This window comes from Leopardus geoffroyi, chromosome C1 (assembly GCF_018350155.1).
Source record: "Leopardus geoffroyi isolate Oge1 chromosome C1, O.geoffroyi_Oge1_pat1.0, whole genome shotgun sequence".
NCBI classification, from domain to species: domain Eukaryota; kingdom Metazoa; phylum Chordata; class Mammalia; order Carnivora; family Felidae; genus Leopardus; species Leopardus geoffroyi.
Window position 1 is genome coordinate 37,395,006 of NC_059328.1, and position 286,995 is coordinate 37,682,000.

Sequence of the window (286,995 nt, forward strand, 5' to 3'; positions counted from 1 at the left end):
TTTCTGGACAGGGGCTTTCTGGGGCTCAGGGCTGGAAGCCATGGTCAGAGTGAATGGGTGCTCACCCTCATAGAGCACCCCATGCCTGGGAGCTGGAAGGGACAAAAAGCACCAGCGTGGAGGCAGCCAAGCCAAGGGATGTACTGGCTGTGACTCCTGGGTCCTAGGCGACCCCACTGGGCTGGTGAGATTTATGACCAGGACCTCCCAGTTGGGGAAGATCAATCACCCCCTCCTGCTGCCTCTTCACTCAGCCAAGAAACTAAAGGGCTGGCCCTGTGCCAAAAGCCCAGCCTGCCAGCAGAGGTCCCGAGGCCAAATCCTTTGCCAGTGGTTCCAGCACAGCCCTGCTCCCCTGCCCAGGGCTGCAGGCCAGCAGTGGAGCCAGGCTGGGGGTGCTAGTGTCTAGAATCACAATCTCCCCTGGCCTACATGCTCATCCTGAATGGTGTGACCTTTTTCCTCATTTTTCAGCTGGGGAAGCTGTGACTCAGAAAGGGCCAGTCACTAACTGAAGGTCACACAGTAAGTTAGTAGGAGAGATAGGGCTAAACCCTAGGCATCCCGATGTGTAGCCCAGAGCTCAGTCCCTCTGTCAAGCACCTATGTATTGGTCAGTTTCCCAAGTGGCATTCCCAAATGGCTTGCTTTCATTCATTTGCTCAACACATTTAATGTCCACCATGGGGCTGGAAATACAGTAGTGAGCAAGATAGGGCTTATACAATTATCTAATTAACTATCTGATTACAGTTGACCCTTGAACAACGTGGGTTTGAGCTGCTTGGGTCCACTTACATGTGGATTTTTTTTTTCAATAAATGTTGTACAGCACTGTAAATGCATTTTCTTTATGATTTATTATTTTCTTAATAACATTTTTTTCTCTAGCTTACTTTATTATAAGAGTACAGGATATAATACATATACAAAATATGTGTGTCAACTGTTCATGTTATCAGTAAGGCTACTGGTCAACAGTAGGCTATTAGTAGTTAAGTTTTGGGGGGAGTCAAAAGTTATGTGTGGATTTGTGACTTTTGGGGGGGTCAGTGTCTCACCCCCATCTGCTCAAGGGTCAACTGTAACCTAATTGCACCAAATATTTTAAAGGAGACGAAGAGTGCCAAGAGTATATAAATGGGGATGCCCTCTACGGTAGGAAATCAAGAAAGGGTAATAGTAAGTCTAAAATTCATTCATTCATTTATTCATTCATTCAACAAATATTTACTGAATGCCTCCTGTGGACCAGGCACTCTTCGAGATGCCAAGGATACAGCAATGATCAAAAAGAAGTCCCTCTTCTTAGAGAGCTTACATTCTAGAGGGGTTATCCAGGAAACAAATAAATAGATACAATAGGTCATATGGCTATATGGGAAAGACAAGACAGGATCAGGAGAATAGGATGCTGTGTGCTATTTTACATAGATTCATCAGGGAAGGCTCCTCTAAGAGGGAACATTTGAACAGAGCTGAGTTGAGGAAGCAAGATGTTCAGCTGTCAGAGGGGAGAGGGTGGCAGGCAAGGAGAATAAACAGCAAGTGCAAAGGTCCTGAGGAAGGGGCATGAGGAAAGCGTCTGTGTGACTAATAAAGAACTGAATGCAGGAGAGGAGGTTGGAAAGGCAACGTGAGACCCACTCACATGGAGCCTTGTGAGTGACTGTAAAGATTTCGGCTTTGAATCAGATGGAGTGAAGAGGCTATTGGAGGGTCTGAGCACAGAAGACATGATGCTGCTGCTTTGTTGAGGAAAGATCCCAGAAGGCAAGAAAAGCAGAAGCAAAGCAGTGAGACTAGTTAGGAGGCCACCACAATACTACAGGCAAGGGATAACAGCGGCTTAGGTCAAGGCAGCAGCCATGGCACCAGGGATACGTGATTTGAATCTAGATACATTTTGAGGGTAAAGCCAACATGATTTGGAATGTGGGGGGGAAAGAGAAGCCAAGGATGGTTTCAAGGTTTCGAGCTTGTTCAACCATCACAGACTGAGGATGGGGAAGATTCAACAGGGGCAGGATTCACATGTTTTGTCTGGAGATGGGTATGTGGGTCTGGAGTTAGGAGGCGTGGTCCAGGCTGGAGATGTGTATTTGGGAGCTGTCAGGCAGCGATGGAGGGCTCCCCCGGACACAGGGAGAGAAGATCTGAAGTGCCGGGCTTGGGAAGTCATAGGCAAGAGCTACTTCCAGGCTGGGGAAGAGCAGACAGGAAAGCTTGCAGGCAGGGGGAGCCATCGGGGCATCAGCCTGTTGAGAGAGCAGAAGGTGATCCGGAAAGGGGTCCTGATGGCCTTGCAGGACCTGTGAAGAGATTTGATCTTTCCCTTACAGGTAAAGCCACACCATTATAGTATTTTAGGCAAGGACGTGCCACGGGCAGTCTTGCATTTCAGCGAGGTCTTTCCATCCACAGCTGGAAGAATGGGTTCGATAGACAATGCAGTGAACAGTGAGCCAGTGGGTGGGCTGGGGGTGGGGGAGGGAGACAAGAGGCACAGCTGGAGTTAGGACAGCACGTGGAGCGAAGCAGGAGGGTGGGAGAGCAACTCAATGGGGAGAGCCGGCAGGCTAAGGTGACTCCCTGGATGTGAGGAGTGAAGGACTCACAAGAGTAGAGTCAAGCTGCACCTAGTCCCCCATCTTAGACAACACTTGGATGTTGGTGCTAAGAATACTAGAAGAGCAGCAGGTTGGGGCCGGGGTGGGGGGGGGGGGCGGTGAGGAGAGAGCCTGTATTCATTCAACAAAACTCTCCAGAGTGTCTGGCACTCAAGGGCTAACGAATGAGCAAAAAGCAAATGAGCCAAATGCTGGGTCCCAGGGCAGGTGCTCTGAGTTCACGGCACCCAGGGCACATCTCAGGATGCAGCTCGGTGTGTGAGAGAGATCTGAGCCAGAAGTGGTAGCTTAAGATTCAGCAGCTTACGGATGGTAACTGAGGCCTTGGCAGGGCTGATGTGGCTGGAATAGGGAGGGATGAGAAGCAGGGCTAGGACCCAGCCCTAAGAAATGCCTGTGTGAATGGATGGGGAGTGGATCTCCATCTGAATCAAAAGGAAAATGAAGAAGGAACACTATCACCTTTACACCACTTAGGATCAAATTACAGGCATCAGGTGCACTCCACATTTCAGGACCTTTGGAGTCATGTAACTGATTTTATTTCACCCTAACAAAAACTGTTTTCTTCCCTGGTTATCAATTTTGCCATTAGTCGATGAAATATTTGGAGAAGATGAGATTTTCAGCCTGAAAAGGAGCACTCTCAGGAGTCTCTGTCTCCAGTTATCTGCAGGGCTGTCCTTGACCAGAGAAAAATCATCCTCTGTGCCCTCTGAGCATGGAGCTGGGGATGAGAAGAGTCACAGAGAGACTGTTTTTGGTTCACCGAGACAAAGCCTGTCTTGAAGAGTATCTAGTGATAGCGAAGAAGCCCCTGTAAAGTGATGAGCTCCCCGTCACTAGAGGTGTGCAAGTTGGAGCTGTGAGGTTGCAGAGAGAGGTAGAGTACAGGAAGGGGCAGGGAGGGGTGAGTGGACTCAATGGTGACGTCTCTGGGGCCCAGGAGGAATGAGCTGAGCGTCGAGACCCTCACCCAGCACAAGTTGTGTGACCCAGGCACCACTCCCCACTTCTCTGAGCCTCTGTTTCTCAGCCTCTGTTGCTGCACTGGATTGGTCAGAGAGTAAGGCATCTGGACACCTGGTAGCAGGAGACACTTGATAATGTTAGGAGCACCCAGATCTAAACACAACGTCCAGTGTTTGAGCTATACTGCCCTGTTCCAAACCCCAGCAGGGCAGTAAGAGGCATTATGGGCACATTCTGTTGGCCACACGTTCACCACCTCTAAGTCAGTGTAGAAGAAGCCACACTCAAACCGTCTGCACATTTCACATCTGGAGCTTTGGTCTGAAAGTCAGACTCTGGCCTTCGAAATGAAAATTACTTTAAAAGCCTGCAGCTTCACGCAGAAGTTAAACATAATGCAATCATAATTTCATGGTTGGGGGAAAAATATATATATATTTTTTTAAAGATTTTATTTTTAAGTAATCTCTACAACCAACGTGGGGCTCAAACTCACAACCCTGAGATCAAGAGTCTCACACGCCTCTGACTGAGCCAGCCAGGTGCCCCCAAATACAGACTTTTTTTAAAGAGAGGAAATACAACGAAACATTCATTGGTGAACTGGGCCGAGTTTATGATTTTTGTTTTGTTTTGTTTACCTCTCTTTCTGTTCTTTCCAGAGTTTCTATAACAAGAAATGTTTTGGGGGGGGGGGGGGAAGCTCGTAGTTTAAAAATAAATAAAATAGGGGTACTGGGTGGCTCAGTCGGTTGGGCTGCTGACTTCGGCTCGAGTCATGATCTCACGGTCTGTGAGTTCGAGCCCCGCATCAGGCTCTGTGCTGACAGCTCAGAGCCTGGAGCCTGCTTCAGATTCTGTGTCTCCCTCTCTCTCTGCCCCTCCCCCACTCATGCTCCATCTCTCTAGCTCTCCAAAATAATAAATAAACATTTAAAAATTTTTAATAAACAAAATAAACCTGCATTAAAAGGCAAAATTAAGTCACTTTTCCAAATTTTTACTGGTGCCCTTACATAGCGCAGAGTTAACCCAGAGCCTCTCTTTGCCAAAGTATCTGTCTCTGGCCAGGCAGGGGCACTAGGACGTTATGGCCGAGCCCAGTCTGTCTATTTTCTGGCTAATGGGAGCCTGCCCCGTCATGCTCTTCCAGAGAGGCCCTCCAGGTGCCAGGACACACATAGGAAGCATCTGGGGCCTGCCCTGCAGCTCAGTCCAGAGACACCTGTAACACCAGAAATGCTAGCACTTTTTGAAGGCATGCTTACTATGCGCCAAGCACTGTGCTAGGGGCTGCGGACTCACAGCCCATTTAATCCTCACAATATCGTGAGTGCTATATCCCCATTTTACCATAGACAATACCATAGACAATTTCAGAGAAATTAAACTCAGAAAGTACGTGGATCCAGAATTTGAATCCACATTTATTTGATTCTAAAGCTCTCAAGTATTACATTATACTTCCTCCTCATGTTAAAAACAAATCAATTACTAAAAAGCCATGAGTGCCGTGAAGGAGGCATACAATTGGAACCTCAGAGAAGGCACTATTAAAGTCCCCAAAGGGGAAGGAAAGATCAGGGAAGACTTCTAGGAAGAGGTGTCCATTGAATTGAGCTTTGAAGGATGAGTAGGAATTTACCAGAGCATAGCACACAATCAGTCAGAGTGGGTGTTCAGTGGATATTTTTAATTGTAAGAACTAACAAAGATTTTAACTGAATTTACAGATGAAATAACATGATGTTTGGGATTTGCTTCATGATAATCCATTGTGAAGACAGGGAGTATGGGGAAGGATGGAGGTATAGATGACACAAGATTACCCACGTGGCTGATTGTTGAGGCTGGTGATGGATGCATGCCATTTATTATATTATCCTCTCTATTTTCACATAGATTTGGAAATGCTCTTAATGAAATGAACGTATTGACCCATTTGTGCCCACACACCACGAGGACCTGATGAAATAATTCAGTAAATATTTACCGAGCACCTATGTGCACCCACACACTCTGGGCATGACGGAGCCGCCAGTGACCAGTGACACCCTGTCCCAGCACTGGCCAACTCACGGACAGGGAGATGAGGCCGGGACTCAATCCAGGGCAAGCGGCACCAGGTATGGTTCAAGGGGCTCTGAGCTCAGAAGGAAGGAAGGCCCCAGCCCTCAGCAGGGGGATGCGGGCGCAGGGGTGGGGGGCGGATCCAGCAGATGCAGCATCTGAGCATCTGAGGTGGTTGAACACACAGGAGTGCACCTGTCGTGGGGCATGCAGGGCAGGCACCTGAGCCAGGGAAATGCTCAGAGGTGGGAACTAAGAGTGCACAGGAAACACGTGGGGAGCTCAACAGACCCTTACAGGAGGATGGAGGGCAGAGGAGGGCACAGCACTTTCCACTTCAGTCTTGAACTGGCCTGATTTTTTAGGACACTCCCTGGACCATGATTGTTCCCCCCTTCCCTCCCTGAAACTGTCCACATCCCCAGAGCACTCGGAGCCATCAAAGTGAGTGACGGCAGGCTAATCACAGCCACTTGGGTGTGAGGAGGCCCCTTGTCTCTCTCCGAGGACCCTCCAGCGAGGACAAGTGCAGGACAAAAGCTGTGCCTCCCCCTCCTCGCCTGCCACAGCCCTCATTAGCATCATACAGAAAGCCTGCCCGCCTGGCAACTGGGCAGGCCAGCCCAGCTTTGGCTAGGCCCCAACCAAGCAGATGTGGACCCTGAAGGGGCCTGTGGGCAACCCTGCCCCCCCTCCTCAGAAACTAACCACGCCAGGCAACCACGGCCCTGTCCTGCCAGCCCCATCAGCCTTTCCTTGCATCGCCCCACAGAATCTGCTGGGACTGCCAAAGAGCCAAATGGAAGCAGAGAAGCAGACGAGTCCTGAATGATGACTCCTGGGGTCTTAGAGACCTGTCATTAGGCTCAGGGTCAAATCCTAGCATCCTAGACCGGGGCAGCCACTTCAGAGAGCTGCTTTAGAACGTGCCATTGCCGGAAAACAGACAAGACAGACACTCAGCTTCCCAGGACTTTAAGTCTCCAGCCTGGTCGGGCAGGTAGCCTGCAGCAGAGATCTGAGGTCCCAGGCGGTCCTGGACGAGATTGCCTGGGGGCTTGGGGCTGGGAGTGCCTGTGTCTGTCTGGATCCCACCTATTCAGGGGTAATGGAGAGGGGCGTGAGAGTGATGGGGAAGCCCGATAGCCCATTGAAAGCGCAGTGCCCTGGGGACTGCTGGAGAGAGGGGCGGAGCACGAGGGAAGGAACCAAGGCCAGCTGTGTGGGAACGGCCAGAGGGCAGAAGGCCCAGCCTCCCGAGATCCTGCAGAGCCTGGGACCCAGGAGCACCACAGGTCCCAGGCTGCAGAGGGTAAGCTGGGAAGGGCGAAGGACCCTGGGCTCCCAGGTCGCAGCTGGCTGAGCTGTCACCAGGCATGGGGTGGGAAAGAGTTTTTCACCCTGGTCCCGTAGGTCCACTGGGTCTCAGAAAGGCAGGGGTCTTTTGTGGGGCCTAGTTATGGGATGGCAAGGGGTTGGGGGTTGCCTAGGGAGAGGGGACGTTATCTGCAAACCACCATCTGCATCAATGAAGCGGAGTCAGGAGAGATCACGTCTCCCCAAATCAGGGAGCTCACAGAATAACATAACCAAACCTCCCTTCCCACAGTGTAGGAGGGAGCCCTCCGATTTCCACTCCAAGTAGTCCCATCCTAATGGCCTGGAACTGGGTGGTGCCTCTCTGCAGTGATCCCAGCTGTATTCAGGGGTTCACCTGTAGTGGGCTGAGCGAACTGGCTCCCCAAACAGCCAGGGTCAGAATCCCAGCTGGGCTCGTCTCTTAGCCACTTGACCTTGGGCAAATCATTTAACCTCTCTGACCTCTGTGTTTCCTCATCTGTAAAATGAGGAGTGACTGTCCTCTTGCATTGGGTTGTTGGGAGGAGTCAGAGTGTGACAGCAGAGTCAAAAGCCTCGCCCTTTGCTATAAACTGTAGACACTGAGCACAGGTGGGTGAGGCTAACCTTCAGTGACCCACTTCCTCTTCCTGAGCTTCCCAGGTCTGGGGCTGGGGTCCCTCGGCCTCTCTCGGTGAAAATCTGCTCTTTCCTAGGGGACTGGCATATTAACAGGTCTAAACTTATGTTAATTCAAATTAAACAAACTTAAAAATTCAGTTACTCAGTCACACTAGCCACATTTCGAGTGCTCGATAGCGGCATGTGCTCAGCGGCTATCATATTGAGCGGGGCAGACACAGAACATGGCCATCATCACACAAAGCTGTATCGGACAGTGCCGGCCTAAAGGCATGAGACAGCTCCAGGTCGGGAGTTAAGAGATCTGGACTCTGGTTCCAACTTATCTCCTAACTCATGCTGTTTAAACAAGTCCCTTTGCCCCTCAGAGCCTCAGTTTCCCCATCTGTGCAGCCTATCCCACACTGTGCAAGGCAGGCACAGTGCTTGACGAGGCCCTTTTGATTGATTCTATCACCCCACTGCCTTGGATCAGGCCCACAAGGAAACAGGTGTGTGGGTGGAGCCCTGCTGATCTGGAGGCAGAGGGACTCACCTGCCCACCCTCATGCTCCAGCTGCTCCAGAAAATACCCTGGAGTCCAAAACTTGTCAGGCAAGCCTCCCTGGGTCTCAGTGTCTCAGACAATTGCAGGTCAGCAAAGCCGGAGCCTGAAGAGCAGGCCTTACAGTGGGCCAGCGTGTACCTTTCCGTAGGCTTACACAGGCCTGAGAAGCCGGAAGACCCCAAACTCATCCCTCTCAAATAGGCAGGGCCTTGGGGAGGAGGCAGCCTCATGGAAGGCAGCCCGGAGGGGAGGAGGGGAGGAGGGGAGGGGAGGTGTGGAGTGGAGAGTCAGAGAGTCAGAAATGCGCTATCAGCACTGCCCGTCCTCCCCACTTCCTCTCTTGAACGGATCACATCCTGTTATTGTGTGGACAGAGAAGGCCAGGAGCTGGGGAGGGAGGCAGGGCTCAGACCAAGTGAGTGGCGAGAGAAAGGAGGAGCCAGAGGGAATGTCACAGTGGGCATCAGGTAGCTCTAGCAGCCCAGCCCTGCCTGACCCCAGGTGGCCTGGCAGGAGTAGGGCACCCAGGAGGGAGGACCAACATCCCCGGAGCAACTTGCCTCTGCCATTAAGAGAAGATGCTGGAGCTCAGGACAGGCTGTGCCTCCCTGCAAAGGCACCTGGCGGGCGGGAAATGGTACCTTCTTCAGGAAGCCTTCTCCAGCCTCCTCCCCAGGCTCTTTTCAATTCAGCATTTACCCTGGGCCTGCAGGGCCAGAGCCAGACTTCCCTCAGCCCTCGGGCCTCTCTCTCTCACAACACTTTCCTCTGGGGTTGTAATGTTCTGGATCTGTTCCCCTCCACCTAGCTTCCACCCAGCCTTTGTGCCCTCTTCGGACAAGGGGACAGGGAAAGTCCCTTGCTGGCCCCCCAGCATTGCCCAGCATTGCCCAGCATGTGGCGGGTCCAGAGAAGTTCCTGATGCTGTGAATGATTAGTGTTCCCACTTCCCTCTCTGCCCTCTTTCTCTCTTCTGCCGTTCCCAGGTATAGCCCTGTCCCAAATCCATTGCTAGCAATAACAATGGCTCTTTCTATAAAACACAAGCACTTTATAGAGATTATTTTGAAATCCCATGCCAGCCCTGTTAGATGGGAGTTAATATCTTTACTTAACAGATGAGGAAACTGAAGCTCAGAAAGGGTAAGTGATTTACCCAAAGTCACACAGCAGTACAATCAGTGGTAGTCCTGAAATTTAAACCCAGATAAGTCTGACCCCAAGCCTAGGCTCCTTCTGTGGCCCACAAAGTGCCTCTCTTTCTGCCTTTCTTGCTCAATCCCACCCATGTCCTGGCCTCTCCCTTCCTGAACTGACACCACATCGACTGTCCTTACTGCCTGTCCTCAAGCTGAGCCTGTTGCTATAGGCAAGCTCTCCAGTGCCCCCACCAATTGCTCATGGTCCTGGGCAGATTCTACAGCACAGCACGGGCCTGTCTGCTCTAAAAACACCAACTACTTAGGGACTATTTCTTCTTCCTCTCTTGAAGGGCAGTGAACACTGGCTTTGGACTCAGACCTGAATTCAAATCCTGAGTAACTGGTAAAACCCCATCCCCTCTCTAGGCCTCATTTCCTTCTCTGGACAACAGAGAGGATGCTCTGGGTGTCCTGACTTACTCCTTTCACTCTGACTCATGATGGCCCAGCACCATGGCCTGTCCTCAGTACATTGGTCAGATGTGCTGGCCTGGCTCACATCAGCCATAGGGCCAGAGAGAGCACCGTTAGTTGTTTTGCACGTAGAGAAGGGGGAGTGGGCAGCACAAGGGGGCAGGGCTGCTATGAGCACAGGGATAAACAGCCTCCTGATCTTCATCAGCCACACCTCGCCCCACCCAGGTCCAGTATGATAACCAGGCCACTGGGGCCCAGCCCCAGAAAGCTCACACCCCGCCTCCCCACCAACAGAAGCAGCCCCAAGAGCAGAGCTGTCCATCTGCCCCAACCAGCCCAGAACTGTGGTTTTCGGCCGGGGTGGGGGTGGGGTGGGGGAGAACATTGCAGGAGGCATCTTTGTAGGGATGACCCAGCCTCACACCTATCCCATCCACCCTCTCATTCCATGCTGGCCTCAACACTGAGCTAGGAGTTTCCATACGTGGGAACCTCTTCATTCAGTCAATGTTGAAAGGATCCCATGCCAGGTCTGCCATGGGGCACTGGAGGCCAAGAGACCAATCAGGCATGGTCTTGCCCTCAGGGGGCTCATGTTTGATTGGGGAAGCAGACAAGTGAGCACAGAGGGAAGGGAAGCCCCATAGAGTCAGGACAGACTTCTGGGTGCTGGGGACAATTTAGCCAGACGAAAGGAAGATGGAAGCAGATGATAGATAGAAACAAAAAGTGCAAAACCGAAAAACCGAACGGTTAAAAACACAATGGCAGCCAGGACAGAAAGGTGAGTACAATAGGGGTGGAGAAAGCAAATAGTGGAATGGGCAGAATGGCGAGAACATGGTCTCTTCCCTGAGGTGGGCAGAAGGTGTCCTGGGAGGCAGGAAGTCTAGTCTTGCCCTGCCTGCCACTATTGTCATTGTCCATGGGATGTGTGGCCCTGGGAAGACTCTTCCTCTCTGGGCCTCAGTCTTCCTATCTGAAGATGGAGACACTAGTCCAAACGATCCCCAAGGGCCTGGCCCACTTGGGCAGTCAATAGCCCCACAGACTCTGCCTGGTGGCCACAGAGTCAGGTCTTCCTCACCTCTCTGTAAATGGAGTCCCTGCCCTCTCCTGGGAAAGATCCTCCTGGAAATAGGTACTCCTCCCTTCCCATTCTCCTCCTCCCCAGATGCCATCCTCACCAGAGCCTCGGCTATCACTGCACTGGTCTTGGCTAACCACTTCCTCGACCCCAAACCCCCTTTCACTATAGCTTCCGAAATGTCACTCTCTTGCTTGCATGAACGTGCATCTCTCTCTCTCCTCCACCCCCTCTCTCACCACCCGAACCCCCTTCTCCTGCCCCAGGACTAAGTCTCCTCTTCCTATCTTCCCAAAGGCTTCCTTGCCCTGGGCCAGGGAGATGCATACTTGGGAGTCTTCTAAAAGCCCAGGAGCTTCCCTACAGGCCAGAGTTTGACCCTCAAGCTCTGCATGGCCCTGGCCCTCCTAGATTATGGTTGGAAGCTTCCTAGGACAGGTGCAGCCAAGATCAAAGCCTGGCAAGATGAGCAAGGCTAATCCCAAAGGAGCCAGAGTCATCCAGGGGCCCCTTGAGTTCCCTTCTGGGCACATCTTTTTTTCCCTGCTACTAATCACCTTCTAATGTGCTGTAACTTCACTGTATCAACACCATAATCAGCATATTTAATATGCGTGTGTGTGCGTGTGCGCGCTTACTGTCTCCTTGCTAGAATTCAAGCAACTCAAGAACAGGGATTTTGGTTTTCTTCACTGCTGGATCTCCAGTACCTAGAATGATACCTGGCCCGTTGTAGGGCTCAAAAAACACGACTACATGGAAGGATTGGTACTCCACTGGAAATGCTAACCCACTGAGGTCCCTGAAGTTCCAACAGTCCATATGCAGAGCCCTCTCTGCCCCCCGAACCCAGAGTCCCCGTCCGTCACGGCATTTCCATTCCTAAGCCTCCCCTCACTGATCACTTCTCCCAAAGCCTCAGCCTGTCCCTGAGCCCCACGTGAGACCTGCACCGCCCAATCCTCGAGAGTCAGGTATTAGAGCTGCAGCCTCCATGGAGTCATCAGAGCACCTGGGACCATCCTCTGGTGAGACCTTAATCTGTCCTGAACTTATGAGGAAAGCCACTGCCCCAGCCATACAGGCTGAACCCAGCACACAGAGGAGGCCACCTGTGGGGTGGCCCTGCGCCACAAGTACAGGTACACAATGTTCAGAAGAGGCCCCCTCTGTGAGGCCTGGGAGAGGGAAAAGAATGGAACCTCTAAGGCGGGGAGCCTCAGGGTGGGATCATCCCACCCTGAGGGAACAGCTGAGTCCTGGAGGCCCCTCTATATCCAGGGAGACAGACTCTTGTCAGACCTTTCCTTTTAATGTCCCAACTCTCAGGCCTGGGGGCGCAAGATCCAAGTACAGAGTCCAGGCCCCTTTGTAAAACTTTTATTTAGAAATCTTCCCAATATATCCTTATATATATACACACATCATCACCACAAGGGTTTTGTCGCTAAAGAGTCACGCCCACAGTGTTGGCCTCCCGGCTGTACAAAGGTCAAGGTACCCGGAGCGGTTACTCCCCTTCTGCAGAAAAATGCGGAGACCAACACAACTCATCACGTACAGTACAACATTGACGGAAAGTGCTGGGCCCGCCCACAGGGACAACGCGCTATGTACAGGGGCAAGGGCAAGCCTTTGGTGGGGGCCACGTACCATCAAAATCACAAGTACGAGACCAGACCAGCCCCAAAGGCCAAGATAGTTGTCAGCTGACTACAGATGCTGTGCCCTCTGTTCTGTTTTCGGAATAGGATAAAGGTTGTACCATCTTGTCGTTGCCACCACCAATAAAAGCATGTGAATTTTCCTGAAAAGATGTGAATCCCTCCGGTCATTACAATCATCTCTCTTCTCCACGCTTTTTTTTTTCCTTTACATTCCTTCCCTTCGCAGAGATATGATTCTTGGAATGTTGCCATCTCTTTACAGGTGAGGCAGAGGAAGAAGAAGGGTATGCTGGGTGGGGCGGAGGGTGCGCAGTTGGACATGAAAATGAAAATTTTGGATCTTCTGTAGGTCTTGCAAAGACATGAAGCCTTACCATTCCCTACCCAGGCCAGTTTGGGGAAGCTGTATTACGTTTTACATATTCCGCCCGTATCTTTTTCCATTCTTACTCCTGTGCCTCCCCTTGGAAGGAAACGAAAATGAGGTCAATCTGGAGAAATGTGGACAATCAGGATAATTCAGGCAAAAGTGGTTTGGAACCTAGATTACTCAAATGCTATGCAGTCAGGCAGGCTGGCCCACTGCCCAGGCCCTGCACTCAGGGTGAGAAACCCCACTGCAGCAATGATATTGAGGGCAGAAGGGTTCTTTCTGGTTTCAAAATGCTACTTTCATGATTCCACTCAGTCTACACCACAGCCCTAGGAGACAGGCCAAACCAGGGTGTTTATGAGAAACCGACATTGAGAGAGGTAACATCCATATTGTCTGAGAGAGGAGGAAGCCAGAAGCTTGAGTTCCTGATAGAATGTGTGATCATCTCCTAAATCGTCTCCACTCATCCATACTGTGGCCACTTTTCACTCCCAAGTCAAATTACTCTGCCAGGAGGTAAATAGAGTCTTAGGACCTAGGACAGGGGCTCCATCTTTAGACAGATGGGATTCCCCACATCTGTGGGAATCTTGGAGGAGCTCCACATCTTGGAGGAGCTTCCAAGTACTGGAAAGAAACCAATCCTAAGTTCACCAAAATAGGATGTTGGGGGTCTTAAATGGATGGAGAATGGTACTATAAGGGTTACCATGTTCCCCCCTTACTCACAAACTGGACCCCACAACTTAAGAGGGAGGGGAGAGAGCAGGGATCATGCCATCCGCATTCGGCTGTGCTCAAGGTCCTTCACCACAAGGGATTGTTTTCCCTCTAACCCCAAAGGCAGAGCCTGGTGGGAGATGGCTGCGGTGACTTGAGGGTACAATGACAGGTATATAGGACTTGGGTGGAGTGTGTTCCACGGGGTTGGAATGCATGTCACAGGCAGGCCTGGCCTTAAGAAAACCATGTCCCACCATGTGGATTGACACAAGAGATCAACAGGACAGTGGGTCCACTCTACAAAAAAATTCTTCACTTTACAAAAGGACTTGCAGTAGTAATTCTTTAAAAGATGAAGGATAAGGGTTTGATTTACAAAACTTTCATGTACAACTTTTGGAGGGGGACACTCTTATTGCAGTAAGCCAGCCTCCCATACACACCCTAGGTGACTGAAAGCTGTATAACCGAGGGGTGTTGAAGATTCTGCTAAGTGATTGTGCATATGTCTGGGTCTCAGCCAGGGCCTGGTCTCTGGTCTCTGGATTTCCCATGCCCCAGAAGGGGGCTGGCGCCTGGGTCCTATCAAGACCTAAAGATCCCACCAGTAACTGAAGTCAAGCAAAAATCCCAAATGCCAGAAATTCATAGGACAGGGTTTGCGCTCAACTGAGTTCAGAACACAGACCAGACCATCAGCAAGCAGACTTCCTGGGGGTGAGAAGGTCCCTCTGAGCATCTGCGAGGACACACAGATGGGGCTGTGCATCCATTGTCAGCACAAGCACATGCCCATCGGCACACTGGCATTCGTTCACCGTACAAACAGTGATGGGGAGCTCAGAATACAGGCAGGAAGCTCTGAGACACCATCGGGATGTGAACCCACAGCCCTAAACAGCTCTTGCTCAACTCATTCTAATCACTTTCCCTCTCTCTGCCTTCACATGAGGCCCAACAGGGCATGCTCCCAACTACAGACTCGGTTCCCACAGCCACAAGGATTAGGAAGGCAAGTCTCAGTGGGGAGAAAGCAGAGCTTTGATCCCGGGGCAAGAGTAAGGGCTACTGGGTTTTCTGACCCTCTGGCCCAGCTAATCAAGAGCAGGCTGTCCACTGGCCATCTTCTTCAACCAGGCCCTGAAGAAGGCACCTCGAGGCTTGTGACTCTCTGCGGCAGCTGGCAAGCTGGGTGGACCAACATGGGCCTGGGTGAAGATGGGGCTCACCCAGAAATGGGCAGCTACCAGGTACCTACATATTTGGACAGAGTGGCCACACAAGCCACTCCAGCCAGCTTGGGGGGGGTGGTGCTGAAGGCAAGGCAGAGGCTGCTGGATGCCCCAGGGGAGAGCTGACAACCCCAAGTCTCAGCAAAGACGGGGGTCCCAAGCTCCAGGCCAAAAGCAGTGCCAGTTGAGCTCTTTACTTTAAAGTCTTAGGGATTTGGGGGAGGGGAAGACCGTGCCGTCTTCATAAAAAGTACCTACCACTTTGCTCCATTTTTCTGTTCTACCACTGAGTCAGGAAACAGGAAAGCCAGCCGGGGCAGTTAGGACTTCCCAAAGTTCAGACATCAAGGAAGGCTCGTCAAGTCCACTGCCCTGCTTCAGAGCTGCCCAATCCTCACCCCACCTGCCCTGAAGCCCACGGTCCCAGCAGCCTGAGGCTGCCCTCCTGGCCGGTCCTGAGTGGCCCTGGCCCCATCACCGAGGACCTGCTCCATCAGCGGCTGGCAGCATGGCAGGATGGAGGCTGCGGGCCGTGTGCTTGGGTGCCGGCTCTTCTGTGTAGCTGTCCGGGCTGGCGGCCCCATCCAGAGAGCTGCCACAGCTGGAGTTGGGGGAGAGCATGTCCTGCAGCAGGTCGTCTGCAGGTGCACCGCCCCCTCCCCCACCGCCTCCTCCACCAGCCCCCACCACGGGGTCCTTGCCAGGCTTGGCCCGTTGGGTACCCTCCTCCTCCTGGTCATTGAGCAGCTTGGCCAGGAAGTTGATGTACTTCATGGCCAAGCGGAGGATCTCATTCTTGCTGAGCTTCTTGTCTGGGGGATGTGTGGGGATCAGCTTGCGGAGCTCAGCAAAGGCCCCGTTCACATTCTGCTGCCGCCATCTTTCTCGGCTGTTGGTGAAGATGCGTCGCACGACTTTGGTGTGAGGACCTGGAGGTAGGGGGACAAGAGTTAAAACGGTGAAATGGAGGTGCCCCAAGGCACCTTCTCCTGTGGGGAAGAAGAGAAACCAGTCATTGGGAAACTGGGGAAACCCAGAACGCCTTCCCTTACCTTTTACTTAGAAAACTCCTATTCAGCTTGTAAAGCCCAGTTCATCTGTTTCCTCCTCTCTGAGGATTTCCCTCCACCCCTTGGGACAGACCTCACCAACCATCACGGCCCTCCAACCGCCTGATCTCCATTACTTTTGATCATTGCTGTCTGTGTCTATGCTTGTTGCCCTGTCTGGGCTGTGAAACATTTGAGGACAGGGACCATTTGTCATTCACTCATTCATTCATTGTGACAAACTCTGGAGCCAGACTTTCCGGGATGATTCCTGACTATTACTCACTAGAGAGTGACTGGGCAAGTTACTTAAACTCCCCGTGCTTTAGCTTCATCATCTGTAAAATGGAGATAATACTAGCAACTAAAGTCACAAGATTGTCATATGGATCTAACAACGAACACAGGTAAAGTCCTTAAGACAATACCTGCCTCAGATAAAACATTCAATAAATGTCAGCTATTATCACCCAACCATCAGTTATTTACTAATAACCAGGCACCAAGGAACATGATGAACAAAACAGACAGGGTCCCTGCCCTCACGGAACTTCCATTTTAATGGTGATGACAGATGATGAACAAGTACAAACAAATAACAAATGAACAGGAAGCGGAATGTAATAAAATATGGAAAGGAGCCACTACATTTAGCTGAGGTGGTTGGGGATGGCATACTGGAGAAAAGTGACATCTAGAAGGTAAGAACTAAGGCTAAACAAGAGCCAGCAGCCACAGGAAGGGAGGAGGGAATGGTATGGCAAAGGCCCTGAGCTGGAAAATGGCTGAAGCCAGCCTGGCTAATCAGTGTGGTTGTGATCAGAGTAGGCTGAATCCAGACCCCATAAGTCTCTGCAGTCAGGGTGGGGACTTTATACTAAGGGTGATGGAAAACCCAGAGCAGGGGTTTGGTAAATGTTTGCTAACTGATCATGCTGGCAGGAGGGGGAATGGAGTAGAGAGCACAGACAAGAGGGAAAAGGGCCCACCCACCCTGTGGGCTCTCTCCCCCAGGAGAGGAGTGGAGAGACAGCCATGCACAGGCACGGCGTGAGGCTCTGAGCAGGTGTCTGGGGGCTACCTCAGTCTCTCCATGTCTACAATGCACTGATTACAGACTAGACCAATTTCAGACTATATTCACGTACTAAGACTTGTGGAGCAGTAGCAGACACCAGCGTGCATGTATTGAGCACCTATGGTGTTCAAAGCACTGCACAAAATATCCAAGCCTGACCTGGGATGCCCAAAGCCAGAGAAAATAGAACAGGGCCCTGCAAGTGTTCCTGAGCTCCTGGGCTGAGGTGACCGCTTCCCTCCCCAACACTGAGGCACACAGCCAAGCTCCCAGCAGTCATCAGGAAGCTCTGTGCACTGAAGGAACTCCCAGTCCTGGGATATTTATTTGCCCTCTTTGATGACCCCTAGAGCCAGACCTCAGAATGGGGAAACTTGAGTAGGGGAGACGAGGAGAGGAAGGGTCAAGGCATCACCTAAGACCCACTGCTCATTCCACTGAGACTGAGGCTGGGACAGCTCATCCATGCCAGCACTTCTAGCTTCATCATCTGTCTCTCTTACATGCACGTGCACACACACATACACACGTATACACACATGCACACATACACACACACGATATTCTCTCAGAGCGGATCATTCACTCCCTGCCCACTGTGCCTCTGAAAGCTGTCTTTCTAAACCCCAACAGGCCCCAGCCCAATGCACTCTTCGCCAAAGGCCAGACCCAAGCTGGGAAAAACAGCACTGTGCTGGCAGTCCTACCCTGGGCTGCTGCGGAGGAAATAACTCCATGTTCTTTGGCCTCCAGGCCAGACAGAGGGGTGTCCCTCAGCTGTGACATAGAGAAGACCGTCCCTGCTCCATGGTAATGCTGACTGATCTTTAGGGAGCTCCTAGGTGAGGAGGGGCATTATAAGTGCTGTCACAGCTACAGCTAGACAGAACTCCAGAAGGAGCGCCTACCCTGAGCCAGGCCCTAAAAACACTTTACCCCATTGTACTCTTTCAGCAATCTGTAAGGAAGCAATTACTCTCCCCACTTCACAAATGAGGAAACCGAGAGCCAGAAAAGTTCAGCAGTAGGAATCCACATCAAGTCCCGACTTTACACCTCGAATTAGTTCCACTTCTTTGGACTCTTTCTGGTTATACCTTTGACTTCCAAGTCTCATGGACAGATTCTGCACCCCCACACACATACCCTCCTCTCACCTCCATTTCTGCCTCTTCCTCGCTGGCACCTTCCCAGAGAACCTCCCACCTCTCCACACCCTCCTCTTCCCCCAGTCTGTCCATCCCTCTGCACCCTCTGACTCTCCGTGGCCAGGTACTGAGTAGGTGCTCAGTAAATGTTAGTGACATTTATGGGTAATGGTCTCCCTATACGTCTGTGCTCCCCCCAAATCCTCACCCTCTTGCCCCTCTCCTCCTTCCTCTCTTTTATGCCTGATTCTCGCTGCTTCTGCCCTCTGCAGAAAATGCCTCTTCCCTGGGGAACTTCGGGACTGGTTCTGCCTATTTCCTGTTTGGTATACCCACCTCCCCTCTCTAACCTAACAGCACTGACACGTCATCACCCTTCCCTCTTGGACCTACACCCCATATCCCAGGCTGATCAGGTCTTATGAGGCCTGTTCCTTGTCCAGACTCTAGGCCCCCTCCTCTCCAGAACACCACAGAGGACTCCTCTCCAGAAGCTCCAGCTCAATACATATCCCTCTTACTGGCTCCTTGAATAAACCCAGTGTGGCTTCAAGGCCTCAGGTGCCCTTCCTACTGGAGCCCCAGGCCCCAGCCAGGCTGAAGCACTGGAGGCTCCAGGGATTGGCTCCAAGTCCTGGGCTCTGGAAGAGCCTGCTCTCCTGCCCCCTGGTGTTGGGTCCCATCTACTGCATCAGATCAACACTGGGGAGAGGGAGGGGATACTCCAAATTTCCCATTCATCCAACCCCTTCCCCCAAGTTAAGTGCCAAAGATTACTCGGGTAGTTCACTGTAGTAGTGCCAAGGACCTTCTCAGGGAATCTAGGATGTCAGGAAGGAAACTCCAGTTCTCAGTTCTGGGTGTGGAACGGAGACGAGATGGCCCCACAATATAGGGTCCTGGGACAAGGCCCTTAAATGTGCAATTCCAGGCAGTCCAGACTCCAGACTCCAAAAAGGACTTGGGAGGTGCAAGAAATCCCTGAGGGGCAGCGCTTAGAGGCAGGGAGCACCACGTGTTCTGCGCTCCGCCTGCGATTCTTGCCAGGGGTTGGAATGGAGCTACAGTGGGGACTACAACTGACTCCAGGGGTTTGGGCTAAATGCCTCAGTGTGTCCTCAGCACCACTTCCCTCTTCCCAGGACCATGAGAGGGGCCCCCAGCCCAGCCCATGACTTCCCCTAGTCCCAGGTCTAGTTGCAGGGTGAGGATTCTGGCAGACTCTGGTTCCAAGGCAGCCAACCCAGCTATGTGAGACACCCATGGAGTAGTGCCCAAGGATCCCACCTTCAAGGGGCTCTAAGGAGCATGAGGGAGGACACAAAGGTGGAAGCAGGTAGACTCACCATCAGTAATCTCCATCTCATAAGGGGAGGGCCTCCTCTTCACTCGGTTGTTGGTGGCGAACATGGGGAAGGCATCTGGCTCCCCAAAGAACCCACTGTGGGAGGGAGCAGGCAGATCACAAGATCACACGTAGGTGGAGGGGAGAAAGCCTCCTCAGCGATCCTCCCCACGTGTTCTTGAGCCTCCCACCACCCTTGGGAAAACAAGGGGGCTCCTGCTCCCTTCACACCTGAGTTTGGAATAGAAGGAGCATCACACACACACCCAAACACACTCACAGAATGCTCCCACCCTCTCTCCCCGGTGAGACAAGCAAGGGGAGGAGGGACCACACTCCCACACACCCCTCCCCCCACACAAATGATAAGTGAACACATGGAACAAATGCAATAATGAACACACACGCAACTCACAGGCAAGCATACTCCCCTTCCCGGTACAAGCACAGGATCCCCAGACACCTCCCCTCCCAAACAGGTACTCATACAGGCAGATGTGGCCTTCATACCTTGTGTGCTGTGCAACTCTAGCCCCTCACAAGGCACACCATCCCTTTCCCCCCAGATCGCCCCACCTTCATCGGGGGTCCCATGGGGGCCGCCGACATTCAACAGAAAGGAAACCTTGACTCACCACTGTTTACATGCCCCCCCCATCACCCACTCTGTGCTTTCCATGGCTTCTTTCTCGGGGTCTCCCACAGACTCAATAACTGGCCCACATTATCAACCCCTGCCTCATCTTCCTGTCTGCGCGCCACCTCTACCTCTATCTCCCCGCCATCTCAGTGGCCCCAGCAGGAAAATGGACACCCTCACACCGAGAGGGGTATACACCGCACCCCTCCCCCAACTGCCGCCCTGCCCAGCCCGGCCGAGGGGCAGAGGGGCTCAGGAGGGGCTCAGGAGGAGAGGGAGGGATCCACTCCCCAGATGCGCCCTGGAGCAGTTTCCGAAGAGGGAACCCTCTTGCAACGACCATCAGCTCCGTATCTCTTACCTGTCCACTGAGGGCTGCAGTTTCCAGAAGAATCTCACAGCGGAGCGCATTCAGACACATTCTTGCCCGGTACCCACACGCCAGCGGCTCCCTTCGGGCCACTAGCCACCACGCACGCACACACTACCAACACCCAGCACAGCCAGCGCGCTTCCACTCACTGCCGGCCACATGCCTGCACGCCCAAAGGCGTGGACCCCTCGCGGGCTCACGCACACCCACGCAGGCCGCACACGCACGGGGCACGCCACCCCCGGCCCCGCGCACACGCACACTCCCACAAAGGGCTCCCGTCTGCTCGCGCACGGGCTCCAGCGAGCAGACTTTTCCGCCCTCGGGGCTACTACTCCCTTCCCTTCCTGCGCTCCCGCCGCTAAGCGCGGTCGCTCCGAGGGGCACAAGGGGCGCCCCGGCAGGATGCTTCCCGGGGTGCCGCCCGCCCACCCCGCCCCCTCCCACCGCGGCCCTGACCTGCCGAGCGAGGCCAGCGGCTGGCTGAGGCTGTAGAGCAGCGCGCGGCCGGGGGCGGCGGGGGCCGCCAGCGCGGGTGGGCTCAGCTGCACCATGCGGCCGTCGCCGGGCAGCTCCGCGGGGGCCGAGGCGGGCGCGGGCCCCGGAGGTCTGCACAGCTCGGTGGTGGGCACCCGATGGCGCGCTTCGGCCGCCGCCGCCGCCGCGTCGCGGCCCTTTAAGTCCCGCGCGGCGCCGCCCCCACCGGCGGGGCCGCCCCCCGGACCGCCGCGCGCGCCCAGCTCGATGACCGGGGGCTCCGCGGGGGCCGCGCGGCTCGTCTCCTTGGCGACGCCGTTCAGCAGGACCAGGTGCGGAGGGGCCATGCGGGCCTCGGCCGCGTCCCGTCCCTCTAGCGGGGGGTCACTGCGGGCCGCCTCGCTCGGCGGCCGCTCCGTCATCCTGCGGGCAGACAGACAGACAAGCGGACGCCCGCTCTGACAACCGCCCCCAGCCCACCGAGGGGTGGGTGAAGGGGGTGCAGGGCTCAGAGAAATTCTCGCACCGAGACGTGGGAAGAGGCGGACCAACTTAGCGCCACGTGGACACACGCCCTCCCCCGGGGCCTGAAGGCCCAGCGGGGGGCTGGGGCAGGAGGGAGAAAGGGGGGGGGGGTTCTGGTTTGGGAGAAGGGAGAGGGGCCTGGGAGACACAGAGACTGAAGAGATGGAAAAACACGACAGGCATTGGAGGAAAAGGAATACAGCCAGCGAAAGAAAACAGAAGGGGGAAAAGGAAGGAAATGTAGAAAGAGGCGAGAAAGAAATACCATCTTGTCCCCCTGCTCAGGCCGCAAGGGAAGAGGAGGGAACAAATCCCCTGACCATGTTCTTCCCGCCCCCCTTTTGGTTTTGGCGGGGAAACTGTGGCGCGGAGGTGGGGTGCTTTTCCAACCACCCTCAGCAATACCCGCCCCCAGCCTGCCGCCCGCACACGAACATCCAGAAACCTGGGAGGGGTGCAAGTAGGGAATTCAGGGAATGGAGGCTACAGGGCCTGGGGTCCACTGTGCCACAGCTGGCAGCGCTTCTTGCTGTCTTTTCAACACATACGCACCCCCCTGCAGGGGTTGTCTGTCTGTAGTAAGCAAATACGCCGTGTATTCTGGGCAGCTGCTGGAAACCCCGGTGGCCCTTTACTCCCACCGAGACCAGAGATGAGACACTGGGAAGGAAGAAAATGATCCTAGCCCTACGTCCCCCACACACTCCACCTCCTTCTGCCTAGCTGGACTCAAGTGAGGTGGGGTCTGGAGGGGAGGCTTGGCTGAAGGGCTATGGAGCCTCAGCATTCAGAATGCTCCTGAGGCCACCGGGGTCTAGGCTCCCATCTGTGAGCGGGAAGAGGTATCACGAAGGCCCTTGAACTCTTCCATCCCCCTCTCCTGCCGTGGTGTCCTCTGGGAAATGGGGGCAATACCTCATTTATGCATTTAAAAGCACCTGCAAATGCTCAAGTAAACATTATCCGGACCATCCAGGGGAATGCCTTGCCCAAGGTCACATGAACCTATTGGCCACAGAGCCACAGAGCGGGACCAGAACTTCTATCTCACTCTGTCTGAGCTATCCTCCTGTGTACCCCCTCCCATGTATATCCCTGGGGCTGAGGACACTCCTTCTCTTCTCCACAACCATACACCAGGGTGACCACAGAGGCTCCACTCCCCACTAACACTGACTGGGGGCCTTCCACCACCCTGCTTCGATGCCAATAGAGCCAGGCTCCCGAAAGAATGAAAACCAAAAAACCATGAGACTCTGGGTCTGCAGTTTGGGGATGCTTGTGAGTTCTTTTAATAAAATACGTATATAATCAACCCAACAGGCTTCATAAGATGTCCAAAAGAAGATTTCTGCTCTCTGAATTAGATGGTTAGGATACTTTATAGCAGAAAATACACAAAAATCCAATTCATCCCCAACCAAAGGGCATCTAATCACTCGCGGCAGCCATTCTGCCACTGCACCGCTCCGGACAAGAGTTGGCCTGGGAAATATCCTCCAGCTCCAGAAGAGAGACCCGACCTTCTGAAACCTCTTTGGGGCTCAGCAAAATTGCCACCAGACACACAAGCTGATGGAGAATTGTCATTCAGATTGCACTTCTGCATTGGGTCTGCCAGCTCCAGGGGCTCGCCCTGCAGACAACAGAATTCCCCAAGACCTGGTGTACATGAGCTGCAAAAGCAGTGGGTTCACAAGGCTTCATTGGAAATGAGTTTACGATTATGGCGGAAACAATAGATCTGTATCCACAGAATGGGACTGCCAAGACACTGCAGCCACTAGAAATGCACCAGAGGTATACCAGTCTGGTGTTCCTGGCTCCCCTGCAGCAGTGAAATGCACCAGTAATATACCATCCTGTGGCAAAATATACAACCCCCAAGGTGCTGGTTCCCTACCTTACTGTCCCCACACACCGTTGTGTGCCCAGTGACACGTGCTTCAGCCCCAGCTTCTAACCAGAGTGACCAATGGTGCACACTGCAATCACCAGACTGAGTTCAAGCTCTCCTTATGACACATTTATACCCTCTGATTAATTCTGAGGCTTCATGTAGGCGCGGGTCCCCAAGGGGCAAGAGGAGCACATATTCCAGATGAGTTGACTCTGGCCCCAAATGCCCTCCCCAGAGGCCTATAAATATCTGTATCTCGGAGGCTCCCCGTGAGAAACCTTTGATTGGCCCCCAGGGTCTGTGGCCGACCTCTCCCCCCGCCCATCCCTGAACCTTAGGAAAACCCGGCAGGCTGTTCTGCAACCAGGATCACCCATGCCAAGGGTCCATGCTCCAGAAGAAGCCAACAGCGGACTCATAAGCACCTCTGGTTGTAGGAGACTAACCCCAATCACTTGGCTTTGGTTAAGATTACTGAAAGGAAAGCCCGAGTGATTTTTACTTTGTTCATTTGTTTTTATTTGGGGAAGACAAAGGAATGGGGAGAAGCTTTTGAACAGAATCGCACTAGACTATTTTGACCATTACAACTCCTCTGTCTTTGTGCGGCCCAGAACCAGCTCGCAGCCCCCAACACCGGATCCTCATCTCCTGTTGCCAGATGGCCGCAACGTTTCCGTTCGAGTCTGAACAAGGCAGGGATCCCAGGAGCTCCTGGGGGGCAGCAACGGGGTCTCGGCAGCTCCCAATTCCGGGCAGGGAAAATTTCTCATGTGAAAACAGCCTCCGCTGGTACCTGGGGTAAGAACTAGCTTCCTGCCCTTCATATTGCACCCACACCCGAACGAACCCCCGGGGGAGCCCCAAGCCTGCGCTGCATTCGCGAGAACAGAACCATATTCCCTGCTACTACCAGAGTGGAGGAGTGTTCCAGCGGCGCTCCGCTCTAGGCCTCAGGCCCCGGTCAAGGCCCACCGGAGTTGGGACTGCACTAGCCAGGATGGCTGGGCCTTCTTCCTGCCAGCGGCCCAGGCACACGCAGCCTGCGCCACCCAGAAATAGCTGCCCCAGAGTTAGGAGCCTTGTGAAGCAAGCACAGGACCAGGACTGATGGGAGCGGCCTGGAGGGCTAAGTCCAGCTAGGTGTTTTTACCCAGGATTGAAAAAAGAAAGGGTCCCGCTAGAAACCACAGAAGCACGGATCCCGGATTCCCAGCTCTGGGCTCGTCCTCCCCTCACCCAATCGGACACCGGACTGGCCTCTGTCCTGAGCCTCCCCCACCCCAGGCCGGAACCCAAGGTCTTCCTGGACACTGTTGCCACCGATAACTGTTCCCCCAAAACTCACCTGGGGCATATTTAGAGAGACAGGCCCCTCTGAATAGGATCTCCACTCCGCCGGAGAGGGGCGGGAGCCAAGGTCCAAGTTGTGGACTGGGGTCTTTGCTTTCCCCCTCTCTCGCTGAGAGACCAGCAGTTAGGCCACGGTGTGGTCCTGGGCAGTCTGCCGCGCCCAAAGCGAGTTTCCAGGAAAGATGGGGGTGGAGAGAAAGAGGGAGGGCGAGAGGGAGGGAGAGAGAGAAATGGGGGTCAATGGCTGGGAATTACCTCATGTCCTCGCCGCCGACCAGCCTAGGGAATTGCAAACAGCTTTCTGCCCCCAACTTGCAGGTGCTTGAAGCCTCCCCCCAACCCCCCTTTAAAAAGAACCCTACACCTGACCAATCAGGAATAACTATTTACTCCAACAACAACAAAAAAACGAACTCTCCACAGACTGCCAGAACATTTTCGGGCCCTCCAACCGGGATGTCTGGTTCAGTGCGGCCAGCCGAGTTTGTTTTCTAAGCACTGACGTGTCTATGCGGTTGGCTGGCTTGGGAACCCGGGTCAGGCCCAAGCAGCAGCCACAACGCCTAGCACGGGTGGGTGGGAAATGTGTGTTGGAAAAGGGGATTCCAGTCTTCAGACCCTGATCTGTGGGGCAGAACCTCCAAGGCCCCCATTCTCTCCATATCCACCTCTAGCCCAAAGCGAAACCAGAACCCAATTCCAAAAGCTACTTTCTCAGAGAAATGGAGTCAGAACAGCACTGATCCAAGAGGATGGGGGAGGGGAGGGAGAGATATCTTGATCTATCTAGGTCCCCTCTTTTCTTCCTATTGAGAAAGAAAGAAAGAAAGAAAGAAAGAAAGAAAGAAAGAAAGAAAGAAAGAGAGAGACACAGGTAGCCCCCATCTTCCTTTCAACCATCCCCACACAATGATTTTCAATTTTTCAGTGTTCAGACTAGCAGAGTAAAGGAGAATTCTAGTAATTCCTTGCAGCAATAAACAAGGCAAAGGGAGGAAGGATAAACACAAACCCAATACTGCTTCCCAGGGTGTAGTGTAGTGAGATTTAGCCTGCTTTTTTTTTTCCTCCGAAGGGTTTTAATTTGTTTTGCCTAAATTGTCCAGTTTATGATTACACATCGAAGCCTTGGATTAATTCCAAAGGACTCTTTTTTTACCCCAGCTTTGGTAGAAATACAGGAATAATTCTTCCCTGCAGTTTCAGTCCAATGCGGGAGATTTTCTTTCTCCTCTTCTAATCGAAATGGGGGGAGGGGTGGGAAGAAGGGAGAATTCACTCATTCCCGTATCTTAGGTTGGGTTAATTTTTGCTTTATGACAGAGTCTGTGTGTCCGTCCCTCTCTCCATTTTCTCTCACAACCCCAAGCTCAGCAACTTAAAAAATAGAGCGGGGGGGGGGGGGGCGGGAAACGGCGCTGCTTTGTTATCGCTCCAAAGAAGCTAAAAGGGACAAGCCGCTTCGCTTCTGAACGATTACTTTAATTAAAAAGGATGATGATGACGATGAGGATGATGGCGACGACATCAGTAACCATAATAACTGGCAAAACAAAATCCATTTTTTCGCAGCGAGGGCAGCACTAACCCCATCCCTCCACAAAGCCTGGCCGGGGTCACCGACGCGACGTGTACCTGACCCACGCGGCAATGTCGTTCACCCGGGGAGGGGATAGGAAAGTGTTCTTTGGAGATTATCCCGAGGGTCCCCACCCAAGGCGCGAAACCTGGAGAATGCGCCCATTGTCTTTTCCAGGCCTCTCCCGCAGACCCCGGCGGAGGTACCCGCGAAACTGACCAGAAATGGATGAAGCCTGGGTGCGGCGGAAACCGAAGCCGGCGGCTACCGGCTTGAAGGAGCGGGCCTTGGCGAGCGCTGCTCAGCTCCGAGCCTGAAGAACCTCCCACTCTAACAAACCCTTCGAACACCGGGGCACAGGCTGGCCTCTGGACAGAGCAGCCGCCGACCGGGCTCCGTCTGCCCATCCAAGCCAACACTGGCTTCCGAATACATCATAATTTGGAATAAAATGTGAAATCCCTCTCCCCGCCCCCTTGCCGCCTCCTCAACTTGCGGCCCCATCTCCTGCTCGCCCTCCCCTCCACCCCCCAGCGATTTGCAAATGCACTTCTAAAGGACACAAGCACACAACCCAGTATGGACAGGACCACACACGGTCCAGCCCCACAGAAGGGAAGCAAAGTAAACACAACCCAACACTGCCCCGCAAGTCGACATGGTCGGCCCGCACATTGTCCAACGCGCCACAACGAAATCAGTCCAACGCAATCGCTCACGGACAGACACCTAAGGTAGTCAGGATCACACACGCCCGACACAACGAAACCACCCAAACACAATCGCCAAGGCCACACAACCCAACACCCAGAGGCAGACCCGTGACGAGAAAGCCAACGAGCATAACTGTATACAACGATGAAAACGCAGAAGGGCTTGAAGAATCCAAATCAACAACCCAAAGGGCGCGGACACCATCACACTCGGACACACAGCCCATCGCCTGGGAAGACCACACTCGGAAGAAGTCAGCATTGCCGACGGCTCACACACGCACTCACAATCCCACCGCATGCACACAACCACCAAGAAGAAATGAAAACCAACCACCGCCTCGCGCATTTCTGTATATTGCGTAAGGAAAAAGGGGAAGGAAGGAAGAGAGTCTCCGTGGCGGGAGGGGCGGCGGCGGCGAGCGGAGGGCGTCCGTGGAAAATGCCCCCCATCGAAAGAAACCCAGGGAAAAGGAGCGAAGACCTCTTCTGCGAGCGGGGGGAAAGGGAGAGAGGAACTGACGGGGAATTCCGCGGGAGGCCGTAGGTTGCCTCCCCCTAGAAAAAGGCCAGAATGCTCACGTTTTGCCGCTACGGGGGGACGCGTGTGGCCATTTTGAGGCCTGGTCCTCAGTGCAGAGGCCCGCCCCCGCCCCCCGTCCCCGTCCCCCGCCCGCGCGCCCAGGCTCCTCCAGCGACGCGCGCTAATCCCCGCTCACGTTCTGGGCCTCGTTAGCATGGGCCGAGGCGCGCCGGGGCCGTGTGCGCCGCCGAGATAAGGCACTGCCGCGGGTCCGCTCGCCCCCGATAAGCGCCTCGGCCATTATGGGCCAAATGATTCATTTTAATTTGGCAATTTCACCGGAGGGAGCGGGGACTGGTTGCGCGGCGCTGGGACCGGCTCCGGAATGCGCCACGGAGAGAGTTGGGCGCGCGGTCTAGGACTCGGCGAGTCCAGCCCCATTTCTGATCCCGAAGCCTCTGGGGAACCGGGCACCCCGCAACCTCAGTCCCACGGCCTTCGAGACACCTTTCTTCAGCGACTCTCATCACAGCACCCCGTCCCTACCTCCGACACCAAAACCATCACTCCCAACCCTTCCCCGGCATCCATTCTTTCTCCAGTCCTAGACACCCGGATTTCAATGGGCAGTTCCTCATCCCAGGAAGCTCCCAGCACCCCCCCCCGGCCCCCCACCCCCTTCAGCCCTGGCTCCTTTCTGCTCTAAAATGGAGCTTGCTTGCCTCCCGTGGCATAGACTGAGCTCACAGCCGGGGGCTCTGTGGAGGCAGAATTGCTGTCAACGGAGCGATTTAAACGTCCATTCTGCTTGAGTTCCAGGCTGAGCCCAGAGCCCGGGAACATCCCATCCCTCGTAATATTTTAAACAGTTTAATCCTGCTACTGAAGCGCCGTTCTAAGCACTCTACACATACAAATTCCTTTCGTTCTCATAAACAATGCTGGTGCTATTGCCATCCTCCATTTAGAGATGAAGAAACTGTGGCACAGAGAGTAAAAGAAACTTGACCAATGTTACACATCTGGTGAGTGGTGGAGCCTGGGTTTGAAGTTCATTTGGCACCAGTGTCCACCTGGAGCCCAGCAGATGACGAAAAGCAGCCAGAGCCTAGGCTGGGATGACAGATCTGGGTTCAACTCATTGCAGGGACCAAGATCTTAGTGTGGGGTAGAAGTCCGAGTTCAGCGAGGAGTGGTGACGGGCTCAGCTCATGGAGGGCATCTGGTTTCATTCTTTTATGGTGGAGGGGAAAGCCCAGGTTTAAATCTTGCAAGTCGCTTGGCTCTGAACCTCTGTTTCCTCTTCTGTAAAATGGGGAGATAATACCTACCTCCCAGATTTGTTGTGAGAATTAAATGACCTTTAAAAGGTAGTTGTGAGAACAGTAATCTATGGAACCCTCACAGCCCAGAGCCCAGGATGACATCATATGCACTTGCATGGCAGTTCTGGTTATTGTTACAGACAAGGAAATTAAGGCACGGAGAGATGTGACTTGGCCAAAGCTCACAGTGAACCCAGGAAAAGCTGAGACCCAAACTCAAGTACCTAGTTCCCAGTCCACAGGTTTACCCACCATGCCAGGATGCTTGGTCCTCCCAGTAGCTCTGCTTTGGAGCTTCTTTTGCAGCCTGAAAACTGGGGAAATCCCTTCATCTGGTCCCGGACTGAGTCCCAGTCAAGGACAGTGCCCAGAGTCTGGTCACGGTCTGAGTACTGGCCCCTCCTTGCCATCAAGATGACTCTCTGTGAAGATAGGGTCAATTCAGTGCAGGCTGTGGCCTCTATCCCCCCTGTGCTCTCTGGTGGAAGTCAGGGCACCCTGTGCATACCGGTAACTTTTACAGAATCTCCTGGGAGAAGGACCATCCAAGTTCTGCGAAAAATAATTTAATTCTTGGACATGTCACAAGGCGTCCCCTGGCCCAGCCATTCCAGCCTTCCACAGGGACCCTGAGGAGAGGCTTCTGGGGTCTGTCAGGCCCGATCTCTTGCTCTCTCCCCATGGCTCCAGCCCTGCCTCACCCACTATTATCACACCGAATACCCCCTTGTGCCTCAGCTACTGCTGCTCCTTCTGCCTTATTGGCCTTCTCTTGTCTCCTCGCGTTTCTCACGATTCAACCTTTTGGTCACTTCCTCCCTGCAGCCTCCCTGCAACGGGGCTGGATTTCATCTCTCCTCCTCTGGTCCCCATTGCCTTTGCCTGACTGCATCACTTAACTGAAAGCGGGGGACTCCTGTAATTCTGAGTTCCAGAAGTCAGTTCGCTTCTCTGAGCCCCTGCAAATAGGTGCTGGCCATTCCCATATCAGAAAGCCCCGCCAGGGAATGCTTCCCCGAGAAAATGATGCCTGGATGGAGAACTGAGAGTGAGATCTGAGGGTGGGTAAACGAGTGAACATTGAGAGCCTTCTGCGTGGCCAAGGGCTGATGCGGAAGAAGGGCTTTAGTTTCATGCAAGGAACAGAAAAGAGTCCAGTGTGGCTGGAACAAGCCTGTGGCCGATTTAAAGGATTTAGGAGGAGAAACCATTTTGTTTATTTGGTTCCGGAGGAGGGGGATGCATAGTGTCCTAAAAAGGATCAGATTTGCATTTCTAGAAAGCTCTTTGGCTGCAAGGTGACGAAGGGGTGGGGGGGGGGGAGGGTAAGAAGTGGGAAGACCAGTTCTGACACCAAGGCAGTGGTCCAGTGGGAGGGTGGACTAGGGTGCCGAGGAAGAGATGACAAGAGGCAGATGAAGACGACCTGTATTTAGGATACAAAACTGGGGTTGTACCCATAGGGTTTGGGGGATGAGAGGGAAGCAGAAATTCAGGACCCCTCTGGGTTTCTGGCTCTCCTTGGCTTAGGCGGTGGTGTTATTCCTGGAGATGGGGGCCTGGAGGCCAGGGAGCATGGGGAGAGATTCTGCATTTGGTTTCGAATTTCTTGAGTTTAGGTGTCCGGGGCAGCTATAAGCTGTCGGATTCTCCTACCGGGCATTAAATGACCCCGCTAGGCTGTAGGGAAGGAACACAGGCGGCAAGGCTTTCGTCAACCCTGCGGCAGAAGAGTGTGCCCAGGTATCCGTGGCAGGGCGCGGAGGTGACGCTCACCACCCCCTCTGTTCGCAAAGCTCGCAAAGCTCGAGATTCTGACAGTCTGGCAGCCATCGCGGACCTGCCCCAACCCCCGCCCCCAACACCCCCGCCTGAAGCGAGGAGGGGGGGCTCGTGACGTCTACACCCTCCTCCCCTGCCCTGTTTCCGACGGTCGGTGGAAAAACGGAAACTGCGCACTGAGCAGGGCGCCGCCTGAAATAGCATCTGGTGCCTGTCGGTCAGCGCTGTCCGAGCGTCCAGGAGCGAGTGACGCGGCCCGGCCCGCGGCCCCGCCAGGAAATGCCACCCCTCCTCCGCGTGCCTGGAGCAGAGGCCTCGGGCGGGCAGGAAACCCAGAGCGCCTGGGCTGGGCGGGGAGCGGGGTAGGGTGGAGGGGAGGTTGGGACCCAGACAGGTCAGTCTGGAGTCTGGTCCTGGAAGGGAGCATCCTGGAGAGAACAGCCTCGCCAGGTTTGGGGCCTGAGGCCGCGGTGGCCACTCTCCGACCTGTCCCCTGCCTCCACCCCTACCCCTACCAAAGGCTGGGCTCTTCCTAACCCCCAAATTTGAGGTCTTAATTTTTTCAAGCGTTTCAGCCCACTCTGTCTCTGGGTACTAGCTGATCTCTGAGCTTTCTCCCCTGAGCTTGTCCTCTGGAGGAATGCAGGGTGTGTTCGCTCTGGTGGACAGCCAGGTTTCCTTTCAGTGCATTTATGTGGAGGCACAATGTGCCAGGTACTGCCCTAAGCACTTCATAAGTATTAATTCAGTTAATCCTTCCAACAACCCAGTGAAGTCGGGGCTACCCTCACCTGCATCTTGCAGGTAAGCAACTGAGGCACAGAAAGGTTGAGCAACTTTGTGGAGAACGCCCCGCTGATAAGTGGTGGAGCCAGAATCCCGGCCCAGGGCAGTCAGGCTCCAGGCTGTGCGGCTTCCAAGGGCAGTCCTGAGTTCCCATCCCTGCTCTCTCACTTGTCAGTAGTAGCTTTGTAGGAAAGTGTCTCAGTCTCTGTGCTCCACTTTCCTCATCTGTAGAAGAGGGGGTGATTGTTGTCCATACATCATAGTGTTCTCATCACAGGGTTATTTGTAGTGGTAAAAACTCTGGGGGCGCCAGGGTGGCTCAGTCGGTTAAGGGTCTGACTTCAGCTCAGGTCATGATCTCACGGTTCATGAGTTCGAGCCCCCGTGGAATCGGGCTCTGTGCTGACAGCTCAGAGCCTGCTTCTGCTTCTGATTCTGTGTCTCCCTCTGTCTCTCTGCCCCTCCCCCACTCATGCTCTGTCTCTCTCTCTCTCTCTCTCTCAAAAATAAATAAATAAACACTAAACAAATTTAAAAATAAAACCAAACTCCGACTTGAGGAGGTGACATCGTTTCCCCCCTCCACTTCCATGGGACCGCTGTCTCCATTTTGGCCTCCATTCCCTGCCCTGAAAGAACCCGCCCCCTGCCCATAAGTGGGGCTGAGAGAGAATTCCAAGCTGAAGCGTGGGGAGCGCCATCTGTACGCTGCCCAAGCCCAGCACGGACACCACAGCTCCCACGGACGGAAAGGGCTTCAGCCCAGAATTCCGCTTCTCGGAGTGGGCCATCAGCACCACCTGGGAACTCATTAGAAACGCCAAGTCCCAGGCCCTGGGCCTGATGCATCAGAAACTCCGGGAGTGAGGCCCAGAAGCCTGCATGTCCACAGGACGTCCAGGGGATTCTGATGTTCACCAAACCCTGAGAAACTCTGCCCTAGTTACCGCTGTCCTCTGCAAGGCCCACCATAAAATAGTTGAATCTGTTAAGAAAGCACCGCGCTTCCTAGTGCTTTGAAGCCATGTCCCTGTCCCTGCCCCATGCTTCTGACAGGAGCATGCGGAAGACCAAGGCTGCTCCCCAGACCTGGAATGGTTAGTGCCTAAACTCGTCTGTCCTCACCAGGGAGCCGCCCAGCCAGCTCTGCCCTCAGTGGTCGTGCTCCCAGAGCTGTCAGAAAAGGAGAGGCACGGGTGCTGCCCCCAGCCCTCTGGGCAGTGAACGAACAGTTGCTGGTGGTCACTCAGGCCCTGGGCCTTGGGTACACATAAATACTTGTGGGCAGGACCCCTAGACCGCTGAAGGGGGCTCTATGTCCTGAGCACCTTCCGCGCACGCCTGCACAGCTCCCTGTGTCTGCCTCTTCTCTGCCACGACACCCTCTACAATAACCCTGCCAGGCTGCTAGCGTGACCCCAGCTTTCAAGATGAGGAAACAGGTCAGCTCTCCCGAGGTCACTCAGCTGGTCTGCAGCCACGTCGCCTTGGGCCCAATGTCCTCTTCATGCCTGCTGGCTGTAATGACGCATTTGCTACATCGAGAGAACTTCAAAATCGTGGACACTTTGGATGGCACTGTGATATGTCCCGACGTAAATCCCTCGTGACCCTAAAAAATAAAAACAAATAGCCAAAAAACTCATGAAGAGGTGCTCAAGTTTACATTAGGGAAATGTGAATTCAAACTGCAATGAGATACCTGTGACACACTGACTAAAATGGCTAAAATTTAAAAGACTGACGCTAGCAACTAACGGTGAGGATGTGGAGAAACTGGCATTCTCATAGTTGAAGGGAAACGCAAACATGACTCAAGCACTTTGAAGAACTCTTTGACAGTTCCTTATAAATATACAGTTCATAGGGACGCCTGGGTGGCTCAGTCAGTTAAGCATCAGACTCTCGATTTTGGTTCAGGTCATGATCTCACAGTTTGTGAGATCGAGCCCCGGGTCTCAGCTCTGCGCTGAGCATGGATCCTCCTTAAGATTCTGTCCCTCTCCCTCTGCCCCTACCCTGCTAGGGCTCTCTCTCTCTCTCCCTCTCTCTCTCTCTCTCTCAAAAAAAAAAAAAAAAATAGTTGATAGACATATACTTATTTGGGAGAATTGAAAAACGTATATCCCCAAGAACTCTGGGATGCAATATTCATATAGCCGCTTTATTCATAACAGCTAAAACCCAGAAACAATCCAAATGCCCATCAACAGGTGAACAGATAAATCGTGGTACATTCACGCAACAGAATACTACTCAACAGTGAAGAAAGAACCAACCTACTGATACATGCCAGAATACGAAATCATCTCAAAAACATTATGCTCGGTGAAAGAGGACAGGCACAAAAGAGTATACTTGTGTATGATTCCATCTATAGAAAACTCCAGAAAAGGCAAAGCTAATCTATAATGGCAGAGTTCAAGTCAGGGTTGGTGGTAGAGGAGAGATGACAGCAAAGAGGCACAGGGGACGTCTCTGGGGATGAAAATATTCTCGGTCTCGATTCATGGTGCTGCTTACACGAGTGTATGTGTGTCAAAAGTCAATAACCTGTACCCTTCAAATGGGTGCATTTCATTGTGTATAACTCATGCCTCAGTAAGGTTGATTGCAAACATTTTTTTTGTGTGGCCTGGCTTCGGTCTTATCCTGTCCAGGATGCCATCGCTGATCAATCCTGCACTGATACCCCTCACTCTCGCTGTCCTCCCGAGCAGGCCCCAGAGCCCCGGCGGCAGTCTGACGCACGCTGCTTAGGGCCAGGCACACGAACAGCAGTAGCTATCTGGGGACATGAGAGGAAGTGGATTGATGGTGTTTGCAAAAGTGACAGACACATCTGCCAGGAAGTAGGGTCACTTCCTCTGACCCTCAGTTTCCCCATCTCTAATAGGGATGGGGCGAGGGGACCACAGGATCTCTCTCCCTTTTATCTCTTATCATCTCTTTCAGTGTGCCGTCTCTATCTCCAGCTCTCACTCTTTGGGTCTGCTCTTCTTTCTGTCTTTAATCTGGCTCTCATCTGTGCCTCCTTCCTCTTTCTGGGTCTCCGCTCAGGTTCTTAGTGAGAGCTCCCACACCCCACAGGTACCCGGAAAAACAAGGAGCCCACTTCCCTGTCACATCCTAACAAGTCAGGCCCGACAGAGTCATAGCCGGTCTGCCAGCTCCTATGGGGTGACAGTGAGAGGGCGATGAAAAGGAGGGTGGGAAGGGAAGGGGAGAGTTGTTTTAAAGGCACCATTAAGGAGACACATGAGCCTACTGGGCTCTGTCACACAACCATGAGTCGCCAGGAAAACCTCTCGTCTGCCCGGCCCTGCATGGCCTGGGTTCTGCGTGTCCAGCCCGGAACCCATTCCACAGGACAGGGCCCTAATGGAGTGGAAGAGAATACGCAATTAACTGTCTGCCCCACCAGGCTTGAGTTCCTCCTCAACTACTTCGTGGCTGGTGGCCCTAAGCAAGTTACTGCACTTTTCCCTGCCTCAGTTTCCTCATCTCTAAAATGGAGGTAAAAAGAACACATGATTCACAGGGTTGTTGGGAACCTATGACACATATATAAAAAGCTGAGCACAGAGCTGAGCGCCGTCTCATAAATAGAAACTGTAATTTTCTTATGAGCCTCTACCCCACCCCGTATTCAGGGCTACAGATACTGAGATGGAAGAGAGAGATACAGTGGCAAGGATTACATGTTCTGCCAGACAGGGGTATGCAAAATGCTTTGGAGACCCAGGAGAGACTGTGTGTGTGTGTGTGTGTGTGTGTGTTGGGTATTCTTGCTGGGAAGGATCAGACTAGACTTTGCAAAACTGGTGTTGTCTGTCTTGGACTGGGAGTAGCAGGGTCAGATGATGGGGAAGTGCGATAGCAGGTGCAAAGGCCCAGTGGTGGGAAGGGAAGGGTACATGTGGGGATGGTGAGAAGTTCAGTGTGACTGTCACTGTTATACAAAGGGGCTACACAAAGCGGTAGATGAGGCGAGCATGGTGGGCCAGGGCTATCCAAAATGCATGTCCACCCAGCTTCACTCATTCCTTTATTCCACACTTGCTAAGGGTCTAGCTTGTGCCAGACAATATCCTGGGTGCGGGGGTGACATGCTTCCCTTGCTTGGACAGCATGCTCTGCGCTAGGTTAAGAAATCTGGCTTCCTTCTCGTTCTATTCCTAAAAGCTGTGATGGGAGAGCAGTCATCCACCCTCTCCGGAACTCAGTTTCCTCATCTGTACAGTGGGCATGGCCCCTGCTTATGCATTCATTTTAAACAAACACTTTTGAACAGTAATTCTGGGCCCCGTGCTGGCTGCTGGGGATGTGACAGGACTCAGAGCCCATCTGGGCTGCCTGCCAAGGCGCCGAGGCTTGTGCCTGCGAGGCTTGGGAGAATGCAAAGTTGCCGAGTGGATTAAAATATACATGGGCCGGGTACTGTGCTCCTCCCAGGTCAGTCCCACCCTGGTCTTGTTTCCCAGCACCATACACTGGGGCCCTGTTGCACTGGGTGGCAGGGGGAGGAGAGGGCAGGGTGCACACCAAGTAAATCTCCTCTAAGCAGAGGGAGCCAAGGGCTTTGGCTGCCCTAGGACTTCCAGGAGAGCAGAAGTTCCTGCCTCCAGCTTTTTCTCCTGTGTCCCTTAAACATCCCTCCAATATGGTGCCAACCACTATATCAGGGGGATTGTGTACCCCAAAGAGCTCCTCGGAGACAGGTCTGGTTTATCTATGCCCCAGCATATCATAGACACAGAGTAGCAGCACCGCAATGGTATGTTGAAGGAATAAGAGTGACGGAACTGGAGAAAGAAATCAAGCGAGAGGGACACCACCCAGCAGGAACCTGGGCCGTGAACTTGGAGGAAGCCCAAACTGCCAGCCCTCCTGGTCCTAGAAACCAGCCACCAAGAAGGTGCAAGGGCACCCTGTGTGGCCCTCACCAGGAGAGAGGAATGGTTCCACAAGCACACAAGCTGTGAGTCGCAGCCCCTTCCCGGGGCAGCCCAGGAAGTGCAGGCTCTCGCGGGGGTAGGGCTGCTGGACACCTGGTCTCCACAGATACTCTCCGTGCTGGGTGGAGAGGAGAGCACAGGTCGGGGCTTCAAGAGTCACAGTGCAGGCCCCTCTGGGTGATTCTGGGGGTTTGGAGCAAGTCACTTACCAGGAGTGACTCCGCTATGGTCCCTGTATCTGCCCCCTTCCAACCAGCATCTTATCAAGGTAGGAACTGAGCTTTATGAAACTGACACACATGCTTACTTCAAGCCCCTGCTGCTGCCGAGGGGAAAGGAGGAGGAGAAAAAGAAGAAGGAAAGGATAACATGGGCTCTGAAGCCAGACAGGCCTGAGTTCAAATCCTGACTTCACCTGTGTGACCTTGGGCACATCACTTTACCATGGAGTCTCCATTTCCTCTCAGGGGGAATCCTGACATAATGCCCAGGTTAAGAGCAATGGCTCTGGAGCCAGACTGTCCAGATTTGAATCCTTGTTCTTCCTAGTGGCTGTGTGACCTCAGGGAAAGTTACTTAACCTCTCTGTTCCTACTTTCTAGCCCATAATGGGGGTAATAAAAGTATCCACCTCTTAACATTTGTTGTGAAGAATAAGTTAACAAATGTTAGAACAGGCTTAGAACAGAGCAGGTGTGCTCACTGAACTATTGTTATTACTTCACTGAGAACTTCTATGAGTGTTTGCAGGTGAACCCGCATGTTTGCTTCTGTCACTTCACAGGGCTATTGTGAAGTCTAAATGAGGTTCGAGTAGGACTTGGATAAATATGGGCGAATATCATTTTGCACATGTGTGTCTGTGCACACGCAAGTGCATTTCTACAACAGCAGGGTCTAACGGTGCCTTTTCTTCCTCTGTTATGCTCCCCAGGGTCTAGCACAAGATATAGCAGGGACGTTCGGCAAACCTTGTGCCTGTGACTCTTCACTGGACGAGGGGATCGTACATGGTCCCTGACTTCAAGGAGTTCCCAGCCATGGGTACACATAACCAACACACAAGTTGGCTGTAATAAATCTGGAAGAGGACAAAAAGAGAACCGGAGGGAGGATTATGTAAAGTCAAAGGAGAAAAATGTCGCTTCCACAACAGGATTCTGGGAAGGTTTTCTGCAGGATGGGGAGGGGATGTGGGACAGAGTAGAATTTAAGTGGGGGGTTGAAGGATACACACAGGGTTTGAACTCATGGCGGGTTTAGAGGCAAATGAGCTGGGAAGTATGTGTGGTCGCACAGACACTGCCTTTTTTTTTTCTTCTTCATAGTATAAGGAGAAAAGGAAGGGCCTAGGTTATTGCTTGATACCTAACTTACTCAGATACCATGGCCTATGATAGGACGGTCTAGAGTCCTGAATTCCAGTCCCAGCTCTGTGCTTACTAAGCTGTGTGGACTTGAACAAGTCCCTTCTCTTCTTGGGGTCCCAATGTCCTCATTTGTACAATGAGGACCCAGTGATCTCTGAGGACTCTGAAGCTCTGACACCCTTGAATACCTGATGTCATCTTTTCCATTGTGTTTTTAATTAGTCCCTCTCATCCTTCTGGTCCCAGACCACCCACGAAGAGGCAGGACACAGGGCTCTCCCTAAATCCATCCTTTTCCTGGAGTTCAGCCTCTGACCAGGAAGTGGAAAACAGGATTTCCTCTGAGGATGTTCTCTGTGACCGACAGTTCCGGTTTGGGGAATGGAGAGGAGATAGGGAACATCACCTATGCTTCCAAACTCTAAAAACCCCTTTTCGTGGGTTTGAGGTTTCTTTCCACACTGGACTTTGAGCTCCTTCAAAACAGGGAATGTATAACTCAGAGCTGGAGAAAGACATGTTGCTATGGGTTCGAACAGATATTCCTCAACATTTTGGTGGGGGAAAACTGAATTCTCTTTTTCTTTTTAATTCTTTTTAATGTTTATTTATTTTTAGAAAGAGACAGAGATGGAATGTGAGCAGGGGAGGGGCAGAGAGAGACACACAGAATCCAAAGCAGGCTCCAGGCTTGCTCTGAGCTGTCAGCACAGAGCCCAACATGGAGCTTGAACCCACGAACTGTGAGATCATGACCTGAGCTGAAGTCTGATGCTTAACCAAGTGAGCCATCCAGGCGCCCCCTTTTTTTTAAGTTGTGAAATACATTAAGCATTATAAAAAGTGGGGAAATTTCTTTTTTCTCACCTGTGACTGTGGCAATCCTTCAAAACCCTTCACGGCCCAACTCCAGTGCTATCTCTTGCAGAAGCCTCTCCTTCCTCCGGACTTACAAACCACTCCTCACACCCCGTATTTCTGCATCACTGCTTCATAATCACAGCATGCCGGAGATCAACAGGCTAGCCCTTCACCTCAAAAATGGGGAAACTAAAGCCTAGTGACAAGAGGTGACTTGCCCAAAGGGACAGAATTCGGGGCAGAGCAACAAGAGGGACCCAACAGTTGCTCCCTCAGGGTTCTTTCTAGCATATTTTCTCCCTATCTTTGGTTTCCTGCCTCCAACTCCATCCTCCAATGCTGTGCCTCTTCATTTCTCCTTGCTTTCCAACAAGCCGTTCCCACTGCTGGAAATGGCACTTCTTCCCCTTCCCTATTCTATATAGTTCTACTATGAGGGCTGGCCTCACTGTCCTGCTAATGTTTGCATGTCTCTCCCCCGTTAGATTGAGATCCGACAGGGCATTTGTCCCATGAATCACCTTATGCTCAGCATCTAGAGTGCCCAGCAGAATCAACAAGGGATACCTGTTGAATGATCAGGAGGAAAACAGGTGCTGGCGAGGAGAGGAAGAAAGGGGAAGAGGCCTTTGCTGGGGCTAGATGCTATGGAAGAACACAAGGTTGATGTCCTGGTTGTTAACTATAGATGTGTGGCCTTGGCCCAGTTGTACCTTATCTGTCTTTCTCATTATGTGTTAAGAGGGGGTTACTGATGCCTGCCACACATACTTCAGTCTGGTCCGGGATGGGAGGATTACATGAGGAAGTAGTTGGAAAGCACTTGGACAAGTGTGAAGCAGTCTGCTAACCTAAAACACTGCCAATAAGTTTATTTTGCGAGCTTAAAGCCCTCTCGGTTAATCTAGGAGGCTAGGAAAGGTTCTGCCCGCCCCCCCCCCCCACCCCCTTAGTAACATCTAGAAAACAAAGGCACAGAAACTTTTGTTCTTCTAATTTCCTGGAGCTCTTACAGTAGACTCGGTTGAAGATTCCCAGGATGTAAAATCATTGAAGTGAGCTCTTTAACATTAACAGAGCTGGGGCTGCTTACTTCAGGACACGAGTGAAAAGGGTAACTTCTGGTGTCGGCTAAAGGGCGAGCGGACTCCTTCTTCGGCACAAGTAAGGCACGGCCCCTTGGAGGACAGCACGTACTCGAAACCGCACTGACTACAGTATTCGGAATCATTCATTCAGCTCAAGATGTTTGTTGTAGGAAGCTCTTCCAGGATTCCTCAGGCCTCAAGAGGAGTTGTATTTCTCAGTGGGCTTAATAAGAGCTTGGGCTCTGGAATTCTACTTGAGCTTTCACCTCTGCTAGCAATTTGCTTGGGTACATTATTCCCCTCAGGCTGTCCCCTCATCTAAGAGAATGACAATCACCAACCAGCTCGGGTCAGCAAGGAGGCTTAAATGAACCGCTGCATGTGAAGTGAGCATGGGCACGTGCTAAAATGATGGAAGCGATCAGGATTATGCTTCTGTGGCTCCTTGCAGTCTGGATCACTTCTTTTGACTTTTCAACTATCTCATAGTGTGGTCTGTTTCCAGGGTGTATCTGTTTTCCTTAGAGTCTCTGCAGCTGGCAAAGGCAAGGTTTAGGTCTAACTTGCCCACATCCACTTCCATGCCCCTTAGCACAGTAAGGTAAGGCAGAGGACAAGTGAGCACAGACTAGCCAGCAAGGGGTTCAGAGGCTGAAAGAGGGGACATTTGGTGAAGCCAGGGGTGCCAACTGGCCAGGACCTAGACGAATGGGTTTGTTTCCCAGAAGCTGGGTAATGGAAGCTCCATCGTTTCCTTATTCCATTTGAAGAAGCACCCGTGTATCTATAAATGGTATGCCGTGGGACTGGATGAAAGGGAAAACTTCAGGCAAATGTCACTTGAGAGGCAATCATATCCAGAGTCTTTTAACCCAATTTTCCCAGTACTCATGCTTTCCCCAAAGATGCCTGAAAGCTACCTTAGCAACTAATTTACCAAATAACTTCCCACAGTAAAACGTTCTTAGACAACTTTCCAGAGGAGGCTTCAGTGATGGCCCCTCTTCTCTAGACATGCGTTTAGTAGAAAGAGACATGTTTGGTTGAATTAGTCTGCAGTCTAAATTCAGTCTCCAAAACTGCTTAAGTGTCTTATCAGAGGCCTTAAATTAGATGTGGTAACAGAGGGGACGGAATTAGATTTTGCCTAAAAAGCCTCAGGTTCAGTTTTCATTGTTCAGACAGAGAGCTTCTTGTTTGGTGTGAAAATTACAGGGTTCCCAGTGATAATGGTATAGTTAATGAGGCTGTCAGTTAATTCACTAGCATTCTCAGTTTTTTCAATAATGTGCAATCTAAATTATACCCACACTCGCTTCTTGGGTGAGACATTGCAGGCTAATGTTAAACGGAGCACACTTGAAGTAGCATTGACAATTCCGTTCCTTAAAAGTTGACTCTAGTGAAGACTTTAAGTGGGTTTTTAGGCTATTTATTAAAATAACTAAAGTCCCAAATGTAGCCTATGGAAACAAAGGGAAACACAGAATCATTATGGCCATTTCTACATCTTGATTTTAACCCCGAATAGCAGCGCTGCAGGGAAACAGACACCGACCGGTCCTGGCTCCAGTGGGGAAGAGCACAGAGCAACCAGGCTGCTAACTAAAAACTGTTTTTATCAGATTATTACCTCAGAAGGCCCCAAACGAGCTGGAAAGTATTTAGAGATACAAAGTCCCCTTCTTTCCAGCTTCCATATCAAACTTTGATAGAAGAAAGTGACATCTAAGTTAACTTCAGCAGAAGAGCTTGATCTCTCAAGTGAATGAGGGCTTTTTCCTTTTAGATTTAGAAATACGAATTTTAAACTTAATTTTTTTTTTTTTAATTTTTTTTTTCAACGTTTATTTATTTTTGGGACAGAGAGAGACAGAGCATGAACAAGGGAGGGGCAGAGAGAGAGGGAGACACAGAATCGGAAACAGGCTCCAGGCTCTGAGCCATCAGCCCAGAGCCCGACGCGGGGCTCGAACTCACGGACCGCGAGATCGTGACCTGGCTGAAGTCGGACGCTTAACCGACTGCGCCACCCAGGCGCCCCTAAACTTAATTTTTAAGAAGGTGGGAGGAAAAAAGAAGCAACCCTAACAACTTGGATGGATCTCAAGGACATTAAGCTGAGTGAAGACTAATTTCATCAAGTTACACACCGTGATGCCACATTTATATTAACATCCTCAAAATGACAACACTGGACTGATGGAGAACAGACCACTGGTTGTCAAGGATTTGGGCTGGAGGCGGGTATATTTTAAAAGCATAGCACTATGGAGTTTCTTTGCTGTGATGAATCAGTTTTGTATGCTGATTGTAGTGGTGCTGAATCAAATCTATAACAAGGGACAAAATTTCATAGAGTTATACACCAAAAAGTAAATAAATGAGTGCGTGTAGAAACCTGTGCAACCCAAAAGGTCTGTGGTTTAGTTACTAATATTGTACCCAATGTCAATTTCTTGGTTTTGATCATTTGCTATGGCTATGTAAGATACTATCATTGGGGGGTCACTGGCTAAAGGGTACACCAGAATTCTCTGCTATTATTTTTATAATTTTGGGGGAGTCTAAAAAGTTTTTTTTTTTTTTTAACAAGTGTAGAAAGAAGGATACGTTATAGCAGAGTACAAAGGAAAACAGTAAATCTGAACATTTTTATTAAGTTCTACTAAAAAATATTAAAACACGTGAAATACTCAAAGTCTGTAAAACACACTCATACTCAGTAATTTTCTTATTTTGTGATAGCTAGTGCTATAATGTTGAAAATGTTACATAACATCAACCTACCAGACTGCAAGAGTTTTACTTCCACAGAATTCGACAAATATGCATCCTAATTAAGAGGACATATATACTTGTTGTGTAAAAGATCTTCAAGTTATTTTTAAAAATAAAACTTTCCCCTTAAATTCAATAAGGGTGGGTTTAGTTAATTTAGTGAGGGTCATGATAAGTCTATCTCATGTTCTTTTAGGTGATAGTGGGTAGACGCAGAGATGCAACATGCTAGGAAAATGGACTTACTTTTCACAAAGAACAGTTCAGATTTAGAGCTGGATACTACCCGTATACGTAAATTTGTTTAAATGACTGGTCTCGGGATTTTTTTTAAAAAGTCGCAGTGATGCTGAACGGCTCTATTTGAACAGAGAACCTCACCTCCCACCAGTCAGCCATCTCCCAGACCATCAGGTTGCTTGTTCGGCTCTTTGCCATCAGCTGCTGCCAAGAAACAGAGCGGCCCTGAGAATGCTTAGGGATCCCCAAACCACCAAGCGGCTCTGGCTTCCCTAAGTCTCTTTGGGAGACACCCCATCCTCACATCAGGAGGGTGGTGAGTTTAAGGTTCAAAATAGTTTTGGCAACTGTCTGAGCCGCTTTACATCTAAGAAGGTGCCTACTGAATTCATACTGTTCATCTGCTTTAAAGTTTCAGGTTTTAAACTTTCAGGAAGAATTGGAGAGTCCCTTTCATTTTCTTTCTCAGGATGTTGGGTAAACTCTGCTTTTCCAGTTCGGAGGTTCACTGCAGGACTTGGTTTAAAGTTTTTTAATAAGAAAGCTGGGTTTTCATTCAATTGCTGCATTGCTTTTGGCCGCACAACTTCATTTGTAATATTTCTCAGTACTGGCATATCTGTGTGGGTGCTCACGGGTTCACAGTTGTGACAATTAATTATTTCACAGGTGTTCCTAGAGGGCTCTTTCTGACAGTCTAGTTGCTCAGGTGTGGATGTAAGGTTTTGATTCAGTAAATGTTCACTCTTGCCCTCTGTATGGTTTGGAGGCTCCTCTTCATCTTCACTGTTGTCACTGCTTTGAATGAGTCCGTATCTCTTCATATATTTTTTGGTTGCAAATGACATGTTGTTTGGTGAAATTAAACTAAGCCCCACTGTGCTTCTGTCTGTATTAATGTGTAGAAGACTAAAAGATGAGTCACAGTTATTTTGGTTTGATCGACTGAGGGATAGTTGTGACAGCTGATTTTCATTTAAATATTTCAGAGCTATAGCATTCGCCTCCATGCTCAAATCCACGCCGTTGGGGCTTAAGCCACTCATACCAACATTAGCAAATGACATGTAGTTTAATCCAGAAATCACTGCTTCGGGGCTGATGCATGCCAACACACTGAAAGACACAATGGAGCAGGCCATCATTTATCTTATTTTGAGTACTAAATGCTGTTATTCTAAATGTGTTCCATTCTAAGAAAGCAACAAAAGGTTTCCAGCTTCAAGACTCACGGTGCTTTTTTATCTGAATGTGCAAACATCTAAGTCTTAATGATCCAGGTACATTCAAGAGATAAATATGGTAAACTAGAAGGTAATCCATGATTCAAAGACTAAAAGTGGACCACAAACTAGTTCTCCTAAATTTATACATCAGTCATGATTTTAAGAACAAATACAATGCCCCCAAATGTAAAAGCCATTCAATTTTGGTAAAAATAAATAAATAAATAAATAAATAAATAAATAAATAAAATCAAACAGAGCAAATATCTGATAATGTAACATTTACAAGCTTTGGTGAGTAGCTCAGAATATGAAATTGTCCGTAGTTGAAGAGACTCCATTTGTAATGAGTGAAAAACATCAACCAGTCTCTGGATATGGGCTACTGTATGTATCTCTGTATACACTAATTTTCTTTCATTAGATATAATCCTCAACTTACTTTTGGTTGGTGTCATCTCATTAATATTAACTAACTGACTTGCCTTTTTCTTTTATATCATAAATACAATAATAATAGCTGCTAATTTTTACTGATGCCTGATTATGTGCCAGGCACACTCAGTATCTCATTTAATCCTCACAGAAACCTTTCTAGGAGGTATCTTGCCTTTCAAATATTCCAACCTCATTGTACACTCTATACAACACTTCACATTTACATCATTTATTGGCATTCCATATATTTAACTCACATTTCTTTTTTTTTCTCTTAACTTTTTAATGTTTATTTGAGAGCGCACAAGCGTGAGCGGGTGAGAGGCAGAGAGAGGCAGAGAATCGGAAGCAGTCTGTGCTATCAGTGCAAAGCCTGACGTGGGGCTTGAACTCATGAACTGAGATCATGACCTGAGCTGAGGTTGGTCACTTGACCAACTGAGCCACCCAGGTGCCCCTCTTTTTTTTCTTTTTTAAATGTTTATTTTTGGGAGAGAAAGAGAGAACACGAGAGGGAGAGGTGCAGAGGTGGGTGGGGCACAGAGGATCTGAAGTGGGCTCTGCACTGACAGCAGAGAGCCCAATGAGGGGCTCGAACTCACGAACTTTGAGATCATGTCCTGAGCTGACCTGGACGTTCAATGGACTGAGCCACCCAGGCACCCCTAATTCACATTTCTTATTTATCATCTAGCTCCTTCATGAAAGCCCATGAGGGCACGTATTTTTAAATCCACCACCTCATGTCAATATCCTTGGTGCCTAAACAGTGTCTGGCACATAGTAGGCACTTACTGAATATTTACTGTATGAATTAAAGAACTAAGTACTATTATCTTTATTTTATAGCTGAAAACACTAAGGAATAGGGATTTTTTTTTTTTTTTTTACTAATTTGCCTAAGCTGAACAGCTAAGAATTGAAAAGCTGAGCCCAGGTCGCCTTATTCTCTAGGGCTCTACCACCCCTGTGTTTCACTATTATTTTGGTATCAGTTTTTCTGTTCCCTAAAAATTAGAGTCTTTTGTGTACTGTTTGTTGTGGTAAACATTATATTCTACTCAAATACACTGTAATTTTGCATATCACCCGATGAAGAAATTCAGTTGTTTTATATGTGCCAGCCACTGTCTGCATCCCTACCCCCATAAAACCCAAATAATGAGCAGGTATTTTCATTCTGAGAAGTATCTGAAATTTTGAAGAAGCTATTTTCAACCATTAATATTCCTGAAACCAATGATATCATCATCAAACAATGAAACAGTGTGCTCAATAATGTTGGTCTTTAAAACCACCTTATAATTTTCCCTTAATCTTCTTGGTACTTAGGTACTTAATACGATGGAAGAGACACCAATATATCTAGACATTATTCTTTTATGAAATGTTCACAGTGATAATATTTTCTTTTTTTTTTTTTTTTTTAAACATTTTTTTTCAACGTTTATTTATTTTTGGGACAGAGAGAGACACAGCATGAACGGGGGAAGGGCAGAGAGAGAGGGAGACACAGAATTGGAAACAGGCTCCAGGCTCTGAGCCATCAGCCCAGAGCCCGACGCGGGGCTCGAACTCACGGACCGCGAGATCGTGACCTGGCTGAAGTCGGACGCTTAACCGACTGCGCCACCCAGGCGCCCCAATAATATTTTCTAAATATAAAATCTTTTCTACTTTCTTTGCCTATTTCTTCAAAATTATAAGCAATTTGCATATTAAATCAGAAGACCTGTACATGTTAAAAAATATATATCTCTAGAGATAATATTAATGTAAATAAATTAAAACTTCTAATTCAAAATGCTAAATATTTAGAAAAAGTAGGTCTAATTTGAGTTACATCTTCTTTTATTATAGAATAGCTAAAGAATCTATATACATCCACAAACCAGTCACTATCAGTTTAGAAGGTTCTTCAAGTTTCGTTGTGTAACACAGCTAGCTAATTTCAATTAGGGGTTAGGGGAAACAACACTACTTTGAAAACAAAACAGATCAATAAGGCTCAAAACGAATGCATATAAACACTAGGGTAATTAAAGATGAGGAACAACAGGAGGCCACTCACTAATCAAATCCTAACAGCCTTGAGCACAAATATACTATGTTAGCATCTCATTAGATGGACAGTCTCAGAAGGATGATGAGAGTCCATTTATGCTTCTATAGGAGAGTCCCAGGCCAACAACTATTCCAAAATTACAAAAATTATTCCAACTTATTTAAAGATGAAAACTAACTTTGACTTTATTGTTCTGTTTGAATACCAATTAGTAAACTCCTACTTATCCTACACTGGGTTTTCAACTAATAAGTAGAAAGGAAGGAAGCGACTAAAGAGACCGCTTAAGATCTGTTTTGAATTTGAAAGGAATTGGAAATATGCCTGCAGAGGCTGCTGCCAGACCTCAAACCACCATCTCCATCTTCCCTACAATTTCTAGGGGTAAACTTGTTTAGCACCTTTTTTCATTGCTCTCCTGCCTTTGGACCCTCCTAATCTCTGCAGTTCTGAACCTGGAAAGCAGAAAGGAAATCTTCCTTCCCTTGTCTCAGTTACTCATCTGGTGGGAGGATCTGCTTCCGAAGTCTGTACATGAAATGAGTTCTCACATAGGTACAATGACAAAGAATAGGTGGTTTATAAACTAGGGGAACAGTGTAGATTGTAAGAATTATAAAGAGTACTTTCCTGGATTACTAAACTACAATTTGTAACACTATTTCCATAGGAAAATGTACCTTAAATTCTAAACGCCTGCCTTATGAACTTTTAAGCATACCAGTTATATTATACTCATAGATGTTAAAAGGTAACAAGGCCACAAATACGGACAGTAAGTACCGAAGAGGTGCTAAAAATAAAGCATTCACTGTATGCTTCAATAATGACCCAAACAGATGGGATTTCACTAATTCAGCAAATGACTCATGGAAGACCCACCAAGTGTGATAGAAGCAATGAAGATTCAGAGATATATACTACTCATGATCTTGCTGGAAAACCTATCACAAGAATAGGCTATAGAATAGGATATATTAGGAACAAGGTAGTCTGAGTAAAAACATCAATATTCTGGTGAGGGGCCCAGGAAAGCTTGACAAAGGAGCTGCCATCGGAGTTCAGCCTTGAAGGATAAGAGGATTCTGGCAGGCAGAAAGGTGAAAAAGAATATCCCAGGTGAAAGTAACAGTGAGGAACCTTGCAAATCCCAATGGTGGGTAAGCTGGAAGGCTGGCAGACAGTGGTAGGAGATTATACTAAAAAAAATAAGTTTGGGGCACCTGGGTGGCTCAGTTGGTTAAGCGTCCTTCGGTTTAGGTCATGATCTCATGGTTCAGGAGTTCGAACCCCAAGTCAGGCTCTATACTGACAGTTGGGAACCTGGAGCCTGCTTCAGATTCTGTGTCTCCCTCTCTCTCTGCCCCTCACCTACTTGTGCTCTCTCTCTCTCAAAAATAAACATTAAACAACAACAAAGTTGTTAAAAAACAGAACAGTTTAAGACAAAAAACAATATGAATTAATTAATTAGGCTTTACATTCTTTCAGCCTAAGATTAATGACAAACAAAATCTCACTTCTTTGTGTTGGAGAAACAGTTTCAGTGTGGTTTCATTTTTAATCATAATAATATGCAGAAGCCATTAATAATCAATAAAATATAAATTAAATAGTTTAGGGGCGCCTGGGTGGCTTAGTCGGTTAAGCGTCCGACTTCGACTCAGGTCACGATCTCACGGTCCGTGAGTTCGAGCCCTGCGTCAGGCTCTGGGCTGATGGCTCGGAGCCTGGAGCCTGCTTCCAATTCTGTGTCTCCCTCTCTCTCTGCCCCTCCCCCTTTCATGGTCTGTCTCTCTCTGTCTCAAGAATAAATAAATAAACGTTAAAAAAAAAAAAAAGAATAGTTTAATATATTTTTGGTCTAAATTAGCACACATGTTCAAAAGGACAATTTTAATATAGGGCAATTATAATACAGTATGAAAATACTGCTGTTAGGTACCTCTCCTATGTGTTTCTACAACATACTATATATATCCTTCCTTTTCATAGGCGGTAACAGAATATATCATAGTTGACTATTTATGTGTCTTTTCCACTGCACAATGGGCTCTGTGAGGGCAAAGATGTCTTCAACAGGTTATCTTGTATACCATGATGTCTCTCAGAGCTGGCTCAAAATAGAAGCTCAATATGTATTTATTGAAGTAAAATGAATGAAAGTATTGGCGAAATAATACATATAGCTGGTAAGACTATAAAACCTTCTCTTTCAGAAAGCAATGTCACAACAGCTTTAAAATTTTCCTACCCTTTGACTTAGTCTTTCCATTTCTGAGACTGTAAGACAATAATCCTAAAACTAAAAAAAAAAAAATGCAATCTTTGCAACAAGATGTTCATTACAGCAACATTTCAAAAGGGGCACCTGGGTGGCTCAGTCGGTTAAGCGCCTGACTTTGACTAAGGTCATGATCTCACCGTTTGTGAGTTTGAGCCCTGCACTGGGCTCTCAGGCTCTCTGCTGAGCAGGAGCTCACTCTGTCTTCCTTTCTCTGCCCCTCCCTGAGCTCTCTCTCCCTCTCTCTCTCAAAAATAAATAAACATTAAAAAATTATGTAGCAAGAAATTGGGGCACCTGACTGGCTAGCTGGGAGAGCTTGTGACTTTTCATCTCAGGGTTGTAAATTCAAGCCTCACGTCAGGTGCCAAGATTACTTAAAAATCTTTTTTTCGTTAAATGTCTGATTATTTTTTAGAGAGAGAGCGCAAGCAGGGGAGAGGTATAGACAGGGGAAGATAGAAGATCCGAAGTAGGCTCTGCGCTGACAGCGAAGAGCCCGATGTGGGGCTCAAACCCATGAACCACGAGATCATGACCTGAGCCAAAGTTGGACACTCAACCGACTCAGCCACCCAGGCACCCCCCAAATAAAAATCTTTTTTTAAAAAAATTAAAATTTAAAAAAATAAAATAGAAATTGAAGCCAACTTGACAAGTTCTTTTCTGTTCTGACAAAAGGGAAGGGTTAGGTAAACAAATGCTATATATCCCACTTAATGGATTAGGATATATCCCCATTAAAGATGATGGTTAGTAAGAGTTACAACAGTTTGGAAAACATGCTTATTTCCCAGTGTAAAGCCAAAAAGAATTTGGTTTTTTTTTTGGTAGACACAACACGGTCAAAACACAAAGTAGCAAACTATACACCACCATCAGACCTCACCAAAAAATTAAATGAGCAAGAGAGCAAAACAGTAATAAAACAAAACAAAAAACAAACTATGGACTTTGGAATTAGAGAGAGTAGGTTTAAAATCACAGGTATGGGGGCCTTGATCAAATTGGTACTTAATTTCCTTATCTATAAAACAGGAATAATAATAGTGTCTACTATATAGATCACGAAGGGTTAAATGAAAAATACTGCATAAAAATTCAGCACAGTTCCTGACACACTATGAACGCTCAATAAATGGTTGCTGTTAAAAATTATTTTAGAGGGGGGAAAAAATTAGAGCGGTACCTCAGTCAGTTAGTTGAGCATCCAACTTCGGCTCAGGTCATGATCTCACAGTTCGTGAGTTCGAGCCCTGCATCGGGCTCTGTCCTGACAGCATGGAGCCCACTTCAGATTCTATCTCCCTCTCTCTCTGCCCCTCCCCAGCTTACACACTCTCTCTCTCTCTCTCAAAAATAAGTAACATTTTTAAAAAATTAAAAAAAAAAAAGAAATTCTCCAGAATTAAAAAATTATTTTAGAAAAAGAAAAGGAAACACAAAGGCAAAGTTTTAAAAATAAATGAGTTTGATTGGGATGAATATGGTTTTTCTACATTTTACAAAATAAGTTTATATTACTTTGACAATGAAAACAAATATCAAGTTCTATTTCCAAAGTTCTACAATATTTTATACAACGTATACCATATAATAAAATCTAAAAGATTTTTTTCACATAAAGATATAACTATGTTACTTACCCCTCTATGGAAATACCTAATTTAACATATTGCTTCGAACCAAAAAACAATTTTTTTCATATTGGCTTTCACTTCCTTGAGAAAATTATGTTATATGAAATTAAAATCCCATCTATGAACGTATATCTATGAGTTTTTCACCTGGTAATCAAATTTTAAAAATGGGCATAGCCCACAGTATTAAAATTCATAAAGAAAAATGTTAAAATTGTATATATAGTAAAATTGCAACTGTTTCTTTTTTTAATTTAATTTTTATTTATTTTTTTTAACGTTGGAATCATACTGAAAATGCTTTATTTATTTATTTATTTATTTATTTTTCAATATATGAAATTTATTGTCAAATTGGTTTCCATACAACACCCAGTGCTCACCCCGAAAGGTGCCCTCCTCAATACCCATCACCCACCCACCCCTCCCTCCCAGCCCCCTAATTTTTATTTTTTGAGAAAGAGAGAGAGTGAGTGCAAGTAGGAGAGGAACAGAAGGAGAGGGAGGGAGAGAATCTAAAGCAGGCTCCATGCTCAGCGTGGAGCCCGATACGGGGCTTGACCTTCCGAACCCTGGGATCATGACCTGAGCTGAAATCAAGAGTCAGACACTCAACCAGCTGGGCCACCCAGGTGCCCCTGCAACTGTTTCTTAAAAAACTGATTTTCTTTGGATGTTATTAGTTCAAATGACATTCTCTTCATTTTCTAAAATGCCAACCCTGAGCATATATAATTTTTATAGTATAGATTTACAATGTAAATTGTTATGTAAATGAAGAACAGAACAATCTTGATAAAACAATGACTACCCCACAATGGTAAATCAAAAGGCTCTACTTTCCATTTCATTCTAAGCATCTAAAAAACAAATCAAGTTCATTATATGATGAAAATTTATTAATTCCACTGTTTTACTGTAAAGACATTAAAACTGGGTAACTACTACGAAGAAATAATTACCTAAAAACTACTCCCCAAAGGCACCACACCAAAACACAGTGTTCCACAGATAGCAGGATAATTTGTATATTCCAACAGACGTTATACAGCCTCTGTCTTACAGTATTGAGATAAAACCTTCAAAAATGCTAGCCTTACTCTCTTATACTGTTGGTAGGAACATAAACTGGTACAACTCATTTGGTGGGTAATGGCAACAACTACCAAAACTTTAAATGCATATATCCTCTGATCCTGCCTACTTCTAAGAGTTGATCCTACAAAGATATTTGTATCAGCTCCTGTAGAAAGATGTTTACTTAGCATTGTTTGAGATAAGAAATAAGAGATTCAGTCTAAGTCCATTAACAGAGGTCAGGTTCACTATATTGTGTGTACAACAGAGTATTATGCAGCTGTTTAAATGCATGAGAAAGAACTACATATACCTATAAAGAAAAGTATCTAAGACATAATGTTAAGCAAACAAAACAAAAACAGATTGCAACACTCTTCACACACATATACACCTGAATATGCACAACATTTTTGCAGAACACAAAAGAAACAGTTAAGAGGAGTCAAACTGAGGAATTTGGGGAGTGGGAGCTTTTACATTTTATCTGATATTCTTTGTATTATTTAATATTTTCTCTTTTTTATTTAATATTTTCTTAAAACATGAGACCATGCTACTTTTGCAACTATGAAACAAAAATAATTAACAAAAAACAGGCTAACCAGATTTTTATCCTTTTAAAAATAAGTATGTGATAAAGATCATCTTTGATGAAGAAGAATCTGAACAGAAAAATATGGCCAATTGTAATTGGTAAGCAATAAGGTTTGTATGACTAGACTGTTGAAAACCCATTTCTAGGGAAAGGAATGTTTTTGCCTTTTAGTCGACACAACTGCATAACCGAACGTCCAATAGGTGGTGCAGACCCTCGCACCTCCAGGAAGGCCTTCTAGACACCAACAATGAGTAAAGTCCATTTCTTTCTCCAAGCCTTCCAGAGCATTTTGTTGGCATCTTCCCCCAGGAGGGATTTATGTATATAAAACCTACTCTCCTACTAAAATGAAGACCCTAAAGGGTAGAGATGATCTCTTAGTCATCACACACATAGTAGGCCCTGAATTCATGACGCATCAATTGAATGGAGTGGCGAGCTTATACTTTTTCTCATGAGACCGCTGCAATACATCTACAATTTTGTTTGATCTTTTAAAACAAATTTTAAAGTTACCTGGCATGATCCACTTTATGTGCATTTTTATTCACTTTAGTGGGAGAATCAATTTTTACTCCAAGGTTTCTTAGTTGTTTAAGGGTTGCATTAAGAACACAATCTTTGTCTGCTGGCCCTGAATCACGTTTTTTTTTCTTTGTATGGTAAACATTTTGTGTTCTGGTACATTCATGGCTGATAATTACTGCTTTGGTGGACGGCTGCTCAGTTTCTTTGGAGGAGCTATTCAGTAGGTGGTTCACTTGACTCTGATGAAAAAAAATGTATTTGAAAAATCACTATTAACAATCTTAGGAAACAAAAGTGTAAATAGCAGCATAAGCAAGGCCAGGGAAAAGCGAAATAATATCTTGCCAAATTCTATAAAGAAGCAAATATATTTGGAAATTTTTTATACTATGGGGTTTTTATAAAGGAAGCCCATCTTAACAAATGATTTCATCAGGCTCTGAGGAAATTTAGAACATCTGTTCAGAACTTGTTCATTTTAAAACCAAATTTAAAATCATTTCAGTAATATTTCAAGTGTTTTCAAGGGTTTATAGTAGCTATAAATTAAAGTTCTAAATGATGCTTTCGTTTGAAAAATGGTAATGTTTCAGGCACCTGGATGGTTCAGCTGGTTAAACATCTGATTTTGGCTCAGGTCATGATCTCACGGTTTGTGAGTTCAAGTCCTGCATTGGGTGAGCTCAAGCCCCACTTTGGGTGAACACGAGCCCCACTTCGGGTGAGCCCTGCTTCTCTCTCCCCCCCACTCTCTATGCCCCTCGCTCACTTGTGTACACACACACTCTCTCTCTCTCTCAAGAAAGGAAAATGGTAATGTTTCAGAGTTATAAATTAGATCTTTATGTTCAGAATCTGACTCTTCTCCTTTCTCCCTTTGAATGAGAATGACCTGTGATACTATCTCTGCCTTCCTGGCATTAGAGTACATTTCATTCGCTGAGCCACAGCTGCTAGCACCAGTATAGGACCCCGCAGGCAAATAACAATTATGTGTTCATTGATGGGTACTTAGGGCCCTATGAAGCATGAGACATCCAGTGTTCCAAAGTCTACAGTTTGGATGGAAGTGACAGCCAGGGTCATTCAACCTTCAAGTCTCAGTTTATATTCCAACTTTTCCAAGACGACTAGGTGACTATTTCCTCCAACCAGAATTATCCCTTTTTAGTCCATGCTGCCTTTGTTTATAGCACTTCTCGGCCTGTCCTATAATTGCTTGCTACTAGTATCCATGTGCTATTTCCCCTAGATTCTCACGAGCAGAGACTACCATATTCATCTTTATATTATTCTCTTTACTTAGTTTATTTCTTAGACTAAGCTAAATATTCTATAAAAATCTGCTTACCTGAACTCAGTAAATATTATCATCAATATTCTCCTACTTTTCAACTTTCAAACTTCCTGCAAATTGTTGCTTGTTTTTTCTGGTACTAGCTTAGTTTGAATTTGGCATAATATCAACACTTCTGTTTTAAAATCAGGTTCCATTCCACCCCCCCCACCCCCCGCCACCTATCTAAGTATCTGATGACTGGCATGCTTATACTAAATTACTGAATTTAGGTTATCATAATCACGAAAAGCTAAAGGAAATAAATTATGTATCATTAATTTGGGGAAATCTTTTTATATCAAAGTCCCAATCAGTTTAAAGACAGGAAAGGCTTAACTAGTCTACTTTAAACTAAATAATCATCTCAGAAAAAATGAAATGCATTACATTTCTTACCAATAAATCCTGGTATATTTTCTGCCTGTCTGATGGTTGAGGAGGCAAGGGTTGTATTGCTTGCTCAGTTTTGGGTTCACCTGATGTTACAGGGTTGTTACTAGCACCCTCTGTTGGTCCACTCTGTAAGCACATGCTTATACTCTCTGCTGGCACAGAATTTGCAAGGAACACGGGCACATCAGGTTCTTTTCTCACACCTGGAGAAGAGCTGCTTGGAAGGATATATAAATAATGTAAGTGTTAGTTATCAAGACACCTTTAACATATATTTGAAGTGCAGTAACTTTGAAAGAAAGGGATAAGACTCAAGCAGCATTCTGGCTTGTATTTTCAGATCTCATCTTGATAAGGCTGTTTATGAACCAGATCATGACACCTTTTTAAGTCATGTTATTTATATTTATAATTTATATTTATATTATATATTTTTTTAAAGGGCAAACAACCTGCTGATTTCTCCTGAACTTGATACAAAGGAAATTTTCAGAGTATCTAAAAATTATAAATGTATCATTTCTTCACTTCAAGTTTTAAAATATAGTTAAGGGGTGCCTGGGTGACTCAATAGGTCAAGAGTCTGACTTCAGCTCAGGTCATGATCTCATGGTTTGTGAGTTTGAGCCCTGCGTCAGGCTCCGTGCTGACAGCTAGAAGCCTGGAGCCTGCTTCAGATTCTGTGTCTCCCTCTCTCTGCCCATCCCCTGCTCGTGCTGTCTCTCAAAAATAAAACAAACGTTAAAAAAAGAATTAAAATATAGTTAAGATTCCTGGCAAATGGAGAGTTCATAAGCTGCCATTTATAATCACATTATATATTTGGTAGTACTTCTTTTCTTCTTTATGCTGTTCTATATTTTTCAAATTTTCTACAATGAGCATTTATTACTTTCAAACTTAGCATATAAACACATATCTTTACATTTATTATGGAACACAATATTAAAAAAACATTTCTTGTAAGAACAATAATCTGTGGCTAAAGTAGAGAAATAATAAAATATCAGCTAGCAGAAAGCTTACTGTAGGCCAGGCACTGTTTCAAGTGCATTATCTTGTAAAATACTTACCATATACCAAAAACACATATAAGATAGTTACTACATATTATGCCCATTTGAAAGATGAGGAAATTAAGGCAGAGAGGTTAGATAACTGCCCAAAGTTATACCAAATATGAAGAAAATAAAACTCATACATAGTTTAATACCTAGAGATAACCACATTTTAGAGTACTTCCATTTATATATATATTTTTTTACAAGTAGTATTTTCTCTGAAAAACTGTACCATACCAAAGGCAGTTTGGAGGCAGCTTTTTAAAACCTAACATCAGGGGCGCCTGGGTGGCTCAGTCAGCTAAGTGTCCAACTTTGGCTTGGGTCATGATCTCGCAGTCTATGAGTTGGAGCCCCTCATCGGGCTCTGTGCTGACAGCTCAGAGCCTGGATCCCGCTTTGGATTCTGTGTTTCCCTCTCTCTCTGCCCCTCCCCTGATATTGCTCACACGCTCCCAATCTCTCTCACAAAAATAAACAAACATTAAAACAAAAATTAAAACTTAACAACATATCATAAGTATCTTTTCATTTCACCAAATATTCTTGAAAACAAGCTTTGTTACACAGTATTTTATTTTATAGGTATAGTATAATTCTTCTAACCATAAGTCTTCTTTAAAACTCAGCTTATTTCCAATTTTCCCCATATTGCTTAATTTTAACTTGATATGAAGTGCCTAGTACTCGTTTGGTACTTGATAAGCTCAGTAAATATTAGCTGAAATGAATATTTGTAAAATACCAGTTAAGTCATAATTCTAAGGGAAAAAATCCATAAATTTGACTACATGAAATAAAAATTTTTACATAGCAAAAAATATCAAACAAAATCAAAAGACAACTGACAAACTGGAAGAAAACATGCACAACATATACTACAAAGAGCTAACATCACTAATGTAGAAGAACACTTAAAAAATAAAGGGTGAAGGATCTGAGATTCTAGCAGAAATATGTGAGAGACGTAAACTTACAATTCACAAAGTTATCAAAATAAATCTTGACATGAAGAAGTGATCCAACTCATTCATAATTTTTAAAATGAAAATTAAAACTCCACCAGTATACCATTTATCACCTATCAGACTGGCAAAAAGTTTGTTTTAAATACGCCAACATTTTGTTGGCACAGCTCTGGGAAAATAGGTAGTCTCATACACTGCTGTTGAGACCACAAACTGGTACAATTTTCTGCAGGGAAACATGGTAATATTTAACAAAATTACATATGCACTTAACTGTGGATGCAGAAATCCCACTTCTAAAACAATTCAAAAATGCACATACCACTAGGTAATCACTATAGCAATACTTATAACTAAAAATTACTGGAAACAGTCAAAATGTTCATAAGTAGATGTTTATTAAACTATGGTACATCCACATAGTGGAGTACTATATAGTTATATAAAAAAAGAAGATCACTAGGACTGATTTGTAGTAATTTCCAGTATATACTATTAAGAGGGAAAAAAGCTCAAAAAATACCTATGGTACGCTACCTTTCTACACTTCACATAAGAAAGAAGTATAATAAGAAAATAAAGACACAGGGGAGCCTTGGGTGGCTTAGCTGGTTGAGCATCTGACTCTTGGTTTTGGCTCAGGTCATGGTCTCAGGGTCATGAGATCGAGTCCCATATTGGGCTCTGCACTGAGCATGGAGCCTGCCTGCATAAGATTCTCTCTCTCCCTCTCCCTCTGTCCCTCCCCTGCTCACACACACGCTCTCTCTCTTTGAAAAAAGTAAAAAGAGAAAAAGAAAACATAGACATGCATGCTCATTTGTGCAAAAGAAATACAGGAAACCTGGGTGGCTCAGTTGGTTGGTTGAGTGTCCAACTTAGGCTCAGGTCATGACCTCACAATTTGTGAGTTCGAGGCCCACGTCGGGCTCTGTGCTGACAGCTCGGAGCCTAGAGCCTGCTTCAGATTCTGTGTCTCCCCCACTCTCTCTCTGCCCCTCCCCTGCTTGCGCTCTCTTTATGTCTCTCAAAAATAAACGTTTAAAAAAAAATACAGGAAAGGTAAGCCAGTAACTAAAGAGATTGGTTATCTAAAGGAGATAGATGAGTGGGAAAGGGGGTAGGAAAAAGGGAGATTTCGGAACAGGATGGCAGGAATGAGAAGGGAGCAACACTCCTTTGAGTATATGCCTTTTTATGTAGTTTGGTCTGTTAAAACTACAGTAAGTTTCAGGTACCAAAAAAACCACAAATAAAATCAACCAGAATACGGAGGGACCCCCAAGTGGAACAAACAGTAACGAATCAACCTAAAGATATTACAAACAAATAACCACATAAGGAAGTGTAGAAGAAAATAACCTACCTAAATAACTATGGAAAGAGGTATTTCATTGGATACTGTAGGGTTAAAGGTAAAAACAATTATAAAGAAATATACTCTAGTAAATCCATTTCAGAATTCTTAAGCAATTCCAAAACTACTTTATGTGTACACTAGAACTAAACAAATAAGTATAGTGTACATGAAAGCCAGGTTTCTCACTGTTAGGAAAAGAAGGTATAAATAAGAAAAAGGGATGTGTTGGACTGGACTCAGGATTGGTATGAAGTCAAGGATTTTCAAATATAGATAGATACATATAGAAATAAATATGGGGTGGGGGGGTGTATCCTAGATAGGAGGGCCTAGAAGCACAGATACAAAGTAGCAATGAGTACACCTAGTGCCCAGATCTTGACTTCTAAATATGTTCTCTGGTACCAGTGCTCCTGGTTTCTGTGTTTGAATCCAGGGTTGGGGCAGGGAAAATACAAGGTGGGCCTGGAACATCCTGTGGTGCCAAAAAATAAGAACATACGTGAAAAAGGATTGGGGCTTTTCCAGAATGTAACAGAAGCCAATCTAAAAGAATTTCCAAAGACCAGGGCACCTGGGTGTCTCAGTCGGTTGAGCATCTGACTCTTGATTTCAGTTCAGGTCATGATTTCCCACAGTTTGTTGAGATCAAGCCCCATATCTTGCTTGGGATTCCCTCTCCCTCTCTCTCTGCCCCTTCCCTGCTTGTGCCATGCATGCTCACTCTCCCTCTCAAAATTAATAAAATAAACACTTAAAAAAAAACATCTAAAAGAGTTTCCAAAAACCTAAACTGGAACAATTTGAGCAAATAAAAATAAATAATAATAGTTTGAATTATAACTCTTAGAATAAAAGTAATGCCCAGGAGTACACACTGACATAAACAAATGAATAAACACATAAGAAGAGAAGGAACAGCTTTTCCTTACAGAAGAAATCCAATTTACAAATGTAGAAGGAATGGGGCGCCTGGGTGGCTCATTTGGTTGGGCTTCCGACTTCGGCTCAGGTCATGATCTCAAGGTCCTTGAGTTCAAGCCCCGCCTCGGGCTCTGTGCTGACAGCCCGGAGCCCGGAGCCTGGAGCCTGGAGCCTGCTTTGGATTCTGTGTCTCCCTCTCTCTCTGCCCTCTCTCTCTGCCCCTCCCCCGCTCACACTCTGCCTCTCTCTGTCAAAAATGAATAAACGTTAAAAAACATTTTAAAGAAATGTAGATGTAATGAGGAAAATACAAAATCATCAGCAGGCAAATACTATGGTAATCATCGCTACAGGCAAAATCCATAGATGGATGCTAAAATCAGAGGGAGAAAGCTCAAGAAGTGAATATTTAGAGTCTCAATGTATTTTCCTTAAAGTATTTATTAACTACAAAGCGAAAAATTTTAACTTTGTAACAATAAAAACTAGCATACGTCACCTTAACTGGGGGTTCAAAGCTAATAACCTAAGCGACATCATGTAAGCCGCTGATATGATGCACCGAGAGGGCCATAACACCTCTTCTGTGGTAATCTTGCCAAACATACAAAAATTCATTTTGATCATGGGAAAGTATCAGACAAACCCAAATTAAGAGACACTATACAAAATAACTGACCAGTCCTCATCAAAAGTGTCAGGGTCATGAAACACAAGACTCAGGATCTGTCACAGATTGGATTAACAAGATGTAATTAATACACCAATGTGAAATCCTATACGGTTTCTTGGAAAAGGACATTATTGGAAAAACTGGTACAATTAAAATTTGCAATTTAGTATAGTATTATACCAATGTTAATTTCCTGGTTTCGATCATTTTACTATGGTGATATAAGGTATTAACATTATGGAAATCTGGGTAAACTCTCCGATTTTTCCAACTTTTCTATAAATCTAAGATTTTTAAATAAAAATGTTTAAAGCAAGACACAATTCGGGGCGCCTGGGTGGCTCAGTCAGTTAAGCGGCCGACTTCGGCTCAGGTGATGATCTCGTGGTCCGTGAGTTCGAGCCCCGCGTTGGGCTCTGTGCTGACAGCTCAGAGCCTGGAGCCTGTTTCAGATTCTGTGTCTCTCTCTCTCTGGCCCTCCCCCATTCATGCTTTGTCTCTCTCTGTCTCAAAAATAAATAAACGTTGGGGCGCCTGGGTGGCGCAGTCAGTTAAGCGTCCGACTTCAGCCAGGTCACAATCTCGCGGTCCGTGAGCTCGAGCCCCGCGTCGGGCTCTGGGCTGATGGCTCAGAGCCTGGAGCCTGTTTCCGATTCTGTGTCTCCCTCTCTCTCTGCCCCTCCCCCGTTCATGCTCTGTCTCTCTCTGTCCCCAAAAAAATAAATAAACGTTGAAAAAAAAATTTTTTTTTTAAAAAAATAAATAAACGTTAAAAAAAAATTAAAAAAAAAAAGACACAATTCTACATTTGGTAGAAATATAAATATAATTTGATTAAGAAGTCTGAGATCCTAAAGAAGGAATAATACAATAAAAATACAAGGCACAAATATTTTAACAAATAATACAATTTACAAATAGAGATTATTATAATCAGCATTTGGCTTCTCAGACACAAAGACACACTGTTCTTAAAACCAGGAAGGAGCTCTCCAAATCACCCACTCCATCCCTTCCTTAAGATGAAAGTACTTTTAAACCAGTAAAGACACCAGTGAATTTATCCTAAACTTAAAAGAACTTCAGTGTAATTATGTTGTATAATTTCCTTTAGTATTCAAATCTGGTGTAATTAAATACCGAGAATTAAATCTTAAAAAAAAATTTTTTTTTAGTATAGTTGACACACAATGTTATATTAGTTTCATGTATTATTAGTTTCAGTATATTAGTTTCAGGTAAATCTTATACACAGAAAAAAAGCACATGTTTAAAAACCCTAAGTGGGAGAACTATTTGCAAATTATGCATCTGATGAGCGGTTCATATCTAAAATACATAAAGAACTCTAACTCAACAAAAAATCAACCGAATTAAAATGGGCAAAAGGCATTTCTCCTCAAAGATGATATAAAATGGCCAACAGGTATATGAAGAGATGCTCAACATCAGTAATCATGAGAGAAAAGTGCAAGTCAAAAACAATAAGATATTACCTCACACCCATTAAGACTACCACTAAAAAAAAAAAAAAACTCCAGAAAATAACAAGTGCAAGTGTTGGCCAACAAAACCCTTCGCACTGTTGACAGGTCTGTAAAATGGTTGCGTCCACAATGAAAAACAGTATGGAGGTTCCTCAAAAAATTAAAAGTACAACTACCTTGTGATCCGACAATCTCACTTTTGGGAATATATCCAAGTGGATCGAAAACAGGGTCTCAAAGAGATATTTGTATACCTATGTTCACAACAGCATTATTCACAATAGCCAAAAGGTAGAAGTAACCCAAATGTTCATCGATATGTGAATGGATAAACACAATGTGGTATATACATACAATGGAATATCACTCAGTTTTAGAAAGAAGGAAATCCTGTCACATGCTACAACATAAGTGAAACTTGAGGACATCATGCTAAGTCAAATAAGGCACTCATAAAAAGACAGATGCTGTATGATTCCACCTATACAAGGAATCTAAAGTAGTCAAATTCAGAGAAATAGAAAGTAGAATGATGATGACTACCAGGGGCTGAGGACGGAGGAGAAAGGGGAGTTGTTCTTTAACGGATATAGAGTTTTGGCTTTACAAGACGAAAAAGGTCTGGAGATCTGTCTTACAACAATGTAAACATACGTAATACTGCCCAAGTATACCTTTAAACATTAAGATGGTAAATTTTGTGTAAACGTATTTTTTAGCAAAACAACAAACAAATACCTTAAATGATTTCTTAAAACAAATACAATTTCTTATTCTGCCAATCAAAGCTCTCTAAAATTTGGTAGCCAATTTGGCTTTTCAGCCAATTTCTCACAATGTCCCCTGTTTTACTTCTAAACAAAATGGATAACTAATAATACTCTAAATTCAGCCCATACATTTTAAGTCCCCAGCTCAGTAGTCTCAATCTTGGCAACACAGCAATATTACTTGTATTAAGTAATAAATAAGTAAGTTTTTTAAAAACACAACTGTTTGGCCCGCACCCTTCAGAGACGCTGAACTGGTGAAGGGCCCAGATATCTATCTGTACTTTTTTTTTTTTTTAATTTTTTTTTTTTCAACATTTATTTATTTTTGGGACAGAGAGAGACAGAGCATGAACGGGGGAAGGGCAGAGAGAGAGGGAGACACAGAATCGGAAACAGGCTCCAGGCTCTGAGCCATCAGCCCAGAGCCCGACGCGGGGCTCGAACTCACGGACCGCGAGATCGTGACCTGGCTGAAGCCGGACGCTTAACCGACTGCGCCACCCAGGCGCCCCTCTATCTGTACTTTCAAATGCTATGGACTCAAGAATTAGTGCTTGAATGCATCTGTGTTGGCACACTCTTGTCAAACCCTTATCTACTCTTGAAGGGTCATTTTAAAAGTCTGCTTCCTCTAAAACCCTAACTGGATATGTTCTCTTGCTTCTTTTAGCCACCATTAGCACTTCCTTTTATCTTTTATGTCACATATATTCTCATTTATGATACAGTCATCTGTGTGTTCATCATACTTTGGGCAAATTTTTTAATCTGGGCCTCGGTTTCCTCATCCATGAAAAGGGAAAAATGATATCCACTTCCCTGGGTTGAAAAAAATGACACAGGATTAAAGGAGATACAAAGTGCCTAGCACAGTGCCAGACAATCATAGTGGGTGAATCATAAGTGTTAGTTCTCTTTATCTCTTGCTGCTTTCCCCTTATTCCCCAAACATCAGATTGAACCTTTTTCTTCAACCATGTTAACTAATTTCACTTTAGTGAAAACACCAAACCTCTTAAATGTAGAAGCAGTGGGGCGCCTGGGTGGCGCAGTCGGTTAAGCGTCCGACTTCAGCCAGGTCACGATCTCGCGGTCCGTGAGTTTGAGCCCCGCGTCAGGCTCTGGGCTGATGGCTCAGAGCCTGGAGCCTGTTTCCGATTCTGTGTCTCCCTCTCTCTCTGCCCCTCCCCCGTTCATGCTCTGTCTCTCTCTGTCCCAAAAAATAAATAAACGTTGAAAAAAAAAAAATTAAAAAAAAAAAAAAAATGTAGAAGCAGAAATCTAGTCTTTATAGAGATTTTATGGCTTTTTGGGAAATTACTTGTTCTGAGCAGGATTTTTATCATCCAAACAGTTGCAAAGCACTTTATTTTTATGGAGAGTCCATGTCAGTTACTGAGTTTGCCTTACTCCATCTTTAGCTAGATGATAAAAGTAATTAGGCACTAAGGCACTGTTCTAAGTGCTTTACATATATTAACTTAATCCTTACAACAACCCTATGAGATAGGTGCTTTTATTCTCTCCATTTACAGATGAGAAAACTGAGTCATCCATAAATTATGAAACCTGCCTACAGTCACACTGCTGTGATTCAAATCCAGGCAGTCTGACACCTGACCCCATGATCTTAATCATAATCACTCTTCTAAACTGCATTTTCAAGAATCTTAAAATATCTGTTTAGGGGCAGCTGGGTGGCTCAGTCGGTTGAACATCGGACTCTTGATTTCAGCTCAGGTCATGATCCCAGGGTCATGGGATCAAGCCCTGTGTTGGGCTCTACACTGAGCCTGCTTGAGATTCATTCTCTCTCTCTCTCTCTCTCTCTCTCTCTTTCTCTCTGCCCTTCTCCTTCATTCATCCTCTCCCTAAAATTAAAAAAAAAAAAAAAAAAAAAAACATACATACATATGCGTATCTGTCTTAGTGTTTAACATAGCAAGCAAAAACAAAAGAAAAAGAAAAGAACCAAACATTAAAGATTTTAACCTCAAAAGATTTAAGATTAAAACAAAATTTTATTTTATTTATCTTTTTTTTTTTTTAAGGTTTTATTTTTGGGGCACCTGGGTGGCTCAGTCAGTTAAGCAGCCGACTTGATTTCAACTCAAGTCATGATCACATGGTTCATGAGTTCAAGCCCCACCTTGGGTTCTGTGCTGACAGTGTAGAGCCTGCTTGGGATTCTCTCTCCCTCTCTCTCTGTTTTTCCTCCACTTGTGCCCTTTCTCTCTCTCAAAGTAAAGAAACTAAAAAATTAAAAATAAAGATTAAAAAAATTTTTTTTTTAATTTTAAGAGAGAGCACTCATGCACAAGTTGGGGAGAGGGGCAAAGGCAGAGGGAGAGAGAGAGCAGGAGAGAGGAGCAAAGAGAGAGGGTGAGAGAGTCTTAAGCAGGCTCCATGCTCAGCATGGTGCCCAACTCCAGGCTTGATCCCATAACCCTGGGCTCAATCCCTCAATCCTGGGATCATGACCTGAGCCGAAATCAAGAGTTGGAGGCTCAACCGACTGAGCCCTCCAGGCACCCCTAAAAGATTTTATTTTTAAGTAATCTCCACACCCAAAGTGGGGCTTCAACTTACAACCCCGAGATCAAGATCACATGCTCTACCAACTGAGATAGCGAGGCACCTCAAATCAAAATTTTACAAGATGACTCTAGGGCACCTGGGTGGCTCAGGCATTAAGCATCTGACTTCAGCTCAGGTCACGATCTCACAGTTCGTGAGCTTGAGCCCCACATCGGGTGACCTCAAGCCATGCTTCAGGTGAGCACAAGCCCCACTTCCGGTAAAAACACAAGCCCCAGGTTTAGGGGGAAAAAAAAGAGCACCTGGGTGGCTCAGTCGGTTAAGCATCTGACTTCAGCTTAGGTCATGACCTCATGGTTTATGGGTTCGAAACCTGCATCAGGCTCTGTGCTGACAGCTCAGAGCCTGGAACCTGCTTTGGATTCTGTGTCTCCCTCTGTCTCTCCCCCACTTGCACACACACACACTCTCTCTCTCTCTCTCTCTCTCTCTCTCCCTCTCAAAAATAAATTAATATTAAAACAAATTTTGAAAAAGGGGGCTCCTGGGTGGCTCAGTCGGTTAAGTGTCTGGCTTCAGCTCGGGTCACAATCTTGTGGTTCATGGGTTTGAGCCCCACGTCAGGCTCCGTGCTGACAGCTCAGAGCCTGGAGCCTGCTTCAGATTCTGTGTCTCCTCCTCTCTCTGCCCCTCCCATGCTCATGCTCTGTCTCTCTCTGCCTCTAATAAATAAACGTTAAAAAAACAAACAAACAAACAAACAAACAAACAACACAAGCTCCAGGTGAGCCCCGTTTCTCTCCCTCTCTCTCTCTCTGCCCCTTGCTCACTTTTGTCCTCTCTCCAAAACACAAAAATAAAAACAAAAAATAAAAGATGACTCTAATAATACAGCAAGTGGTATACCCAAAGTGTTTTTTAAAATGTTCTATTTATTTTTGAGAGGGTACGAGTGGGGGAGGGGCAGAGAGAGGGGGACAGAACATCCGAGGTGGGCTCTGCACTGACAGCACAGAGCCCGATGTGAGGGTCAAACTCACAAACCACGAGATTACAACCTGAGCTGAAGATGGACGCGCCACTGACTGAGTCACTCAGGTACCCCCAAAGTATAACTTCTACAAGAAAAATAAGGACTGTTTCACATGAAAGCCTATAAATACCACTACTCCTCAGCGGCAAAAAGCTTTTAATTACCAACTTTCCTTCAAGGCAAATAAATTTATCCCTCATAGACTGCTTTAACATCAGAAAGAGAGATCCAGGAAGACATCCAAGGGGGACAGGGAACCCGGATGGCTAGGTGCCATGTATGAACACTTAGCAGTGGGAAGCACATCATGAATCAGACCACATGTTTGGGAAGAATCCTACAGAAGCACCAAAGCCACTATGGACAACAATGGAGACAGTATTTAATCCAAATCAATACATTATGCTGAACAAAGATCAGATTTATATCTAGCTATGTGTTGGAATCAATAGAGCTGATTAACTGTCCTGAAAAAGCAATTAACTAACAGTCTACCAATTAACTGAGATATGTTTCAAAAGTTAAAAACCACATTGGATTGGAGATGTTTAAAGTTCTGACTTAGAAACTATTTCAGGGGGAAGACACCCATAATGCTAGAAAGAAGCCTGCAATTTACAGAAGTCCAGAAGGAGAAATAAGGATAACCATAGTTCATTCCTTTGTTCTGTTTCTATAATTAGTCCAAATAAAATGTGGATCTATCTCGGGGCTCACCTTAAATTGCTCTTCCTATCACAGAACTCATACTAGGTCGAGTTCTAAAGACACAGAATATGGTAATCAGAATAATTAAAAATGTCAAATATTATCACAAGGCTTATAATTTAAAAAAATAATCAACTGTCTGCCCCACGCCATCCCACCACCAAATTCACCTCTTTTAACTGCTGGTGCATGTGGTGTGTTACACCTACATCATTCCTCTACTGTCAAGATGCACTCTATGTATTCTACACCTGATCCCTTCCGGCGCTTCCACAAGTCCAAGTGCCTTCGCCTCCTCTGGCCTTGACTATACTAACCGGTTTCCCTACTTCCATTCTAAACCCCTTTAGTTCATTTGACACAAAACAGCTATTTAAAAAATGAAAAATGAGGGGCGCCTGGGTGGCTCAGTCGGTTAAGCGTCTGACTTCGGCTCAGGTCATGATCTTGCAGTTTGTGGGTTCAAGTCCTGCATGGGGCTCTGTGCTGACAGCTCAGAGCCTGGAGCCTGCTTCAGATTCTGTGTCTCCCTCTCTCTCTCTGCCCCTCTCCTGCTCATGTTCTGTCCCTCTGTTTCTCAAAAATAAATAAACGGTAAAAAAAAAAAAAAAAAAAAAAAATCAGATCACACTACTCTATTGTCTAAAATACACCCAGGCTTTAATAAGCATAGAGTAAATTCAAAGCTCCTTTCTACATAATGCAAAGCCCCCACATAATTTGGTTCCTGCCTGTATCTCTGACCACAGTTCCTAAGCTCTCTCTCCCTCGGTCACTATATCTGCTGATGAGAGAAACAAAGGCAAGAGAAATGTAACATAAGTTAAATCTCTTTACAGCTTGCAGCCCCCTGATAGACACCTGAAACCTGCAGAGTGTGACCTTCCTCAAGCAACTCATGGCTGCCTTACTTCCTTAATGTTTTTGTGTTATTAAAGACTAAAAACAAGAGTAGCCTTGTCTTAACAGTAGCTAGCCCCTCAAGGTCCTGAAAGCCTTGGTTTCAAATTCCTTAGAAACTACGCTATCCCTAACCCCACTAACTTAAAAGTATTTAATCAGTCACTCCTCACAACCCCAGTGCAGCTCTTTCTGCCCACAGGTTCTGTCCTGCTGCTATAATTAAATCACCCCTTTGCACCAAAGAGGCCTCAAGAATTCTTTCTTAGCCGTTTGCTCGAGAACCCCATCATAGCCACAACGGCTTTCCTAATTGTTTCTTGAACGGTCAAGCTCATGCATACCTCAAGGTCTACACTTGCTATTTCCTCCACCTGGAACACTCTTCAGATGTTCTCATGGCTGGCTCCTTCTCATCATATTAGTCACTGTTCAGATGTTATCCCTCAGCGAAGGCTTCCTTCACCATGCCCTACTTAATATATCCCTCGCTCCCATGCCACCATCCCAGTCACACTCCACTTAATAACCCTGGTTCTTTTTTTCTTTTTAATGTTTATTTATTTATTTTGAGAGAGAGAGAGCATGGGCATGAGCAGGGGGAGGGGCAGAGAGACAGGGGAGAGAGAATCCTAAGTAAGCTCTGCTCTGTCAGCACAAAGGCTGATGCAGGGCTTGATCTCATGAACTGTGAGATCATGAGTTGAGCAGAAAACAGGAGTCAGACGCTCAACCAACTGAGCCACCCAGGCGCCTCCCTGGTTTATTCTCTGAAGAGAGTAGTATTCTCTGAAGAGCAGTAATCATTATGACATTAAATTATGTGTTACTTATATGGTTATTGTTTGTCTCTTTTAAGTCATGAAAATTCCATTAAGTTAGCAGCTTTTCCTGACCTACTGCTCATCTCTAGGGCTTCGTCCTATGGCAGCACATATCAGAAGCTCAAAGATATTTGAATTTGTTTCTTAATTTCCTGAGGATCTTAAGTTACTTTGAAATCCTTGTTTAATAAAAAAAAAAAAAAAATTCATAATGAAAAATTTCAAACACAAGAGAATAGTATAACAAACTATTATACACAGTTTTAAAAATTACCTACTTGCAACCAATCTTATTCCAATTATCCCCTTAGCCATTTCATCTCCCACCAGATTATTTTGAAGTAAATCTCAGATAACATTTCATATATTATAAACACCCAGTCTGTATCTTACAAAAATAAATTCATAGATATATAAATTTTTGCAATATGCAGAATCTTTAAAAATTCACAAAATTCAGGGCCCATCTCCATCTGGGATCTAGCTATCAGAATCTACAGTGAGGCCTAGGCATATGTATTCCTGAAATTTTCTTCAGATGTTCTGATTCAGCTAGATTGTACACAACCAAAGACTGACATCTGGGAATGGTTCTAGAAGAGTCAGAACTGTCGATTACATAAAAACCATCTAAGGAGAGCCACTACAGCTGAAAATACCATTTACAAAACAAAGTTTCTGAGTTAGAACACCAAAAGAATATTAGAATTTAAAAAGAAAAACAGGAGGATGAATACTGAATCGAAGACACCTTACTTGGATACAGAAAGTGGCTGATTAAATTCTTCTTCCGCAGCAATGTTGCTCTCTTCAAAGCTGGGAATATCAACTGCTTTTAATGAAGATGCACTACCTGGAGGACTTGTGACTCCATTATTAATATCAACAGAAAAATTCATGTCCTCACTGGAAATCTTTGTATCATCTTGCCTCAGCTGAGATTCAGGCTCTTGACCATCGCCTGCTGCATTCCAAAACAAGCTGGCACCTAGAGGTTAAATGATGAGCAAGATACTGAAACAAATATTTTACTATAAAAATAAATCTCTGACAAACCTCTAAGACTAACTCTATTATTTTAACACTATTACCTAGAAATGTCTTCAGATTATATTTTTTTCAGAAATGCCATAAAGAGATTAGGTGAAAAGACAGAAAACTGGTGCACAAAGGTAAAGGGGACATTCTGGGCCTTCTCTTCAAGATGTGTGGCTCTCAAATGATGTGTTTTACATATTAAGGTTCTGAATACGATTTGGGGTGTATGCATGTGTACTGAAAACTGCTGTTATGAAAAACAAGGGAAAATAATATAAATACAAATTTCTAGGCTCTGTGATTTTTATCCTTAAACACAGTATTTATGAGACTACTCAGGGGCATATCAGGCAAGTATTAAGAATCAAATGTTTCCCAAACTTTATGGAGCATTTGCACAATTATTTGCAGAACTATTTACATTTACTCTTATTGGCTCACTGTTTTTCTTTAAATCAACTCACTTTATTTTTACCTAGCTTCACCATTTCTGTGAAACCACAGATTTGATGTGCTGTATTTTTCCAATACTCATAAGAATAAATGCATCTACAAAATATAAAACATTCATCTTTAAACCATCCCAAATTATCTTTTGAATCTGAGTGGTATGCATTCCACAACTTGGGAAATACTGCTATGCATAATGACTTAAAGAAATAGTTAAAATCAAAAAGTACATCCAAGTCAAAATGGTTTCTACTTTGAGGGTCAACCTGGGTGATTAAAAAAAAATAAATTAATAAATGAATGATTTAATTTTGTATTCATGAAACATTAAAACCTGTCTTAAGAAAGGACAATTATAAAAAAGTTACATGAGTGCTGCTACTCTTCTGGAATATTTATCAATATATACCTTCAGGAAACTAAGTATCATTGTAGAAGAAACATGTTTCTAAAAGTCACTTATTCTAATGATTATTAATAATGCATTTTTCTGCATATAAGTAATAACCACCCTAGATCATCCAAGCTGAATTACTGAATATGAATTATGCAGTTTCAAAATGATTTCAGAATGTAAGTTTAAACATGTAAATGACTTCATTCAATGATCTTTTATTAAGCACACATGACTCAGGCATCATGTTAACTAATGAGATACAATAGTGAATAAGGTAGTGTTTCAGATCCCCAAAGCTTATGGATGAGAAGCAACTGTAATATAGTAAGTAGACAGTTTTATAGGAGCAAACATAGATGTTTGCTATCTATGTACGTTTGGTTAGCTCACGATACCCGCAGCTCCTTGTCCACCACCCCTCTACATTACACACACACACACTTTCTCTGGGGACTACCACCCCTGCAATTAACAAAGGTAGGACTCCAAAAGACATGTTCCTATTATGTGCTTCTCACCCCCCTTACCGCTGAACCAGGGATTAAACCCTAATCCAAACTAGGCCATTCAGGTTCTCTGCAATTTGAAACAAGACTGAAGACAGTAACCTGGTTTGTGTAACACATACCCTTTGGAGCTTTGGGTGAGCTGTATTTTAAGATGCAAAGCAGTGAAGAAAGAATGAGTAAATCAGCCACGCGCAATAGTTGAACAGTCCTAATGGTATTCCAGTTTCCAGTTCTAGTTTTTTCCTGAAGTCCAGCCCCATTCTTGGCCTTGGTTTTCATGAAACATCCTCATATCCTTCCAGTAAATTCCCCTTCCTTGCTTAAATTATTTCAAAGTGGTTTATATTACTTGCAGCCAAAGAATCTTGACTAATATTCAGTAATAATTGACTTACTGTACATGAGGTTCTTGCTCCCCTGCCTCCGTGCTCCCCTCCACGTGGATAGTTAACAAATGAGTTCAGAAATAGAATACAGGAATCTGCCTTCTTTCTTTTTTCTCCCTCTCAAATCTTTACTTTCCAGCTCAAATCTCCATCTGCTACTTTTCCAAGTCTTAGGTCATCAGCCCACCTCCACTCTTCTGATGTTTGAGTATCACCATCTTCATTTCCAAAAGCAGCTCAAATGCAATAGATACTTACACTGAACTCATCCTCTCTTCCCTGCTTCCCTAGGTCATCTAGGCTGAAAATCCTAGTATAACTTTTATTTTCATCTTTAATAAACTTTCAATATTAGAATAGGTCTAGATTGATAGAGATGATAATACAGAGTTCCTGTACACTCTCCTCACCCAGTTTCCCCTGTGCCATCTTATGGCACACTTTTCAAAATCAAGAAACCAACGTTGGTGCATGACAAAAATCTCCAGATTTTATTTGAATTTCACCAATTTTTCCACTAATGTCCTTTTTCTGTTCCAGGATCCAAACCAGGGTATTACACTGCAATTAGCAGGAGTACTTTTGAATCCTACACCTCCTCCAACTGCCACATCCAATTAGTTACCAAATCTTATTAACACCCTGCACAACTCTTTCTCTTCATTATTGTCACCATCACTCTATGTACTAATAGGCATCTTGCTAGATCTTGGGGACATTCTTGAAGACATTCTTAAAGATCTCAAAGGGTCTGGTGATGAGCAAACATGCAAGCAAACAAATATACATCATTTACATTATTAATTGATTTTTTAAAAAGACCTTCAATGATGCATACCAAACAAAGGAGACTTTCCTTTTTAAAAGATGTAATAAAGGCTCTCCATAAAATATTACAGTACTAGACAATTCAGAGCCTGTGTTTTCTCACTGTGCCCATACTATTTTCTCTACCCACCCTATTCTGCCATCTCTCAATTCCACCTACTAAAATCCTACATACCCTTCAAGGCCCAGAGTCAGTAACACCGCATAGATGAAAAAAACTTTCCCTGATCCCTCAAACCACAGATGATTTTTCTTACAAGAATTGGGTCCAGCCTAGGAATGTATCAAATACTATGTATGATGTCATGTGGTTTCACATTTGTTTTCAAATATAGTTCTCTTTCATGAAGAGTAAAATTACACAAAGACTTAAATAAGTGATACTCCCATCACCCTGGTTTTGGTTCTATTTGTACCATGCACCAATTTCAACATCAAAATTTTCGTTTTTTGTTTTGTTTTTTTTTTTTTTTTTATTTTTGGGACAGAGAGAGACAGAGCATGAATGGGGGAGGGGCAGAGAGAGAGGGAGACACAGAATCGGAAACAGGCTCCAGGCTCCGAGCCATCAGCCCAGAGCCTGACGCGGGGCTCGAACTCACGGACCGCGAGATCGTGACCTGGCTGAAGTCAGATGCTTAACCGACTGCGCCACCCAGGCGCCCCTCAAAATTTTAAAAGTAGATATGAAAAGCATTTTTTAAAATTCCTTCCAAATAAAAAAAACAATTACCTGTGCTCACAGCAATGCTCACACTTTTTCTCATGTGCAAGCCAGGAGAAGACTGTGCTTCCATGGAAACCAGCTCCATCTGTCTTGCTGCTTGTGCCGTGTTTTCAACAGAGGTTGTCTTAGGGGAACAGGGCTGCAGAGACTGTGCCTCCAATAAACGCTGAATCTGTATCAATTAACAACATATTTTAAACTGGCCATGGAAGTAATCACCAAATTGCAGTGGAGTTTAAAAATGAATTACAAAGTGTCCCAATTACAAATAAGTGGCTTTTAACTAGATTTTTTTCACATTTCAGTTAGATCATACCATAAAACTTATTCAATGCAGAAATCACTATCCTTCGTTATTAAGACCCACTTAAGTGGGCTAAATGTAAATTTTATTTTATTTTACTATTTATTTATTTATTTTAGTTTTTGAGAGTGAGTGTGAGCAAGCAGGGCAGGGGCAGAAGGAACAGGAGAAAATCTTAAGCAGGCTCCACTCCTAGCGAGGAGCCCAACATGGGGCTCGATCTCATGACTGTGAGGATCATGCCTTGACCCAAAATCAAGGGTTGGACACTCAACCCACTGAGCCACTCAGGCACACTTTTATTATTTCTTTTAAAGTAAACTCCAGGCCCAACGTGGGGCTTAAACTTATAACCCCAAGATCAAGAGTTGCATGCTCTACTGACTGAGCCAGCCAGGTGTCCCATGGCTAAGCATAAATTTAAAAGTGAAACACAGGGGCACCTGGCTGGCTCAGTCGGAAGAGCATGTGTCTCTTGATCTTGGGGTTGTGAGTTCAAGCCCCATGCTGGGTGCAGAGATTACTCAAAAAAAAAAAAAAAAAAATTAATAAACCAAAAAAAGTAAAAACATGAAGGTATTTAGATTGACATTCATAACTTTAAACTTGTGTAAAAAAGCCTAAATGTTAGCACTTCAAATAAATATTTCAAGAGTACCTGGTTCGCTTAGTCAATTGAGGGTCCAGCTTCGGCTCAGGTCGTGATCTCATGGTTCATGAGTTCAAGTCCTGCATCAGGCTCTGTGCTGACAGCTCGGAGCCTGGAGCCTGCTTCGGATTCTGGGTCTCCCTCTCTCTCTGCCCCTCCCCCACTCTTTCACTATCTCAAAAATAAACATTTAAATAAATAAATAATAAAAATTTCATTCCTATTCCACCTACAAATCAAAAGATAAGAGCTACACTTAACCAAATCTTCAACATTTTTACACAAGGTTCTTCTTATAAAGGTTAACCAGAATAGCCCATGTTTGGCTGTGCTAAACTAGAATTATTAGTTTTTTTTAATGTTTATTTATTTTTGAGAGAGTGCAAGGGGGAAGAGGCAGAAAGAGAGGGGACAGAGGATCCAAAGCAGGCTGTGCACTGCCAACAGCAAGCCCAACGCGGGGCTCGAACCCACGAACTGCGAGACCACGACCTGAGCCAAAGTTGGAGGCTCAACAGACTGAGCCACTCAGGCACCTCACAACTGAAATTATTAATAACAGTAGTGAACACTTACTGTTTCCTGTTTACAAGATACTGTATGAAGAGTGTTTATGTACGATTAATACAAGCATCCCATGAAGAATGTATTATTTTTTAAATGACATTTTTTTTTAAGTTTATTTATTTTGAGAGAGAGAGTGCTCACATGAGCAGGGGAAGGGCAGAGAGAAAAGGAAAAGGAGAATCCCAAGCAGGCTCCACACTGTCAGCACAGAACCCAACACAGGGCTCGAATTCTCGAACCATGAGATCATGACTTGAGCTGAAACCAAGAGTTGGACACTTAACTGACTGAGCCACCCAGGTGCCCCAAGAACGTACTACTATTTTAAGTTTACTTATTTTGAGAGAGACAAAGACAGCACAAGTGGGGGAGAGGCAGAGAGACAAGCCTGACACAGGGCTCAAACCCACAAAACTGTGAGATCACAACCTGGGCCGAAACCAAGAGTCGGATGCTTAACTGAGCCACCCATGCATCTCAAGAATGTGCTACTATTAAACACACTTTACAGATAAGAAAACTTGAGAAATTAAAAATAAAGTCACTTGCCCAGAACATGTAACTAATAAGTAGCAATGCTAAGGTTCAAACACCAAGTTTTCTTTACTCCTTTTAAAACTGAAATAGAATTCACATACCATTTAAAACTTATCCCTTTAAAATATACAATTCAGTATTTTTTAGTAAAGCCACCACAAGTTTGCAACCATCACCACCATCTAATTCTAGAACATTTTCATCAATCCCCTGAAAAAACTCTGTAACCATTAGCAGTCACTCTCTATTGCCCATCCCTAGCCTCTGGCAACCACTAATTTACCTTCTGTCTCCACATATTTGCCTATTCTAAACATTTGATATAAATGAAACCACATAATATGTGGCCTTGTATTTTGCTTCTTTTACTTAGTATAACATTTTCAAAGTTCATCCATGTTGTTGTATCTACCAATACTTTGTGGCTGAATAATATTCTGTGTGTGGATATGTCACAGTGTGTTTATGCATTCATCAGTTGATGGGCATTGAGTTGCTTTCACTTTTAGCTATTATAATGTTACTATGAACATTTGTATATAAGATTTTATGTGCTCATATTTTTTCATTTCTCTTGGGTATATACTTAGGAGTGGAAGAGCCTCGCTTTTTAAACACTGTGATTTTCTACTTCCCTGTAAATTACACTAATGTGTTTAATTCGTCTCACTTATTTCAGCAAATTAACTTTACTAATATAAGAAAATATAAGTTATCCACAAATTATCAAGATAGGTAGAAATACAGCCTGCATTAATAATACAAAATAGCCTATGTACTTATAGTGGTTTGTAGCATGGACTTTGGTGTCATGATGTAAGTTTAAATCCTACTCTGCTACCTTTTGGATAAGCTATTTAACCACTATGAGCTTCAATATCACCTAAAGCTAAAGTAGTCGTAAGGATTAAGAGACAAATAAAATAGTTGTAACTTTTTGACTGCTGACTACAGTCAGGTCCTACACTAACCACTTGATACACGTACATACACACATACACACACATAAACTCATTTAACCATCAAATCTACATGTAATAGCAATCACTGCTCCCAATTCACAGATGAGAAGACTGAGGTCTAGAGAAATCACACAAGAAACACTTGATAATAAAGCTATAGTGATTAACTAAATAGTACTGGTGCTGGAATAGACAGGCAAATCAACGGAGAATATGGTACAGAAATAGATACAAATACATGGTACTTCTATTGTAAAAAAATATATCTCCAATCATTAACAAAAGATCCATTATTCAATAAATATATGAGGCCAGTTATTTGATTATTAAAAAGGGAAAAACCTCTTATCTCACATATCAAAATAAAGCAAAAAATATAATTCTGAAGGGGGAGAGAAGATGAATATATTTTTTACAATCTGGAAGAGAAAAGGGCTTTCTAAACATAATTAACACCCAAAAAGGAAATGATAAATCTAATTATATCTAAACTGGAATATTCTGTACAAACAAATGGTTAAAACACAAAACATTTAACACAAACTGTAAGAAATGCTTACCACATACATATGATAAAAAATCAATTTCCTCAATATACAATGAGCTCTTAAAAATTTAATTAGAAAAAAACCTAAAATGGGTAAATGACAGACTTTATACAAAGAAAAAATAGCCAATAAATAATAAAATGATCAATCTTGATTATAATAATATAGTGCAAATTAAAACAATTTCTACTTACGACTGATACTCATTTTTTATTTAAGAGAGAGCGTGCGAGCAGGGGAAAGGGGTGAAAAGAGAGAAAGGGAGAATCTCAAGCTGAAACATTTAGCTACATTAAAATTTCTGCCAAATATCTGTACGGATTTATAAAAATCAAGCTTATATTCTACAATTTCAGAGAATTTACCTAGGTTTAAAAAACAGCAAAACTACATTTTTCTCAAGTGTCTCATCTATACCATTTTTAAGCAGCATTTTTATTTATTTATATTTTATTTATTTTAAAAAGTTTACTTTGAGAGAGAGAGAGCACATGCACAAGCATGCAAGGGGGGGAAAGGACAGAGAGAGAGAGAGAGAGAGAGAGAGAGAGAACGAACCCCAAGCAGGCTCCACACTGCCAGAATGGAGCCCAACACAGGGCTTGGCCTCAGAAATGAAAGATCATGAACTGAGCCAAAATCAAGAGTCTTTTAACCAGCTCAGCCACCCAGACACCCCTATTTATATATTTATTTTTAAGTTTACTTATCTAAGTAATCTCTACACCCAATGTGGGGCATGAACTCATGACCCTGAAATCAAGAGTCCCATGCTCTTCTGACTGAGCTAGCCAGGTATCCTTAAGCAGAATTTTTTATATATCATTACCTTTTTTTATTTTTGCAAAATGCAAAACAACTTTACAAAACAAAGATGTTAAAAAATCATACATGCATATAATGCCGATTATACATATATTTGCATAGTTATAGGATGATGGAAGAAGTATAAAAGAATATATTTCAGGTTGTTTTCATTCATACTCATGGGAACGGGAAGGAAGATGGTAGGGGATTTGGGGTGCATATGTGGAAGAAAGGTGCCAGTAAGGAAAGGAAAAAAAAAAAGGGCACAAGACTGAATGGTGTAGAATATAATTAAAAGACTAAAAACTGCCATAAATGCCTGAAGAAAGGAAGCATTTCATAATATAATGAATGGAATCCATCTAGTATAGATACACAGAAGATGTTCCGGAACTACTCTTGAAAGGTACACTGGCTGAAACTTATTAAACATACTACAGGGTTGACAAGTTAGAGACGCATCAGAATCCATTATGCAGGCTTTATATCTAGTGGTATACCAAGGTCTAGTAAATTACATAGACTTTCTGTTAGAGGCAACAAATGAAAAGAAAAATGCAGTTATATTGTAGGTTAGGATACACACCAGGCAGAGAAGAAAGGCCTGCTTTCTACTCCTGGTTCTACTCCTAACTAGCAATGTGTCATTGGCTAAAGTATACTCTCTCTAATCCCTTTTGCATTTATCTGTAAAACAACAAGAACTAGAATCCACTTTCCAAGTTTCCTTCTAGTTCTGATATTCTACAATTTTTTTTTAATGTTTATTTATTTTGAAAGACAGAGAGAGCAAGCAGGGGAGGGGCAAAGAGAGAGAAGAAAGAGAATTTCAAGCAGGCTCTGAGCCATCAGCACAAACCCCAATGGGGGGCTCTAAGTTAGTTATGAATCAGGAGACTGACCTGAGCAGAAATCAAGAGTCAGACACTCAACCAATGGAGCCACCTGGGCACCCCTGATATTCTACAGTTTTACTCCATAAAATGTAATTACTGAAGAATTGCCAGTTATTTTTAAGTAATCATATTAATACCAAGAACTTAGAAGAAGTAAGAAAGCTCGCAAACCTGTGCCTGAAGCAGTCTCAGCTGTCTGTCCTGTTCTGTGAGGAACCTATATGCATCCGGAGACAGTCCCATCATTCCATTATCTGGCCCGGTCTTGGGTGTGTGTGTGCACACTGCACAGGGCCGTGAGTTACATGCGTCCACGTGTGAAGGCAGTCTTGCCACAGGCGATGGTTCTACAGTGCTGTGGGGAGGGCAACCACCCGTGCTTCCCTGGGGTCTCAAGGCTATAGGACTACTTGAAGCACAGAATGCATTAGAATACAGAGCTGGACATCCACCTGGGTGAAATAACGAATGTTTGTGAAGGGCTTCAGACTGGAGGTCTTGAATGGACCCTACTGTATTCATTCCTTGCCAAGAATTTACTGGACTATACTGAATATGGCCATGATGCTGACAACAACTGCAGACATTTGTAGAATAGTAAGATGGTGGTGGTGGAGTAGGTATCTGAAGTTCCATTGGTCTTCCTGAATTACAGGATGAAAAAACAAAATTGTGTGGGTGGGACTGTGAGGCAAGAGAAGACTGCTTGGAATTACATGTGGAGGATCCTATACGATATTCTTCTTTGTGTAAATTTGTATCAGGAGACGGCCCATTAAGAGAAGATGGTTTACCACTGTTCCTGTTATGGGGGTTCCCTTTTTTACAGGTAGATGATTGTCTTACTTTGCCATGTCTTAAAGGAACAGTGCTCTGGGTTAACTGATTTGGTAACCCTCTCAAGGAAGGCTCTCCAGCTTTAGCTTCTAGGCTGTGTTCGTCATCGTAAAGCTGGGGTTGCAATGGATCCAAGTGTTCAGAGTGGTTAATCAACAAAGAAGGGTTTTCATTATTCACCATTTCCAATGGCTTAGGAAGAGGATTTGATTCTAAGAAATTGCCATCCAACACAAGCGAAAGTTCAGGAACTGATGGTTGGATCTTAGAAACCTATAAATGGGAAAGAAATGAAAGAGGGAAAGTATTTTTTAGGATGCCTCACTTTCTTCACACTAATATTTTCCAAATTATATCCAGTTACTTATTAACAAGTGTTTATTCTTTATTTAGACAGTTGACACATATTTTCTGGGCATCTTCTACGTGCCAGCACTAGGAATGTAACTGTGAGGAAAATAAACAAGGTCCCTGCACTAACAAACTTACTTAACAATGGAATTCCTTTTATTGGAACACTGATTATTGTTGCTTAAATCACATAACACAATATGGGAAACTGTTTTATAATAGACTTTTTTTTTACCCTCTCCCCGTAAAAAAAATTATCGTTGGCAGAATGCTTTAATAGATCTAGTAGCAAATAATGTTTCTGTATCTTAGGTAATAAAAGATCTTTCAATAAATATTTCAGAATATTTTTCTGCTAAGTAAAATTATTCACTGTTCTTCTTTTTATCAATACCAACTAGTAATTGGAAGAGAGCAGAAAAAAGTAAACACTACTCGCTGTGGTAAATTTGGTTATAATTTGATAGTAATTTTTAAAAATCTTTCCCATTCCTGGGGCACCTGGATGGCTGTTGGTTAAGTGTCCAACTCTCTCTCTCTTTTTTTAATGTTTGAATGTTTATTTATTTATTATTTTTTAATGATTTTTTTAATGTTTATTTTTGAGACAGAGACAGAGCATGAACGGGGAAGGGCCAGAGAGAGGGAGACACAGAATCTGAAACAGGTTCCAGGCTCTGAGCTGTCAGCACAGAGCCCGACGTGGGGCTCGAACTCACAGACTGCGAGATCATGACCTGAGCCGAAGTCGGCCGCTTAACCGACTGAGCCACCCAGGCGCCCCTATTTATTATTCTTAAAATCATGTTCATTTATTTGTTCTTGAGAGAAAGAGACAGAGTGCACAAGGTGGAGAGGGTCAGAGAGAGATGGAGACACAGAATGTGAAGCAGGCTCCAGGCTCCAACCTGTCAGTGCAGAGCCTGATGCGGGGCTCGAGCCCACAAACCATGAGATCATGATCCGAGCCAAAGTCGATGTTTAACTGACTGAGCCACCCAGGCGCCCCTAATGTTTATTTATTTTTTATAAAGAGAGAGAGGGAGAGAGAGAGAGAGAGAGCGCACGCATGAGCAGGGGAGGGCAGGGAGAGAGGGAAACACAGAATCCAAAGCAGGCTCCAGGTTCTGAGCTGTCCACATAGAGTACCACATGGGGCTTGAACTAACGAACCATGAAATCATAACCTGAGCCGAAGTCAGTGTCTTAACTGATTGAGCCCATCCCGGCGCTCCCGACTTTTTTTCGCCTCAGGTCAAGATCACAGAGTTCATGGGATCCAGCCCTACGTTGGGCTCTGCACTGATAGTGCAGGGCCTGCTTGGGATTCTCTCTCTCCCTTTCTTTCTGTCCCTCACCTACTTTCTTCTAGTAAGTAATTAGTCCAATTAAGGCACAACAATTCTACAATCAAAAAATTATGATTAGCAATCTCCAAAATCAAGTATCATGTTTTCTCAGATTTGGTTAATAAGAATCACTGTCAAGTTCTGGTGGTAGTACAGAATGTTGAGTCTACATGGGTTTTTTAAAAGCACCAGGTTCTGAAACCAAACCTCCTGAACTACTAGCTTTACTGAATTCCAGTTTTACTACTTACTAGTTGTTTAATACTGGGCAGGTACTTAACCAATCTGTGCCTCAGTATTCTCTGGAAGTAGTAATAAAAAGTACTTATTACAATATGTACACACATATGTATATATATCGCATACAATAATTACATATACTTGCGAGAAATATCTGTATCTATATATATAGATATAGCCACATTGATATATAGCTAGATACATCTTAGAATAAAAACTAAATAAGTTTCAGGTAATATTATTGAATGCTTTAACATGAAGAGATTTTCGGTTTCTAAACAATAGGTGGGTTCTTTATAAGATCAGTGATACCTTCTGACTCACAGGATGAGGACTAGGAATTGGTCTTGGAGAAAAATCTTCATCTTCAACACCAGAGTCATGATCATTTATTGGCATTTTCCCTGGAGATAACTTTTGGGAAGACCTAAAAAATAGAAGAGAATAAAGAAAAGTCTTCAGTAATCTTATTTGTTCATTTGTTCTTTCTTTTTGAAAGTGAATAAAGTCCTTTAATAAACCAGAGTAGTATCTGGATCATTTAATTTAGTATTTGACAACCACAAATTATTTTTTTTCGGGCCAGTGTTAGCTGCCTAGGAAAGCTGGTGCGGTCAGATTCATGCTTAAGAAACTACCTCTCTTTGCCTGATCGCAGGAAGTTTACAAAATATCAGGGGCTCCTGGGTGGCTCAGTCAGTTACGCATCCGTTTTCAGCTCAGGTCATAATCTTACAGTTCATGGGTTTGAGCCCTGCGTCAGGCTCTGTGCGGACAGCTCAGAGCCTGAAGCCTGCTTTGGATTCTGTGTCTCCCTCTCTCTCTGCCCCTCCCCTGCTGGCGCTCTGTCTCTCTCAAATATAAATAAACATTAAAAAATTTTTAAAAATATATATGTATCAACAGTTACTGAGCATCTTCTGATTAACACTTTGAGGAATGTAGTTATAAATAAGGCATAGGGCTTGCCATAGCAAAACTTTAGGGGTGCCTGGGTGGCTCAATTGGTTGAGCATCTGATTCTTGGTTTTGATTCAGGTCATGATCTCAGGGTCGTGGGACTGAGCCCCTTGGCAGGCTCGGTGCTGAGTGTGGCACCTGCTTGAAATTCTTTGTCCTTCCCCTGTGCACGTGTGCACAGTCTCTCTCTCAAATTAAAAAAAGAATTATAATCTGGTGACAGAGCTGTACATTCACTGCATTAAACACTGTGTTAAAAAGGGAACTTAAGAGAGAACTACTACACTTTCCTGTGCACTGATAGCTGTGATGGGAGAGCTTGGAGACATTAACTGAGGTGCCTCCTCCTACTGAGTCAGTTGTAGTCATTGGGTCACAGCCGCCTGCTCCAATAGAACACAGACACGATTTTGAGTACTGAGTTTCAAAAGCCAAAATTAGAGTTTAAAATAAAATTTGGAAGACTATATGCATCAGATTTTTTTGCATCCTAGATAAAGTCTCAATAGGATGAGTTCAGGGAAGAGAAAAGCCAGAAGGAAGCTAAAAGAGCATAGACATTGATGGAATCCCTAGAAAGTGTCCTACATCCTGTCTCTCTGGTCAGGGAGCACAAAGAAGCCCCCAGGTAGGAAGTGTGACAGCAGAAGAGACCTTTGCCTAAACCCTGGTGGTCTGGAGAAGCAAACACAGAGTTCTTTCTGCACCAAGGTGCTGCAATGAAACAATCCGAATGTCTGCATGGTGTGTTTAAGCAGTAGGGACTGCACTCAGTCCCATAAAGTTCTCCCCCACACCCAAGAATGACATGGAGAATATTATTGTATCCCCTGTGCCTCAGGGTAGCACAGACATGACAGAGAACCAACGACCTGACTAGAGTAAGGAGGTCACAGCAGAAGCCTGCACAAACCTACTGCCAAAGACCAGACGCAAATGAAAACATCTCAGCAGATGGCAGCTTGGATGGATGATAATCATGTCACCCCAGGACACTACTACTGGCACAGCATTAATTCCTCCAAATTGCATATAACCTCAGAGGAAAGAAGACAAACAGAACTTGAATTACTGAAATTTGGTTTCTATAACCAATTGGGTGGTCAAATTAGAAATTAAGTTCAATTACTTTAAAAAAAAAAAAAGTTGGGCCGCCTGGGTGGCGCAGTCGGTTAAGCGTCCGACTTCAGCCAGGTCACGATCTCGCGGTCCGTGAGCTCGAGCCCCGCGTCGGGCTCTGGGCTGATGGCTCAGAGCCTGGAGCCTGTTTCCGATTCTGTGTCTCCCTCTCTCTCTGCCCCTCCCCCGTTCATGCTCTGTCTCTCTCTGTCCCAAAAATGAATAAACATTGAAAAAAAAATTAAAAAAAAAAAAAAAAGTTAACATTTTTGAACACCTGAGTTTGTGGCAAGGAATTAATATTTGCTACATATTTACTTGTGGTAACACAAACATGTAAACACACATAAAATTTCTGACATTCAGCAATAAAATCCATTTCTGAGCTTTTGTAGGACCCAAGGCAAAAAGAAAAAACTTTATGTTGTATAACTATAACACCCGTTCTTTAGGTGAGATGAACATTTTCCTAAAATCTAAAAATGATCATTCCTAAAGCTCTGATCAGAGTTGAAAATTGGCAAAATTTTCAAAAACAATGTTAAAGAAATTGGGGCACTGGGGTGGCTCAGTCTGTTAAGTGTCTGACTTCAGCTCCAGTCACAATCTCATGGTTTGTGAATTTGAGCCCCGCATGGGGCTCTGCTCCGACAGCTCAGACCCTGAAGCCTGCTTCAGATTCTGTCTCCCCTTCTCTGTGTGTCCCTCCCCCACTTATGCTCTCAATCTCTCTTTCAAAAGTAAGTAAATAACTTTAAGAAAAAAATGAAGAAAAAAAAAAGAAATTATAAGTGTCTCCTAAATTTGGCTTTTTCTTCCATAAATAATCCATAAAATCTTGAATAAAGACTTCAAAAGACAGTGATGGTATTCCTGAAAACCTGTAGGAACATAGGTTTCCGGTGATCTAACCTATTCCCAGGATAAGTTAAAATGCCCAAAGATGGAGAGAGCACACCTCGGGTATCTGTCTAATCTTCAAAACCTGTAACTATGTTTACCGCACTTGGGAAAAGGAAGTTTGCAGATGTGATTAAGTTAAGGATCTTGAGATATGGAGATTATCCTAGATTACCCAGGTAGGCTCAATGTAATCACAAGGGCCCTTATACAATGGAGGCAAATGGGTCAGAGTCAGAGAAGAAGATGTGAGGATAGAAGTCAGACAGAGATTTGAAGATGCTATACTGCTAACTTTGAAGACAGAGTAAGGGGCCACCAGGTAAGTGATGCACATGGCCTCTAGAAGGTGGAAAAGGGAATAAGATGGATTCTCTACTAAAGCTTCCAGAAGAAATGCAGCCCTCTCACCACTTTGACTTTAGCCTCAAAGACCATTTCAGACTTCTGACCTTCCAAACTGGAAAATAATAAATCTGTATTGTTTTTAAGTTGGAAGTTTGTGGTAATTTCTTAGAGCAGCAACCAGAAACTAATACAGATTCAGTCACAATTCCCATTTTACAGATGGAATAATGATATATAGAACCAGGACTTGAATGCAGATGTCTTATACCATAAACTGAGCTCACAACTATTATGTTGTGACCGCTATAAATAATTGGTATAGTTGGCATTTATTTTAAAATCGTATCATAATTAATTTCCACCTACAGAATCAAGTGATAAATGAATCCTATAAAAAAAGTCAAGCCATTTTCTCAATCACCGCAATAACCTATAATGAACGTTACACCTCCTGTTTTGCATGCAAGATACTAAACAGTATTATAAAGGGGCCCAAAGACAGGTTAAGATTATATTCAAAACGTTGAGAAAAGGACAAATTAACCATTAGGGCAAGTTAAAATAACATTTGTAGGGGTATCTGGCTGGCTCAGTCAGTAGAGCATGTGACTCCAGTAATATGGAGAACATTCAACACTTCATCACTGGACTATAAATTTCACAAGGGAAGAAATCATGTCTGTATCTGTTTTTAATACCACCATATCTCCAGTCTTTAGCACATTACCTGGCATACAGGAGAATACATAAGAAAGCTGGGATAGGGATATGAAGGGTTAATTTTATGTGTCAACTTGGCTAGGCCACAATAACCAGATATTTGGTCAATCGTTATTATAGATGTTTGTGTGAAGTTATTTTTAGACGAGATTAACATTAAAGTCAGTAGACTCCAAGTAAAGCAAATGATCCTCCAAAATGTAGACAGGCCTCATCCAGTCAGCTGATGGCTTTAATAGAACAAAGAACGACCCCCTGCAAGAAGAGGGAATTCTGCTAGCAGACAACATTTGGACTCTAAATGCAACTCTTCTCAGCCTCCACAACTGCAGGAACCAATTCCATAAAACAAAGCTTTCTCTCTCTCTCTCTCTCTCTCTCTCTCTCCCTCCCTCTCCCTCTCTCCCTCCTTCTCTCCCTCCCTCCCTCTCTCTCTCTCTCTCCATCCTGTTGGTTTTGTTTTTCTGGAGAACCCTAATACAATGGAGTATCTTTTTTTTTTACCAGGAAAAGTATATACTGACCCAAAAAATCACAGCCAGTATTCACTTAATACTCCCCAAGAGCATTTTCTTTTTTAGGTAGAGAAGTTTTTTTACCACAGTTTCTCAGATAGGCCCAAGTTTAAAACTACAAGTCAGAGAAGAACAAACAGAAGGCAAACTAAACAAAAACAGGAGCTTCTTCCTAAGCAAGATAATTTCTTGACACTTCCTGCCCCTATGTAATAAAGCAACTCAAATGACAACTACATTAAAGTTGTCACTTCATCCGAGTATGAAGTAATGCATGGACATCTTATGATATAAGATAATACAATCAGTTTCATCAGATTAGGGAGTTACTTTCATTACTCATTAAAGCTAATGAATATAATAAAAAAAAGTACACATGAAAATAGTATCTTTTACCTTTTAATTGAAAGATTCTTGGAAACTTTGTTGAAAAACTCTGTTTCTGCATTTTGGCTTTCAGCAGTCAGTTCAAAATGGATTGACTTTTTATCAGAAGGTTCAACATTCTGAAATAAAGAAGGGCATACTTAGAGAGCTGACTTAAATAGAAACAACAGAGAATTCTATTTAGATGAAAAGTAGCTATGAGGGGCACCTGGGTGGCTGTCGGCTAAGCCTCTGACTTGATTTCAGCTCAGGTCATGGTTCGTGGGTTCAAGCCCTGAGTCAGGCTCTGTGCTGATGGCACAGAGCCTGCTTGGGATTCTCTCTCTCTCTCTTTCTCTCTGCCCCTCCCCCACTCCTACTTTTATGCTCACTTGCTCTCTCAAAATGAATGAATGAATGAATGAATGAAAAGTAGCTCTGAAACAACAGGAAGTAGGAGACTTATTTCTATTACTGTAACCTTTTTAAAAAAATTGTTTTTAAAATTGAGATATAACAGACACGTCACATTAGTTTCAGGCATACAACATAATGATTTGATATTTGTATATACTGCAAAATGCTCACAGTAAGTCTAGTTAACATCCATTACCGTACAAAGTTATAATTCTTTTTCCTTGTGCTGAGAACTTTCTTTTTTTTAAGTGTTTATTTTTGAGAGAGAGAGAGAAAGAAAGAGTGTGCGCAAGGGGCAGAGAGGGAGACAAAGGATCTGAAGCAGGCTCGGTGCTGACAGCACAGAGTCTAGTGCAGGGTTCAAACTCACAAACTGTGAGATCATGACCTGAGCCAAAGTCGGACGCTTAACCAACTGAGCCACCCAGGTGTCCTGCTTTTGCTGAGAACTTTTAAGATCTACTGTCTTAGCAACTCTCAAATATATATTATTAAATATAGTCAACATGCTGTATGTTAGATCCTCATGTCTTATTTTAGAACTGAAAGTTTGTACCTTTTTTTTTTTTAATTTTTTTTTAACGTTTTTTTTAATTTATTTTTGAGACAGAGCATGAACAGGGGAGGGCAGAGAGAGAGAGACACAGACACAGAATCTGAAACAGGCTCCAGGCTCTGAGCGGTCAGCACAGAGCCTGACGCGGGGCTCGAACTCATGGACCGTGAGATCATGACCTGAGCCAAAGTCGGATGCTTAACCGACCAAGCCACCCAGGCACCTCGAAAGTTTGTACCTTTTGACTCCCTTCACCCATTATGCCCACCCCAAACCATACTGCAACAATATGTTTTCTGTATCTATGAGTACAGTTTGATCATTTTTTTCACTTAGCATAATACCATGTTGTCACAAATGACAGTATTTCTTTTTTATGGCTGAATAACATTCCACTGTGTGTGTGTGTGTGTGTGTGTGTGTGTGTGTGTGTATACACACATTTTCTTTATCCATTCATCCATCAATGGATACGATACTTAGGTTGCTTCCATGTCTTGGCTACTGTAAAATAGTATTGCACTGAATATGGGGGTGCAAATACCTTTTCTTTTTTTTTTTTTTTTTTTTTTTTTTTAAATTTTTTTTTTCAATGTTTATTTATTTTTGGGACAGAGAGAGAGACAGAGCATGAACGGGGGAGGGGCAGAGAGAGAGGGAGACACAGAATCGGAAACAGGCTCCAGGCTCTGAGCCATCAGCCCAGAGCCCGACGCGGGGCTCGAACTCACGGACCGCGAGATCGTGACCTGGCTGAAGTCGGACGCTTAACCGACTGCGCCACCCAGGCGCCCCTCAAATACCTTTTCAAGTTTGTGTTTTCATTTCCTTTGGATAAATATCCAGAAGTGTAATTCCTTAAACATGTTAGTTCTATTTTTATGTAACCTTTTAAAATTGTCCATTTCCCTGCTACATAAATGAAAGCGAGAACTTAATTACCTGTATTATGTAACTTACTCAATAACCAGGGACTCAGTGAAAATAATAACTGAACTGAGGATATAACATAAAGAATGAGTAAATGATATATGTCTCTAAAATGGAAGTAAATTATTAGACCTCACTTAAAATAATTATATTTATAATTAAAATACAAAAACTTGATTCATGAACTGATAGCCTATAAATGAAATTAAAGAAGGCACAAAGGGTGCCTGGGTGACTCAGTCAGTTAAGCATCTGACTCTTGATTTTGGCTCAGGTCATGATCTCATGGTTCGTGGGTTCTGCACTGACAGCAGAGAGCCTACGTGGATTCTCTGTCTCCTCCTCTCTAACCCTCCCTCTCTCAAAAATAAATAAATAAACATTTAAAAAAATAAATAAGGCACAAAATAATATCAGAGAGAAAACACATGATTATTTAAATATATTCAATATTTTTGTAATAAAATACAGAATTAAAAAAAAAGTTTTATTTAAGTAATCTCTACACCCAATATGGGGCTTGAGCTCACAACCCCAAGATCAAGAGTTGCATGCTCTTCTAAGCCAGACAGGTGCTCCCAGAATTTTTTTTATTATTGGTTTGACCTAGGACGATCAATCATTTTACTGAAAAGTGGTCTTTGAATGTTTTTACATCATGACACTTATGGTTTCAAAGATCTACTTTTTCTGTGACCATCACCTAGATGTATTTTTATGTGTTTTATGAGCTATAGCAACAATCTATTCTGATTCCTAGGATTATATATAAACACTGACTTTCTTTAATTTTAGAGACAGAGAGAGGAAGACAGAAAGCGACAGCACACAAGTCAGGGAGAGGGGCAGAGGGAGGGGGAGAGAGAATCTTAAGCAGGCTCCGTAATCCGTGCAGAGCCCAGTGTGGGGGTCAATCCCATGACCCTGGGATCATGACCTGAGCTGAAACCAAGAGTTGGATGCTCAAATGACTGAGCTACTCAGGTGCCCCTAAACACTGACTTTCAAATGTGAGAAGCCATTTGTTATATCTACACATTTAAAAAATAACAGGGCACACAAAATGCAAAGATCACAAACTAACTCTCAATATCATAAAATGATATATAAATTTCTTGATACTCTTCAAAGGTTTCAGAAAAAATTGGGTAAGGTATTCTGTGGAAAAGCTCTGATCTTGTATTACAGTTTGGTTCTTGAGACATGGTCTAAAATTTAAATTTATAAAACGATATTAACCATAAATGAAGTTAATATTTAATAAGAATAATTATAAACAAAGCCTAATAGTCTGAGTTACTATTTATTTTAAAGGGTAAAAATCATTGGGTTTAAACTGCCAACAGGCAACCCTAACTAGTGATTACATGTTAGGAATCAGGGGCACCTGGGTGGCTCAGTTGGTTAAGTGTCCGACTCTTGGTTTCAGTTCAGGTCATGATCTCACGGTTCGTGAGATTGAGCCCCTCGTCAGGCTCTGCATTTACAGCACAGAGCCTGCTTGGGATTCTCTCTCTCTCTGCCCTTCCCCCGCTTGCTGTTTCTCACTGTCTCAAAAAAAAAAAAAAGTGCTAGGTAATCAAATCACTTACTTTGAAAAGATGTAATGTTTCCTTGCTGGTTAGTAGCTGGAACTGAAGGTCAGATGACCTGCCATCACAGGGGAGGCATTCATAAAACTCAGGATCCTTATGTGTCACAGAATAGAGAACTATAATGAAATTTCCAGATTCTGAAAAAACCCTGGACAAAAAAATGCCATTAAATTAAAATTTACTGAGGATAATGAAAGTACACTTTTAAGAACTCCTACAAGAGTCTCTCAACCTAATTAATAAACTACTTAAACAGTCCAATTTTGGGAAGAAAACTGGGGCGCAAATTTATGCTTACTTTTTTAGTGTTACTGATCTTTAATTTTTAAAATACACTTTATTATAAAGTACATATTCCTTGTAAAAACTTTAAGCAAAATAGGGATATATAAAATAGAAAACCAACTCACTTTATGGTTTAATGTATATAATTTTCTCCCAGGCATGCGAAAACATCTTATACAATCTAACAAAAATAAACCATACCATACATACTACAGTTGACCCTTGAACATAGGTTTGAACTGCACAGACCCACTTAAATATGAATTTTTGCCAATATAGCACAGTACTATAAATGTATTTACTCTTATGATTTTCTTAAGAACTTTCCTCCAGATTGCTGTATTGAAAAATACTTGTAATACTGTCAGAACACATAAAGTATATAATACATAGAACACAAAAAAATATGTGATAACTAACTAGGTTATCTATAAAGCTTCTGGTCAACGGTGAGCTAGCTATTAGTATAAGTTTCTGGGGAATCAAGTTTTATGCAGTTTTTTGTTGTTGTTGTTTTTAAGTAAGCTTCACACCCTGCGCAGAGCCTAATGCAGGGCTTGAACTCACGACCCTGAGATCAAGACCTAAGCTGAGATCAAAAGTCAGAGGCTTAACCGACTAAGCCACCTAGGTGCCCCCAGTTTTGTTTTTTTGTTTTTTGTTTTCTTTTTTTAAATAAACTCTACACCTAATGTGGGGCTTGAACTTATGACTCAGAAATCAAGAGTCACATGCTTTACTGACTGAGCCAGCCAGGCACCCCTATATGCAGATCTTTGAACCTGCATTGTTCAAAGGTCAATTGTATTCGCAATTGCTATTTTTAAAACTTTTTTTTTTTAGTGTTTATTTATTTTTGAGAGACAGAGCACAAGTGGGGGAGGGACAGAGAGAGAGGCACAGAACCTGAAGCAGGCTCCAGGCTCTGAGCTGTCAGCACAGAACCTGACAGAGTGCTCAAACCTGTGAACCACGAGATCGTGACCTGAGCCGAAGTCGGTCACTTAACAGACTGAGCCACCCAGGCACCCCTGCAACTGCTATTTTTTTATTTGACTATCTTGGATTTCTTCCCATGTCACTATTCTATATTATACCTCAGACCTCTTTATTCTTTTTTAGTGACTAGCCAGTATTACAATTTATAGTTGTATCATTTTTAACTTCTAAGTGGGTATTTTAATTATTTAAACATTTCATGATTATAAACACTTGATAAAAAACATTCATTTTATTATTCACTCTATGACTCAACAAAAATATTTATGAAGTCATCATGAATCCTTAAAACCAGTGCAGATATCCCCTCTTTTCAAAAGTTCACATCAGGCCACTTCACTTTTATAGGAGACTACATTAGGAGAACCTGTTTTTACTAACCAAAAGAAATCTGAAGATTTTTGCTTTTACAATACAAAGGCAAAACCGAAAATAACGTGCAGCATCTGTTTTGCATGAGCCATTATAGAGACAGCACACACTGCATGAGAGGGGCCCCACCAGGCTCCTTCCCCAGGAACCACACTCAGTAGCTCAGTATCGAGCAGTCATAGCTTTGAACTCTATCTGTGAGTATTGTGTTTTATCTCAATTTATTTTGTGCATCCATTAGCAAGACATGACCTAAGGTGTCAGAAAAGCCAGAGAGGTTATTTATTTTCTAGGTCTGGGAACGCTCAAAAATTTTCCCATATATATTAATGGTAATCTTTGCTTTACATCATTTCAACTTAAGCAAGGTTTCATAGAATGCTCTGCTCTATCAAATGGTGGGGGGTGGGAGGGCGGGAATGGGATGACAGCCTATAGTTAAAAATACTTTTAGAAAATAATAAACGAATAAAAACACTTTTAAGTAGTTGTCTCTCCTTGGTAAAACACTGAATGAAAAATAAGTGGGGATACATTACACCCTTAATTTAAAAACAAGAAGTGAGTGCTGTAGAGGCAGAATGTGTATTCTGCTCAATTCCTCTCTTTTGGGTCCGACAAGACCACTGTTCAGAATGTTGTAAAGTACCAACCTAAGCTATGCTAAGCAGTGCTAACTCTTCTCTGGTTCAAAGGGCTGGCAGAAATTAAGGAGTTCAGGTATCAAAGAAATTGCCTGGGGCGCCTGGGTGGCTCAGATGGTTAAGCACCTGACTCTTGGACCCTTGATTTCAGCTCAGGTCATGATCTCATGATTTGGGAGTTCAAGCCCCGTGTTGGGCTTTGCGCCGTGTCAGCTTGGAGCCTACTTGGAATTCTCTCTCCCTCTCTCTCTACCCCTACCCCACTCATGCTCTCTTTCTCTCTCAAAATAAAGAAATAAAGTATTTTTAAAAGTATATTATAGCTACTCAAGGTAGACACAAACCGACCTGGAAATTTTTAACAGACGAGAAAGCTAAGAGGCAAATGTGGTATCACATACAAAATAAAAAATTAAATGAGGAATTGAGGGGCGCCTGGGTGGCTCAGTTGGTTGAGTGTCTGACCATGATCTCATGGTTTGTGAGTTCGAGCCCTACATTGGGCTTGGTGCTCTCAGTGAGGAGCCTGCTTTGGATCCTCTGTCTCCCTCTCTCTTTCTGCCCCTCCCCAACTTGCACTCTCTCAAAAATAAATAAAAAAAACATTAAAAAATTAAATGAGGAGTTGAGGTTAGAAAATTTCTTTGTTAGTTCCAATGCTTGTGCTTCAGCTCCAGAAGAAAACTAAACATTTCATCTCAAATATTTCTTAGGGTACTAGTAGTAGCACTGTGTAATTTAATAAAACACAATAAGGCAACAAACTCAAACTCATTTTCAATCATTTCATTGAAAACTGATCTCTTTATTTTTAAAATAAGATGCTAGAAGAGAGGATTTCTAGGGTTTTTTTCCCCACACCTAAAAAATGTATTGTCTATGTTACAGTCCTGTGGTTAGACAAGTGAATTCCTTCACATTTCTAAGTATCCTGTAACCTCACCTTTTTTGGTCTGGTTTTATTCCCATTTCATGTAAGATTTGTTTTTTTTAGTGTGCTTTCTTAGTCTTACAGTTTTTAAGTATTATAAAAGTCTTCTGGTATGTAAATGTTATAAAAGTATTAAGGCATTGCATGAATTTTAAATGAGACCAGTAAAATATGAACAGGGGAGAAGGTCAAAATAAAATAACTACAAAATAAAATATCACTTGCCTTTCTTGAATAGAAGAACTGAACATGTATCGTAAGCAGCAAGCCCACACCTGAGGACTATAAATATGTATAATTCCAGACAGCCAACTAAAAGAAAAAATAGAAATTAAAAGCTTAGTAACTTCCAAATTAACACTTAGTGTGCTTTAGATTACCTTCTTCTCAAGGTAATAACATGGCAGAAATTCTTGGTATTCAGCAGCAATACATTTAATGGCTCATAAATATGAAATCTATAAACACTAGATCTCACTAATAATTAAAAGGAATACAGAGATATAGATATAGGTATACGTATAGATATAGACGTAGACATAGATATAGACATAGACAAAGAGAGTTTCCTCTCTGCCCTCTTCTCCCTGAGAGGACAAGAAAATGGTGGGAGACAAAATGGTTAACAATAGAAAGTAGGAATCAATTAGAATCAATTAGCCTGGACTAGAAAGAATGGGCTGAATTAGGGGAGAATGAAGTGAGCAGGAGAATATAGTTAGCAAACTATAGGTATTGAGAGGATTAAATGCTGTAACATATATAAATTGCCCAATACACCCAAGGCTCTTACTAGGCATTCACTTGGTATCAATAATCCATAGCAAACACTGTACATTTCGTAGTCTACAGAACATTTGTGCCTTCTCATTTTTTAACTCTGCACATACCAACAGTCCTCCCTTCTATTATCCAAACTCTTCAAGGTCCAGCTCAAATTTGCCTTCTTTAAGAAAATGTCCCTGTCATCTCTCTAATAAATACTAATAACATGCACTGTCTAGATTGCTCATTTCATAATAAATCATATACTTCCTTATTATTTTTCTATTTCTACTTGTATATTTTATTGCCCTTTATTATAAAATTCCTTGGAGAGCTTTAAATCCCAACATAGTACTAATAGTACTATGCATAGGGTAAGCACTCAATAAATACTCAAAGAACATACATTTCTGACTGAATAATCTGTCTAAATGTTATTAACCACAAACTCTAAAGAAAAGGCCATTCATACTAAAGGGTATTTCTGCAAAAACTGCCTGGCAGTGAATTTTAAAGTGTTATTCTGAGCCCTGGGTTCTTCAAGGTGCCTTGAAGGAAAGGGGGTAGTAATGAAGATTAAAGAAGCAGGGTTCGGAGGCTTCAACCTCAACCAGAAGAATTTGACTTTATGTGCTTTATTTATTGGAGTTCTTCCTAAGATTGGGCAAAATATGGTTTTAACTGATTCTTATGAAAATAAGAAAACTTAAGAATCATTGGCCTCTGTGGCTTTATAAGGTGACTTAAGTATTAAGTTTATATTCATAGTACAACAGATGAACATGCTTATCATATACATTTGAATACATATGTGGCTAAAAAGGCTGTCATAATAATACAACACTTACATTCCCACTAATGGTAGAGAGCAAATCTTGGGATCTGATTCCAGCAAAAGTAATAATTTGCGTGTTTCATCCATGGTAAGATATCTAAACAGAAGAAATTCATGTAAAAACAATTAAGAGTTTGTACTTTCTACCTAAAAGAGATAACCTAAATACTTGAAGAAGCATATTTTAGGCAGAGAAGATGATTCAAATGAATGTCCCCCCCACCCTACACAGAAAATAGTTCAAAATGTAGAAAAAAGAATTCAATAATAGAGATGAAAGAGATTTAACATCTTAAATTTCTATTCAGGGGTGCCTGGGTGGCGCAGTCGGTTAGGCATCCGACTTCAGCCAGGTCACGATCTCGCGGTCCGTGAGTTCGAGCCCCGCATCAGGCTCTGGGCTGATGGCTCAGAGCCTGGAGCCTGCTTCCGATTCTGTGTCTCCCTCTCTCTCTGCCCCTCCCCCGTTCATGCTCTGTCTCTCTCTGTCCCAAAAATGAATAAACGTTGAAAAAAAAAAATTAAATTTCTATTCAAATGGTCATTGAAGATCACACATTTTTTTTAAAAATTGTGCTCTAAAAGTGTCCGCTCTTTTTAAAAAATTGTGCTCTAAAAGTGTCTGCTTATTTTAATTGGGAGTAGTAAAATCAAGGCTGACAATTTCAGATTCAAAGAGGTTTCCCAAGGAGAAGTGGATTTCCTATTACTAGAAGTGCTCAAGCATCCAGGTGACTTCACAAGAATGCAGCAGATGTGACTTCTCACTGAAGGGAGCTGAATTAGGTGAGTTATGCTTAACCTTCCATGCACTACATTCCTCCAACCATTATCAGAGAACATTAGAACCAACATGATAGAACCTCAAAATTCACTTTTTCCTAAAAGGACATTATACCACATTTATACTCTGTTATTGTTTTATTATTTACAGTAAGGTTTTTTTTTTTTACAGTAATCTCTACACCCAATGTGGGGCTTGAACTCAAGACCCCAAGATCTAAAGTCACATGCTCCAACAACCAAGCCAGCCAGGTGCTCCTATTACTGACAGTAAGTTTTAAGGGCATGAATAATGATAGAATTGTCAAGAATTAATTTTATCGTTATGTTTTCTTTTTTTTAATTTGAGAGACAGAGCGAGCACGAATGTGTATACGTTCAAGCCAGGGAAAGGGGCAGAGGCAGAGAGAAAAGAATCTTAAGCAGGCTCCAAGCTCAGTGCAGAGCCCAATGCGGGGCTCGATCCCGGGACCCTGGGATCATGAGCCGAAATCACAAATTGGACACTCAACCAACTGAGCCACCCAGGTACCCCTATCATTATGGCTTTAAAACACAAAAATAAAAATACCATTAGTCTTGGTAGTACCACTGAGGACATATTTTATTGCTACAATAACCTTAAAACACAAAGATAATGAGTTTTATCAGGCCATGTGACAAGATGATTAAGCCTGAGTTGGCAGGGAGATTTATGGATCAATAATGACACTTAGGAGTGCCTGGCTGGCACAGTCAGTGGAGCATGTGACTCTCGATCTTGGGGTTGTAGGTGCAAGCCCCATGCTGGGCAAAGAGATTATTTAAAAATAAAATCTTAAATAAAAAAATGACACTTAAACCTGCTTTGAAAGCTCTTCTGCCTTCACCATCTGATAACTTTCTATTCTTTAGTTTGGACACACATTCCTGCTTTCCCTGCACTATATATAAGCCTCTATTATGTTTACCTGCATCATGTTTACGCAAGAATATACTTAACAGACAATAAATATGGTTTTTACCTATTTAATTCTAGTGTCTAACACAATACTTATTCCATAATGGATCCTAATAAATATCAGGGTAAATAAATGAATGTGGTCAAGGGAAAGGACAAACGTCACAAATTAAATAAATCTAAGTAGGAAGGGGCTAAGGGAACTAGGTGATTAGACAGAATAATGAATATCCTGGGTTACTACTAGCATGTCAAGGGGTCACAGAAAGAAAATTCAAAGAAACAGAAATTCATGCTTCACTAGTAGATGGTCATGGAGACTATGAAAAACAAGTTCATTTTTCTGGCTAATTTTAGCACAAATTCCCATATCCCAACTGAGAAGCACTTTATTATTCCAAGAGAATCAAATGTTTCACTAAATTCATACACCTTTTATCACTATCACCTCTGACCATACCATGACTTTGGAACACACACTTTTTCCTTTGTACCGCTCCAGCCAGAAAGGCGCTCTGGTCAGCCTTTGGGACTCAAATATAGGACTTTTCTTGCTATTCCAGGGACCCTCTGAAAAGAAAACCCTCTCTTTTTCTTTTCCTCTTTTGAAGAGGCATTTTTAGATTGGACTTAGAGTGGAGTGTATCTTGGCAAACACTTTTGGCTCTAGAGACCTAACAGGAACTAGGGTGGAGTCACTGGCAAAGGAAGCCAGAAGCGAACTGCTTAGACTTTAAAGCAGAGGGTGCTTACATTGTCTAACCTAACTCAGGAAACAACGGATAAAGAAAGTGGATGAGGATCCAGGGAAGTATCCCTGCTGAGGGTCAGAAAGCATGTAATTTGGCTTTCCGTCCCTCAAAAACTAAGAGTGGTGATAGGAAGCTGGAGAGAATGCTACTCTAGCTCTGTGGGGAAACTTCACCCTCCAGTGGCTGACAATTTGGCAAGCAAGAGTACTACGAAGTTTGATTTAGCAATCTCCTTTCTCTCTCTGCAGTGCTCACTATTATTCACAATTAATACTGCAAGTTATTAAAAAAATTCAGCCTCTATTAGGCTCATAGTCAGATTATAGCTTAAAAAAGAAAAAGACAAAGACAAAAAGATGATAACCCAAAACTCGGCAAAATACAAAGGGTAAAATGACATGGAGGATAATCTCTCCTATTTTTAAATTACAAAATACAACCAATTTTTAATATAAATTTTACCGGTAATTTTTCTTGGGGTGATAGGCACAACTCTGAACTACATTCAACAAAATTTAACATCACATTTTAACCTTCTTTGGTTATTTATCTAGCCACCACAGATCTCTGACATGTAAACTGAAATCACAAATATTTCACATGAAAATATACTAATGTGACCAATATTTAAAATTAATTTCTCTCTTACTTACCCATATTTATAGGTACCTTGAACTTGAGAAATATTCAGATTACTGCTCAAGTTTCTTGCCAGGGCTGTTGGAATAATGGGGATGGGCTTCACAGGTGTGCATTTAAAAGTATGCGCTAGAGTTACTGCTGCCCAATGCAAGTCCAAATCCACATTGTCCAAACTTTCCCTGGAAGTGATATGAGCTCTTAGGGAAAGCAGTTTACCACAATCCAAGGAATCTTTGCTACATACATGGTGCTGCAGAGCCTGAAGAATCAATATTATACAATTATTTTAAAACTGTGAGGGGAGGGAAATAAAAAATAAAACTTTTTTTTAAGTAGGCTCCACACCCAGTATGGAGCCCAACACAGGGCTTGAACTCACCACCTTGACATCAAGACCTGAGCTGAGATCAAGAGTTGGACGCTTAACCAACTAAGCCACCCAGGTGCTCCATTAAAAAATAAAACTTTGAGGGGTGCCTGGGGGGCTTAGTTGGCTGAGCACCTGACTTCAGCTCAAGTTATGATCTCGTGGTTCGTGAGTTCGAGCCCCACGTCTGGCTCGCTGAGGACAGCACAGAGCCCACTTCAGATCCTCTATCTCCCTCTCTCTGCCCCTCCCCAACTCACACTCTCTCAAAAATAAACATTAAAAAAACTTTTTTTAATTAAAAAAAATATAACTTTGAAATTTGTCCTCATCTCTAAAGGTTTTGTTTCATACTGGTGCATGTATACACATATATACCTTGGATTAACAAAATTAAACAATTTCTGATTTGTGATATTTCAATTCTCTCATTTCTTCCATGTGGCCAAAAAGCTACATGCATAATTATGTCAAAGCAAGTAAGAATTACTGTACCAAGCTCCATCATCTATTGCCAGATGTGCCAGCGGCATTTCAAATTCTTATCAGAGAATGTCACTTCCAATAAACATTCATCACATGAAAAAAATGAATGTTAAACTAACTCTGACTCAATTCAGAAAACCTAAAGTCCATTCTTTGATTATTTTCTTATTGCCCTAAAGTGTCAGGTCAGTTCTTCCTGCATAGTTGCTCATGCCCACTGTGTCCTTCCTAGACTCGGCCACCACTCTAGAGGCTAATTACACCCTGATACACATCTGACTATTGCAATGGCTGACCTACTCTCTCTGACTTCAGTCAGGCTGCCGTATCAAATAAACTATCCTTGATTTCATATTATCTCCTTTTTTCAGAAACTTTCAATGACTCTACACGGCCCATATAACAAACGTCAAATTCCTCAGCCTGGCAGATAAGGCTCTCTATAATCTGGCCAAGCTCATAGTCCAATCTGATTGCCCACAAACACAGCAAAAATCTACATCCTTAATATGACCCTGAGCACATCCTGCACTTTGTTATCTTGGCCATATTGCTTCCCCTTCTGGAATGCTACCCATATTACCTCCCCAGAATTTCTACCCTCAGAAACCACATTTAACTGTATTTTAACAACATTCAATCAGAAATTATTATGAATACTTGTTAAATATGGGTTTATTGAAATACAACACAGGACACATAATTTGATACTTGTGTTGAACTAAGAATAATCAAGTTATCAACAAATCCCACCTTAAAAGCTGAACTGAAGTCATCTGCATCATGAACTATTACTTCTTTTGAACAAAGTCCATGAGTATAAATTTTGCAAGGAATCACAAAGTCCCCAGGAAGAGCAGCAGTAGGGGTTCTTTCTAAACATTCAGGTACTTCTCGACCAGGATCAAAACGATCTACTGTCAATGTCACACTTTCTTCATCTGAAGAACAAAAATAGCAGTTATTATTATAGCATGACAATAAAAATTTGAAATCAACCAAGCCAGCCTACAACTACAGCAAAGCATTTTGTTCATAGCAATAGTACACGAAGCTCTTATTTTAAAAAATGACTTGCATATACATTCTTCCACGTTACCAGACTATGAAGTCTGTGATAGGCAGTGTCAAGTTTTACTTACCTTTGTAACCTTGGTATACAGCAAAGAAAATAAGCACGAAGAATATTACAATAATTGGCTGAATTCAAAAGACAAATTTTATTATAGTTATAAAAATATTTTTTTAAATATATTACCTTCATCTACTATGAGAGAACCAAGTAAAAAGCATGGCAGGTTTTTTTTATTCTGCTTAGCATGACGATAAGCAAGTCGGATGGTCTTTTCAGTTACCACAAGCTTTGGATTTCTGAAAAATAACAGAAGTCTTTTATGAATGTGATAGATCTGATATCCTAGAAAACCCTCCTGCCATGATAATGCCTAAAATATAACACACATCTTTTAATATGTATAGAAAAATCATTGTTGGGGTGCCTGGGTGGATCAGTCAGTTAAGCATCCAACTCTTGATTTCTGCTCAGGTCACGATCTCACTGTGAGATTGGGTCCTACATGGGGCTCCATGCTTCAGCACAGAGCTTGTTTGGCATTCTCTCTTTCCCTCTCTCTCTCAAAATACATAAACTTAAAAAAAAAAAAAAAAGAAAAATCATTGTTGAGAAATCCTAGGGTCAAAAATGGGCAGGAGGTGGGGAGTGGGTAGAGAGAGCTGCCTGGAAACCAGGATTGTAACAAACAGACACTGAAGATATCGTTGTTCTCTGAGTCTTTGCTGAATTTTATGAACCAGAGCAAGGATCAAGAAACTATGAGGCCAGGCTCCTGTTTTTAGAAATAAGGTTTGATTAAAATATCACATCCATTTGTTTACATATTGTCTATGGACTTCAGATACTAGCATTATTGAATCCAAAATATACAAAAATACAATTCAAATGTGTAAAAGCATATAAAAGGGACTCTAAAATACGGTCAAAGAAGAAGATACTATCAAAAAAGACTAGGCAGGGGCACCTGGATGGCTCAATTGGTTAAGCTTTCAAATTTTAGCTCAAGTCTTGATCTCAGGGTCTTGAGTTCAAGCCCCACATTGGGATCTATGGTCATAAAGCCTACTAAAAACAAACAAACAAATAAACAAAACTAGGCAAATTTAAAAAAGAACCACAAAGGACCTGCAGAAATAAAAATATAATCAATTAAAGACTCAATATAATGAACTGGGGATAGGTACATGAATTTTTATTTTTATAAACTCTGCATAAGTATTATAAACAATCATATATATAGTATACTCCCACATTTAAAAAACCTAAATGGGGGCGCCTGGGTGGCGCAGTCGGTTAAGCGTCCGACTTCAGCCAGGTCACGATCTCGCGGTCCGTGAGTTCGAGCCCCGCGTCGGGCTCTGGGCTGATGGCTCAGAGCCTGGAGCCTGTTTCCGATTCTGTGTCTCCCTCTCTCTCTGCCCCTCCCCTGTTCATGCTCTGTCTCTCTCTGTCCCAAAGAAAATAAACGTTGAAAAAAAAAAAAATTAAAAAAAAAATTAAAAACCTAAATGAACAGGTTAAATGGTAACAAAGTACACTTAAAGAGAAAATTAGCAGCTGAAGAAAAAAACATTGTAGCAAAGACAAATAACAACAAAAATATAAAAGATAGGTCAAGAGACATTAAGAATGAACAAGTCTAAGAAATATTTAATTGAACTTTCACAAGATTGTTTTTTATCAATGATACTATCCTTCTGTGCCATCTGGTCTAGAACTTAAATACTTTGTGACTTGTATCTCTCCTTTACTCGACTGAATCCATCATCAAATGCTACAAGCTATTTTCTCAAAATACCGGTTTCATTCTTTCCTTTTGATCTCAGTACTGCTACACTGCTCTAAACCCTTATAATAGCTCCCGTTTATTGAATACTTCCTATGTTCCAGGCACCATGCCAACTGCTGCTTTACAGAGTCTGTCTCATTTAATCCTTACAAGAGTGCTATGAAACAGGTATCATTATTCCCATTTTATAAATAAGGAAACTGATCCTTGCCTACTTTACTGAGGTTGCATACATAAGTGGTAGAATCAGGATTTGACCCTCTAGGCAGTCTGACTCCAGTTACGGCACCTTAAACAAACCACTGTGGCATAAATCTATGTTGCTTAGATTACAAAAAATCATCTCACAGCCAGGCTAACTCTAGGCTCTCCCCACTATGACCCATCCTTCTTAGAATTCTGCTATTAACAAATAACTCCCTTACATACAATATCGCAGTGAATCTCTATCTTCTATTAGTTTAAGCCTAAGCTGTTATGTCTTTCTTTCAAGATCCTGGTTATAACCATATTTTACAGTCCTTCTACCATGATCTATCCACTCAAAATCAGTTCAATCTTCTCAATGCTCTACAAAGGTATTTATCATATTTTGTCTCTTGAATTCCTATAAGACTTAGAACTTTATTTATTTTTTTTTTTTTAAATTTTTTTTTTCAACGTTTATTTATTTTTGGGACAGAGAGAGACAGAGCATGAACGGGGGAGGGGCAGAGAGAGAGGGAGACACAGAATCAGAAACAGCATCCAGGCCCTGAGCCATCAGCCCAGAGCCCGACACGGGGCTCGAACTCACGGACCGCGAGATCATGACCTGGCTGAAGTCAGACGCTTAACCGACTGTGCCACCCAGGCGCCCCAAGACTTAGAACTTTAGATCTGTGAATATTTTAACTGTGAAATTAATGTTACTCCTCAAAAGCATAAGAAATAGATTTAGGGGCCCTGGGTGGCTCAGTGGGTTAAGAAACAGACTTTGGCTCAGGTCATGATCTTGTAATTCATGAGTTCGAGCCCCGCGTTGGGCTCTGTGCTGACAACTCAGAGCCTGGAGCCTACTTCAGATTCTGTGTCTCCCTCACTCTCTACCCCTCCCCTGCTCACGCTATCTCAATCTCTCTCAATCTCTCTCTCTCAAAGAATGAACCAACATTAAAAAAAATTTTTTTTTTTTAAAGAAAAGAAACGGATTTAAGTAGCAGAAGGGATAATTTGTTTGAGAGGAGCTTTTGAATGGAAAAGTTAAAAAAAAAATGAATTAGTCATAGTAATCAACTTCGCCTTACACATCCTTTCGACTCCTGTTTATACTGGTTTGATCTGAAAAGAGACACATCTTATACCTGTAGTAATTGAGGTGTAAATAGATGAAATCTCCTATTGGCATCGGGTTCCAAAGTGCACATTTTGATGGAGGAAAGTAGAAAGGTACCATTCTGCTTGTAGGAAACCTTTAAAAAGAAATTTAAATCAAAGCACAATGAAAAGCAAACTTGGCAGAAATTTTATAAGAAAGAGTTTAAAGTTAAATGATGAGGGGGCACCTGGGTTAAGTGTCTGACTCCTGATTCTGGCTAGGTCATGATCTCATGGTCGTGATATCAAGTCCCATATTGCACTCTGTGCTGAGCATGGGGCCTGCTTGGGATTCTCTCTCTCTGACTCTCTCCTGCTCACCCAGTGTGCTCATATGCACTCACTCTCTCAACATAAATAAACACTAAAAACAAAAAACAAAACAAAAAAAAAAAAACAACAGTTAAATGATGAGGCTTATCAAACTACTTTTGTAATTTAAATTTTTTTAAATGTTTATTTATTTTTGAGACAGACAGAGACAGAGTATGAATGGGGGGAGGGCAGAGAGAGAGGCAGACACAGAATCCGAAGCAAGCTCCAGGCTCCGAGCTCCAAGCTGTCAGCACAGAGCACAGCACAGAGGGGCTCGAACTTGCAGACCGTGAGACCATGACCCGAGCCAAAGTCAGATGCTTAACCAACTGAGCCACCCAGGTGACCATATTAAAGAGCTTAAAAATATTTTTTAAAAGTAAAAAAAAAAAAAAAAAAAAAAAAAGTAACTTTATTTCAAGAGAATAAGTATTCAAAATTTAGGTATAGCTTTTCCCTATCCTTTTTTTCCTATGCATACAGAAATTTATGTACACATGTTTAAAAAAAAAAAAAAAAAGCCAGGAGGGGTGCCTGGCTGGTTGTCAGTAGAGCATGCAACTCTTGATCTCAGGGTCAGAGTTCAAGCCCCACATTGGGCATGGTGCCTACTTAAAAAAAAAAAAAAGCAATTGGTAGCATCCATTCTATATATCCTTTTTAAATAACAGAGAAATAAGTATAAACCATGAATTCATATTTAAATTTAAAATTAGAGGCACCTGGGTGGCTCAGTCAGTTGGGCGTCCAACTTTGGCTCAGGTGACGATCTCACAGCTTGTGGTTTAGTGCCCTGAGTCAGGCTCTGTGCTGACAGCTTAGAGCCTGGAGCCTACTTCGGATTCTGTGTCTCCCTCACTCTCTCTGTCCCTCCCCTGCTTGTGCCCTGTCTCTCTCTCTCTCTCAAAAATAAATAAACATTAAAAAAAATTAAATTTAAAATTAAAATGCTATCCTTCTGAATTAATTTCTAGATAGTATCTAATAAAATTATGAAAAGCACAAAAACTTAATACAGTCTTTATTTTTCAGTGGTTCCAAACTTGGTATCTTGGGTCCTATCACTTAAGTTTAATTACTGAAGCATCAAAAAGACATCATTATAATTCCTTAGCAAAGACTCTAGAGGCAGTGTAAAGCAAGGCTTCAATGTTAAATCATACAGAGTGCCATCACAAAGTTTATTTTACATAAGTGAGTGACATGAGAACACCACAATAAGAAAAAACAATGGAAAGAAAGGACTGGGGAAAAAATAGCCAGTCACACATAATTAAAGCAAGAAAGGGACGCCTGCCAGGCTCAGTCAGAAGAGCATGTGATTCTTGATCTTGGAGTCGTAAGTTCAAGCCCCACATAGGTGTAGAGATTACTTAAAATCTTTAAGGGGCGCCTGGGCGGCTTAGTCAGTGAGGCATCTGACTCGACTTCGGCTCAGGTCATGGTTTCAGTTCTGAGACTGAGCCCCACGTGGGCATCCATGCCCAGCACGGAGCCTGCTTCAGGTTCGTTTTCTCCCTCCTTCTCTCTCTCTCTCTCTCTCTGTCTCCTCCCTCTCTCCCCTGCACCCTGCCCCTTTCCCACCCAAGTGCACTCTCTCAAAAAAATATTTTTGTTTTATTTAAAAAATTAATAAAATCTTTAAAAAGAAGTAAAAAAAAAATCAGGAAAGTTCTGACAGTGTATCATGTATTAAGGATACCTTATTCTAGACTCTAGACCTTACTTTTACATTATCAACTGATGAAGCTTCTCAACTAAAATACTAGCCCCATTTTACTGATTACCTACTACTGAGCACTTTACGGACACAGGCATCCTACTGAGCACTTTACGTACACAGTATGTCTCACTAAAACTATTCTAGAAACACTTTATTATCCATTTTATAGATAAAAAACTGTAACTTTCCTAACTTCATACAACAATTAAGTAGCAAAGCTGGGATCTGAATCTAAGTGTGGCTAATTTGGAGTTTATACTTCTAAAAGCTGAATGATATAGTGCTTTAGAACCTGGGTTCAAATTCTCGCTCTACCACATTGCCAGCTGTATGTTCAAATCCACGTCTAATTTGAATTCATAATATCTACGAGAAGGATTTTTAATCTCCTTTTTTTGAAATGAGGCCATAGTCTGAAATTGAGAAATCTGTTCAAGGTCACAAAGCTAGTAAGTAACAGTTTATCTATGTTTCTATATCTAATATATTTATCACTTACCAATTGAGAGGCAGTATGATGTGGTGGGTGAAAGCAAAATGTGGTGGAAGTCAATTGTTTAGGTCTGAAAACTTGTTCCAAAATCTGCTAGCTGTGTGACCTTGATCACATTACTTAATGTCTCCGTGCCTCAGTATCCTCATCTGCTGAACAGAATAATACTGGTATCTCCTGGTAGTTACACTGAATATTAAATGAGTCAATATATGTAAAGGGTTTAGAGTAGAAGTCACATAAGGTTTAAATCCTGGCTATAACACTTACCAACTGGATAACTTTGGGTTGGTTAATCTCTCTACACTATAGTTTCCTCATTTAAAAAAAAGGTGGGGGGGGGGGGATTGGATAATAACAGTACCTACACCTCATAGATTTGTTGTGAGGATTAAATAAGAATAGTGCAGGGTGCTTAGCACAGTACCTGGCACATAGCAAAATTTCAAGAAATGCTGCTATTAGTCCTTTTCTTAATCTAAGGTATGCAGGTAGACTTTAGAGGCACAAACAAAATTTTTGATAACAAAATTTTGTGGTACAACATTTTACATGTATGCATATAAGAGTTTTTTCTTAAGGAAGGGGATTCATGTTATCAGATATTCAAAGGAGTCTGTAACCCCAAATTAACTCAGAACTGCTGCTTTAAAGCCCAGAGATTACTGAAAATCAGAGGTCATTAAGTTAAAAAAAACAAGAGTTGAGTATTTTAGGAATAATCAGTTTATTTTTAAAATTTTTTTAAGTAATCCCTACACTATGTGTGGGGCTCAAACTCATGACCCCAACATCAAGAGTTGCATAACCTACAGATTGAGCCAGCCAGGTGCCCCAGGCAAAATGTGTAGTTACCTAGAATGTAAGGCATGAATCTGACTCAATAATATTATCTTACCTGGAATATAAGAAATGAATTTGACTCAATAATAAATAAAAAAGGGAATGTATTGACTTGTTGCAAGCACAACAAGTTCTTCCAAAGAATAGAAGTTAACAGATTTTCAAATAACAGGTGGCAGTAGGATAAAACAGAAGGGTCAAAATTAAGCAAAAGGATTATGATAGCCTCTTTGGGTTATGTTTCCCATTGTCTTCAAGAACACCTGGCACAAAAGAAAAATACTGAGAATGAAGGTAACTCATGGATGTAGTTATAGTTTAGAAGAAAAAAATTCACATGTCACCGTTAATTGTTCCTCCCTGGGGGAAAAAAAGAATAATGAATGATCCAAACAGCCGCATAACACAAGCCAATTTGCCTTGTCCCCATAGTATTGACAGACTGCGAAAATTAGGGGACAGGTGGCAAGCTCCTCCTTCCTATTCCACATGAGTGGGGAAAGGCTTAGGAACATTTAAAGAAACTTGGGACATCCAATGTGCAATTTTTCCCATTAAGGATTAGGGTTTAAACAAGGGAAGGAACCTAACCACTTTCTCATTTCTCTAGGATATAAATAAGTATGTATGTGATTTTTAGCCCCAAGAACTCAGGTTCTGTTTCCCATCAATAAAGATGCTCTGTAAAACCAAAAAAAAGGAGGTAGGAATGAAACTGATATTTACTAAGTGCCTACTATGTACCAGACTCTTTATTTTAGTGTTATTTAATCCTTCACAATAATCTTCTGTTACATAGAGATTACTATCCCCCATTTACAGATGAGGAAATTGAGGCTTAGAGAATTAATTAACCTGATCAAGGTCACCCACCTACCAAGTGGTAGAGCTAGGATATGGAACCAGATTTTCCCAATTGGAAAGTTTGCGTTTTTTTCCTATTCCAACCTATCTTTCCAACTTATGAGAAGCAGTTAAAAAAACATTTTGTGAAACGATTTCTATACCTGGTATTCATCTGGGGCCCTGTAAGAGGATATCTAGGCTCCATGATAGTTGGTGAATGATGTATTCAATATCAAATGCTCAGTATCCTAAAGAAGTAAAGAGAATGTTACTAATGAGTGACAAAAAAAAAAAAAAAAAAAAAAAAGAAATACGATTTAACCACATATTAACAGAAGTGTAGGAAAAATTAGGTAACTTATATTAAGTACTTTCATCTATAGAATAGTAAGATAAAATGCTCATGGATTCTGAACATTTTCATACTTTATACTCATTTTGCCTATAAATTAATATTAACATTTATTCTAGGCAGCAATACCTACCAATGTATCTATTCATTAAGGAAAGCACAGATTCTGGGTTGCCTGGGTGGCTCAGTCAGTTAAGTGCCCAACTTCAGCTCAGGTCATGATCTCAAGGTCTGTGAGTTCGAGCCCTGCATCAGGCTCTCTGCTGTCAGTGCAGAGCCTGCTTCAGATCCTCTGTCCCCTCGGCACCCCCCCCCCGCCCCTTTCCCACTCACATTCTCTCAATGATACATAAACATTATAAAAAAATAAAGAAAAGCACAGATTCTTAAAAAAAAGAAGAAAAAAGAATGAAAGAAAAGCACAGATTCTGTTCACAAGATCCTCATAACCATTTAGTAAGCTAGGTATAGTAGGGCAGGCAATACTTAATACATGAAATTTTGACCAAAAGTGTCATAATATTCAGAAAACCACAAAACAGGACATAGGAACAACTTGAACTAGATATTTACTGGATCTGTAATGAGGTTAACAAATGTTAAATCTCATGGAGATGGAAGACAAATATTACATCCCCACAAACTGACTTGTTCCCGTGAAAGATCAGTGGTCTTTGTTTGGCTGCACATGCCCTCTCTGGGTACTTCTTTTCCACTGCCGTTGCTTCCACACCCACCTGTACATAGCAAACTTTCAGCTTCCATCTCTCTTCTAAGTTTCAAAACCGTATTTCTAATTGCCCGCTGGGTATCTTCATTTAAATATTATCAAAGCAAAATACAGGACTAGTCCTTTCTTTACAGTTCAGTATTTCCTATACTCTTTTATTAGGTCTTAGAATTCTTTAGGCTCTGTACATTTCACTTCAATTTTAGCAAGAAGGAATCGTCTGAAGCAAGATAAGAGAGGAGAGTTATAAATGCAGGTGCAGAAGAGATTTTTCAGACAAAGCCAGAGGCTGAAATTATTTACTATAATAAAATCTTATTCAAAGTGCTCTTGTAAGGTTGATAAAAAGTCCCTCTTGGAGACATCTGGACTTCATGTGTCTTCTATAGAATGAAGGCTTTAAACTTGAAAGCCCTTCTACACCACTTGGTTGTTACGGATAACATATTCAGATTGATAACTAACTGTAGGAAATATATAAAGTGCCATCTTTCTTCAATGAACAAGAATCTTAAACTTGTCTCTTCTTCCTTTATGTATTAGGATAAAAAAATAATGTTGACCTATTTCTCATATTAAAACAATACATGAGTTTATTTTTACAGTATCACGTAAGCAGTGAAAGCTAGTGAAACTGAAACAACACAACACCTATACCTGGCAAAATATATTCCCCTCGGATAATGGCATGCATCATGGTTTATCAAAATGGAAATCCTGAAGTCATCCTTACCTCTTCTTCCTCCCTCTTTCCCATATAAATTCTGTCTTTCCATCTCTACCACGGTAGTTCCTGACTACATCAACTCTCCCCAGATTTACTGAAAAGTCCCCCCAGTGCTCCTAGAAGGGTATTTATGCATATCTGACCAAATTACTGCCCCTGCTTTAAAAGCTGATGGCTCTTATTTAAATACAGAACAAAACACCTCCACGATCTGGCCCCACTCTATTATTCCAACCTTATCCCTCATTCACTCATCCTACATTCCAATCGAATTGAACTACTTACAATCCCCCGAGTTTGGGTGTCTTTTGCACAGGCTGTCCCTTTAACTTGAAACGTCTTGGTAAATCCCCCCCATCCTTCACAATCCAAATCGAATGTCACTTCCTCTGGAAAACCATCTCCTAAACACCGCCTGTGTTCACACACATAGCATTTTCACACTTTATTGTTCACACATTACTCCCAGTAGACCGCGAACTGCAAACACTAACTGATCCCTTACCAAGAAGCCATCTGAATTAGATGTGAGAAACACAGGAACGAACATGCAGGGCTTCAGTCCACAAATTTTCATAGTAAAAACACCTTTCAATGGCACGTTATCGACTGCAAACCTCTTTCACATACCTAAGGACAAACGATTAGTAGGAAATTCACGGTCCGCTTAGTTTATTTCTTCCACTAGTTCCCCTTCACGTCATCAGCCCCAGGCTCCAGGAGCACTGAGAAGCCACCACAAGGCCCTGAATGTAGCCCACCGTCCTTCTCCGTGCTCCGCTGCCGCCCTTCGGGAGAATCCGCGACACAACGCCCTACTCACCGCCACCGCCGCCCAGCGGGGTCTGTTTGTTGGGCCGGAACAGAGGTCGGCTCCAAGGAGCGCCGCTGCCGCCTCCGCCCCGCCTCTAGGACGTTGGGGTCGCGGGAACCAAGGCGGCAAACACAAGCTCGGTAAACCGAAATCCGCGCCGCGCCTACTGACTGGTCAGAAACCCAACCCTTCAGGGACAGGGGCGGGGTTAGGGGCAACGCGCACGGTCGCCGAGGCGTGCTAATACGCTAACCAATCAGCTCTCTGCGCCATTCCGGTGCTTGACCAATCCCAAGCCTCACTGGAGAAATAGGGGCGCCATCGGCTCTCCACGATCAGGATCCGGAGGATTTAAACACTTCATTTTGGTCAACGGTTAAGTTCCGGGCAGGGGAGGACATTGCGCAGGCGCAATGAAGAACTTAACCCGATGCAGTGAGGGTGGCAGAGGAAGCCGGAAGTGCTTGTTGTGCTGATTGTTTGTGGGAGGTTAGAAGCGAATCAAACCGTTTGCTTGAAGGAACAAAAGAGAGGAGTTAGATTTCTTTTAGTTTCCTTCCTCTTTTTTTTTTTTTAATGTTTATTTTATTTTGAGAGAGCGTGCTTGCGAGTGGGGGAGGAGGGTAAAGAGACAGGGAGAGAGAGTCCTGAGCAGGCTCTGCACTGTTAGCACGGAGCCCGGGCTCCATCTCCTGAATCGTGAGATCGTGACCTGAGCCGAAGTCAAGAGTCAGATGCTCAAATGACTGAGCCACCTAGGCGCCCCTCTAGTTTCTTTCCTAAGAAGAATCCTCTCTGAATAACAACAAAAATTTTCTTTTAAATGTCTTACCGTTGAGGGGCTCCTGGATGGCTCAGTTGATTGAGTGTCCAATTCTTGATTTCGGCTCAGGTCATGATCTCAGATATTGAGGTGGAACCCCTTGTCGGGCTCTGCCCTGAGTGTGGAGCCTGCTTAAGGTTCTCTCCCTCCCTCTCCCTCTGTTTCTCCCTCAAACATGTGCCTGTGCCTGTGTGCATCGTCTCCCCCACTCCCCCCCCCCCGCCAATAAATAAATAAATTCCTTGCTATTGAAGAAAAAAATAACGTGACTTAAATTTATAAACCATTTATATTTAGTGTCTACAACTCATGTTGGTAATTGGGCCTTTTCTGTCATTTTTTATATGGTTGTCCTGCAACAACCGAAGTAGGTATTAGTATCCCTATTCAACAGACGAAGAAATGTAAAAGATGACACAGCTAATTAGTGCAGAGTCAGGATTCCAAATGCCACTTAACTTTCTTCTACATTCCATTTCTGTTAGTTTCCTGAGCAATATGGGAGCATCAAAGTCGAGATGTGTTTGTAAGCTGTATTGTTCTGAAGGAGCTCACCCTTTTGAGGGAGTGAAGACACTTTCCTGAAAAATGTATCACACTAGCCAAGAAATATATGCTATATAGAATGTCATTCTCTGCTTTCCTGGAAAAATTCCTAGAATCTAAGGCATACATTTTAAGAGAAACAATGGTGAGTTCCTCAGTGTGAGAGTAGGAAGAGCCAGTGATGCATGTCTGACAAAGTGTTGACAAACCCAATAGGGAACTTTGGAGCAAAGATTGTCCATTAGAGGAGACCCACATTAGGCATAAATGGCTAGAATCCTTGCTGCGTTCAGTCATTGCCTGGGCCTTCCCAGAGAAAGCAAGCACCAAGGCAGATTCAGAAGGGCACAGCAAGAGGCTGATAGCTAAGTGTATACTCTGCATGTGATTGGCATGCTCTTTCTGGAGAGAAATCCAAGTGACACGCCTTGATGGCTGTCATGAGTTATGTTAAGTGCGAAGTCCCTGGGGTGGGATCTTCCTGGCATCTTTCAAGGAAGGCCAAGTAGGCTAGTATGTCCTTAGCAAAGTGACTGAAGAGAAGAATATTAAGGGTTGAAGGGGGAGACGGTGTTGGTAAACCACACAGGGCCTTAGAGGCCATGATAAGGATTTGGCTGCACTTTTGAGTTAGATAGGAAGCCTCTGGAGTATTTTGTTTTATTTTTTAAAGTTTATTTATTTTGAGAAAGAAAAGGGGGAGGGGCAGAGAGAGGGCAAGAGAGAATCCCAAGCAGGCTCAGCAGTGTCAGCGCAGAACCTGACGCAGGGCTCGATCCCATGAACCATGAGATCATGACCTGAGCCTAGATCAAGAGTTGGGCACTTAACTGACTGAACCACCCAGGTACCCCTACTGGAATATTTTAGAAAGGGGGCTGACATGATCTGATTTTAGGTTTTGGAAGGACTACTGTGGTTGCTACTTTGAGAATAAACTGTAGGGAGCAAGGGGAAGCAAGGAGACCAGTTAGAAAGCTGTTGGAATGACCAAGGGGAGACAATGATGGTGGCTTGAACCAGAATGGTAGCATTGGCGGTGGTGAGAGGTTGTTGGATTCTGGATATGGTTTGAAGGTAAAGTCAACAGGATTTGATTACAGATTGAATTTAGGATGTAAAAGAAAGGGACTTTGTGTGGGGCCCTCAAGATCTATGGTTTTCTTTAGAACTACTTTAAGATATCTGAAAGAGAAATGTAAGATGAGCTGATATGAATCAGACAAAAAGGAAAGGATGAGTGTAACACATAATTCCCTACTCCTTAGGTGTGTACTTGGCATAGTGAAATCCTTCCAAAGTGTACAGTATAGAAAGGATGGAAGGAAAGAGTAACTTTACAGTGGAAAAACAACCAAAGCTACTTCAGCCAGGTGATTAATGCCAACATTAACTGTCATACGTCATGTTGATAGTATGTCCACTGGATACGCTGTGTTGAAAACAGCTCTTTACCTTTGTGGTCCTCCTTTCAGTAACCTATAGACCCAGTCGTATTCTGAGAAAAACACTGGACAAATTCTAATAGTGGGGAATCCTATAAAATACCTGACCTGTACTTTTCAAAACCATCAAGGTTGTCAAAAGTAGGGAAAGTCTGAGAAACCAGCCAAGAGGAGCCTAAAGAGATATGACAACTAAATGTAATGTAGTCTCATGGATGGAATCATGGAACAGAAAAATAACACTAAGTTAAAAACTATGAAAATCTGGATGAAATGTGGACTTTAATTCATAATAATGTACCAATATTGATTCATTAATTGTAACAAATGTACCATACTAAATATAAGATGTTAATAATAAGGGGAAACTGTGTGTGGCGTATATGAGAACTCTGTACTATATTCTTAATTTTTCTGTAAATCTAAAACTGTTCTAGGAAATAAAGTCTACTAAAAAGAAAAAAGGAAGGGACACCTGGGCGGCTCAGTCGGTTAAGCATCTGACTCTTGATCTCGGCTCAGGTCATGATCTTGCAGTTTGTGAGTTTGAGCCCCACATCAGGCTCTGCGCTGACAGTGCAGGACCTGCTTGGGATTCTCTCTCTCCCCCTCTCTCTGCCCCTCCCCTGCTCTCTCTCTCTCAAAATAAAGAAATAAACTTTAAAAAAAATTAAGAGAAAAATATAAAAGGGCAATAGGAGAGTTGAAGCATATGCTAATTTTTTGATCAACAACAATAAGATAAAAAGTATTTTTGGCTTAATAACTCAAATACTAATAAAACTTCAATTAAACATTTTATTACCACTGGATTTTTAAGCAGGATATACATTTAATGATATACATAAAATAGATATTTTTCAAATTAAATGATGAGAAAAGTAATTATTTATTTTAGGATTGGAATGACTCAGCCTTATATTTAGGACAGCTTAGCGGTGCCTGCCTAAAGGACCTACTGCCCCAGATATTAAAAAATTTTTTTGAGTTTTGTTATAATGTAACAAGCACTGGCTTTGGGGATCTGGCCTCAATTCTGCCATTTAATCTCTCTAAGATTGACTTTCCTCATTTGCACATTGTACATCATCATAAAAAAGAGTTAATGAGTGTGAAAGTTAATTAAAGTTAATTAAAAGAATACCCATATATTATTATTTGTCCAGTTATATTCACCACGGACAGTGTTAATAAATGAGCAACACATTCATAGAGATTAAGGGAATTGATTTGTATTTGTAAATTAGAGAATTACAAATTTGTAATTGTAAATTAGAGAATAAGCTTAGGGAAATAAAATCTACAAATGCCATTCCAAGGATCTACTATGCAATGGCATAGGGAATTGGAAGGATATGACAAACATAGAACAAGGAAGGCACAATTCTATTTTTGTTAATGTTTATTTATTTTTGAGAGAGAATGAGAGAGAGAGAGCAAGCAGGGGATGGGCAGAGAGAGAGGGAGACAGAGGATCCAAAGCTGGCTCTATCCTGACAATGGAGAGCCTGACATGGGGCTTGAACTCATGAATCATGAGATGATGACCCGAGCCAAAGTTGGACGCTTAACCAACTGAGCCACCAAGGCCCCCCAAGGAAGGCACAATTTTAAAGGTGGGGTAATAAGAGGTAATTATCCAAAGCAAATATAAATTATTATTAGATTTCGGGCCAGTTTGAATAGACTGAATATATACTATGCTATTCTTTAATCCCCATTTTTATATATTTATGCCATTTCAAGACTGTATGGAATTGCTCTGGTTATAGGTCCCCACAGAGAAAAGCTACAGGCCATAATTTTCAAATTTGCAAGTGCTTTAATTTGCTTCACAGAGAATCATTTCTAGTATTTCATACTTTTTAAAAAAAATGTATGAGTTTGTTGACAATGCTAAAACAGGAAAAAAAATTGTAAAGGGCAAAGTTCATCCAAAATTCTACATCCTAACACATCAGTTGTTTTTACTTTACCTTATTCCCTTTCAGTCACTGTCCACATGACATAGTCTTTATGATTACATTGGGTACATATTCAGTGTCATAAACCCTGGCGTGCCTGCTAGAAGTCTGAGAGAATTAAAGAGCAATTGTTATCACCAGGAACAGGGAAGTTGGAATCAGTTATCAGTTCTGTTACTCAATTTCTCCAAACACCAATTTTCCCTTTCTCTATTTACACTTCTGAGCCAAGCTAGACTACTGCTCTTTAAAAATAACTATAGCTTTTTTTTTTTTTTTTTTTTTTAATGTGCAGCGTGGAGCCCAATGCCAGGCTTGTCTCATGATCTTGAGATCAAGACCCAAGTTGACTTATTTTACTTATTTTTTAAAAAATAGGGGCACCTGGGTGGCTCAGTCGGTTGAGTGTCCGACTTCAGCTCAGGTCACGATCACGTGGTCTGTGAGTTCAAGCCCCCTCGTCAGGGCTCTGTGCTGACAGCTCAGAGCCTGGAGCCTGCTCTGGATTCTGTCTCCCCCTCTCGCTGCCCCTCCCCTGCTCATGCTCTGTTCTGTCTCTCAAAATCAATAAACATTAATTTTTTTTAATTTAAAAAATAAATAAAAATAAAAAATAATCTTTGTGTGGGGCATCTGGGTGGCTCAGTTGATTGAGTGTCCACCTTTGGCTCAGGTTATGATCACACGGCTCATGAGTTCGAGTCCCGCGTCATGCTCTGTGCTGACAGCTGGGAGCCTGGAGTCTGCTTTGGATTCTGTGTGTCCCTCTTTCTCTGCCCCTACCCAATTCATGCACTGTCTTTCTCACTCAAATATAAATAAAACATTTAAAAATTTATAAAAAAATAATAATCTCTACACTCAACTTGGGGCTTGAACTAATGACCCCGAGATCAGCAGTCACATGTTCTGCTGACTGAGCCAGCCAAGTGCACCTTATTTTACTTTTTTTTTTTTTTTTTAACTTGGATTGCTTGGAATGAAGACAGAAATGATCAAACAACACACACAGTTAACTTCTCTAAAATTATTTGCTTAACTGAGTCAATGTAAAATCATCCTGATTTTGCAGGCAAGGAAACTATAGGTGTAATCACCCTACCTATAGTTTCAGAGTTAATTAGCAAAGACACTGTAGGACCTGCCAAGACAATCTCCCTTCACTGCTCAGCCTGCCATTTTACAGTATAGACCTGACTGAGCTCAGCTGACACACTCCTGAGAGGTTAGGCATATTGTCTGTTGTTAGGTTTGACACATCAGCTTTTTAAAGGCCATATTTCCTTTAACTAATGTTCTCAGAATCTTTGATAAAAAGGTCCTTTGAGAAAACATTACAGCAAGAACCATATCTGCAAAAAATGCAAATCTAAGTAACAGGAATCTTCATTTTAGAAACTCCATGAAGCATCGGGTTATGTAACACACTAAGTGTCTGCCAGGAAATAGATTACAATATAATAGGTGGCAATGAAGGCCTGAATGCAAAACATATGGCCTGTCATTCACCCTTCTATGCCTCCACACACCAGGTCTTTGTTTCATCACCCAGCCTGATCCTACAAACCAGTTCCTACATATAGCCAAGAAAGGTGTTTTTGGAATTACAGGGAAGTAGCTGCCAAAGACCATCACAAGTAGAACTTGAGTGGCAGCAACCAAATTAGTCAAAATCTTCCAAGGACCTCAGAGTAGTACCCTTAAGAGAGTGAATCATATTGTAAAAAGAGCAGATTGTCATGCTGCACAAAGAGTAATCAGACATGGTCTCTTCCTTCCAGGAGTTTTCTTTTTTTTTTTAATGTTTATTTTTTTTTAGAGAGAGAGAGAGCATGAGTGGGGGAGGGACAGAGAGAGGGAACACAGAATCTGAAGCAGGCTCCAAGCTGCCAGCACAAAGCCTGATGTAGGGCTTGAACTCACAGACTGTGAGATCATGACCTGAGCCAAGGTCAGACGCTTAACTGACTGAGCCACCCAGGTGCCCCTCCTTCCAGGAGTTTTAAATCTAGTATGAAGATACACAATATACTACAACAGAAGTAAAGGAGGGAAGGAATAGGTGTGTATGGGTGCTGCTGGTGGTGGTGTGTGTAGAAGCACAAAAGGGGGGCACCCAACCCAGTCTTGGGAATTTGGAGAGCTTCCTGGAGGAAATAAAATCTGAGGGGAATCCTGAAAAATGAATGGTACATACCAGCAAAGAGGCATGGTCAAGAACGGGAAAACAAAAGTGTGGGAATAGATTATTTCTCTCTAAAGGGCAATTATGATAAATAGGACAGATATATGGTGACAAGACTCTATTTCTTAAGATCCTATAGAATTCCCTAGAACATAGCCATACCCTGGAAATAGTAGGCATGCACTGAATATATGCCCAAAAGACCTAATGTACTTGATAAATAAACACATATGGGTTGGAGTTAGTTTTGAGGACACCTCTTATTATACATTTTTCTGAGACCAGTCTTCTCATCTGTAATGAGAACTAAGTTGGAAGGGATTTTATGAGTATGGAACTTTTTATCTTATAAAGGGGTTTCTACTGTATAGAAAGAATGCAGATTTAAAGCTATCCACACAGAGTTTGTATTTAACTTTGCTATCTACTTCTTACGTGGTCTTGAACAAACTACTTCCACTTCCTGGCTGTTTCTCCAGCTGCAAAATGACAGTGCTAATGTCACAGCATTATGATGATTCTACAAGGCAAGGCTGATATGTAACCAACACACAACTGGTAAGACCGTATTGGTGGTTAAAATAGTGCATTATTTTCATATGAGTTGGTATATAACTACTTCCTTGAGCACTTTGAGAGCCCTCCATCCTTCTCCTGGAACACCAAGGACCTCCCCATGATCCAGCAATTAGAGGGCTGATGCCTAGCAGAGCAATCTTGGCACAAAAATACCTACAGATATCCTGATTGTACTGATTATTAAAAGTTTGAATATCATCCAAAAAATAGGCAATGTAAGTCAAATGCCTGGTACTTAGTGGATATTCAATAGATATTCATCAAATTTATTTAATCTATGAGTTCAATCTATGTGTTTAGCTAGGAAATGACCCTCTACTGGGTGACATCCTTTTATTCAGTATATAATTACTAAGGCATATTTTCATTGAATATCTGGTTGTTTGCATGTAGGTGGAATTCATTCTTTTCTCTGCCACCTCCAAGGAGTGGGAACACTGATCTAAGGCTAAAAAAAAAAAAGATTTCTTTGGGGACAAATTAGGACCAAGGTGCTAAGAGTTAGACCTTTCACAGTGAACAAGTAGAAGGGTTAAATGTTAAATTGTTAGAGTAGCAAGGTGTCTTTTATGAATCCTTGGCTTGGCTCCATGGGACTGCCTGGTGTGGTAACATCCATGTTTGGAAAAACTCCTCCATGTTTGTCCTCTTTCTACTCATAGCACTACTCACACTGAACACTCCAGGTCAACGATGTGGGGGAAAGGGGGAAAGGGAGAAGAGAGGGCGGGGTTCCCACACTAAGCATTTTACGTTGTGAGCCATTAAGTTTTGGGGTAGGTTTGTTATGTAGCAATAGATAACCAGAACAGGCCTAAAGTGCCAACAAATAAGAAATTGTTCTTCGGCCTAGGCTTGTTCTTCCTGAAAATAATTCCCTGGAAACCCTTGGCAGAGATAGGTATATGGATTTCACTTTTTTATTTATTTCCACACCAGTATTTTCCTTAGTTGCCTTGCATGGTTGGCATAAAGAACTGGGCAAGGTACAAGACAATAAGTACTCAATCTATGGTGGTTATAGTTCTCCAGGGCGACTTAGAGAGAAAAGTCACCACATCTTGCTATATATAGGTATTCAATGACATTTTGGACCCAAACTCCTGTGTGGATTCCTTATTCTGGTGGACTCTCTCTTGGAATCAAGAAAGGCTACTTTTTTGTCTATGGCCTAATGCCTTCACTAAAAGCTTGTGAATACCTTCCTAATCCCATTTCCCACAGACCCCATGTCTTGAACATCTTTCAACTTTAATTGCCAGGAGAGATACAGAAAAGACACTTAAGAGAACACGCACCAAGGAAAAGAAGGCAAATTTGCTTACAGTATGGCCCTTTTTGTACTCCTACTCTCAGTGTTATGACCAAGTGTTCTTATTTTCAGCTGACTTATCTCCTAGCTCCTCTTCCCCAGGGGGTGGAGGGGCTCAAACAAACAAAAAAACGAATATTGTGAAGGGATAGGAGTAAGCTATTAATCATAACGCTTCTTTAGCTGTGATAATCTGAGATATCCCATTCCCTCTTCCATGGTGGGAAGTAAAAGGTAGAAATGATGGCAAGGTGGGAATGCAAGCTGGTGCAGCCACTCTGGAAAACAGTATGGAGGTTCCTCAAAAAACTAAAAATAGAACTATCCTACGACCCAGCAATTGCACTACTAGGCATTTATCCATGGGATACAGGTGTGCTGTTTCGAAGGGACACATGCACCCCCATGTTTATAGCAGCACTGTCAACAATAGCCAAAGTATGGAAAGAGCCCAAATGTCCATCAATGGATTAATGGATAAAGAAGATGTGGTATATATATATACAATGGAGTATTACTCGGCAATCAAAAAGAATGAAATCTTGCCATTTGCAACTACGTGGATGGAACTGGAGGGTATTATGCTAAGTGAAATTAGTCAGTCAGAGAAAGCCAAAAATCATATGACTTCACTCATATGAGGACTTTAAGAGACCAAACAGATGAACATAAGGGAAGGGAAACAAAAATAATATAAAAACAAGGAGGGGGACAAAACATAAGAGACTCTTAAATATGGAGAACAAACTGAGAGTTATGGGAGGGGGTGTGGGAGGAGGATGGGCTAAATGGGTAAGGGGCACTAAGGAATCTACTCCTGAAATCAGTGTTGCACTATATGCTAAATAATTTGGATGTAAATGTAAAAAATAATAATAAAATTAAAAATTAAAAAAAAAAAGAAATCATGGCAAAGAAGGAAGTAGGAACCAAAAGGAGATGGGATCAGAGAGCAAACAAAAAAGAACAGGGTGGGGAGAAGGACAGAAAAACAGAAATAATTGGGGAGGATGGTAGGAAATTAGAAATGGGGAAAGAAGGGGAAGAGAGATAGGAATAAGTTAAAAAAAAAAAAAGGTGAGAGAGGAGGGAGTGAAGGTAGAATGAGATGGGGAAGAGGCTGGAAATACTGGGTGAGGGAAGAGGAAAGGAGCAGTAGAGAGGAAAGAGGCTGGGGGGCAGCCAAACAGGCTATACCACCTTCTTTCCCTCCTGTTTGCTATCATTTTCCAACCCTCTGGTCATTCTGTCTTCAACAACTTAGTTCCTCTTTCATAGTTTCTGTTTACTCTAATGCTAATTCATGCAGACTGCTTGGATGACAAATCTAACACTTTGGCCACCCAGTTCTAACCACAGGGCATGCTTTCTGCTTCAGCCTTCCATTCTCATGGTCTCACCTTGTTTGGGCTCATCCTGGATTTCAACATCATCAAAAACTTACGATTTCCAATCCAAATATCAACTTGGCCAATTCCAAATATCCCACTCAGACCACCAGCATCTGTACTGCCAGTTCACTTGCTCAAGTACCCCACTGCAGCCATTCTTCAACATCAGTGCTTCTAATGCCTTGGCCCCCTCCTCACTCCCCTCCACGTCCCCACTAGCAGCCCTAATATGCCATAATTGGCTTTCTATATGTTTTTGATTCCATATACATCATCACAAACATTCTCTTGAAAATACCATCTTGGTCCTCTCTCCCTCTGTTGTACTTGCTTGGCAAAAATCCAACCCTGGATGACTTCAAGAATCTGTCTTCTCTCTGCCTGCACCTGAACAAACACCTTCAATGATTTAAAATCCATGATCTCGGGGCGCCTGGATGGCTCAGTCAGTTGAGTGTCTGACTCTCAGTTCCTGCTCAGGTCGTGATCTCATGGTTTGTGGGTTTCGAGCCCTGTGTCAGGCTCCGCACCAATAGTGCGGAGCCTGCTTGGGATGCTCTCTCTTTCTGTCTCTTTTTCAAAATAAATAAATAAACCAGGGCCTCTGGGTGGCTCAGTCTGTTAAGCATCTGACTTCAGCTCAGGTCATGATCTCATGGCTCATGGGTTTGAGCCCTACATCAGGCTCTGTGCTGACAGCTCAGAGCCTGGAGCCTGCTTCAGATTCTGCGTCTCCCTCTCACACTGCCCCTCCCCACGCATGCTCTGTGTGTCTCTCTCTCAAAAATAAATAAACTTAAAAAAATAATAAAATCCATGATCTCAAATACCAAGTGAGCTTTTAATATTGCTCAGAAGTCATACTGATTGTTTTTCTTTAGAAAAACAACTTTTCCATTCTCAAAAAAGTGTCTATTTCATATCTTCTCTCCTCAAACATCCTACTTCAAAATCTTTACCTTCATCTAATGTTGCCTTTTCTTTACTGAGAAAATAAAATTTTCAGACAGGAACTCTTCCTACCTTCAAACTTTCCTGAAACTGTGCCCTTCTTGCAATTCCTATTGCCAATTTATGTGTTTGTTTCTTAAGATCTTCTAAGTCATCTAAGGCCCTCCATGTGCCCCTTGGAACCCATCTGATTTTTCTTCTCAAGGGGTTACCTCTCTCCCTTTCTATCAAACCATTCCCAGGAACTTAAATACAAGGTCTAGTATAGCACTGCCCAATAGAACCTTTTTTTCTTTTAAAGTTTATTTATTTTAATTTTTTAAAATGTTTATTTATTTTTGAGAGAGCCAGAGCACGAGCAGGGGAGGGGCAGAAGAAGAGGGAGACACAGAATCTGAAGCAGGTTCCAGATTCTGAGCTGTCAACACAGAGCCCGATATGGGGCTTGAACTCATGAACCATGCATGACCTGAGCCAAAGTTGGATGCTTAACCAACTGAGCCCCCAGGCGTCCCTATTATATATTTAAATGTTTTATTTAATTTTTTGAGGGGGTGGCAAAGAGAGAGAGAAGTGACAGCAGTGAGTCCGGTGTGGGGCTCGAACTCACAAAACGTGAGATCATGAGCTGAGCCGAAGTCCGAAGTCGGACACTCAACCAATAGAGGCACCCACATGCCCCTTATTTACTTTGGAGAGACAGAGAAGAGAGAGAGAGAGAGAGAGAGAGAGAGAGAGAGAGAGAACAAAGGAGGGCAGAGACAGCGAGGGAGAGAATCTCAAGCAGGCTCCACATTGTTGGCGCAGAGCCGGATGAAGCGCTCCAACTCACCAAGTGTGAGATCGTGACCTGAACTGAAATCAGGAGTCGGGCATTTGACAGACTGAGCCACCCAGGCACCCCTAGAATCTTTTGTAGTGGCTACATTCTGTATGTTCGCTGTCCAATTCAATTGCCACTACCCCATGTGACCTTTGAGCACTTGAAATTTAGTGTGAACGAAAAACTGAATTTTGTTTTTAATATAATTAATTTAAATCGCCACATGTGGTTCATTCCTTGGACGCCTTTTCTTCTCCCTTAAGGTTTTTCTCTCACGCAGGCAGGCGAGAGCTGGAGTTACAGTTAAAGGGCTTCCTACTGCAGTTAGAATATAACCCCAACTCCTTTCCATAACCAAAGGGCCTGAACGACCTGCCTGGGCCTCCACCCCCCCCCCCCCCCCCCCCCACTTTCCATCCTGTGCCTCATTCCTACAACTCAGGTCTCTCTGGCTTTTTCCAACACAAGCCATTTTAGGGTTTTTTGCACATGTTCTTCTTCTTGTGGGACCTATCCCAGTCTTTACCTGCTTTCGCTCTTTCCTATGCCCTATGTCTTGGCTTAAATGTTACCTGACCACCGCCACCAAATTGTATCCATCCTTTGTTATTCTTCCGCTTTTTTCCTTCAAAGCCTGTATCGCTATTTCTTTCTCCCTTCTTTTCTGTCATCTATCTATTCTTCCCTTGGCTTGTTCAGGTCGGCTGCCTCCCCACTGCAACTTAAACTCCTCGCAAACAGACAATAGGTTTTCTCTGTCGTGTGTCGCGTCGCACACTCCAGCACAGGCCTGTCAGACAAGGCGCGCGATGGGGACCTGCGCACTGGACGAACTGCCTGCGGAGGGATGAATGAGCCGGCTGAAGGGCGGGGACTAGTAGGAGCGCGGGCCCGCACGGGCGGTGCCGGAGCGCAGCCTCCTAGAACGCAGCAGAGGCACCGCCCCTTCCGGCCGCGGCGCGGACGCCTCGGCAGCCACGGCGGCGGGGCCGCGGCGGGCGCCGACTCGGCCCGCCCCCTTCCCCCCGCCCCGCCCCGCGCCGCCGCCGCCGGCCCGGCCGCTGTCAGCTCCCTCAGCGACCAAGACGGCCAAGACGCGGCTGAGACACGGTGTATGCTGAGTCGCTGCGGCCGGAGGCTGCTGGACGTCCTGGGCCTTAGCTTCCCGCTGCTGACCTGCCGGCCGCTTTTCCTCTGGCCTCACCGCCTCATGAAACCGCTGGTCGTGTTCGTCCTCGGCGGTCCCGGGGCCGGCAAGGGGACCCAGTGCGCCCGCATCGTCGAGGTGAGGCCCGGGTAGCTGGCGCGCTCCCTGGGCTTGACCGGACGCCGGGTCGGCTTGTCCCGCAGCGTCTGGCGGTCCGCGCGCCTCCCCCCCCCCCCCCCCCCCCCCGGCAGCCGCGGACTCAGCAGACTACTAGTCCCGGCGACCATCGCGTCGTCCGCGTGGCGGTGATCGAGGGTTCTGCGGTGCGCTGCCTGTCGGGACTCGTAGTCCACGTCCCCTCGCCGCGGGGGGAGGGGGGTGCCCAGAAGGGAGGGGGACCGCTTGGGGTCGCTTTGTTCCTGCACCCCTCTCTCCTTAATGTTTTGGGGACCAATTTCATCCGGAGAGTGGGCTGGGAGGGGATCCGGGAGGATCAGCCTTCGGGGACCTCCGGCGCGCCGAGTTCAGTGTGTCACTGGTTATGGGGTGGGTGAAGGCGGCGGGAGCGTGGATTTAGGTTAGAGGCGGTGTGCGCTCGCAGCTGTGTGGAAGGGAGACCGGTTTGTCTACTTGGCCCCTTCCCGCAAGCCCTCTAGAAACGCCAACATCTCAACTAACCTTACCGTGGTCTTAACCCTGGAAAGGAACCTCGGGGGACAGGGTGTTGCTTGAGGTAATAATCTGTGATCTGCCCGGAGCACTTTCCCGCTCTGTCAATGGCAGTACCGGCTGTGAGGCTCAGCCCAGATTCGTGTGGTCGGAAAAGCCGAGGAGCCGAGTCTGAGTTCAAGCTTCAACGTCTGGTCTCGCTGCCAACTCAGGCTTTGTCCTTGGCCAAGTCACTTCCTCTCTCCGAGTCTCAGTTGCGCCCTAGACCTTAGGAGGCTGTGCACCCAGATTTAAACTCAGTGTAAAATACCTCCCAACTCTAAAATTCTGTTAACTTTTTTTGTTGTTGCTTCACGGCGTGTTAAGGTTACCGGTTCAGTTCTGTTAATTTTTGAATAGATAACGTGGTTAGTGACACTGTGAGGAGTAAGGCTTATTGAAGAATCTGGGGAATGATGTTGGGAGTGAAGAAAAACAGAGGGTATCTAGAAACAAGAGACGACCGGCAGAGCTGTAAAACACCCAAACAATCCCTGTGAAACTCGGTGACCACAAAAGTTTTGACCCAGAACTTCTAAAATATTTCCCTCCTCTTTTCCAGAATATGGCTTATATTAGCTTTGGGCGTTCACTTCTCTCCTCTGTGTTCATACAATCCACTCCTGTCCTATATTTTATTCTCTAAAGAACATCTCTAAAGAAGATCGAATGGTAACATCTACTTCATTATGTTTTACAGCTGTCTTTATAATTATTGATCATTTTTAGAAATAAAGGTGGAACTATTTCAACCAAAAACATATTTTCTCCTTTTTTTTTAAGATTTTTTTTTGAGAGGGAGAGAAAACACGTGAGTGGGGGAGGGGCAGAGAGAGACTTCCAAGCAGTTTTGGTGCTGTGAGCACAGAGCCTCAGGCAGGGCCTGATCCCACAAATCATGAAATCATGACCTGAGCTGAAATCCTGTCCCATGCTTAATGGACTGAGCCACCTAAGTGCTCCCTCCCTATTTTTGTTGGTTCTTTTAACTTTTTGAGACTAGTGGCGATTGGATGATTTCAGGTTTGGGTTTTTTGTTTTTTAAATATATGAAATGATTCTTACATGTATATAGCATGATGGGGGAAGGTGAAAAGACTTCAGAACCAGACACATACGGTTTCAAACCCTTTGTCATTTACTATTTCTTCTCTTCTTTTTCAAGATTTTTAAGTAATGTCTACACCCCACGCGGAACTCGAACTCTCACAACCCAGAGATCAGGAGTTGCCTGCTCTGTCTGCTTTACCAACTGAGCCAGCAGCCAGGTGTCCCCCCTTCCCCCCTCCCCCCCCCCCCGGAAGTTGTTACTTTTGGCTGGCCCTCCTCTGTGAAGAGAGAGGAATAATACATATCTGGTATGGTATTTCCAGATATTAAATGAGGTAAAATATCTGGCACACATAGATGCAAATAATTTTTTTTCTACATTTTGACTTCCCGTTTGTAATTTATGAGATTGGTTATTTTTACTTTGAAATAGTATTACTTTAAAAATTGGCTTACGGCTGCTATATTTGAATGCGTTTAAATATTTTGTTTCTGAATCATAACGTGGCTTTAAACATCCACATCCAAGCTAATAATAGTCAAATTACTCCACTGCTTTAAAAATAATCTACACATTCTGTAACTGGTATTTATTCTTTACTCTGTTCAGTAATGGCTAATAATATTTTAAACCTATTAATTATCAACTATAAATTTCCATAATTAAATGTTTCATAATATATTATTTTTTAATATTTTGGCAATTATATGAGCTTAAATTGTTTTAAACTGTCATGTTCTTTCATGAAAATAGTTGCCATTGATTCCAGTTGCCGTAAACAATTAAGCTGATTTCTGCAAATTCCAAATAGTTTATAATTTAGCAACTGCTGTCTCCTAGCTGACTAAATTAAACAATGGAATGTCTAATGAGCAATTAAGGCAGAGGGCTTTTCTTTTCCTCTTTGTCTTTTGTATTTTGACCCAATATTTTATTTCATAGGCAAACATAAGCTGAATCCTAAACAATTGTAATTTTGGGGACTAAGTTTTTTCTGTAAGGAAAGATTATACAAGTCAAGGTTAAATTCTCTATCTGTGATGCCAGTGCTAATTTAGCTCACAGGGTACCTGAAATGTGGCTGAAATACAATTTGAGGGGGTGAGTAATTATGTTGATTTCCAACTCAGGCTGCCAGAAGTACCTTTTTAGGTCTGGCTGCAGAATCAGAATATCTGGCCCTCCAGTGTCCTGGGGCATCACAATTAGTGATCAAGGCTGTAACTGGAGGGAAGCTGGTATATATGTATGTATGTATGTATAATTTATTTATTACCTATCTGTCTCTTTCTTTTCTACCTCCTTTCCTCCCCCTCTTCCTTTCTTCTCTTCTTTCCTTCCTTTTTTCCACACTTCCTTCCTTCCTTCCTTGAGGTGAATTCTATCTCTACTACTTATGCTCCCAGACCTTGAGGGAAGAAAAGGCAAATCTGATACAGTATCATCTGAAAGTGTTCTGAACTGAGAAGGAATGATCTGAGGGAGATTTAGGGGTTGACTTTGCCCATTTATTTGTACTGGTCTTCGTCAGTTTTATTTATTTATTTATTTGTTTGTTTGTTTTTTATTTAAGTTTATTTATTTATTTTTGAGAGAGAGAGAGAGAGAGCGCGCATGTGTGAGCAGGGGAGGGGCAGGGAGAGAGAGAGAATCCCAAGCAGGTTTTGTGTTGTGCTGACACTTAACTGACTGAGCCATCCAGGCACCCCTGTTTGATTTTCTAATTGTTTCTAACTCTGTGTCCTCTTGTACTCTATTTGTTTTTGAAAATTGGCTGTTTTCTAAATCATGCAATCCTTTCAGGGATACTTCTCCTTTTTTAATTTTTAAAATTAAGCTTTACTTATATTGCTTTGACCCAAGAAAAATTATGATGCCATAACCTAAATTTGTCTTTCAAAATAACCCCAATTTTGCATGTGTTAGCCGGAAGGGATATTTTAACCTCTCTTTTAAAGGTGGTGGACATTTTGCTTACATAAACAAATTATGCTAAAGCTTATCTCCATGCCAAATTGCTTTCTCTAGTACCCTAAAAGCATTCTTATCATTTTCTGTTTTATAACTTTTCTCCTGACCTGTATGGGGGAACTTATACTTGGTATGGTCCTCCTACCTACTATACTTAGAAATTTGGGGACAGTATTAAATTTAAACATGGAGAAATCAGAAAGTCGATTTTATTTATCTTTGTGTTTCCAGTGTGGAACATTGTGCTTGGCACTTAGTAAGGGCTTAATAAGTATTTGGTGGGGGGCGGGGGGAATGTTTTTTGAATCCGTTTTAGAGGACACTAATTTGTCCTAAGATGTAAAAAGTTTTGAGAATTTGGTCTTTAGGGGGCGCCCAAGTAGCAGTTAGCTCTCCCAATTTCAGGTCAGAAGTGCTTGAGTGAGACCTAACCCTGTCATATAAATATTTCTTATGTAACACTTCTGCTTACTCTCAGTGAATAAATGGTATGGTTGTGAAAATCTGCTGAGTGTTCTAAAATATCCAAGCTCCTAATTCCAAATCCCCAAAGATTACCTCTCATAGAAGAATGATGATAGGATGATCTACTGGACATTAAGCTTGTTTAAGAATAGGCCTTTCTCTCCTTTTGGTGGGATAGGGTAGAGTAAGAGATAGGTTTTTTGTTTTTCTGTTTTTTTTTTAAAGAAAGTTTAAATTATCTATAAAAGACACAGTCCACAGTATTCTTGACTCTTCTGAAGTACCACCTTTTTATTAAAGGTGGTTGTAACTTAGAATTTTTTTTTTTTTAATAAGAACTTGGAGGAGGGGAGAATATATTGAGATATTACTGTCATTACTTTTCGAAACTTCCTTTTTTCCTCCTGCTTTGGTTTTCAGTTATAAAAACAATACTTACTTGGATGGGAAGAGTTAAATCTCCTCTAATTCTGATGTCACTCATATTAGCTGTCTAGTATTAACTGCTTCCCCATCTCTCTCAATATTCTTAGAAATAAAAATACCAATATATGTTTTTTTACCTCTAGATGGGATTTTTCTATTTTCTGCTGAATGTATCATGGATACATTTCAGGTCTTTACATACCTTTCAGGTCTTTACATATAGACTTAACCCATTCTTATTAGTAGCTGTAGAATATTCCGTAAAATACATGTTCTATAGCATAATTGTACCATTCCCCTACTGATGGACATTCAGGGTAGTCTGCAGGAATTGTTTTACTATTGCAAACAGTACTTCAGAAAACTTCCTTGTAAAAACAACACCAAAAACAAACTTCCTTGTAAATATAACATTACATATGGATACTATTATTTTTGTAAGTTAGGTCCCTAAAAGGATTGCTGAGTCAGAGGATATATGCATTTTTAATTTTAATTGATAATTCATTATCAGAATTCTTTTCAAAAACATAGTTATTACAATTCCATTAGGAGTGTATGATTCTTTATTAACACTGGATAGTTATCAATTTAATTTTTGCAAATTTGTAAATCTCCTTTCTAAAGTTTTTCTGAGTAAATTCCTTATTTTTTTCAAGATGTCCATAAAGAAGAAAAGGCATAATTTGAAAAAGTTCCCTTGTCATTCATTCCAAAAACAGTTTTTTGTTTTTTTTGAGAGGTAGGTACTCTGATTGTTGCTGAAATGAATAAGGCTTAGATCCTGCTGTTGAGGGAAGTTTACAGTTTAGAGTGGAGTCAAGGAAGTTAATTGGTGACTACTACAGAATAGAGTGGTAAGTCCTATGATAAAAATAAACTAAATATACCATTAAATAAGGGACATTTCAATTTCAGTCCAGTGACTTCCCAGTGGGTCAGGGAAGTCTTCCCAGGAGAGGTGATAGCTCTGAACTCAATTCTTTTTTTTTGAAATTTATTGTCAAATTGGTTTCCATTCTGAACTCAATTCTGAAGGGCCATAGGAAAGAAGCAGCTAGGAGATGTGGGGGAGTAGAGAGTACTTAAAGCCCTTGAATAAGGTAATTTGAGGTTTCATTTTTGAGAAAAGCCTAAGGAGAGTAAACCTATATGAGACTGACCCAGAATACATTTCCTGAATGTAGACTGTGTGTTCTGTCTATGGGGATATAGGCTTCTAGGGGCTTTCAATTTAGTGGAGATAGACACACACTAACAGAATTTTATGAGAAAAGATATGAAAAACTTTTGCAGATATTAAAGTTTAACATTAAATTGTTTTAAAATTGTTTATCTTTTAGTTTTACCTTAACTGTATTGTAATGTTTTAAACAGTGGGGACCTGGTCTTTTACTCCTCCTGCAAGGCGTTTGAAATGCCTGCTTATCCTTCAGATCTTAGCTTATACAGAGATTCCCAGATGTCCTCAGTTCATGGTGCCCTTAGTGTCTCAGTAATTTTTTCAAACCTGACCTGGTCCAAAAGAAATATCTAATAGTTGTATTTGTTAAGTAATTAGATCTGAACAATACTCCGGTATTTTCTAACAATTTGTGGTCCGTAGTTCCTGACTCACGGCTCCCACAAACCCTTGGAATTTCCTAAGTGTTGAGCATTACAGAAATGTTTCTTGTGTTAATGAAGTGACTTTTGGACCCCACCTAAGGGCTGGAGCTGGTTGCCAGGAAAACCAACCAAGTCATCAGAGGGTTGGAATGTTCAGTCTCGCCCCTCCCTCACCCCTCCAGGGAGAGGAGTGAGCCTGGATGTTTAATCACTTGCTAGTCACCAGTGATTTAATCAAACATGGCTATGCAAGAGGCTTCCAAAAAAACCCCAAGGTCTAGTTTTAGAGAGCTTCTGGGTTGGTGAACACGTGGAGATCCAGGGGGAGACATTCACCTGGAGAGGGCAGGGAAGCTCTATGCCCTTGTGCTGCATCTCTCTGGCTGTTCCTGAGTTGCTCCCTCTACAGTGAACTGATGATCTAGTAAGTAAAGTGTTTCTCTGAGTTTTGTGAGTTATTCTAGCAAATTAATCAAGCCCAAAGAGGGGACCGTGGGCCCTCTAATTTATAGTCAGTTGGTCAGAAGTACAGGCAATACCTTTGACTGCAGCTGGTGTCTGAAGTGGTGGTTGGGGGGGCAACCCCCTCGGACTGACCCTTTAACCTGTGGAAGATGACAATATCTCTGGGTAGATAGTGCCATACTTGAGAATTGAGAACACTCTGCTGTGCCGTTTGTTGTGTAAGGGAACCTACTCCTTAAGTTAGAATTGGGTCCAGGAACCCCACAGACTCCCCCATTAGACCATTAAACTCCATAAGGGTGAGAGCCCTGACTTTCTGATTTACTCTCATATCTTTAGTGCCCAGCACAACACCTGGCACAAATTGAACATGTAAGTAAATCTTGAAGCCATTCAGACCTGGGTTCCTGCCCCTTGGTGAGTTACTTAAATTTTTGGCGTTTTAAAAAGTTTCTTCCACTGAAAAATGGGATGTTAATCTACTTTTCAGGGTGATTGTGGAGATTAATCAAAAGAACCTGTGTAATGTCTGGCAGACTGCCTAATATGTATTATTACTTCATATATGTTAGCACCCCTCCCTCTTTGCCTATTCTGTATCCATAAATAGTCAATGAAGCAAATGTCTTGAGCAGTGTAAGTAGCAACATTTTGGGAGGCATTCTTAGTCATTTAGAGTGAAGAAAAATTTAATTGAAAGGTTATGAATAAGTATCAAAGTGATGATCTCAAGGTTCCTGAGATCGAGCCCTGCATCGGGCTCTGTGCTGACAGCTCAGAGCCTGAAGCCTGCTTCGGATTCTGTGTCTCCCTCTCTTTCTGCCTCTCCCCTGCTAGTGCTGGCACTGTCTCCGTGTGTGTGTGTGTGTGTGTGTGTGTGTGTGTGTGTGTGTGTCTGTTTCTGTCTTTCTCAAAAATAGATAAACATTAAAAATATATATATCAAAGTGTCATACCTATGAAGTATTGTAGAGCTTAGATTCTAGAGTCAGACTGCCCGGGTTTGATTTTCAGCTAACACCTACTGTGTGTGTGACCTCAGCCAAGTCATTTAATCTCTCTATGCTTAAATTTCCTCATCTGTAAAATGGGAATAATGATACATAGTGTCTACCTCATAGGGGTGTTGTGGAGGTAATGAGCTAATATATGTAAAGTTCTTAGAGCAGTGCCTGGCACATGGTAAATCATATATAAATGTTAGCTGTTTGTACTATCATCTTTTTATGTGTTAATTTTACCTGTCTGCCTCCCCCCATCTACTTTCTTGAACTTGATTGAGATCCTGCCTCCTGCCCCATTTATTCCCTCCTACTTTTGTAGCTATACAGTCTGTTTTTAGTGTTTGCCCTAGAAACTTTAAGCATACATGTTATTTAACTTAAGTCTAATATTGATTAATATTTTTACTCTCCTCCCTCTAAACAATAGAAACACCTTAGAATACATAACTCTATTTTCCATCCTCTTCTGTTTTCCAGGATTCAAATTGTATATTGATTTTTTTAATCCCTACAAATGACTTGTTAACATTTTATAGCAATGATGTAATGTTTGTGTAGAATAACTCACATGTATACCAGCTTCTCTATTCACCAATTATTTTTGTACCTCAGAACTTCCTTCAGAGATAATTTTCCTTTTTAAAGTATATCCTTTAAAAGTTTCTTTATATGAGCTTATGGTTAGGAATTTTTGCTGTTTTCTCTGCATAGTGGGTTCTCTTTTCTAGTTCAGCCACTGAGGGTGTCATCCTTTAGGACATTCTTTACATGGAGCTCTTTGATCTGATCTCCAGTCCTATTTAGGCCTCAGTCTCTGTCTCTCTTCACCAGTTTGTGGGCCTTTACATCCCATTGTGTCTGGCAGACACAACTCCAGCACTCACTCACTCACTCTGGATTTGTGCTTTCTTGATTTTTCTAAATCTGAGTTACTCCTTTAATTTTCTGCCAGCTCAGTTATGCATTAAAAAAGAATTTGTGGGGCATCTGGGTGGCTTAGTCTTGGTTAAGTGTCTGACTTTGGCTCAGGTCATGATCTTGAGGCTCATGAGTTCGAGCCCTGCGTGGGACTTTGGGCTGACAGCTCAGAGCCTGGAGCCTGCTTTGGATTCTGTCTCTCCTTCTCTCTCTGCCCCTCTTCTGGTCATGCTCTTTCTCTCTCTCTCTCAAAAATAAATGAACATTAAAAAAAGAATATATGAATGATGCTTGGCTGGCTCAGTTGGTAGAGGATGCAACTCTTGACCTTGAGGTCGTGAGTTCGAGCCCCATGTTGGGTGTAGATTATTTAAGAAAATAAAGGAAAAATGTTATTAAAAAATACTCCATTTGGGATGTTTGGCTGGCTTAATTGGTGGAGCATGGGCTCTTGATCTCTGGGTTATGAATTTGAGGCGCATGTTGGGTATAGAGATTACTTAAAAATAAAATCTTAAAAATAAAAGAATATATATACATATATATACGTTTATATACCCATGTAGTTGGATATATATACATATATGGGTGTGTATATATATAAATGTATTATATGTATACCCAACTAGTTGGATATATGTATGTGTGTATATATATAATATATATATTATATATATACACACATACATATATCCAACTACATGGGTTTTCTATGCAGGGGGGATTTCTCTGAATGTATGTATATAGTCTACCCCCACAAAAATTAGATTCCTCTACCTAAGTCTTAACTCAAAGCATCTCTTCAGTATCAGTTCTTTCCCTTATCCTTACTATTTTAAAGTCTGCTTGATGTGTATGTACCCTTTGGGTTAAAGTGTCAGTGACAATAATGGGTTAATCTAAACATCACGTTTCAGTTAAGACACCAATGGGGAGAGGACTGTAGTCCCCGAAGACCTCTCAGTCACAATTTAAAGTTATCCTTCTGAATTTAAATTCAGAGAGTTTCAGAGAAGTTGCTCCAGTAGTGGGAGTTTTATTTATTTATTTTTAATTTTTTAACGTTTATTTATTTGTGTGTGAGAGAGAGAGAGAGAGAGAGAGAGAGACAGAGTGTGAGTGGGGGAGGGGCAGAGAGAGAGGGAGACATTGAATGTGAAGCAGGCTCCAGGCTCTGAGCTGTCAGCACAGAGCCCCATGCGGTTCGAACTCAGGAACCATGAGATCAAGACCTGAGCCGAAGTCAGACGCTTAACTGACTGAGCCACCCAGGTGCCCCTAGTAGTGGGAGTTTTAGATCAGGTAAGAGAGAAAGGGTGGAGATGGGGGATAACTGTCTCATTCTTTGTGTCATGTTGGCCTGATCACACTGACTCTTGTTAACCTTAAAGCTAATACTTTTAGCCCAGTTGCCTATGAAAATGTATTTACTCTGACATTTCTATTGCTTTAACCTGGCAAATCAAGAACATTTTTACAGACTAAACATGTGATAAGAGCACTTAGAATTTAATAGAGAACAGGTGTGATTGTACATACTGTTTGCTGACATTTTTTATGCTGCCTGGTAAATCTAACAAAACATTACTTTGGTAAAGGAAAAAGCACCAGTTGTTACCTACCATTGTCAGAAACTTTCATTTTGAGGGACTGGGTCCCATGAATCATGTTCCATGCCTGGTTTCCATCAGTCCTCTCCAGAAGACCCATGAGTTGGTTTTATTTATCATTAGAACATATGTTATATCAACAAACAAATATGTTTAACTTGGAGCTATACAAAATACTGCTTCCCTGCCCACTTTCTGTTTGGAACTTCCCTAGTGTGTTTGTCATGGGTGTATGCCATTAGTTTACCCTACAAGATTTACCTTTATAATTATGTATGATTTAGGTAGATAATAACATGAATTAATATTTTCTTGGTGTCTACAGGGAGTAAAGAGACAGCCCAGATGTTTGGATTATGTGATTGGGAACTGACTTATTAGCTAATTTAGGTTTTTAAATAGTGGAAAATGGTATCTGGCACTTAGTGATTATTGGGTGAGGCAAGTGGAAAGTGGAAACGGTAATGGTGTCAGAGTGGTAGTGGGATCATAAAGACAAGAATGAAGCAAATGAAGGAAAGATGGTTAGAATCTGGCTGGATGGTAGGTCAGACATGCCTGGCTGTTTGGTATGGATGAAGTTCTGATCTCATCTCCGTGCTAGGATACAACAAAATTATAAAGTACATCAACTTTGAGTTTCCTTTTTAATTTCTGCCAGCAGATTCTGTTATTTAAAAGCTGTAAGTACCTTCAAGGCAAAAGACTGTCTCCGTGTCTGTCACCTAGGAATTGCCTCAGATGCCCACTGTGGATTGATAGGAGACTTGGGTTCAAGTGCCAGTTTCCTCTCCACTAACTGGCAAGTCTGTTTATCTCAGTTTTCCCTCCTGTGAAAGGAGGAGTGTGGAAGTAGGCAGTTTTGCCAACCCTAAAACAAATCTGTATCCTGAGACTTCAGTGTTAGCATGTAATCCAGTATAGTACAATCAGAGGCAAATTATCCAGTCACTACAAATATGTATACCTTCTTTGCTATTCTGTGCTTTATGAATGTGAGCACCAAGGAATTGTATTTAATAAATTCCTGCTGGATTTCATGTTTACATAGAGCTTCAGACTGGTAACAAAGAAATGTGTGAAGTTGGGAAAAAGAATAGCTTTCTGAAATAGAATTTTGTATGCGTTTTTAAAATTAAAAATATGTAAGAAATGGGATATTAGGACTAACTTTCTTACACTCTAGCATACTATTAGAAAGAATGTAGACTTTGAGGTCAGGTGTTAGTTTGAATCTCAGCCTACCACCTACAGCTACATTCGCTAACTTTTCTGATTCTGTATCTTCATTTGTAAAACGATGATAATGCCAACTTAACTGGGTTGTTACAAAGATGAAATGATGCTTCTACAGTATTTAGCACAGTACATGACAATGTGTAAATGGTAACATTATTTTAAAAAAGATGTTTAGGAAAGAAGTCGAAGAGTAATTTGGATAAAAGTAGTTTGGGGAAGCATTATATTCTCATTGTTTAACATAGGGAATGATTATACTAATCAGTTTATAGATTTTAGGAAATCTGGTATGGTATTTTAGAGTCTATTGAATATGAACTATTTTTGTACTTAGAGAAAATATTTAGAGTTAGCTTACATTGAAAAATCCTAGAAAGGGCACATAGATTTAAGGAAGTTTACAGCATAAATGCTGTTTATATTCAAAATAGGATATTAGTTGCCAAATGGAGCAAATGTCCTAATGATGGGTTAAGTATTGTAAGCTAATACTGTATATATACTTTAACTGTCTTATTAAGGATGAGCACACTTTTTATTTTGATTACCTTTTTTTTCTGGATACTTTTTTATTATACAAGTAGTATAGACACATTACACAAAATTTAGAAAATACAGGTATATAAAATAAAAGTATAAAAATTACCAGTAATCTTACCATCCAGAGAAAGCTACCGTCAATCAATATTTTGGGACGTATTCTTCCAGACTTTTTTTTTTTTTTTTTAAGTAGGCTCATGCTATCTGGAAACCGGCATTTCACTTGTCATATCACAAACATATTTCCATCTTAATGAATGTACTTTTACCATATAACCTATATAATTATATCATACGGTATAGATTAGATACATTACATAATTAATTCCCTGTTTTGGAAATTTTGTGATTTTTCAGAAATTCTGTGGTTTTTAAAAAATAACTTCATTGAGATATAATTTTCATACCAAACAATTCACCCATTTAAAGTGTATAATTCAATGGTTTTGGTAATTACATTGTTAATTTAAAAAAAAATTTTTTTTTTGATGTTTATTTATTTTTGAGACAGAGAGAGACAGAGCATGAACAGGGGAGGGGCAGAGAGAGAGGGAGACACAGGATCCGAAGCAGGCTCCAGGCTCTGAGCTGTCGGCACAGAGCCTGACGCGGGGCTCGAACTCACGGACCGTGAGATCATGACCTGAGCTGAAGTCGGACGCTTAACCGACTGAGCCACCCAGACGCCCCTGTTAATTTTTTTTAATTGTGGTAAAATATAAACTAAAATTTCTCATTTTAGCTGTTTAAAATGTATAATTGAGTGGCATTAATTGCATTTGCAATGTCGTGGAGCCGTCATCACTTTTCTAAAACTTTTTTGATACACCGAACAGATATTGTACCACTTAGTCATAATTCCCCATTCCTCCCTTTACCTCTAATCCGCTTTCTCCTCCCTTTATGAATTTCCCTATTTTAGGTTCTTCATACAAGAGGAATCATATTATTTGTCATTTTGTGTCTGGCTTTTTTCACTTATCATAATGTTTTCAAGGTTCGTCCATATTAGCATGTGTCAGAATTTTATTCCTTTTTATGGCTAATGTTTCATGGTATGTATATGTCATATTTTATTTATCCATTTAGCTATTGTGGGACAAGGGCTGCTTCCGACTTTTGGTCCTTGTGAATAATGCTGCAGTGAACATTGGCATACAAACATCTGTTTGAGTCTCTGTTTTTAGTTTTTTGGGGCATATAGTTAGGAGTGTAATTGCTGGGTCATATGATAATTCTGTTTAACTTGTTGAGGAACTGCCAAACTGTTTTCCCCAGTGGCTGTACCATTTTATATTCCCATTGGCAATGTATAAGGGTTCTAATTTCTTTATACCCTTACCAACACTTAATCATTTTTTGTTTGTTTAATTATAACTATCCTACTGGTGTGAAGTGGTATCTCCTTGTGGTTTTGATTTGCATTTCCCTAATGACTAACGTGGGCATCTTTCATGGACTTTTTGGTTATTTGTATATTTTTGGAGAAATGTCTATTCAAGTCCTTGACCCATTTTTAGTTAATTTTATTTTTTTAAGTTTATTTATTTATTGATTTTTTTTTTTTTTTTTTTAGAAAGAGAGAGCATGAGCAGGGGAGAGGGGCAGAGAGAGGGAGGGAGAGAGAGAGAGAGAGAATGAATCCCAAGCAGGCTCCACACCCAGAGCGGAGCCTGACTTGGGGCTCAATCCCACGACCCCGGGATCATGACCTGAGCCGAAATCACCAGTTGGAAACTAAACCGACTGAGCCATCCAGGCACCTGAAAAGTTTATTTTATTTTTTTGAGAGAGAGAAAGAGAGTGTGCATTTAAGGTGCAGGTAGGGGCAGAGAGAGGGAGAGAGAATCTTAAGCTGGCTCCATGCTCATCATGGGGCTTGATACCACGGCCCTGGGATCACAACCTGTGCCCAAATCAAGAGTCGGGTGCTCAGCCAGCTGAGCCACCCAGGTGCCCCATCTTTTTATTATTGAGTTATAAAGTTGCTTATGCATTTTAGATAGAAATCCCTTACCCAGATAAATGATTTGCAGATATTTCTCCCATCCTATGGGTTGTCTTTTAATTTTCTTGATAGTATCCTTGGAAGCACAGTAGTTCTTAATTTTGATGAGGCCTTACACCCTGCACATTAGAACATACAGTCTGCTTTCTATTGCCTGTGATGCAGAGATCAAAAGACTGATAAGTAAGTTAAAAACTAAAAAAGAAGATAACTGGTAAGTGTATGTCTTGTACCTGGGACTGAGAGTTGAGGATGAAGGAGAAGAAGGGATAGTAGTGGATGGAAAAGAAGAGTGGGAATAACAGATTGTTATTACTTCCTTGACTAATTCTAGGCATGATTGTGTCCAAGTTAAGTCAGACTAGTGGGGTGGGTGAGAGAAGTTGCTCATTCTATAGAATGGTTTCCAGCTTTCTTCCTGTTGTATAGTGATGGCAGGAAAGAAAATTTGCCATAAAATTTCCCATAGGCTTACTACTGTTCCCCTTCTATGAAGAAGTTAGTCTCTGATCAAGAACGGAAGGTCTTTTATATTCTGCTCTATATTATAAAATGGATACAGGTATCTGTGGCCAGCATTAAATTCCAGGCTGGGCTAAGATTTAATGGCTGTGCCATAAAAAGTGTGTATTCTTAGGGGTGCCTGGGTGGCTCAGTCGGTTAAGTATCTGACTCTTGATTTCGGCTCATGCCATGATCTCAGGGTTCTTGAGTTTGAGCACTGATAGTGCGGAGCCTGCTTGGGATTCTCTCTCTCTCTCTGTCTGCCCCTCTCCTGCCTGTGCACGTGCGCCCTCTCTTTGTCTTAAAATAAATAAACTAAAAAAAGTATATTCTTAGACTGACTTTTATTGATTAATTGATTGATTGTTGGTGCACAATGATGTTACATTAGTTTCAGGTGTCCAGCATAGTGATTCAGCATCTATAGGTTATGCTATGCTCATCACAAGTATAGCCACCATCTGTCACTATTCAGTGCTATTACAATATCATTGACTATGTTCCCTATGCTTTATCTTTTATTCTCATAACTTATTTGTTCCATAACTGGAAGCCTGTATCTCCTACTTCTCTTCACCCATTTTGCCCATCCTCCTTCCCCTCTGGCAGTCATCAGTTTATTCTCTGTATCTGGAGATCAGATTCTTCTTTTGCTTTGTTTATTCATTTGTTTTGCTGACTTTAATTTAATATTGAGCAAAATGTAATAAACTGAACTTTATACCCCCAAATTTTAAAAACATGCACTACCTTTTCAAGCCTAATAGTGGTTTTGCTTGCACTTTCTTCTATTAACACAGATTGGTATATCAAAATGAAGATGGTTCTTTGTTGTCTAAGCAAGATTAATTATGTATAAGGAATCAATTGAGAGAGATTGCTTGGCACAATAACAGTCTGAAAGTGCCCTGGAGACTAGAAGTAGTGTGAATATGTTGTCTTTGCCATGAAGGTGTCCTTCCCAGAACAACTTGCTTATAGTTTTGAACCCTAGTGTCTAGAGTAGGGCTTCATTAAAATGTTTCCTTTTAAACCTTTGCTGATGTGCTTTTTGGATTCTTAACTGAGTGTTGTCTCTAAATTTCCATCTGTTTCTAGGCTATAAAACTGGACTGTTTTCTGTCTCCTATAACTCTTGACTTCATGCCCATGCAGTACGTTTTTGTGTTGCTATATTATACTTTTGTTTCTCCTTTGTTTAAGAAATGGGTCCCTTTCCAGGGAAATTTTTGTTCAAACATTTGAATTGATTTTTGCTATTCTCTACAATGATTTAGTTTTAAATTTTAAGTAAGTTTTTGATTGCACAAGTCCTGTTTCTCTTTTTTCTTGAAATTAGATGTTTTTTTTTTTTTAACATAGGGATTTTTATCTTTAATGTGAGGCTACTTTGAATTTCATTTTGCTGTTTTGTTAGGATTTTATATTAATAAACATTTAAGTTATGAATTTTTCTTTGTGATATTTGCCATTTAGAAATGGGTGGTTAGTATATATGCTTTATGTAAAAGCATATGTATATATATATTAAATTAAAACTTTAAAAAGTTTATACATATATATGTACATTATAAAAGAGTCAAACATTTGAAAGTACGTAAAGTAAAAGTGAAAGTTCTCCTTAACCTCAGATTATGTAATCACATCAATTTTTTTGTGTGTGCCTTTCTTTTCCTTTTTTGATGTATCTATACACAGATACAATGCATGTGCACATACGTGCACACACATTGCCTATTGTTTTTGACTTGCATTTTTTCCCTAACAGTGTATCTTGGATAGCTTTCCATATCAGAACTTATAGATAGCTCTACTTCATTCATAATATATACAGTGGTATATTTAGTGGTATATTCATATATTGGTGACCATTTTGATTTTCTGTTTACAGATGATGCTTATGTGAACATTCATTTATATAATGTCTTTGTGTACATGTACAACTATTTCAGTAGCACAATTCCTAGAAATGGACCAGAGGGTATGCAGACTTAAATTTTGATAGATTCTGCTAAATTGCTCTCAAAAAAGGCTGAACTAGTTTACACTTCTGCAAAGTATGGTTTCTCCCCACCCCCACCTCCATTCTTGCAAAAGCCAGATATAACAGCCTTTTTATTTTAACCAATCTGATGGGTGGAAAATGAATCACATTGTTTTAATTTAAATTTTCGTGATTACCAGTGAGGTTGAACATCTGTTCTTTTCTTCTTTTCTGTGAATTGTTTATTCTTATCCTTTGCCCATTCCTGTATTTTTTTCTTTATTTGTTAGTGTGATTTTTTTAAAGTTTATTTATTTATTTTGAGAGAGACACATGTGTGCATGTGCGTGAGTTAGGGAGGGGCAGAGAAAGAGAGGGAGAGAGAGAATCCCAAGCAGGCTCCACGCTGTCAGGACACCCTGACTTGGGGCTCAATCTCACAATCCATGAGATCATGACCTGAGCCGAAATCAAGATTCAGATGCGTAACTGACTGAGCCACCCAGGTGCCTGAGTATGATCTCTTTATGTACAGTGTATATTACCCTGTCACCTTTGTATGGTGAAAACATTTTCTTCCATGCTCTAGCCTGTTATTTGATTATATTTATGATATCTTTCTTTGTTCATTAAGTGTTCATTATTTATGTTGTCAAACATAAACCTTAACTGACTTGGTTCTTGTTTTAGAATGCCTTTTTCTATCTCAGGATTATTTTCCTCCAGTACTGTCATAGAGTTATTTTGCTTGTGTTGTTTTAATTTTGCATATGGTATGATGTGGGTGTCTAATTTAATTTTTTCCCAGGGTACCTAGTTGCACAAGTATCATTTATCAAATAGTTCTTTTCTGTGTTGAGTTTTACTCTATGCCAATATGGGGCTCAAACTCACAGCCCCAAGATCAAGAGTTGCACACTGTACCAACTGAGCCAGCCAGGCACCCCCGCTCCTTGAATTTTATTATTTTTTTTTTTTTTCAACGTTTATTTATTTTTGGGACAGAGAGAGACAGAGCATGAACGGGGGAGGGGCAGAGAGAGAGGGAGACACAGAGTCGGAAACAGGCTCCAGGCTCTGAGCCATCAGCCCAGAGCCCGACGCGGGGCTCGAACTCACGGACCGTGAGATCGTGACCTGGCTGAAGTCGGACGCTTAACCAACTGCGCCACCCAGGCGCCCCTTGAATTTTAGATGCTAAGTCTGTCATTTATTGAATACCCATTTACACTTACTTGGCTCTGTTCCTGGACTGTTCACTTTCATTGTTCTGTTTGCCTATTTTTATACTAGTATACTGTTTTAATTACTGTAGTTTTATAATATTTTATGCCACGTGGTGGGACAAGTCCCACTTGTAGTTGTTAAAATTATTTTCAGTTTTGGCCATTCTCTTCTCACATTTACTCTGATAAACTTGAGAATCCTTTCATTAGGTTTCATTAAAAAATCAATTCCAGTTGAATTTTGATTGAGGTTGCAATAAATTCATAGATTAATTTGTGGAATTTTAAAATACTTACAGTATTGCATCTTTTTGTTCAGGAACACAGAAGCAAAGAATGCCTTGTTTGTTTATTTATTTATTAAAAAGATTTATTTTTTTAAGTCAGTTTTTTGCCCAACATGAGGCTCAAACTCACAACCCCAAGATCAAGGGTCACATGCTCTTTGCTTCTGGCTGAGCCAGCGAGGCAGCGCCCCATACCATCTTTTAATAATAATAGTTTCAAGGGTTTCTAATTTCTTTATATAATTTTTACACATTAGTTGTAGGCTTAATCCTAAATTTATGTTTCTATTGCTGTTTTGAATAGGATCTTTTTTAAAATGTCTATTTTCTAATTAGTCATTGCTAGTGGGTTTGAAATTGACCTGTTTGTTGATAAGAAGATAGTAAGCAAGATAAATTCTTGTTGGTTCTCATAAATTTTTAAATGTACTCAAATATATCACTGTTGCCATGTGTTGGAGACTCTGTATTTGAGGCTATTTGCATAGTGGATTGGACTGTCATTTATCATACTATACTTGTTCTGTACTTAGTTATTATTATTGCTTTTGTTCCTTTCCTGTGTACATTTCGTATGCTGTTGAGCCAGTTTGGTAGTACTTTTCCTTTGTTGGTATGTAATTTGTTAGGGTAGCCACTGATTATTGTGGACTTTGGAATAACTGGAATGGGATCTGGGAGTTTGCACTCTCATAGTAGGTCTTGAATCTAGCAATGTTTTTAGGAGTATGTTCTTTAGGAGACACCTCTAGTTGTAATAGCTAATGATACTATGCTGCAGCTGATAGTGTAGTGTAGGTATTATTTCTGGTAATATAAATAATAATTCTGTTTTACAGATGAAGAAACTGAGCTCTAAGGTTACATAAATTTTCCAGTGTCACACAGGGTTGTGAGCGTTTAATTTTAAGACTTGATCCCTTAACTTTCAGTTCTGTGTTCTGAGTACGTGACTTCATGCAAGGTTCTTTTCTTGTGGTTGTTGCTGGATTCTGTATTTCTGTAGCTGCATTTTGCCATTAGTATGGTAATTTTGCAGATGCTCAAATGCTATGTTTGCATATATTATTGAATTCAGAGTTTGTTATCCTTTGCACATTTTACTCAAGTTGATTCGTAAATCCAGATAATTTCTAGCCCTTAAGGAGAACCTGAGCTATTAAAATGTGGTTATTTAAAAACTTTTTTTAATGTTATTTATTTATTTATTTTTAATTTTTTAATGTTTATTTACTTTTGAGAGAGTGAGAGACAGAGTGCAAGGTGGAGAGGAGCAGAGAGAGAGGGAGGCACAGAATCTGGAGCTGGCTCTAGGCTCTGAGCTGTCAACACAGAGCCCGATGCAGGGCTCGAACTCTCAAATTGCAAGATCGTGACCTGAGCTGAAGTCAGATGCTTAACCGACTGAGCCACTCAGGTGCCCCATAATGTTTTTTATTTATTTTTGAGAGAGAGAGACACAGAGTGTCAGCCGGGGAGGGGCAGAGAGAGAGAGAGAGGGAGACACAGAATCTGAAGCAGGCTCCAGGCTCTGAGCTGTCAGCACAGAGCCCAACGTGGGGCTCAAACTCATGAGCCATGAGATCATGACCTGAGCTGAAGTTGGACGCTTAACCATCTGAGCACTCAGGCGCCCCAAAATGTTGTGGTTATTTTGAGTCTCTTTACAAATTGCATTCTCAAGTATCTCTTAGGGTGGCTTTATTACTTTTGGTATTCCCCAGGTAAATGATATTCTGATTTTAATGTTATTTATTTTTTAAAAATAAGAAATACAATTAGGCCTGCTTAATATTTTAAAAACTCTCTTTCCTAAGGTGAAATAGAGAGGCAAGGGCTTCATGTAAGTGGTTTCATTTATGTCCCCCAGGTGTTCTCACAGGAAATGAATTAACTGAACTCTAGGCTCTTAGGCCACCTGCAACAATATTTGGGTTTTAGTGATATGAGTGTGTAGCTTGTAGGCTCTACAGTGACTATAAGAATTGATCATTCAGTTAATAAGATCAGAGAGTGTTTTTTTTTTTTTTTTTTTTTAATTTTTCTTCTTAAGGTTTATTTATTTTTGAGACAATGTGGGAGACAGAGTGCAAGTAGCGGAGGGGCAGACAGAGGGAGACACAGAATCCGAAGTGGGCTCCAGGCTCTAAGCTGTCAGCCCAGAGCCTGATGCGGGGCTTGAACTCACGAACCGTGAGATCGTGACCTGGGCCGAAGGTGGACGCTCAACCGACTGAGCCACCCAGGCGCCCCCAGAGAGTGTTTTCTCAAATTAACAAGACATCTGTACCTATCCATTAATGTTGGAAGTTTTCAAATTACTGCCCCTGAGCTCCTGGAATCCCATGAGGTTTCTGGGCCTGGTCTTCATCTTTGACCATTTTCCATGCCCTTCTAATGTAGGGAAGACCGATTGATTCAGAATGAATGAGATGAATTAAAAGAAAAATACTGGAAATGACCAACTGGAATGAAATTGGAGTGTGAAAATTCCAATTCACAGTTGCTATAGAGACCATTTGGTATATCAATCAGGTACCTAAATCCTCAGTTATCTGAGGATTTTTGGAAACTGTTAGAGGAATATGCAGGCTTACAGAAATGGGGAAACAGTGTTGGGTGGCTTCTAACTCACCTTTGCTCTGAGTTTTGTTTATTCTGTCTTCTTGCACTGCCTCTGAAGAATCAACTTCTTCCCCCAGCAGACAGTCCTGGTAAAGACTGAATTCCTTAGGAAAAGCTATGCAAGATGAAGAATTGTCTTATTAGTTAATCGTACAGCTCAAGTCACTTTAATGTACAAGTCACTATTGCATCCTATTTACTTCCCCTGAAATCAGCACATTGCCTGGCACTTCATAGGCACTCAATAAATATTTATGGATTTAGATTACGTTCCAAGTATTGCCTGAATTAAGGTTGTCTTCTAGCAAGAGCAAAACATTGAGGAAAATGAATAGTGTTGTAATTGTGTGCAGTTGAATGGATTATATCCCTCTTTTCAGGGTATAAGCTTTTAAAATATCACTCTTTAATTAGAAAAAGAAGTATGCTTCATGTTAATTTAAAATCTGTCTGCTAAAGCTTTTTGTTTAAGAAAAGATTTAGCTCAGTTTATAATTTCTGTAGTTTATAGTTAATATGTAGATTTGCAATTAAATAGGCATGGTGAAGTGCAATTCATGCATTTGGAAATACAGCAAGGGCAGACTAAAAATGAGATTGGAAATCTACTAGCAATTTAAATCAACTATTACGCTCAGCGTTTCTTGCACTGAACAGTTGTTTTTTTTTCCTTTCTTTTAATGCTAACCTTTCTTTAATGGTGATTATAGGAAAGATCCTTTCTCTAACCCTCTATAGGTAAAACTGGAAGGAACCTTAAACGTTTGACCAGTTTTAAGCATCTGGGCACTGTGCAGCAGTTTTTACATTCCAAGTAAAGTAAGTTCCCCAAGACTGGCAGATTCTGTTCTTGGAAGGTCCTTATCAGACATCTCATTTAGAGTAATTGGAAAAAGTTCTATTGGAAATGCCTTTGAAATAAATGAGAGCCTTACATAAAGTGTTGCTGGGAGGCTGTAGGCTCTAAAGCTATTGTTTGCAGCAGGCACCAGACTAGTGAGTCTGGATGGCTTGGGATAGTCCTTGCAGCATTTCTGGGTGTGCTGCTGAAGGTACATTGTTGACAGTACAGAACCAAAATTTAGATTTTAAGGGTCTCTAATCTTATAAGGAATGCAAAGTAAACTTAGTCTTAAATGCTTTAAAGATGCATCCACTATTTAAAGGATACCCAGTAACTTTAACTCACACAGTTGCATTAAAAATATATTTGTAGCAGGGCACCTGGGTGGCTCAGTCCGTTGAGTGTCCGACTTCGACTCAGGTCATGATCTCACAGTGCTGACCGCTTGCTTGGAGCCTGGAGCCTGCTTCAGATTCTGTGTCTCCTTCTCTCTGCCCCTCCCCTGCTCACGCTTTGTCTCACTCTGTTTCTCAAAAATAAATATTAAACAAAAATTAAAAATATTAAAAAAATTGAAAAGATGTATATGTATATATATACGTATATATATATGTATATATATATACGTATATATATGTATACGTATATATATATACGTATATATATATCCGTATATGTATATTTGTAGCTAATATATCTGCTATGTTCCCTCTCTTGTGAGGTTCAGTCACAGTCTGTGGTACTTTCTAATTGCCACACTAACAGGAGGAGGTGTCTGGCATCTGGATCTGTTCTTGCTTCCAAGGACTTGCCATTTATGCATCATTTTTACCTTGAACTCTTTTTTTGTTGTGGTTTTGTTTTTTATTGTTTTTATCGTTGTCTTTGTTCACATAACACCACATTACCTAAATTTAGAAAGAAGGAAAGATGACTGCTAAGAAGGGAGAGAAGTCCATCAAGATGATTGGAGATTTGATACCATAAATTGTCAACCTTCACCTAGTTATAATTACACAGAGTGCCATTCTGTCCTTATTGAGGACATGGTGCTTTTTTTTCCCTCCTTCCAAGTCTTAGTATATGGTTTATAAAAATTTATTGAGTTTTCAGTTTCTTAAAGGAGAAAATGAAAGTAAAAAATTTAGACCGTTACTCTAAATGAATTGAGTTTATATATTTGTCACTAGAAAACTATTTTTAGTTGAATAGTAGCTTGTAATTGTATTTATTGTAGTTTATAGTATTTATAACCTGCTGTGGTTTTGAATGTTGTTCTTAAGACTGCAGTTAGTGACCCACTAGGTTTTAATTGCTAGGAAATTCAGAGAATGTGAAAGAGTTTTGGTTAAGCCTGAGAAAAAGCCATTCTTGCTTTCCTCAGAATTGGCATCAGTGACTACTTAATGACAACAGAATGCTTTAAAAACATGCTCTTTAAAGTCTAGCTGTTATTAAAATACCATAATAGCTAGTGTGTAAGTGATAGTTGCTTTTTGTTGTAGAAACTCTGTGGTAAGAGGAAAGCTTCAGCAAAATCCTTAAGAAAAATATAGTATAAAAAAGTGGTAAATAGAGGATTTTTAAAGATGGAATGTGAATGAACAGTAGGAAGACACATGTATAGATTTGACATCGTTCTAATTTAAATTCCTTGTTTCCTTAGACTTTGCAGATAAGGTTGTTTTCTCTCTTTTTGACCAACTGTGTGTGATTTTTTTTTTTTTTTAAATATCATTTGTATACTTCAGTTTACAACTAGTTTCTCTTTTAAAAAAGTGATATGCCAAAACCTACTTTAATGCAATATAGAGCTTGCAAATTTGAGTGCTTCAGTGTCAGGAAATAAACACTGTATATACTAATTTCTAAATTGCTAGCTGGGCTTCTAAATGTATGTTGTTCACGCAGCAGAGGCAATCTGTACAGAGCGATCTGTGTGGTTTGTGTTTCACTAAGCATTTGCCATTGTTTAGTACTGTTTGTCTCTGCATTTATTCAATATTACCATATGCTATAATCTCTAGACCAGATGAGAACATCTAGCAAGCATAGACTTCCAAGCAGAAAACAAAGTAAACTGTAGGAAATGGGACTGCTATAAAATTTTATGGACACTAGTTGCAAACTGCTTTTTGAAAATTGTAATAGTGAGTGGGAAAGTGGGTCACGCCTCATATTTTTTATAAGGCCTTTTCTACAACACCCATTTTCAGAAGTTTGCTTATGCTTGGTGATCAAAGTAGGCATTTAAAAATGGTGTGTGGAAATAATTTTAAAATAACAGTTTAAATAATTAAACATTTTGTATTTCCATTTTCTGTAAACGATGGGAGGGTTTTTTTTTCTTTAAACCCTATTATAACAACTAAATACACTTTTGATTATTCTAATGGTAGGGACTGTGTGACTAAGAGACATGAGTGACACTGCGGTTTTGTTTATTCTCCTCCAACTTTATGCCCAATTTTAGTCAGCAAATAAACTATTTAGAGTTTGTTTTCCTTTGCTGACTACCTTACTGCTAGCTTAGAACTAGTTCGGCAAGAGTAAGTTTAGCCAACAATGTTTGGAAATAGAAAAGGGGTAAAGAATGTAAGGCTTCTGTAATCCAAAAAAAGAAGACTCACCATAACCTGGGTAATTGAGAGAGTTTTTATGAGTGCAATTGAAACATTGTACTTTATTTATTTTTTTATTTTTTTAATGTTTATTTATTATTGAGAGATAGAGACAGAGCATGAGCATGGGAGGGGCAGAGAGAGGAGGAGACACAGAATCTGAAGGAGGCTCCAGGCTCTGAGGTGTTAGCACAGAGCCCGACACAGGGCTCGAACTCACAAACCCAGTGAGATCATGACCTGAGCTGAAGTCAGACCTTAACCGACTGAGTCACCTAGGCGCCCCGAAACATTGTACTTTAAAAGTAGGAGGTGGGATTGTAGGCTTCCTCAAATCTTAATGTTGGAATTAAAGATAAATTTAAGATCTTAAACGTTTATTGCACACTTAAGTATGCATGAGATAAAGTCTCATTTAGGGAGTCTTAAGAATTTGGGGAGAGATGATTTTTGTAACCAAAAATTGAATATAGTTCTGAATGCCCTGATATTTGAGAGTAAAAACGTTGTAAAAATAGATTTTAGGGGTACCTGGGTGGCCCAGTAAGCGTCTGACTCTTGATTTCTGCTCAGGTTATGATCTCATGGGTTTGTGGGATGGAGCTCCGTGTTGGGCTCTGTGCTGACTGTGGAGCCTGCTTGGGATTCTCTCTCTCCTCCTCTCTCTGCCCCTCCTTCTACTCACATGGTCTCTCTCTCTCTCAAAATAAATAAAAACTAAAAAAAAAAAGATTCTATAGTTCTTTTGACTTAATAAAAGGGAATGTATATGTTCATGTAGAGGAAGAAGCTTTTCATTATTCAGAATGGTCTCTTAGATCAGCATTGTTTTCTCATTCCAGTCATGGGGAAATGGCAGAGCAATACTGTAGCTTTTTTGTTGTTGTTTTTGGTTTTTTTGTTTATTTATTTTGAGAGACAGAGCAGAGGAGGGGCAGAGAGAGAATCCCAGGCAGTCTCCGTGCTGTTAGGGCAGAGCCTGAAGCCTGATGCGGGGCTTGAACTCATGAACTGTGAGGTCATGACCTGACCTGAGCCGAAACCAAGAGTCGGACACTTAACCGACTGAACCGCCCAGGTGCCCACAATATTGTAGCATTTTATATGACTTAATTCAACTACTACCCTGTACCCTGCACCTAGTGCATCATTTGTAAGTCCTACATAATAATGATCGTCACAGTCATAATTATACTACTGACTTTTCGTTGGCTATTCATAGCTATTACCTCAGTTAAGCCTCTTGATTGGTCTTTCTATAAAAACCATCAAAATGAGTACATATGCATGTGTGGGTGTTTGTGTACACACATATAAAATGGTGTATATATAATATAAAAAATGCTTCTAGCTTATTTAAGATAAGTATCTTCATAATAGCAATGAAGTTATTGGTGACTTTTATCCCCTGCTGTGTGCAGGCTTTTTGGTAGGCAATTTATATACATTATCTTATTTAGCCATAACTTATAAAATAGCTATATGTATTCCCAATTTACAGATGAGACCTCTAGTTGCAACTAGAGGAGGAAGAGGCAGTGGACTTTGAAGAAAGGTAAGGAAGGTACTGGTCTAGGTAGAGAGACAGTGATACAGTGATAGGTAGAGAAGGCTCTATTTGATTAATGTGACCACTCTTGAAGCTAATTTTGTGTAGGAGGTAGGACTTGTGCTATTTACTGAGAAAGGGAACAGACCAGAAGAATGGGGTTAGTGTAAATGCTGATGAGTTCAGTTTAGGTGTGTTGAGTTTAAGGAACGGAAGTAGAGATTTTGTAGAAGGTGGATACAGCCAACACTGGTAGGATTTTTTATTTTTATTTTTTTTGCCTTGAATTGTGTAGGTTTTTGTTATGCATTTTTGAACATTATTAATGACATTTAAACTTTGTGTTTTGTGAGGTATTATAATGAAATGTTAATGCCTTGAATAGTTACACAAATTCCTGGATGATTTTGTGGTGTGTGAACATTGTAGCCACCATGCCCTACCAGGTTAAGAGTATTTTTTAAGCAAATTTGATTGTATGAAATCTCTTTAAATTTTTAACAATTATTTGTTTAATGTACAAGCAAAGCTTATTTATTGTAGAAAAATTAGAATATAGAAATTAACATGAAGGAAAAAAATTGATAGTCCTATCATTGGGTTGAATATATTCTAATTTTTTTCCCTATGTGTTGTTCCTTTCAGAAATATGGCTACACACACCTTTCTGCAGGAGAACTCCTTCGTGATGAAAGGAAGAACCCAGATTCACAGTATGGTGAACTCATTGAAAAGTACATTAAAGATGGAAAGATTGTGCCAGTTGAGATAACCATCAGTTTGTTAAAGAGGGTAAGGAGTGAATGCCAACCAGTTCAAACCAGCAAGGAAATGAGAAAGTAAATCTGCCTTTCCTTTGAGTAATGAAAAAAAATGAGAGTACTAAATTTCTTGCTTGTGGTAGGTGGTCACAGTGTTTGAGAATGGCAGAACTAAAAATTCTACTTTTCACCTGGACAGTAGCAAGCATTCTCTGCCTAGAACTAGGATCAGCTACAGCTGAACTTAACATCCATATGTGTGTACTTGATCCTTCCCAAACGTGCAGAAATTGTCTCACTTCCATTTCTGTCTTCTTCCTTTTTTCCTTCCCCTCCTCTTCTTCCTTCCCCATGTCCTTTCCCTTTTCTGTTTTCTTGTAAGCCTTCTTTCTTCCTTCCTTCATTCTCCCCCTTCCTTTTTTTCCTGCTTCCCATGACCCTCTCATTGTTGCCGGTCTCTCAATTTCGATGTTTCCTTTCCTGGTGAATGTGTCACCATCTTCGGTATGAAATGCCAAGATTAATAGCTATGAAATTATAATATGTCCCATCTTTTTTTTAAATTTTTTTTTTCAACGTTTATTTATTTTTGGGACAGAGAGAGACAGAGCATGAACGGGGGAGGGGCAGAGAGAGAGAGGGAGACACAGAATCGGAAACAGGCTCCAGGCTCTGAGCCATCAGCCCAGAGCCTGACACGGGGCTCGAACTCCCGGACCGCGAGATCGTGACCTGGCTGAAGCCGGACGCTTAACCGACTATGCCACCCAGGCGCCCCTAATATGTCCCATCTTAAAAACAGAGATCTTGGATTTACATGGTAACTCTCCACTATAGATTTCTAAGACTATTTATTAACAGGTTTTTTCATATATAAGAAATAGTGAAGGAGAAATGCAAGAGTGAGAACAGTAAGAAATAGTTGAAGCCCAATGGAAAAGAGATATCTGAGCACCAGGACAGAACCACAGAACCTTGAGGATGAGGAGTAGTGGCTCATTTACACACATTCTTACCTTTTGTTTCAGAGATGGGAACTCTGAAACCTTTTGTTTCAGAGATGGGAACTCTGAAACCTTTTGTTTCAGAGATGGATACTCCAGAGTGTATCCTCCCCTATTCTCTGGATTTAATGCCTTTTTCTCCACTTTATCACTAAGCACTGTGAAAAAGTGGTCTGCATTTTTCACTTTTTTACTTCCTACTCTTCAACCCTTTGGAGTCAGGTACTGTTTCCATCTTCATTGAAATGATTCTTGCTGTTGTTACCAATGTTCTTCCTTATCAAATCTAGGGGATATTTGTAGTCGTTTTTCTCATAGCAGTTAACTCTATTCATATCTTCTCAAACCTTCTTTGTTCTCTGTGATACCATTTTTTTTAATTCTTTCCTACTTCAGTGGCTGTTGTTTCTTATGTTTCCTTTGATAGCTCATCTTCTGCAAGTTTCTAAACCATGATGCTTCTCAGGGTTTTATCCTTGGTTCTCCTCTCCTTTTATATATTTCGTGATGGATGGTTTTAGCCATGCCCAAGGCTTTCACTGTGCTAATAAATGCTAAAACCTACAGCGCTGGCACACATCTTTTTTTTTCTGAACTCCAGACCTATATTTCTGACTACTAGACATCCATCTGAATATTTGACAAGTATCTCAGCGTTATCAGCATAACCTCTAGAATGTGATCACCTTTTATTTCTTGTCCTGGTCAATGGTTCTGCCATCTGTGCAGCTGCCCAAGCCAGAAACCTGGGCCATCCTGTATTTTCCACCTCTTCTTCACTTTCCCAAATCCATTCAGTGAGCAGATCTTCCAGTGACTTTCCTTTTTTTAAGTTTATTTATTTATTTTGAGAGAGCAAGAGAGAGTGCAAGTGGTGAAGGAGCTGAGATAGGGAGATACAGAATCCCAAACAGGCTCCATGCTGCACCGTCAGCGCAGGGCCTGATGCGGGGCTTGAACTCATGAACCGTAATCATGACTTGAGCCAAAACCAAGAGTCAGATGCTTAACTGACTGAGCCATCCAGGCACCCCGATTATCTTCCTCTTAACCCTCTTTGACTTAGTCTGTTTTCTCTATTACTACTGTCACCTTAGTTCAGATCCTCTTTTTCTTACCTGAACCATTATTGGAGCCTCCTCATGAGTCTTATGCCTTTAATCCATGCTTGTCCCCTTCTAGGTCGTCCTTCAAAAAAAAGTCAAGGTGATTTTTTTCCAGAAGGTGATGTAAGCATATTCTTCTGCTTAAAATTCCTTAGTGGTCCTCTGTTGCTTCCAGGATAAAAACCGGTTCCTTAGTGTGACATAATAAGTTCTTCATTAATCTTGCCCCTACCTACTTTCTAGTCCTATCTCCCACTACTCTCTACATGTGTCCTAATATTCAGCTGTCTCAGCTTACTTCAGATTCATCAAAGCTGTTATGCTTTCTCATTTCTGAGCCTTTATCTATCCAGTTTACACTCTTTGGAGTACCTTGATCCCTGTCTGCTTGCCACTTCATTATTTAGGACTCCATGGCCACCTCCCTGGTAAAGCTCTCTTTAGCAGTTTCCCAGGTAGTTTGTGCTTAATTTCTGTGTTTTATCATAGCATCCTTCATACCTCATCATAGGACTTAGCACATTTACTTACACATATTTGTTACCTGCTGAACTATGAGCCCCCAGGAGCCATGACTTTGCTCTTCATGTTCCCTGGTTATAGGCCTTGAGTAAATGTATGTGATGGTGGAATATTGATGCATCTCTTCAGGTATCTTCCACTACCATAATTGGGGTAGAAATGCTATAGCAGGGGTCCAAAAACATTCTGTGATAGTTTTGTATTATTGGAGAATATTGGAAAAGCTAGATGATGGGACAAAGCCAACCCTCAGACAAAGAAAGGAATTAGGGGGCCTGACAGCCCTCGCTCTTTTTGAAGAACTAGGAAACAGTTTGAGCACTGAGGGGACTAGATGTTGGTGTCTGGAATAGAAGCTGCTCTGGTCAAAGTCATGTGTCAGTGTGTACCCAATGGGGGCTGGCAGTGGTGAGGATTTGGAGACTAGAGATCTGCATCTCCTGTCACATATTGTCACACTGTGCCCAAATTCACACTGGCACAGGATGGTGAAATGTGCTGCTCTTGCGATCTTTCTTGAGTCTGTTCTTTCCTCTGCTACCTGTGTTTTGGGTAGCTTAATTAGCTTTAGTTGAAAAAACTATTAACTTTATACTAATAATTAATGCTGGCAATCTCTTTATATTTGTCCAAGGTTTTTTTGCAATTGGACTTGAATTATTGCAGAGAATCTTAATACCTGAAGAAGTAGCATTCTTCTTAGCACAGCAAAAATGACTTGGGAGGGGAGAGGAAGGAATAGGGTCTCTGGTGGCTAGAGCAAAGATACTGGTTAATGCCTATTTTCTTTTTGCTATTTATAACTTTGTGAATCTATATGTGAAAGTAATATATGCTTACTGTAGAAAATTCAGAAACTGCACGAAAAAGAAACTGTGTATGTCTATTAATACGTATAAATGGGGAAGGGGTATATACCATAACTCCACCAACTTGAGGTGACCATGTTACTACACTGGATCATTTTTTTTTTTTTAATTTTAACTTATAACCTAAAAAAATTAAAGAAAAAAATTTTTAACACTTCATTTATTTTTGAGAGAGAGAGAGACAGTGTGAGTGGGGGAAGGTCAGAGAGAGAGAGAAACACAGAATGCAAAGCACACTCCAGGCTCTGAGCTGTTAGCACAGAGCCCGACGCGGGGCTCGAACCCACAAGCTGTGAGATCATGACCTGAGCTGAAGTCGGATGCTTAACTGACGGAGCCACCCAGGGGCCACCCCCCCTTCCAAAATTTTTTTAATGTTTATTTATTTTTGAGAGAAAGAATGCAAGTGGGGAAGGGGCAGAGAGTGAGGGAGACACAGAATCCAAGCTGTCAGCACAGAGCCCAATGCAGGGCTCAAACTCATGAACTGCCAGATTATGACTGGAGCCAAAGTCGGACGCTTCACCAACTGAGCCACCCAGGGGCCCTGCCTGATCATCTCCTTTAAGTCTTGTTGTTTTTTTTCCCCATGCACCCTCCACTCTACTCATGATTTGAAGAATAATAATAACAAAGCAAACACTCATATATCCCCCCCCACCGCTTCCTTAAGAAGTTGTATTTTGTTAATGTTATATTGAACCTAAATCTTCCTTTTCTTTTAGGAAATGGATCAGACAATGGCTGCCAATGCTCAGAAGAATAAATTCTTGATTGATGGGTTTCCAAGAAATCAAGACAACCTTCAAGGTTGGAATAAGACCATGGATGGGAAGGCAGAAGTGTCTTTTGTTCTGTTTTTTGACTGTAATAATGAGGTAATGAAGACCTTCATCTGCCCACATGGGGTTTAACCAACTGATGGTCAACTATTAGAGAAAAACAAAGTGATTTTTTACTTATATTTTATGTCAGCAGCAGTATTGCTTTGAACTGGTAAATTGGTTGGATGGAACAGCACTGTATTGCTGTTGGACTATTAGAAACTATTTGGCATCAGCAACCTTGTGGACCTAAAATTTGCTTTATTTTCAAAATAGCAGTACTGTGTTTGTTTTAAGAATTGACTTGTACAATAATGTTAGGTAATGAAACTGCAGTGTTACCTCGTAGGTATGCACTCTTATCAGAGAGTATCTTGCCTTAGGACGTTAGGGCAACATTTTTGGGAAGTTGGGAAAACTTTCTATTTTTAAAGAAACATACAAGATAGCTTGATTTGTCTTCTAGGAGTGAAATGATCTTGCAAGAAGCAGGAAAGTGTTCTTTTTCTTTCTGGCACTTCTAATAACATACCCAGACATACCTTTGAATAACCAAATTTCTCAGAGTCATTTAATTACAAGGCCTGACTGTTTGACAGCTGCAGTAGAACTTCATTAAATTAATGCCAACAGCCTGGAAGAATAAGAATCTAAAGAACTGCCTTGAAGGAAGTTGGCTATTCTTGGGCTGAATTGCAAATGTGCCTCTGGTGGAGAGGCTTGCTGCAGCCTTTGAGTTGTTTTAAAATGTAACTCTCTTTTTCCAACCCCCAAAAATATGTTTTCACTTATTCTTCAAAGTTGACTTTAGAATGTTACCACAGCTTTATAACTAAGGAATGTTTATTCACGATTAACAAGGGATACTTTATTCAAATGCAAATGTGTTGACTCTTAAATATTTGGATATTTATGGAATTATCAAAAAGTAAGCAAAATGGAACAAAGTTTGAGGCATGTAATTCATACCTAATAAGTTAATAGTATATCCTGGATGGAAGCATACACATACAGATCTTCTTTTTATTGCGGTTTAAAAAGAAGTACACAGGAAAAACTGAGTCATGAATGAATTCTTATTATGCTCTGTGCTTATTTAACCTAGTTTATATAAATTGAACCACATGTTTAAATTTAAAAGGACTTTGCATGTTGATTAATGAATTAGACAAATTAGTTTTAATGTAGGGTTTTTTTTGTGATCTCTTCAAACTTTGTTCTCATTCAGGTTAAAAGAATGGCAAATGTGAAATTCACATCTTTTTTTTTTTGTACTATTTATTTCTCTTTCTAGATCTGTATTGAACGGTGTCTTGAGAGGGGAAAGAGTAGTGGTAGAAGTGATGACAACAGAGAGAGCTTGGAAAAGAGGTACTTTGCAGACTTTACACATCACCACCTTGGGCTCATTTTGGAACTTGAGTCACAGATTAAATACCTGCCTCATTTTGGTCCAGAAAAAGAAACTGGCATGCTTAAATATGTAAAGTGTGTGGTCTAAGGAGATGGTAAGGGAGTCGGTTGGGTTGGGTCTGGGTTGTGCTCTGAGCTGTTCCGTAACGTGGGGGAGAGCGGGTGGATACTTAGAACCTTGCAATATGTGCTGCTTTTGCAGAATTCAGACCTATCTTCAGTCAACAAAGCCAATTATTGACTTATATGAAGAAATGGGGAAAGTCAAGAAAATAGATGCCTCTAAGTCTGTTGATGAAGTGAGTATCCCTAGCTTGCCTTAAAAGAAAAGTCCAGTAAAAATGTGATTTGGGGGACAAGGGGTAGGTAGGCAGGAGAAAAAGAAGTATGACATGAGTTTGTTTGCTTTTCAAGACCTGGGAGACTAAGTGAAAAATGAGATTTTTTTTCTCCTTTTTTGAATAGAGTCTAAAATAGATTTTACAACTTCAGACTTGTTCTTCATAAGAAGTGGGTGGTTTATTAATTCCAAACCTCTTTTCTCAAGCACTGGAAAATTGGCATTTTGAGAACTGTGATTTGGACCACATTCATCTTTTAAAATCTCTAATGTGAATGGCGAGTCCTCTAGAGCAAGGGCCCCAGGCAGCTTCCATCTCTTCGTCACAGAGCACAGAGCCCCAGGGGCGCAGGGCTTCTGCGCCCAGCCCTTCCCTCCCACTCTGTAAAAACCCTGATCTCTAAGCTGCCATGCAAGCCCTCAGTGCCCAGCAGCTCTCTTCTAGTGTCTCTCTCTCTCTTTATTTTTTTATTTTTTTATTTTTTAAATGTTTTTTTTATTTTTGAGAGAGAGAGACAGACAGACAAAGCACGAGCTGGGGAGAGGTCCAAAGGAAAATAGATGAAACCAAGGAATTAATGTATTTTTTTAAGTGATACATCTTGAAAATTAATAAAAAAATGGACTTCTAAACAGGAACTTAGCCATATAGTATTTTAATAATACTTCCTTTTTAAATTACTACTCTTTGTCCTTTACAGGTTTTTGATGAAGTTGTGAAGATTTTTGACAAAGAAGGCTAACTCTAAACCTGAAAGCATCCTTGAAATCATGCTTGAATATTGCTTTGATAGCTGCTATTACAACCTCTTTTTAAGGCAATTTTAATCTTTCATAATTACATCTCAATGAATGGCTGGAAAGTATGTAGTAAGACAAATTAAATTTTTTATCTTCAATTTTTCTGGTTATAGGAGTAGACAGTGAATTCGGGTCTAACTTCATCTTAGCTATGGTGCTCACAAAACAAAGAAGGATATCAGCTAGTTCTTTGTTTTTCCTCAAAAAGCATATCCCTTTTATAGTTTGTGCCTTCTGTGAGCAAAACTCTGTAGTCTGTGTGTATATCCCTTTAGTAATTACAACATGTTAAGATTAGGGATTCCCCACTTCCTTGTTTTCTTGTAGGTTTTACATTTCCAACCTGTTAAGCGAATTTGTGGACCAAATTCCAAAGGAACTTTTTGTGTAGTCAGTTCTTGCAAAATATGTTTGGTAAACAGACTCATAAAATGAATTCCTAGAAGTGTTTTAGTATTTATCAAATAACTGACCATTTCCTACAGAAAGATAAGAAAACTTAAGGCTTTGTTTTATTACAACTTATACAAAGTTGTATGACAAGGCATCTTCTTTGCTTCCAGGGATTGGGATGGGGTCGCTGGGGGTTCAGAGCCTGGGAGAATTGTCAGCTTTATTCTGACATAAATCTGAGGGTAAGGGGCAGGATCACATCAAATGACATGTGTTCCTGTGCTCTATTATATAGTGTTATTATTATTAATGATTAAACTGATCTTAACAAAATTCCTAGCAGGGGAACCTTGAAATGCATGTACTGGGTTTATGGTAAAATGATTTGGTTAGCATTTTAATAACATTTCATTCAGAGTTTTTTGTTTTTTGTTTTTATTTGTTTTCTAGATTAAATGTAGGGTTGGTATGAAGTAAAAAAAAATCTAATGGTTAAATTTCCCATTTGTGTTTATTTTCTTGAATACTTTTTTTTCAGTTATTTAAGGACATTTAAAAATCATTGCACTTTGGTCAGAAAAATAATAAATATATCTTATAAATGTTTGATTTCCTTCCTGGCTACTTTTATTTAGTAAATTCTTTTTTGGCATCATGTTGAAGCATTGAAAGGTACAGAATTTTAAAAAGGCTATTTTAAAAAGACTATCGAGTCCAAAGGAATTTTCCCTTAAATCCATTCTTCCTTGAAAAAATCTCTGAGAAATTTGTGTTCCCCTTTCTTATCTTTTTCTGCCATTACTAATGAAGAGTTATTTCCAAGGTTCTTAATGTGAGATTTATTAAAATGTTTCTCATTTTTAGCACTTATACTGTTTGGTATACAGGGTTAAATAGGGTAAGGAATTTTGTTTTTGTTTAATTAGATTTTATATTTAAAGTCATTGGGAATAGGAGCGCCTGGCTGACTCAGTGGTGTAAAGTATGTGATTTTTGATCTCATGGTTTGAGTTCAAGCCCCACATTGGGCATAGAGTTTACTTAAAAAAGAAGAAGAATTAGAAGTATAAAGTCATTGGGAATAGTGAGGACAACTTGTGGATGTTCTTACATTATAATAGGTTCATTTATTTCTATGTGTGTTATGAAATTCACTTATTAATGATATATTTTTCAACATACTTGCCATTAGGAAACAAAATATAAGGGATGGATCATATTAGCCACCAAAATTTGTATTGAGATTATCTTGGTTTCCTGGAAGAGACTATAACAAATTCTTGTCTGGTGATTTAGTTCAGCAGATATAGAGGGATTTTGCTGGTGGTTTAATCAAAAAGCTGCAGTATGAAGCAAGAGTAAAGACTATAAGGTTTTGAGAGCATTCCTGCTCAAATAAGTGAAGAAATTCATCAGATGGGGGAATCTAAATGTTTATACTGATTTTGGGAAGCAAACGTGAGGTTTTTAAGAAGACTGCTGAGACGAGGCACTTCGCTTCCTTTCATCACACAGCCTTTTGTGGCATTTGAGAACACAAATCAAGAAACATCGTAATTACAAAATTATGAGCCTTTGCTAGTTTGCTTTTGAGTAGAAAAACATGTTGGCAATATTGTGTTTAGGATTTGACTGAGATACATCGGACTTCATTAGTTTAGTCATTCCGTTTGTTAAAGTCACCAAGGAGGTTTTCACTGTTTTGAAAGACCTTAGTGGAAGCTTTGCTTTTTTTTTTTTTTGCTTTTCTTTCTTTCTTTTTTTTTTTTAAATTAACTGACATTTCCTTATGTTGGATGTATATGAAATTACTTGGTAAATAATCCTAATAAATTTTGTGCTATGGCGTTTGCTGTTTCAGATTTCCATTCTCTCAAGCATATTGAAGACTGAGAAGTATCCTGTATTTAACATGTGGGTTTACAGCAAAAGCAGAGTTCAGGATCCAGGAGAATTTTCTGCTCTGTATTATGTTTGCACATCTTGAATTAAGTAGAAAGCATGACTTTATCCCATTCCTTCAAGAAGTAATCTGGATTGAGGCACAAGTATAGCCTATTTCATTACCTACCTACAGCAGCAATTGCTTGTCTCTTTGAGGGGGAAATTGGCATCAGGCTATGTCTCAAGATGCCTCAAGGCAATGTCTCAAGATGCCTTGGGGGGCTTGTGTCTTTGTCATGTAATTAAGTAGTTGCCTGACACTCTGGAGATAATAGTGACTGAAAGTATTGGCCAGAGTAGGTCAGCTTTTTTTTTCCCCTGGAGGTTTGGTCCTTCTTCAAACTCATAATAATTGCACAAGCTGTAGGTGCTACAAACACATACTCTGCCTTCCAAGAGTTTTCTATCTGAAACTAACACCCTGATGTGGGTAGACCTTCACATGTCTTTTGATGGGTAATGATCATTATTATATAGCTTATTTCACTTCCCTAGCCTGCCCGCATGTTTCAACTAAATTAAGTACTCCTTAATCCTAAGCATTTTTCTTTTAATGAAGAAAGTAAGCTCATTTGTTGGGTACCAAGGAAAAAGGTAAAAATGGTCCTAATCACCTATCCCTTTATTTCCTCACCCCTGACCCCAGTTTAAGTATTCTCTTGGATCCAGGTTTGCTTTCCTTTGAATGGGTGTGGTTATTGTGACTGTGGTGTTAATTCTGGGCCTCATTTGTGCTCCGCAGGTCACCAGCTTTCCTGTCCTTGGGACAGCTAAAGGACGAAGTTGAATTTCTGGCTATCAGATAGCTTTATACCCTTTGTCAGCCCTGCCACCACCAGGCCATCACCAGGGCTCAGATTTTTGTGAGATCCCTGCTGTCCCTGCTCATCAGAGCAGAACCTGGTTTTCTGGAGTCCATCTTCTTCAAAAAGGCTCTTTCATGATTTTGTCCTCCTAAGACCTAGCCATAAGAGAAGAGGGCTTAATTATTTTGGCCTATTCAGGGAGAGATGAGGGTAATAAATAAACATTTCTCTAAGTGAGGTTCTTTCAGCCACAGAAAGTTGTTTTTTATTTATGATACATTTTGAAGTAACGCACAAAGTGTTACCTTCTTAACACTGGCCTTCAATGCCCTAACCAACCAAAGGAAAAGCATCTGTAGAGGTAGGTTACCTCATCCCAGCCCTGATGTAGATACTCCAGACAAACTTTGAAAATTGTCTTCTACACTGTAGAATCAAGCAGTTGAGCAGTTAAGCAGCATTTTGCATAAATAGCAGATGCATTCTCATTTGGTTGAGTAACCACATCTAAAAAGAGAAAATAAAATTCAAAAAACATGTATGTGAGCTTTGGGAATATTTGTATTGTACCCTTTAGAAGGCTTCCTAGAAGAAGTATATTCTTGGTAACTGCTCTGAAATTAAGGGGGAAAACTGATACAGTGGACTCGAGATGGACTTCCAAGAAACCCCCTGAATTGGCTGAGATTCCTTGCCAGTTTGTAAATGCTTGCGGCCCTCTGAGGACTCAGGGTAGAACTGGCCCTCTTACGACCACCTGGCTCCAAAGGCTTCCAGAACCAGAGGGAAAAGACATTGAATCGGCTCAGCAGTTAGTACTTAAAAGCACAAAGCTGTTGTGTATGGCTCACCCCAGGTTGGTTGGTCCTTAGTTTTACAGAGAAGCATTCTCACAAGTGTTTCCAAACCAGCTGCCAGAATTTGGCCAGAGTATGATTGTGACAAGGCTGCATCAATATAGCCTTGTCAAAATGGAAACCTTTTTTTCCTTTTAATTACCAGGTAGAGCACAATAGGCACTACCATTATCCTGTCCTGGATTGGGGTGGGGGTTTAGACCACCATAGACACGTCATTTACATTATTTGGGGGAGAAATGCTAAAGTTTAATGGTCAACTTTCATGTTGGGTCAAAATAGTCACATCAGAATGACCAGTTTAAAACAGCTACATCAAAATCCCCCTGATGTCAAGGACTGTGTTAGAATGTCCTTGTCACATCCAGTATCAAACATGATTGAGCAGAGACCATTCCTCTGCCTAGGGCCTTTCCTGCTTAGGTCTGGCTAAGTGCTCTTTAGAGAAGGTAGGTGCACTACTGGACTTGAGGCTGCTGCTGTTGTGCTAATGGAAGAGTCAGAAATGGAGGGGATGGATGGGATGGGATGAGGGCAGGGAGAGTAAAACCATTTGTGTAGAGAAGCAGGAGTTGGTTCATTCCAGTTCTTTGGCCATGATGGTCCTTGTAGGAGACTTACTCTACCCATAATCACTCCTACCAAACACCATTTCTTAACCTGTCCAGTCTTCATGATCATAGACCACATTCCCACTACTCTCCAGGATTATTTTGTTGATGAAAATGGGCTTCAAGAATGAGACTCCCTTGATACTATCTATCTTCATTTATCCTTAACTTATGGTTTCAGTAGTTTTATGGATATTTGTGAGTTTAGCTTGTGTATATGACTTTAAGTATAGTCAGCTAAATCGTTGTTTCATATGACAATACTCAGACTGGCCAGTTGCTGAAATAATAACTAGATTGATACAGGAGGCATTATTACAGTCTGTAATCACATTCATGGATCTGCCATCTTAATTGAGCTAACTGGTTGTGTTAGCAAGCTACCTGGCAGAGATACTAGCTTTTAGGATTGAGATCAGAGAATTTGTTACAGGAAATCTGCATCTTCCTTAATTAGGCAATGTGTCTGTCATCAGACCAGGAGATGATGAGCACTAAAATGGTGACATTACAAAGAGTTTGGTGGCAGGACGCCTGGGTGGCTCTGTCAGTAAGTGTCCAACTTTGGCTCAGGTCATGATCTCATGGTTCATGGGTTCAAGCCCTGCATCAGACTCTGCGCTGACAGCACATAGCCTGGAGCCTACTTTGGGTTCTGTGTCTCCCTCTCTCTTTGTCCCTCCGCTGTTCCCACACTGTCTCTCAAAAATAAGTAAATATTTAAAAAAACGTTGGCTGACCATTCATTCAAAATATGTTTGAGACACATTTATTAAGGATACCACAAGCAGTACTATGAGTCCCTGCCTTCAACAGGCTCATAAGTTAAGCTCAAGTCTAGCAGTTTCTTAACTGTATTGTGTTTTTGTATAGTGCTTTAATGCAAGCACACTTTTACCTCTTCTCATCTTGTTTTCCCAACCATTCAGGTTGGGATGACAGTTTTCCTGTTTTGTGAATGATTAAACTGAAGCTGAAGGAGCCCAAGTCAATTGCCCAACAATATTTACAGCTAGATAGTTGTGAGTCTGGAATTGGACCCCAGACCTTTGGGTCTTACCAGATCTGCCTCCTGTCTTCCAGTAGCCCATGTTGCCTACTTGTAATAAAGCCTGATTTTGAAGTGTAACCACTAATATGCCATCATGCTTCCTCATCACTACCCTGTTACTGTTGTTTATTTTAATGTTTGTTTATTTTTGAGAGAGCGGGAGCAGGGGAGGGGCAGAGAGAGAGGGAGACACAGAATCCAAAGCAGGCTTCAGGCTCTGAGCTGTTAGCACAGACCCTGATGCAGGGCTTGAACTCATGAACTGTGAGATGATCTTAGCTGAAGTCAGAAGCTTAACCAACTGAGCCACCCAGGCACCCCACCTTCGTTTATTTTATATATTTTTTTAAGTTTGTTTATTTTGAGAGCAGGGGAGGGGTAGAAAGGGGGAGAGAGAAAGAATCCCAAGCAGTCTCTGCACTGTCAGCCCAAAGCCAGATGCGGGGCTCAAAGTCACAAACCGTGAGATTTTGACCTGAGCTGAAATCAAGAGTCAGATGCTTAACTGACTGAGCCACCCAGGCGCCCCTCATTTGTTTTCACTATTGCATGTATCTGCAATTTGTGAAGTTACTTTGTTTACTTATTGGCGACTCCCCTGCTAGATTGTGTCAGGAGAGCAAAAATATGTTTTCATCTCTGTTTCCTAGTGTCTGCACATAGTAGGCACCCAGTAAATACTTCTTGAAAAAGCAAAATGAAAAAGTTATTTTTGACTCGCTATAGCTGCCAGTTGCATCACTGAACTCTGGATCCTAACTGGGTCCACCTGCAGTTTCCTTAGGATTCTATTTTCATCTCTCCCAGAGCCTGGAATCGGATAACCATGGAGTCAGGGGATAGGAGGGGAGATGAATCTTTCACCTCATCAGCCTCCCTCTACTTGTAGCTCACAGCTCAGAGAAGACCATGTGATTGGCTGTCTTGGAAGGAAAACCAGGAGAGACTAGGGCCAGAAAATAATAGTTTTGGTGAAAATCTCACCCACGCACTCATAATTCAATCTAGTTGATAGATTTTTGACTTATTATACCTCCATTGTCATGTTACTGTGTTATGACTTAGAAAATTTTTTGCTTTATGAAGACTTGATAGTTTCCAGTTCCTGTTCCTGATCTGAAACTCTTTAGTATAAATTTCTACTTGAAGCCTTGTAAGACTACGGTGTCTCCTCAGCGCTTTTCACTGACCCTATTTACTGGATTGGGAAAGAACAGAATGAGATTTCCACCTACTTTCTCCTCAGTGGGTAATGCATTGTAGTTCTTGATGCATGGTGTCTTTGGGAAAGAGATTTTAGAGGTCTTTAGCTGGATTTCTGTATTCTCTTAGTGACCTGGCACAGAGTCAATTCTTAATACATTTTATTTTTTTTAATGTTTATTTATTTTGAGAGTGCAGACATGAGTGGGGGAAGGGCAGAGAGCAAGAAAACCCCAAGCAGCATGGAACCCGACATGGGGCTTCATCTCATGAACCCTGAAATCATGACCTGAACCAAAATGAAGAGTCAGACACTTAACCAACTGGGCCACCCAGGCACCCCCTACGCATTATTCTTAAGATATTCTTAATACATTCTCTTGAATATTGAAAGATGTGTCTTCCTCAAAGCCCTCCAGATAGTAGCAGAACTAAGCCTAGAACCCAGGTCCCCTTTTTCCCAGCCCTCATTCCTTAACACCAACATGCTTTAATCCACCGTCATTCCTAACAAAAACCTGGAAAGGCAAATTTATAACTTGTGATGCTCGAGAGTCACTTCTATTTAATAGGATTTCATTCAGTGTGCCAAACATTTGTTGAATGTCCTTTAAACCATTTTTTTTTTTTTTTTTTTAGGGGCACCTGGGTGGCTCAGTTGGTTAAGCGTCTGACTTCAGCTTAGGTCATGATCTCACGGTTCTGTGGGTTCGAGCCCCACATGGGACTCTGCAGACACCATGAAGCCTGGAGCCTGCTTTGGATTCTGTGTCTCCCTCTCTCTCTGCCCCTCCCCCACTCGTGCTCGCTCGTTCTCTATCTCAAAATAAAATTAAAAAAACATAAACCATGTTTTTAAACCAATGTCTCAGGCATCACTCCCAGAAATTCTAATTTCATTTTAAAGACGCCCCAGGTGAATCTAAACCACTGATTCTGAAACTTTCAAGTGTATCAGAATCATTTGAAGGGCTTGTTAAACCCAGTCTAGGGGGCCCACCTCAGTAGATATGGGGTGGGGCCCACAAATTTGCATTTCTTTTTTTTTTTTTTTTTCAAAAAATTTTTTTTTTCAACGTTTATTTTATTTTTGGGACGGAGAGAGGCAGAGCATGAATGGGGGAGGGGCAGAGAGAGAGGGAGACACAGAATGGGAAACAGGCTCCAGGCTCTGAGCCATCAGCCCAGAGCCCGACGCGGGGCTCGAACTCACGGACCGCGAGATCGTGACCTGGCTGAAGTCGGACGCTTAACCGACTGCGCCACCCAGGCGCCCCAAATTTGCATTTCTTATAAAATTCCAGGTGATAGTGATATTTTGAGAACCAGTGTACTAAATAGGAACCAGAGCTGATATTGGAAACTCCTAGCCTTGCATCTTTGTGGACAAGGGACCAGCTTCTTGGTCTTTATGTCCACAGTGCCTAACATAGAGGAGGTACTTAGTGCTGGATAAATGACAAATTGATAATCCTGGTTGAGAGCTCACAAATCAAACAGTTCCCTAGTCTACCATCCCTGAAGTTCCTGGGTTGAGGAGGGGAGGGGTAGAAGGACTAGGAGAAGATCACAAATGTTCTCTCTCTAAAGAAGTTGTCAGATGGGTACTAACTTGACATAGTAGGGTGGCTTTCAGCTCACTTCACAACTGCCATTGTCATAAAAGGTGAGGAGAGCCCTGGGGCCACTGTCACTGTCCAGACTTCTGAGGGGAAATGGGTTTGAGGGCAGAGCTAGGGCCCTGGAAACAACTGAAGCAACTGAAGTTGCCACATGAGGGGCAGAGGGGCAGTCTTAAGCAGGCTCCATGCCCAGTGCTGAGCCCAACTAGGGGCTTGATCTTAGGACTGAGATCAAGACCTGAACCAAAATCAAGAGTCGGAAGCTTAACCACCTGAGCCACCCGGGCGCCCCTAAAGAAGACCTTGTAAAATTAGAGCCACCCAGCACTGAATTGGGATAATTTAGGACATGAGTTCCCCATCACTGGAAGTGTGTAACCAGCAGGATGTTTTAGAATCTTCCAGACCTTAGGTTCCATGGTCACATCCTGTTCAAGTTGTAGCTATCTAAGTCTGAGGTCCATCTGGAACCCCAGCCACATTCTTTGGGCCCTCCTGAAACTCAAGATGCAGAACAGCTCCCTTTCCATAAGGGCAGGGAGGAAAGGCTAAGGAACATCATGGGAGTCTGTGCCTTCCCATAGGAACCCAAATATTGAGAAATTTCCTTAAGCTTCTGTTTCTACTTCCTGGGTGCCCTCCGCCATGCCTGCAATAGGTATTCAGCAAAGTTTGCTGATGGTAATGCTGCTGGTGGTCAGGAGGTGCCTGCTTTGCCTCAGGGGAGAGGAACAGCATATTCTGGGAGAGAAACCGCGCTAGCAAAAGCATGACAGCCAGGATGGGTGGCTGGACAGGGTGGGGGTCCATGTGCCAAACAATAGGAGATAGGGGCATGCAAAGACAAGGCAGGGAAATGTAATGGACAAACCATAAAGGTGGGTAGAAGAATGCAGGCTTACCCTGTGTCTGTTTAGCTGAGTCCAGACGAGAATGCTGGGTAACTGCTAGGCTGGACGGGGAAGTTTGACAAAGTCCTCTCAGATTTTGGAGGCTGCTCTACTCCTCAACCCCTCCTCTTTTTCTACTCTTTCTCCTCCTTGCTGTAAGCTGTCCCTTGAGTTCTATTCTGAACCCTTAATGGTTTTCCCATCTCACTAGGGACACTTTGCAAACCCTCCCTGGCTTGGCCTGGGTTAGGGCTGGGCCCAGGGCCGGCCTGCCTGAGCCGGGGAGAGGAGGCGGCTCCTAGCAATAAGCAACCCACAGAATTGTGTCTGTTATTTAAGAAAAGTTTCTGGGTTTTCGGCTAATTGCAAAAATACATAATGGATGCTTTTCGCATCTGCTAGTTATTCTGGAACAGGCCTGCATCCAAGAGCAAACTTTAAACAAACAATAAGATTATGGAGCTTAACTATTTCAATGTGTAACAGAAAAGAAAGCCAAGGCCCCAAAAGTTACATTAACACACATCCACTCAGACACAAGCAGTCTTACCAACAGATACACATACATACAAACATACAGATGCACATCCTGGCTCCAGTGCTCACAGGGCTTGCACACTAACACGTACACACGTGCACACACAACCTGCACATACGCCCGATCACTTGCACTGATACACGTACTCAGACACATATATGAATAAGCATGCCTAAATTCATATCAGGCACGCTCCTACCCAACACAGGCACACAGACGCACTGCCCCGGGTACAGATGCATTCCCACAAACCGTTTTTATTGCAGCGTGTGGTCCTCTTTTGTAGGTCAGTGGGCCCTTCTAGCCCTGAGGTAAGTCAGTTGGGCACTGGCTGTGTCTGGGTGGTATCAGGTGTAGTTATTCAGTGTGGCCACCGAGGGGCACCCGTCAGCCATCGTGCATCCACCTTCCACTCCTGCCAACCCGTCAATTGTTTCTGTACCCACAAACCTGCACCTTCCTGTTCCGGCTCCCTGCACACAGCTGGGAGGCTCCTTGCCTCCAGACCCAACCTTCTAGGATCCACTGTACTCATTCTCACCTTTTCCCTCTTCCAAACCACTGAAACAGCCACAACCCCTCCTCTGCCTCCTCCTAGCTGAACACACACCATACTTCAGAGCCCCCTGCTCAGTCCTGAGATTGCTCCTTGGGGGCTGGATCTGTCAGGTCTTTTTTTTTTTTTTTTAATGTTTACTTATTTTTGAGAGAGACAGAGACAGAATGCGAGTGGGTTAGGGGCAGAGAGAGAGGAAGACACAGAATCCGAAGCAGGCTCCAGGCTCTGAGCTGTCAGCACAGAGCCCGATGCAGGGCTCGAAACCAAAAGCTGTGAGATCATGACCTGAGCTGAAGTCAGACCCTCAACCAGCTGAGCCACCCAGGCGCCCCTGGATCTGTCAGGTCTTAATCATAATGTGGCCTCTACCAAAAGCTTCTCCCCCAGAAGCAATTGTCAAAATCTCATCTCTTTTTCTTTTTTTCTTTTTTTTTTTTTTCTTTTTCTTTTTTTTTATTTTTAAAAATTTTTTTTTCCAACGTTTATTTATTTTTGGGACAGAGAGAGACAGAGCATGAACGGGGGAGGGGCAGAGAGAGAGGGAGACACAGAATCGGAAACAGGCTCCAGGCTCTGAGCCATCAGCCCAGAGCCCGACGCGGGGCTCGAACTCACGGACCGTGAGATCGTGACCTGGCTGAAGTCGGACGCTTAACCGACTGCGCCACCCAGGCGCCCCTCATCTCTTTTTCAAGGTGTGAGATAGCATCTCCCAGTGCAGGACTGCCAAAAGTTAACAGTGCATGGTAAAATAATTGAACGAGTTAATGCCCAACTCAACTTCCCCATCTGCCCTGGCTGAAGAGGTCTTCCACTCTCAGCACCTGCCTCTCGCATCCCCCCCCCCCCCACCCCTTGTGGTTCTATGAAACAAATACTGGCTTCAAAACATAAACTAGGGTAGAAAGACCCAATATGTCCTGAAGTTTATCTCTTTCAGCATCCCTGACAGGTGGCTACTCTAGTAACAGATTACTCACCCCAACCTGAACAGTTGTCCTCACTGGGTAGTTCACACTTCTCGAAAGTGTCTTTACGTTGCTTCTCCATAAACACTCCCAGAGCTCCGCCTTCATGACGGGCTGTGGCAGGTTCTGAACAGACAGGATTTCTGCCCTTCCAGAAACTAATAGTCTGGGAAGGGCATTTGACCAGCACAGCATGAGACCTGCAGTAGTGCAGCAAGTACAAAGTGCAGGGGAGGGTGGGGTGAACTTTCCAGAGGAGCGAGGCGGGGAGTCAGGGAACATTTACAGAGAGAGTGAGAGCCGAACAGAGACAGAGTGAATAAGAACAATGGTTACGGTTCTGTTTGTTGAATGTTTACTGTGTTTGTGACTGCTAGTCCTCAGAGAGGAAAAATTCTAAGCCAGGTCAGCCTGTCTGCAGTCTGAGAGTTTAACCACTCAACCCAAAACAGCTCTTGTAACAAAATAAGTGGGGGCAGACATCCCAGGTAGATCAGTTCTCTATGACTCCGTAACAAATCATCACAAACTTGGCAATTTGAAGCAACGCTCCCCTGTTCCCTCACAGTTGCTCAGAAGTCTGGGTTCTCTGCTCACAGTATCACAAAGCTGAGATCAAGAAATCAGCTGGGCAGGCCTCTCATCTGGAGGCTCAGGAAAGAATCTATGTCCAAGCTTATACTCACTGTTGGCAGAATCCAGTTCCTTGCGGTTGTAAGACTGAGGTGCCTGTTTCCTTGCTGACTATTGGTCATGGGGCGCTCCTGGCACTAGAGGCAAGCCTCAGGTCCCTTCCACTCGCCCCTTCCATTTTCCAGACAACAAAGGCAGATGGAATCTTTGTCATGCTTCACATCTCTGATTTCCTCTTCTGTCGCCAGCTGGGCAATCAAGGCTTTCATGCTTTGTTTATAGATGCATCCCAAACTGCGAAGCTAAGACACTGTCTTTCGTGTAGCTGTGTTAATATCACATTCACTGCAGACCCGGTGGTTACCAGGTTGCATTTTATTTCTTACACCACTTTTTCTTTTCCTCTTTTCCTAATGGCCTTTATCTTTCCCTCATGTTTCCCTAGTCTCTCTTTCTCCCCGGAGACCTTTCAGGGCCCCCTATTCTCGCACTCCAGTCTGGTCTGCGAGTGTCCAAACCTGTTGGACATCCATCAGTCTCACTTCCTTTCCCAGCTTTCTGCACGAGGCCAGTCTTTTCTGGAGCTCAGTCTTCTTTCATGGCTTATTTCCATGTTTGGAGAAAACCCTCCAAGTAATCACCTAAGGGTACATAGGACATAAATGTTCTAACTCCATATATGTTTCTATATGTCTTTATTACAGCCCAATAATGGACGGTTCAGCCTAGCTAGAGCTCTAGATTGAAAACTCTGTTCTCCCAGCATTTGGAAGCATTTCTCCATTGACTGCTAGCATCCCATGTTGCCGCTGAGAATTCTGAGGTCATTCTGATTATCGTTCCTTTGTGACCTTTTTTTTCTTTATTTTCATTTTGCTCCCCTCTGAAAGCTCTTAGATCTCTCTCATCCCTGTTGTTAAAAAATGTCAGGATAATGGACTTGAGTGTGGGTCACTTTGTCCTTCATTTTGGGGGCACATATTGAGCTCTTTTAATGTGGAGACTTTATGACTTTTGTTTATGAGACATTTTCTTATGTAACTTTTATTTATTTTTGTTTTTTAATATGAAATTTGTTGTCAAATTGGTTTCCATACAACACCCAGTGCTCATCCCAACAGGTGCCCTCCTCAATGCCCATCACCCACTTTTCCCTCTCCCCAACCCCATCAACCCTCAGTTTATTCTCAGTTTTTAAGAGTCTCTTATGGTTTGCCTCCCTCCCTCTCTCTTTTCCCCTTCCCCTCCCCCATGGTCTTCTGTTAAGTTTCTTAGGATCCACATAAGAGTGAAAACATATGGTATCTGTCTTTCTCTGTATGACTTATCTCACTTAGCATAACACTCCCCAGTTCCATCCACGTTGCTACAAAAGGCCATATTTCATTCTTTCTCATTGCCAAGTAGTATTCCATTGTGTATATAAACCACAATTTTTTTTTTCAATATATGAAATTTATTGTCAAATTGGTTTCCATACAACACCCAGAGCTCATCCCAAGAGGTGCCCTCCTCAATACCCATATCACAATTTCTTTATCCATTCATCAGTTGATGGACATTTAGGCTCTTTCCATAATTTGGCAATTGCTGAAAGTGCTGCTATAAACATTGGGGTACAAGTGCCCCTATGCATCAGCACTCCTATATCCCTTGGGTAAATTCCCAGCAGTGCTATTGCTGGGTCATAGGGTAGATCTATTTTTAATTTTTTGAGGAACCTCCACACTGTTTTCCAGAGTGGCTGCACCAGTTTGCATTCCCACCAACAGTGCAAGAGGGCTTCCATTTCTCCACATCCTCTCCAGCACCTATAGTCTCCTGATTTTTCATTTTGGCCACTCTGACTAGCATGAGGTGGTATCTCAGTGTGGTTTTGATTTGTATTTCCCTCCTGGGGAGTGACGTTGAGCATCTTTTCATGTGCCTGTTGGCCATCTGAGTATCTTCTTTGGAAAAGTATCCATTCGTGACTTCTGCCTGTTTCTTCACTGGATTATTTGTTTTTTGGGTGTGGAGTTTGGTGAGTTCTTTATAGATTTTGGATACCAGCCCTTTGTCTGATATGTCATTTGCAAATACCTTTTTCCATCTTATGTAACTTTTAAATAATTCCTCTTCTCCATTTGTATCTGTGCTAGAATTCCCCATTTGTTGGATTTTTAACTTCTTGGATTGATCCTCTATGTTGCTTATATTTTCTCTCATATTTTCTTCTTTTTTTTAAGGTTCATTTATTTTTCTTAGTAATCTCTATATCCAGTGTGGGGCTTGAACTCACAACCCCAAGATCGAGAGTCCCATGCTCCTCTGACTGAGCCAGCCAGGCTCCCCATTCTCTCATATTTTCTACCTCCTCATCTTTTTGTTTCACTCTCTGAAAAATGTCCTTTGTGTATTCCCATTATATATATTTATATTATATAAAAATTACATATATAACTTAATTTACATGATATTATATAAGTTATTTATATAATTAACATATACATAAACACATAAATATAATATTTTTTTTCAGAAGTTCTCTTTGGTTCTTTTTCCTTCATACCATCCAGCTTTTATTTTATGGGTACTAACATGTCCTTGAATCTATGTGAGGATCTTAATAGAGTGTAAACTTTTTTTTTAGTTCTTCTCTGTTCCTTGCATTATTTCCATTTCCTCTGAGGTCATTTTATTTGTTTGTCTTGTGCTCAGTTTGGAGGTTTTCCTCAAATGTGTGGTAATCTTTGGCTGTCCATTCATATTTAAGAATGAAGAACTGAAAAGCTTGCTGATTAGCTGGCGTGTCTTAGTTGACTAGGCAGCCAGTCAGTCAGTCACTACAGCAGAGCACTTCCTCCCCCTACTCCCACCCCAATCCCAGAACGTGAGGGTCCTTCGTCTGGGGACATTAGATTTCTCCAGAAAATGCCCGCTCCCACTTGGAGAGTAGACCCTGACCTCTTGGTGGTCTGTGCCCAGGTGTGGGGAGGCACTGTCCAGTGTACAGATTTTCATTTAATCTGCTGATTTAAGCTCTGTGTTTTGCTGGGGCTGCCAAGAGGCTGGTGCTGCCTCTTTCCATGGCTGTATCTTCTTCTCTGCATGCTCTGTGCCAAGGCTTTCTCTGCCCTACTGCATTAGTTACCACCCTTCCATCTGTTTTCTGTTGTCCTGACATTTGTTGAGTATCTCCCCTACTGATGATGCCTCACCCATTATTTTTATTGTTGTGGGTTTATATCCTTTTTATTTCTTAACAATCATTTTAGAAGGCTCTCAAGAGAAAGGGGAATAAAACAAGCCATCAATTTAACATCCCCAGTGACATGTCAGCCCAAGGTCTTATTTTATGGGTACAACGTTATTTTATGGGATTATCTTATTACCACACTGGCCCAATTGTGAGGTCCTCGAGGTGTGTTTGAGGACTCCTGTGCTCGCTCCCTCATCTCCAAGCTTCAGACACCTCTTCTTCACCTTTCCAGGCTCTTTCCTCCACCGGGAAGGACTGTAGACCTCTTTACTCTGAGTGTGCATGTCAGGTGAGAGCTTCTGGAACATAGTTCTTATTGGTTCTCACCTAACAAATGAAGAGTGAATGGTGGTATTTCAGTTCTAGAACTTGCTTTGGGAAAGCTATATCTCAGGCACAAGCACAGTTTTTATAGGTCTTGAGCCCCTAAAATGATCTCATATTTCTCCCTGGTGATGACAGCACAAGTGTGAATGTCCCAAAGGGCTGAGACAGGCTGACTGTGGCTGCAGAGAGGTTGCTGCTACTCCACACTACACCCTCTGTCTCCAGACCTGGAAGTGCACTTTGTGGTCACTGAGGGCCATTGCTGTCCCTGACCTATAAGGCTGGTTGCCTGGAGGTGGCTCTGCATCCTGGGTCTCCATGGGACAGATTATTTGGCCAGGATGTTATCCCTTATACTGGGACACAGGACTCCCTGAGTCCCAGAAGCTTCCACCTAGATGATCCCCTGCAAACAGGATCCCACCAGCCATCCTGGTTTGCCCTGTACTGAAGGGCCTCTCAGGATGTCAGAGGTCCAGTGCTAAAACCAGAAAGTCCTGGACAAACTAGTTAAAATTGGTCACCCTACCTGCAGAGGACTGTTCCCTGTCCCAACCTCAGACTTCCATAGAGAAAGGTTTGGGGCCTACAGACCACTGTAAGCAATTGTTTGGGGATCCCAGCTAGTGTCCTCTCACCAGCTCCCAAATTACAGACCACTCCCACCTCTTCCCCATCACTGAGCTGCACAGGACAGTCCAGCTTCTCCCAGGCCAGGAGCCCCTCCTCGGTCTCCCTCACAGGGCCCCGCAGCTCTGCTTTTGCCCCCAGACATGGAAGGGTCACAGCCAGAGGCAGCCATGGCCGCCAGAAAATGCTTTCCTGATACTTCCCCCTCAGTGGTCTCAGCAACAACATTCGGAACCACACAAAACCAAGTGGGTTACTTTTCTGCCTCTCAATGAATAATTTGATAAAGTAGTCATAATTAAAGACCACTTATTCTGTGGTCTCATGCTAAGCTCTTACTATGTATCCTATCATTGAGTTCTCAGAATGGCCTTAGAGGCAAATGTTATTATTCCTATTTTACAGATGAGGAAGTTGAAGCTTGGAGAGGTTAACTTGCTCAGACTCACACAGCTAGTAGTAATTTCAGAAATAGAACTCAAACCCAGGAGTATCTGATACCAAAGAGTAAGAACTTGAGATGGTCTTAAAATATCCAGTTTAAGTCCATCTTCTCTTAGGAAGTCTTCCCTGGTCATGTTTGCCTCCTGCTCCACATTTGGACAGAAAATCCAGCTCACGATGGCTTAAACTTTTAGGACATTATTTGTTTACTTGAGAAGTACAGAAACGGTACTGGGCTGGCACAGTGGCTTATAGGTAACAAGTACCATAACTCTTTCCAGCTAACCACATCATGGTCTTCAGGGTGTGGGAATGGTAGACTGCATTTTCCAAAGATGGACAGAGCAGTATCTCCCATACTGCCTGCTTTTCTGCAATGTCACCTTGTCATTCGCTCACCTAGAGATAGAGTCTAGTTCTCTTCTCCCTTGAATCTAAGCTGGCCTTAATAATGCACTTAACCTGGGGCACCTGGGTGGCTCAGTTGGTTGAGCATCCGAATTTGGCTCAGGTCATGATCCCACGGTTCATGGGTTCGAGCCCTGCATCGGGCTCTGTGCTGACAGCTCAGAGCCTGGAGCCCGCTTCAGATTCTGTGTCTCCCTCTCTCTCTGCCCCTCCCCAGCTCACGCTCTGTCTCTCAAAAATGAATAAACATTAAAAAAATTATTTAAAAAAATTTGCTTAACCAATAGAACATGGTGGAAATAACATTTTGAACTCTCAAGGTTACATCATAAGCCTTGCAGCATCTGTCTGAGCCTCTTAAAATGATTAGTGCTCGAACACTTGCCCTCAGAAACCAGCAAGCAGCCTGGGGCGCCTGGGTGGCTCAGTCAGTTAAGCATGGACATCAGCTCAAGTCATGATCTCGTGGTCTGTGAGTTTGAACCCCATGTTGGGCTCTGTGCTGACAGCTCAGAGCCTGGAGCCTGCTTCAGATTCTGTGTCTTCCTCTCTCCCTGCCCTTCCCCTACTCATGCTCGTGCTCTCTCTCTCTTTTTCAAAAATAATAAACATTAAAAAATTTTTAAAAAAGAAACCAACAGCCATGGTGTGGGACACCCAAGCCACATGGGGAATCTCTGTGCAGGTGTCCTGGTCAACAGCCCTAGCTAAGCTCCCACTGGACATCCAGCATCAACTCAGCTATGTGGGTGAGCCACCAGGACATCCAACCCCCACCTCTATCAGACTGCAACCACATAAGAGACCTCAAGTAAGAACCATCTAGTTGAGTCCAGTCAACATATAAAATGGTGAAAGATAATAATGGATTGATCCTTTAAGATACTGAATTTTGGGGTGATTTGTTATGCAGCAGTAGATGACTGGAGCAGTTAGTTTTCTTCTTCTAGTTTGTTGCCTCAAGTTACAAGATGGTTGCCTCAGCTCCAAACATTGCTACAAACACCCACAGCTAAAAGCAGAAGTGAGGGAGTAAGTATGGAGCAAAGGCATTCTTCTTAAGTGACTCGAAGGCGTAAGAAAATCTACCAGAAGTCCCCCAGCAAAATCCCCCACTTATCCCATCAGCCAGAACTGGGTCATGTAGTCTCTCCTAACCACTAGAGAGGTCTTGCAAAGCCTTGTTAGTGGGAGGTAGGTGAAGGAAAAGGAGGCTGGGAATGACTGTTGGGTGGACACCAACAGTGTCTGCCATACTTGTTGACACTGGTGGTTGTTCAAAGAGAAAGAAGAGACAGGTGGAAAAAGTGAGCCCATGCTAAAGAAGGAGCCTTCACTGCTCCTCCTAGAAGCAAAGCTGCCAGTGGGAACAGGTTTACTAAAAACGCTTTCTTCAGATGGAAAGCCTGGTGTAATGGCTAGAGTTTTACTCTGGAAGGCAGAACCTGGCTCTACTGCTTGCTAGTGGTGCAGGATTGGTGGGTTGGTTCCCCATCCTGTGCCTCAGTTTCCTCATCTATACAATGCAAGGTTTCCCTCCAACTCCTTCCGACTAGGAGAAGAAGCCAGGCCAGAAGGGAAGTGTTGGATGCTTCACGTGTGTGGAGGCTAACGCGCTGCCCAAGCCAAGCTCAGCAGAGCCTGCCTCTGGCCACAGATGTTGGGATTTGCCAAACAAACCCTAATCACTTAATGAGAAATGAAAATGGTGCCTGGTTCCTCCACTTAATTGCCCCTTTGAAAACAACACACGGGAGATTTATAGTAATCACCATAATCGCCTCATAAAAACCCGAGAATTTAAAGACTGACACGCCTCATTTCTGGGAGGAATTAGAGGCAAAAATTAAGGCAAGGAATTCCTGGCCTGCCTTGGCCTCAGCTCGCTGGGAATCCAGGACTCTGCCCGTAGAGAGCCTGCCACTCTGGACAGCCTCCTGGTCCCAGCCAAACGTCACTCCAAACGCTCTGCTGCCAGTGTCTCCTGCAGCCTCAGCTGTCACTAGTACCACCCAAGGCAGGAACCACATGTACCCGGAAGGCTCGACAGCCCCGAGGGTCAGATGAAGGTCCTGGAGGAGGAGACAGGACCCTTGCTGCACCCACTTGCAGCTAGAGCTAGAGGACAGGAGCCGAGGGACACATAGGCTGTCCCTCACCCATGAAAGCCACAGCTTCTAGTTCTCCTGAGGCCACCGGGCCCGACTTGCATATCTCCCGTGACAAGGCATTCTTATGACCTCCTGGGACATTTACTAAGATACCCTGCCAGAAGGAAGGTTCACACTCTGCTAAGTGGATATTTGTTCCCTTTCACGTTTTTATAACTGGGCTCAGAAGCACTGAGCGTCAAGGTTAGAAGCGTCCTCTGGGTTTGCCTCTCCAGCTTCTTCCTTTGATAGCAATTCTTTCTTTCTTCCTTCTCACTCTCTGCTCAATCAAAAATACCTATTTGATCCCTGAGGGGCCTTGAAACTATCAGTTCTTACCAAGGTAGCCAGAGTGGTCCCTTTAAATATATTTTTTAATGTTTATTTATTTATTTTTAGAGGGAGGGCAAGAGAGAGAGAGAATCCCAGGCAGGCTCCCCACTGTCAGCAAAGAGCCCAATGTAGGGCCTGAACTCACAAACCACAAGATCATGACCTGAGATGTAATCAAGAGTCGGATGCTTAATCGACTGAGCCACCCAGGCGCCCCCACAGTTGTCCTTTTAAAACCTAAGTCAGATCAACTGACTTGTCTGTCACTCTCCAGTGGCTTCCCAACTCAAAGGGAAGGGAAAGACTTTATGGTATCTGCACTGCTCTCATGCCCTGCCCTTGGCCACTTTGCTCCAGCCTTGCTGTTGTTCCTGGAAAATGCCAGGGACCCCACCCGACCGCACCTCAGCACTTTGGTAACTTGCTGTTCCCACTGTCCGGAATGCCCTTCCCTCATATATTCAAAGGGCTCTGTCCTTACCTCCTTCCAGGCCCTTCCTCCCCTCCTTACATAAAATTGCACCCCTACTCTTTCTATTACCCCCGCTATTTTATTTCTGTCCATCATGCTTAATACCTTCTAAGACGTAATACACTATAAGATTTGCTGATTGTCTATGCTTGGAGGGAAGTTCCAAAAGGCAGGGAACTTTATCTTTTTTTTTTTTTTCACTATTGAATCCCAAACACCTAGCACAATGGCTGTCACAGAATGGTGCTCAATAGATTCTTGTTGAGTGAGTAACAAATGGGGATAGAGCGGTGACAAAGAGAAAGCCCCTCCCCTCGTGAAACTTATAGCCCAATGGCAGAGGCAGACATCAGGAACACCGTCACCCACAGGACTCGATGCTGGAAAGAAAGGGGCAGCTGTGACGAGGGTAATCTGACTGTGGCCCAGCGGGGCCAGGCTACGGACGTCTGGAGAGCTGTTTGCGAGAGAGTCAAACGCGAAGGGGGCTGAGGGTTTAAGGCCATGAAGCTTTGGGAGGAAAGGGTGCTGCTTCTACACCCTCTAACAGCAATGGGACTCCATGATGACAGGGTGGCATCTGCCAGCTGAATTCATGTCCCCCCTGGGCCGTGCCCCAGCCCTTCACCCTGGGGCAAGCAGCTTCAGTGCCCGGATACTTGCCACGGAGAAGGGGTAATAGCTCCCGGGCTTGTCGCGAGGAACAGATGAAATATGTGTCAGAGCCGGAACCTGCAGGTACAGAGTGCTCGCTTACGTCCTGCTCCTTTCCTCTTTGCCAAGCCTTTAACAGCCAGTCTCTTCATCTGCCCTGCCAATCTCGCTCCCGGCCCCTCGTGAGCCTTGGGGTGTATCAGCCTGGATGTAAAACTACAGATTAACAGAGATCAGCCAGATCTTTGCGGAGCATCGTTTGACAGAAGATTTGACTGATCTCTACTGTGCCCCAGGCCCTCCTGGGCTCCAGGCCAAACTGGGTTGGCTTTGGAGCTATTGACTATATAGCCCATCAGACTCCGGGCCTGATGCCTGTTGGCCCATAGGACCATGTGACTAGAATGAAGAGTAGGGGTCAGGGGTGGCCGACACAGCTGGGCCTGTAAAGCTGCCAACTGCTTTGCTCTTGGGGGAGCCCTCCTCGACTCACAACCTAGAGAGCTCCCGGCACATACCCGTGCACGCACATACCCGTGCACGCACATACCCGTGCACGCACATACCTGTGCAGTACAGTGCTATCCATACACAGCTCCCAACTCCTCAACTCCCTGTGTGAGGACAGACTCTCTACCCCCTCAAACTCTGCTCTCCCTCCTGATTAGTAAGTGGGGGAGGGAGGCTGGTAAGGAGGCAGCCAACACATCACTTCTTCCTGTGCTTAGTATGGACAGTGGATATGTAGAGGTGTTTAGCAAATTCTTCCCATTGTGAGCCAGCCCCAGCATTGGGCAATAGAGAAGCAATGAATCCGATCTGAGTTCCTGGCCTCAGGGTTCACGTTCTAGTAGGGACAGCAGATACTTGCACAGATCAGTATAATAGAAACTACACAGTAGAGGGTCCAAGTGAGAACCCATAGAAAGAGAGCCTGGATTTCACTTTGGGGGTTTGGGGATGGTGACAGGAAAAGCTCTTTGGATAAGGAGGACTTGGAGGTGCACTGAGGTTTGATAAAGGGCTTCTCGGCTACTATACCTACAGAAATGGAGGCACAGAGGTGGGAGAGTGAGGGGCAGGGCAGGAAATGGTGAACTGACAGATGTCATGCTAGATACAGCCCGGGGTGGGGGGTAGAACTGCTTTCACTGCAATGATTTGGTTTGTAACCAGCCCTTAGAAGTGCTTAATGCTTCCCAATCCCTCTCTCCACCTGTCTAGTAGTACCTTGGATGGCTTTGGATGGTTCCTGGGGAGCAGAAGACCACCATCTTTCTTGTTTACTACTTTATCTCCCTGCTTGGCCACACACTCAATTCCTTCAAATCAGCCTCCCTTTTATCACCTCGAGTGCCCCCTGGGAAGCACTCCACCTCTTCTCTCCCTGCTTACACGACTCTCATCCTTCAAGGACAGAGGAGTCCTGCTTGCTCCAGGGACACCCTCTGACCACTCCAGCCCACAGTGGCCTCCTCATCAGACCACTTAAAATGACTGAGGTAACCCTGCAGCTTCATGCAATGACCCCCTTTCCAGTAAACGCTTTGATACATGCTATATTAGGATGCTATTTTTACAACAAGAAATCCACTTGACTCTAGGATGGGGAATTGATTGCAAGGAACTTGGAATCTCAAGCAACCTGATGCAGGAAAGGACTTGACCTGGCTTAGCAATCCAGGGGTGGCATCTCCCTGCTTCTGTCTCTGCCTCTGTTCTGTTCTCTTCCCAGACTGGCCTTCTCTGCCTTCTATCGGATGGGCGGGGGCGGCAACGTGACTGCTCACAGCACCTGACAGGTCCAGCCATGTGAAAAGAATCTCCAAATTCCCAAGAGAAGGTGATTGGCCCAAATGAAGCAGGTGTCCCACACTGGCCCAGTTGGCTTTGGGAAGGGGAGTGGGGTCACACAGTAGCTGCCAGGCTACTCCTTTGGGAGTCATTCCCCATAGTCATCAGGCCCTGGGCTGTTCTGAGAGAAGGAAAATTGTCATGAGCAGGGAAAATACCCCAAAGATGTCTATTACTTATCTGTAATGTAATGTGACTAAATGCTCGTGAGTTCCTATTCCAGACTATTCTATTGACCTCCTTTGTGACTTGAGGCAAGTCCTTCCCCTCTTCGGCTGTAGTTTTCACTGTGCATGGGGAAGGGTGGGGCTAAGTGTTCTGTTGGGCTCCTTAAGTCTCTGGGACTTTGGGCCAATTACTTACTTTCTCCGAACCTCTGCTTTTTCATCTGGGAGCAAAACAGCAGCAACAATATCCATCTCACAGAGTAAATGGAAGACAGTACGCATGAGATTATCTAACATAGGCTGGTACTGAGATGCTCCAGAAATGCTAGTGCCTCTAGTAGATATAAATTGGGGTGGCCTCCAAGCTCACAGTGATTTCCCCTGGTGGTCCTGGCCGTGATACCCCATGTGTTTGGGAGAATTGTTTCTTCTCTAGCTGGGAGCTGCCACCCTCCAACAGTGATTTGTCAAGGGGACAGCACGTCCCAAATCGGATCCCTTGGAATGCTTCTCTGGGGCTCTCTTTTCCAACTGCAGCTCTTCTGTCCCCATTTGCAAAATTCTAAGGACGGGACCATAAAGCTGCCAACAGCCAGGCCCCCAAACTCATGGAGAAAGTGGTCTGCGAAACGGAAGCCAGTATGAAGAGGATGTTTGAGTTCTCGGTTCCGAACATCTCAAAATCCTGTTTCACCCTTACCATAATTCATGAGAGGGTACATGCTCCTCATTTATCTAAAGTTGGTTTCAGTTGGTATTCTGTTACTTGCAAGCAACGACCCCTGATAATACATCTCCCTCCCTGTCCAAGCCTCAGAAGCCTTACCTATAAGATGCTGGGGCCACAGCCTGCCTCTTCATCTGGGATGTTCTACCACTGCATTCATCAATTCCTTCATTTCATCCATTACTTATCTGTAATGTAATGTAATGTAATGTAATGTAATGTAATGTAATGTAATGTAATGTCAGTCAGTCAGCATCTGTAATGTCAGTCAGTCAGCATCCGTGCTGCAACTGTTCTGTCCCTGGCCCCATGTTGGATGCTAGGAGTCACTCTAGAGGAATAATTCACACCGCCAGTTCCCCAGACTCACAGAGTTAGGGGGAGCTGAGCAAGCATTCAGTACTGAGTATGGTAACGGCTGTGATGGAGGGAAGCATGGGCATTGTGGGGAAGTCAGAGAAGAAGTCACAGGTCCATTTGGAATGCTTCCTGGAGGAGGTGGCATGAGCAGAGTTTTCCAGATGGAGGTGGGAGCAGAGAGAGGAGGAAGGGCATTCCAGGCAGAAGAAGCTAACTCTGTAAGGGCCCAAAGGGGAATGAGGGAAAGCAGCAGGCTGGGGCTGGAGGGAAGGGACACAAGCGATGAATGGATTTGTATTTTCCACCCATGCAACTTCTGGGGGAAAAAACAATAACTAAGCCTCCATTTTTGAAACTTGGAAAGTCCCCGGGGCGGAGTCTTTGAACAGGGATGAGAAGAAGTGACTCTTGACCACAGTAAAGCACTGGAGCAAATGATCCTTTCTCCAGTAGGCTGCCTCACTGGACCTTGGTCCCGCCAGGACAGCCATGCTCGCAGCTGCATCCAGCGGCCCATGCTAGGCTGTTGTTGGATCCACCTAAAAATAGGAAGGCAGGGAGCCTCACGCCAAGCAGACGGCAGGAGAGCAGCCCAGGCGGGCCAGGGAGGAGCGCAAACATCCCCCCCTCCTAGGAAACATACTCATTACATTCTGAGCAAAGGCGGTTCACAATGCATCCTGGAGAAAATATGCAGTTATTGCCCCCAAACATGCCAAAGTTCGACTAATGACTGCACGCCTGCTCCAAAGGCTTAAACTATTCCAGATGCTGCTTCTTGCCTCTGGGAGACTGCTTCTTTCTCCCAGCCTGAGGTTCTGGACTCTTCCTTGGGTTCTAGTCCTCTGGGAGACATACAGTTGGCTGAGGGTCTTGGGGTAAGTGATCGCCCTCTCTGGGTCTCCTAGGGGCAATCTACAGGATCTTTGCCTTAACCGACTGTTGTGGAGACTATGCCTACCTGCCTGATGGGGCGGTGGGGGAGGGTGCCAGGTGGGAAGCCTGGAGCCAGGGCTCTAGGCGATTTGGGGTGAGGCGAGGGGTTCTGAACTTGACTGTGTTCAGTTTCTGCATCTATCAAATGGTAATAATCCGTAGGGAAGCAATAATTAGAAGACTCAAATCTCCAAGCACACTCAGGGATGGCTACCACCGGACAGCACCGAAGCTTGGACCTGTCTTCCGGCTGAGTGACCCCGGGGAGTTCCCTCCCCCTCTGTGAGCCTCCCTTCCGTCATCTGTGAACTGGGGATGGCTGCTGGTTAAATAACTCATGCATGCTTATTGTCTATTTTTTTTAAATTTAATCAACCCATTTGAGCAGATGATACACTCACGTGATTCCAAGTTCAAAAGATGCAAATGGCACAGAGTTAGTCTCCCTCTCACTCCTGCTCCATAACTACACCGTTTTCTTCCACTGAGGCAGCCACTGCTATTGGTTTCTGGTGTATTAAATATGGATAAATTAAAAGGATTTTTATTGCAGTATTCACACACACACACACACACACACACACGCAGCCAAGTGACCGTCTCAAAAACACAATTCAGTGAATAATGAGCATACTTCTAATTCTCAAAAAGAAAAAAGGAAGAACCACCTGAGACTCATCACCTAAAGATAAAATTGTTGATATTTTGGTGTATTTTCTTCCTGTTCCTTTTCTATGTGTGTATATACATACACATTGGAACCATGCCATGTAACTTCTGTACCCTGGTTTGTCGTCGTTGTTGTTTTGCTTTTGTTTTTTTAGAGAGAGAGAGAGAAAGCATGAGCGGGGGGTGGGCGGGGAAGGTCAGAGGGAGAGAGAGGCAATCTTAAGCAGGCTCCACGCTCAGCACAGAGCCTGATGCGGGGGTCTCGGATGCTCAACCGACTGAGCCACCCAGGCACCCCATACCCTATTTCATGTATTTAACACATACCATGAACGCTTCTTCAGGTCACTAAAAATTCCTCAAAATTGGTCTTTCAATGTTTGCCTAATGTTTCAGGGAATGGACCCTACTTTTTACCGTAGAACATCAGGTTCAATTTCCCGTATTGCAAATGACAGTCATGAGCACCCTTGAGCATGCATGGTGCAGCACATTCCTCTGGATGAACTCCTAGCAGGGGAATCACTGAGTCAAACAGTATGAACTATAGCACTACAGCTCAGGAGAAAGTGTGCAGGGTTGGCCCAATGCACAGAACTGCTGTGCTAGAGGTGTTCTGTAAGGCTCTGGCCTTGTGCTGGGCACAGACACGGGGCTCCATGGTGAGCCAAGTGGCTGCATAGAAAGAACAGGTAAATGCTTGCTCCTCCTCTCCCTAGAGCTCTACACTCTAGGCCCTCCCTCCCTGGGGTCGTCTTCTTCTTCTTTTTAAAAATTTTTTTAATGTTTATTTATTTTTGAGAAAGAGAGCGGGAGAGAAAGCATGAGCGGGGCAGGGACAGAGAGAGGGAGACACAGAATCTGACGCAGGCTCCAGGCTCCGAGCTGTCAGCACAGAGCCCGACGTGGGGCTCGAACTCACAAACCGAGAGATTGTGACCTGAGCCAGAGTTGGACGCTTAACCGACTGAGCCACCCAGGTGCCATCCCCACTTTTTTTTTTTTTTTTACAAAATTTTTAATTTTACTTATTTTGGGGGGGGAGGGGGCAGAGAGAGATGGAGTCTTCTGACAGCCACAAAAAAGGGGCTCTGTCTCATCTGAGCTTTATCATTCTAATCATTGGAGACTTGTCAAGTGAATGTTTAACAGCTGGCTTTCTGGGGGAGGGAGGTGGCAGTAGGTTCTGATTGGTAGCACTGGCCCATTTCCATGGTGTAAAACCTCCCACTGTGACCATTGTCAAACTGCCAACACGTCATCGAAAGCAGTGTTGGGATGAGATGCACCTAATCTCATAGGCTGTCTGGAGCTGACTTGTCCTTCCATCTGCCCAAGTTGCCCTCTTGCCCCTCTTCTTCCTCCTCCCCATTCATCCCCCAACCTGAGGATCATCCAGAGTGATAGGGATTGAATATTTTTTGGGGGGAGGTGGGTGTTGCTAAAGAATGAGAACATCCTGAAGAAGGAGAAACTGAGACTTCAGGAGGTCCAGATGATTGTCCCAGGGCACCCAGCCAGATGATGTTTCACAGGGTGTCAGTCCCTGCTCCGTGCTTGGGACACTTCTCAGATGGGAGCCCATGCTTCCTACTGCGGAAATACACTGCCTTTTCTAACACTCCTCTCCCTCTTTGGTGACTCTGGCACTGGATCCACAAGAGTATGAGTCCCAAGCTTTGCCCTTCAGGAGCTGAGAGCCAAGTGGGGAGGCAGAGACACATGGGAGGTTTATGCAAGGCAGGGGGTGAGTGCCTTACAGGAGCTCCCCTGTTCAATTGACTCCAGTCTGGGCTTCCCTTCTTCTCTCTTCTCCCCTTGTAACAGACATTGTTGAGGGCTCCAATTCCTCCTTCCTGAGGGAACCCGGTTTTTCCGTATCTACTCTCATGCAGCAGCCCGTTTTGTGGGCAAGCGACCCATCCTCAGTTCTGGGAGGGGGTAAGGTCTGATTAGTCTTGATCAAACCTGTAATTTATTTTTCCTTGCCAGAGATTGTTTAGGAATGGGAGGTGATCCAATTCTGGCCAATGAGAGCTGAGGAGACACAGCCTGGGTGGTGAGACAACCTCTCTTCTTCTGGATACTTGGAACTCAGTGTTGTAGTTTGGGTGTTGTAATTGCCCTGTCGCCAGGCTGAAGATGAAGCCAACCCATGAGGGACAGCAGAGCCAAGAAAATTACAGAAAAGGGGAGCCAGAGCCCTAACTGCAGCCTGCCTCTGACCTTCCTGTTAGGGAAAAAATATATAGATATATTTCCTTCCAGCCTAAATCATTTTGAGTTGATGTTTTCTGTTACATGAAGCCAAAAACATCCTAAATGATAAAACACTTCCAGTCCATCATCTGCATTACAAAGGTACTGGTTATTATACAACAGGGATCTTATCATACCACTTCCTGACTCTAGTTTTTCAATGGCTTCTGTAGAAAGTTAGGATAAGGGCGCCTGGGTGGCTCAGTTGGTTAAGCGTCCAACTCTTGATTTCAGCTCAGGTCATGATCTCACGGTTCACCAAGACTGAGCTCTGCATTGGGCTCCACACTGACAGAGTGGAGCCTGCTTGGGACTCTCTCTCTCTCTCTCTCTCTCTCTCTCTCTCTCTGACCCTCCCCTGCTTGTGCTCTCTCTCGAAATAAATAAACAAACGTGAAAAAAAGGAAGTTAGGATAAAATCTTTGTTCAGTGTCTCCTTTCCCTGCATAACGCCCACCTACCTCCCAGAAAATGTCAGCCCCTGCGGGTGGCACACATGGTCTTCATCACTGGCTCCCTAGTGCCTGGCGTAGAGTCTGTTGCAAGGCAGGTACTTAATAAATACTGTTGAATAAGTGCAGAGGAGAGGAGCTAGGGCTGGGGGGTGGTCAGAGTTCTAGGCTTCATTTTTGGCTTTGCGCTGACTTATTTTGGGACTTTGGGTGCATCTCTCTCCTGTCTGGACCTCAATATCCAAAACCGTAAAGAAGGCGTATCAGACTAAAGCAGTAGCTTAAGAGTGGGGTTTAGGGGAGCCTGGGTGGCTCAGTCAGTTAAATGTCCGTCCTCGGCCCAGGTCACGATCTCACGGTTTGTGAGTTCAAGCCCCACGTTGGGCTCTGTGCTGACAGCTCAGAGCCTGGAGCCTGCTTTGGATTCTGTGTCTCCCTCTCTCTCTGCCCCTTCCCCACTCATACTCCCTGTCTCTTTCTCTCTCAAAAATAAATAAACATTAAAAAAAAGTTTTTAAAAAAGAGTGGGCTTTAAAACTACCCCTCAGGGGCGCCTGGGTGGCGCAGTCGGTTAAGCGTCCGACTTCAGCTCAGGTCACGATCTCGCGGTCTGTGAGTTCGAGCCCCGCGTCGGGCTCTGGGCTGATGGCTCAGAGCCTGGAGCCTGCTTCCGATTCTGTGTCTCCCTCTCTCTCTGCCCCTCCCCCGTTCATGCTCTGTCTCTCTCTGTCCCAAAAATAAATAAACGTTGAAAAAAAAAATTACTTTAAAAAAAATAAAAATAAAAAAATAAAACGACCCCTCAGTGACTCCATATAATAGCAGTTGTGCTTTTAGTGTCCACTGATGCAAAGCTTTATTTTAAAATTTTTTCTTAATGTTTATTTATTTTTTTACAGACAGAGACAGACAGAGTGCAAGCAGGGGAGGGGCGGAGAGAGAGACGGAGACACAGAATCCAGAGCAGGCTGGGCTATCAGCACAGAGCCAGATGCAGGGCTCGAACTCATGAGCTGAGTTGTGACATCATGACCTTAGCCCAAGTCAGACGCTCAACCAACTGAGTCACCCAGGCGCTCCGGAAAGCTTTACAATGCGGGTACTTGTCTGTCACAGCAGCATCCGTGTCCATTCGAAAAGCCTTCATACTTGTGTGTAAGACACACCGTCTATCCTCCTTACAGACAGCACCGGGTGCCATGTGGTTTCCAGATGCCTTACTTGAGCTAAGGGGCCCACAGGCTGGGAACACTGGCCTGGACCATCACAGAGTTCTTCAGGCACCAGGGGCTTATGCGTCTGGCAGGGGCCACAGCAGTTATAGCTCTTGCTCAGGGTCACACGGCAATTAGTGGTGGATTCAAACTCACTCTTCTCCGGCCTGGGTTCCTTTGGCTCAGTCAGTCTGGCTGATAGCACCAGTCCCCCTCAGCTTCCCTGGAAACGAGAAGCAGGGAGGCCGGTGAGCCCTGAGATTGCCTAGGGTGGGGGGACGAGGTAGATGGCAGAACACACAACGCTGACAGCCCGAAATGACAGGAAACATACTTCAGATGCCGGGGGTGTGGTTTAGGAGCGGCTGGAATTACACCCTCAGGGCTGAGCCAACATTGTCTGAGTCTGAGCCTGAACCGGGTCTGGACCCTGCAGAGGCAGGGACAGCGTGGGGGGTCTCGGCCCAGGGCTGCGGAGCTGAGCAGAGAGACAGTGAAGGCAGGAGGCGGATTCCCAGCTGGCAACCAGGCTCGGGGAACTTTTGCCTTTCCAGACACGTGCACTCATTTGTTGATTTGCTCATTCATGATTCATTCATTCATTCACTCATTCATTCACCTAGGTAGTAGTCACTCAACAAGGCTCACTGAGCTGTGCCGCCTGCAGCCTGGCATAGGGTCCGAGGAGGAACTGGGCACAGAGGGAGGCAGACACACAGCGTGTACTCAAGTCTCTCTGGGGGCGCCAGCCGGCCCTCTCCCTGGGGAAGGGAGTGGAGGGGGGAGTTGGGAAATGTGTTCTAGCGGAAAGTGCCTAATACGAGTGGTACTCAAAGGACAAGGAAGAATACGCCAGGCAGGTGCGGAGGGGGGTGGGGAGTCTCTCAGAGGGAAAGATGTTAATAAAGGTCTTAGGAGATGGAGGGACTGGTTGGAAAAATAAATGAGACTGTATTTTTACCTAAAAGTGGCAAAGTAGGCTGTGCTCATTGCACTTCCCAAAACCTCAGAGTAGGAGAGGACCTGGTGCTCGGTGACAGTGGCTCTGTACAGAATGTGTGTGCACCGAGGGCAAGCGGGCACAGGGACCTGGCCAGGCGGTGGGGCCGCAGGTCAGGCCACGGTTAACATTGTGCTCTGAGTCTCAACGGGAGTGAGTGACGGGAGCCCCTGAAGGTGCTCAAGAAGGGCTGCCTGCAGAGGCCGTGTCGCTCTAGCTACTAACTAGAGGCGGAATCGGAGGAGGAGGTCGGGAGAGCAGTCAGGAGGCTACTGCCCTGGGCACTGTGAGAGCTGGTATTGGCCTCAACAAGGATCGGGACAGAGAGACAAGAGCAGAGGACAGATTTGAGGGCAATTTCTGAGAGCTGACAGGTCTGGGTGACTGGAGGTGGTCAGAGAAGGAGAGAAAGGGGCACGTGGTGATGGACGGGATGATGGCCAATTCCTGGACTGTGTGGCATGGATGTTTAAGCCACTCTCTGAGATGGACGGTGGAGGGTCCCTCTCTGACCTGGTCTGGAGTGAATGGCAACAAGGGGTCTGATGCTCCTCCAGAGCCAGAGCCTTGGTTCACACCTTACTGTCTGCTCAGCCTCCCATCTGGTCTCAGCCTCCAGCCTCTTGCCCCTCTAGTCTCTCTGTGGCCACACTGATCTCCACAAGGGTTGTGACCATGCCACTCCCCCGCTGAAAAACTTCCAAGGGCCACCTGTTGTCTGAAAAGATCTGAGCACCTAGCCTGGCAAATAAATTCATCTACAATCTGACCCCGTCTACCTTCTCTGTCTCAGTCCCTTGGCACTCTCTACTAGCCACAGTGAACAATCATAGTAACAACAACAATAAGAGTGACAGCAAACAACAGCTGACACACAGCATTGATGTGTGCTAGGCAATGTCCTAAGAACTTTACATATATTCGCTCATGTAATTCTTAGTAGAAAAACACTGCAAGTCTTGGACTTCCCAGAATGGACCATATATATCCTCTTGCCTTCAGCTCCTCACCTTGAGTTTTCTTGTTCTGGCATCCAGCCATCCTTCCAGCCGTGTGATACGTATTTATAGACCATCGGCTTATGCCAGGCCCTGAACTGAGTGTCTGGGATCCCAATATAAGTAAGATGTGCACCTGTCCTCAATAGGTACAGTCTAATGTGGGAGATGGAAACATAAAAAGTCAAGGTTAAGTGCAAAGTGACAGAGAGAATGAAGGCAGAGAATGAGCCTCAATCCAGCCTGGGGCCTGCCAATCTGGCCCACTGCTGCTTTACCCCCTCCAGGAAGCCTTCCCAACTTTGCCAAGCTGGGTGAGGTCCCTCTTCTGTGCCCCTTCAGTCCCTTCTTTGCCTGCATCACACACTGCCCACCGTGTACAGGAAGTGTCTGTGTGGCTGCCCCCTCCTGAGCACCATGAAGGCAGAGAACAGTCTGACTTATCACTGACACAGCACCTGAGGCAGCCTGGACACAGGTCCTTAGGATTTGCTGAATAGAAGTGCTTGAAGCATGAAGAGCCACAAAGAGGGGCATCCTCTGCTTGGGTTGTTCTCTGGTGCTCTCCCCACAGTCAGGGCTGACCTTATTTCCTTTCCTGAGCCTGGTTCAGGCCCCTCAGCCCAGAGGGCACCCCACAGGGATCAGGCCCTGTCGGTAAGGGTGGGGCTGCTGCTTTCATTAACTAGTTCAGAAGCAGCCTGGCTAGAAAAGGTCACACCAGAATGGGGGCCCAATATACCCTCAGCCAGATTGGAGGTATCTGGCCCAGGCTCTGAGGAAGGAGCAGTATCCTGGGCAGTTCTAGTCTTGGGGGTAAGAGGGAGGAGGCCCTTCAGCAGCCCTCAGGATCCCTTAGTGGTGGGGGTGCAGGCGGGTGTCTCCTAGAGTTCCTTTGGTTCCTGAGCCCTTTCTGCAGCCTCTGGACTATGGGATCTGTGGATGCTGTGATGAGGGCTTCAGGAATATATGACCCTGGAGTGGTCTTTGGGGGTATTTGAGGAATATTCCAGGTCTGGTGATAGCTCAGGCTGGCCCCTTGGATTCTCATTGGGGTAACACAGCCCTTTCTCCCCAGAGCTCTGGAGTAGCAATCATGGGCTCTCCTAGAGGCACTGTGAATCTTGGGGCAAGGACCTGAAAGGACTCTCCCAGGCAGAGGGGTTGAGAAGCTCCAGCCCCCACCCTCTGCTCCTTGCCTCGAAGCCCATCTTGGCTCCTGGTGCCTCTGTAGGGGTGGGGCTGGGGGCAGGGAGCCTTGGGGGCTGATGCTAACAGCTTTGGACAGGGTGGGAATTTCCATTCCTATCTAGGGAGCCATCAACGCTGTGTGCCCTGACCTGGGCCTTTGGCCTCCAAAGGGCAGTGGGAAGGCCGGCCCCAGGGCCAATCCCTGGCCATTAATCCCTCCTGCCAGCCTGAATATCCACCCAGCGTGGTCAGACAAAGGACTGCCCAGCCCAGCCACTGTGTTCCTCCCGCCCCAGGGGCTCCACTCAGACGCTGGGCCGCCTGGAATCCAGGCCCATGAGAAAGGGGCCGCCTTCACTGGCCATCTTATGCCCGGATGCTCAGCCGCATCCCGTCCGGCCCAGGGCCTGTGAAAAGAGGGCCCAGCCACGCTGAAAACACGGATTAGCCCTTGGGCCACCCCCTGACACCGGCCTGCTCGGCTCCGGGAAGCAGGCCCAATGGAGGGGGCCAGGCAGGCACAGAGAACTGGAAAAGTCTGGGTTCTCACCCCTTTGGCCCAGTTCCCTGCCCCCACCCTCCCCATGATTAGCATAGCCAAGTGCACATTCAGTATCATTTACTGAACATATACTATGTTCCAGGCTCTACATGGATTGGAAAATTGAAAGTACAAGAAAATTGCTGTCTGCCATGGGAAGTAATAAAAGCCACTCGCCATAACTGCCTCCCACCTCCCCACACGTGCACACACACACACACACACACACACACACACACACACCAGATCCGTAGGTGTGAGACAGAGGCTGTGGTAGGGGTCTTCAGAGTGGCCTTAGGCCCTAAGGGAAGGCAGGAGAGATGGTGGCTCTGATTCTGTGCCTGAGTTCAGCGGCAGGATTATGCTGCACCTGAAAAATATGCAGGCTCTGAGATCACTTCTCTGGCTCTGCCTCCCTCCTTCCCTTCCTGGTTTAATACTGGAAATGCCAACTGGGGAGCAGAAAGAAGAATCTCCTGTTACCAAGTGCCGTTGTGGGCTAAGCACCTTTTCCTACATGATCTCATCTGAATCTCATGACAATGCTGAGAGGGTTCATTACTGCCCCCATTTGGCAGGCGAGGAAACTGAGGCTCAAATGATCACTGGCCCCAGGTGGCTCCTCTCGCGCAGCGAGATTCCCTGCTCCTGCAGTTGCTTGTCTTGTCTTATGTGAGCTGTTCTTTGTGCCTGTACCGTCTTGTGTTCCGTAAGGCCTGGGCTCAGGCAGTAGAGTGCAGTGTAGAAAGGGAACTGAGGGGGAAACTGTGCACATAAACCAGCCTGGCTCCCCATGGTTGTAGGGTTGGGGGGGCGGTCATCTCCAGATCTCTGAGTGTCACCTTCTCCTTCCCCTCTGATTCTACAGCCCCCCTCTGCCCACCTCTCTCCTAGCTGTAACTGTCTGTGTGTCCATCTCCCCACCAGATCGAGAGCCTCTTTGTCTCTGTCTTCCCTGAGCATGGGCAGAGGGCCTGGTACAGAAGTGCTCAGTGAGTGTTGTGGGCTAAACTGAGGCCAGGAGGCCTGAAGGAGGGGTGGGTTTGGGGTCCACGAGGAACTGACTGGCACTTGCAGATTACTGAGATGTGGGGAGTGGCGGGGGAAGGAGGAGCCTAAGGTGGTGTTCATTATTTCTGCTCCAGGTGATGAGGGGGCAAGGGCCCATTTGCTGAGATCTGGAGGGCAGAAAGGGGAGCAGGATGGGGTTGGGGTGCACCGGGTCAAGGTTGATGTCCAGTGGACACTGGAAATGCTGACCTGGAGGTCAGGAGACAGGCTAGGCATCAACTCTGGAGCCAAAGTTGTGAGAGCTGGAAGAACTCCAGAGGAAGTCGTTTCTAGTTTCAGCTTTAACATATGGTGTTCTTGGACGAGTCCTGATGCTGGTGCCCTGGGCTCTGGGTTTAATTCCAGCCCTGCCACTTACTAGCTGTGTGAAGTTAGGTAGGTCCCTTAACCTCCCAGAGCCCTACTTTCCTTATCTGCAAAGCAGAGATTATGGAACAGTACTGACCTCACCAGGTGTTTGCCCTGAACTGAGGTAATGCGTGTGACACAGACAAAGGCTTGGTAATGGTGGCTGTTACACCAGATTGGAGCTGAGAGAGTGGGGCCCTCAAGCTTCGAGTTTGGATTTGGAAGCCCTAGACCACAGGCCTGCAGTAGCTAGCTTTGGTCATCTCTACCCCAGGGCACTCCATCCACATTAGGGCCAGAATGCAGATGAGGCATCTAGAGCCACAAATTTAAGAAGGCCCTGGCTCTCAAGTGCTGACCCTGAACTTCCAGCACCCTGAGAGCAAGTGCCCCCTTAAATTTAGGCCTTAGGCACTTCACTTGCCTCACCTACTCCAGCGCTGCTCCAGTGATCTTGCCTCCCCCCCCCCCCCCCCCGCCCCACCCCCGAGGACAAGCCTCTTTAAGGCAAGGTTTCTGCATTCTTTGGTTCCCTTCAAGCCAGGGCTGGCTGTCCTGTCACTTTGGAAAGATTTCTTGAAAATAGGCTCAGGGTGACATCACCTCTGGATGGTGGTGGTAGGTGGTGTTTCCCAGAGTGAGTTTTTAATAAAAACCACTAAGTCACCCCCATCTCCAATGAGATGTGAATGTGGCATTTCTGGGTCAGTAAGCACTTTTCTCAGACCTCCAGTCTGTGGAAGCACTTAGGGAGTCTCTCTCTGGCCCAGCAACTGGTCCTTGGAACTTCGGGCTCTGTCGGCCTGTGTTGGTTGTGTTTTGTGCCTCTCCCCAGTGTGCATGCGGGGTGTGTGTGTGTGTGTGTGTGCATGTGGGAGAGAGAAAGAGAGAGGAAGAAGGGAAGGGAACTCTTTCTCTCGAACAGAAGGAGCACGAAGAGGCATCCAGAAAGGCAACTCTTATGTTATGGACTTTCTGGGACCCCTTGATTTAAATTCTTTTTTAATATTTATTTATTTTTGAGAGGGAGAGAGACACACACACAGAGCACGAGCTGGGGAGGGGCTGAGAGAGAGGGAGTGACAGAATCCGAAGCAGGCTCCAGGCTCTGAGCTGTCAGCACAGAGCCCTGTGCAGGGCTCTACCTCACAAACCGTGAGATCATGACCTGGGCCGAAGTCAGAGATCAACCGACTACAGCACCCGGGTGCCCCTGGGGGCCCTTGATTTAAAGCAGCCAGTCCTCTGGTCCCCAAATGTGCTAGCTGGATCACTTTTCAGGATTTTGTTTTCTCAAAGGATGCTCACAAATGTCTTGGACAGGGCAGGGGTGTGCAGGAGGTAGCAGAGAGAGGAGATGGTGACCCTGGAACCACCAGACATCCTCCTCCCAGACAAAGCTGGCCTTCTCTCTCTGCCAACCCCCCCCTCCCCCATTCTACCCTTTTAATGTCCAAGACCAGCATGGTGTCAGGACACAGAAGGCTGGCAAGGTGATCCTGGGTGGCTCTCATTTCTGCCCCAGCTGGGGTAGGAAGGACCCAGAGGAGGCTAGGAGAGAATGATGAAGAGGCAGGACCAGGAGGAGCTAATGGGGAAGGGGCCCCAAAGAGCACTGAATGGGTGCATTGGTGATTAGCATTGAGGAGACCCGAAGAGGAGGGGGTCGAGGGACAGGCGGAAAGGGCGACGGGGCCAGAACCAGGACCGCACTGACCCAGTGGACATGGGGAAGGGATGAGGCTGGGTCCAGAAGGACTGACCCAAAGGGACGAGACCAAGGGAAGGGCGACATGTAGGTGGCGGGAGGGGAGGGGGGGGGTGGCTGTGAGCCTATTAAGGGGATTGGGGAAGCAAATCAGGGAGGAGGCGCTGTCCGGCGGGGAAGATCGGAGCTCTCTCCCCAGGCTGGGGAGGGGGAGGACGAGGGAGGGGGGCCACATCCATATAAGGCGGGTCGGCGGCCCCTGCTCTCTCCGAGTAGCGCGGGCAGGGGCGGCCGCATCCCGATGACTGGGCGCAGCGACATGGAGCCGCCGGCCGCGTTCTCGGGCTTCCCGGCCCTGCCCGCGGTCGCGCCGTCGGGGCCGCCGCCGTCGCCGCTCGCCGCGGCCGAGCCGGGGCCGGAGCCCGAGGAGGCGGCCGCGGGCCGCGGGGAGCCGGAGCCCGCCCCCGCGCCCGGCCCGGGGCGGCGGCGGCGGCGGCCCCTGCAGCGCGGGAAGCCGCCCTACTCGTACATCGCGCTCATCGCCATGGCGCTGGCGCACGCCCCGGGCCGCCGCCTCACGCTGGCCGCCATCTACCGCTTCATCACCGAGCGCTTCGCCTTCTACCGCGACAGCCCGCGCAAGTGGCAGAACAGCATCCGCCACAACCTGACGCTCAACGACTGCTTCGTCAAGGTCCCGCGCGAGCCGGGCAACCCGGGCAAGGGCAACTACTGGACGCTGGACCCCGCGGCCGCCGACATGTTCGACAACGGCAGCTTCCTGCGGCGCCGCAAGCGCTTCAAGCGCGCCGAGCTGCCCGCGCTGCCCGCCGCCGGCCCGCCGCCCTTCCCCTACGCGCCCTACGCGCCCGCGCCCGGGCCCGCGCTGCTCGCGCCGCCGCCCCCCGCCGCGCCCGGGCCCGCGCCGCCCGCGCGCCTCTTCAGCGTCGACAGCCTGGTGAACCTGCAGCCCGAGCTGGCGGGGCTGGGCGCCCCCGAGCCGCCCTGCTGCGCCGCGCCCGACGCCGGCGCCGCCTTCCCGCCCTGCCCGGCCGCCGCCTCCCCGCCGCTCTACACGCCCGCCCCCGAGCGCCTGGGGCTGCCCGCGCCGCGCCCCGGCCCCGGCCCCGGCCCGCTCCCCGCCGAGCCCCTGCTGGCCCTGGCCGGGCCCGCCGCCGCGCTCGGCCCGCTCGGCCCCGGGGAGGCCTACCTGAGGCAGCCGGGCTACGCGCCCGGGCTCGAGCGCTACCTGTGAGCCTCCGCGGCGGCCAGCCCCGCCCTGCGCGCCCCGTCCTGCCCGGCTTGGCTCGGCTCGGCTCGGCGCGCGCCTCGGGGACGGAGCGCGCCTGTGACACCTGGCCGCCCCCACCCCATTCCCACCTGTGAGCCCCCTCGGGGCGCTCCCCCGGCGCTGGATCGGGTCCCAAGTTCCAGAGCTGGAGCGCCACCAGCGAGGGAGCCCTGAGCCTTCGGAAGCCAGACTTTCGCTGTGAAGCCGCCTCCTCGACTGGCTGCTAACTTCTTCCGCCTTCCCTCGAGTTTTCACAACACATTCGAGGTCAGACTTCTGGGTTCATGACTCCATTGCTGTCTTGCCTCCATTTCCCAACAAGTTTGCCCCCACCCCCACTTACCTGTCTGCAATTTTTTGTTTTTTTTTTTTTTAAACTGGGAGAGAGCGCCCCTTCTGCACTGACACACCTGTCTATTTCAGTCCGGGAGGACAGTTCTTCGAGATTTCTGAACAAGCCTTACCAGGGGCTCCGGACTGAAAGGGGGGTTAGTGGGCTGCCCCACCATTTGGAAAACGTAGGGCTTATTGGGTTATTATTTTTTTAATTAAAGTTGGTTTGATTAAAAAGAAAGAAAAAAATCTTCTTCTGGGCTCGGTGTGCTGGCTGGTGACTTGGGGGAGTGGTTTGGGGGTGAGATAGGGGGTGAGTTTCATTCAGGGTCTTGGGTTGCCACAGGGTGAGCACCTGGTCCGTTATCAGGCAAAAGTTCACGAAGCAGGACTAGGATGTGATTAAGCCATAGCTGTGCACATAGTGGGCCTAGTAAAATGCCACCACTCGCTGCGTCCCAGAGGCTGGGCCAGATGAGAGGGTGTGCGCATGGCTGTATTTGGCTAGTGAGTTTGTCTGCTGTGTGGGATTATTCCCAGCTCCCATGGATAAAGGAGCATTGGCCACTTCTCTAACAAGCTCTTCTAGAATGTGCCAAGCACTGTTCAGGCACTGGAAATACATCATTAAGCAAATGGGTGAGGTCGCTGCCTAATGGAGGTTATGGATCTGTGGGGGAGACACATTACCCATCAGTCCTCAGAGAAATGAGATAAATGCTGTAGAGCCTTGCTCTCCAACTATGGTCCACGGACCTTCAACGTCACTTGGGAGCTTGGTAGAAGTGCAGAATCTCAGGCTCCACCTCAGACCCACTGAATCATCAGATTCTGCATTTTGACAAAATCTCCAGGTGGTTAGGATGCACTGTACTCTGAAGGAAAGGCACTGAATCAAGACTGGGGGCTAGATTTAAAGGGCTAAATCTCCCAACTTTAAGGAGGGGGACCATGAACCACACGTTCCCCCACCGAACTTCTGGAGCTGGACTCTGCATCATCATCTATGCTCCCTGTTGTACCTACCCTGCTAGATTTAAGCTGGGGCAGCTGCTACCTGAGCTGGTTACCGACTGTCCCCAGCACCACGGACAGGGCAGCTCAGAGGAGAGACTCAGAAGCTGCAGTTGGAGGGAGTTGGCCTTTGACCCTGTCCTGCTCCCTGGTGCTGACCCAAATGGTAAGCATCAGGCTTTTCCAAGCTCCCCTGCCCCAGGACTGCCAGTCTAGTGGGACCTGGATTGGGGGTCGGGGAAGGGGATCATGTGTCGAGTTCAGGGTGAATGTGACTTGCATGATGGATGTTGGATGTGCCTGATGCACCTCTTAGTGACAAGGATTTAAAGCTCTGGAGTGGTGCTGGAGGGTAAGGGTGGAGACTCAGCAGCTCATAGGGGAGAAAGGGCAGGAAATCTGAGAAGGCAGGGAAGGCCCTCTTTGGTGGTAGGACACTGGGTAATGACTGTCTGGTATGAAATGCCCCGAATAGACACCCTCCTTTAGCTATTAACCCCTTTGAGGAAGAGTCAGACCTAAGCTGCCTGAAGCATAGGAGCCCTTCACTTAATGCTTGTTGACTGACTGACTGACTGACACGATGTTGTGCCTAGCTTACTGAATAATGACTGGGCTGACAGTACTTTGGCAACTTCTTATCCATTCCTACTTGCAGTCCTTGCAGTGACTTGCAAAAGAGGCAAAAGAGGTGGAGGTGGGGGCTATTTCCCCATTTGTCACATGAGAAAATCGCCCCTCCCTGGAGTCCAGCAGGTAGCAAAGATCCAGCCAGTCTCTTCTCTAAGGAGTAGAGTTCCATAAACATCAAAATATAAACTTTCTTCTGTTTCAAATGATGTTACAGCTCTTCCTCCTGCCTCAGAGCACCTCTTGATAAAATCCTTCCAAATCCAAAAACTTTCCAGAGGAGAGGAGAACCTTTCTCAGTCTATTGAAACAGGAAGTACCTTGTGAGCTCTGATTTCCATTCTCGTCACTGTCCTACAGTTCTCTGTCTTGGAACTCTGGGATCTTGGGACTCTGAGGACAAGGTGGGAAATGTCTGTCCAGAAATACTAGAAAGGTCACTACTAAACTGGAAAATCAGAGAGATTTTTTAAATGCCTCTTTAATTTTCCTTTATTCAACAGTGTCGGGCTTGCTATGTGCCGGGCCCTGTGCTGGACTCTGAGGCCAACACAGAATCTGTTTATGCCCTCACAGAATATGCTACATGTCATAGAATGCCCTAAGAATTTTGACACCTTGGTAGATGTTGAACAAACAAAAACAAAAGCCCTAATTCAACTCTTGTCTTTACAAGTGCCAACCACTTATCTAGAAGTAAGATTTCAATATGATTCTCTCTTCCTCCTTTTAGGGGAAAATAATCTGAATAGAGCCTTTAGGAACCTTAAGCAAATACTCCCCCCTTCATCCTTGTAGAAAACTAGAACCTATCTTTAATCTGAAGACACGTTTTTGGCACTTAATTTTTGTTTTTATTAAATTGAAACAAGCATATAATCTAACAAGTCAAATAGCAAAGGCCTATGAGAGTGCCTTGCCTACTGTCGGGATCCCTGTTTTGTTCCCTAGAAGCATTTACTTTCAATTCCTGTTTGTCTCTTTTGGAATATACTTCCACATTTCTGTTCTCTTGAAACAGTAATGATTAATTTCCTATCATAATAATCATTTACCGCTAAAATCATTATTTCTTTCCATCCCTGCCCAAACCATCAGCTTTTAGCATTTACATTCTGTTACCATATGAATATTGTTCTCAGATAAGCTGCTAGTGCATCATGACTACAATTTTTTTTTTTTTGGTGCAACTTTTAACTTTTCCTGGAGTCAATGCCTTATTTTTTCATTTGCCTAGCTTTCTTTGTCCCTATGGCTAAATCTTCCTGTATTTTCCGAAAACATTGGGGTATACTTTTTCATGAGGTCAAACTTATCAGGAAGTCTGTCATTGCTGTTGGTGGTTGTATTCTTCCTTTCCTGGGAGTATTTCTCTTAGAGTTCTCTGTCTTCCAGATCCGGTATGAGCTGACTGCTCTCCATGTCTGCTGCACAGATGTGGACCTGAAATTTCTCATCAGTGTTATCCTTGGGATTCCTTGGAATTCCCTCCACTTCTGTCCAGTGCTGGATTCTCTGCTTCCTGGATTCCACCTCGTCTTTTTTCTTGGTTTATTTCTTTGTTTCAGTTGAGGTAAATTGTGGGAGAAATTTTGCACATCTGAAATTAAGATAATTATTTTAGTACGGGAAGCTAAGTGTGCACTTTGACAATGAAATGGTTGGCCCAAAGCTCTACCTTTGTAGAGTCTTATTTGCGGAGGCTGAGGAGGAGGGGAACGGGAAATTGTTTTATGGGTTCAGCATGCACTATGTATGGGGAAGCTGGGATGGTGGCTCAAAGTTATGGAAATGAGGGGTGCCTGTTTTGGCAGGAAGATAAGGCAGGGGACAGTTCTGAGTTCCTTATAGGAATATATAGGTGAGCTGAGGGGGTTGCTTCCTGACCTAGGGAGACTTGGAACACTGGATGGATGGCTTTGGGCCCAGGATGGTGCTGAGCTGGTTAGACAGTCTGTTAGACCCAGTTCAAGAAGTGGCCAACCTCACCCTGACAGGGGGAACATTGGGTACATAGAAAAGTGACATCCTTGGAAGGGACATAGGTAAGCAGATCAACAGAGAGGCTCCTTCGTGCAATTTTCAGGGCCGGGGGCTTCACTTGGGAAGGCAGAGGGAAAAATGTACAACATGGAAAACCCTCTACTATTAGTGACTTGGTTGGTTTTAAGCCCATGTGAAGTACCTGTTTGGGAGATCCTGGAAGTATGAGGTTGGGGAGGATTTTGAAAGGTACAGGAGGCTAAAGTAGTCTTTTTTAAACAAAAAAAAATTCTGTGGACCCCCAGTATTGACCTAGACCTTAACTTTTTTTTAAGTTTATTTATTTATTTTGAGGGAGAGAGTGCGCGCACGTGTGCATGCACACACACACACACACACACACACACACACAAGTGAACGGGGGAGGGGCGGAGAGAGAGGGAGAAAGAGAGAATCCCAAGCAGTCTTTCCTGCTCTCAGTGCAGAGCCCATCTTGGGGCTTGATCCCATGAACTATGAGATCATGATCTGAGCTGAAATCAAGAACAGGATGTTCAACCGACTGGACCACCCAGGCACCCCAATCTTAACTTTTTATTATAATATCATTTAGTATGTGCAGATATAAAATTCTTAGACTTGTACCTTGTATGCAACTATAAAACAAAAATTTAATTCACAAATTAAGTTCAAACAGAGCTACAAAATAAAAATTCATATTTATAACATTAATCAAATGTAAAAAAGATATTGTTTTGCTGAAGCTAAATAAATCACTTGCACCATAATTGTGGCCTTGAGCGCTCCATCACAGTCTTTTGGGTTTGGTATGGCTTGAGCCACGATGCCTAAATTCATCCACCATTGTTTTCTTTTGAATGAAGTACAAGCATTCCTTCATATAGCAGGCCATGCCACCAACTGGCCCAAACACAGCATTTACTTATAAAGTCTACATTATTTTTTGCCTTATCTCAAGATTAAAGTAGTATTACTTGGGGTGCCTGGGTGGTTCAGCCAGGTAAGTGTCCAACTTTTGATTTCAGCTCAGGTCATGATCTCGGTAGTTCCCGAGATCAAGCCCTGTGTTGCACTCTGTGCTGACAGTGCAGAGCCTGCTTGGGATTCTCTTTCCCTCTCTCTCTGCCCCTCCTCCGCTCATGCATGCTCTCTCTCTCTCTCCCAAGATAAATAAATAAACATAAAAAAATAAAAGTAAAACAAACAACAAATGTAAATGAAGACTCTAAATATCAGGTCTCTGATATTTATATCAGGAGGTCATGGAAGTGGTCAATTATATGCTTATATGAATGTGTTTATATGAATGTGAAATGAAAACACAACATTCAAGAAATGTTCATAAATTCCTACATGTATAAGAATATGTTCTTGGCCACATTTTGAATTAAGTCCTTGAAAATTAAAAAATGCTTATCTAGGGGAGCCTGGGTGGCTTAGTTGAGTGTCCAACTTCAGCTCAGGTCATGATCTCGTGGTTCATGAGTTCAAGCCCCGAATCAGGCCCTGTGCTGATAGCTCAGAGCCTAGAGCCTGCTTTGGATTCTGTGTTTCCCTCTCTCTCTGCCCCTCCCCCACTCGTGCTCTGTTGCTCTCTCAAAAATAAATAAACATTAAAAAAATGCTTATCTAAGTAACTCTCAGGTTAGAGGAAAATTACTATACATAAATTTATAAAGGTGAGAAGAGTACATATTAATCTATAGGATGTAGTCAAACCTGTGCTCAGAGGAAATTTCATAGCCCTAAATATCTATTAGAGAGGATCTGGGGTGGGTTGGGGTGGGGAGACCAATGAAAAGGTTATTGCAGTATCCAGGCAGAGAAGGATGGTAGCTTGGTGGAGGTAGCAGTAGCAATGGAGGGAAACAGGTATACAAAGGTATAGAAATGATCAGCCATTTGGCTAAAATCTTTCTATTCCACAGAGGTTACAAACTTTCCCATTTAATCATAGCCTCATGCCGACCCTGAAAGCTTGGGGTGGTCAGTTGACTGGCACACAACCTGGTCTGGCTTGACTGATTTGAGGAGTGACTAATCTCAACACACTGATTAGTACAGAAGAAATGGAAAACACTGTCAGAAACTCCCTCCATTGCTCCCACCAGAGAGCACCTAGACTAGCTGATTTTACCCATGAATTCTGTCAAACCAGCAAGAAACCCATTTTTCCAGTTTATATAAATTGTTCTAGAACACTGAAGAAATGGAAGACATTCCAATTCTATTTAATACGTTGTCGAAGCCTGATAAAGAAGGGGTGAAAATGCAAAATATAGCCATCCTCACATCTGAAAGCAGATGCAAAGTTCCTCAATGAAATAGCAGCAAGTCGAATCTAGTGGTGTATTACAAAAAAATGCACGATCAAACACAGTTTATTCCTGGAATGCAGGGTGGCATTATTAGAATTATCAGCTCCAATTTACAGGATATGAAATTGGGGCTCATAAAGGTTAAGTGACTCACCTGGGCGAAGCTTAGAACTTGACTCTGGTACACCTGACTCCAAAGTCATTCTCTGCCTCTGAGGAAGAGGCAAGTGGAAGTGGAAACTGGGCTCAACCCCCCCCCCCCCCCAATTCCTCTATTCACCCTATTTTCCGCCACGCCCCTCCACGGTCCTGATCTGGAAAGGTATCTTCCAACCCAAGTGACAAGTTTTAGTCTCCTTTGTCTTTCAGTTTTCTACTTCCTTCCCTTCTGAGCTCCATTCTCTCTGACCCCTTTCCCTGTACTCCTGTCCTCCCTCCCTCTCCCCTCATCAATTTGGTGGAGACAAGAGCGCCACCTATTGGCCACCTTTTATGTACCTGATTGGAGCAGGAAATCCAGGGAAGGAAGCCAGGATGCATTTGGATGCTATTTTGGGCTGGGAGTTGCTTCTGGTGGCTGGAAGTCACTTGCTCCAGTGGGGAACCCAGTTGCTTAGTGTGGAAGAGGAAAACTAGCTGCAGTTACCACTTCTCCTTGGAAGTGCTCCCAGGTCTCCCGTCCTCCTCCATTCGTCTTGGCAGCTCTTGGTAGCTGCCCCGTTGTAGGGGGGCTTGGAATGGGGTTATAGTAGGCAGTCCCAGCTGCCAAGAATTGATCTACTCTGTGAGAGAGAAACAGAGGAAAGTGTGCTGAGCTGAGGTCAAGAAATCTGAGGTCTGGTCAAGCACTCAGGCAACCCCTTTACTTTCTCTGTCTTTCACAGCGATTCTCAATGCTCTCCAAGCCCCATGACTGTGTGCTCCTCCCCAGCTGAGGACTCACATGAACCAGATACTGCCCCTGCCTCAGAGGTGTCAAATATAGGCGGGAGACAATATAGTGTGTAGCGTGCTGACAAGATGAGGGGGCTTGTAGGTCACCTTGGTCACTCACCAGTGAGAACCTCTGCTCAGCCTCAATCTCCTCTGAAAAAGGGAGAATGTGCCCTGCCCTCTTTGCCAGGGTGAGATGGCTTTTGTTTTTTTAAAAAAACTTTTTAAATGTTTACTCATTTTTGAGAGACAGAGAATGAGCAGGGAAGGGGCAGAGAGAGGGAGTCACAGAATCTGAGACACAGAATCAGACTCCAGGCTCTGAGCTGTCAGCACAGAGCGCGACGCAGGGCTCGAACTCACAAACTGTGAGATCATGACCTGAGCTGAAGTCAGATGCTTAACCAACTAAGCCACCCAGGCACCCTGGGTGAGATGGCTTTTGTAACTGCTAACGTCACTGTGATGGTGGATGAGGATATACTACCCTGTCTCACTCATTGGGCAGCCTCACCAGGCTGGGCATGCAGGGCCTTGTCCTGAAATACCCCTTGTCTGGAGGCTGGGCTTGAGGTTTGGGCAGTGGAGGAGAAGTAGAGACAAGAGGGCTCCATCCTGCTTGAGCATCAGACCTTAAGCCTCAGACTGGCTCCCTGAATTGTGTAGGGGCTAGGGCTTGGCGGGCTTCACAAGGAAGTCTTCCTGGAGGAGGTGAGCTCTCGTTTGGGGTCTTGAAGGAAAGGAGAAGGTCTGCTATTCCGGTTTCTATAAAACCCCCTTTCCTCCATCCTAATCCCTGTCCAGCTGGGCAGACTGAAAAAGTCTGACTACTTCCAAAGCAATTTAGGTGGGTCCAAGACAGGAGGAAGAGACAGAGGGATGGGGAAGAGAAGAGCAAAAGGGTAAGGTAGAAAGTTTGGGGTCCTAGCGAGCAGACTCACCTACTTCCCTGCCTGATGGGCGACAGGCCAGAACCCGAAGGCATCCACTAGATTGGGCTTCTATGTCCCTGCCTTCAACATTAGCCACCAACCATATTTTCAGGTTGGGGCCCACAGGAAGTGTTTAGCACATAGTTACACTTTTTCTATTCACACGTTCTACATACTTAGCCTTATTCATTAGGATGATTCCATTGTTTGCTTGAAAGTATTTATTCAATTGTCAAATAGGCTATAAATTTACTTGGCTTTAAAATTATAAAAAGAAAGTATTCAGTGAAAAGTCTCCCTTCCATTTTTGTCATTTATTTGCCCCAACAGATAATCATCTATTAATTTTTTATTCATCCTCTTAGCTATTTTTGTTGTATATACAAACCAAAACAAATATATATTATTTTCTCCTTAAAAAAACAAAACAAAATGGGAAGCATAATGTTTACCCTGTTGAGTATCTTGAATTTTTTTCACTCAATAATATACCTTGGGGGTCTTTCCAGATCAACAGATAAAGGGCTTCTTTATTCTATTTTACACAGTATACTATTTCCTCATATAGATGTGCCACTATTTGTCCTCTTATCAATGGACATTTACATTGTTTCCAAGCTTTTGGCATTCCCAAACCAGTTGCAATGAGGCCTTATACATATATCAGGTGTGCGGGTGTATGTGCAGGAGAAATTTCTGGAAGTGCATTTCCACGCAGTCCTTGTCAGGACACCAAGCTCCCTGTGACCACACTGGCTCTTTTGGTAACTGTCCACTTTTATTTCTCAAAGGGCCCCTTGGTGACTGTGGTCAGAATTCCACTTTCTTAGGACTGTCCTCTCCCCAGTGATCTTCCCATCAGAATCTCTCACTAGGGCCCCTCACTAGATGTTTTGCTCTGGATCTGGGAAGACTGGGCACTTGCCACCTCCACTCTGGGCGGGGTCTGTGCCCTGGCCATCAATCTGTCCAGAGTAATAGGCTCCTTCTCCTTTCCAGTCCCCAGACCCTGGGCATCAGTGGCAGGTGTAGGAAGTTCGCTCTTCGGACCTCTACTGTTCAGGCCTCAGGCCTCCTGCCAAATGCTGCCATCTCCCCTTCTCTGCCATCCCCTGTCTCCAATTGTGATTCCCTTCTTCTCATCACAAGGCAACGTTCCTCTCCGGCCTTGGATTTCCCATTTCATCGGGAGCAGTCCCAGCTTTGTGGGAGAAGTGGATGAGGGAAGATCCAGCAGCAGACTCCCTGTGAGAGGCATGCATGTGACTAAGGGGGAGCCAAACTCCACTTCGTAAAACAAGGCCCTCAGCAGCCTGGGAATGTCTGGGTTGGCCCAAACCTGTGATGTCAGCTCCTGTAGCAGATAGCACCATTCTGGCTGACCTAGATCAGGATGAGCAGGAGCTTGGGCAGGTCAAGACCATGCAGAAACAGGGTTATTATTACTGCTGTGGATGGCAATCACTCATGTTTGGAATTGTACGTAGGGCATGGTAGTTAAGAGCCCTGATCCTTGAACCAGACTGTTCAAAACAGGTGATGCACTTCTTACATGTGGATAAGGATAAGGAAACAGAGGACCTGGGAGGGGCAGAGGCATGTTTGAGATTATACAGGAAGGCAGGCACAGGGATGAGAGTAGATCTCAGGCCCCTCGACTCAGGCTCCACTGCTCCTCTCCAGTCACAAGAACATATCGGGGGGAGATGCATTCTGCTAGAAGGCTGGAGCAAGCATCCTCAACAATGTGAAGGTTGGAGAAGCCAGCCAGGATCCTCACGGAGGCAATCTGACCCATAGTTGGCTCCAGCTATAGTACTAGGTATCAGGAGTCCCTGTGAGGTGGCAGGCTAGAGAATTTTCTTGGTTTCTGTCTCCAACCCAGCTATCTGGATCCTTCACAAATGAGGAAACTGGCTTTGGAAGGTTATTTGTTTGAGACAACTACGAGGTGGGGACATAATTTGAACCCCTCTCTGACTTGTAGTCCATCTGCTGTACCTAGATGCCTCTAAGATTCCTATCCAGTGAAGGGCACCTGGGTGGCTCAGTCTGTTAAGTGTCTGACTCTTGATGTCAGCTCAGGTCATGATCTCATGGTTTCTATGACCCGTGTAGGGCTCTACACTAACAGCTTGGAGCCGGCTCTAGATTCTCTCTCTCCTCTCTCTCTGCTCCTCCCCGGCTCATGCTAATGCTCTCTTTCTTTAAAAATAAGTGAATTGGGGCGCCTGGGTGGCTCAGTCGGTTAAGCGTCCGACTTTAGCCCAGGTCATGATCTCACGGTCCGTGGGTTCGAGCCCCGCATCGGGCTCTGTGCTGACAGCTCGGAGCCCGGAGCCTGTTTCAGATTCTGTGTCTCCCTCTCTCTCTGACCCTCCCCTGTTCATGCTGTGTCTCTCTCTGTCTCAAAAATAAACATTAAAAAAAAATTAAAAAATAAATACAAATAAGTGAATAAACTAAAAAAAAAAAAAAATTACCCCAACATTTCTATCTAGTGATTATCCAGCCTCTGCTCACACATTTCCAGCGATGGAGAGCTCGCCACCATCAATGTAGCCTGTCACACCTCTGAGGGACAGCCCTATTGGAATGCTTTCCTTCCATTGGAGTCATGGATATTGAGTCTCCTGACAACCTTCAGGCTCCCTTTTGCCTGGGTTTCTGTGCTCCAGGTCAACGTTGTAGAGATTTGAAGATGGGGACTGTGTCAACCCTGGGCCCTTTATTCTCCAGGCTAATGACCCTAGACTGGTCCTTTGTGTCTTTGGGCATCTTCCCATCCCCTCCTGTATTAATTAGGGTTAAGTTCAGCTGTGAGTAACAGACTCCACCCTGCCCCCTGCAAAGAAACTTCCACAACAGTGGCTTAACCAATATTGAAATGTGTTTTCTTTTCACATAAGTCTGTGCGGGTGGTTCAGGGTGGTGTGGTACCTCAAAGGTTTCAGGGACCCAGGATTCTTTTCTCTTGTGGTTCTGCTGTTTGTGAAATTCAACTCAAACTAGCAGAACCTCGTTAAACTTAGCTTAAGAAAAGGGAGAATATCATTAGAATGTCTGGAAAGTCGAACATGAAAAAACGCTCAACATCACTCATCATCAGGGAAATACAAACCAAAACCACAATGAGATACCACTTTACACCTGTCAGAATGACTAACCTTAACAACTCAGGCAACAACGGATGTGGGCGAGGATGTGGAGAAAGAGGATCTCTTTTGCATTGTTGGTGGGAATGCAAGCTGGTGCAGCCACTCTGGAAAACAGTACGGAGGTTCCTCAAAACACTCAAAATAGAACTACCCTACGACCCAGCAATTGCACTACTAGGCATTTATCCACAGGATACAGGTGTGCTGTTTCGAAGGGACACATGCACCCCCATGTTTATAGCAGCACTATCAACAACAGCCAAAGTATGGAAAGAGCCCAAATGTCCATCGATGGATGAATGGATGAAGAGGTGGTATGTTTATACAATGGAGTATTACTCGGCAATCAAAAAGAATGAAATCTTGCCATTTGCAACTCCATGGATGGAACTGGAGAGTATTATGCCAGGTGAAATTAGTCAGAGAAAGACAAAAATCATATAACTTCACTTATATGAGGACTTTAAGAGACAAAACAGATGAACGTAAGGGAAGGGAAGCAAAAATAATATAAAAACAGGGAGGGGGACAAAACAGAAGAGACTCATAAATATGGAGAACAAACTGAGGGTTACTGGAGGGGTTGTGGCAGGTGGGATGGGCTAAATGGGTAAGGAGCACTAAGGAATCTACTCCTGAAATCATTGTTGCACTATATGCTAAGTAATTTGGATGTAAATTATAAAAAAAAAAAAAAAAAAAAAAAAAAAAAAAAGAACGTCTGGAAAGTCGAAGAGTTCTAGTTTCAGGCAGAGCCAGGGGACTCGGCACTGGTGTTAAGCTATCTCTCTCTTTAGGCTGTTTCCCTCTGTGTACAGGCTTCAATGTCAAACAGCATTCTCCATGTGACCTTCTGGTACGAAAGGAGAAGCACCCCTCCTGCAGTCCCAGAGCCCATATATACCAGAGCCCCAGACTCTCCATATCCTGCAGTCCCAGAGCCCCAAAATCCCAGAGCCCCAGAATCTCCATATCCTGCAATCCCAGAGTCCATTTGTCAAATCTTGTTGAAGGAATGACCAGCTCGGCTTAGGTCACTTACTCCTGCATAGACCAGCCACTGGGCCTTGAATCTGCAATGCTATCGTTGATCACGCTGGGTTGTCTGTCTGCTCTTGGAAGTAAGTGTGAGGGACACAGAGATTGGACGGTCCCATCAGGGGACTATGGGAGGGGAAGTCTTACCCAGCAGAGAGCTGGGACATCCAAAAACTGTGAATGTGTTCAGTTCATCATGGTAAGGAGATTGAATTTTGTCTTACAAGCAATGGGGAGCCCCTGGAAGATTTTGGCAGGATTTGGCTGGTTCTAGTGGTCACAACATTTTGAAAAGAAGGAAACTGAGGCAGAGAACACGAGAGAGAAATCCAATGAGTGCTGGGGTCAGGGACCATGGAAAAACTATCTCTCACAGGGGGGACATGTTATCCCTTCAGTGGGGACTGATGGAGGAGAAACATGTCTGTCTTCAGAGAACACACATTTCCATTGGTGATGTCATCTATCTTTCTGGGGAGTCCGAGACAAGAGGGAGAAATACGTCATGCCATTCGTTCATTCACTCGTTCAGTCCTATATCCACATGTCTAACATCCACTGAATACCTACTATGTGTTCGGTTTTGTCCCTGGCAGGAGGCAGAGTGATTGAGAATGATGAGGAATATTTAATGAGCTCTTTCAAAGTTTCAGGCACTGGGCTGAGTGCTTTATATGCATTATTTCATTTGATGCTCACAACAACTCTATGAGGTAGGTAATTATCATCCCCACTTTGTAGAGGAGCAAGAGCGAGGATGAAGGCAACATAAGGAGCATTCTCAAGGAGCTCACAGTCTACAGGGGGTGACAGACCCGAAAACCAGTCATGACAGTGGAGGGAGCTAAGTGCTTTGGGGGCACACGGGCAGGAGCCCCTCAGAGCCTGGCCAGTGTGAGATGTTGTCCGGGGAAGCATCGCATGAAGCCTGACATTTGAAACGGGTAGAGGGTTAGGAGGACTGAGTCAGGCAGGAGTGAGCCTCATGCAAAGGTACAGACGTGAGAAAGGGAGAGCAGTTGTGAGTGGAGTGCAGGGGTTGCAGGGGAGGCTGGACAAGCAGGCTGGGGCCAGGCAGGCTGGTAACCTGTGCAGACAGATGAGCAGGTTTGGGGCAGTAATTACTGGGGCCTCATGGAAATTGCATGAAATTCACCCTCCTAGCTTCTCCTTTAACTTATTAATTGCAAGCACTAGATGGCCTCCTCCTGGGGCTCTGAGGTCTCAGCAGCACCCCCTGGGTGTGCATTAGCAGCAGGGGTTTCTTGGCTCCCCCTCCCTTCCCAGGACAGAGGGGAGTGTGGTAGTTGCTTGATTCGAGGCTGTGCCCAGCCTCCAGCCCATTCACCTCCTGATGTGGGACACTTAGCCAACCCCTGAAATTTGTTAGGGCCCTTCAAAGTAGCTTGATCTGGGCTAGGGTTGAGGAAAGGGAGTCTGACTTTCCAGGGCAGCTCTGCTCCTTCTTCCTTCCTGCCCCACCCTGGAGCAGTGACCACTCCCACACCCCATTTGGCCTGTATTTCCCCTCTCCTATGTCAACCCCCCCCCCAACCAGTCCTCACCCCTCAACATAAGCCCTTCCCCACATCCAGGTGAAGTGGAGAGGGCTCTTGGCTTGGGAAGTGAGAGGTTAGGGATCTAGTTCCGCCTCTGCTACCAATTTGCTGTGTGACCTCATGCAAGCCAGCCCTCCCTCCGGGTCTCAATTTCCCCCTCTTGGAAACGAACTTTGAAAACCTACAGTCCAATTTTGGGATAAATGACTTCAGTCTTTATTTACTGGAGGGAAAGAAAAACAGCACACCCAGCGTGCAATGCAAAGGGTGGGTGGAGTATATGGATTAACGGCCTTTTGGGGAAGGGCGAGGCAGGAAGCAGGTCGGCTGTGCAGCGCGGTGTGCGAGCGCTGGAGTCAAGGGTTCAGGCTTTCAATTCTGAGGAGCTCAGAGCAGAAAGAGAGCAAGATGCTTCGGGCTCTCCAGAGGGCTTCTTTCTGGAGGAAGCGGGATTTGAGCAAGGCTTTGAAGTATGAGTACAGGTTGGGAAGGGACACAAGCATGCGCAAAGAGGAGTCCGGAGGTTATGAGTCTCTGGATGACTTTGCCAAAGGGGTGGGGTGGAGAAAGGGCGCTTTGGTCCTAGACCTGGTCGTCCAGTTCCTGACTCTCTGTGTGGACGCGCCGCTCCTCCAGAGGTCGCTGTTCCCCAGGAATCCGTCACCTGCATCTACTGGGCAAGGCCGAGACTCCCTCTGGTCTCCTCGCTCTGTTTCTGTGGGGCTTACGCGGCTCCACACGGGCTCCAGAGCGGTCAGGCAACCAGCATTATGTCTCCAACCACCCAGGGACTTACGGTCTCACCAGCTACCCTACCTGGGCCTCCGAAAGGCTAAAGGCGACGGCGTGTGTGCGTGTGCGTTGCGTCGGTCACCGGGTTCGGGCGGCTGGGCCCCCTCCTCCCTTCCCTCCAGTCTTGCCCCACTTCAGGGCTGCGGAATTGCGTCCGGGTCCGAGGTTTTGCTGCTCCAGCGGCCGACGTGCAATGGGGTGGGCAGGAGGCCGCCGCTAGTCTCCTGGCTCTCCGCAGCGCCGTGACCGTACGCTCTCCTCTCTCTCCCGGCTGTAGTCCCAAACCCGTACCCAGGTTTGCACCCACACATCCTCCTTCCCCGCCAGGGTCACGCGGTGGGCCTGGGGTGGGTTCGCAATTCCCACGAGGTCGCGCCGCTTCGGGCTCTGGGGTAGAGCTGTGGGCCTGGATCGCAAGGCTTCCAGGGCAGTCCCCTCAATCGTGCAGATGGCAGGATAACACTCGGGACAGGCGCCGGTCGGACACAGAGCCACCACCGTCCGGAGGGGCACACACACGCGGACAGAAAAACAGACCCCCGGACACAGAAACCCAGGACGCACTTAGACAGTAGGGGCACTTACCCCTGAGGCTGACGCTCTGACACACCTGGAAGCGTCCCCTTGACCCCTGCCCCCAGCTGTGTGTCTCTCAGGCGAGGGGGAAGCCTGTGGCAATGCGGTCGCCGGGAATCCAGAGCCCCAGGTCCGGCGGCTGCGGGGCCGTGCTGTTTTCACCCTGGGCCCGCAACCCTCTTCCCACGAACCAGGGTCCGCAGGCTCCGCAGCTCGCTCAGGTCTCAGCCGCCGCGCGGTGCTGAGGCCGTAGGGGGGGCTCAAGCGAGCCCCCCCCCCCCCCACTACGAAGTCCCAGGATAGGGGTGCTGGGAGGTGACCATGGCCAGGCAGGGTGAAAGGAGAGAAAGACGTTTCCTCCGAGAAGTGGAGGGTACGCGAGGTGTGGGCAACAGCGGGCGGGCAGGGCAGGTGGTCGGCGGCGGTGAAGGCGCACCCGCTGGGAGCTCGGTCATTTCTGTGCAAGCAGTGGGTCCGACCTCTCTCTGAACTCTGACCCGGAGCCCGGCTCCTGTGTGGGGGGAGCCCCGCCGCCTGACGTTCATCCTTGCAGGTCTCCGGATCTGGAGTCTCCCGCCTCCCGCCCGGGCCGGGGAAGCCAATCGCTCTGGAGCAGGCGGAGATCCGGGTGGAGGAAGGGATCGAGAGACGTCCCGGCTTCAGCCCAACAACTGTCTCGCCCCAGAGCTGTAGCCGGATGGGGGAAGGGGAAGTGGGGGCGGCTGCGCAGGTTTCACCGCTTTCCCCTGGGCTGGCAAGGTTTGTGAATAAAATTAGAGAAGTGTGCGGGCGGGGTGTCCCCCTGTCCGGCTCAGGCCGTGCTCGGCTCGCAGAACTCACAAGGAGGCAAGGCCGCGTGCGGTCGGGCCTTGCAGCGTCCCCGCCTCTTGCTAGCTCCGCGCCGGTCTTCGCCACTTTCGCGATTACTTCATCATATTCTCATAACCATCTGATAGCTCTCGCTTTCCCCTCGCAGAGAACAGCACGGTTACAGCGACCATGAGAAGGAAAGGGAGGGGCCATAAACGGAGGGACACCACCGAGAGCTAGCAACGCATCACAATAAACAGGCAACAACTCCCCGGTCTGAACATTCTGGAGAGGACTCCGTCCCCCCCCTCCCCCCCCCTCCCGCAATGGGCGACCCCAAACACCTCCTTCCAGTTGTTTCTTGGCTGCTGGAGGGAGGTGGCCAAATAGTAAGGCAGAGAAAGGAGGCTGCAGGACCCCACTAGTGATACTGTAACCAAGACCCACAGAGCCTGTGGCCTCCTGCTTCTTGAAGGCTTCAGGCATGGGGGCTGAAGCACAAGTTTCGCCAGAGGAAGTGACAGACTCACCAGAGATAGCGAACGCCACCGGAAGACATAGAAGAAGCTGACCCCACTGTGGGAAAGCTGGTGCCAGGGTACAAGTGCAGGAAACTAAATGCATTCCATGTGTCCCGTAGCCCTTCTCCCAGCCCCCAGTTTTCACCTACTCCTGGCATTGCTCAAGACAAATTGGCCCTTCTAGATTTACACTAGAACCTTGGAAGGGATGAGCGACTCCCAGAAACACCTCTCCCCAGGGAAGAGTGGAGCTTGGTCAGGGGCTAAGCAGACTTATTTGGATAAGTAAAGGAGCTCTGGCCTGAGAGTCTTGACACTTGGGTCCAAGCCAACCCTGGGAGTAGGGTGAGGGGCTTTAAAAGCCTGGCCAAGTCACATGATCTCCTGAGCCTGTTTCCACTTCTGTAAAAATGTATGTGGGCTTGAAGGGTCCGGATGATTCCTTAAGATCATGTTCCACCCCCACATTGCAGAATAGGGGCTAGGCATCCAGTATCCCTTTTTCCCAACCTGGGTCTCAGCAGCAGGGCCAGGCAGAGGCTGGGGTGGCAGCCGCAGCTGCTGGGTAGAATTTGCCTGGACCATCAGAACCCAGGATATCTGGGCAGCAAATGCCTCAGCCGGTCTTACCCTGAAGCTGGGCAGGAGGCTGGAGCCTGGGGAATCCGAGAGTGCTGACAAAGAAGGGAGTTACTGGTTCATGGCTGCCACTTTAGAAATGAAGACATTCTGAAGGTGAGATGTAGTAAGCCGATGCCAATGTCGTTTTTCTATTTTCTTAGATACTAGCAGAGAGAGCTGGGCTGGAGCTGATATGTGGTACACAGTGTGGGGTGTCTGTGAGTGTGGGAGAGTGTCCATGAAGTAATAAGCAAGCTTAGGGTATGTGTAGGTTGCCAGATAAAATAAATCTGCTAACTCTAGCAACCTAGGTATGTGAGCTTATTTGGGCTGATGCAAAAAATTTCTTTCCAAAGCCCCTTCATCTTTTTTTTTCCTTTACCCTCCCCCCCCCCAGAGGGCCTTATCTCCTAGAAAATTCCAATCCCTCAAGGCCTCTAGTCCCTGCCCAATTTCTTGTCCATGGTTTGAGGACTGGCCCTCTTCTCTTCTTTCCAAAGACAGTCTGTTTATGTACACCCATCACGCTAGGTGGATCCCCTTGGTCTGAGGTGTGTGGTTGTGAGGGGATCCGAGGACTTTCTCTCCCAGGATAAGAGCAGCCAGACCTGCTTGCACTCTCCTCTGCTCTTAGTCAGATGGCACGGGAGGATGGAGACCTCTATCATGAAGATTAAGTGACAAGCACCCAGCCCTGCTCTATCTTGTAGGAGCCTAGGTGAGTCCCTTCCTCCTTCTGGGCCTCTGTTGCCACATCCGTGGAATGGGAGAGTTACATTTACACCAGATTATTTCATAGACTGGAGACTTAGATAAAAGAGAGAATGTATTCACTCTCACATCAACCCTGCTGAGATACAGCCTGCAGAGGCTGCAGCCCCCACCCTTCTCCCAGCACTTATCTTCAGGGGACCTACTTCAGCAGTGACCCGAGAGGGTTAGATAACTCAGTTATCCCAGCAGGGGTAACCCAGTCGAAGGCTAGACCAGAGCTTGGGATCAGGATGGGAGGCTACCCCACCCCCACCTTCTTTCTCTCTCCCCAAGAGTCTGCAAAGTGCTCGCAATACCCTCTTCCTAAGTAGCCTAGAGTGATATAGCTACTTTTAGGTATTAGCATGAGGTAGGTGCTTTTAAATCTCACTTTTATAGAGGAAGAAATAGAACACAAAGAGTTTAAGAAATTTACCCAAGGTGACAGAGCTGGGAAATAATAAAGCCAGGACCAGAATCCCAGCAGCCTAATTTCAGAGTCCCTGCTCTGAACTACTAGGCAAAGGAGAAAACAGGCTGGGTAGGGGAAGCAGCTTGCTGATTGTCATACAGCCTTGTGAAGGCTGAGGGTTCTGGGTCTCAGGCCTCGCATGCCGGAGCTTTGACCACTGCGCGGCGCTGGCGGGGCAGCAGCCCGTCCATCAGCTCAGTTCTTGCCCACAACCAGGGCCCTCACCTCTGTCTCACCCCCCCTCCCGGGTTGAGACGGGCCCAGTCTGAGCTGGAGATACTGGTTGCTGGGTTCCTGGTCAGGGAGGAAAGAGACTTAATAGGATGGGCAGAAACCCGGCTGGTGAGAAGAAGAGCACAGGACCAACCTTGTGTGCACAGGATCCTGAGAGATGAGGCAACGCTGGCCCAGGGCTGAGGTCAGGGTTCATTGAGGAAGGTCTCTGTGGGGGTCCTGCTGCTGGTCCGTAGAGCCTAAGGGTCCGGGGCCGGCCAGAAAGGGGGGGGGGGCAGCCCTGCAGTGTGACTGGGGGATGGGGGAAATTGAACGAGGGATTCTCGACCCCCAGAGACACCCAGACAAACGCAGGGTTTCCACTGGAAACGGAGGCAGAGATTCACTGAAGGCGAGAGACACAGAGTCACTGAGCCCAAGATAAACGGATACAAAGACGAAAAAGGGCGGAGTACAGGCAAACTCAGAGCGATGGCTCAGTCCGGGCTCCCGGAATGCGGCCAGAGCGCCGCAGAGAAGCTTCGGGGAGAGCCCGACAGGCGGGCGACGCGCTCCCGGGTCTTCCCGCACACACTCCCGCGTCTGGAGTCCCGTGGCGCCGCAAGAGGATGTGTGGCGGGGTCTCGGCCTTGGAAGGGAGGAGAGGAGCGCAGCCGGAATCTCTCACCTCTCCGAGGCCCGGGGCCGAGAGCGCCAAGTTTGCTCCTCGCGATCACTCAAGTGCGTCTCCCTTTGGGCCGGAAGCCGCTCGGGCTCCGGCGGGCCCCGCGCTGGCAGCTTGCGTCCGCGCTTCTCCGGCTCGCGCTCGCGCTCCAACTGCGCTTCGGTCTTGGTGGCCCCCAGGCGCTGCCTTGGGAAGATGATAGGTGGGGGCGTCGCTACTTCTCCCGGCGCCAGCTGGTGCCCTCGTGAACCTTAACATCCAGGGTCTGAGCGCACTGAAGGCAGCGGCTCCAGGGAGCGGAGCGTTTGCGGGATCTGCGGGAAAGGAAAGACCCGCCTCCGGCCACCGGAGCCAGCTCCCGCCGCGGCGGCTGTTGGTTCCCGCCGGGCCCCTCCGCCGAGGCACTCCGCCCGCCCCCTCCCGTCCCGCCCCACCCCGCTCGGGGAGCTCCGCCCCGGGTTCGCGCTCTTCCGCCTTAGGCAGCCGCGAGGCGGGAGGGACTAATCCCCCTACCCCCCATCCCGGGAGGGACCGGGGGCCGAGACCGGCCGGGGTCAGGGGAAGCCTCAGCTTCTTCCGCCCGCGCCCCAGGTGCAGGCGCCCTGCTGGGGCTCCCGGGGCAGAGGAGGGGGCAGCCAGTCGGGTGCTCACCGAGAGGTGAGAGCGGCTAGTTGGGCCACGAGGGGGCGCTGCGGAGCTGGGGACACCCCTCCCTACCCGCCTCAGTCCCCCGCCCCCTCCCCGCCCGCGCGCAAAACACACTCGCCCCAGAGGCAGCGCGGCGGAGCCCGAGCCGCGGCCGGAGCGGAGCCGGGAGAACGGCGGTGGCGGCGGCGGCACCATGACCCTGGGCAGCTGCTGCTGCGAGATCATGTCCTCCGAGAGCTCCCCGGCCGCTCTGTCCGAGGCCGACGCAGACATAGACGTGGTGGGCGGCGGCGGCGGCAGCGGTGGGGGGGAGCTCCCTGCCCGCTCCGGGCCCCGCGCCCCCCGGGACGTGCTCCCCCACGGCCCCGAGCCTCCCCCGGAGGAAGCCGAGGCGGACGCAGCAGAGGACGAAGAGGAGTCCGGCGGCTGCTCGGACGGCGAGCCACGAGCCTTAGCGTCCCGGGGGGCGGCGGCCGCCGCAGCGGGAAGCCCCGGGCCAGGCGCGGCGGCGGCCCGGGGCGCGGCGGGGCCCGGGCCGGGACCGCCGTCGGGGGGCGCGGCGACGCGGAGCCCGCTGGTGAAGCCGCCCTATTCGTACATCGCGCTCATCACCATGGCCATCCTGCAGAGCCCCAAGAAGCGCCTGACGCTGAGCGAGATCTGCGAGTTCATCAGCGGCCGCTTCCCCTACTATCGGGAGAAGTTCCCCGCTTGGCAGAACAGCATCCGCCACAACCTCTCGCTCAACGACTGCTTCGTCAAGATTCCCCGCGAGCCGGGCAACCCGGGCAAAGGCAACTACTGGACGCTGGACCCAGAGTCGGCCGACATGTTCGACAACGGCAGCTTCCTGCGGCGCCGCAAACGCTTCAAGCGGCAACCGCTACCGCCGCCGCATCCACACACGCACCCTCATCCGGAGCTGCTGTTGCGTGGCGGGGCTGCGGCGGCGGGGGACCCCGGCGCCTTCCTGCCGGGCTTTGCCGCTTATGGCGCCTACGGCTACGGCTACGGCTTGGCTCTCCCGGCCTACGGCGCACCCCCGCCGGGCCCGGCCCCGCACCCGCACCCACACCCGCACGCCTTCGCTTTCGCCGCCGCCGCCGCCGCCGCCGCGCCCTGTCAGCTGTCGGTACCCCCGGGCCGCGCCGCTGCTCCTCCACCCGGACCTCCGACGGCCTCGGTGTTCGCGGGCGCAGCCTCGGCTCCGGCCCCTGCGCCTGCCCCGGGCACAGGGTCGGGCCCTGGCCCCGCAGGCCTGCCCGCCTTCCTTGGCGCGGAGCTGGGCTGTGCCAAAGCCTTCTACCCTGCGTCGCTGAGCCCTCCCGCAGCCGGCACCGCGGCCGGTCTGTCCACCGCCCTCCTGCGCCAGGGCCTCAAGACGGACGCGGGTGGTGGTGCGGGCGGCGGGGGCGCCGCGGCCGGCCAGAGGCCTTCCTTCTCTATAGACCACATCATGGGCCACGGTGGCGGCGGGGCAGCACCCCCGGGCGGAGGCGAGGGCTCCCCGGGATCGCCATTCGCGGCGGCGGCGGGTCCTGGGGGTCAAGCCCAGGTCTTGGCCATGCTGACTGCCCCAGCCCTAGCTCCCGTGGCCGGCCACATCCGCCTCTCGCATCCCGGGGACGCGCTCCTGTCCTCAGGGCCCCCGTTTGCCAGCAAAGTCGCCGGCCTCAGTGGCTGCCACTTCTGACCACGTCGAGCTCAGGGCCAGTTAGGCCCGCACTCCTCAGCCTCTCCCGGGAGCTCCTGCGGTCCCAGCGGAACTCAGGGAGTCTATTTATGAAGAGTCTCCAGACCTTGAGTCGGCGCGCGTGACTTGGCACTTCAGGAACAGGCTCCATGCTCAGAATCTTGCCGATAGTTGGGACGAAGCGGGCTCCATCGCTCAGGGAGAGGCCCAGGTCTACGCGATGAAGTCGCAATTCATGATCCCATTCCAATTTCAGCAGTTAAAGGGGCGGCGGGGGGTGGGGGGGGAGCCTTCACTTTTTCCCAGCCTCTGCGCCTCTCAGAGGCCCCGGAGGAATGCTTTCCCGGAGGGATGTCTGCCCAGGCCCTGCGGATTCCGCCAGAAACACCAACTGCGCACAGAGAGGTCTCCCTTTCTGCCTCTCCCTTACTTCTTCCCCAACTTTGAGGCCCTGCTTGTCCAATATTATAATTTAAAGACACTTATTATCCGCTTTGTGCTTAAAAGAAAATTTCAACTTTTTTTTTCTTGCTGTTTTCCAAGGAAGTTCATTTTCTCTGAAGCCTAAAGCAGTGTCTACACAGGCAAAGTTGAACGGAGAGGTTAAGTGAGGGGTCTCCACAATCCCTGCAGAAGCTCTGGATCCCACTGCGCTGAGGAACATCCTCCCTCTTTTGTGTTGGGGGGTGCTTTTGAAGGAACTTTTCCCCTTTCCCATGGCCGGCTGGGTCCAGCCATCCAGGGCCGGCAGCCCTCACAGCATTCTGCTCTGTCCCAGGCCCTGGGATATTTATTGTAGCTAAGGCAATGAGGTTGGGGTGGGAGAGGAGGGTCTGGGTCAAGGACTGGAGAGGTGGGGGTGGGGTGGGCAAGGGCACATCCTGTGGCAGGGGGTCCTGTAATTATGTGTAAATATCTGTACAGCGGGCTGCTATCTGCGTTCTCTGTCCACTGGGTGTGCATTGATTTAGATTTCTCCACTGCGGGGAGACTCTGAAATCGTCTGATGGTTTGTGTGGAAGAAAAGAAAAATCTGTCTTCCCCCCCTCCCATTCCCCATTGGTGTCAGTTGAATAAAGGTATGTGAACTCAGCAGTCACCAGCTCTGTCTGCTTGCCTGCACTCCCCTTTGCCAGTTGGGGCTCTCCCAGACCCCTAGCTCCGGGCAGAGAGGGAGTGAGGAAGGGCCCTGGGCAGCCCAGACAGGTAAATGAGGGCTGGGGCTTATCGGGTACAGGGGATATCGTGGCCTTGGCCTTTGGCTGTCAATGGGGCCAGGATTCTGGGAAGCCTGTGACCCCTCTAGCACTTTCATTTTCACTCTGGTCCTAAATATCCGCCTGGGGTTTTGCAGAGAGGTTTTGTTTCAAATGCACCTGGGAACTCTCATCTTCTCGTTTAGACTTTAGTGTGGCCTGGGCTTATTTGGGTGCCCAGTGCTCATGGCCATTATACCCATGAAGTACAGTTTCAGTGAATGTGTCTTGATGCATATTCTGTACGCCTCTGTGTGTGGAGGCTTTCGTGGAGCTTGTGATTCCTGTTTGTGTTTCTGAGGGTCATCACATATCCCTGCTTTTTGCCCTTCTTTGGGAGGGGGAGGTGAGTTGTATTTTAGGATAGCTGTGTTTTTTATTCCTCTGCAAGTTCATGAATGTGTGTCTGTTTGTGATTCTCTGTCACGGTCTTTTTCTGAGTCCCTAAGAGGAGAGAGATTTCTCTTTAGCCGCTGTAGATCGTTCCTTGGACACCCCTCCCCCTCACCACCGTGGACTGGTCAGAGTGAAAAGCTTGCACTGGGGACTGTGGAACCCCTCTCTCCTCCAGCCTGCAAGAGTTAGAAGTGCACACTATGAGCCAAAGGGGAGAGTTGGTGTGGTCCTCCTACTCTGTTAAAGCAAACCTCCTGAACCCCTGAGTCTTGCTCAGAGCCAGAACCTACTGCAAAACCATCGGGCTGGCTGAGTCTTCCATAAGCCCATTGAGCTTCCCAGCTTGCTGCCTGTGCCTGGGACTCCAGGTGGCTGGACTCGCAAGCATGTTAGGCGAGAGGTGATGCTTTGGGGGGAAACAAAGATGGTTAGTTAGCTCTTTCTCTGTACATTCAACCGGGGAAATAGAGAAGGAGAAATACGGAGGTGCAGAAAGAGGCAGTGCTGCCTTCACGGAAAATAGATGCACGCTGAGGGCGAGTGTTGGGTGACGGTCGGTGGGTGACACACTGAAGGAGGAAGACAGGGTCAGGGAACCAGTTGTAGAGAACTTGAGAGGGTCAAGCAGGGAGAAGCCCCACAGACCTCTTGAGCCAGATTCTCAGGCATCAGCAACAGTAGGAAAGAAGGAGGAGGTAGAGGACAGAGTGCTCTGTAGAAGGAGGGTCAGAACCAGGATCAGGGTAGGAAGAACACACCAGGGCTGAGGAGCTTTGGTCTCCTGTCTGAGGAGAGGCTCCGAAGTCTCTCAGCCCATTCCCCAGTGGAGGAGAGACAAGGTTGGAGGCGCGTGGAGTAAATGCAGCCCCTTTGCCAGAGGTGAGGTGCCTTCTCCTCCATCTCGTGGAGACACTGCGGGAGGGTAGGGAGGTAGAATGCGGTGGGCCACCTTCGCAGGGTTTTATCAAACAGCCCACAAGAAGTAAGGTTAGAGTCAGCGGTCAAAAGAGCGAAATGCCTGCTGATACGGGGATAATGGCTCTGGCTGGCTGCTTGGTTGGCTTCGGTTGCGGAGTTTGATTTCATTTCTTTTGAGAACGGTTGGACATGACCATGTGTGTGTTTGCCCCTCAATAAAACATTTTGTAGCGTACATGGTCTCATTTACCATGAGTATGTCACTCCCAGGTATTAGGTTGGAGCTGCAGGTAAAAGATTTATCAGTTGGCTTTTTCCTCTTTAGAAGAGAAAAAATTAAGTCAGCCAGAAGGTGGATAGATAGATAACTGCTTCAGCTGTTACTTCCAGAAGCAGCAGATCCTTCTGGACTCCTCAGTGTGTGATTGTGAAAGTGTGTGTGTGTGTGTGTGTGTGTGTGTGTGTGTGTGAATTCATCTGAGCATGTTGCTTGTATCTATCTATATGTGTGTCAGAGGGTCCGTAGCAGGAAAAGATAGAAATAAGAGCATTGGGAAGAGTGAGATGCATGCACCATTCCAGGGGCTTCTAAGAAACTTGAGGCCACAGACCCATGGTTCAGGTCCTAGCTTCACCATGGGCCAAGAAGGCCAGACCTGGCTCAGATTATGGCTGGGGGGTGGGGTGGGCAGAAAGAAGCCACAGATGCCCAACTAGCCTTGAAAAAGACCCAAAAAAGAATTGCTGAGAGACCTGCACTACTGAAGGCAGGGGAGATGGGAGGGTGTTTAGAATTTGAGAGTCCTTTGGGTTGTGTGGGCCCAGAACCTGTAAATGAGGAACTGGCAAGGACCCACCTGAGACCTGGACTGTAGGGAAGAGCAGGAAGAAGGATGAGGGAATTGCAGATTTGTAAGGTAGAGCCCTCTGTCTTGTTCCTCCCAATCCACAGACCAGACGGATTCTGTAAATGGCTCCTTCCCACCCCGTGGGTGCAAAGGGTGCGTGTTCAGTGTAAGGTGGCTTACTTAGGGATCAGCCTCCTGGGAGGAGAAAATAGGCCATCCCATCTGGAGCAGCTTCTGTGGGTTCCCTCCCAGTCCTGGTAGAGACGACTGAGCTTCTACCCCCGCAGGCCCCAACAATCGGTGACAATAAGAAAATATCCAGGGCACACCTTCATCTCTCGAGGTGAGAAAAAAAAATGCTAAGAAATCAGCCTGGGGTTCAGAGAGTGCTGTTGAGAGCGGGCAGTTTAAAGGGGAAGAAAATTGGCGAATTTCACTGGTCAATTTCACTTCATTTCGTTCAATTTCGTTCAATTTCATTCCTTTTCATCCGGCGCCGGGAGGCCCGAGGCCACAAGGAGGGGGAGGGGTCTTTCCGGACAGAATTTACCCCATCTTGCAGATTTACTTTCTATGGCTGAGAACAGCCTTGATTCTCAAACTTTGACATACGTCTTTCAGCCACGACCAGGGGCAGGCATTTTATTTTAATTTATTGAAGGGCATTAGGTTTGGGTGATCGAGGCACATCGGTGAACCTCTCCCCACTTCTCTCTTGCAGCCCAATTAAAGTGGTTAATTCTTTTCACCGCCGATTCCTCCCCATCTTTCTTTTCTCCTGGGGCTCCCCGGACCACCCAGGAGCGGGAGTTGAGGTGGGGGCGGACACTTCCCCTCCATATCCAATTTGTTCTCGCCACAGCGGGCGCGTCTTCGTGGTTACAAAGCGCTTTTCCCCTGATGACTTTTTTTCCCCTTTTCAAAAACACTTCTCTCTCTCCCCTTCAACTAGCAACCCTCCCCAGGCCCACCCCTCCTCCCTCTCCGCTCGGGTTTATTTAAACTTCGCCTCCTCCAGAGCCGCCGTAGCGCGCACTTAATGAAGTTGAAGGCTCGGTGAGCCCGGGTGAAGAGGGTTTGGAATCCGTTGAAAGGGGCGTTTTTGTGACACTGATTGGGGCGGGGGTGGGGGCGGTCGCGGACCAGACAATGACCGATCAGGCGGGTTTTCCTTCGCATAGGGTCAGGCGAATAAAGGCGCCGATGCTGTTTAAACGAGGGACCCTGCAAGAGAAAAGGAGAAAAGATTTTGAGTGTGGAGCGTGCCTCGTAGGATTTCGAGCGGTTGGAGCAGGCAGCTCACATAGGGTCTTTACGGACCGGATTCGGAATTTAATTCATACCCGGCGCATCCAGCCAAAGAGAAGAGAGGCGAGTTTGGGTTTGTGCCTAAATTATTACGATACGTGGTTCCATAGGTTGTCTAGGCTAAGGACTGGAGATGCGTCCTGGAGGACCAACCGGGATGATGAGACCCAGCTCACATTTGTCCTTGGGGCTGGCGCTCTGGGATTTATGGGGAAACGGTGAAAGAGAACTTGAGGTGGGCAAAGGTCGTACAGGATAATTCAGCCTCCTAAGCGTTTCGTCTGTCAGGGTATTTGAGCGCAAAACAAACGTTCATTGGCGTTTTGGAGCGTGATTGTTTTGTTCTTTAAGGTCGGCGTAGACGCGTACCAGCCTAGAAAGCTGTAGGGAGGCTAGAGATCCCTAGCTGCAGTTTCGGCAACGAATTTGTCCGCGAGCAAGTGGGCGCGGCGCAGCGCGGGGCGGAGCGGGCACCGCCTCCTTTCGTAGCTGAGAGAGCGGTGCGGCCGGACGCTGCGGCAGCGCCGGAGGCCGAGACCTCGGACTGCTGCGAAGCAAGGCGATTTCCTCCCGTGCCTGCGCCCCGGGGGTGCACTGGGCGCCCCCATCCTTGGGGTCGTTTCCCACCCGCGCTCGGCTCCCAGCTCTGAGTCCCGGGTCTCCGCGGAGCACTCTCTTTTCGTTCCACACGGACTCTGAGCGGAAGTCGCTCGCGGTCTGCGTCTTCGCTTTTCTCCTTGCGGCGGGGGTCTACGCCGGGTGCCCTCCTCCCGGCCACTGACAGCTTCCTCGCCGCAATTTCATACTCCTGGAGGGGGTCGACAGGGTCCCGGTCTTCACCCCGCCCTTCAGTTACTCGGAGATGCGTGGCTCCCGAGGGATGCGCAGCGGCCCCGCAGGAGCGGCTGGGGAGATGCGCACAGTTACGGCTACAAGGGTCCCGCGCGTTTCGCCTTAGGAAGCCGGGGCCTTGTAGGTCTGTGCTCCGTTACCCCGATGTTGGAAAATCGCCTTAGACTGGTCTCACCTCCGGGACATTTCTGTCTCTGCAGGCAGAAGTACCGTTGGAATTGCGGTTGCATGGATTTTAGGACTGAAAAAGATAAAATATTGGGGTAATAATATATCTAAATTTGTTCCTTCGATTCTGTCCCTTCGATTTGAGAAGCATATTTCGAATGATCTGTGTAGACACTGCAGAACAGAGTCTGTGTGGAGGAGTGGGGGGCGCTGAGGGGACAGGATCGGGGCTTACTGTCCAAGTTAATTCCTGCCGCTTACAGGGTGCCCTCGTTTTGCGCCCCTCTACCCCAGCAGGTGTTGGTGCTGCTGGGACTCCCTAACTTAGATGCCCCATCCCATTTAGATGCAGATGTGTGGGGACCCCGCCGAGTGTGGGGAGATCTCCACCCCTGCCGTCCACTTGGTCCTTCCCTACCCTCGGAGTCGCCTCTTGTCCTGGGCCCAGTGGGTTCACGTCTCAAGTGCAGAGTTCCATGCAAATGTTTCAATCTTTTTGGGGCAGTTCTCACTTCCTCAAGCGTCACCCCAGTCGAAGAGGGCCGCTGGTGAGGTTATCGCTTAAATTAGCCTCAGACCGAGATGGCAGGAGCCACTTTCTGCACCAGGGTGGAAGGTACCAGGCCGTGATGGCACCGCAGATCAGTTTCGGAGCCCAGGAGTGGATCCAAAGACCCGGACTCCCAGTACAAGGAGTCGGATCCGGGGCTTGGAGGGCTGGCTTTTCTCCCAGTTCCCAACGTCCTGGCCACTCTGGCCAGTCACGCTTTGTGGAGCCCCAGGCAAGAGGGAGGATAGAGGATCGTCCTGAGTGTCCTTTTGCAAACCCATGCGTCTTTGATATAGTAATTCGAGGGCAGATGGACTGCTAGGCCGCTCCCGGGTTCTGATGCACTCCAGGCAGCTGCTCTGGCCTCTGATCTGGGTTCCTCTGTTGATCATCTGAAGATTGTAAGTGAGGTCAACATCAGGACTTAGTCTGGTGTCCAAGAGCAGTTTTCCTGTCTAAGGAGTTACCCGATGAGAATCAAACACAGGCAATTTAATTTGCCTCCAGTCCTGGAGATCTCTTTCCTGTCTGGCTTCTTCCTTCTTCCCCTAAATATTTATTGAGCACCTACTATGTGCTGGGCATTGTGTCAGATATACAGCAGCAAACGTCTACCTAGTGTCATTACGTGCTATCTAACTTCAGTAGTTGAGAACCAAAGGAGAAGGCAAAACAAGACATTATCACCATATTTGAGGTAAAAAAAATTGGTGTTTTAAGAGTTAAGGATGGTAGATTTCCAATTTATGATGATGGTTCCAGGTATCACAGCTTTTTGGATGTTTGGGGTCTGTGACTGTGTATATGTTGTGGATGAGAGAGGACCTGTATGTATCGGCGTATCTGGGTGACTGTGCTTGGGGAGAAATAGTTGTGAGTGATTCTATGTGCTATATTTGTGACTGTATCAGTATGAGTCCAAGAGTGTGGATCCCCCTCCTTGGGTAGCTGAAGCAGAGGCTGGAGGGATGTAGGTGTGGAGGGCTGGGGTGAAAGGGTTAGGAATGGGTGTCTGTAGGGGTGTAGAGGAGGAGGCCTAAGTTTTGAGCCTCTTTCCCCATTCTTCTAGCAAAGACTGAGGCCTGTCTTCCCCCTACTTCCTTCCCCACTTCAGACAAGGCTCAGAATGCAGAGCACCCAGTGAGGGGGCTGAGGGGCACAGTGACTTGACCAACAGTGGAGCAGGCTGGATTCCTGCTGAAAGCTCCTGCTCCCTCCCTTTCCTGGGGGTGTCTAACCCTCTTAGCCTGCCTTTGATTCACCACGGCTCCAGGTTGTTCCAGAGTAGCCAAGGGGCTCCATTGTCTGGCCTCTGACCTACTCTCTTGCCAGCTGCAGTGAACCTCCCTCCCTCCAGCCTGCACGGAGGGACTAGGCCTGGGATCCTGGGGAATTTTGGAGCCTACCCTTCCATTCCCAGGAAATTATCCTCCAGCAGGAAGGGGGTAGGTGCAATTTGTGGAGCCAGTAACACCGGAGTTTGCAAGGCTTCCAAGCTAATATTGAGCTGATGGGCAAATAGGTCAGGGTAAGGAAGGGTAAGGGTGGGAATTTGCCCAAAGTTGCTCAGCATTGTGTAGCCTGCAGCCTCTAATACATCAGCATTGGTAATTAAATCGTTTGGCTAGATATTTTGAGGAAACTAAAAATCCAGCATCTCCCTTTGTACTCTAAAGAAATCTCGAAGTGTTGTCTGGCTATGGATGCTTCTGAATCTCCTTCCGTCCCAGAGGCAGGGTGTGAGAAAGTCGAGATCAAGGTGTGGGAGAGCAGTCAATTATCCAGATAAATCAGGGCATGAAATCAGTTCACCTGAGGTGAACGAGGTGCTGGCAGCAGTCAGGAGGAGTGCAGGGGAGCAACAGCATCTTGTGCTCTGCCATATTCTGGGTTCCTGGGCTGGGGAAGGCAGCTGAGTCCTTCCCCCAGCCCCAGGCTGTGCAGAAGGCTAGGTACCAGCTTGGCTGAGAGAAGGGGTTGGGGGGTGGTGATCAGAGTTTTCCAGTCAATCACTGCTCTTCCTTCAGTTTTCCCAGGCAGTAGCACCCCTCTCTCCCTACTTCTATGAGTCTGTTGTTGGTGAACCTGGCGATTCCAAGCCTTGCTTCCTGTGCCCCAACTGACTTCAGACCTTTTAGACTGTTGTAAACACGGGAAGAAAATCCAGGCCACCTAGGTCCCAGGCTACTCTGGCTGGAGCCATTCCTTCCCAGATGGGAGGTGTTGGCTGAGCTTCAGGGCTTTGAGAGGTAGAGGTCTGGGAGAGTGTTGGCCTTGTGTGTGTGTGTGTGTGTGTGTGTGTGTGTGTGTGCGCGCGCGCGCACTGGAGGTGGGTAGGGAGAGCGCGTCTGAGGGTGTGCGCATGTGCCAGGCAGGCAGCAATAAAGATTCCGGATCTTTGTACCAGAGATCTGATGCCTCTTTCCCCCTCGTTCTCAGTCTTCATTTTAATACCTACCTTGAAGATGGTTAATTGTCTCATACTGGCGGCTGAGAAGCTGAAGAGGAGAGAGGATTCTTGATTCCAACCAGGGTGCTGCCTCTCTGTGACCTTGGGCCCATAGTTCTCACCCTTACTGAGCCTCAGTTTCTCCGTCTGCGAAATGGAGCTGGAACACGTTAGCCTGGACTTGCCTTTCAAGTCTGTGGTCAGTAGCTTCTCCCAGCTCCTTCTTCTAGTCTGCAGAAGAATTCTCACTCCTTCTTCAGCTCTCCCTCTGCGGCAAGAGTGCAGAATTGGATGGTGCTGGCTTGCCACAGGTTGTGCTGGGGCTCCAGGGACATAGAATGGTTGGCTGCTTAGGGGCTTCCATTACACAAGGGGCAGAGAAAGGACTTGGCTTCCTCCTTTCTGGACCTGAGGGGCTTCTACTTTAGACCCGGAGATTTTCCCTCCTATGGCAGGGCCAGAGAGAGGTGGCCAAGTGTCCAGGGATGCCTCCGTTCCTCTGTTCTGAATGCACCGGTCTCCTTTGGGAAGATTGGGAGTGAACGTGATGGGGAGTCACCACTGGGAAGCTCATTGAGCTTTCAGCCCTGTTCCTTGCGTGTCTGCACTTGGCATTGAGATAGGGTGGCGTGGAGTAGAAGGCTGGCCCCAAAGGTGAAAGGGAGCCTCTACCCCAGCTCCTTTTACTCCTGTCTCTATTCACCCTGACGCCAGAGGAGTGTGTGAGTGTTTAGGGGGGAGGCAAGAGAGCAAGAGAGGCAGGGCACTTCATGGGAGCTGGAGAACTGGACCCCTGTGCAGGTGGTGGTGGTGGTGTAGGGAGAACAGTCCTAAAACCAGAGTGGGGAAGGGGCCGTGGTTCTGTCGCCTCCCAGTGTCCCTGTCCAAGGCCAAAACTGGAGAACTTCAGACTTTGTGGGGTTGTGGCCAAAGCCCCCCAAAGCCTGGGGGGGGGGGGGCGTACCTTGGGGCAGGACGGCTGCTTTCAGAGGCAAGTCCGAAGAGTGGGTTTCCGTAGAGACCTAGGCGAATGGGCACGGCCAAAGCGGAAGGGCCGGGCCTCGTGTTTGCTTCCCCTGTAGCTGGGGTGACTTTCAGGTGACTTATCTCCTCTGCGCTTGCGTCTAGGATTCTTGTTCTCAGATGCGCGGGCGCAGCCACTTGCATTCTGTGAGCAGAAAGAGCCCCAAAGATGCTTGCAAAGAATATTCAGAAGAAGAAACTCCTGAAAGGCGAAGCCCGGGTCGAGTCCGCGAGGCTCCCTGAAAGAGGGTGAGAGAAGCGAAGTTCCCGAATCCTTCCCCGACCCGAATCCGGAGCGCCGGCGGGGCCCTGCCACCTGGGGGCGCCGCTGGCCCCAAAGTACCCTGAGAGTACCGGGCGCTAGCCGAGTGACCCCGCCCCGCCCCGCCCGGGTCTGACCCTCCCTTAGAGGCTGGTTCTGCAAACCCGGACGCTTTTGCTCCGAAGCTGGCAGACCTAAGGCTAAAAGGGGTGACCCCGCGCTCAGCGGGGCGGCTCAGCTCTGAGCCCGCCAGCTTCTGAGCTCCAGGCATGACCCTAAACTGCCGGGGGTCGATCTCGTGCTAGCGGTTGTGCTTGGGCTCTCTGCGCCAGTTAGGTGTCACAGCTGTCGGGTCCTTGTAGATCCCTTAGCTCTGGCACCGAAGCAAGGCTCTCCTTCCCCAGCCCCCACTGGTCCTGCTCCATTCCTCCTACCTCCCTGGCCCTTTAGGGCCGTTCTGGGACTTCCGTTTGAGGAGAATGCTGTGCCTGTTTTGCAGCCCCGGGAACAAGGAGTTTACAAGGCCAAGAAGATGGCTGAGGGTGGGGAAGGAGGGATCCTAAAGGGACCGAACTGATTCTGAGGAGACTGAGGCATCCTGGGGGCCAGGGCTATGCCTTTCTGTGTCTGTGTTCGCGCCCCAGTAACAGGCCTGGCTGCACCCCACCACCTCCAGGTACATTGGCAGCTTTGTCTTGGGGCAACTCCACCCTCTTTCCGACCCAGTGTCCCTGTTGGTGAAATGAAATGAGCTCATCACCAGGCTGCCCTCATCTGCTGGAATGTCCTTCCACATCCACCCATCAGTCTCCATTCATTTCGACAAGTCTTTTTAAGACAGCTTTGTGCCTGTCTCTGCCCTGCACTGAGGATACAGTGGTGAACAAAACAGATGTTGTTCCTGGCCTCAGGGTGGTGGTGATCTAGGGGAGGAGAGGAAGAAACACACAAATGCATATCTAATTAAAACTGTACTCTGGGCTCTGAGGGAAGAATAGCTAGGGCTTTGATTGAGAAGAGCTGAAGAATGTATCGTGGAGGTGAATCGCTCCTCGACTCTGCTAGGCTGGAAACTACTGGGACAGCCATCGCCCCAGACTCCCTCCTGCTCAACTCTGATTCCAGTCAATAGTGCTCTGACCATTGGGATTGCCAGTCACTACAGCTGCAGGGAGTCCTGGCCAGGGAACCAGGACAATACCATTGTCCATCCACCGCCAGGGGGGGATTCACCCTGCATTCTGACACCCTGGGCATCTTCAGGCTTCTTCTCCTCTCCCCAGGTGCTTGGATTTGGAAGAGGTAGTCTGCCTCTCAAAAGTAGGGTGTGGAAGCCAGGCTGGCTTTGGGATATGAGATCCCTTCAATTCTGAGTGAGATCTTTCTCCCCAGCATGGCATCTGGTACAACAAATAGTTGTTCACTAAAAGAATGATTGTAGGAGTCTAGGTGTCTACCCTTTGATAAGCCCACGAGCTAGCAGTTCTCTGTTTCATGCATTGATTGTCCCTTCTTTCCCTTTCTACTTGGTTCCCTCCCAATTCAGGTGTCCCCTCCTTCAGGAAACCTTCCCTCTCTGCCCCTTGTACCCAAGCCTGGGCTTAGATCCTGTCCCCTGGGCTCCTATCACCCCTGGTGCTTCTAAAGAACTGATGGTGTTGTATGATTTTCTGCTTACTGCTCCATCTTCCTCACCAGACCGGGAGCCCCTTGAGGGCAGGAGTTGAATCCGATGCATCGCACTGGTCCCAGCACACAGCACAAGGCCTGGCACGTGAGTAAATGCATCAACCATGGGTCTGGCAGTGCTTCCAAAGTGTGTCGCATTCCTGGAGATGAGCACAGTTGATGTTATTCAGAGGTTTGATCCTTAATAGAGCAATAATGGTGTCTGGTGCCCGGTGCGGCAGGGAGATGGGGTGGGCACAGCAGTACCCAGGGCAGGACCTGGGGGGCCCAGAGCCCCACTGTAGCAAGATAACCTGAAGGGAAAGAGGGGCCATTACTCCAGGTCAGTTCATCTCCTTTCTCACTCCATTCCAGAAAACTCTTGGGCTATTGGGTACCCTCTCCTGACCTCCCCCCCCCCGCCCCGCCCCGTGCAGCAGCTGTCCAGGGAGAGGACTGGTTTTCCAGAGCTACACAGAGCTGAGTGCTCCCAGCCCAAGGGCAGAGGCTCCAAATGCTTGTTGGGGGCGGGGCAGGCTGGGAGAGGAAGAGGGGTGGGCAGAGGGAGTGGCTTTCAAGGGTGTGGACAAAGAGCTGACTCAGCTGGGACCCACCAGAGGTATCTTTCTGTGGGGTTGGAGAGGACTCGGCTTGTTTTTAACTCCTTCCTGACTTCTAAGTCTTATCAGGCTACCCAAATGACAGAGGCCTGGAGGTGTAAAATCCAGGTTGGGCAGAACTAGTCTCTGAGGAGGGAACCTGTGGCCCCAATTGGGAAAGCACTAGCTATCTGCCCCCTGCCCCACCATCACACATTTTCCTTGAACGCACATACTCTCTCTGTGGACCTGAACCAGGCTGAGAGAATAGAGATGAATCAGACAGACAGCTCCCTGACCACCCACCTGCCTCCCATGAAGCAAATATTTACTGGCCCTGCTGTGGCTGGGCCTCCTTGGACTGGGCTCATTGTAGGGGTGGGGTATAGGTTGGGGAGCAGGGAGGGAATTTATCCAACTGTCTACTCCTGGGGAAGCTCACAGTCTGATGTTGCTGGCTCTTGGTGCTTCGGGTCAGGGCTGACAAGTTCTGTGAGAGGAGAGGAGGCACAGAAGGCTTCCTGGAGGAAGTGGCATTTGAGCTGGGCCTTGAAGGTTTGGGAGAATTGTGATAGTAGAAGATTGGCTGTGAGGGAAGGGCATCCTGGAAACTCCATCCTTTGTGAATAAGGGCATTTAGGAGAGCTAAGAGTGAGTCCACAGTGAGCTTAAGCTGAGAGGTGTACCCTGTACTCCTACCCTGGTCACAAGACTCTCCTCTGTATTATAATTATAGGTGGTTCTCAAGGTCTTAGTAGTCTTAGTAGTTTAACAAATAAAGATTTTTTTTTTTATCCATCTCTTCATCCAAAGGTTGGTGGTGGTAGTGGGTGGGGGATACTTTGTTCCATATAGTCATTCAGAGACCGAGGACCTTCTATCTGGGGGCTCCACCATTTTCTAGGGGAGGAGTTCCTATCTTTTTTTTTTTTTAATTTTTTTTTAATGTTTTTATTTATTTTTGAGACAGAGAGAGACAGAGCATGAGCAGGGGAGGGGCAGAGAGAGGGGGAGACACAGAATCTGAAGCAGGCTCCAGGCTCTGAGCACAGAGCCCAACGTGGGGCTCGAACTCACAGACTGTGAGATCATGACCTGAACTGAAGTCGGACGCCCAGCTGACTGAGCCACCCAGGCGCCCCCAGGAGTTCCTATCTTTTTTTTGTACCATGGATCCCCTTGGGAAGATCAGTGAGGCCTGTGGACCCCTAAGAGTAAGGATGTGTCGATGGATAAAATCCAGTTCACAGGACTATAAAAGAAACTAATCATATTCAAGTTCAAGTATAAAATATTTTTTAAATTTTGTAATGTAATAGTATATGTGGTAAAACAATAGAATAAATGTTTGATACAATAATAATATAACACGTTAAGTAAAAAAAGCAATGGGATTAATGGTACAATTTCTAAGTGTTCTTAGTATAAATGACCTTTTGATTCTTCTGCAACAACTTAACATGATGCAGAAAAATACCTGCAATTTCTGTGGGTGGCAGAATGACAGGCATGGGGAACACTACTATTGTTTTTCCCTTCATAATTGAATAAGGTGCTGAATTTCAGTTCAGAGGTATGTCAAAATAAAGATAAACGTTTTCCCATCCAAGTTTATGGAACTCCCTCATCACGGATTCTACCACTGACCCCCTGGGGGTTGTGGACCCCAGGTCTAGGTCCTTGGCATTCTCCATGGGATCTTCTAAACTCAGAGGAGGAGAGAGATCAGAGAATTCTGGAGGAGGTTAAAAAAAATTTTTTTAATGTTTATTTATTTTTTAGAGACAGAGCCCAAGCAGGGGAGGGGCAGAGAGAGGGAGACACAAAATCCAAAGCAGTCTCCAGGCCCTGAGCTGTCAGCACAGAGCCGGAAGCTGGGCTTGAACCCCCAAACTGTGAGATCATGACCTGAGCCGAACTCAGATGCTTAACCAACTGAGCCACCCAGGTGCCTGATGGGAGAGACTATTTTTTAAATGGTCAGGTCTGCAGGTAGCAGATATCACTCACTTTTGACCACTTTCCTTGGCCAGAATCCAGGCATATGGCTCCACTGGACTGCAAGGGACCCCGCAAGGGAAATAGTCTCCAGCTGTGTGTGCAGGAGGAAAGGAAGAGGGAAAGGGATAAATCCACATTTGCCATGCTTCTATCCCCGGTTAAAGTCACCTGAAATCAAACATAGCAGATGCTTAGTAAATAAATGTTGAATTGAGCATCTGAATGGAGGACTTTTCATTCCCTGAATGTGTCTTGCCCTCTTCCTGCCTCTGTCTTCATTCCTCTGTTCACCTATCTGTCCTGTGGTCGGTCTGTCAGGGATTTTTTCCTCTTCCGTCAGCTCAAATCCTCTGTGGGATGAGGCAAGGCATAGAGGTATATATATGTAAGTATTAATGATGAAATCTCCATGTTGGCAGATAACTGCTCACTCTCACCTCCACCCCGTCCGTGACCTCCCTCCTGCTGGCAATCTTGAAAAGCGAGGAGGCTCACAGACCTCCCTAGAAAGCCTTTCCACGCCCTCAGTCTTATTTAGTCCTCACAGGGCCTTGAGATGGGTATTTGCAGCCTCTGTTTGCAGGGTTGTACCATAGGTAGCGGTAGGACCTGAATTCCGATCTTCTCACTCCATGGGGCCATCTGCTCCCTCGCCCCCACTCTCAGGTTTTCTTTTCCTTTTCTCCCACTGGCTTCCTGCTGCTCCCTGGACCCGCAGTTGGGTCCTGCCGCAGGGTCCGCTGAGGAAGGTATGCTCACTTGCACTCGGCCCTGCACGGCCCTGGCCCCAGGGAGGTGTCCTTGAGAACTGGCAGCAGCTTAGAGGTACACCGGGCAGGACTCGCTTTTCATCAGTGGCTTACAAAGGCTGCAGGAGCCACCCTGGTCCCGGGTCCTTACCTGACTCCTGCCGCAAGAGTGTCTGTCATTAACGCTGTCAGTGCAGGCTGGGTCTCCTGTGGGCTCAGTTTTCTCATCCCTTGGACTCAGACATGCTTTTTTCCTTCTCTCCTTCTTCCCTGTCTTTTCTTCCCCATTGAGCCTTTTGGCCTTTGTCTGTGCCCAGTGTGAAATCTGTAAGAAGCCAGCTCTACTGAGGCCCCTAGCTCAGGCTCACCCTGTTGTCTACACCCATGGGGACTCCCAGGTGCTCCAACCTCAGGAACCTCCAGGGAGTGGGGCTAAGGCTGATCCCTGTCCTCAGAGACACGGTGACCCAGAAGGCCTCAGAGGGGCTGGGAACCTGTGTCCTCCTTAGATCCTCCATCGGTCTGCTTCCACTGCCCTGGGCCATCTTCTTGGTGATTGTGGATGAGCACATATTCCCGAATCTATTCCCCCTAGGGCTGATGGGCCCCAGTTTCTTCCTCTGCCCTCACGGTCGTCACCCCCTCTCATTTGCCTGCCTTATGTCCTGCTCTCTTACCTCTTTCACCACCACCCCCTTTCATTGTTACACTAATGGAGGGTGGCGTGGGGATCTGGTTTCGGTGATGTGTTTGCTCTTGGCTAGTTAAGTGGAGGGTAGCCCCACGCTGCAAAGACGCCCTAGGGAGAGGGCCAGCAACAGAGCCAAAGTGCTGGGTCTGCTTTGTGCAAACAGACATACAGAGGCAGGCGTGCTAGTGTGTGAGCACATGCATCACCCTGAACCCCTACCCTACTCCACGGCACACGCAGACGCCGGCGCACAGATGGAGAGTCAGGTACACGCATCAGGATGAACATTTTCAAACCCATGCAGAAGTAGAGAGGACAACGAATTTCCCTATCTACCTACCACTTAGGTAAAAAGTGATCAGATGAAAGCACATCCTGGTGATGGTGGCATTTAGCACAAGCAGGTGAAGATCTATCTTCGGTATTTTTCTGGTTACACTAATGCAGAGTTGAGTATGTGGATAGTTTTTGCATAAATTATTATGTGGGGAGAACGTATCTCGTGGGAATATACCTGGGATAGGTGTGACCAGCAGCTGCTCCCCTGTGCATTCTGCTTTACCCGGAACGTCCTCAGCTTTTACTTTGTAGTCTTGGGTGTGGATGAGAGGAGGTGTGTGCGTGGGGTGGGCTGGGGGCCTTTGTGGCACATCATGCGTATTGGGGGTGCGTTCTGAGCAGTGAACGCGGACCGTTTCATGGCGAAAATTGAGCATGAGGAGTTGTCTGTGTGATGGCGTATTCAGCCTGTGTGCGTGTGTGTGCACGCCCGGGGCCAGCAGGAGAGGTGTGCAAGCGTCAGGAGCAGCCGAGAGGCAGCCAGCCCGGCTCTTGGGAGAGACACTCATGTATGAAGAGCTCAGTGCTCAAAAGCGGCTGGTTAACAGCTTGAGCATCAAATTATAGCCCACGTGGCCAGAGGTGGCAGCGGTCGCTGGTTGCTGTAAATACTCCACTGCAATTGACAACAGCTTGTGGAGGGCTAAGTGAGATGGGGAGGGGGTGGCGGGAGGGGCAGTGCCTCCCGAGGGGACCCTCGGCCCCACAGTCCTGTCTCTGCTGGATCGAGTGCTGGTGGGGAGGGGGCATGGGGCATGGAGCAGGGGCTCTGGGATGGGGTGGGCTGTGGAGCTAGACAGGTTCTACTCATCCATCATTTACAGCTGGGTGACCTTGGGCAAAATGACGTACCTACTCTGTGCCTCAGTGTCTCTACCTGAGAAAAAAACCCAGCCAGTAGAGATCGTGATACCCTCTGAGATCTTTATGAGGAATTATAGGGACTTCTCTCACCTGGGAGCACTTGTGGTTATACAGGCGTTAGCTTTTATTGACTTGTGCAGGATAATGCACGGGCAATAACACAATGCCTCTCACGTAGGAAGCCCTCAGTAAATGTTAGCGAATGTTGTTAGCCTATTGCCATTGTCTTCATAAGCCTGGACCCATAGCTGGAGATAGCACAGCCCTTCCCAATATGCATGGAAAAAAAGGCTTCCCAGAGGGCAGCCAGTGGGTCTTTGTGGGTTTTCAGAGAAGATGTTTTCAGTCTCCAGTCTTTCAGAGAATCCTGCTGGACAGGATCTGAGAGAGTCTGCCCAGGGAGCTCTCTCTGTAGATCTGCCTGCCTTCATTAGTGCTTTGGCTGCTGTGTTCTTGAAAAGTCATGTGTAAATGGGTTTCTGTAAACTCAATCCCGTTTAAAATGCACTAGCAGGGCTGAGGGCTTAAAGGGCCCCTGTGGCGAATTCTTTTATAGAGCATAGAATTTCCTGGATGTGTCTACTTTGTAAAGGACAGATCTTGATAAAGTAGTCATAGTCGGGATTTCTTGAGTGCCTACTATGTGCCAAGTACTCAACATCTGTTATTTAATTGTAGCTTTACAACAAGCCTGTGGGGGGACAGTATCCTAATTTTCTAAAAGCAAATATAGATGCACAGAGAGTAGCACGCACTTATCCACAGTCACACAGCTAGAGTGTGGAGGAGCTGGGATAGGGACTTGGTTGGGCTCCTGAGAAAGCTCATGCCCATGGTCCTCAGCGCCCTCCCCTACTTTGCCCTGCCCTGCCCCCCCTTCTCCTCTTCCCCTCTCCTTCCTGCCCTCCCTCCCTTCCCTCTTTTTCCTGCAGCCACACAAGAATCTTTATTTTGCATATACTACAAAGAGGATAGTTCTAAGCCTGATGTAATCAGTAGTCCTAAACTGCAAAGACTTCAACAGTGTTTAAAAAGTAGAAGCAGTAGCTATAATGAGCCTCTGAATTTTTGAGAACTTGCTAAAAGCTTTTTCTTATGAACATTTTCTTTTTAAAAAAATTTTTTTTCTTTAACATTTATTTATTTTTGAGACAGAGAGAGACAGAGCATGAATAGGGGAGGGGCAGAGAGAGAGGGAGACACAGAATCTGAAACAGACTCCAGGCTCTGAGCTGTCAGCACAGAGCCCGACGCGGGGCTCTAACTCACAGACCGTGAGATCGTGACCTGAGCCGAAGTCGGACGCTTAACCGACCCAGCCACCCAGGCGTCCCTCTTATGAACATTTTCAAACGTAGGCAGAAGTAGAGAACAGTACAACAAACTGCATCCACATTCACTGTTAGATTCGGCAGCTATCGACACTTGACTTCGTCCAGCCTCTACTTTTTTTGAGATCCTGTTTTAATTTTGGGAGAGAGGGATTAATGCATTATCGGCATTGGGATTCTGGTCACCCACTGAACTGTGTATACCCTTGCAGGTGTTCGTTTTTATTCAGGAGTACTGATATATTATCATATATTGCAAGCAATTTTTCTGCATCTCTATGGAAAGTTATCACAGAGATCCTTCTAGGCCTTGTGATTGCATTGTTTTTATTGGTGCCGTCTCCTGCACCAGGTGAAGTGTTTCCTCATTAACTCACTGGAGGAAGGAGGTTCCCAGAGATGGAAGAGACCAAGTTCCCCAGCAGCCCGTTCGCCATGGCTGAGGACATTTGATGGTCACCAGACTATTTGCTTTCTTCTGTGAGGATGCAGTGAGTTCCTCTGTTCCTTCTCGTCAACGAGTTTCTCTCATTCCTTCTCTGTTCCTTCTCTGTTGCCTTCTACAGCTTTCCATTCTCCAGAAGGACCTCTTTTTTTTTTTTTTTAATGTTTATTTATTTTTGAGAGAGAGAGACAGAGTGTGAGTGGGAGAGGGGCAGTGAGAGGGAGACACAGAATCGGAAGCAGGCTCCAGGCTCCGAGCTGTCACCACAGAGCCCGACGTGGGGCTCGAACTCACTGAGCGTGAGATCATGACCTGAGCTGAAGTCGGATGCTTAACCGACTGAGCCACCCAGGCGCCCCTATACCATATCTTCTTTATCCATTCGCCAGTCGATGGACATGTGGACTCTTTCCATAATTTGGCTATTATTGATAGCGCTGCTATAAACATTGGGGTGCATGTGCCCCTTCGAGTCAGCATTTTTGTATCATTTGGATAAATACCTTGTAGTGCAATTCCTGGGTCGTAGGGTAGCTCTATTCTTGAAGAACCTCCATACTGTCCTCCAGAGTGGTTGTACCAGTTTGTATTCCCACGGCAGTGGGGCACTGACTTCCAAAGCGGCTGGCTGAGTAGGGCAGATCCTCCTCAGCATGACAGATGGCTGCCTGGGCACACGTCCCTGCAGCTGCCTGGGTGGTCATCTCGTGGGATCATCAAGGAGAGTATGGTGGGCTGGCAGCAAAGCCGTCCCTCCCCCTCCCCCTTCACGTGCCCATCCTCTCTGTTTAAAACAGGGCTGGGTGGTAACCTCCCCTGATGAGCTAACACTCCAGGAAAATGGAACAGTTTCTTAAAGAATTTTGAGGCATGATTGCATCTTGGACTCAATTCTCATTATCTTCGTGAGATACTGTCCCCTCCTCAGTGCTTGTTGTGATTACAGAATTTGATTTAGCTTTCTCCTGCTTTTACTCTAGAATGAACACTGCCTTACCTTGATTTGGCCTTTTCCACACTGAGTGTACCTTGTCCTACCAAATTACCTTCGCACAGCCGTCATTAATGAAAACATTTTCATTGTTCCCATTCTGGAACAATTTTGGGGACAGGAAATGGCAGGATGATATTCGCTGGCTGCAGCTGTGTCTTTTCACCCCACGGCGTTTGTCTGTCAAGCAACCCACTTACAAATTATTAAAAAGATATCAAAAAGCTACCTAAGAGTGGGAGGGGGGATGGGCTAAATGAGTAAGGGGCGTTGAAATCATTGTTGCACCACACGCTAAGTAACTTGGATGTAAATTAAAAAATAAACAAATCAAAAAAAAGCTACCTGAGATAATAATTTGGGGCAAAATTTAAGAATAAAAAATGAGCCAACATTAACCATAAGAATGACACTGTTCGGCACAGACTTCTAGGCCTGTGCAGTTAACATTGAGACATTTGAGGCTTGCCTCACAGCACATAGCAACATCAGACGGGCCCCATAGGCATCATGACTTCACTGGTGCACTTCCAAACCTTGTTACAACATGGCGCGCACAGAACATCGTGGTCTCTGAATGGCACAGTGGGGTAAGTGGAAAGGGATGTGGTCAGGGGCCCCGGGGCTGCGGGATCAGGGATTACACCCACTGTGTAAGTGCAGTGATGAGATCTGGAACAGGGCTGCCCATGGAGAGGGTCCACCAAAGCCAGCAATGGGTGTGTGTGGGGGGGTGAGTTCACAGGCAATAATTACATCTGGACAGGGGATTCTGGAAGCTTCCCCAGAAGAGGTGGGCATTGGAAAACCATAAAGATTTAAGAGAATCTCATAAATGGAGATGGTGGTGGAAGGGAGAGACCCACTAGACGGAGGGGTGTGACTAGAGGCGGAACAGGGAAGCTTTTCACCATTTGTAATTGTGTGATTTCTTTCTAATGACTCTTTTGAGTGCAGCAAACCTCCCTGCCTTCTTCATCATGGTATCCCCAGCACTGCAGCACATGCTAGGTACTAGTCAGGTTTGACTAGTCCTTGTCTCCAGCAGGGCCTCAAAGGATGGTAGGTTTCGATGCGGGGGGAGGAGAAGGGAGGGCGGTCCTGGAGGGAAGCGGTGTGGGCAAAGGCACCGAGGTAGGAAAGCATGAAACATGTGTTGAGATCAATGAGGAGCCTGGTTTGTCTGGAAAAAAGGGTTCGTGCCAGGGAGTTGTGGGCGATGAGGTTGGAAGGTGGGCAGGAATGCTACATTTTCCAGGTTGGGTTTGAGGCCGCGACAGTAATTCTCTGCAGAAGGGCAGGGGACGGGACTGGGCAGCAGAGGGCTTTGCTGTGTGGTGCAGGGCAGGATGGGGTGGGTGGGCAGGAGGCTGCGGCCACCTCCTTGAGTTTCTGTCCAGCCCCTCGTCTCTTCCGGTGTTATGCAACTGGTGTTGAGGAAAGCGCCAAAAATGTCATTTTTTTTTACGGGCAGACACACACACACACACACACATGCACCAGTCCTAAGAATGATTTTGTTTTCCATTTGTCAAGAGCCAGAAAAGGGCTGAAGGTATAAAGTTCAGAACTGGCAGGGCCGGAGGGCCGACAGGAGAAGGAATGAGGATCTTTAAGTTTCCTAAACTGTGGCAAGAGCTGGGAGCTGGGAAGAGAAGAGAGTTTCCACGAAGCGTCCGGTGGCCTGTGGAAGGCTGGGATGAGTTTCTGGAGGAGGATGCGCTCTCTCTCCGAGGCCGCGGCCACGCGGGGGTGGGATAGGCGTCTGTACCCACCAAATGCCTCCTGGGCCTTGGAGGATGAGGCCCTGCCTGCCAACGCTGGACACCCCACTGCCTGGGTTCAAATTCTGACTCCACGGCCTGCCAGCCCTGTTACCTTGAGCAAGTTACTGAAACTCTGGTGCTTCCCTTTGTCTGTAAATCAGGAGTAATAACAACATCCACCTCCCAGGGGTCGGACAATGACATGAGTTCATACTTAGAACAATGCATGTGGTAAGTGCTCAATCAATATTAGTTATTCTGATTGTTACTGAGAAAATGGAAGTCAGAGAAGAAAGGGACATGATGAGGTTATGTACACTCAGGTACAGCTAGGATCAGAATGGCTATCCTTAAGCATTAAGAAAAGGCTAAATCACTTAACGTATGTTCTGATTAAGAAGTCAGGGAGGGGGCTTCTGGGTGGCTCAGTCGGCTGAGTGTCTGACTCTTGATTTTGGCTCAGGTCATGATCTCACAGTCATGAGACTGAGCCCCGAGTTGGGCTCCATGCTGGGTGTGGAGCCTGCTTAAGATTTTCTGTCTCGAGGGGGCACCTGGGTGGTTCGGTCGGTTAAGTGTTCGACTTCGGCTCAGGTCATGATCTCTCAGTTTATGAGTTCGAGCCCTGCGTCGGGCTCTGTGCTGACAGCTTGGAGCCTGGAGCCTGCTTTGCTCTCTCTCTGCCCCTCCCCTGCTCATGCCCTGTCTCTCTCTCACAGCAATAAAAACATTAAAAAAGATTTTTTTAAAGATTTTCTCTCTGTCTGTCTGTCTCTCTCTCCCCCTCTTCCTTCCCCTGCTTGCTACTCTCTCTCTCTCTCTCTCTCTCTCTCCTACACACAACATTAAAAAAAAGAAGTCAGGGAGGAGTATCATCTTTCTAGAGAACAACTTCTAAGAACGATCTAAAGATGTTTAAAAAGTTGATACTTAAGTTTGTAGCTGTTCAGAAACTCAGGGGCCAGGATTCATGTGTTAATCAAAGGTCTGGGATGGCTGAGGTTTCACTGTATATATATTTAGATTTGTGGCACCCGGACACACGTGATCATTAAAAATTGAACACAAGCGATGTCAACACCAGGAAGACGTCCTACCAAAGTATGTTTGTTCCGTAACGTGAGGACCGCTAGGTGCTGGCTTGGCAGGTGACTGGCCACAGGTGTCAGGGCCAGTTACCTAGTGTCCCTGAGTGTCACTTTCCCCACCTGTTTGATGAGGCTGAGCACCCACACTCAGGGATGATGACGGTAACAGTAATAATACCTGGGAAAGAGAATCCTCACATGAACTAGCAAAACAGGAAATGCCCCAGTCCAGTTTTAAAATACTAGTCCTCTCTCAATTCCTGAGTACCATTTTTTTTCAAACTTTAGGTTTCTGACCTTATTAAATAAGTAATTCTTATTCACTGTAAAAACATTAAAAACTACCATGAGCAAAGAGAAGAAAAGGAAGAGTCAGCTTAATGTAATTATGTCGTATTTGGTTTCTACTGAAACCAAAAACCTGCGTACCTTTAACACAGTAGGTGACAATTTGCATTTCATTTCATTCTCATTAGAGCGCTGTGGGGTAGGCAGGGCTGGGGTTATTAAATTTGTTGTATACGCAAGGAAATCGAGGCCCAGGGAGCCTTCTGACTTGACTGAGGTCACACAGCTAATCTTGTTTCTTCTGGATGGAGGAGACCTGTCTCCCTTCCAGTTAGGCCAGGAGAGCTGGGGAATGCGGGCGGCCGGGCATGCGGACCGGGAAGCCTGGGGAAGAGGAAGAGGGGATGGTGGCCAAGCTGGCCCAATACGTGCGGAAGGGCACGTAAGCTCCAGCGGGAGCCGTGGTGCAGGTGAAGCCTCCTGCCACCAGCTGTGGGTGTGCCTTTCCGGAACATGGTCCCTGGTTACCAGCTCATCCTCACCTTGGAAGGATGGGTGATTTTCCACGGATGGGAAGATTTTCAGGCAGATGGAGTAGATGGAAGGAAGGGGACGGGGCAGGTCCCTCAGGTGGCAGGAGCAGCACAAAGAGAAGTACAGACAAGGAGACCTCAATCACTTGGTCCCTAACTGCATTTATAATTTCCCAGCTCCACATGCCCTCAGCCTCTTCTACCTCTCCCACCAAACTGCTTCTCCTCTGATGTGCTTGTCTCAGCAAAAGGCACCATCCTTCACCCAAGCTTAGGTATTACCTCCTCCAGGAAGCCTCCCCAGTTCACTCTGCCAAGCTCTGGTTGCATCAGACTTGCTTGGACCGGCGCCCTGGTGTGGCCTCCGTCTAAGGCATGTGTGTACCCCCACTTGTCCTTTCACGTACCCTCATCACTCTGTCCTCCTCCTTCCCTCTGCCTGATCCAAAGGGAACCTGTGTGTCAGACTTCTGCTGTCACTGACTGGTTGTGGACTGGAGCTTCACTGACAGTCACAACCACTCCCAGATGCTCCAGGACAATACCTGTGGCATGTATCCCATTCTGTTGTCACACTGTTCCCTAGAACTGGCGTTAGCCGGGCGTGCTGCGTCTCAGTTCAGGACCCCCGTCCCTGTGGAGGTCCAGCCTCCGGGTGAGGCAGCGATAGGTACCACCCCCGAGCTTCACGTCTTTGAAAAATTCCAGTGAAACAAAGCAAATAGGTAGGCATTCTTTGTAAATGTCGGAGTTCTCTTTAAAGATGAACGTTCCCTGTCCCCACCGCTGTCACTAATAGGGCTTCTACATCTCCCTCGAGGTGAGCAATTTTCTTCTCGATCTGTCTGCACTCCTCCTAGGTCTCCTTATGGATGAGTAGGCTCTTTTGCTCTCAGGCCACCCATTCGTCCGGATTCAGCTCCTCAGGCAGCGTGTTCTTCCTTTCCTTTCCTTTCCTTTCCTTTCCTTTCCTTTCCTTTCCTTTCCTTTCCTTTCCTTTCCTTTCCTTTCCTTTCCTTTCCTTTTTCCTTTCCTTTCCTTTCCTTTCCTTTCCTTTCCTTTCCTTTCCTTTCCTTTCTTTTCCTTTCCTTTCCTTTCCTTCCCTCCTTTTTTCCAACATCTGTGCTCATCTACCAGTAACCAGCCGTTCCCCAATTTAATTCACCAGATGCTTATAAAGATAACATGCTAGATAATAAATTGAACTTTCCATCTGTCTGTCCATCCATCCATCCATCCATCCATCCATCTGTCAACTCATTTATCATTTCCTTTCCATATCATTTCTTCACCTCAGCCACCCCATTCCTGGGAGTGGCCTCCCCAGTCTCCCACCCTTCCCATTTAGAAATGTCCCTTTGAAACTATAGGTAGCTTCTACAAAGCATCTGTAACCTTTTCCAGCTCAGAGGGTGTTTTTCTGGACTCATCAGGTTGTCCTTCCACTGGGGACCTCCTTGGCCTGGTTTGCCTTCCAAGTTTCAGTCTTAATGTCTGTTTCTTGAATTCTCCCTCAGTCTGGCCTTTCTGTATTTCATCCACCCTATCATGCCCTGTCTCAGATCATTTCCTCTGCCTAGAGTGTTCTTCCGTGCACCCTCTTCTGCTGGTGACCTTCTGTGTATCCTTCAGGACACTCAGTTCAAATGTCACTCTTTTGTGATGCCGTCTCTTCCACGTCTTCCCACCTCACCCTTCCCAGCTGAATTAATATTTCATTCCTCTCTGTTCCCGCAACAATTGTATGTCTCCCTAACACGGCGCTCACCACTCTGAATTTTAATTAATTGCTTGTTTGTCTGTCTCACTGGCTGGAGAGAGCTGCTTAAGCCGTCACTGCATTCCCGGTACCTGGCACAGAGCTGGGCTAGTAGTAGCGTCTGTCTGTCCGCCTGCCGTCATCATGGCTTCTCCATTATTTATTATCTGCGTATCTATTATCTATCATTTTCTACTTAGCAATCATTTATCATCTATCTCCTGTCTGTCTATGTATCTGTCTTTGTCATCATCATCATCTATCCATCCATCTCATTTGCAGAATGAGAAATGAAATCCTGCTGTAGGTGGGTGATCTCTGTCCCTTACCATGGTCTCCATTTACCTTTTCACAGCCTACTTTTCCTTGGAAGTTTTGCTCAACTACTTGCTTCATGGAGTCGCCCTTGACTTTGCTCGCCTACTCAGAATTTCCACTCTGTTTTTTAATGTTCCAGTGATTTGTTGAAGGGGCGTTGGAGAGGGGTGCACGTGGACACTGGCAGGCACCTCTCCTTCCCTCCCTCCTCTCTTTGGGTGCTGTCGTAGCCGTGTGTCCTCACACAGGACCCTGGCCAGTCTGGCATGCTTGATCCTTGGGAAGCCGGTCCCCCAACCCATGCCCCAGGTGACCTAGGCAGGCTAAGAGAGAAGCCTTCAGAGGAGTTGAGACAAGGCTGGCATTTTCCAGGACAGGACAGACCTAGAGAACTGCCTAAGAGAAGGCCCAGGCTAAGGGACTTATGCAAATCAGAAACAAATTGAATGCAAATATTATGCAAATACACATGTGGTTCTCCTGATTGCTTCTTTCAGTGGGAGGGGGCCCCTGGCAAGCCTTTTGCCTGGGTCACTGGGAACAAGATGAGCAGGGACCCTCCCCCATGCCCCCCACCTTGTGACTACAGCTACAGCTGCTGCTTCTGTAGTGAGTGTGGGGCTAGGGTTTCCTACCACCCTCTCCTTAGAGGTGGGCTGACTTGTGTCTCCCCTGTCAGACTGGGGGTGCCCTGAGGGAACGCGTGGGCAGGAATGCTGAGGTTGGCTTATTCTCTGGTTACAGTGAAGGCCTGTGAGGACGCCTATGGGAAGGGATCTTTCTCCATGGCTGTCTCAGCAAGCACCAGTTTCAGGCCAGGGAAGGATCTCCATCTTCTCAGTGAGGTCAAATAGGGCCAGCTGTGTGAAGCAGGAAGGTGAGGGCGCGGAGGTGGACAGGGAGGAAGGTCCCTGTCCCTAGAAAGAACAGGATGGTGCTAAGAGAGCAGGAGTGATTCTGGTCACAGAGAAAGTCTGTTTTTAAGGTGAAGAGAATATATTATAGTAAAGAAGAATGGAGGGAAAGTGGAGTTTCTAGTCATGACTTTTTAATTAAGAGATTAAAAATTGGTCACTCCTGGATGGAGTGGTTCACTGGGGTGAGGGCAGCTGGAGTTTACTTCTAGTATTCCGCTTATCATTCATTCGTTCATTCATTCATTCATTCATTCAAGGTCTTATTGAATACTGAGTCTGGCATTTGCTAGATTCTAGGTATCACTTTATAAATCTTGACTCCATTGCAATTCTAGTAAGTGACCGATTAAAGCCTGACACATAGAACTCATGGGGCATTTCTTGTCTCAACCTATGAACTCACTGAACTCACTTCATATTTTCCTTACTTTGCTCTGAAAATGTTTAGCTCAGCTTGCTTTTTGTACTGAGCACTGGGGAGACGCTGACGAGACCCAGGGTAAGATGCACCATCAGAAAAGGGTCAGACAATGTGCCGGGATAGAAGTCACCCTGGACTCTGCTGGAGCAGGTGGTGGGGAGGATTCTGCCCCACACTGGGCATCGGGATGGCCTCCTAGGGCATGAAGTGTGATGGCGTCATCAGGAGGTGCAGAGATGGCCATGGAACTGGTCTTCTCTCATTTTTCAAGGCTGTGGGGGAGGCACTGGCACACGAGTCAGGGGGAGACCTGCTTAGACTTGGGTTTTAGCCCAGCCCCCTTGCACGGTGTGAAGGGTGCACTAGAGAGCAAGGGCGGATGTGAGGGAGGGCATTTAGAAGCCACTGGAGTGCTGTGGCCAAGTTGCCTGGGCTGGGGCGGCATTATGTGTGTGGGGGGAGGGAATGGATGCATCTGTGAGCGCCCTGGAATTTGAATCAACAGGACTTGGGGACCCACTGGGTGTGCGGTGTAAGGGAGAGGAGGGAGCTGGGAGAAAGCTGGGTTTCCGGCCGGAGTGATTGGCAGGACAGCAGGGAACCCTGAGGGGGCACATGATATGTTCAGTGCTAATGCGCTGAGCTTGAGGTGTTTCGGGATATCCAGAGGGGGCCCCTGGAGGCTGGAGTTGGAAGCCTCTTATCTGGGCCTCTCTAGACTAGAGATGAAGATTCAGAAGGGGGCAGGACACCTTGGAGCTGAAGCATTGCGGGGTATCTGAGGCAGTGTGCCTTGGGAGTGGGGTGGATTTCTATCCATCTTGACCCACCATCTTCTGGAACATCTCAGGGGCTTCTAGTTATGGGAGGTGCAGTCTTACCTGAGGAATCCTGTCCGTTTATGTCCCATTGTCCCTATAGCCCATAGTCCCAGAGAGGAGGGAAATCCAGGGAAGGAAACAGAATGAGACTTGAACTTCTTGGCTAAGAGTATATAGCAGAATCCTGTTTTGTGTCTTACACACACACACACACACACACACACACACACACACACACACGAAAAGAAAAAAAGAAAAAAAAAATGATTGTTTTTCCTGTGGGGAGAAAAGCTCAAGTCATTTCCATAACAAGGTCCACCTCGTCCCCTGAGCTGGAGAGCAGACTTCTTGGCACAGCCTGGCTCATGGTCCGAGTGTAAATGAGTCAGTCCCTACTGGCTCCCTCCATAATCCAGGGCATGTGTTTCATTAAGGGGACAATTGCTTTGGCTCAGGGGCTGGGGTTTCCAGCCAATAGGTCCACCCCCTGGCAGATCCATGATGTCCTGTGAGTCTTTTCTCAGCCTGGCTCAGAGTGAGGCCTCTGTCTTTTTCTTACCAGAAAGGACAAGATGTGGGCAAACTGGAACCAGAGAGATGGGGGAGGAACCACCTTCTATAATCATGTCTGGTCACCAGTGAGTGTTTCTCTAAGAAGCTGGGGGTGATAAGAGCACAGTCATGCTGCACCAGAGCCCTTGATGTGTGTATCATTCCGTTCTAGGAAGGTGCAGAGGCCAACCCCTCAATTTACAAGGGCCCAGGGACAGAAGGCTCTTTTTAAGGTGGCATAGGAAGCCGGTGACGTAGGAAGCCAGTGACGGAACTCAGATGCCAGAATTCTGATCTGAGGTTGAGTTATAGTTCATTGGCTTCTTTGTGCAGTGGGCATCCATCCGAGGAACAAATAGGTAAATGAGGAGATACAGACTCGGCCCGTGGGCTCAGAACTTAGCAGGCAACTTCCCCGCAGTTGTGTTCACACCTGTAGGATACTTTCTTTTCCTCCTATTTCTACACTGGGCTGCTTGTGTAGATAATCTCTGTCTGTTGTTCATAGTGCTGGTTATTCTGCCCCCTGGAAGCAGAGTCCTAGAAAGCCTTTGTCATCTACAAAGGCCACTGGCGTTGGAGCTGGTGTGTTGGGGTTCCAGAGACCCCCAAGTCTGGGAGGGACGCTGAGGCTGAGAGTGGATGGCTGTGAGGTCTGTGCATTGGATGGAGGGAGGGCTGGGCATTTCCCGAGCCTGCTGGGTCCTAGATTGTCCCTGGAAAAGAGGAGTTGGGCCCAGACATCCAGGATCTGTGGGGAGAGGGAGAGGCCGAGAGGCCCAGAGCCCTCCTCGCAGTGCCGAATCTCCTCACTTCTATTGCTCCAAGACCGATGAAAGCTGGGGACGCACGCCTGCTGGGTGCAGGGAGGGTCACGGCACCATGGATCTGCTTTCCTGCAACTCAGTCAGGACCTAGTTCCTTCTAAGGGTGACAGGTGGACTATGGTGAGGTCTTGTGTGTAGAGGTTAAAGTTAAGGGCAGAAGATCTGGAGCTAGGCTACCCAGGTTCAGACCCTGGTTCTGCCACTTATTAATGTCATGTAAATGACATTAAATGTCATGTAAATGATCTTGGGCAAAGTCATGCCACCTCGCTGTGTCTCAGTTTCCTCATCAGTGAAATCGGGATGACCCGCCTCATAGGGTCGCTGTGAGGATTGAATTCACGAGAAGTCTGGCACCTAGTAAGAGTCTAATAAATGCTCATTCTCATTTGTATTATTCTATGCAATACTTCCTACTGGTCGGTCTTATGAGTGAGTCTTAGGCCTGGGGTGAGCAGCGGCTCCACAAGCATTCACTGCTTTCACTGCTTTCAGAGGAGGCCTGGATCCGGGGCCAGCATCGTCCAGCAGAGCAGGTCCGGGCTTACGCAGCCGGGCAGACCTGGGTTCAAAGCTACTTACAAGGCATGCGACCTTGGTTAAGTGACCTCACATCTCTGTACCTCAGTTTTCCCATCTGTAAAATGGGGACAAATCTCATCTCCTAGAGAAGTTGTGGGAATTAGATGAGAGGATGTGTGGAAGCTCCTGGCTTACCATCTGTCTGGCATAGCCTCCAGATGATTAATGTGGTTTTGTTTCTTCTTGCCGTTCAGAATGGCCACGACAGGATAGAATCTTCACTCAACCTACTTTTCTTTAACTGCCTTGACTGTTTGGATGGCAGTGATAATAAAGCCAGTAATAGTCATACCCACTATGCCTAGTAGTGTATCAATTGCACACTGTTCATATATATTGTTACCTGTCCATCATGTGTGAGGGCAGGTTGTGAAGTATGTGACCTCATTACCCTCACTTTATTGAAAAAAAATTATTTTTTAGGGGCCTGGGTGGCTCAGTTGGTTAAGCGTCTGACTTAGGCTCAGGTCATGATTTCACGTTCGTGAGTTTGAGCCCCTCATCGAGCTCTGTGCTGACAGCTCAGAGAGTGGAGCCTGCTTCGGATTCTGTGTCTCCCTCTCTCACTGCCCCTCCCCCACTTGCACTCTGTCTTTCTCTCAAAAATAAATACACATTAAAAAAAAAAAATCTTTTTTTTTTTTTTTTTTTTTTTGAGAGTGCGAGTGGGGGAGAGTGGCAGAGGAAGAGAGAAAGAATCCCAGGCAGTCTCCATGCTCAGCGTGGAGCCAGACACAGGACTCAATTCCATGACCCTGGGATTATGACCTGAGTGAAAATCAAGAGTCAGATGCTCGACCTTGACCAACTGAGTCACCCAGGCACCCCCATTACCCTCCCTTTAAAGATGAAGTCAAACCACCTTGAGATAAGGCACCAGGCAGGCTCTGCAGAGGGAGACCCTCTCCAGCAAGCAGAGGCTAGGCTCACTGGGCTCTGGGGGGCCTCTGTGCTTATGCAAATAGATGAGTGCTAATCTCTTTGCTAATAGAAAACACTTGGGGAGATAGGATCTGCAGCAGAGCGGAAAGGCCTTCCTGAAAAGCAGAGCTGGGAGAAGCCGAGAAAAATCTGGGAAGATGATAAGGTACTGCCCTGAGAACTTGCCATGCTGTGTGTGGGGGTGCAGGGCAGAGTGGGGCCAAGGGAGGTTGGGATGCGTGTAGTTAACTGGCTGTCTTGGGCCCAGAGCAGTGTGGACAGCAGGATTCCACTTTCTGAGCCAGGCCTGCTTGCCAGCCAGCCTCGACGGAATTCTGAAACACCTCCTTTTTGCTTTGCCCTGTACTGGGTCCTGGTGTCACCTTCTGAAGGGTTCAGTGTAGGAGTGCCTGGGCTCTAGAGCTAGACTGCCTGGATTCAAATCCAATTTCTGCCAGTTACTTGTTGTGTGATCTTGGGCAAGTCACTCAACCTCTCTGTGCTGCAGTTTCCTCATCTGTAAAGTGGGGGATGCTATATGTTAGTAATGATGGTGTAGTGAGGATTAAGTAAATTGATCCACGTAGGGAGCTTAGAAGAGTGGCTAAGACATAACAAGTGCTGGGTAAGTGATAGATGTTGTTGTTATATTATTATTATTCTAGGAAGGTAATACAATTTCTTAAGTCCTTCCCTTGCTGAAGCTCTTTCGATATTGTGCCATTGCCCTCAGGGTCAAGAGCGTTCTCCATGCTGCCCTACATCTGGTCCTTCCTCATGCTCCAGCTTTGTCATTCCTGACCCACTACCCTTTGGTAGCCCAAATGACCTGTGTTTTCCTGAATGTACCATACTCTTACCTCTGGGCCTTTGCATATTTGGTTTTCTTGGTTTGAAATTCCCCCTTACCAAGGGTGTACCCCACCCCCGACCATGTGTGTGGCTGTTGCCAAAGAAGCTTTATTTCTGATGCTCATCAGGTTTGATGTCCGCACCTGGGTCCTCCTGGCCTCCTGCGTCCCACTATCCCAGCACTTACCACCTGTTGTGATGGTTCAGGATTTGTTGTCCCCGGGCTGTGTTGTCTCTCTCTGCCCGGTGTGCAGAGCAAGTCCTGACCCGGAGGAGGTTTAACAAAGACTATTTGCTGAATGAATCTAGATGGGGGCACAGACAAGTACACCAAGCTGTCTGTCCTGAGGTCCTGTGAGCTTCTACAGAAGAGACAGTGCAATCTGAGAACATGGAAGTTTGATAGGCAGTGAAGGGTGGTGGTTGCAAGAATGGGCTCTTGAGGCCAAGAGACGGGTGGAATCTTGGCCCAACCACCTGTGAGGTGTGTGACCAAGGGCAAATTGTGTAGCCTGCCAAAACTTCAATTTCTTCCTTGGTAAGTAGCAATAATAATAGACACTTGAGCATGAAATGAAATAATGCTATAAAGCTTTGTCCTATGTCTGGCACACAGTAAAGGCCATTAGGTGGTGGCCGTGGAGGCAGAAGCCAGATGCGGCAAACTGCGTCCTGAGGTGGTAAACTGTCTCTGGGCACTGCCTCTCTCACTGTCATCGAGGAGAGGCCACCTGGAAATTTATAGTGGAGACAGGACCTGCTGGGTGAGCCGACAACTAGCTGTCTGCCCTGTAGGAACACGCCACCCATTTCCAGGGATGTCTTCTGGCATTTGGGTTCTGAGGGTTGGTCCCGTGGCTTCTAGAATTTTGCTTTATTCTGTCTAGGATTCTACCGTATGGTTAAAGTCACCTTGTGGACGGACAAGTGCTGACATTCATTCATTCGCCACCTGCTGAGCACCTGCTCTGGGGCTGGGGTTGGAGATGATACCAAGACTGATTGCTGCTGGGAGCCTGTCCTCGAACCGCTCACAGTCTGGAGGGGCAGGCAGAGATGTAAACAGGAAAGTAAAGAGCTAGGTGTCAGGGACTGTGAAGCGGTCTGGGGCTGTGGCAGCTCTGACCCAGATACCTGATACTCCCGAGCCCTCTCTCTGTCTCAGATGCCATGCAAAGGGATCTCTACGTGGATGCTATTTATTTGGCCCTTACAAGAGCCCTGCGGGTAGACATGAGCGTTGCACTCATCTGAATTCCTTTCCTGTTGCTGCTGTCACAACAAATAGGTTTGTTTGGTAATCCACAAATTTAGTGGCTTAAAACAACACAAAGTTATCATCTTACAGTTCTGGAGTCCAAAACCAGTTTCGCTGGACTGAGGTCAAGGCATTGGCAGCGCTGGTCCTTAATGGAGGCCACGAGGGAGGAATCCATTCCCCTGCCTTTTTAGCTTCTCGAGGCTGCCTGCGTTTCTCTGCTCCTGGCGCTTGCCTCACCCCAGTCTCCGCTTCTGCCGCCACATCTACTCTGAGCCACCCCCCACCCCTTCTGGGGATCCTTGTGACCGCATTGGCCCCGCCCAGATAATCCAGGATAATCTCCCCACCTCAAAAATCCTTCAGTTAATCACACCCACAAAGTCCCTTTTACCACGTAAGAGTGACATATTCACGGGTTCCAGGGATTAGGATGTGGACACGGACGTCTTCATGGGGAATGCGTTATTCAGCCCACCAGACCGTGTCACAGATGAGAAAACTAGGGTTGAAGAAGGTTAAGGGATTTACCTAGATCACTCAGCCAGTGACCGGCGAATCCAGCACTCCCCGGTGTCAGGCCTCAGGCTCTCAGTCTCAAAACAAGAAGTTGTCTGGTGGAGGTGACTTCGTATCAGGTTTTGAAGAATGCATCGGAGTGAAAAGGGGTGTCAGGTAGAGGAATGGTGTGTGCCAAAGCATGGTGGTGAAAATAAGCGTGGTGTCGGTGTGTTTTGGGGCCATATGCTGCTCTGATTGGCTGGAACAAGAAGGGGTGAGAGGGGACAGGTCAGCAGGGTCTGGAGTGCGGAGACCCCAGGCTGAGGCGTCGGCAGAAGACCCACTGGGGTGGGGTTTACCTGGATGTCCTGGCTTACATCCCCTCCCCTCTCTGAACCTTTATTTCCAGGCAAGAGAAGTGGTGGGCCAGCTCCTCTGCTGGCACTGTGAGTCTGACTCACCCTCCCACCCTCCCCTGCCCCCTGGCCTTCTGCCCCCTCGCTTGCCTGGCTGGGTCCCATCCGTCCCTGGGTGGAATGGAGGGCTGGATGAACCGCCCCTCCCCCCACATCCAGGACAGCGACGGTTTCCAAATATCTGTCTGTTGAAATAATGTTCTCCGGGTGCTGGGCCTCCCTCCCTCACATTCCTGGGCGAGCCTGCCTGTTTGGCTTGCTCGGACAAATATTGACTTTCTCTGTCCTTCTCACTCTGGGTCTGTTTAAAAGGCATCAATCTTTGCCGGGGTGTGAGCTCCCTCTCCGTAACCTGTGGCCTCTGAGGTCCTGTCCGGGCAGGGAGTGGTGGGGAGGGGCTCACAGGCCCCAGGGACACCCCTTTCTTGCTTGGCCGCACAGAGAGGCTTTTAGTAGAATGCTGTTACTGGTCAGGTGCCTTCCATCCGTCCCACCAGTCCCATTTACTGAACGTCTGCCACATCTGCTCCAGTGGGTCTGGCCTGTGGCAGCGTGGCAGAAACCCTGAGACACCCTCCACACGCCTTTCTCCAGACTTCAGGAGAACCGGGCAGGGTGGTTATATGATCTCCTGTCGGAAACCCTGTGGACTCTGCCTTCAAAAATGTCTTCACAATCCACTCACTTCTCAGCCTCCACTGCTGCCAGCCGGGTCCAACACACCATCGTCTTGCTCCCGACTCTTAAATTAACCTCCTAACTGGTCTCTCTGCTCCTGCTCCCATTCCCTCAGTCTGGCCTCAACAGTGGAGCCAGAATGATCCATGAGAATGGTTGTCAGATCATTCCTGTGCCCCAGCCCTCCAGTAGCCTCCCAGTCACTCAGAGTAAAAGTAAGATTCTTCCAGGGGCTTAAAAGTCCTCTGTCCCGCACCCTCCTGCCCTGCCCTCCCCTCCTCCTCACTCTGCTCTGGACACACTGGGTTCCTGGTTGTGCCTCAGCCCGAGAAACCTAGTACCTACTGTTCCTTCTGCCTGGAACAGTTGCTCCAGGGTCTGGCAGACCCCCTCCCATACCTCTTTGTTGTTTCTGCTCAAAGATTACCTTTTCAGTGAGCCCTTTCCTGGACAGCCCTCCATGGCCCCCATCTCCCGGCGCTGGCTTTGCCTCCTCCGTAGCACTCCCTGCCATCCAGTCCATCCAGCGCATTGTCGATTTCCACCATGTGTCTTGTTTGTCGTCCATCTCTCTGCTTTACTTGTAGCTGCATCCCTGGAACCCAGAACAACGCAGGAGCACAGCAAAGGCCCCGAGGGACCATGGGCATCCCCGCTCTGCAGGCGCGAGTTAGTGGGGTTGGTAGGGTAACAGCCACGTCCACTTACTCACTAATGCTCACAGCAACCATCCATAAGGTGGGCACAGCTACTGTCCCTCTTTCACAGATGAAGAAACTGAGGCACCAAGTGGTGTAGGGTCAGTCCTGGCTGCACTGCCACCCAAAGTCCCTCTCCCTGCCTCACCATGCTGCGTCTTACCCGGAGTGCCTTAGTGGGTCACGACATGGCAGCGGTGGGGATGAGCTGGTGTCCAAGCCCATGAGCCTTCGCCACTCCCTGCCCTCCTGGCCTCTCCGCCTGGACTCACCTGTGCGCGAGCTGGCGAGCCCTGCTTAGTCCATCCCATCCCGTGGCATTCGGCCAGGCCTCTTTTCCTCTTCGGTTCCTCCCTTCTTCCAGCCCCTCTCGGTCTCTCTGTCTGTCTGTATCTCTGTCCCTGTCTTGCTCTGTGTCTCCCAGAAGCACTGCCCCCATCTTGCTGCCCTGTGAGTCGCCCTTAGACCTCATCTCCTTCCTCTCCTTTCCTCAGAGCTCTCGGATCGTGGCTAACCCCCTTTCTGGATCTCAAAGCCCTATGTCATCTGGCTCAGGAAACCCACCGCCCCACCCATACTCCCTCAGTGAAGGCTGGCCCCATTATCTCCCCACCAACCCTGGAGTCACATCCATCACTGCTTTTGGGGTGACTTCTGTTTTCTAAGTCTAGCCAAACTCTTACCCCTATTTCATTCTGAAAAATTGTGAAGAACAGAGAAGTTGTAAGAATCATCAACAGACCTACCTATACCCTTCCTGTAGATTCACCTATCGAGGTATCCTCTCTCCTTCCCTCCCTCCTCCCCTCTCTCCCTCCCTCACCGTTTGTGAGTAAATAACAGCTCTCACCCCTCGGACTTCAATATGTAACTCTTAAAAAAGGACATTCTCCTACATGACCACAATATAATTATTGCCCTGAAATTTTAACCTTGATACTATGCTATTATCTAATACTTACACCACATTCACATTTCCCGTTTTCTAAATGATGTCCTCTAGAACATTTTATTTTAGTTGTCATGTCTCCTCAGCCTCCTCTAATCTAGAAAAGTTTCCCAGCCTTCTTTCTTGTCATCTTTCATGACACTGACATTTTTTGAGTCCAGATCAATTATTTAGCGACATGTTGCCTGCTTTGGATTTGTCTGTTTCCTCATGATTAGGATCAGGTTCACCATTTTTGGCACAGGTGCTCTCATCCCTGCCCCTAGCCTTTCTCTTCTCTCTCTCTCTCTCTCTCTCTCTCTCTCTCCCTTTTTCTCTGGATCATCCCACCCACACTGCTGCCCCATGCTCTGCCCTTGACCTCACCAAATCCTACCAGTGCTTCTCCACCCAGCCCCAGCCCCACCTACCAGGTCAGCAAGAAGTTCTGCTCTGGCACCAACGAATGGCATGAGAGGAGCGGGGAGGCCACCCTGCCCACCTACTAGGAAGGTGAGGGAACCGGGGACTCTTTCCTTGGAGAGGCTCAGGAGGTGATGGTTTGCTCCTCAGATAGGTTTTCACAGCAGAATCTTCTGTTCAGACACATGGAAAAGCAATGGAGACCGGCCCTGCTCCTATATGTATGTGCACACGTGTGTGCATGTGTGTGCATGTGTGTGTGCATGTGTGTGTACATGCACAACTATGTTCTTGGGCTTGAGTTTTGAAACTCCAGCCACCCAGGTTCTCTCTCTGCCCCAGAATGCCCCCTGGAGACTTTCATAGAGCCTTTGGGGCCCCACTGATCCAAGGAAACTGAACCCCACAAACATCCATGAGATTTACTGTGTGTTGAGCCTGGTGCCAGGCCCAAGGGAGGAGGGATTGAAGGTGGTATAAACACACTGGCTTTGGAATCATGTAGATCTGGTCTCCAGTCTCTGCCCTGTTTCTTTCTGGCTGGGTGGTCCTGGGCAAGTTACTTAACCTTTAAGCCTTGGTTTCCTAATCTGTAAAATGGGCATACTAATAGTATCTATCTCTGGACGTTCCTTGTGGAGATGAAATGCAAAAGTGTCCTTGCAGGCCTGGCACATAATAAGTGGGTGCCTCCAGTAAGCAGAGTGCGAAGAGCAGCGAGGGGTTCCTTGGGCTGGGATGCTGAGTTCCCCTACCCAGCAGGTTGAGGAACTAATTGTCAGAACAGTTGTTTCTGATACACAGAAGGCTCCTTGCTTTCCCCTCCAAGCCTGTCATTCTGTGGTGGGTAATCAAGTGGGGCTTTGATGGTAGCTGCAGTAGATTAGGGCTGGGGGAATTTCCAGGCCCAGCCCTTGGCAGTGACTTTGGCAGGAGAGACTGTCAGTGCTGAGGGAAGAAGCAGGGAGGCAGGGAGCCGTAATTCCCATCAGCCTCTGCCTTGGACCTTACCCCACCCTGTGCTTGGAGACCACGCCAGCTTGTCCAGATGTGGGAGAGGAATTGGTCCCATAGCTCAGCAGTTGGGGAGTCTGAGTTCTAGTCCTGGCTCAACCACCAACTCTGTGTGAACCAGGGTATCACTTCCTGGCTCCCAGAATATTCTCCTCATCTGTATGTGTATGTGTGTGTATTGAATTCATTTATTCATTCATCAGTATTAGTTGAGCACCTCCTAGGTACTGGGTGCTGGGAACAGTGATGAACAATAGAGACAAGGTCCCAGCCCTTACGGAACTTACATTCTAATGGGAGAGATACACGGATAAGTACAGGTGGCCCTTGAAGTATGGGTGTGAACTGCACGGGTCCACTTATGTGTGGATTTTTGCCCATAAATATAGTATCGTACTGTAAATGTATTTTATCTTATGATTTTGTTAATAACATTTTTCTCTAGCTTACTTTATTATAAGAATACAGTACATAATACATATAACACACAAAATAGGTGTTCATCAACTGTTTATGTTATTGGTAAGGCTTCTGGTCAATGGTAAGCTATCAGTTAAATTCTGAGGGAGTCAAAAGTTATATTGAGATTTTTGACTACAGGTGAGGGGAGGGGCTGTGAGCACCCCTAGCCTCTGCATTGTTCAAGGGTCACCTGTAACAAGAACTGTGATGAACGCCACACAGGAGAGGTACAGAGTGCTCTAACAGTGACCAGTGGTGGTGGGGGAGAGTCAAGGAAGCCATTCCTGAGGAAGTGACGTCTATGTGGGGCCTGGAGGATCTGTGGGAGTTGATTGTGCAAAGGGAAGGCAGGGGTGTGTTGTTAAAGGCAGGAGAGAGCTCCAGATAGGGAAAACACTGTGTACAAAGGTCCTGGGGCAGAAAGAGCACAAATGATCTACAAGGACTGTTTCAGTTTTGCCACCTGAGAGTGCTTGACGCTAACCCTCTCCATCTTACTCGATTCATAGGAAATGGCTCTCACAGTAGATGGGATGCTCAGAGCTCACCTTCCTTTCCACTGTTTTCTGTGGCCCCAAAGAGTGTAAGGGCCAGGAAAGAAGCAGGGAAAGGGGGGTTCCGTCTTCCTGCCAGCCTCACCAAAACATTTCTTGTATCTTGGGCTCTCCCTTCCATTTCCTCGCTCCCATAATGACATGATAGTTGGGATTTTCTTATTTCTTATTTTTTCTCCTCTCCTTCTGCCTCTTTCTCTCTACTTCCTATCAATGCCTATTGGGAGGAGAAAGGCCTAGAGATTTTTGTTTATTTGTTTGCTTGTTTTGTTATTTGCGTTAAACTGACTCATTCTCAGGGCAGGTGACCCAAATGTGCATGTGTGTTTGTGCTCCATGAAGTCACGGCCTCCACAGAGTCCTAGGGAAATCCCACCCAGTTCTGAGAGTTGATGGGAGGAACCCCAGCAAAGGCCGGGAGGTGGTGACAAGACTAGGTGGTGGTGGTCACAGCCAGGAGGCTGCAGGGGGGAGAGCCCAGCCCTCAGCCCTGCTCAGGCTGTGGAGCTAGCATGTGGATGGCAGGAGGAGAGGGGAGAAGAGGCCCTCTGGACCTTGAAGTCCCCCCCTGGGCAGACGTAGGTATGATTTCGCTCAGGGCTCAGCTGGGAGGGGAGCAGGATGTTGTCTTGGGTTGGCTCGTTCCAAGGAGCTGCTGGTGGTGCCCCGGGGCCGTGACTGAGGGCAAATTGCTCTAGCAGACCCTTGCTAGCATTCGAGGGAGTGGGGGCTGCTGCTGGGATCCCCACTGCGTGCTGCGCGTGGTCAAGGAGGCTGAGTGCACTCTGCAGCCGAGTCTCCCTGAGCCTGGGGAAGCGGACACCAGTCGGAGTGGATGGAGAGGCTGGCGAGCGGAGAGGAATCTGTGCACACGCAGCCTGTTACTATCTGCCAGTGTCTGTGGAAAGAGGATCAGGGTAGGGGACGGTCTACAGATCTGGGTTTGGGGACCTCCAAGGGACTCGTCTGAAATAGTGGTCAGAACGGTTTGAGGTTGAGGAGCTGGAGAACTTGGCCTCTCCCAGCCTGGTGGGAAGGCAGCCCTCCACGGGCTGCGGCCAGTTCCGGAGCACATTGTGAAGAGAAGGAGTGGCCCTTCCCCCAAGCCACCTGAGTCTGGGTCTGATGGCAGTGGCATTATTTCAGGACCTTGAAGGTCTGGGCAGCCTAGCTCAGCACTGATCCAGCTGTTCATACCTTCTCTAACCTGAACGCCAGCCAGCTTTCCTCAAGGCAACTTGACTCAATATGACCCAACTTGACACAGCTCACTCAGCACAAACTCCCTCCTATCCAACTCAGTGGAGCCCTGTTTAATCCAACGTTACTCTGGACAATCCATCCCAACCTCCAGACTTAACTCTTGGGGCGCCTGGGTGACTCAGTTGGTTAAGCGACCGATTCTTGATTTCGGCTCAGGTCATGATGTCACAGTTCATGGTTTCGAGCCCCGTGTTGGCCCCTGCACTGGCAGTGCAGGGCCTGCTTGGGATTCTCTCTCTCCCTCTGTCCCTGGCCCTCTCCTGATTGCACATGCACACACACACACACACACACACACACACACACTCTCTCTCTCTCTCTCAAAATAAATAAGTAAACTTCGAAAAACAGGAAAAACCCTTCACTCTTAGCTCAATCTATCTCACATCTCTTCAATTATTATCTTGACTCAGTTTAGCACAAAAACAGTTTTTTTCCGCACAAATTGCACTTTCAACTTGACTCAACTACCCCATCCCCCCTCAGCTCAACCTGATTTAAATCAATGCAACCCAACCTAATTCAACCCAACATAACTCAACCCTTAGCTTGGCTTGGCTCAGTTTTAAGCCCAGTCCGAGTAACTGGGCCCAGACCAGCCCTGCACTGCCCAGGTTACCCCAACCCAGTCCAAAACAAGTCAGTTCAACTCGAATCAACCCACATTGACTCCATTAGTCTCAAGTAAAATTTTCTAGATTTGATTTAATTGATCTCAACCCTTCAGCAGCTTTCCTTAGACCACGAGCTCTATGAAGGCAGAGATTTTGTATGTTTTAGTCACCCATGTATTCCAAATACATAAATGTAGGGATGACAAATACGGCAAATGGTGGCCATTAAGAAATGTGGTGGCCACAGAAACCCTCTCTAGGAGATGATGTGTGAGCAGAGACCTGAACAAAGGACCAAGAGCTTTGGTTATCTGCGGCAAGTGTTTCTCGGAACAGGATATAGCGAATGCAAAGGACCTGAGGCCGAAATGAACTAGGTAGTATTCATGGGACAGGAAAGCCCGTGTGGCTAGAATAGTGTGAGATCCAAGAGACTTGCTTAAAGTTGGTCTCTCAGCAAAGTTAATCTGTTAACTTTGAGACTGTCTTGCACATGGCCGCTTTCCCTGCTTCTGACACACGCTGACACATAGGAAGCACTTAAAAACTATATTTTGAACGAATGGATTCAACTGAGCATGATGCAAATGGATTTAACCCTAATCAGCATATTTATTTTTTTTAACTCTTTTTTTCAACATTTATTTATTTTTGGGACAGAGAGAGACAGAGCATGAACGGGGGAGGGGCAGAGAGAGAGGGAGACACAGAATCGGAAACAGGCTCCAGGCTCTGAGCCATTAGGCCCAGAGCCCGACGCAGGGCTCGAACTCACGGACCGCGAGATCATGACCTGGCTGAAGTCGGACGCTTAACCGACTGCGCCACCCAGGCGCCCCCTAATCAGCATATTTAACTCAATGTGCTTCAATTCAGCTCAATTTGACAGGACTTTTTTGTTTGTTTGTTTTCTGGATCTTCTAACCTCTGGAAACGAAGGCTGTGATTCTACACATTGAGGAAAGATTCTCTTAAGCTTTCCTAAACCTCGGTGGACTCATCTGTGAGGGGGGAATCTTAGCATTTGCCTTGCGTCTCCTGCGAGTGCGGTGAGGCTTAGTGGGTTATGAGTGTGGAAGGGCTCTGTGGACAAGAAAGCACTGGGGGCCTCCTGTCCTTGGAGATGATTGAGTGAGAGGAAGGGAGGACAGACATGTGGTCTTCTGCTCATGACATTCCACAAATCTGTGTTCCTATGAGAGAATCTAAGCCCCAAATCTGAGAAGGTCTCTCTGTAGCTTCAAGCCCCCTCGGGGATACCCAGGGGACAGAAGTTCCCTTCTGGCTGGCAGCTGGTCTCTCCGTGCTCCCTCCCCTGGCCCGTGGGCTCTCCTGTGTCTCCTCCCACAGGCCTCTTTCCCTCTGGGTCTCTGTACCTAGACTCTGATTCCTTTTTTCTTTTTCCATTAAAACATTTTTTGAGAGAGAGAGAGAGAGAGAGAGAGAGAGAGAGAGAACGCGAGTGTGGGAGAGGGGCAGAGGGGGAGAATCTCAAGCAGGCTCCACGCTCAGTCCGACACAGGGCTTGATCCCACGACCCTGGGATCGTGATCTGAGCTGAAATCAAGAGTTGGATGCTCAACTGACTGAGCCCCCCAGGCACCCGTCTCTTTTTCCTTTTTCAGTCTCAGGTAGGGGCAGCAAGTTTAGTTAACAGCCCTTCTCCACGTGGCAGACCCTCGTTCTGGTCTTTCCCGCAAGTCCCGGCTCTACTGCTGCTGCATCGGTGCTTTTCTTACCCCTTCGTGGCCAGTTCTTCCTCCCATTTCTGCCTTCCCTATATGTTCCCACCCTCATGTGTTTGGTGTATGACCTTGGAAACGAACGTTTCTTTGAAAAAATATGTAGTGTTGTTTTCTTTGTGTATGTTTTTAATTTATATAAATGGCATTTTGCTTTAGAGCACCTTCTGTTTCTTATTTTTTTCCACTTAACACATGTCTTTAAGGTCTATCCATATCATTGTATGTCCCTCTGGAGTCTGGTTCATTGCCACTAAGTGTGTGTGCTGCATGCCTACGCCACGTTTTTCTTGCCCACTCTCCGGTGACACCTTGCTCTTCAGGAGTGCCCTAATGAACACTCTCATACCTCTCCCCTCATGGACAGGGCGTGACACCCAGGAGGAGCGCTGCCCGGAGGGCCCTTATCTGGCTTTCATTTCCCTTAGTCCTGCCTGACTGTACCTCTGGAGCGCACAAGGGTTCCGGTTTCCCTAAGTCTTTGCCAGCATTTGGTATTATTCAACTTTCACGTTTACAGTCTGATGGGTGCAAAATGGCATCTTGGTTTTGATTTTACCAGTGAGGTTGAGTATCCCTCCTAAACTTCTTGGCCCTTTGGCTTTCGGCCTCCCTCACAGACTGTGGGGGGCCGTGTGGGTGGCATCCAGGTCTAACTCACCTCCATGTCTCTGGTGCCTGGCACGGCGCCCCGTCCTGGGAAAGTGCTGGGGAATGCTTGACCAAGGACCGACCGAGAAAGTCCGTGCTGTGGTTGTGAAGGTGTGAGAGGTCCCCGGGGGCAGGGCGAGCGGGCCAGAGGGCCGGGACATTTATAGCTGGAGACAAGAGGGGGAAGCAGAGGAGACTGTAAAGCTAGGTTCAGAGTTTGTCGGTTGAGCCACAGGCTGGAGACCCAGCTGGAAACTTGCCCCAGCTTTGGGGTGTTCATTCATTTGCTGTCTCTCGTTGGAGAGCGCGTTGGCCTGGGCTGAGCACGCCGAAGGGACAGGGGGAGCCCTGGTGCCTCACGCCTGCTCTTTATTGCTTTTCTCACCTTTCCTGACCATGTGTCACTTCCTACCCAATTTCATTACAGCTCTTACTTTCTCTAGCCCCTTGCCCAAAGGTTCGTCCCAGATGCATCTTCCTAACTCACTCTTTGCCTTTATCTTGGGACCAGAAGCTGCCGGGGCTCTTGGCAGGACCCGGCTTCAGGCCCGGGTCGCATCAGAAGCCCCGGCAGCCCCTGGCAGCGGGGACCGCGGCTGCTCCAGTGGGGGGACGGGCTCTGCACAGCCCACGGCCCCAGCCTGTGGCAGAGGGAATTCTCCACCGGAGTCTGCTCCCTTCTCTTCGGGGCCCTTCTTTTCCTTCCACATGGTTTGGCAGAGGCTGAAAGGCAGAAGATTATAGGCATGCAGTACAACCCCACAAACCAGCGTGAAACCCCGTGGTTGTCTTTTTCCACCCTCTGCCTCTACTTAGTTTTTCCTTTCTCTGAGGAACTGGGTTCCCAACATCTCCTCCTTCCCCGGGATCAATCAGTTGGCAGCCTGCTGCGGGAAATAAATTTGCATTCAATCATGCCCATGGCAACCGTCATAAGCGGGGCCTATGTTCCTGTCCTGGCTCCGTTCGGTTTAAAAGGCTTGGGGTTTACTAAACTAAGTGGACTAGAACCTAACTCTTAATAGCACATTTGAACAGAATTGAAGGAGGTTTTAGGACAGAACTATAAAGTGGCTTTTCTTCAAGGACTATTATTAATCATAAGAATAATCCCAGCAGTGCTTCTCGTTTTCCCGGCACGTTCCGACAGTCAAAACATGTTCCATTAGCCATCCCATGTGACACCTAACTCCCCCAGGATGACAATAGGGCCGCATCGTCTTCCTCGAGGCTTAGAACCGTGTTTCTCAATCCTTACCGCGCATGCGGATTGCCTGGGGATCTTGTTACCCGGCAGAGCCTGATTTAGTAGGTCTGGGGGTGGCCTGGGATTCTGCATTTCTAGCAAGATGCCAGGGGATGCTGATGCTGTAGTTCTGCGGCCACACCTGAGTAGTGAGAACGAGTGGCCCAAAATATGCGTGGATAAATGATGTCAGAGCCTGAATGTATTCCTTTCTTCTTCCTTCCTGTTTTTCTTTCTTCCTTCAACATACTTTCTTTTCTAAAAAAAATTTTAAAGTTGATTTATTTATTTTGAGAGAGAGAGAGAGAGAGAGAGAGAGAGAGAGAGAACAAGCAGGGGAGGGGCAGAGAGAAGGAGAGAGAATCCCAAGTAGGCTCCACATCATCAGTGCAGAACCCGATGTGGGGCTTGAACTCAAACTGCGAGATCATGACCAAGATCATGAGCCAAGATCAAGAGTCAGATGCTTAACCGACTGTGCCACTCAGGTACCCTCTTCCTTCAACGTACTTTCTTACTTTGTGCTAGCCGTGGTTCTAGCGGTGGGAGTGAGTCACCTTAAAAACACTTAGCAATGTTGGGGCACCTGGGTGGCTCAGTCAGTTAAGCATCCGACTTCAGCTCAGGTCATGGTCTCTCGGTTTGTCAGTTCCAGCCCCGCGTGGGGCTCTGTGCTGACAGCTCAGAGCCTGGAGCCTGCTTCAGATTCTGGGTCTCCCTCTCTCTCAGCCCTCCCCTGCTTGCACTCTGTCTCTCTCTGTCTCTCAAAAATAAACATTAACAATTTTTTTTTAAATAATAATAAAAAACCCACTTAGCAACACACACAAGCACTGCCGCATCAGATCATATCACCAGCTCTGGCACTGGGCATTAATGCTTTGGTGGTGGATGGAGGCAGGTCCGGAGGGTCTCAGGGGAGAGTGTGGGTAGCCAGGGAGTTTAGGGGTTTGCAGGGGGGCTCAGTGCGGGAGCTTCTCAATATTCACTACCAGTTATATAAAAGCCCTGGGCTATTATACAACAAGAGAAGTATCAGGCAGGGCTTCTGGCCTTGATGAGCTCACAGTGCAGCGGGAGAGCAGACATGAAACCACAAGGCTGTAGAACATTGTGGTAGCATTTAGAAACGCTGTGAGGGTAGGCCATTGCCTTTATCTGTCGCCTTCGCTGGTGTAGCCCCAGTCCTTGGGCAGTGGATGTCCTTCCTAGTGTAGAGTGGACATTCCATAAATGTTTGGGGGGCAGGGAATGAATGACTGAATAGGACACGGTGGGTGCAAATGAAGGAGTGGTTGGTTCTACCTACGCAGGGTGCGGTGAGGCGGGGAGGAGTTGTTGGGGAAGGCTTCCCAAAGGAGGTAAGGTTGGATCCGGGTCTTAAGTATCAGTGGGTGTCTGCCAGGCCTGGTGAGGGGGAGAGGACAGATCTGGAACAGGAGCTCCTGCTCAGCCCAACTGCCGCCTTGGTGCAGGAAGCTGGCAATCGTGTCCTGGATTTGGAATGCCGGCCACTCACCCGAAGCTCTCCTCCTTTCCCAGGTGCCTGGGCCTTCTGGGTATGACATCTGGGTTCTCCCGGCTCCCTAGGAAGTCCTGCTTTTGGGAGACGGGGTCCTCCCTTTGGGGACTCCCTTGCCTCCAGGAAGATGACTCAAACCTGCTTGAGCATACTGTGTTCAGCGCGTGGGCTCAGGCCCAGGAAGGGATGTGTTGGCCGCTGGGGCCGGAGAGATGAATCAGTTGGCCCTCCAGGAACTCCCGGCAAGCCCTCCCCAAATTGGTCTCCTACTTCCTTTTCTCTCTCTCTGCTCCCCCTTTACATATTCAGTAACATTAATTAACTCATAATATAATAATTTATTTTTTTTATTAATTTTTTTAACATTTATTCATTTTTGAGACAGAGAGAGACAGAGCACGAATGGGGAAGGTCAGAGAGAGAGGGAGACACAGAATCTGAAACAGGCTCCAGGCTCTGAGCTGTCAGCACAGAGCCTGACGCAGGGCTTGAACTCACGGACCGCAAGATCATGACCTGAGCCTAAGTCGGACGCCCAACCAACTGAGCCACCCAGGCGCCCCAATAATAATTTAATATATTAAAGAGGTTTATCAAAACTTCCTTTGCCTTTGGGAATGAGCAGCTCTCATACCCCCACTTTATAAATGTGAAGACTGAGGCTTTTTTTTTTTTTTTTTTAAAACATTTTTTTTTTAATTTTTTTTTTTTCAACGTTTTATTTATTTTTGGGACAGAGAGAGAAACAGAGCATGAACGGGGGAGGGGCAGAGAGAGAGGGAGACACAGAATCGGAAACAGGCTCCAGGCTCTGAGCCATCAGCCCAGAGCCCGACGCGGGGCTCGAACTCACGGACCGCGAGATCGTGACCTGGCTGAAGTCAGACGCTTAACCGACTGCGCCACCCAGGCGCCCCAAGACTGAGGCTTTTTGACAGACAGAGTATTTGACACAGGACATAAGGGAGAATTAGAACTTCAACTCTGGACTCTGATTCTGAGTGCAATGAACCTGCCTAAGAGGCAACCTTTTAATCAACCAATTAGTCAATCAATAAACAAATATTTATTGACTGTCCACTGTGGGCCAGGCTCTGTTCTCAGCTTTGGTCGGCGGGGGGGGGGGGGGGGGGGGGGGGGCGGTGCTCATCAGTGAACAAGAGACAGAATCTCTGCCCTTGTGAACTTTCTCTTTAACGGGGGAGACAGGCAATTACAAATCTGACCTAAAACATAATATGGCAGATGATGATCCTGTGAACAAAAATAAAGCTGGGAAGGAGGATGGGGGCGGGGGTGCCAAGGGGTTGTGTTTACAATTTTAAGTTGGAGTAGTTAGGGACTGCTCCCCTGAAAAGTTGACTTTTGAATAAAGACTGGAAGGCAGCAATGGAGCAAGACTACAGATATCTAGAAGAAGAATGGTCCGGGCAGAGGGAAGTGCAAAGGCCCTGAGGTGAGTGTCCCCTTGCTCAAGGGCTCTAGAGCTCCTTTTGCTGTGAGTCTGTCCTCAGGCCTGCAGGGACAAGATTCTTTGTGCACCTGCTCTCCCCATAGCGCTCGGCGTGTGGCTCTGCTAAACCAGGGCGCTGGAACCTCTGCAGCTTCTGGAGTGGGTGGTCACAAGCCCGGAGGCTATTGAGAGGCCACGGTGCTGGGATGCCCACTCTCCTGCTGCCCTGGGACATGTCTCTTGAGCAGCAGCAGTCGTATTGAAAGGTTGATCTCCCCATTAGAAGGGATTTGTCAGCACAAGCTAAGGCTTAGCAGCCTAAGCCGTGGGTCTCAAGGCTCAGACAGGTTCAGGGCCTGGAGGAGCTGACTCAGGCCTGGCTCCCCTGTGAATCAGGGAAAGGCCACCAGCTGAGACCGCCGGGGTCAGAGTCAGGAGGAATTGCTTGGTGCCTCCAGGGGCACTGCCAAAGCCACTTGCATGGCCAGTATTCTTCCTGAGATCTGGGGGTAGCCCCAGTGCCCACGCCTGGCATGCGGAGCTGAGCAAGGCCCTGGGGCTCAGCCGGGTGCTGGAGCATAGGACTCTGCAGTCTCCCCAGGCACGTCCTCCTCTTCCACGGCTCTGGATACCATCTGCACACCAGTCATTCCCCACCTTCCTCCAGACTGCTCTCCTGAGGTCCTGCCGCCCACCCGATGTCTCCAAAGGATGTCCTATAAACCTCTGCAGCCGAATGCTGTCAAGATGGGACTCCCACCCTCCCCCCAGAGCTGCCCTTGTCAGTCGTAGCTAAGTCACTGTTTCATACACTGTGTAATGTATCCGGCTCACTTATGTACTTTCCACAAAGTAAGGTCCTGTTACAGCCGCATCGTATGGACTGGAGGACGGACGAAAGGAGGTCCAGTGACTGGTGCTACACTGCTTGACGCAGTCAGTTTCACCTCGGAAACCTACAGGAGGCTCCAAACCCCTCCGTCTCCCCTGCTGTCACCCCGTCCAGGCCACATGCCTGCTCGACTGAATTCCTCCAAAGGTTTCCTGCCTGCTCTCTGTGCTCATTGTCTCCAGTCCCTTCTCCCCCAGATCATTAGGAATGCACAGGGCTGATTACGTCACTTTCCATGATTCTTTGGATAAAATGCAAACTCCTTACCGTGACCTAACAGGCCACGTGCAGCGTGGCTTCCGGTGGCCCCTCCTGACTTGTCCTCGGGCTCTGGCTCAGCTCACACCAACCCCACTGGCTCGCTTTTGGTTCCTTAAATGACACATTCCTTCCCACTCAGGGCCCTGCCACGCATGGCTTTCTCTGTGCGCAATACTCTGCCACTGCCCGGCTTGTCACTGTGCAGGTGTCAGCGGAAACGTCATGCCGTCAGGAAGCCTCTCTTGTCTTCTTTTCAGGTCTCATCACTGTGTCAGATGTTCCCCGGGCTCCCTGGACTCCACGTTGACGACCTCTGGGTAGACCGCAATTAGCCAATTACCTGGCTCCTTACCTGTTGAGTACCTGGCTTCCCTGCAGGGTGCTGAGGCCCGTGAGTCAGGGCCTGGGTCTGTGTTCCCAGCTGGATCACCGGCACGCCGACTGGCATGCCGTGGGGGTCCAGTAGATGCCAGAGAACGAGCCAATGGCATTTTCTTTTCACTGCGTTCCTTATCGTTCCCCTTCACACACCGCACGCTCGGCCTAAGGTGCCTTCCTGTTGCCCTTCACAGACCCCGCTCAGTCCAGCCTCTGCCTCTGCTCTTGCTGGACCTGCACGCTGATGCCTGACACTGCTCTTCTCTGGCCCACGGTCTCCGCTCTCTGGCCTTGCCTCCGGCGGGCCCTCCTTCCGTGCACCAACAGGATGAGGGTCACTGGTTCTCGCCGTGCTGTTTCTCCTCCAGGGCTGTCCGCACCGGAACTCTTGACCTGAGCTCCGTGCAGGCAGGAACCACGTCCTGTCCCCAGTGCCCTCCCCAGAGGGGATAAGCTCGGGCTGGGTGCAAGCATGTGCAGGGGAAGGTGCGCCGAGTCAGGCTGCGGTGGCCTCTGCTGCCTCCATTTCTCTGGCTCCCTGGGAGGCGAGCCCCTCATCCCTACCACCTCTGTCTGGAGCATCTGAGTACAGCTCCTCATGCGGTAGACCCTGCAAGCGAGTTTGATTGTGAGAAAGAGACGGTGGAAACAGCAAGAGTTTTGGAGTCAGACAGTTCTAGACTAAAAACCTATTTCTGTTAGGTTGAACCACACGAAATGGCTCTTTGTAGACCCAAAGCTATTGACTGTCAGTGGCTCAGTTTAATATGTACTCCAAGGCAGCTGATCTGATCTCTTTTATTTCTTTTTCTTTTTATTTAAATTCAAGTTAGTTAACATAGAGTGCAATAATGATTTCAGGAATAGAATTTAGTGATTCATCACTTACATGTAATACCCAGTGCTCATCCCAATAAGTGCCCTCCTTAATGCCCATCATCCATTTAGCCCTTCCCCTCACCTAGCACCCTGCCAGCAGCCCTCAGTTTGTTCTCTGTATTTAAGAGTCTCTTATGGTTTATTCTTTCCCTGTTTTTATCTTATTTTTGCTTCCCTTCCCCTATGTCCATCCATTTGTTTCTTAAATTCCACAAATGAATGAAATCATATATTTGTCTTTCTCTGACTGACTTATTTCGTTTAGCCTAATATACTCTGGTCCATCCATATTGCTGCAAATGGCAAGATTTCATTCTTTTTGATCACTGAGTAATATTCCATTGTATATATATACATCTTCTTTATCCATTCATCCATCGATGGACATTTGGGCTCCTTCCATAACTTGGCCAAAATGCTATAAACATTGGGGTACATGTGCCCCTTTGAATCAGCATTTTTGTGTCCTTTGTGGTCTGATCTCTTTTAGACTTAGTTTTTTCATCTGTGAAATGGGAGTAGAGCTTCATTTACAGAGTTGAGGAGAGGAGAAAATGAAGTTGTATGGCACTGTGGGTAAAAGCTTGAGTTCTGGAGCCAATTTTGAACCCTGGATCCAACCAACCATTGTATTGGGGTTCCTGATTGCAAACAACAGCGTCCATTATAGCCGGATTAAGCAGAGAAGAAATGTATTACAAGATCTTGGCCAGCTCACAGAATTTCTAGAGGGCCCCAGAAATGAGGCCTGACTAAACTATAGGGGAATTTTTAGTGAAAACACCACTGCCCCATCACTCAGTCCCTACGGCATTCAGAGATGGATGACAGGCTCTGTCACTGCTGTCCCCAAAGAACTGGATGCCTCTGCCACTGCCCTGGCCACAAGATCAATCCTTCCACCTGGTGGCCTCCTTCTGAACCCAGGTTTCACATAGGTGTGTCTGATTGATGGCACCTGGGTCATGTGTCTGAATCTGAGCCACAAAGGGGTCTGAAGATGAGGCATTTCTGACCTTAACCTGGTGAATGTTGGACTCATGATGCAGAAGCAATGAAAATGTAGAGAGAGCATTCAGTGATGACAGCCATATGCTATTGCTTCTTACTAGCTCAGGCAAGAAATTTATTTCCTGTGAACCCCACTTTTCTGATCTACAAAATGGGGGATAATGGCAATATCTATCTCATAGGGTTGTTATGGGGATTAAATGCACTGATTTGTGAAAGACCCTTAGAAGAGAACCTGGCCTTTAGTAAATTCTGAATAGATGCTAGCTATAGTTATTATGATATTTATATTAATGGATTGGAGCTCTCTTGGCACAAAGTCAAGCACAGAGAAGATGCTGTGTAAACTTTTGTTGATTGAAAATCCTGGACGGAGATGTTAGTGTCCAGGATTTCTCTCAGCCAGCCCGGAGCACTGTAGTGCAGTCTGCACTGGCTGATTGTTAACTTTTTCAGGAATTCCACGAGCGGGTTAACGTCACGTTGGTAACTTGAAATATGCCATCTCGGGAGAATTTACACCACGGCAATTGGCAAAGGCTACAAATCAAGGCTTCCCTCTTGCTAGAAGCAGCTTCACTCAGCAGTTAAACATTTACTGGCACACCGCAGACTGGGAGCTGGGGTAGGAGGTGCGTAGAGCACCCAGCACTGTGTGCCATCTTCCTTGGACCTTTTGCATGTGGCCCTTCTCCCTGGTTAGCAAATTCTTAGCATCAACTTTATTTTCCAAATGTCAGGACACACGGATGAACCCCTGGATTCATGGCTTCTCCATGTTTCCCTGGGTGGATACCTCTTTTGCACTGACGAGTTCCTGCCGGATAGTAAGTCCTCTGAGGGTGGCTCCAGCCCCGAGCACGAAGTCTGGCACATGGTAGTTCAGGAGGCATTTATAGAATGGCTAGGTGGACAAGGTCTCTAGAGCTGGAACCCCGCCCCCCTCACCCCCAACCCCCCCCCCCCAGCCCGCCCACTGCTTGACAACAGTTTGCTCTCCTTCCCTGTTGCCCTCAGAAAGAAATCAGCACTCCTGACTTCCTTCCTCATGCCCTTCGCCATGTGGATCATGTAAGAAGGGAGTGTGGTAGAAGTCGGGAGGGGGAAGGGCCACGCCAATGTTGGTGAACCTTGTAAGGGAGGCTTGGGGGGGCTGCCTCCTGCTTTGGAAACATTCCTCTGATTGCTCTGCACAGCTCAGCAGGCTGCCCTGGCTTAGGACGAAAAGGAGGGAGAGGCAAACACCCTTCATTTTAATTAAAGCCAACTTTACATTGTTATTCCATTTGCCTGTGTTATTGCACGAGCTTACAATAAAGTTATATGGTGCCCCCAGGGCTGCTGGAGTTGCGTGATAGAATGTGTCCAAGTTCAGCACTCCAGGACTGTGCTTGGCTTCTCTGCAGGGTGAACCAGAGCCAGCCCCGGTCCTCTTTGGGGTTCCAAGTCATTGTTCAGGCTCGGGTCTGTTAGCAGCGCCTTTATTTACATTTCATTCATTTGAAAAACATTTATCTAGTACTTTCTATGTGCCCAGCGGTGGACTAGGTGCTGAGTCTACCTCTGGCACACTGCTGCATGCCCCCTGGAGTACACATACCCCAGGCTCCAGGACCTGGCCCTGATCATTCTCTCTCCAACGACACAAATCTCCATGTGGACACTCCCCACGTCACTCCAAATTATTCTGGTCTTCCTTCCTTTGTTCTGAGGAGGCATCCGTAATTGAACTAACCAACCTTCTACATTTAGCAATTTCCTAAGTTCCTTCCTGTCTGACATTTCTTCCGGTTCTCACATAACACTTGCCTGCTCTTCAATATTCAGTGCAGATGCCACTTCCTCCTTGCAACTTCCGCTGGTCACACCTTTCTCCAGGCCCCCTTGGTGCTCTCTTTGCCCCCTTTTCATGAATTTTATCACAAGTTTTAAAACTCTTTAAAATTATGAGCAGAAGAGATGAATAGACGTTTTTCTAAGGAAGACACGCAGATGGCCAACAGACATGTGAAAAGATGCTCAACGTCACTTATCATTAGGGAAATACAAATCAAAACCCCAATGGGCTATCACCTCACACCTGTCAGAACGGCTAAAGTCAAGAGCACAAGAAGCAACAGGTGTTGGTGAGGATGTAGAGAAAGGGGCAGCCTCCTGCACTATTAGTAGGAATGCAAACTGGCCCAGCCATTCTGGAGAACAGTATGGAGATGCCTCAAAAAGTTAAAAATAGAACTACTCCATGATCCAGCAAAGAATTTACCCAAAGAATACAAAAATGCTAATTCAAAGGGATACATGCACTTCAATGTTTATAGCAACAATACCTACAATAGCCAAACTATGGAAACAGCCCAAGTGTCCATCGATTGATGAATGGATAAAGAAGAGGTGGTACATATTTGCAACAGAATATTACTCAGCCATAAAAAAGAATGAAATCTTGCTATTTGCAACAACATGGATGGAACTGGAGAGGATTATGCTAAGCGAAAATAAGTCAGTAGGAGAAAGACAAATACCATGTGATTTCACTCATATGTGGAATTAAAAAAACAAAACAAAGAACAAAGGGAAATAAAAAAGAGAGAGGGAGGCAAACCAAGAACAGACTCTTAACTGTAGAGAGGAAACTTGATGGATACCCGAGGGGAGGTGGGTAGAGGGATGGGTAAAATAGGTGATGGAGATTAAGGAGTGCACTTGTGATGAGTGTTGTGATGGGTGTTGTAAGGAAGTGTTGAATCACTATATTGTGCACCTGAAACTAATATTACACTGTATGCTAACTAACTGGGATTTATTTATTTTTTAAATTTTATTTTTTATTAAAAATATTTTTAATGTTTATTTATTTTTGAGAGAAAGAGAGAGAGAGAGAGAGAGCGCATGCAAGTGGGGGAGGGGCAGAGAGCGAGGGAGACGCAGAATCCGAAGCAGGCTCCAGGCTCTGAGCTGTCAGCACAGAGCCCGATGCAGGGCTCAAACTCATGAACTGCGAGCTCGAAGACAGACACTTAACTGACTGAGCAACCCAGACGCCCCCGCAGTATGCATTCTTTTGTGTATGCTTTCTTTGTGCTAAGTTTTTGTATTTTGTTTTTTTCCCCTCATTTTTGCCATTCTGCTGGGTTTGTAGTTATATCATTTGGTAATTTTAACTGGAATTTACAGATGATTAATGACTTTGAGTACTTTTAAATGCACTTATCGGTATATCTTCCTTTGTGAAGTGACTGTTCAGGTGTTTGCTCAGTTTTCATTGGATTATTTGTTATTTTATTATTAAGAATTCCTTATTATATTCTGAATATAAGTATCAGGCAAGCTATATTGATCTTTCTTTCTTTCATTATTTTTTAATGTTTATTTATTTTCATAGAGAGAGAGAGCATGAGCAGGGGAGGGGCAGACAGAGAGGGAGAGAGAGAGAGAGAATCTCAAGAAGGCTCCATGCTCAGCACAGAGACCAATGTGGGGCTCAGTCCCTTGACCCTGGAATCATGACATGAACCGAAATCAAGAGTTGGACACTCAACCAACTGAGCCACCCAGGCAGCCTTATATTGATTTTTCTTAATCTCTCTCTCTCTCTTTTTTTTTTTTTTATTTGAGAGAGAGAGAGCTAGCAGGGGGAAAAGGGACAGAGGAGAGAGAGAGAATCCCAAGCAGGCTTCACAGCCAGCATGGAGCCTGACGTGGAACTCGATTCCATGACCATGAGATCATGACCTGAGCTGAAATCAGGAGTTGGACGCTCAACTTACTGAGTCACCCAGGAGCCCCTCTTAATATCTTTTGCTGAACAAAAGTTTTAAAATTTGATGTAGTTCAATTTGTCCATTTTTTTACTTTATGTTAACGTTTTTTGTATCCTAGGAAATTTTTGCTTTGTTCAAAGTCACAAATATATTCGTCTCTGTTTTCTTCCAGAAGTTTTAGTTTTAACTTTTAAATTTAGTTCTATCAGCAATTAAAAAAAATTTTTTTTTAAATTTTACATTTATTCATTTTTGAGAGACAGAGACAGAGCACAAGTGGGGGAGAGGCAGAGACAGCCGGAGACACAGAATCCAAAACAGGCTCCAGGCTCTGAGCTGTCAGCACAGAGCCCGACACGGGGCTCGAACCCACAAATCGCGAGATCATGACCTGAGCCGAAGTCGGGCGCCCAACGGACTGAGCCACCCAGGCGCCCCTCAGCAATTTTGAGTTAATCATTTTTGGTATGGGGTGAGGTAGTGGTTGGTGTTCAGTTTTTCCCAGTTATTCTAGCACAATTTGTTGAAGAGAGTTTCCTTTTCTTATTAAATTGAATTGATAAAAAATCAGTTGAGGATATATGTAGGGATCTATTCTGCATTCTGTGCTCTTATACCCTTGTCTATCTTTATGCCCCTTCCAACTTTTCTTGGTTACTGTAGCTTTGTAATAACTCTTGAAATTAAGTAATCTTAAGTCCTCTAACTGTTCTTTTACAAGATTGTTTTGGTTATTCTGGGTCATTTGCTTTTTCATATAAATTCTTCAGAAAGGGCTGTTGTGCTTTTGATGGAGATTGTATTGAATATATCAACTTATTTGGGGGAGAATTGATATCTTAACAACATTAAGCCTACCAATTCATGAAAATGGCATGTCTTTCCATTTCCTTAGGCCTTCTATTTCTTTCAGCAATGTTTTTTAGTTTTCAGTATAGAGGTCTTGTACATATTTTGCTAAATTTATCCCTAATTTTTTTGTTTCTTTGATGCTATTTTAAATATTAAAAATTTTTCATTTTAATTTTTCAATTTTAGTATATATATATATATGTATATATATATATATGTATATATATACATATATATACATATATATATATATACACACACACACAGATATACTTGGTATTTAAACTGACCTTGTATCTTGCATTCTTGCTAAAGTCATAAAGTCATTAATAAGTTCTAATAATTTTTTTTTATAAATTTCTTAGGATTTTCTGTGTTCAAAAGTATGTCATCTGTGAATGAAGACACTTCTACTTCTGCCTTTGCAATATTTATGCCATTTTTTTCTCTTGCCTATTGCACAGGCTAAGATCACCTCTACAAATGTTAATAAAGATGGTAAGAGTGGCATCCTTGAATTGTTTCTGATTTTAGGGGAAAAAAGAGCTTAATATTTCATTAGTAAGCATGATATTAGCTGTAGGTTTTTCACAGATATCTTTTATCAGATTGATAAAGTTTTATTCCTAGATTTCTGAGAGTTTTTATTATGAATGTGTATTGAATTTCATCAAATAATGTTTTTACTATCTACTGAGATAGTCATTTGATTTTCTGCTTTATTGTGTTAATGTGAATAATTGGATACTCTTGAGATGCAATAAACTGTTTTTTTAAGTTTATTATTTATTTTGAGAGAGAGAGAGAGCAAGCATTAGTAGGGGAGGGGCAGAGAAAGAGGGAGAGGGACAATCCCAAGCAGGCTCCATGCTGTTAGCACAGAGCTTGATGCGAGGCTTGATTTCACGACTGTGAGATCATGACCTGAGCCAAAATGAAGAGTCAGGGGCTTAACTGATTGAGCCACCCAGGCGCCTCTGTAATTTTCCTTTCTTATATTAAAAACATTTTTTTAATGTTTATTTATTTTTGAGAGAGAGAGAGAGAGAGAGAGAGAGACAGAGAGCATAAGCGGGGGAGGGGCAGAGAGAGAGGGAGACATAGAATCCAAAGCAGGCTCCAAGTTCTGAGCTGTCAGCACAGAGCCTGATGTGGGGCTTGAACTCATGAACTATGAGATCATGACCTGAGCCAAAGTCGGATGCTTAACCGACTGAGCCACCCAGGCACCCCAATTTTCTTTTCTTATAATGTCCTTGCCTATTTTTGGTATGAGGAGTATACTAATCTCATTTAATGAGTTGGAAAGTGTTCCCTCCTACTATATTTTTGAAAGAGTTTTGTATTATTGATTCATGAAGGGTTTGAAAGAATTCATGATGAAAATAGATGGAATTTTATTTGTGGGAATTTTTAAAACATTACAAATTCAATTTCTTTAAAGATATAGGGCTAGCCAGATTTTCTATTCTTGTGTCAATGTTGGCAAATTATTTCTTTTCTTTTTTTTTTTTTTTTTCAACGTTTATTTATTTTTGGGACAGAGAGAGACAGAGCATGAACGGGGGAGGGGCAGAGAGAAAGGGAGACACAGAATCAGAAACAGGCTCCAGGCTCTGAGCCATCAGCCCAGAGCCTGACGCGGGGCTCGAACTCACGGATCGCGAGATCGTGACCTGGCTGAAGTCGGACGCTTAACCGACTGCGCCACCCAGGCGCCCCAGATTATTTCTTTTAAAGAATGTTAGTTTCATCCACGTTGTTGAATTGATTAGCAGAAAATTGTTCATAATATTCCCTTATATCATTTTAATGTCTGTAGGATCTGTACTGATGTCTTCTCTTTTATTTCTGATATTGGCAGTTTGTGTCTTCTCTCTTTTTCTTGATCAGTGTAGCTGTGGGCTTATCAATTTTATCCATCTCTTCAAAGCACCATATTTTTATTTTGTTGACCTTTCTTTATTGTTTATTTTCTATTTTAATGTATTACACTCTTATCTTTAATAATTTTTTTTCTTCTAGTTACTTGGTGACACTTTTTCTAGATTCTTTTAGGATGGAAACTTGGATAACTTATTTTAAGTCATTCTTCTTTTTCAATATAAACATGTAAAGTTATAAAATTTCCTCTAAGCACTGTTTTAGCTACATCTTACTAAGTTTATGTTGTATGTTTGTTATCATTCTATGCTCGTGCTGTCTCTCCATTCAGGTCTGTGCTCAACTGTCAGTTTCTTAGAGTCTTTCCCTGGTTAATTTATATAAACTAGCCCCTTTATCCTTATAAGTCTTTATCCTTTTACCCTGCCTTATTTTTTCATATCATCTGATATTATATTCTAACCCATTGATATATTATATTACACATGCATATATTATACATGATGTGATATTATTATAATTTAGTTGTTCAACTTTTTATTGTCTATCTTCTCTACTAAACTCCTTGAAGGCAGGGACTATTTATTTTGTTCACTGATACATCCCAGCACTTTAGAAGAGATCCGTAAATATTTGTTGAATAAAGGAATAAATAATTTAAGACCCTGTGCAGATATTCCCTTCATGGAAGTCTTATCTGACAGCCTTCTCCAATTCTCAGACAAATTCTCCTCACTTGTTTACAATGTTTTTATACTTGCTCATACTTCAACTGATTATAACTGTAACTTTATTGTTTGTCTCAGTCTCTCCCACTGGCCACCTGTCCAAGGGCAAGGACTATGTCTCAATTCACCCGTGCCCCAAACATGGCCCAACACAGAAGAGATTAGCAAATGTTTGACAAATGAGTAAATGAAGTGTCACCAATCACTCCTGCCTTGCAAATCAGCTGTGAGCTAGATTTGTCTGTTAGACCAGAGGCCACCCCATGAATCTGGAAGATTTCAAGTAGAAAAAGCTTTGAAGTTTAAAAGCTGATATTGTTTATCTGTGATTTAGGCAATGAAGGAAGCCTGCACCATGCGTTCCAGTTTAGAAAGCACTTTCGTGTACATTATCCCATTGGGCTTCACGACATTCCTGGGAGGAAGACATTGTTATCCTCTTTTTCCAGATGAGGAAGTACAAGTTCAGAAAGTTGCAACCATGTAACCAAGAACTGGGGAATTTGAGGCTGGATCCAAGGTTTCTGAATTTTCTAGTCTTTTCACAGCACCATAGAAAAGGCATGTATGTGACATAGAGGCAGGATGGGTTCCAAGCCCTCATTGACCGGGTTGTGGGAGGTTTGATATCTGTTGAGCTGGATGGGATTAGCAGGGGTCAGGATGCATGCACAGGCTGATGTGGACACTGGGCTCAGTCTTTGTTGCTTTGATCCACAGACTCAGTCTTACATAAGGAAAAGAGTTCCTGAATTTGAAACCTGGCCTCTCATACTATTAGTGAGGACCTGGTGCAAAGGACTTTCCCTCCCCAGACTTTGGTTTTCACATCTCTAAAATGGGGCTTAAACACCTACCTCCTAGAATTGCTGTGAGAATAACTAGAGGTTTGTGTAAATGGATCTTCTAGGGGCTTTTTTAAAGCATCCCCTCTCCCTAAGGTAATTTTCACTGGGTCCCTGGAATGTCCTTGTATTCATAATATTTCCCCTGATGGTTTACCTCTCATTGATATTGGACAAAGGAGAGAGGAAAGGATGGCAGAGCTGGGTAGGGGGTGAGTTCTTCCAGGGACCACTGTCCTATTATATCTGGGCTCCCAGTTGGTAAGAAATGGCTCCAGTCCCATGGGGGCAGTCCGGGGGGGGTGGGTACTGGTTGGTACCAGTACCAACTATGGGGTAAGGTCAGTTGGTACCAAACCGCAACATTTGTTGGGAACCTAATAATAATAACAACAGTGACCATTTACTGACTGCTATTTATCATTTATTCTGTACGTAGAACAGATCTGAGCCCCAATTCCCTGGCAGATCCTGGAGGTCCCTCCTCTCAGGCGATACCAGTTTCCTTTTCCCTAATCTCTGGGTGGTTTGATTCTGCTCCCTGCACCCCAATGTCTGGCTGTGATCCTGCTTCAACTCAGATCTCTTTTGGGCTCCCTCCCCTGATGTCAGCAGCAGCATGGATTGGACATGGTGTGATCTGACTGCACCTTATCTTTTCATGCGCATCTTGGCCACTTAAAGCCTACATCCCACACCTCAGACTCCTATCAGCCTTTCCTGGAACATGCCCAATGCCATCTTACCTCTAGGCCTCTGCCAGTGCTATTCCCTTTGTCTGGAGCACCCTTTCACAAAATCCCCACTGGCTCTTGATCTCTGCCCAATTTGATGATTTTCCCCCAGACTACTTAATCTGTCCAAACCTCACCTGTTTTGGTTAGATGGACTATGAAGCCATAGCCCTTAAATCCCAGTGCATCCAGGGTAGGGGTGCCAGGCTTAGCAAATAAAAATACAGGACACCTAGTTAAATTGAATTTCAGGTAAACAATGCATAGTTTTATTTTAATTAAAAAAATTAAAATTTTTTTTTATTAAATTTTTTTTGACGTTTATTCATTTTTGAAAGACAGAGAGACACAGCGCAAGCAGGGAGGGGTAGAGAGAGAGGGAGACACAGAATCCAAAGTAGGCTCCAGGCTCTGAGCTGTCAGCACAGAGCCTGACATAGGGCTCAAAACCATGAACCGTGAGATCACAACCTGAGCCAAAGTCGGACGCTTAACCGACTGAACCACCCAGCGCCCTTAAAAAAATTTTTTTTTTTTAAAAACAAGCTCTAGCCAATTTTATTAAAGAAAAATTTTACATGATTTACTTTTCACCACTCTGTTCTGGCATGCTTCAAATGATACCAGAATCACCTAGAAAATAAAACATAAAAGTTTTACAATTTGTTTAATGGCAACTGGTAGTCATCAAATTAGCAATGGTTATCTTCAAAAATTATTACACTAGCTTTGCTGTCATTTCTCAAGGATGACCAGATACTTAGAGTCACAGACATTTTCCACAGATGCATCATGTAAGTCAGACTTGGTTTATCACCAGCATTGATAAAACTAGACCTAGGGAAAGAACTAAGTCTGGGGACACATGCATGGTCTTAATATAGTGAAAGTTTAGCCTGCCTTGATTATTACAAAATCAGAACAGTGAGAATATTCACGTAAAAATTTTTTAATGCTTATTTATTTGAGAGAGAGAGAGAGAGAGAGTGTGTGAGCGGGTGAGGGGCAGAGAGAGAAAGAGGGAGACACAGAATCTGAAGCAGGCTCCAGGCTCTGAGCTGTCAGCACAGAGCCCAATGTGGGCTTGAACTCACAAACTGTGAGATCGTGACTTGAGCTGAAGTCAGACACTTAACCAACTGAGCCACCCAGGCACCCCTGAATAGTTTTTAGTATAAGTATGTCTATACAATATTTGGGATACACTTACACTGAAAATTATTTGTTGTATACCTGAAATTCAAGTTTAACTGGACATTCTGTATTTTATCTGGCAACCCTAATCCGAGTTTGTATACATATAGTAGCTCTGCAACCTTCTGGGAAGGGGGATGCTTCTGTTATGGCTCAGACTGAGGAGGACCTGGGAGCCTGGAAAAGAATTGGCCTGAGGGCCCATCTGGTCTAGGGTCCTTGCATTATAGACCACTGCCCAGAGAGTGGAAGGATGTGCCCAAGTTCACACAGCAGGGTGGGGGTGGGGTGGAGTGGCAGAGGGGAGGCCGGACTTGGGCTCCTAATTCCCAGCCCTGGCTCCCTCCTGTGCCAGCAGCTCTGTGCTCTGAGCTGATGGAGCAGCTCAGGTTCCCACTCCCCTGCCCCTGACCTGCCCTTGGCTGGCTTCAGAGGGGGGTCTGATGACGAAATGTGATCCTGCCATAAAATCTGTACCAAACCAACTCTTCTCACAGCCCACCCGCCCGCCTCAAAGGGGGGCGCCTAATCCTCATTTATGGGGCCTAGCAGCTGGGTCTGGCCTGAGTCTTTGAACGTGAGCTTGGGGTGCCCTGGGTCAGCCCAGCCGTGGCCAGAGGAACCTGAGAGTGAGGGAATTTAGGGAGGCCAAGCAAGGGGAGGGGCCAGCCAGTCACACCCCTACCTCCAGCCAAGAAGCACCAGCAGGGTGAGCGCATAAAATTACAGGGGGCAAAGATGGAGGGCCAGCATGGACATGTCTTTCCAAGTGTGTATGAGGAGGCCGGGCTCCAGTCTAACAGCAGAGAAGAGGTACTGGGTTGGAGCAGGGAGCAACAAGGGCCAATAGAAAGAAGCGTTGGGGGGCCTGTCGTCAGCAGACTCTGAAGAAACCGGGCAGAACCATGGCAGCTCCGACGGTGTGGCAGGGGGAGGAGTGGAGGGATGCCAGAGAGATGAGATAGTGACCGGACAGCCGGGCTCTGGAGCAGGCCCCAACGGCGCCTCTTTCTGGTTTGGGTGACGCGCTGGCAATGCACAGGGCAGGAGCAGGGAGGGGGTTCTCTTGGCGTATGCTGAGCAGGAGGGGCCTGTGGGACCCCAGCGGAGGCACCCTGGGGAGGAAGCTGGAGAGCTGGGATGCAGAGGTGAGGCTGGGCATCAGCAGCCTGTGGGCCTGGAAGCCACTCTTCCTGAGGGGACGCGGGAAGAAAAGGGGGCCTTGGAGTGAGCCTCCAGGAGCGCCAACACCAACAGCTGGCTAGGAGCAAAAGAGTCCACAGAGGAGGTGGCAAGAAGTCAGAGGTGAGCCGGAGGAGAGGAGGCCAAGTGGGACCTGAGGACAGAGTCTGTGCCTTGCGTGTGAGCCCCACAGGCAAAGCTTTCACTGGATTTAGGAGCCTGCTCGCAGCTCCCGTTGGTTCCAGGGGGTGTGCTGATTGGCCAAGGCATGGGAGGTGAGGGCATGGGAGGTGAGGGCTTGGAGATACTGAATGCAGGCAACTCTTTAAGGAAAATTGGTTGTGAAGAGATTTGGGGGGTGGTTGGGCAGAAGGGGTGCAGTGATTGGAGAAGGTGGGCTTAGGGGAGAGGCTGCTTGTGTGATTCTTCAGGATGTTTAACCACAGATGGGAAGGAAGCGGTAGCAAAAGAGAAGCAGAAGGGTGCCTTTCACCCTTTCCCAAATGCAGCCACAGTCAGACCTAGTTTCCTGCCGGACCCGGACCCGGGATACCTACACACATGGACACACACACACACACGAAACAAGGTTCGTGACGCTGGATGTGACACCCTGATATTTTCTCTCCTGTTTTACTTAGGTCAACCGCTGGTCACAACACCCCAAACTGGATTTGTGTCTCTTGAACACTTCACGATGGTCCATTTGACAAACGTGGAGGTAGAAGGTTTGACAGAGAGGAGGTGGGGTGAGCTCCCTGGGGTGGCAAGGGGGGGGTGCAGAGGGGAAGGTTTGGCTTCCCATGGGGGAGGGAACCCTACTTGTCATTCCAATGGCAGGGAAGGAGATGAGACTGGAGGAGGCACGCCTAAATATGTAGGTTTTGTGGCTGAAAGTTGATGGCTTTTGATTTCTCCGTGAAGGTCACCGCCGAAAGGGCAGGGTGAGGAAGAGCAAGGTCGGAGTTTCCGAGGGAAGAGGGGAGATTTTCACAGCCACCGTGGAGAGCAGAAACAGTTGCATTTCCTGGTAGTTTTGAGGCTCCGTGGAGGTGGGAGGCCATGAGTTTAAAGGGGTGCCCATGTCCCTCCAATTTTAGTGAAGCCTAAGTAAGAGTTCCTTCTTCTCTGGTGGGGGACCGGTAAGGCCTGGGACAGGACAAGGGCACCGGGGTTCTTCGCTGAGTGAATGAATGAGTGCTCAATGAGCACATTTATCAACCTAACAAATAAGTGCCAGGTACTGTTCTAGGGCGAGAATACCGTACAGAGATGATGAAGGCAAAATTCTTGTCCCTTCGGAAACAATATGTGCACTGAACATTTAGGACTTCATGAGGCTTTTCTGAGGATTGTTTGATTCCTTCCTTCCTTCCTCCCTCCTTCCCTCCTTTCTTTTCTTTTCCTTTCTTCCTTCCATCTTCTTTCCTTCCTTCCTCCCTCCCTATTTCCTTCCTTCCTTCCTTCCTTCCTTCCTTCCTTCCTTCCTTCCTCCCTTTTTCTTTCTTCCTTCCTTCCTTCCTTCCTTCCTTCCTTCCTTCCTTCCTTCCTCCCTTTTTCTTTCTTTCTTTCTTTCTTCCTTCCTTCCTTCTTTCCTTCCTTCCTTCCTTCCTTCCTTCCTTCCTTCCTTCCTTCCTCCCTTTTTCTTTCTTTCTTCCTTCCTTCCTTCCTTCCTTCTTTCTTTTCTCTTCTTTTCTTTTCCTTTCTTCCTTCCATCTTCTTTCCTTCCTTCCTCCCTCCCTATTTCCTTCCTTTCCTTCCTTCCTTCCTTCCTTCCTTCCTTCCTTCCTCCCTTTTTCTTTCTTCCTTCCTTCCTTCCTTCCTTCCTTCCTTCTTTCTTTTCTCTTCTTTTCTTTTCCTTTCTTCCTTCCATCTTCTTTCCTTCCTTCCTCCCTCCCTATTTCCTTCCTTTCCTTCCTTCCTTCCTTCCTTCCTTCCTTCCTTCCTTCCTTCCTCCCTTTTTCTTCCTTCCTTCCTTCCTTCCTTCCTTCCTTCCTTCCTTCCTTCCTCCCTTTTTCTTCCTTCCTTCCTTCCTTCCTTCCTTCCTTCCTTCCTTCCTCCCTTTTTCTTCCTTCCTTCCTTCCTTCCTTCCTTCCTTCCTTCCTTCCTCCCTTTTTCTTTCTTTCTTCCTTCCTTCCTTCCTTCCTTCCTTCCTTCCTTCCTCCCTTTTTCTTTCTTCCTTCCTTCCTTCCTTCCTTCCTTCCTTCCTTCCTTCCTTCCTCCCTTTTTCTTTCTTCCTTCCTTCCTTCCTTCCTTCCTTCCTTCCTTCCTTCCTTCCTCCCTTTTTCTTTCTTTCTTCCTTCCTTCCTTCCTTCCTTCCTTCCTTCCTTCCTTCCTTCTTTCCTTCCTTCCTTCCTTCCTTCCTTCCTTCCTTCCTCCCTTTTTCTTTCTTTCTTCCTTCCTTCCTTCCTTCCTTCCTTCCTTCCTTCCTTCCTTCCTCCCTTTTTCTTTCTTTCTTCCTTCCTTCCTTCCTTCCTTCCTTCCTTCCTTCCTTCCTTCTTTCCTTCCTTCCTTCCTTCCTTCCTTCCTTCCTTCCTTCCTTCCTTCTCACAGCTAATCCAGTTCAGTGAAAAATTTGGAGGGATGATCATCATCTGCCACATCCCTGTTTGTGTTCTATTTCAGCCTAAGATGAAAGAGTTGGGAGCACAGTCTTCATTTTCCACAACTCAGAGAGGCAAACCAAGTTATCCAAGCCACACAGCACATGAGCAGAGCAGCTGCAATGGGTTGGGCAGCAGTTTCCCACTCCCAGGGCCCAGTGCCCCTGCTCTCCACTCAGCAGTGTCTCCACAGTCCTTGACTTAGGTAGGATGGTGGGGGTGGTGCCTGGATTGCAGCTTTCTGAAGAAAAGTCTTGCCATGCTTTTCTTTTCTTATTTCCCTGGAGTGGAGCAAACAGAATGTCTGTGGCCTCAGAAAGAAGTGGGTCCATCAGGCCGATGAGTACCAGTTGTAGACATTGCCTGTCTGTGAGCGTGTCTGCTGTCCATGGAAGGCAAGTGTATGTTCGGGACCCAGTCCACCCTAGCTCCCACACACAGATAGCAGACAGGGTGCGGGAAGTAGGGAATTCGTATCTGTTGAAGTGTGTGTGAGTGCAAGTGCATACACAAAGATATCAAGAGGCACAGATGCGTGTGCCAACACTAACATACAAGCCCTCATTCAGACTCACATAAATGTCCCATCACAGGTATAGGCACACCCACGAATAGACTCCTATTTATATCTATATGCTTACCCATTTATACTTGTGCACACCTCCAAAAAGACCTACACATTTTATTTATTATTTATTTTTTATTTTTTTATTTTTCAATATATGAAATTTATTGTCAAATTGGTTTCCATACAACACCCAGTGCTCATCCCAAAAGGTGCCCTCCTCAATATCCATCACTCACCCTCCCCTCCCTCCCACCCCCCATCAACCCTCAGTTTGTTCTCAGTTTTTAAGAGTCTCCTATGCTTTGGCTCTCTCCCACTCTAACCTCTTTTTTTTTTTTTTTCCTTCCCCTCCCCCATGGGTTTCTGTTAAGTTTCTCAGGATCCACATAAGAGTGAAAACATATGGTATCTAAGACCTACACATTTTAAACAAGCAGAAAGCATCCATGTATGGGTACATATTTTGTGGCATAATAAAATCTGCATACATTAAGTGTTTACTCTTATGTGTATAAGTATGCATGGACATGTGTGTGCATCCGTACACACAGACCCCAAAGACTCAAATCCAAAAGTGCTCATGGAAAGTTGTAGGCATGTACGCTCTTCTGGCCCCTGTCCATCAGCCTCATTTCTGCCTCAGGGCCTTTGCACAGGCTGTTTCTTCCTGAAATGTCTTCCACCACCACCTTTGCCACTTCTCATCTTTGAGTCACAGTGTATGTATCTCTTCCTCTGGGACCCCTCCTCTAGTGCCCACTCTATATCTTCTCTATCCCCTTTCATGACACTCAGTGTTTGTTCTGCTACCTTGCCTGTTTCCCCCTAAAATGCCAGGTATTTTTTCATGGCTCTGCATAGGAGGGCCTCAACAAATACAGGCTGACTGCATGAATAACTACTGTGTGTGGAGCACTCATGGTATGCCAGGAACTGGGGTAGGTGGTACAGGTGTTAACTTCCTATCGTTGACCCCGTTTTATAGAGGAGGAAAGGGAACTAGCACCAAGTGTCAGAGGTGGGATTTGAAGCCAGGGTGGACTCTTCCACTCCCAGGTGTCTGGTTTCCGTCTTCCCCTTCAGTCTGCATGTCTAGTCTCCATTCTCTCCTGAGAATGGAGCCCACCCTCCCCTCTTCTTCGAAGCAGCCTTCCTCTGTCCTCCAGCTTGGCTCAGGTGCTTCCACACCTCCCCGGCCGAGGGCCTGGAGGTCCCTGTGTTCACATCTCTGGTGCCCCCCGGCCTGCCAGCTGCACTGTGGCATCCAGCGGGGGCAGAGCTAAGCCCTTTCCGGCAGGAGCAGAATGGCTCCCCTGGGCGCGGGTTTGCAGGGGTGCAGCTGGAGCTGTGTTGTTTAACGCCCCTCGCCCGCGCCCCCGCCCCGCCACAGCTCGCCCTCAGGCAAGTCCAGCCGGAGCCCCGTGGCCGGGCTTCACCTGACCCGACCGGTGTCACGCGTCGCCAGCCCGGCCTGCGCCCAGCAGACCGAGCGCACCCGTTGCCGGTGCGCGCTGGGCGGAGGGACTGCGCGGGGCCCCGGCTCCCGGGCGTGCGGCGGCGGGCCGACCGGGTGGCGAAATGGCTTTTCCAGATTAGGGGCCCAGGCTGCGCTGTTGACACAGTCATAAGTTTTAATGAGAAATTTTGAGTATTTGTGTGGGAGACGTAGCCTCTGTGCGCACAGATGCCTGGGGCTGGCGGCGCGGGGGGCCTCCCCGGGGCGCCCTGCCACAGGACCGCGCCGATTCCTTGCAGCCAAAGGGGAAACATTTAAACTCGCTCACCTTTGAACTGCCGGGGACGCTGTTTACCTTGGCTGCCCGAGTGGCAGTTTTACAGATATTAAATACCGTCCTGAGGGGGATCTGGGGCCTCCTCAAATCCTCCCCGCCCCGTCGGTCTGCGGGCTGGCCTGGGCACAGGCAGGCGGGGGCACCCGTCCTATCAGAGGTCAGTGGCGTGTCTTCCCGGGACACCACCTAAGGGGGTCCCCGAGCCCGCTCAGCAGATGGCGTTCTGCATTTTGTGCTGGGGGAGTCGCCCTGGGGCTCCCCCTTCTCATCCACTCCCCAGCTCATCCGTCTCCTAATTTGATTTTCTGTGTCAGGGGGAGCGGCGTGGAGGAGGCGGAGGGCAGTCTGGGTCCTGCTCACACGTTTCTTGATCTCCACGGCTAGAAAGGGGATGTCTCAAGTGTAGGCGCCGCCTAGGCAGGACCCAGGTGGCCTGGCTCTCATCTTCTCAGGGGATGGGGGAGACCCCTCTCCCCCAAGACCCCTATGGGACAGAGGCGGGCTCTGCCTCAGCCCTCCGCTTCAGCCTGGCGGTCAGAAGGCTCCCTGCAGAGGAGCAAGCCATGTTGATTTTACGGAGAAGGCTGCTATGCACATTTCACTGCTGATTTATTGGTTTTTAACTAGATCCTTATGCTAGGCTAAAAAAGCCATCTTGCACTTTGCAAGGCTCTGCTGACTGCTGCCGAAAATGACACACAGGACTCCTCCTGCTCTACCCAGCCCTCCCTGCTCCACCCGAAGGGCAGGGCAGAGGTGGAGGTGTGAGCCTGGAGTCCTCCCAGCCACTGACCACCTGCGGTGTGCACTGGGGTGAGTGTATTTGTGTGTGTGTAAGAATTTATGGACTTGAAGGGAGGGGCTGGGAGCGGGGGAGGGCCCACATCGAGCCCTGGAACCTACTGCCCACCTTTTTCTCTCTCAGGCCTCACAGAGCACTTGTCATACATTTTAATGGACTTTGGAGTCAGACAAACCTATGTTGATGTCCTGGTTACTATCCCGGCTGGCTGTGTGATTTGGGAAAGTTAGGTAACTTCTCTGATCCCTGATTTCTCCTCTGTGGAGTGAGTGTAACTTTCATCTGGGATGGGGGCATCCTTTGAAATACTTGTATTAGCTGCAGTAACCCAGTGCCCAGCACACACAGGGGGCTTACTGATTAGCTTCCCTCCCCAATTTCTCCTTCGGACCTTGGCTGGTCACTCCTGGTAAAAGGGGGATTCCTTAAGACAGGGCGCAGATGACTTCTTACTGTCTCCTGGTGCTATATACAGTGCTTCATGATTCGCACGGAGAATTGTGTACAAATATATACCGTCAGTTATAAATGATAAAGCACTGTTAATCCCTTACCTCTTCAAATATCATGAAAGTTTTATGAGAGAAGAGACAGGACAAAAGGAAATAGCAAAGTCATTTTACCCGGAGGGACAAAGGGATTTTATCAGAGAAGCATGCTTTGAACTCAGGGCAGACAATTTCTAGCCTAGAGCTCTTTTCTCGAAGTCACAGCTGCCTCTCTCGTTATTCAGCATTGCTCCTCTGCAGCGCAAGAGGACGGCTTCGTGGGAAAGGAGGATGTTAGGTACAGGCATCTTGCGTCCACAAATCTTGGGGTCCCTCTGGGCATGGAAGCCAAGGGCAAGCTGCTGAGTCACAGGAGCCGCATGCGGACACCGGCCAGTAGGAGATGCCGCTTTGGCCAGCCCTGGAAGAGCAACCAGAGAGCAGGGTGGGCACGGTGAGGACAGGTCTGATTGAGACCCCCAGAACTCAGGGAACCTAAGGAGAACGCTGGCCGCATCTGCAGAATCCATCAGGCGTCTTGATGGGTCGCCGTTAAACAAAGATGGGATAAGGTTACATGTGTTTTCCGTGGGAGTCGGCTCCAATTTCAGCCTGATGATTTAGTCAGGTGTAAGCATGAAGTTTCCAATTTAGAGAAATAAATCTCCAGTGATTTTATTATCCCCTGTTTTACCCTGACACCCAACTTCACCCCGGCCCCCTGTCAAAGCCCTCATGATGTGTTTATATAGGGCGCACTGTAATTGATTGGCGTGCAATAGAACATGACACAGAAAATGTGGCCTTCCCCACCAGGCCCAACTCTGGGAGCTTCCATATTTCACCATCCCCCAGGTCCAATCTCAGGCCCCCACTCGCTGTGGCCGCAAATTCCTGGGATTCTGGGTTGTCTGAGAACAGGAGCGAAGGGCCAAGGGGTCCAGCCAGACACCTCAAGGGGGGCTCAGAGGCCAAAACATTGGCCTGCCTGTTGGGGTGAAGGACACTGGAGAGGGGCACCTGCCCTGGGGAGAGGCTGAATGCGGTGGCTGGACTCATGACCTCAGAAGTCCTGGGAGTTTCTGGGAGTTGGCGAAATGAACCATCCTTGGCTCTGAGCTTTGGTAATTCTACGGTTCTAAACTGAGATGGTCAGTTTCTAATAATTTGTTATTTCAATCCCTGAATCTGTGGTTCTAGATTTATGAGCCTATGGCAATATATGTAATATATGTTCTACCATGGTCATATTTCTAATAAATATGAATACAAATACGGATGTGGATTTGAATACTGACATCAGTGCTAAAACCAGTTATCAGCTTCAGTACCATAATTTACTGAAGACTTTCAAATGCGCTCAGCGCTGCACGAGGCACATTACGTAATTCTCTCATTTCATTTTGCCAGCAACTCTGGAGGCAGGCATGGGTATCTCCACTTTACACATGATACCACTGAAGATCAGAGAGGGTAATAACTTGATCAAGGCTACACAGTTGGTCTCTGGGTTTTAAGACTCTGGGATTTTAGCATTCTGATCTATAAGGCAACCTAGACAAAGTAGAAAAAGCAGACAGATGGAAGGGTGAGAAGCAATCCAAACCTCATCGGCTGTTGTTAAGGGGTGTGCCTAGTAAGTGCTCACAGTGTTAGCACAATTGCCATCGACTTTGTCCTCAGCCCTAGGAAAAGGTATTGAGGTAGAAAATCCCCAAGATTCAGGGTAGAGAATGAAGGCCTAGGATCTAGATTCTTGCCTGCCTCAGCCCTTTGATGGGGGAGAGGGATGCCCGGTTTTCTATTTGCACATCTCTAGGACAGGACGTACTAATGAGCTGAAAACTGCTTTCCTATATCTTTAAGGATCCTAACTCTCTCTTGTAGGGACACAGAACAAATCTGCTCCCTTTCCTCCATGCCTTTGGAGATTAAAAAAAAATATTTTTAATGTTTATTCATTTTAGAGAGAGAGAGAAAGAGAGAGAGAGTGAGCAGGGGAGGGGCAGAGAGAGAGAGGGAGACACAGAATCCAAAGCAGGCTCCAGGCTCTGAGCTGTCAGCACAGAGCCCCATGTGGGGCTTGAACCTACGAACTGTGAGATAATGACCTGAGCGGAGTCAGACGCTTAACCGACTCACCCAGGCGGCTCCCTTTTGGAGATTTTGAGACACAGTAAACCAAATCTGTTTACTTACTTATCCACTTATCCATCCATCCATTTCCCCCCTCATCCATAAATTATTCATCTGTTCTGTCTCTCTGTCATCTATATATTCACCCAATATCCACTCATCATCCATCCAATCAATACATTGACTCTTTTTTCCTTTTTTCTATCTCTCCATCCATCCATCCATCCATCCATCCATCCATTTATCCATCTACAGTCCACTCATTTGCTCACTCTCTCGGTTGTTCACTCATTCATTAATTCACTGAGGGATAACACTCAGATGGCATTTGTTAGGCACTGTGGGGAGGGACACAAAGATGAATATGCCCTCAATAAGCTTGGGAGAAAGACCAGACTCACCCCTACAGTGCTTGCTCATTTCAAAACATCAGCAATGGGGGCGCCTGGGTGGCGCAGTTGGTTAAGCGTCCGACTTCAGCTCAAGTCACGATCTCGCGGTCCGTGAGTTCGAGCCCCGCGTCGGGCTCTGGGCTGATGGCTCAGAGCCTGGAGCCTGTTTCCGATTCTGTGTCTCCCTCTCTCTCTGCCCCTCCCCCGTTCATGCTCTGTCTCTCTCTGTCTCAAAAATAAATAAACGTTAAAAAAAAAAAAACACATCAGCAATGTAGGGACGGTCTTGGCAATTTGTAAATCAGTGGCGAGTGAGGGGTTCAGGGTCTAAGTGTAACCAGGAGCCACAGGAGAGGGGGCCAGTGTCAGGTGGGCTGCTCAGAACGGTCATCCTACACATTATTTTCTTCACTTTGCAAACTGATATCTCAGACATGATCCTGGATGAGCACTGAAGTTGTGCGCTGTGCTTAGTTTTGATTCCATCCATTCATTCATTCATTGGTGCAACACCTATCTTTGAGCATTTCTATCCAACTCTTCAGATGGTGGCAAATAACAGATCCTTGCTTATCACTTAATGTAGGAAACAGATGATAAACAAGTAAACAAATAAATGTCTAATATAATTTCTGACAGTGACAAATGCAATTAAAAAAAGAGGAGCAGGAGAAGAGGACAGAGAGGGAAGATGCCATTTTATTTTACTTTTATTTTATTTTAGGAAGATGCTATGTAAAATTTTGTTTAATGTTTATTTATTTTTGAGAGAGAGACACAGAGTGCAAGTGGGGGAGGGTCAGAGAGAGCAGGAGACACAGAATCTGAAGCAGGCTCCAGGCTCTGAGCTGTCAGCACAGAGCCTGACGCGGGGCTCAAACTCACGAACGGTGAGATCAGACCTGAGCTGAAGTCAGACGCTTAACTGACTGAGACACCCAGGCACCCCCAGGAAGATGCTATTTTAGATTGGATAATTGGAAAGTCTTCCTTGAGGAGGTGACATTTGGGCAGGGATAGGAATTCCTGGAAATTCCTGGGGATGAAGGCCCCTGCCCTTGGCTTACTATTTTCCCTGGAGAAAGGGAAGGAGATGGGCAAGGGGACTGGCATGAGGGGAGTCTTAGACCCTTACTTAGCTGGAGACAGAGGCATGGCTCATCAGGAAGCAGGAGCTGAGGTTTCCCTTGGAAAAACTCTGCCCAGGAAATCACCCCTTCGTGGTCCTCAAAGGGCAGTCACTTAGTCCCCTCGCCTGTCGGAGCGCTGTCTTCATTTACAGTGAGGAACGCTGCACAGGGTGTGATTTGCCTAAGACCCTAGGGTGGGTGAGGGGAAGATACACATCAGGACACAGTGTGGAAGCCAGCTCCTGCTGTATACCCCACCTTCTGAGGCTCTGAGCCTTGGGTGGGTGGTGTTGGGGAGGCTCCTCACTCTGTCAGTCTTCTCCTGGAGATAAAGGCATGCTGGGGTTTGGTACCCGGAGAATTCTGCTTTCTCTTCTTAACCTCTCAGACCGAGGCGGGTGGAAGAGGTGAGTCTTAGAACTCTCAAGGGGTCAGGACAGGGTGGGGCCCAAGAGAAGTGGGGAGCCAGGGCAAAATGAGTGGCTTTCCTTTGGGGGCAGAGGAGGGAACGGTGCACTGAGCATAAAAACAAGAGCTGAATGGAGGCAGCCCTAGCCCGGGAGTCCAGACGCCTGGACTTGAAACTGTAGTTTCTGGGAAATTTCCCTTCTCCTCTTGAGACCCTCACTCTAAATTAAGGGGTTGAAACTAGATGACTCTTGTGAGTCATCTAACATGTCCGGTTAGAACATGCTTACTCTGAATTGACCTGAAATAGGCTGGCATGTCAGCAACAGGGAATCCGATAAGATAGCATATGCAACTTCCGCTGAAACAGTCTACCTACATGGGGGTAGACTTGGCCGTCTAGAAACTTGGTGGTCACACACAGGGGTCTGTTCTGGGTCCAGGGGGGATAGAGGCCTCAGGGAGTTGTCTGCACTTGCAATTGCTTGTGTCCGAAGATGGCCCTAGATGAACCATTCCTCTTGGTATTCACATCCAGTGTGGACCTCACACTGGACCTGGGCTGGCCCTACGACTCCTTTAACTGATACAAACCTGCGAGCTTTTCTGTTGCCGCATCACAAATTTCTTAGCGGCTTGAGACAACCCCCGTTAATTAGCTCACAGCTTTGTAAGTCCAGGCATGGGTTCTCTGCTCAGGGCCTCCCCAGGCTGAAATCAAGGTATTGGTTGGGCCTGTCTGATGTGAGGCTTGGGGTCCCTCTCCTGGGTTCTGTTGGTGGCCTTCATCTCTGGGGTTGTAGGACTGAAGTCCCTATCTTCTTTCTGGCTGCGAACCAGGGGTGTCCCTCAGCTCTTAAGGCTGCTCTCTGGTCCTAGCGACATGACCCTCTCTTAACATGGTGGCTTAGTTCTTCAAAGGCAGTAGGGGAATCCCCTCCAGTCTGCTGTGAGGGAGGCTCCCATCGTATAACATAATCTATGCCACCATGTTTGCCATAAATGTAACCTAATCAGTGTAACCTATCCTATTTCAGGTCCAGGGGAAGGGATCATACAGGGCGTGTACACCACTGGGTGGGAATCTTGGGGGCCACCTTAGATTTCTGCCTCTCACCCTGGCTCAAGCTGTCAACTCTACTCATGTCCTTTTGAGTGCCCTGACCTATGGTGAAAGAAGTCTGGCGACCCTGAAAGAGACACCGTGTAGAGAAGTCACCTGGAGAGGGGCAGGCCCTGAAGTTGCACAGCCCAGCCTTCCAGCCATCCCTGCCGAAAGGCCAGACGAGCTAGACAAGTGAGCTATC

The 286,995-nt window shown here is 45.8% G+C and overlaps 5 protein-coding genes, 3 long non-coding RNA genes and 1 other non-coding gene across 31 annotated transcripts; 4 read left to right on the forward strand and 5 right to left on the reverse strand.

The window, feature by feature from the left end:
• Nucleotides 1–12,270: 12,270 nt before the first annotated feature.
• TAL1 (TAL bHLH transcription factor 1, erythroid differentiation factor) lies at nt 12,271–27,755 on the reverse strand. 7 transcript variants are annotated; one of them, XR_006712272.1, is made up of 5 exons: nt 24,787–27,411; nt 20,996–21,436; nt 19,525–19,619; nt 15,162–15,832; nt 12,271–13,035 (listed from the first exon to the last, which is right to left on the reverse strand). XR_006712272.1 is itself a non-coding variant. In XM_045477264.1 (5 exons), exons 3-5 carry the CDS (start codon nt 21,433–21,435, stop codon nt 15,378–15,380), a joined length of 990 nt encoding a protein of 329 aa, XP_045333220.1. In that variant the 5' UTR covers nt 21,436; nt 24,787–24,942; nt 27,666–27,755; the 3' UTR covers nt 14,001–15,377. The 7 variants fall into 7 exon arrangements, 6 of the variants coding, with proteins under 6 accessions (XP_045333220.1, XP_045333221.1, XP_045333219.1 ...); XM_045477264.1 differs by lacking the exon at nt 12,271–13,035 and adding an exon at nt 27,666–27,755 and having other exon boundaries at nt 14,001–15,832; nt 24,787–24,942; XM_045477265.1 differs by lacking the exon at nt 12,271–13,035 and adding an exon at nt 27,418–27,629 and having other exon boundaries at nt 14,001–15,832; nt 24,787–24,942.
• Nucleotides 27,756–42,411: 14,656 nt separating this feature from the next.
• STIL (STIL centriolar assembly protein) lies at nt 42,412–108,504 on the reverse strand. 16 transcript variants are annotated; one of them, XM_045477273.1, is made up of 20 exons: nt 108,319–108,501; nt 108,001–108,125; nt 107,781–107,910; nt 106,776–107,298; nt 105,848–105,934; nt 101,454–101,561; nt 98,505–98,617; nt 98,000–98,187; nt 96,405–96,652; nt 93,290–93,373; nt 91,902–91,988; nt 88,443–88,593; nt 84,978–85,087; nt 80,332–80,446; nt 77,414–78,352; nt 71,979–72,144; nt 68,394–68,625; nt 54,392–54,605; nt 52,645–52,895; nt 42,412–43,913 (listed from the first exon to the last, which is right to left on the reverse strand). In XM_045477273.1, the coding sequence occupies exons 5-20, from the start codon at nt 105,889–105,891 to the stop codon at nt 43,127–43,129; spliced, it is 3,837 nt and encodes a 1,278-aa protein (XP_045333229.1). In that variant the 5' UTR covers nt 105,892–105,934; nt 106,776–107,298; nt 107,781–107,910; nt 108,001–108,125; nt 108,319–108,501; the 3' UTR covers nt 42,412–43,126. The 16 variants fall into 16 exon arrangements, with proteins under 16 accessions (XP_045333229.1, XP_045333224.1, XP_045333241.1 ...); XM_045477268.1 differs by having other exon boundaries at nt 106,687–107,298; XM_045477285.1 differs by lacking the exon at nt 77,414–78,352 and having other exon boundaries at nt 106,687–107,298; nt 108,319–108,504.
• A 12,772-nt stretch (nt 108,505–121,276) lies between these two features.
• On the forward strand, nt 121,277–158,452 carry CMPK1 (cytidine/uridine monophosphate kinase 1). Of its 2 annotated transcripts, XR_006712273.1 has the most exons (7): nt 121,310–121,613; nt 147,774–147,920; nt 152,116–152,268; nt 153,509–153,585; nt 153,830–153,926; nt 154,669–154,785; nt 157,848–158,452. XR_006712273.1 is itself a non-coding variant. In XM_045477286.1 (6 exons), the coding sequence occupies exons 1-6, from the start codon at nt 121,443–121,445 to the stop codon at nt 154,708–154,710; spliced, it is 687 nt and encodes a 228-aa protein (XP_045333242.1). In that variant the 5' UTR covers nt 121,277–121,442; the 3' UTR covers nt 154,711–158,452. The 2 variants fall into 2 exon arrangements, 1 of the variants encoding a protein (XP_045333242.1); XM_045477286.1 differs by having other exon boundaries at nt 121,277–121,613; nt 154,669–158,452.
• LOC123597840 lies at nt 121,770–122,942 on the forward strand. The gene is made up of 2 exons (XR_006712274.1): nt 121,770–122,208; nt 122,746–122,942. It is a non-coding gene; the product is annotated as an uncharacterized LOC123597840 (long non-coding RNA).
• Nucleotides 158,453–177,043: 18,591 nt separating the features above from the next.
• On the reverse strand, nt 177,044–186,513 carry LOC123597844. The gene is made up of 5 exons (XR_006712276.1): nt 186,151–186,513; nt 184,297–184,363; nt 179,948–180,055; nt 178,350–178,438; nt 177,044–177,477 (listed from the first exon to the last, which is right to left on the reverse strand). It is a non-coding gene; the product is annotated as an uncharacterized LOC123597844 (long non-coding RNA).
• A 4,268-nt stretch (nt 186,514–190,781) lies between these two features.
• On the forward strand, nt 190,782–192,875 carry FOXE3 (forkhead box E3). The gene has a single exon (XM_045477288.1). It carries the CDS (start codon nt 191,299–191,301, stop codon nt 192,250–192,252), a length of 954 nt encoding a protein of 317 aa, XP_045333244.1. The 5' UTR covers nt 190,782–191,298; the 3' UTR covers nt 192,253–192,875.
• A 2,228-nt stretch (nt 192,876–195,103) lies between these two features.
• Nucleotides 195,104–212,062, reverse strand: LOC123597843. Its single transcript, XR_006712275.1, has 3 exons — nt 211,120–212,062; nt 199,086–199,369; nt 195,104–195,865 (listed from the first exon to the last, which is right to left on the reverse strand). It is a non-coding gene; the product is annotated as an uncharacterized LOC123597843 (long non-coding RNA).
• A 307-nt stretch (nt 212,063–212,369) lies between these two features.
• Nucleotides 212,370–214,115, forward strand: FOXD2 (forkhead box D2). The gene has a single exon (XM_045477287.1). It carries the CDS (start codon nt 212,492–212,494, stop codon nt 213,989–213,991), a length of 1,500 nt encoding a protein of 499 aa, XP_045333243.1. The 5' UTR covers nt 212,370–212,491; the 3' UTR covers nt 213,992–214,115.
• Nucleotides 214,116–273,800: 59,685 nt separating this feature from the next.
• LOC123600221 lies at nt 273,801–273,932 on the reverse strand. Its single transcript, XR_006713580.1, has one exon. It is a non-coding gene; the product is annotated as a small nucleolar RNA SNORA72 (small nucleolar RNA).
• Between the last annotated feature and the right edge of the window lie 13,063 nt (nt 273,933–286,995).

Coding starts and splice junctions, on each gene's coding strand:
- FOXD2 (XM_045477287.1), top strand. CDS start 212,492: ATGACCCTGGGCAGCTGCTGCTGCGAGATCATGTCCTCCGAGAGCTCC.
- CMPK1 (XM_045477286.1), top strand. CDS start 121,443: ATGCTGAGTCGCTGCGGCCGGAGGCTGCTGGACGTCCTGGGCCTTAGC. Junction 121,614..147,773: donor AGTGCGCCCGCATCGTCGAG/GTGAGGCCCGGG, acceptor TGTTCCTTTCAG/AAATATGGCTACACACACCT. Junction 153,927..154,668: donor CCTCTAAGTCTGTTGATGAA/GTGAGTATCCCT, acceptor TGTCCTTTACAG/GTTTTTGATGAAGTTGTGAA.
- STIL (XM_045477272.1), bottom strand. CDS start 105,891: ATGGAGCCTAGATATCCTCTTACAGGGCCCCAGATGAATACCAG. Junction 101,562..105,847: donor GGGCCCCAGATGAATACCAG/GTATAGAAATCG, acceptor TTCTTTTTAAAG/GTTTCCTACAAGCAGAATGG. Junction 52,896..54,391: donor AAATATACCAGGATTTATTG/GTAAGAAATGTA, acceptor TTTTTTCATCAG/AGTCAAGTGAACCACCTACT.
- TAL1 (XM_045477264.1), bottom strand. CDS start 21,435: ATGACGGAGCGGCCGCCGAGCGAGGCGGCCCGCAGTGACCCCCCGCTA. Junction 19,620..20,995: donor CCGCTGGCCTCGCTCGGCAG/GTCAGGGCCGCG, acceptor TCCCTCCCACAG/TGGGTTCTTTGGGGAGCCAG. Junction 15,833..19,524: donor TGAGATGGAGATTACTGATG/GTGAGTCTACCT, acceptor CCCTACCTCCAG/GTCCTCACACCAAAGTCGTG.
- FOXE3 (XM_045477288.1), top strand. CDS start 191,299: ATGACTGGGCGCAGCGACATGGAGCCGCCGGCCGCGTTCTCGGGCTTC.